This window comes from Salmo salar, chromosome ssa29, assembly GCF_905237065.1.
Source record: "Salmo salar chromosome ssa29, Ssal_v3.1, whole genome shotgun sequence".
Classification (NCBI taxonomy): domain Eukaryota; kingdom Metazoa; phylum Chordata; class Actinopteri; order Salmoniformes; family Salmonidae; genus Salmo; species Salmo salar.
In genome coordinates this window covers 33,667,271-33,955,628 of record NC_059470.1, presented here as the reverse complement: position 1 = coordinate 33,955,628, position 288,358 = coordinate 33,667,271, and the positions used below count along the sequence as shown (strand labels likewise).

The 288,358-nt window shown below is 43.8% G+C and overlaps 5 protein-coding genes and 2 long non-coding RNA genes across 12 annotated transcripts in view; 3 read left to right on the top strand and 4 right to left on the bottom strand.

Annotated features, from left to right (window-relative positions):
- Nucleotides 1-63,848, bottom strand: part of LOC100286462 (guanine nucleotide exchange factor VAV3) — a 174,144-nt gene extending 110,296 nt beyond the window's left edge. Inside the window, exons 1-2 of the mRNA XM_045710531.1 lie at nt 63,273-63,848; nt 32,568-32,684 (exon numbers count right to left, since the gene is read on the bottom strand). Of these exons, the coding sequence (XP_045566487.1) occupies nt 32,568-32,684; nt 63,273-63,476 (321 nt within the window). The 5' untranslated portion in view covers nt 63,477-63,848. The remainder of the gene's footprint in view (nt 1-32,567; nt 32,685-63,272) is intronic.
- A 48,782-nt stretch (nt 63,849-112,630) lies between these two features.
- Nucleotides 112,631-117,408, top strand: LOC106590632 (uncharacterized). Its single transcript, XR_001325080.2, has 3 exons — nt 112,631-112,881; nt 115,938-116,050; nt 116,927-117,408. It is a non-coding gene; the product is annotated as an uncharacterized lncRNA (long non-coding RNA).
- A 6,875-nt stretch (nt 117,409-124,283) lies between these two features.
- Nucleotides 124,284-126,970, top strand: LOC123731559 (uncharacterized). The gene is made up of 2 exons (XR_006762735.1): nt 124,284-124,720; nt 126,637-126,970. It is a non-coding gene; the product is annotated as an uncharacterized lncRNA (long non-coding RNA).
- Nucleotides 126,971-131,057: 4,087 nt separating this feature from the next.
- LOC106590629 (transforming growth factor beta activator LRRC33) lies at nt 131,058-143,491 on the bottom strand. Of its 2 annotated transcripts, none has more exons than XM_045710528.1 (4): nt 143,273-143,491; nt 142,881-142,983; nt 136,467-136,625; nt 131,058-135,497 (listed from the first exon to the last, which is right to left on the bottom strand). In XM_045710528.1, the coding sequence occupies exons 2-4, from the start codon at nt 142,932-142,934 to the stop codon at nt 133,467-133,469; spliced, it is 2,244 nt and encodes a 747-aa protein (XP_045566484.1). In that variant the 5' UTR covers nt 142,935-142,983; nt 143,273-143,491; the 3' UTR covers nt 131,058-133,466. The 2 variants fall into 2 exon arrangements, with proteins under 2 accessions (XP_045566484.1, XP_045566485.1); XM_045710529.1 differs by having other exon boundaries at nt 136,467-136,588; nt 143,273-143,464.
- Nucleotides 143,492-144,584: 1,093 nt separating this feature from the next.
- LOC106590630 (F-box/SPRY domain-containing protein 1) lies at nt 144,585-147,664 on the bottom strand. Of its 2 annotated transcripts, none has more exons than XM_014181761.2 (3): nt 147,171-147,664; nt 146,308-146,664; nt 144,585-145,590 (listed from the first exon to the last, which is right to left on the bottom strand). In XM_014181761.2, the coding sequence occupies exons 1-3, from the start codon at nt 147,486-147,488 to the stop codon at nt 145,384-145,386; spliced, it is 882 nt and encodes a 293-aa protein (XP_014037236.1). In that variant the 5' UTR covers nt 147,489-147,664; the 3' UTR covers nt 144,585-145,383. The 2 variants fall into 2 exon arrangements, with proteins under 2 accessions (XP_014037236.1, XP_014037237.1); XM_014181762.2 differs by having other exon boundaries at nt 144,585-145,569.
- A 709-nt stretch (nt 147,665-148,373) lies between these two features.
- fam168b (family with sequence similarity 168 member B) lies at nt 148,374-154,971 on the top strand. Of its 2 annotated transcripts, XM_014181764.2 has the most exons (8): nt 148,374-148,527; nt 150,004-150,098; nt 150,244-150,330; nt 151,167-151,309; nt 152,538-152,724; nt 152,858-152,979; nt 153,305-153,315; nt 153,403-154,971. In XM_014181764.2, the coding sequence occupies exons 2-6, from the start codon at nt 150,023-150,025 to the stop codon at nt 152,965-152,967; spliced, it is 603 nt and encodes a 200-aa protein (XP_014037239.1). In that variant the 5' UTR covers nt 148,374-148,527; nt 150,004-150,022; the 3' UTR covers nt 152,968-152,979; nt 153,305-153,315; nt 153,403-154,971. The 2 variants fall into 2 exon arrangements, with proteins under 2 accessions (XP_014037239.1, XP_014037238.1); XM_014181763.2 differs by having other exon boundaries at nt 153,305-154,971.
- A 9,652-nt stretch (nt 154,972-164,623) lies between these two features.
- arhg4 (Rho guanine nucleotide exchange factor 4) lies at nt 164,624-253,116 on the bottom strand. 3 transcript variants are annotated; one of them, XM_014181751.2, is made up of 13 exons: nt 247,930-253,116; nt 239,987-240,259; nt 239,364-239,493; nt 190,044-190,195; nt 171,467-171,646; nt 171,030-171,230; nt 170,576-170,755; nt 167,815-168,047; nt 167,468-167,597; nt 167,115-167,246; nt 166,574-166,817; nt 165,899-165,976; nt 164,624-165,278 (listed from the first exon to the last, which is right to left on the bottom strand). In XM_014181751.2, the coding sequence occupies exons 1-13, from the start codon at nt 252,724-252,726 to the stop codon at nt 165,121-165,123; spliced, it is 6,888 nt and encodes a 2,295-aa protein (XP_014037226.2). In that variant the 5' UTR covers nt 252,727-253,116; the 3' UTR covers nt 164,624-165,120.
- Nucleotides 253,117-288,358: the final 35,242 nt, after the last annotated feature.

The window sequence follows — 288,358 nt, the reverse complement described above, 5'->3', positions numbered from 1 at the left end:
CTGTTGCACAGCAACTCACTGCCTTCCTGAAGACAAACAATGTATACGAAACGCTTCAGTCTGGTTCTAGACCCCATCATAGCACTGAGACTGCACTTGTGAAGGTGGTAAATGACCTTTTAATGACGTCAGACCGAGGCTCTGCATCTGTCCTCGTGCTCCTAGATCTTAGTGCCGCTTTTGATACCATCGATCACCACATTCTTTTGGAGAGATTGGAAACCCAAATTGGTCTACATGGACAAGTTCTGGCCTGGTTTAGATCTTATCTGTCGGAAAGATATCAGTTTGTCTCTGTGAATGGTTTGTCCTCTGACAAATCAATTGTAAATTTTGGTGTTCCTCAAGGTTCCGTTTTAGGACCACTATTGTTTTCACTATATATTTTACCTCTTGGGGATGTCATTCGAAAACATAATGTTAAATTTCACTGCTATGCGGACGACACACAGCTGTACATTTCAATGAAACATGGTGAAGCCCCAAAATTGCCCTCGCTAGAAGCCTGTGTTTCAGACATAAAGAAGTGGATGGCTGCAAACTTTCTACTTTTAAACTCGGACAAAACAGAGATGCTTGTTCTAGGTCCCAAGAAACAAAGAGATCTTCTGTTGAATCTGACAATTAATCTGGATGGTTGTACAGTCGTCTCAAATAAAACTGTGAAGGACCTCGGCGTTACTCTGGACCCTGATCTCTCTTTTGAAGAACATATCAAGACTGTTTCAAGGACAGCTTTTTTCCATCTACGTAACATTGCAAAAATCAGAAATTTTCTGTCCAAAAATGACGCAGAAAAATGAATCCATGCTTTTGTTACTTCTAGGCTGGACTACTGCAATGCTCTACTTTCCGGCTACCCGGATAAAGCACTAAATAAACTTCAGTTAGTGCTAAATACGGCTGCTAGAATCCTGACTAGAACCAAAAAATTTGATCATATTACTCCAGTGCTAGCCTCCCTACACTGGCTTCCTGTTAAGGCAAGGGCTGATTTCAAGGTTTTACTGCTAACCTACAAAGCATTACATGGGCTTGCTCCTACCTATCTTTCCGATTTGGTCCTGCCGTACATACCTACACGTACGCTACGGTCACAAGACGCAGGCCTCCTAATTGTCCCTAGAATTTCTAAGCAAACGGCTGGAGGTAGGGCTTTCTCCTATAGAGCTCCATTTTTATGGAATGGTCTGCCTACCAATGTGAGAGACGCAGACTCAGTCTCAACCTTTAAGTCTTTACTGAAGACTTATCTCTTCAGTAGGTCCTATGATTAAGTATAGTCTGGCCCAGGAGTGTGAAGGTGAACGGAAAGGCTGGAGCAACGAACCGCCCTTGCTGTCTCTGCCTTGCCGGTTCCCCTCTTTCCACTGGGATTCTCTGCCTCTAACCCTTTTACAGGGGCTGAGTCACTGGCCTACTGGTGTTCTTCCATGCCGTCCATGGGAGGGGTGCGTCACTTGAGTGGGTTGAGTCACTGACGTGGTCTTCCTGTCTGGGTTGGCGCCCCCCCTTGGGTTGTGCCATGGCGGAGATCGTTGTGGGCTATACTCGGCCTTGTCTTAGGACGGTAAGTTGGTGGTTGGAGACATCCCTCTAGTGGTGTGGGGGCTGTGCTTTGGCAAAGTGGGTGGGGTTATATCCTGCCTGTTTGGCCCTGTCTGGGGGTATCATCGGATGGGGCCACAGTGTCTTCTGATCCCTCCTGTCTCAGCCTCCAGTATTTATGCTGCAGTAGTTTATGTGTCGGGGGGCTAGGGTCAGTCTGTTACATCTGGAGTATTTCTCTTGTTTTATCCGGTGTCCTGTGTGTATTTAAATATGCTCTCTCTAATTCTCTCTTTCTGTCTTTCTCTCGGGGAACCTGAGCCCTAGGACCATGCCTCAGGACTACCTGGTATGATGACTCCTTGCTGTCCCCAGTCCACCTGGCCGTGCTGCTGCTCCAGTTTCAACTGTTCTGCCTGCGGCTATGGAACCCTGACCTGTTCACCGGACGTGCTTGTTGCACCCTCGACAACTACTATGATTATTATTATTTGACCATGCTGGTCATTTATGAACATTTTAACAGTTTAACATCTTGACCATGTTCTGTTATAATATCCACCCTGCACAGCCAGAAGAGGACTGGCCACCCCTCATAGCCTGGTTCCTCTCTAGGTTTCTTCCTAGGTTTTTGGCCTTTCTAGGGAGTTTTTCCTAGGGAGTTTTTCCTAGCCACCGTGCTTCTTTCACATGCTTTGCTTGCTGTTTGGGGTTTTAGGCTGGGTTTCTGTACAGCACTTTGAGAATATCAGCTGATGTACGAAGGGCTATATAAAAATAAATTTGATTTGATTTGATGTCACAGCTGAAGATCATGTTAAAGAGTTTAAGTATAGCAAGTTGGAATTTGTGGTCTGTATATTATCAACCCCACAGGCCTTTTTGGGTTGGAAGGTTTTTATTTTGTCCTGTATTTGAGAATCCAATGGGTTTTGGTAGTCTTTAATAGTTGATTGTAAGATTTGTATTTGATCATGTAAATGTTTTTGCTGTTTGTTTTTTGTTATAGAGCCAAAAAGATAGGAGAAGTTGTATATCCATACATCTCTGATTTGAATAGATAACTCTCTGTGTTGTTGTTTGTTTAGAGTTTTCCAATTTTCCCAGAACTGGTTTGATTCTATGGATTCTTCAATTACATTGAGCTGATTTCTGATGTGCTGTTCCATCTTTTCCGTATATTTCTTTATTGTTTTAGTGATTCACTATAGTGAAGGTGTAGACTCAGATTTTCTGGGTCTCTATGTTTTTGGTTGGACAGGTTTCTCAATTTCTTTCTTACGTTTTTGCAATCGTCATCAAACCATTTGTCATTGTTGTTAATTTTCTTCTGTTTTCTGCATGAAATGTTTAGATTTGATAGGGAAGCTGAGAGGTGAAATATACTGATTAGGTTTTCTACTGCCAAGTTTACACCTTCACTATTACTGTGAAACATTTTGTCCAGGAAATTGTCTAGAAGGGATTGCATTTGTTGTTGCCAAATATTTTTGGGGTAGATTGCCACACTATTTTCCTTCCATCTATGGCATTTCTCAATACTATTCAGTTCCTTTGGCTTTGATGCCTCATGATTGAGCAAAGCCCTGTTCAAGTAGAGTATGATTTTCCTGTGATATGATAGGGGTGTCAGTGGACTGACTGTGAATGCTCTAAGAGACTCTGGGTTAAGGTCAGTGATAAAGTAGTCGACAATACTACTGCCAAGAGATGAGCTATACCCAGCGTGCGACAGAGCTGCAGGAGTTGTGACCCATTTTTGTTGGTTATGTTGTCGTAGTTGTGTCTAGGGGGGCATATGGGGGTGAGAATGCTGTCACCTCCAGGTAGGTGTTTGTCCCCATGTGTGCTGAGGGTGTCAGGTTCTTGTCCAGTTCTTGCATTTAGACTAGAACATGTAGCTGGGCCTGGAAATTGTTGATCTCCCCCTCTAGGATGGAGAAGCTGTCATCGTTAAAGTATGGGGATCCTATTGGGGGGATATAGGTAGCACACATGAGGACATTTTTCTCTGTTGAGATAATTTCCTTACTAATTTCTAGCCAGATCTCTATCTCCCTCCCTCCCACCCTCCCTCCCTCACCCCCTTTCTCCCTCTCTCCCTCACCCCCTTTCTCCCTCTCTCTCTCTCCCTCCCTCTCTCCCTCTCTCCCTCCCTCCCTCACCCCCTTTCTCTCTCTCTCTCTCTCTCTCTCTCCCTCCCTCCCTCCCTCACCCCCTTTCTCTCTCGCTCTCTCTCTCTCTCTCTCTCTCTCTCTCTCTCTCTCTCTCTCTCTCTCCCTCCCTCCCTCCCTCACCCCCGTTCTCTCACTCTCACGCGCTGGGATGTGATAAGCTAAAAACTCCATCCCGTCTGACACCTAAAGGTCAAAGAGAAGGGCGACACCGCTGCCAAGGTGCATCACAGAATCCCCACTGACTCCGACTACCCTTGGGATGGGCTAGGAGCTGTTGAGACCATTTCCTTATAAATGTCAAGCCAGATCTCTCTCTCTCTCTCTCCCTTTCTTTCTCTCTATATCTCTCTCTCTCGTGCTGGGATGTGATGAGCTTAAAACCAAAAACACACACACTCCCAACAATCCACACATGTCCATTCATGGCCACAAGCAGCTACACTGCGCACGCACACACGCACACACACACACACACACACACACACACACACACACACACACACACACACACACACACACACACACACACACACACACACACACACACACACACACATCAGTGCCAAGCCATTATATTTGTCTGACAGTAGTAAACCTGTTAACAACATCTCAGAAGGCTTGTCACAGAACTGAAGAAGGAACCATATGAACTCTCTAAACCAAAATGCAGACATGAATATCATCTTTCTCCTCTCTATGAAAGTTCAACCACCTCTCACAAGACCTATCTCACTGTACCGTACAACAACTACACCACTTCCTTATTCAACACCAGACATCACAGTGTCAGCTCTCACAGAGCAACACCACCACAAACAGCAGATATTCTCACCCTTTCAGGAAATCAAACAACACAGTGTCAACACTTTGCCACAGTCGAGCACCAAAAGGGATCACAGTCAAGGTGTCTGGGCTCTACTATCAGCTTCAGTGTTATCACAGTCAAGGTGCCTGGACTCTACTATCAGCTTCAGTGTTATTACAGTCAAGGTGTCTGGGCTCTACTGTCAGCTTCAGTGTTATCACAGTCAAGGTGTCTGGGCTCTACTATCAGCTTCAGTGTTATCACAGTCAAGGTGTCTGGGCTCTACTATCAGCTTCAGTGTTATCACAGTCAAGGTGCTGGACTCTACTATCAGCTTCAGTGTTATCACAGTCAAGGTGTCTGGGCTCTACTGTTAGCTTCAGTGTTATTACAGTCAAGGTGTCTGGACTCTACTGTCAGCTTCAGTGTTATCACAGTCAAGGTGTCTGGGCTCTACTGTCAGCTTCAGTGGTATCACAGTCAAGGTGTCTGGGCTCTACTTTCAGCTTCAGTGTTATCACAGTCAAGGTGCTGGACTCTACTGTCAGCTTCAGTGGTATCACAGTCAAGGTGTCTGGGCTCTACTGTCAGCTTCAGTGGTATCACAGTCAAGGTGTCTGGGCTCTACTGTCAGCTTCAGTGTTATCACAGTCAAGGTGTCTGGGCTCTACTTTCAGCTTCAGTGGTATCACAGTCAAGGTGTCTGGGCTCTACTGTCAGCTTCAGTGTTATCACAGTCAAGGTGCTGGACTCTACTATCAGCTTCAGTGTTATCACAGTCAAGGTGTCTGGGCTCTACTGTCAGCTTCAGTGTTATCACAGTCAAGGTGCTGGACTCTACTGTCAGCTTCAGTGTTATCACAGTCAAGGTGTCTGGACTCTACTGTTAGCTTCAGTGTTATCACAGTCAAGGTGTCTGGGCTCTACTGTCAGCTTCAGTGTTATTACAGTCAAGGTGCTGGACTCTACTGTTAGCTTCAGTGTTATCACAGTCAAGGTGTCTGGACTCTACTATCAGCTTCAGTGTTATTACAGTCAAGGTGTCTGGACTCTACTGTCAGCTTCAGTGTTATCACAGTCAAGGTGTCTGGACTCTACTGTTAGCTTCAGTGTTATCACAGTCAAGGTGTCTGGGCTCTACTATCAGCTTCAGTGTTATCACAGTCAAGGTGTCTGGGCTCTACTGTCAGCTTCAGTGTTATTACAGTCAAGGTGTCTGGGCTCTACTGTCAGCTTCAGTGTTATCACAGTCAAGGTGTCTGGGCTCTACTGTCAGCTTCAGTGTTATCACAGTCAAGGTGTCTGGACTCTACTGTTAGCTTCAGTGTTATCACAGTCAAGGTGTCTGGGCTCTACTATCAGCTTCAGTGTTATCACAGTCAAGGTGTCTGGACTCTACTTTCAGCTTCAGTGTTATTACAGTCAAGGTGTCTGGGCTCTACTTTCAGCTTCAGTGTTATCACAGTCAAGGTGTCTGGGCTCTACTTTCAGCTTCAGTGTTATTACAGTCAAGGTGTCTGGGCTCTACTTTCAGCTTCAGTGTTATTACAGTCAAGGTGTCTGGGCTCTACTATCAGCTTCAGTGTTATTACAGTCAAGGTGTCTGGACTCTACTATCAGCTTCAGTGTTATCACAGTCAAGGTGTCTGGGCTCTACTATCAGCTTCAGTGTTATCACAGTCAAGGTGTCTGGGCTCTACTTTCAGCTTCAGTGTTATTACAGTCAAGGTGTCTGGGCTCTACTTTCAGCTTCAGTGTTATTACAGTCAAGGTGTCTGGGCTCTACTTTCAGCTTCAGTGTTATTACAGTCAAGGTGTCTGGGCTCTATTGTCAGCTTCAGTGTTATTACAGTCAAGGTGTCTGGGCTCTACTGTTAGCTTCAGTGAGAACACAACACACTCCACCTCTCAAGTTCCAAATGACCTCCAAATCGCTCCAGAGTGCACTACCCAGGACTGTGGTCCAAAATTGGTGCACTATATAGGTGATAGGGTTCCGTTTGGGATGCACCCTATCGCTCACTGTATAAGTGTGTCAGTGGGACAGATCACAGTCAAAACACTACCCCTCCTCTTCCTCTCAGATCCACACGAGGCCTTAAGGGGCTAGGGGCTGAGGGCTAGAGGCTGGGGGCTAGGGGCTGGGGGCTAGGAGCTGGGAGCTAGGAGCTGGGGGCTAGGGGCTGGGGGCTAGGAGCTGAGGGCTAGGAGCTGGGGGCTAGGGGCTGGGGGCTAGGAGCTGGGGGCTAGGGGCTGGGGGCTAGGAGCTGGGGGCTAGGGGCTAGGGGCTGGGGGCTAGGGGCTGGTGGCTGGGGGCTAGGGTCTGGGGGCTAGTTTGGGGTTCAGGGGAAGCGTGTTAGTAAGACTCTGGTCACAGAGGCCAGTTGAGGGCAGTGATTCATGTTCTCTCCAAGCAGGTAGCGTCCCAAACGCTCCATTATACATAGTGCACTACTTGTGGCCAGGGCATTGCAAGACACTGCACAGAGCTCTGGTATAAAAATAAGGAGTGCACTATATAGGGAATAGGCTGCTATTTCAGACACAGCCATTGTCTAATGAGATGAACTCCGGTTCTCCAGGCAGCACTGTGACAGTTTCCTTTCTCCATTATTCTATGACCCTGGCTCTAATGCTCTCAGAAGGACAATGGTGTATCAACGAATGCTATTAGTGAGGAAGGAAACTGTACATTATGCATCGGTGGCAGGCACTGGGCTCTGCAGAGATTTCTCAAGTTTACAAGGAGGGCTGTGCTACAGTGTCATGTTGTCTAGTTACAAGGAGGGCTGTGCTACAGTATCATGTTGTCTAGTTACAAGGAGGGCTGTGCTACAGTGTCAAGGAGGGCTGTGCTACAGTATCATGTTGTCTAGTTACAAGGAGGGCTGTGCTACAGTGTCAAGGAGGGCTGTGCTACAGTATCATGTTGTCTAGCTACAAGGAGGGCTGTGCTACAGTATCATGTTGTCTAGTTACAAGGAGGGCTGTGCTACAGTATCATGTTGTCTAGCTACAAGGAGGGCTGTGCTACAGTATCATGTTGTCTAGCTACAAGGAGGGCTGTGCTACAGTATCATGTTGTCTAGCTACAAGGAGGGCTGTGCTTCAGTATCATGTTGTCTAGTTACAAGGAGGGCTGTGCTACAGTGTCAAGGAGGGCTGTGCTACAGTATCATGTTGTCTAGTTACAAGGAGGGCTGTGCTACAGTGTCAAGGAGGGCTGTGCTACAGTATCATGTTGTCTAGTTACAAGGAGGGCTGTGCTACAGTATCATGTTGTCTAGTTACAAGGAGGGCTGTGCTACAGTGTCAAGGAGGGCTGTGCTACAGTATCATGTTGTCTAGTTACAAGGAGGGCTGTGCTACAGTATCATGTTGTCTAGTTACAAGGAGGGCTGTGCTACAGTGTCAAGGAGGGCTGTGCTACAGTATCATGTTGTCTAGCTACAAGGAGGGCTGTGCTACAGTATCATGTTGTCTAGTTACAAGGAGGGCTGTGCTACAGTATCATGTTGTCTAGCTACAAGGAGGGCTGTGCTACAGTATCATGTTGTCTAGCTACAAGGAGGGCTGTGCTACAGTATCATGTTGTCTAGCTACAAGGAGGGCTGTGCTTCAGTATCATGTTGTCTAGTTACAAGGAGGGCTGTGCTACAGTGTCAAGGAGGGCTGTGCTACAGTGTCATGTTGTCTAGTTACAAGGAGGGCTGTGCTACAGTGTCATGTTGTCTAGCTACAAGGAGGGCTGTGCTACAGTATCATGTTGTCTAGTTACAAGGAGGGCTGTGCTACAGTGTCATGTTGTCTAGTTACAAGGAGGGCTGTGCTACAGTATCATGTTGTCTAGTTACAAGGAGGGCTGTGCTACAGTATCATGTTGTCTAGTTACAAGGAGGGCTGTGCTACAGTATCATGTTGTCTAGCTACAAGGAGGGCTGTGCTACAGTATCATGTTGTCTAGTTACAAGGAGGGCTGTGCTACAGTGTCAAGGAGGGCTGTGCTACAGTATCATGTTGTCTAGTTACAAGGAGGGCTGTGCTACAGTGTCATGTTGTCTAGTTACAAGGAGGGCTGTGCTACAGTATCATGTTGTCTAGTTACAAGGAGGGCTGTGCTACAGTGTCATGTTGTCTAGTTACAAGGAGGGCTGTGCTACAGTGTCATGTTGTCTAGTTACAAGGAGGGCTGTGCTACAGTATCATGTTGTCTAGTTACAAGGAGGGCTGTGCTACAGTGTCATGTTGTCTAGTTACAAGGAGGGCTGTGCTACAGTATCATGTTGTCTAGTTACAAGGAGGGCTGTGCTACAGTATCATGTTGTCTAGTTACAAGGAGGGCTGTGCTACAGTATCATGTTGTCTAGTTACAAGGAGAGCTGTGCAGTGTGTACAGTCTCAACTTACTTCCCTGTCCACAGATTGGCTGTGTTCCTAAGTATTCTACATACAACTAAAGTATAAGTAACTACAGGCCTTCAAGGAGTTTATTTTCCAATTCTTTTGGTCAAAATTTGTCACACAAAATGTTTCAATATATGTTGAGTAATCGATGAAGTTTGTAGGTTCAATCACAAATGCATGAAACTCTTGACAGGTGTCTCATACTGACTGTAGGCCTACATAAATCCCCAGTCAGTATACATACCATGTCATATTGTATTTATTTAACCAGGAAAGTCAGTTAAGAACAAATCCTTATTTACAATGACTGCGTACCCTGGCCAAACCCAGATGACGCTGGGCCAATATGGGATTCCCAATCATGTCCATTTGTGATCTTGCCTGGAATTGAACCAGGGACTGCAGTGACACCTTTTGCACAGAGATGCAATGCCTTGGACCACTGAGCCACTCAGGAGCCCTTGTGTACCTAGCTCCTTGGTACACTGTAGGTTTTGTAATATCTGTATTTTTTATTTAACTAGGCAAGTCAGTTAAGAACAAATTCTTATTTACAATGACAGCCTAGGAACAGTGGGTTAACTGCCTTGTTCAGGGGCAGAATGACAGATTTTTACCTTGTCAGCTCGGAGATTCAATCTTGCAACTTTCCGGTTACTGGCCCAAAGCTCTAACCACTAGGCTACCTGCCGCCCCATCTGTACTTGCAAGTGGAGCCCTGGAATCATCCTCTCCCTTTCATCTCATTCTAATCTCTTATCTCAACTGCATAACTGCTACGTAATCCATGTAACCGTGGCGATATATTGTTGTTGTTCCAGACATGACTGGCAACCCGTAACCAATGAGAAGATACGCTGCTGTAATCCAGCCTGGTGAGTGGCTCATGGCTCTGAGGTTGCTGCTTGGTGATGATGCTAGGTATTGTAGTACAGTTCATCAGTCCCCAAACAGGAAGCTGACAGTAACCAGTGTCATTGACATTGAGTGAACTTTACTGTGATAATGTCAAAGACATACTTTAGCCTCTACTCTATACATCCCCATGTCCAACTCTCTAGTCCATTCACTTACCTGTCTAATTCCACCTTTGAAACTCATGATTGAAATACTATCCCACGTTTTACACTCCTCTGCAGGATGATGTAAAACAAATGGTACAACTGGTTTCTCAGAGGGGCCTTTTGGGTGAAAATACGGACTAAGACTTTAGCCCCAAGCGACGATACCATACTTCTGTTTCAGAGCCGCAAGAATTCAGCTTCCGGTAGATGTAGACAAGACTGACATCATAACTGAACATATATATATATATATATCATATCCTTAACGCTCAGTACAGTAGAAATCCATATGTACATTCCTGTATGGTTTCCAGTCCTACAGGAGTCTTCGATCCTGTAGTATTGAGTATGAGTGGAGAGCCCAGAGGCCCGTGTGTCTGAAAGAGATGACGGGCCGGCTAAGTGGCTAAGTGGATCACAATAGGTCCAATATATGGACTGCAAGGTGACATCACAGTGTCAAATACACATGCAGAGTGTTATGTTGAAGTCTAAATATAGTCTTTCTCGGCAGGCTCAGGGCGCTCCATGTGTTCTGTGAGAAGAGACTTGTCGAGGTCAGAAATCTGTCTCTTTTGTCATAAAAAGCAGATCTGACCCTTCCTCTTCCATTGGTATACAGTCCAAACTACATCCTTTCCATGTTTGGGCAAGTCTGTCCACAACACAGTTATGATTTTGCTACTGTTTATGAGATCACAGAAATCCTCCTGATTTTCACACACAGAACAATGGCCATTCACCATAGATCCTATTGGGCACAGTGCCACTGAATGTGTTTTTTTATTTAACTAGGCAAGTCAGTTAAGAACAAATTCTTATTTACAATGACGATCTACCCCGGCCAAACCTGGATGACGGTGGGCCAATTGTGCGCCGCCCCCCCTATGGGACTCCCAATCACAGCCGGATGTGATACAGCCTGGATTCAAACCAGGGACTGTAGTGACGCCACTTGCACTTGCCACTCGGGAGCCTGAACAGGGGAATCCAAGGGACTTGATTGGTAGAACAGACACGTCTTAACATCAAAGATGTTTCGTCTTTTGTAAATCTCTCAGACACAAAACCAAAATACTCCATGCGTTGCATTTTCTATTACTGGTAAACAAGCGATGGAAATATTTTTGTTCATATTAATTTTGTCTTTCAAAATATGAGGGAACTACCATTACAAATGTACGAACAAGAAAGCATTGAAAATGGATGCAATCTGACTGTAAATTGCTCTGGATAAGAGTGTCTGCTAAATGACTAAAATGCAAAAAAATGCAAATGGTGACATGGATCTTGTGAAATTATTATGAGGAAGGTAAAATTGTGAAACCCTAAACCAAATCCTCAAAACTGAGTAAGGCTTTTACCATTGTAACAGCAAAAATAGCCGTTTTTTTAAAAGGCATACATTAAGTCATTGTAGACAAGCGTTAAATAAAACATAATTAGTTTTATGTTAACACAATGAATTAAAAAAACTTCCCTGGAACTCTTAGATACCGTGTAAACATTCTGTGTCTAATTCAGGGTACACAGAAACGGCCCATCTGGACTGTAACGTTTCTTTTTCAGTTCTCTTCCAAATACACCTCTATTCTCTGAATTATTTCACTTGTAATCAAAGTTAAACATTAATGATTTAATCAATACCCTGTTGTTCATGGAGATATCAGGTGAGAAGGTATTTACAAAGATATGTAGGCAGTGAAGATGGTTTATATAATGTGTATTATCATTTTTTTCATGCTCAACATAGAGGCTCCTAAATCCTAAACGGTCTGTTATTTTTGCTCCAGGAGTCGCGCCATAGCACTGTATACATTCTCATTAGTTTGAAGTGGCCTTTGCTCAAGCCCTATGAGAGCGACACACTTCTAAGGCATGCTAGTTCTCTGATCAATTATACAATACACTCTTAGAAAAAAGGGTTCGAAAAAGGGTTCTACCTGGAACCCAATAGGGATCTTCCTGGAACAAAAAGGGTTCTACCTGGAACCCAATAGGGATCTTCCTGGAACAAAAAGGGTTCTACCTGGAACCCAATAGGGATCTTCCTGGAACAAAAAGGGTTCTACCTGGAACCAAAAAGGGTTCTTCAAAGGGTTCTCCTATGGGGACAGCTGAAGAACCCTTATAGGTTATAGATAGCACCTTGACTTTGGAATGAGAAGACGGATTTGGGGTGTATGTGTGTGTTTGTCTGTGTGTTACGGTGTGTGTGTGTGTGTGTGTGTTTGTCTGTGTGTTACTGTGTGTGTGTGTGTGTGTGTGTGTGTGTGTGTGTGTGTGTGTGTGTGTGTGTGTGTGTGTGTGTGTGTGTGTGTGTGTGTGTGTGTGTGTGTGTGTTATAGCTGGAGATTATATTTTCTTGTCCCACACACCTCGACTGACAGACAACACCCACTCCTCCTCCTCCTCCTCCTCCTCCTCCTCCACCATCACTGGTAATCAATACAGGGACGTTCAACCAGCCCCTCCCCCACACACACACAGTCAGACACACACACACAAACCCCCATCTTACCGCTGCACATCTGCCAAAAGACTCAGTGCAGAAACACATACAGTACTCTGCAGGGTGAAGAAGCACACTGCTGCTGGGGTGGGATTTGATGTAACACCCTGGAACACTTCGCTAAAGTTAACTCTGGAGTCTGTCTCTAAAAGATTATCAAAAAGCATAAATGCTCCCAGAGATATCCCATGTGTGTCTGGCTGTACTTGATGCATTTAAAGATGAGAGGAGAGCCAATGTCCCTGGTGAAAGATTCAGCGGAAAATCTTTAAGATGTTTGGAGGAGTTAAAATTGAAGATGAAATAGTGAGATGAACCAGAAGCGAGCCCAGCAGAGGGCAAAATGGCGTCTGAATAGAGAGATACTAGAGAATTAAAGCAGTATAGTCTGAATAGAGAGATACTACATTATTAAAGCAGTATAGTCTGAATAGAGAGATACTACATTATTAAAGCAGTATAGTCTGAATAGAGAGATACTAGAGAATTAAAGCAGTATAGTCTGAATAGAGAGATACTAGAGAATTAAAGCAGTATAGTCTGAATAGAGAGATACTAGAGAATTAAAGCAGTATAGTCTGAATAGAGAGATACTAGAGAATTAAAGCAGTATAGTCTGAATAGAGAGATACTACATTATTAAAGCAGTATAGTCTGAATAGAGAGATACTAGAGAATTAAAGCAGTATAGTCTGAATAGAGAGATACTAGAGAATTAAAGCAGTATAGTCTGAATAGAGAGATACTACATTATTAAAGCAGTATAGTCTGAATAGAGAGATACTAGAGAATTAAAGCAGTATAGTCTGAATAGAGAGATACTAGAGAATTAAAGCAGTATAGTCTGAATAGAGAGATACTAGAGAATTAAAGCAGTATAGTCTGAATAGAGAGATACTAGAGAATTAAAGCAGTATAGTCTGAATAGAGAGATACTAGAGAATTAAAGCAGTATAGTCTGAATAGAGAGATACTAGAGAATTAAAGCAGTATAGTCTGAATAGAGAGATACTAGAGAATTAAAGCAGTATAGTCTGAATAGAGAGATACTAGAGAATTAAAGCAGTATAGTCTGAATAGAGAGATACTAGAGAATTAAAGCAGTATAGTCTGAATAGAGAGATACTAGAGAATTAAAGCAGTATAGTCTGAATAGAGAGATACTAGAGAATTAAAGCAGTATAGTCTGAATAGAGAGATACTAGAGAATTAAAGCAGTATAGTCTGAATAGAGAGATACTACATTATTAAAGCAGTATAGTCTGAATAGAGAGATACTAGAGAATTAAAGCAGTATAGTCTGAGTAGAGAGATACTACATTATTAAAGCAGTACAGTCTGAATAGAGTGATATTAGAGAATTAAAGCAGTATAGTCTGAATAGAGATATACTATAGAATTAAAGCAGTATAGTCTGAATAGAGAGATACTACATTATTAAAGCAGTATAGTCTGAATAGAGAGATACTAGAGAATTAAAGCAGTATAGTCTGAGTAGAGAGATACTACATTATTAAAGCAGTACAGTCTGAATAGAGAGATACTACATTATTAAAGCAGTATAGTCTGAACAGAGTGATATTAGAGAATTAAAGCAGTATAGTCTGAATAGAGATATACTATAGAATTAAAGCAGTATAGTCTGAATAGAGAGATACTAGAGAATTAAAGCAGTATAGTCTGAATAGAGAGATACTAGAGAATTAAAGCAGTATAGTCTGAGTAGAGAGATACTACATTATTAAAGCAGTATAGTCTGAATAGAGAGATACTACATTATTAAAGCAGTATAGTCTGAATAGAGAGATACTAGAGAATTAAAGCAGTATAGTCTGAGAAGAGAGATACTAGAGAATTAAAGCAGTATAGTCTGAATAGAGAGATACTAGAGAATTAAAGCAGTATAGTCTGAATAGAGAGATACTACATTATTAAAGCAGTATAGTCTGAATAGAGAGATACTAGAGAATTAAAGCAGTATAGTCTGAGAAGAGATATACTAGAGAATTAAAGCAGTATAGTCTGAATAGAGAGATACTAGAGAATTAAAGCAGTATAGTCTGAGTAGAGAGATACTACATTATTAAAGCAGTATAGTCTGAATAGAGAGATACTAGAGAATTAAAGCAGTATAGTCTGAGTAGAGAGATACTACATTATTAAAGCAGTATAGTCTGAATAGAGAGATACTACATTATTAAAGCAGTATAGTCTGAATAGAGAGATACTACATTATTGCAGGATAGTACTGGTGTTGTCTCTCCTCAGTCAGACCCTGCTCCTCTGTCCTGCAGGATAGTACTGGTGTTTCCTCCCCTCAGTCAGACCCTGCTCCTCTGTCCTGCAGGATAGTACTGGTGTTGTCTCTCCTCAGTCAGACCCTGCTCCTCTGTCCTGCAGGATAGTACTGGTGTTGTCTCTCCTCAGTCAGACCCTGCTCCTCTGTCCTGCAGGATAGTACTGGTGTTGTCTCTCCTCAGTCAGACCCTGCTCCTCTGTCCTGCAGGATAGTACTGGTGTTTCCTCCCCTCAGTCAGACCCTGCTCCTCTGTCCTGCAGGATAGTACTGGTGTTGTCTCCCCTCAGTCAGACCCTGCTCCTCTGTCCTGCAGGATAGTACTGGTGTTGTCTCTCCTCAGTCAGACCCTGCTCCTCTGTCCTGCAGGATAGTACTGGTGTTGTCTCTCCTCAGTCAGACCCTGCTCCTCTGTCCTGCAGGATAGTACTGGTGTTGTCTCTCCTCAGTCAGACCCTGCTCCTCTGTCCTGCAGGATAGTACTGGTGTTGTCTCTCCTCAGTCAGACCCTGCTCCTCTGTCCTGCAGGATAGTACTGGTGTTGTCTCTCCTCAGTCAGACCCTGCTCCTCTGTCCTGCAGGATAGTACTGGTGTTGTCTCCCCTCAGTCAGACCCTGCTCCTCTGTCCTGCAGGATAGTACTGGTGTTGTCTCCCCTCAGTCAGACCCTGCTCCTCTGTCCTGCAGGATAGTACTGGTGTTGTCTCTCCTCAGTCAGACCCTGCTCCTCTGTCCTGCAGGATAGTACTGGTGTTTCCTCCCCTCAGTCAGACCCTGCTCCTCTGTCCTGCAGGATAGTACTGGTGTTGTCTCTCCTCAGTCAGACCCTGCTCCTCTGTCCTGCAGGATAGTACTGGTGTTGTCTCCCCTCAGTCAGACCCTGCTCCTCTGTCCTGCAGGATAGTACTGGTGTTATCTCCCCTCAGTCAGACCCTGCTCCTCTGTCCTGCAGGATAGTACTGGTGTTGTCTCCCCTCAGTCAGACCCTACTCCTCTGTCCTGCAGGATAGTACTGGTGTTGTCTCCCCTCAGTCAGACCCTGCTCCTCTGTCCTGCAGGATAGTACTGGTGTTGTCTCTCCTCAGTCAGACCCTGCTCCTCTGTCCTGCAGGATAGTACTGGTGTTGTCTCTCCTCAGTCAGACCCTGCTCCTCTGTCCTGCAGGATAGTACTGGTGTTGTCTCTCCTCAGTCAGACCCTGCTCCTCTGTCCTGCAGGATAGTACTGGTGTTGTCTCCCCTCAGTCAGACCCTGCTCCTCTGTCCTGCAGGATAGTACTGGTGTTGTCTCCCCTCAGTCAGACCCTGCTCCTCTGTCCTGCAGGATAGTACTGGTGTTGTCTCTCCTCAGTCAGACCCTGCTCCTCTGTCCTGCAGGATAGTACTGGTGTTGTCTCCCCTCAGTCAGACCCTGCTCCTCTGTCCTGCAGGATAGTACTGGTGTTGTCTCCCCTCAGTCAGACCCTGCTCCTCTGTCCTGCAGGATAGTACTGGTGTTGTCTCCCCTCAGTCAGACCCTGCTCCTCTGTCCTGCAGGATAGTACTGGTGTTGTCTCTCCTCAGTCAGACCCTGCTCCTCTGTCCTGCAGGATAGTACTGGTGTTGTCTCTCCTCAGTCAGACCCTGCTCCTCTGTCCTGCAGGATAGTACTGGTGTTGTCTCTCCTCAGTCAGACCCTGCTCCTCTGTCCTGCAGGTGTCATTTGGTTAGCTAGCAAGAACTTGAACGACTATTATCCAGTTAGCATATATCTTGCGTTTGCAAATTCACTCTGGCTATCTACTCTGACTTCAGAGCACTCTCGTCTGAGTGAGCCAGAGCACAGAATTACTGATGAATTTACAAACGCGCATCAACCCACTAGATATGACCAGTGTCAGTAAACGTAGTCAAAATGTTTTATGGTTAGTCAAGAATGCTCTAGAAAACTCTAGAAAGCTCTGCTGCTAGTGAGGTGTTCTCTCATTTGTGTCTGGAAGTTGCTAACTAGTAGGCTAGCCAACTTTAGCCTGTTATCTTGGGTGCTTGGTTGGGACAAGCATGCATGGGCAGGCAAGCTGCAGAAGGACGAGTAGGCTACAATTCGTCATCGTTTATCAGTGCAATTTTGATGGCCAACTAGCTGAAAAAGTTTGAAAGGGTTTATCTAATGTTCCTTGGTTCGATTTGAGCTAATCTTGCTCTGGCTAGCATTAGTTGTTGATCTTGTTGTTGTCGATGTGCATAACTGAGGGAGAGAGAGCCTAGAGGGAGAGAGAGCCTAGAGGGAGAGAGAGCCTAGAGGGAGAGAGAGCCTAGAGGGAGAGAGAGCCTAGAGGGAGAGAGAGCCTAGAGGGAGAGAGAGCCTAGAGGGAGAGAGAGCCTAGAGGGAGAGAGAGCCTAGAGGGAGAGAGAGCCTAGAGGGAGAGAGAGCCTAGAGGGAGAGAGAGCCTAGAGGGAGAGAGAGCCTAGAGGGAGAGAGAGCCTAGAGGGAGAGAGAGCCTAGAGAGAGAGCCTAGAGGGAGAGAGAGCCTAGAGGGAGAGAGAGCCTAGAGGGAGAGAGAGCCTAGAGGGAGAGAGAGCCTAGAGGGAGAGAGAGCCTAGAGGGAGAGAGAGCCTAGAGGGAGAGAGAGCCTAGAGGGAGAGAGAGCCTAGAGGGAGAGAGAGCCTAGAGGGAGAGAGAGCCTAGAGGGAGAGAGAGCCTAGAGGGAGAGAGAGCCTAGAGGGAGAGAGAGCCTAGAGGGAGAGAGAGCCTAGAGGGAGAGAGAGCCTAGAGGGAGAGAGAGCCTAGAGGGAGAGAGAGCCTAGAGGGAGAGAGAGCCTACCTTTTCATAGTTGTTTAATCAATAGGACCGTAAAGTTCCCAAATCTAAGAGGACTCCCGTGGTATTTACATATTTACAGAAATCCATTCAGGTGTATTTTGTGGCTTTTGGCGAATGCCTTATAATGATATAAAGTCACGCTGTTGCAACTGCCTGTAACACACAGTCCAGTTCATAGTGAATGATGACAGGTCCTACTGCCTGTAAACACACAGTCCAGTTCAAAGTGAATGATGTCAGGCCCTACTGCCTGTAAACACACAGTCCAGATCAAAGTGACAGGCCCTACTGCCTGTAAACACACAGTCCAGTTCAAAGTGACAGGCCCTACTGCCTGTAAACACACAGTCCAGTTCAAAGTGAATGATGGCAGGTCCTACTGCCTGTAAACACACAGTCCAGTTCATAGTGAATGATGACAGGTCCTACTGCCTGTAAACACACAGTCCAGTTCATAGTGAATGATGTCAGGCCCTACTGCCTGTTAACACACAGTCCAGTTCATAGTGAATGATGGCAGGTCCTACTGCCTGTAAACACACAGTCCAGTTCATAGTGAATGATGACAGGTCCTACTGCCTGTAAACACACAGTCCAGATTAAAGTGAATGATGTCAGGCCTGTGTGGCAAATGGCTTGTTTGCATAAAGGCCTACTGTAGCTCTGATTGGCTATGGCGCACCGGTCTGAGTAGACTCCAGAATTGGACGAGACAGATGTTTTTATTAGGTTTTATTTACTGCAGTGTCTATTCATTGTCATAAAGCATGGGCGTTTCCAACTAAATATTGCTTTAGAATTTTCACAAATGCCTTAGTATACGTCAAGAATTTATGAAAACGTGAAAATGACCATATCTACTGTAAGTGCTCTCTTGTCAGTTCTTCCTGAGGATGATCATGAACAGATACTAATACGATTCCATGATGCTAAAATGCTGTCAGTTCCACTTTAAGGAGAGAAGTGTGAAAACACATGCTGAATCCATACATACTGCAGGCCTACGTACAGAGATAATAACACACCCACACATTATTCTTATCAAACACTAAGACATAAGGCTGTGCAGCATATCTCACACACACACACACACACACACACACCAGGAGCTAAGTGACTGTGTTGCAATCTGTCTTTGGGCCGTTCGTTTAGTTTGAGGATCATTTCCTTTCCCTCCTGGATGTTTCCTGCTGCAGGGAGATGAGACGATTCTCTCCCCAGAGACAAGGCTCTCATCTGGGGCCTGGGAGAGAGGAAAGGAGAGGAGAGGAGAGTTGGCAAGGATAGGAGAGGAAAGAGGACAGGAGATTTTGCTGGAGCAGCAGACTGACTGGGTACTATTTAACTAGGTAAGTCAGTTAAGAACAAATTCTTATTTACAATGACGACCTACCCCGGCCAAAACCCTAACGACAATGGGCAAATTGTGCGCCGTCTTATGGGACTCACAATCACGGCCAGATGTGATTCAGCCTGGAATCAAACCAGGGTCTGTAATGATGCCTCTAGCACTGAGCTGCTGTGCCTCAGACCGCTGCGCCACTCAGTAGTCCCAGAAGAGCACAGCTACTAGAGCAGAGGAGGAGGCCTCTGTTCAGGCCGGCAGGCAGGCAGGTAGGCAGGCGCGTGTGTGAGTGTGTGCGTGTGTGCGCGTGTGTGTGTGTTCCTGCTTGAAGAGCCCCAACTGATCCCTCAACAGCAGTAAGATCCAAGCAGCCACATGTCATGCTGTGTGACATCACTGTGGCACATTGTTGTCCAGGGATGTTTCAGTGTTTTATGTTTTATCACTGGGGGGGGGGGGGGGAGCTTCCTATTTTTGACTTCAGATGAGTCCTCCAGTATCAAGCTAACTCGCATACAGATTATACTCCCATAGGCTGATCTCATACAGATTATACTCCCATAGGCTAATCTCGCACAGATTATACTCCTATAGGCTAATCTCATACAGATTATACTCCCATAGGCTAATCTCATACAGATTATACTCCCATAGGCTAATCTCATACAGATTATACTCCCATAGGCTAATCTCATACAGATTATACTCCCATAGGCTAATCTCATACATCCTTAACACTGTTAGACATCAAAACGTATTTTCCCCCTCAATGGGGATCACAGTGTATTGTGAGCATAACTATATATAGTGTGTGTGCTTGAATTTGAAGCAACACAGTACTCAAAAGGACATTGTCTATAGTGTCAGCTGAACATACCCTCTGTCTCAGTGGGGTTTCTACACACACACAGACAGAGAAAACACACGATGGAGACATTGTAAATGCAGAGACTCGAGAAAACAGTCCTGCACACACACACACACACACACACACACACACACACACACACACACACACACACACACACACACACGCTGTGAAGAAAGTGTCGAACAACATACCCCATGTCACCACATCCAAAGTGATTTCCTAACACGGCTGCACAGTGCAGTGCACACACACATACACACACACACACACACACTCACTGAGTAGAGAGATCAGACCATGCCACTGTCTGTCTGCCTGCCTATCTGTCTGCCTGTCTGTCTGTCTGACTGTCCGATAGCTTGGCCACGTGGCACACGCTGTCCCCTAAGCATCCATTACCCGGCAGCTGTCATCTGATACCCAACCCTGAGCATCCATAGGCCTGGCCGGGACGTGGAGACGACTCGATGAAGGGCACTCCACTGCCACAAGCAGAAATAGAGAGGGAGCTCGGGGAAGAGAGAGATAAGCAGAGAGAAAGGGAGAGATAAATGGGAGAGAGAGAATGAGAGTGGGAAAGAGAAAGACAGAGAGACATAGAAAGACAGCGAGAAAGAGAGAGAGAGAGAGAGAGGGAGAGAGAGAGCAGATATTGATTGTCTTCCTCTTCAGTGAATATGATATAGAAATCCTTTTGTGAAGCAGATTAATCCACCACCACTCTCCTCTCCTCCTGAGGGCTGGTTGACAGTCTCTTTGGGTTCCTACATGGTTGCTGAACCAGCTGAGTTCACAGTCTCTTTGTGAGGAGGGAGGCAGCAGGGCAACTTTGGTCTCATCAAAGAGAAAAAGATGGGGGGAGAGAAAGAGAGGAGGAAGCGGAAGAGGAAGCGAGAGAGGAGGAGGGGAGAGGAAAAGAGAGAAGAGGAGGGGAGAGGAAGAGAGAAAGATGAGGGGGAGAGGAAGAGAGAGAGTGGGGGGAGAGAGACGAAGGGGAGAGGACGAGAGAGAGGAGGGGGGAGAGGATGAGAGAGACGAGGGGGAAAGGAAGAGAGAGAGAGAGAGGAGGGGGAAGAGGAAGAGAGAGAGAGGGGAGGGGAGAGGAAGAGAGAGAGAGAGAGGGGGAGGGGAGGGGGAAGAGGAAGAGAGAGAGAGAGAGAGAGAGAGAGAGAGAGAGAGAGAGAGAAGGGGGAAGAGGAAGAGAGAGAGAGAGAAGGGGGGAAGAGGAAGAGAGAGAGAGAGAAGGGGGGAAGAGGAAGAGAGAGAGAGAGAGAGAGAGAGGGGAGGGGGAAGAGGAAGAGAGAGAGAGGAGGGGGGAAGAGGAAGAGAGAGAGAGAGAGAGAGAGAGAGAGAGAGAGAGAGAGAGAGAGAGAGAGAGAGAGAGAGAGAGAGAGAGAGAGAGAGAGAGAGAGAGAGAGAGAGAGAGGAGGGGAGGAGGGAGAGAGAAAGAGAGAGAGGTGGGGGGAAGAGGAAGAGAGAGGAGGGGGAAGAGGAAGAGAGAGAGGAAGAGAGAGAGAGGAGGGGGAGAGGAAGAGAGAGAGGAGAGGAAGAGGAAGAGAGAGAGGAGGGAAGAGGAAGAGAGAGGAGAGGAGGGGAGAGAAAGAGAGAGAGGAGTGGGGAGAGGAAGAGAGAAAGAGGAGGGGGAGAGGAAGAGAGAGAGACAAAGGGGAGAGGACAAGAGAGAGGATGGGGGAGAGGACGAGATAGACGAGGGGGAAGAGGAAGAGAGAGAGAGAAGTGAGGGGAAGAGGAAGAGAGAGAGGAGGGGGAAGAGGAAGAGAGAGAGAGGAGAGGGAGAGGAAGAGGAAGAGAGAGAGGATGGGGAGAGGACGAGAGAGGAGGGGAGAGGACGAAAGAGAGATGAGGGCGGAGAGGAAGAGAGAGAGAGGAGGGGGAAGAGGAAGATAGAGAGCGGAGGGGGAGAGGAAGAGAGAGAGAGGAGGGGGAAGAGGAAGATAGAGAGCGGAGGGGGAGAGGAAGAGAGAGAGAGGAGGGAGAAGAGGAAGAGAGAGAGAGAGAGAGAGAGAGAGGAGGGGGAGAGGAAGAGAGAGAGGAGAGAGGAGAGGAAGAGAGAGAGGAGGGGGGAGAAGAAGAGAGAGAGGAGGGGGAAGAGGAAGAGAGAGAGGAGGGGGAGAAGAAGAGAGAGAGGAGGGGGAAGAGGAAGAGAGAGAGGAGGAGGGGGGAAGAGGAAGGACGTATAAAATGTACTCACCATTAGTAAACATACTATATCTTCAAAGTCCTAATGGATGACTTGAAACTCATGACAAACACTTGTGCTGTCACCATAAAACAGTTAAGTAGCACATCAATAAAGCTAGAATCCTAATTGAAACAATACCAAAGCTGACCCTCCGCCTCTTTTTTTTGGCAAAAAGCTGAGGGATTGTCCAGGAGAAATGTAACCACCAAAACTCCAGTATTTTCCCTTCAAATATTTCCCATCTTCTTTTTAAAATAGGGAGCCAACTTGTTTTTGCACTTTTTATACCATGACGGATCATAACTGGTGTTCTCATGGCTCTCTCTCTCTCTCGTCCCTCTGCAGCAGACACATGGTTATCATTGTGTTCGGAACGTCGAATCGCAATAAAAATCACAGTATCGAAATGTAATACATATTGTTTTCGGCACCTAAGTATCGTGTTAATATCATATCGTGAGGTCCCTGGCAATTCCCATCCCTAGTTATATTATATACCATTTATTTATAAGTCCAAAAATGTATGTAGCAACTAAGGATTCTAGCATGAAGGAAATTACATCGTGGCAAAATTACAGACACCTCAGCTGGGGTCCTAAATCTACCTCTGCTGACGTTTCTCTTCAGTCTTCACAGTGACATCACGTACACACAAAGAGCAAGCTGACAGTTATAACATCACACTGCGTGTCCTAAAGCTTGCTTAACCTGACTAAAGCATGTAGCCTACAGTACAGCACAGTGTATGAGACATCCTTGAAGGTGTAAAAGCCAATCAATAAATTGCGGCCCCTTGTTGAACTGTGTCTGAGGTTATCTGGAGGCTGTAGTCTAGTGTCTACAGCTGTGGTTGCTGCGTCTGTCTGAAAATAAATACCTCACTACAGTGTTTCATCTGGGAACAGTTTGTTTTTAGCAATGGGGTAAAAAGTCAAGGAGGTGGGGGAGGGAGGAAGGGGGAGGGGTCCCCCCCAGGAGACATTTTTATGTAGAATGACTGAGAAGCTCAGTTCTGGTGACTTTAAAAGGACATTCTACTCCAAAATTTAAGAAAATAAAATGATGCTATAAATTATACACCTACAGAAAAGACCCCAATAACATATTGGTAAAAACAAAAAATATATGTTTAAGCCCATGCATGGTCCATATTATCAAATATTATCAATAAACATTATGACCTGTAGCCCAACTAACATAGTGGCTAGAAATAAGTAGGATGAAGCATGGGGTTGCCCATCTGCATTTTGCCTATTGGGCTAATCATTAGCTAGTTCATGTAATACATTAACTAGTTAGCATGTATTGATATATTTTATGTCTCAAAAAACAGGCATAAACAGCTGTTAATACATGTAAAAAAATATATATAAATAGTTTCCTCATCTTTCTTCTATCTCTCTGATGTAGGACAGACACTTCAGAACAAACTTCCTTTAGATTTTTTTGCGGGAGGACTATCTGTTGCTCCATGTAGTGAATCTGTTATTCAATGCATTTTTATGGGCTAATAGCAGTCAGGTCAAATTCAATTTTATATCACATTTTTGGGGGATTCTTCAAGGGGTCTTAAAATTCAAAATCAAATAACAAAATAATTTTTGGTATGACCTTCTTAAAACAATTCCCCGTGCTTAGACAGGGCTTAGACCCTAGAGGGTTTTAAGACACTTTGTTGGCATTTCATTTATTTTGTCAGTTACCTGTAAAATAGCATACATGAAAACAATGTGTGTGGTAAACTGTTTGTGCTCTTCACCCTAGGGGCTTCCCCTTCGCCCTAGGAGCTTCCCCTTCGCCCTAGGAGCTCCCCCTTCGCCCTAGGAGCTTCCCCTTCGCCCTAGGAGCTCCCCCTTCGCCCTAGGAGCTCCCCCTTCACCCTAGGAGCTCCCCCTTCACCCTAGGAGCTCCCCCTTCGCCCTAGGAGCTTCCCCTTCGCCCTAGGAGCTCCCCCTTCGCCCTAGGAGCTTCCCCTTCACCCTACGGGCTTCCCCTTCATCCTATGAGCTCCCACTTCACCCTAGGAGCGTCTACATAACTCTCACACACGTCTATATGACAGATGTGCTAAACAGATGTTTTGCAACTAAGAGAAAAAAAATACAACTTCATATTTGCAGATTGCATCTGTGTGTTTTCCCTATGCTACGCTGTGAGTGCAGAGTCAATACAAACACTACTGTAGCAGACACAGACAAATGGGTTTCTACAGAACAGAGAAGGCTGTAGTAATACAGACAGACATCACTTTGTACTGTAGCTAAAGTATACTACATTTTGACATTATATATATGTAGGCTATATGTAGTTAACAGACAGATAAATGCATCTCTGCCCTAAAACAGGGTTTCCCAAACTTGGTCCTGGGCACGTTTTGTTTCTGCCCTAGCACTTCACAGCTGATTAAAATCACCAAAGCTTGATGATGAGTTGGTTATTTGAATCAGCTGTGTAGTGCTAAGGTAACAACAAAAAAAAGTTAAACCAGGGGGGCCCCAGGCCCGAGTTTGGAAAACCCTGACTTAGAACTGTCACGCTCTGACCTATGAGAGCTGTTTTTTCTCTGGTTAGTTAGGTCAGGGTGTGATATGGGTGGGCAGTCTATGTTTTTTGTTTCTATGTTTTGTTCTTGTTTTTCTATTTCTAGGTTGAGTTTTGGATGATCTCCAATTAGAGGCAGCTGGTTCGTGTTGTCTCTAATTGGAGATCATATTTAACTTGGGGTTTGTCTATGGGGTTTTGTGGGTAGTTGTTTTCCGTTTTGTGAGTATTCACCTGACGGAACTGTTGGATGTCGTTTTGTTGTTTTTGTTTTAGTGTTATCATTAAAGTAAATATGAGCACTCTACACGCCGTGCCTTGGTCCCCTTTATACGACCCTCGTTACAAGAACACTGTCAGAATGTTCAAAACATAGCTAACACCCAGTAGGCTGTACACTGCAAGGATATAACAGCATTTTAAAGTTAAAAAGTAGCTAAAATCATGAAACATGAAGCACAGCTTTCCTCCTGAAGGCTATCAAAACTACTGTACTGGATATCCTATCAAATAAACAAGCAGAAGGATGTTTTATTCAACGGTATTGCCATGTCTATTTCTGCACCATGTGACGACAACACCTAAAAGAAACACAAAAAAAACGTTCTAACTGTAGAAGGTGAATGACAGGCAGATTCTCCCATTTGCTGTTCTCTCTGCTCCGTTACATCCTGAAGAGTTTGTCAGCATTACAAATGGCACCATATTCCCCTACATAGTGCTCTACTTTTGACCACAGCCTTATGGGCCCTGGTCTTAAGCAGAGAATACGGTGCCATCTGGGACGCAGGCCTAGCCTGCCATAGCAGGGATGTTAGCCTGGGTCCATCTCACGTCATGGCTGTCCAATTCCATCTGCACAAAATGGAACAAACTCGAGACAGAGAGAGAGAGAGAGAGAGAGAGAGAGAGAGAGAGAGAGAGAGAGAGAGAGAGAAAATACAGAGACAGACAGGATGTATAGGGTGTGATATCAATAAACTAATCAGTCAGTCAGTCCTCCATGTCCTAATTAATACAGCAATAGAGATGCCAACGGAAATGCACCAACCCTTCTTGCAGCTACTGTATATTTTCAGATCAGATTCAGAGTGTTTAATAGTCAGGGTTGCAGATGTGATTGCAGGGAAAATCTAAGGCTTCGAACTAAGTGAACTAAGTGAAATAAAATAATGACAATGATACTTAAACTATAGAAATAGAAAGAGCTCTGTATACACACACCACAACAACTATAGTACTATATACACCACAACAAACTCTAGTACTATATACACACCACCACAACTGTAGTACTGTATACACACCACCACAACTGTAGTACTATACACATCATAACAAACTGTAGTACTATACTCAGCAAAAAAAAAGAAAATGTCCCTTTTTCAGGACCCTGTCTTTCAAAGATAATTCGTAAAAATCCAAATAACTTCACAGATTGTAAAGAGTTTAAACACTGTTTCCCATGCTTGTTCAATGAACCATAAACAATTAATGAACATGCACCTGTGGAACGGTCGTTAAGTCACTAACAGCTTACAGACGGTAGGCAATTAAGGTCACAGTTATGAAAACTTAGGACACTAAAGAGGCCATTCTACTGACTCTGAAAAACACCAAAAGAAAGATGCCCAGGGTCCCTGCTCATCTGCATGAACGTGCCTTAGGCATGCTGCAAGGAGGCATGAGGACTGCAGATGTGGCCAGGGCAATAAATTGCAATGTCTGTACTGTGAGACGCCTAAGACAGCGCTACAGGGAGACAGGACAGACAGCTGATTGTCCTCGCAGTGGCAGACCACGTGTATAAACACAATTTCACAGTATCGGTACATCCGAACATCACACCTGCGGGACAGGTACAGGATGGCAACAACAACTGCCCGAGTTACACCAGGAATGCACAATCCCTCCCTCAGTGCTCAGACTGTCTGCAATAGGCTGAGAGAGGCTGCACTGAGGGCTTATAGGACTGTTGTAAGGCAGATCCTCACCAGACATCACCAGCAACAACGTCGCCTATGGACACAAACCCACCGTCGCTGGACCAAACAGGACTGGCAAGAAGTGCTCTTCACTGACGAGTCACGGTTTTGTCTCACCCGGGGTGATGGTCGGATTCGCGTTTATCGTCGAAGGAATGAGCGTTACACCGAGGCCTGTACTCTGGAGCAGGATCGATTTAGAGGTGGAGGGTCTGTCATGGTCTGGGGCAGTGTGTCACAGCATCATCGGACTGAGCTTGTTGTCATTGCAGGCAATCTCAACGCTGTGCGTTACAGGGAAGACATCCTCCTCCCTCATGTGGTACCCTTCCTGCAGGCTCATCCTGACATGACCTTCCAGCATGACAATACCACCAGCCATCCTGCTCATTCTGTGCGTGATTTCCTGCAAGACAGGAATGTCAGTGTTCTGCCATGGCCAGCGAAGAGCCTGGATCTCAATCACATTGAGCACGTCTGGGACCTGTTGGATCGGAGGGTGAGGGCTAGGGCCATTCCCCCCCAGAAATGTCCGGGAACTTGCAGGTGCCTTGGTGGAAGTGTGGGGTAACATCTCACAGCAAGAACTGGCAAATCTGGTGCAGTCCATGAGGAGGAGATGCGCTGCAGTACTTAATGCAGCTGGTGGCCACACCAGATACTGACTGTTACTTTGGATTTTGACCCCCCCCCTCTTTGTTCAGGGACACATTATTCAATTTCTGTTAGTCACATGTCTGCGGAACTTGTTCAGTTTATGCCTCAGTTGTTGAATCTTGTTATGTTCATACAAATATTTACACATGTTAAGTTTGCTGAAAATAAACGCAGTTGACAGTGAGAGGACATTTATTTTGTTGCTGAGTTTATATACACCATAGCAACTGTAGTACTATATACATCATAACAACTGTAGTACTATAAACATCAACTGTACATGGAATGCAACACAATGTCCTTTAAAGTAAAAAAAAAAGTAAAAAACAATGAAAATAAAAACTGAATTATTTACTACAGAATAAACATAAGAGGATAAAAAAAGGAAAAAAGAATAACAATAAAAACTGAATGACTAAAAAGCACCTTAAGGCTTAAAAGGTTTGTTTTAAAGATGTCCACAGTTTCAGCCCCCCTCAGGTTCTCTGGCAGGCTATTCCAGACGCTGGGGTCATGGTAACGAAAGGCCGCCTCTCCATGCCTCTTAGACCTAGGCTTGAATAAATGAACAAATAAATGTCCAATGGGGTGGAGGCAGAGTAAAGACTGTTGAGGGTGCGGGGTGGAATGACCATAGAGGGAGCAGCAGCATGACCACCGAGATAAATAAAAACAATAAAACATTTTAATCAAAAAATAAATAATAATAATAATAACATACATATTAACAACTGCAAACAGTGATGAATGGTGAGAAGGATAAAGAAGAGTTATATTTGTAGATACATATTCGACAAGGAGCTGTCGATTTGTGGATGGAATATTCTGGAGATTTGTATGAAGGAAAATAGTGTCTTCTTCTTGACTGGCAGCAGTCAGACAGTGTTTTAATTATAAATGACTTAACTCAACCAAGCACGGTACCAGGAGAAATCACTTAAAGGCTTTAACCATCACAACAGATTCTGACATGTACAGTACATCAAGCTGTGTGGATTCTGACCAATTTCCCGGATATTTTACTAATCCCATATCGAAAACAACTTGTGAATTAGTATAGCTGTTTTCTAATGGTTAAATCATTTTGGGGTTTTACTAAAGTCCATTTAGTTGATCCACATACTTAGCTAGTTAGTGAATTAGTTAGTTAGTTAGTTAGTTCGTTAGTTAGTTAGTTGGTGTTTTGTTGATGGTAGTAGAAAACGCAATCTCAGGAGCCGCTCTAGAATCAATTGGGTTGAGATCTGGTGACTTAAGACGGCCATGGCATACGGTTTATATCATATTTATGCTCATCAAACCATTCAGTGACCACTGGTGCTCTGTGGATGGAGGCATTGTCATCCTATGGGGGCATAGCCATGGTAGCCAAAATAATGGCCTGCCCAGCATTTTTATACATGACCCTTAGCATGATGGGATGTTAATTGCTTAATTAGCTCAGGAACCACACCTGTTTGGAGGCACCTGCTTTCAATATACTTTGTATCCCTCATTTACTCAAATGTTTCCTTTATTCTGGCAGTAACCTGCAGTATCCACATAATTAACTTCCTGGATGCCTTAAGAGTTATGAGGACTTCTGAGGCCAGGTGGAGCTTGAGGTCAAAGGTTAGTAGAGTTTCTACACAGGAACCATCTGGGTATTCAGGCTAAGGGTTCCTATTGATCAGAGAGGCAACACATACTATTCTGCCTGGAGCCTGACAGACGTTATAAGTCATGGAGGCAAAGGCAGAAACAAAAACTATGTCAGTCAGTCCGTCCCTCTGTCTCTTCATCTCTCTCACACACACACAGACACACACAGACACACACACACTCACATCCTCAAAAAGCATGAAAATGTGTGACCCATATCCTCATCTAGGAAGAAAACGCCAAACATCCTGTCTGTCTGACAGCCACCTCCCACCCCAGAGGAGAGCCAGCCTCGCTCCCTGCCTTCCCGCTGATGTATAAATAAACGTTATTAAACTAGCAGCAGAACCACTGCTGTCCCCACATGCTAACAACATGGACTTTATTAAACTAGCTGCAGAACCACTGCTGTCCCCACATGCTAACAACATGGACTTTATTAAACTAGCTGCAGAACCACTGCTGTCCTCACATGCTAACAACATGGACTTTATTAAACTAGCAGCAGAACCAGTGCTGTCCCCACATGCTAACAACATGGACTTTATTAAACTAGCAGCAGAACCACTGCTGTCCCCACATGCTAACAACATGGACTTTATTAAACTAGCTGCAGAACCACTGCTGTCCTCACATGCTAACAACATGGACTTTATTAAACTAGCAGCAGAACCACTGCTGTCCCCACATGCTAACAACATGGACTTTATTAAACTAGCAGCAGAACCACTGCTGTCCCCACATGCTAACAACATGGACTTTATTAAACTAGCAGCAGAACCACTGCTGTCCCCACATGCTAACAACATGGACTTTATTAAACTAGCTGCAGAACCACTGCTGTCCCCACATGCTAACAACATGGACTTTATTAAACTAGCTGCAGAACCACTGCTGTCCCCACATGCTAACAACATGGACTTTATTAAACTAGCAGCAGAACCACTGCTGTCCTCACATGCTAACAACATGGACTTTATTAAACTAGCAGCAGAACCACTGCTGTCCTCACATGCTAACAACATGGACTTTATTAAACTAGCTGCAGAACCACTGCTGTCCCCACATGCTAACAACATGGACTTTATTAAACTAGCTGCAGAACCACTGCTGTCCCCACATGCTAACAACATGGACTTTATTAAACTAGCTGCAGAACCACTGCTGTCCCCACATGCTAACAACATGGACTTTATTAAACTAGCAGCAGAACCACTGCTGTCCTCACATGCTAACAACATGGACTTTATTAAACTAGCAGCAGAACCACTGCTGTCCTCACATGCTAACAACATGGACTTTATTAAACTAGCAGCAGAACCAGTGCTGTCCCCACATGCTAACAACATGGACTTTATTAAACTAGCAGCAGAACCAGTGCTGTCCCCACATGCTAACAACATGGACTTTATTAAACTAGCAGCAGAACCAGTGCTGTCCCCACATGCTAACAACATGGACTTTATTAAACTAGCTGCAGAACCACTGCTGTCCCCACATGCTAACAACATGGACTTTATTAAACTAGCTGCAGAACCACTGCTGTCCCCACATGCTAACAACATGGACTTTATTAAACTAGCTGCAGAACCACTGCTGTCCCCACATGCTAACAACATGGACTTTATTAAACTAGCAGCAGAACCAGTGCTGTCCCCACATGCTAACAACATGGACTTTATTAAACTAGCAGCAGAACCAGTGCTGTCCCCACATGCTAACAACATGGACTTTATTAAACTAGCAGCAGAACCAGTGCTGTCCCCACATGCTAACAACATGGACTTTATTAAACTAGCTGCAGAACCACTGCTGTCCCCACATGCTAACAACATGGACTTTATTAAACTAGCAGCAGAACCACTGCTGTCCCCACATGCTAACAACATGGACTTTATTAAACTAGCTGCAGAACCACTGCTGTCCCCACATGCTAACAACATGGACTTTATTAAACTAGCAGCAGAACCAGTGCTGTCCCCACATGCTAACAACATGGACTTTATTAAACTAGCTGCAGAACCACTGCTGTCCCCACATGCTAACAACATGGACTTTATTAAACTAGCAGCAGAACCAGTGCTGTCCCCACATGCTAACAACATGGACTTTATTAAACTAGCTGCAGAACCACTGCTGTCCTCACATGCTAACAACATGGACTTTATTAAACTAGCAGCAGAACCAGTGCTGTCCCCACATGCTAACAACATGGACTTTATTAAACTAGCTGCAGAACCACTGCTGTCCCCACATGCTAACAACATGGACTTTATTAAACTAGCAGCAGAACCAGTGCTGTCCCCACATGCTAACAACATGGACTTTATTAAACTAGCTGCAGAACCACTGCTGTCCTCACATGCTAACAACATGGACTTTATTAAACTAGCAGCAGAACCAGTGCTGTCCCCACATGCTAACAACATGGACTTTATTAAACTAGCTGCAGAACCACTGCTGTCCTCACATGCTAACAACATGGACTTTATTAAACTAGCTGCAGAACCACTGCTGTCCTCACATGCTAACAACATGGACTTTATTAAACTAGCAGCAGAACCAGTGCTGTCCCCACATGCTAACAACATGGACTTTATTAAACTAGCTGCAGAACCACTGCTGTCCTCACATGCTAACAACATGGACTTTATTAAACTAGCAGCAGAACCAGTGCTGTCCCCACATGCTAACAACATGGACTTTATTAAACTAGCTGCAGAACCACTGCTGTCCCCACATGCTAACAACATGGACTTTATTAAACTAGCAGCAGAACCAGTGCTGTCCCCACATGCTAACAACATGGACTTTATTAAACTAGCAGCAGAACCAGTGCTGTCCCCACATGCTAACAACATGGACTTTATTAAACTAGCTGCAGAACCACTGCTGTCCCCACATGCTAACAACATGACAAAAAGAGTCCTATCATAATAAAGAACCAAGGCAAAGCAAGGCTTTTCACCCCATAACAACTGAACCATTGTAGTGTTTTTGTTTTAATGAGAGGAAACTGAAGCCTTGTCCTATGTGTCAGGATAACTGCTTGCACCATACAGTGTTGCGGTAAATGGTGTCCACATACAGAGGAAGAGCAGCCAACTGTAGCGGCTCAATACTGTTCTCTTCAAGTGATCCAACAGTGATCGGTTCAATTCTCTCATACAGTCGGTGATGGTGTATATTATTCTCCTATAACAGCCCACTACAGAGCTCCTTACATAAGCTTTTTGTAGTAGTGTGCACTATTCTTCTCAAGGTGTTTCCCAGTTGGAAACAGATAACATGATAATTCCAGGGTGAGAGATGGAAACCCCCAAAGATACATATGTGAAGGGAGTAGGGCATGTACAGTGCCTTAGGAAAGTTTTCAGACTCCAATCAAGTTGTAGAAACATCTCAAGGATGATCAATGGAAACAGGATGCACGGGAGCTCAATTTCCAGTCTCATAGCAAAGGATCTGAATATTAATGTAAATAAGTTATTTCTGTTTTGTTTTTTCATGAATTAGCAAAAAGGTCTAAAAACCTGTTTTTGCTTTGTCATTATGGGGTATTGTGTATAGATTGATGAGGGGGCAAACAACTATTTAATCCATGTTAGAATAAGGCTGTAACCTAACAAAATGTGGAAAAAGTCAAGCGGTCTGAATACTTTCCCGAAGGCACTGTACACACACGATGAAACAGCGTAGAAATCCTGTTTCTTACCTTTCCAAAGTCCCGCACATCAAACAAGTCGAAGGCTTCAAAGAGTTCAGTCTTCTTCATGCCAAATGTCTCACAGCACGCAGCGAGGAACGTCCGGATGTTCTTCAAGCACAGGAACTACAAACGGAATAAGGGGACATGTTTTATTGTTAGAGTATCAGGTGAGCCTTCGCTTCAGCAAACAAAGGAAAGGAGGGCTGCTCAACAACAATGACAAAATTCATGAGAATGGCTTACCAAGAAAAAAATACTTTGAAAAGGACTAATTTGAAGTAAAGGGAGTTGGAACACTCGACAATAAAAGGCAGAGATTGATTTCTTATTGCTCACTTTAATCCAGGTGACTGAAACGGTCATGTTTTACTGTTAATTGAATGATAATATAACATGATTGGGCATTCAGTCTCTACAGCAATAGTCACACAAGGTAACATTTGTCATTTTATTCAGACTTGTGTCATTGCATAGATTGAGCTCATATGAAATGTGTATTTGTTCAAGTCTTGACAGAAATGTGTGCTGATTTGAGAAATACCCATCAATTCAATGTTTTAGAAGCCATCCCATAGTCTTCAGACTGAAATTTCACTATTATTATTTCTCAACGCTGGTCATGATCCGTTTAGTCCTGAACCGTTTGGTCCTGATCCGTTTGGTCATGATCCGTTTAGTCCTGAACCGTTTGGTCCTGATCCGTTTGGTCATGATCCGTTTGGTCCTGAACATTTTGGTCCTGAACCGTTTGGTCATGATCCATTTGGTCATGATCCATTTGGTCATGAACCGTTTGGTCATGAACCGTTTGGTCATGATCTGCTTGGTCATGATCCGTTTGGTCCTGAACCGTTTGGTCCTGAACCGTTTGGTCATGATCCATTTGGTCATGAACCGTTTGGTCATGAACCGTTTGGCAATGATCCGTTTGGTCATGATCCGTTAGCCACAAACTGTTTACATTGAACTACGTTCAAGGGCCAGAAGAAGTTCACATCTGGTTTACACTTCAACTTGGCTGCCACTCAAAACATTCTCATTCCCTTAGACAATACACATACTGCCATTGTTGTATATGCCAAAATCACAGTCACGTATAAACAGTCAAAGACCAGAAACTCTTTGTTGAGTTTGAAAATGGACGGAGCTATTGTCTGTCCAAAACTGTACCCTGACATCCTGACAGAATGAAATAAGTGAAGACTCCATCCCGTATTAGAATGAGAAGATAATTTACTGACTTGGAAAAACCTTTCTGCCTCGTGCGCATTTGGTGTAATTAACCTAATGAAGATCAATAGACAGGCAGGGTCTCTTCCAAACCACATCAATCTCCCAGCCACACATAAACAGAGTCAGCAGCCTCAAACCCTGCCACGAAACGTTGGCTGAATAAATGTTTTTCGAAAAACAAAAAAAACGCTGACACGAAACGTTGGCTGGATAAATGTTTTTCGAAAAACTAAAAACCGCTGACACGAATCACGACGGACGCTATCTACTGTATGTCTTAGGATTTTGAAAAGCTGGGAGAGGTGTACACCACACTCAGTATAATCGAAACTTTTTTTGATCAGAGTGCCGTGTCTGGGACAGATAAAAACGAGGATGTCCGTTTAAACATAAAACATGGTTGACATACAGCTACTCTGTGATAAACCCTGGATGAAAAAGAGGATATTGTCCTCATTGACTGATTTATGGCATAGCAGTCAGACGTCCTTTGACCTCCTCTTGTCCTCCTCTTGTCGTGTCCCGTGTATATATATATTTACATATTTTCTTCGCATATCTTTTTATATATTTTTTTCTAAAAACTCAACCTCAAAACACTCTCCTGCAACCCGCCTCACCAATTTAAAAAAATAAGTATTATTTACCTCAAATCTGAAATCCACAACAGAAGCTATCCAGAGGTTAACCAGAGGTTGGCCAGTTCACTGGCTAACTTTGGAGTTCAGCTAGCCACGGTTGGCGGTCATCAGCTATCCCTTAGCTCGAAAAGCTATCGGCAGTTTTGAACAGCACGACTCAGACCAGAGCATACCGAACCTATTTTTCTCTCCATAACCCCGGATTTATACCACAGGCTCTGGACATTTACACCTGGATCTTGCAGCTAGCTAGCTGCTACCCGAGTGACTATTGGCTAACGTCCCAGAGCAAACATCAATTATTCCGGAGCTAGCCAGCTGAAGAGTTCCATCAGCCACTCCTGGGCTACAGTCACCTATCCGGACCCGTTTTACTGCCGATGCGATGCCCCATCGGGCCTTCACGACTGGACTACTGACATTATCTGCCCGAGGGAGTTATCCAACTGGCCTTCCATCGCGACGTTAACTGAACGTCCATCTGCGGCCCGCTAATCGTTAGCTGTCTTATCGGCTGCTATCTTAATAGGTCTATCGGACAATTTTCTTGGGCCACTATTACTATAACTATTTCGCCAATTGGATTGGTCCCCACTACCACACGGAACCCCACTAATCTACAGACGGAAACGCACGAGGTGGCTAAAAACAGAGCTCTCTCCATCTTCTGCCAGCTTGCTACCTATGATCCGGCTAGCTGTCTGAATCTCACGGGACCCTTATGATCACTCGGCTAAGCATACCTCTTTCAATGAGGTTTCTCGAGGTTTCTCGAGGTTTCTCGAGACAATATCTCTCTCATCATCACTCAATGCCTGGATTTACCTCCACTGTATTCACATCCTACCATACCTATGTCTGTACATTATACCTTGAAGCTATTTTATCGCCCCCAGAAACCTGCTCTTTTACTCTCTATTCCGGACGTCATAAACGACCAATTCTCATAGCTATTAGCCGTAGAGGTGAATCCAGGCCCTGCAGCGCCTAGCTCCACTCCCACTCCCCAGGCGCTCTCTTTTGATGACTTCTGTAACCGTAAAAGCCTTGGTTTCATGCATGTTAACATTAGAAGCCTCCTCCCTAAGTTTGTTTTATTCGCTTTAGCACACTCTGCCAACCCGGATGTCCTAGCTGTGTCTGAATCTTGGCTTAGGAAGTCCACCAAAAACTCTGAAATCTTCATCCCTAACTACAACATTTTCAGACAAGATAGAACTGCCAAAGGGGGCGGTGTTGCAATCTACTGCACAGATAACCTGCAGAGTTCTGTATTACTATCCAGGTCTATACCCAAACAATTTGAACTTCTACTTTTAAAAATCCATCTCTCTAAAAACAAGTCTCTCACCGTCGCCACATGCTATAGACCACCCTCTGCCCCCAGCTGTGCTCTTGACACCATATGTGAACTGATTGCCCCCCATCTATCGTCAGAGCTCGTGCTGCTATGTGACCTAAACTGGGACATGCTTAACACCCCAGCCATCCTACAATCTAAGCTTGATGCCCTCAATCTCACACAAACTATCAATAAACCTACCAGGTACCACCCCAAAGCCGTAAACACGGGCACCCTCATAGATATCATCCTAACCAACTTGCCCTCTAAATACAGCTCTGCTGTTTTCAACCAAGATCTCATCGACCACTGCCTCATTGCCTGCATCCGTAATGGGTCAGCGGTCAAACGACCTCCACTCATCCCTGTCAAACGCTCCAGGAAACATTTCAATGAGCAAGTCTTTCTAATCGACCTGGCCAAGGTATCCTGGAATGACATTGACCTCATCCCATCAGTAGAGGATGCCTGGTTATTTAAAAACAAATGCCTTCCTCACCATCTTAAATAAGCATGCCCCATTCAAGAAATTTAGAACCAGGAACAGATATAGCCCTTGGTTCACTCCAGACCTGACTGCCCTTAACCAAAACAAAAACATCTGCATTAGCATTGAACAGCCCCCGTGATATGCAACTTTTCAGGGAAGAAAGAAACCAATATACACAGGCAGTTAAGAAAAGCCAAGGCTAGCTTTTTCAAGCAGAAATTTGCTTCCTGCAACACAAACTCACAAAAGTTCTGGGACACTGTAAAGTCCATGGAGAATAAGAACACCTCCTCCCAGCTGCCCACTGCACTGAGTATAGGAAACTCTGTCACCTCTGATAAATGCACTATAATTGAGAATTTCAACAAGCATTTTTCTACGGCTGGCCGTGCTTTGCACCTGGCTACCCCTACCGCGGTCAACAGGACTGCACCCCCCACAGATACTCGCCCAAGCCTTCCCCATTTCTCCTTCTCCCAAATCCAGTCAGCTGATGTTCTGAAAGACCTGCAAAATCTGGACCCCTACAAATCAGCCAGGCTAGACAATCTGGACCCTTTCTTTCTAAAATTATCTGCCGAAATTGTTGCAACCCCTATTACTAGCCTGTTCGACCTCTCTTTCGTGTCATCTGAGATTCCAAAAGATTGGAAAGCAGCTGCTGTCATCCCCCTCTTCAAAGGAGGGGACACTCTTGACCCAAACTGCTACAGACCTATATCTATCCTACCCTGCTTTTCTAAGGTCTTCGAAAGCCAAGTCAACAAACAGAATACCGACTATTTTGAATCCCACCGCACCTTCTCCACTATGCAATCTGGTTTCAGAGCTGGTCATGGGTGCACCTCATCCACGCTCAAGGTCCTAAATGATATCGTAACCGCCATCGATAAGAAACAATACTGTGTTGCCGTATTCATTGACCTGGCCAAGGCTTTTGACTCTGTCAATCACCACATACTCATCGGCAGACTCAATAGCCTTGGTTTCTCAAATGATTGCCTCGCCTGGTTCACCAACTACTTCTCTGATAGAGTTCAATGTGTCAAATCGGATGGCCTGTTGTCCGGGCCTCTGGTAGTCTCTATGGGGGTGCCACAGGGTTCAATTCTTGGGCCGACTCTTTTCTCTGTATAAATGATGTCGCTTTTGCTGCTGGTGAGTCTCTGATCCACCTCTACGCAGACGACACCATTCTGTATACTTCTGGCCCTTCTTTGGACACTGTGTTAACAACCCTCCAGACGAGCTTCAATGCCATACAACTCTCCTTCCGTGGCCTCCAACTGCTCTTAAATACAAGTAAAACTAAATGCATGCTCTTCAACCGATCGCTGCCTGCACCTGCCCGCCCGTCCAGCATCACTACACTGGACGGTTCGGACTTAGAATATGTGGACAACTACAAATACCTAGGTGTCTGGTTAGACTGTAAGCTCTCCTTCCAGACTCACATCAAACACCTCCAATCCAAAGTTAAATCTAGAATTGGCTTCCTATTTCGCAACAAAGCATCCTTCACTCATGCTGCCAAACATACCCTCGTAAAACTGACCATCCTACCGATCCTCGACGATGTCATTTCCAAAATAGCCTCCAATTCCCCACTCAATAAACTGGATGCAGTCTATCACAGTGCCATCCGTTCTGTCACCAAAGCCCCATATATTACCCACCACTGCGACCTGTACGCTCTCGTTGGCTGGCCCTCGCTTCATACTCGTCGCCAAACCCACTGACTCCAGGTCATCTACAAGACCCTGCTAGGTAAAGTCCCCCCTTATCTCAGCTCACTGGTCACCATAGCAGCACCCACCTGTAGTATGCGCTCCAGCAGGTATATCTCACTGGTCACCCCCAAAGCCAATTCCTCCTTTGGCCGTCTCTCCTTCTAGTTCTCTGCTGACAATGACTGGAACGAACTACAAAAATCCCTGAAGCTGGAGACTCAAATCTCCCTCACTAGCTTTAAGCACCAGCTGTCAGAGCAGCTCACAGATCACTGCACCTGTACATAGCCCATCTATAATTTAGCCCATACAGACCTCTAATTTAGCCCAGACAGACCTCTTCCCCTGCTGTATTTATTTATTTATTTTGCTCCTTTGCACCCCATTATTTCTATTTCTACTTTGCACTTTCTTCCACTGCAAATCTACCATTCCAGTGTTTTACTTGCTATATTGTATTTACTTTGCCACCATGGCCTTTTTTGCCTTTACCTCCCTTATCTCACCTCATTTGCTCACATTGTATATAGACTTATTTTTCTACTGTATTATTGACTGTATGTTTGTTTATTCCATGTTTAACTCTGTGTTGTTGTATGTGTCGAACTGCTTTGCTTTATCTTGGCCAGGTCGCAGTTGTAAATGAAAACTTGTTCTCAACTTGCCTACCTGGTTAAATAAAGATGAAATAACACAAAAATAAATACATTTATAGGAGGACGCTGATGGCACACCTCCGTCATTACTAGAATATTCCCAAATCTGAACTGAAATGCTCCCTCATCTGTAAGTATATATTCTCGTCTGATTCATGTCTGAGGAAAGTAGATTGCAAGAAGCAGTTTTCTCTGCAGGTTTTGAATATTGCAGGATAATTGACATTTATGAATTGCATGGGTAATTGACATCATGAAGTGTTCATATTTACATTTACATTTCACATTTTAGTCATTTAGCAGACGCTCTTATCCAGAGCGACTTACAGTAGTGAATGCATCCATTTCATACATTTTATAAATTTTTATTTTTTGTATTTTTTCTGTACTTTTCCAAATTATGGATTTAAGTCACTCGACACTGGATATCCCCAACGACCAATCAACATAGTTGAGCCTTCAGCTGCTGCAGTAAAATTATAATCTTTGGTGTCCTGTTAAGGTATATGCTGATGGAGATGTTCTCCAACACAAGACTTCATCACAACAAGCTGTTAAAGTGACATCAACAGGTTGTTAAAATGACATCAACAGGCTGTTAAAATGACATCAGTCCTCACAAACACTCTGTAATCAGCAGGACTTTAACAAGTAAGCATGCTCTAACCAGGGGATACCTAGTCAGTTTTACAACTGAATGCGTTCAACGGAAATGGATCTTTCGCATTTAACCCAGGTGCGGGGGGGGGGGGGCTGCCTTAATCGATGTAGTTGCTGGGGCTTAACTGCCTTGCTCAAGACCTAAACAGCAAATTTGCCAGCTCAGGGTTTCGAACCAGCAACTTTTGGAGTTGGTTGCTCACTTTTCTTTTGTCATTTAGTTTTGACTAACAAGCAGGATTTCACAGGAAAGCCGTTCTCTCTCTCATTTTTAAAACAACGCAGCCTAGTCTGTGTGATACTGTAACTCCACTAACAACAAAAGTACATGCAGCCAATGATGAATGGAGCTGAGTCTGTTACAGAACACTGGTACAATATTAAAATAAACTAACTGAATACAAGTCAAACAACCGAGAAAGGCCATCTTTCTTTATTCATAACATCTTGTCACATATTTAGCTATCCTCTGTAACTGTGGCACGGAATCAGAGCTGTCTGAAGACGATGATGGGAACAAACATCAAATATGAAATTCTGCTCCATTCAAATCGTATTAGGCATTACAGACGAGTTCACAAGGAAGGCCTTGGACTAGAAAACCCCAGATAAGACACACAGAGAGACAGGTAGAGAGGCAGAGAGGCAGACAGACAGACAGACAGACAGACAGACAGACAGACAGACAGACAGACAGACAGACAGACAGACAGACAGACAGACAGACAGACAGACAGACAGACAGACAGACAGACAGACAGACAGACAGACAGGCAGGCAGACAGACAGACAGACAGGCAGGCAGGCAGACAGAGACAGACAGGCAGACAGAGACAGACAGGCAGACAACTAGTAAATAATGTTGAATGTTTATACTTGTATGCATGGCGTTTTAATCTGAGCAACACATCTTGGAGACGGCCGCCGGGGTCTTCTGAGCGACCCTGCAACCAGCTTTGGTATCTGAAGGAAACAGCAGCCTCACAGAGAGGCATCTGAAACCCACTAACTCTGTAGCACTGGGCTCAGTGGGCTGAGACCCACTAACTCTGTAGCACTGGGCTCAGTGGGCTGAGACCCACTAACTCTGTAGCACTGGCCTCAGTGGGCTGAAACCCACTAACTCTGTAGCACTGGGCTCAGTGGGCTGAAACCCACTAACTCTGTAGCACTGGGCTCAGTGGGCTGAAACCCACTAACTCTGTAGCACTGGGCTCAGTGGGCTGAGACCCACTAACTCTGTAGCACTGGGCTCAGTGGGCTGAAACCCACTAACTCTGTAGCACTGGGCTCAGTGGGCTGAAACCCAATAACTCTGTAGCACTGGGCTCAGTGGGCTGAAACCCACTAACTCTGTAGCACTGGGCTCAGTGGGCTGAGCCCCACTAACTCTGTAGCACTGGGCTCAATGGGCTGAGACCCACTAACTCTGTAGCACTGGGATCAATGGGCTGAGACCCACTAACTCTGTAGCACTGGGATCAATGGGCTGAGACCCACTAACTCTGCAGCACTGGGCTCAGTGGGCTGAGACCCACTAACTCTGTAGCACTGGGCTCAATGGGCTGAGACCCACTAACTCTGTAGCACTGGGCTGAAACCCACTAACTCTGTAGCACTGGGATCAATGGGCTGAGACCCACTCTGTATCACGGGAGTGAAGCAGGCTGGGTGCAGGGAGTCAAGAAGGGACGGTTTTAACAAGCCACAAGTGGTAAGCAGGGAGTGTCCAGATGGTTTCACACATGGCTGTTTTCTGTAATAGGAGCTCTCAGCCCCACTAGGCCTCATCTACAGTACTGACTGGTGTGTGTAGACTCACACATCTCCTCTTGTTATGGAATGACGATTCCACTTACTGCATCCTGTATCAGCGGAAAATGGAACCATGGGCCTGTGTGTGAGTGCGTGCAAGTGTGTGGGTGTATGTGCGTGTGTGAGCATGTGTGTGTGTGTGTGTGAGTGCGTCTAAGCGTGCGTGTTTGTGTGTGTTTGTGTGTGCATGAGCGTGTGTACACCTGCGGAGCAGGGAGGGGAGGACCAGGGAGGACTCAAGGGTAGAGAGAATTGACCACAGCACTGTAGTCTATAATGGTGTAGCATTTCATATCTGCAGCACCATGCAGAAACCATCTGTAGAAATAAGACAATGAGTGTCACCATCCCTTTTCAAGTCATGTGTTATCGCTCTGTTCAGATGGTTGAGATGGAGTGTGCTTGTCCTCCATTATATGGATCCTATTTCTTTCTGCTTATGTATTCCGTACAGTACGTGGGTTTTTTAAAACCCCAGTGTGTACTGTAGCGTAGCCTAGCCTAGCCTAGCCTAGCCTAGCAGCTAATTACATCCCACTCTGTTTGGTTCTAGATCTCCCACATGAAAAGCCAACCTGAGTTAGACTCATCTCATCTCTTATTGGTTAATGAGTGTCAATTAACAGACAGTAAGATGGCCGACTCTGTCACAGAGGAAGCAGAGGACTGCTGTCCAGGGTTAGTGTTGGAGACCTGAGAGGCCTCTTCTCTTTCTGTCCGTCCATCAAGTCAATCTGATATGCATACAGTACAGACAAGCCAGCCCAGCCAACAGGGAGAGAGAGTGCTGCGCTGCATCTGAAATTACCTATATAGTGCACTACTTTCCTCTAGAGCCATACGGGCCTTGGTCAAAAGTAGTGTACTATGTAAGGAATAGGGTGCCATTTCAGACAAATACTCTGTGTGCTACTAGCCTGGAATTCAAACTGAAATGCTCCGTTTTACCATTGTATCAGTTTGTATTACCGGCTGGCGTGCAACTGCTCGAAGCATCATTTACATTACATTTAAGTCATTTAGCAGACGCTCTTATCCAGAGCGACTTACAAATTGGTGCATTCACCTTATGATATCCAGTGGAACAACCACTTTACAATAGTGCATCTAAATCTTTTAAGGGGGGGGGGGGTTAGAAGGATTACTTTATCCTATCCTAGGTCACACATAGACGAGAGAGATATAACAATGATTTAACTGTAACGATGAATACAATAGTATTCAACAGGGTATTGAATCAGAATGCCACAACCCCTGCATGCTTTCTCTCTGACGCACCTCCTGTATCTTATGGTTCTCTCTTAAGATGTGTGTGTCTGGCGCGAAGAAATGGCGTCACGTGGAACACTATAGGAGGAAAACAGAAGGCAGAAGGCCACGGACCATGGGAATGTAAAGTCTAAAACAGAAGGGCCACGGACCATGGGAATGTAAAGTCTAAAACAGAAGGCCACGGACCATGGGACTGTAAAGTCTAAAACAGAAGGGCCACGGACCATGGGAATGTAAAGTCTAAAACAGAAGGCCACGGACCATGGGAATGTAAAGTCTAAAACAGAAGGGCCACGGACCATGGGAATGTAAAGTCTAAAACAGAAGGCCACGGACCATGGGAATGTAAAGTCTAAAACAGAAGGCCACGGACCATGGGAATGTAAAGTCTAAAACAGAAGGGCCACGGACCATGGGAATGTAAAGTCTAAAACAGAAGGCCACGGACCATGGGAATGTAAAGTCTAAAACAGAAGGCCACGGACCATGGGAATGTAAAGTCTAAAACAGAAGGCCACGGACCATGGGAATGTAAAGTCTAAAACAGAAGGCCACGGACCATGGGAATGTAAAGTCTAAAACAGAAGGCCACGGACCATGGGACTGTAATGTCTAAAACAAAAGTTTGATAATTGTAATGTCGATATAGACAAAATGCTGGCTGTACAATTTAGCTACCTAGCCAAAACGTTGCCTATTTGCCAACCATGATTTACCAACCTAGCTAGCCTACTTCCTGTGAAACTGGAGGGCGCGCAATTCAAATAAATAATCATAGAAATTAATATTAAACATTTAGGTACATACAATGGTCTTATATCAGTTGAAAGCTTAAATTCTTGTTAATCTAACTGTCTGATTTACAGTAGCTATTACAGCGAAAGCATGCACTGCAATTGTTTGAGGACGGCGCCCCACAACAAAATATTTTTCCACCGGCGCAGGTTTCATAAATTCCTAAACTTTGTTTCAACAAGTCAAAATAAGTTTCTATTTATTTCTCAGATACCCTAAAATGTAATCAAACGATAATATTTCTTACGGAAAGAAGTATGTTCAATAGGAAACCAAATTTAGGTGCGTCTTGTCTTCATGGCGCGTAAAAACACACATTTCCAAGACTGTGTCCTTCCACTAAAACTGTTATTTCTTATTCGTTTTGGAAGTTACATGCCTGAAACCTTGAACATAGACTGCTGACACCCAGTGGAAGCCATAGGAATTGCATCATGGGAGCTAGAATTGAGTATGCCCTCATACTTGCCATTGGAAGAGCATGGTCTCACAACAACAACAAAAAATCTGGTTGGTTTTTCTTTGTATTTTCTCCTACCATATCTATTGTCTTATACTCTCCTACATTATTTCAACATTTCTACAAACTTCAAAGTGTCTTTCCAATGGTACCAATTATATGCATATTCTGGCTTCAGGGCCTGAGTAACAGGCAGTTTACTTTGGGCATGTCATTCAGGCAGAAATTGAGAAAAAAGGGGCCTAGCCCTAAGAAGCTCTAGCTACCTAACCAAGCTAGTGCAGTTCATGTTAGACAATTTCAGTTGAAACTGGATCGAGAAAGGTCTGGGTTCAAAATTAAATGTATTGACTGCCACACCATGTACATAAACCATGACTAGCCATGGCATCTAGAAGTGTTTTCCCATTTCCATTTTGTCATGTCTCTTTTGTCATGGTTTGCAGCAGCACTGACAGCTATGTTGACAACCCACTGACAGCTGTGTTGACATGACAACTGGGTCAGAGTTCCAAACTGAATGATATGTGATTGGACATTGCATACAGTCAGTTGCATGAAATATGATCGATTTTTTTTATCTCTTGCGATGCGATGCAACCAAGTTGCAGGCAATTTTTTGGGAACCAAATGAGCCGGCTCTTTTAAGTGAATGAAACCAAATGAGCTGACTCTTTTATGTGAATGGAACCAAATAAGCTGACTCTTTTATGTGAATGGAACCAAATGAGCTGACTCTTTTATGTGAATGGAACCAAATGAGCTGACTCTTTTATGTGAATGAAACCAAATGAGCTGACTCTTTTATGTGAATGAAACCAAATGAGCTGACTCTTTTATGTGAATGAAACCAAATGAGCTGACTCTTTTATGTGAATGGAACCAAATGAGCTGACTCTTTTAAGTGAATGGAACCAAATGAGCTGACTCTTTTAAGTGAATGGAACCAAATGAGCCGGCTTACCGAAAAGACTTGGAATGCCCATCACTAACACACTGAACAACCCAGATGCAACTTTATTGCAAGCAACATAAATTGCATCCAGATAGTTTTGAGTGACATCGGCTTAATGACAGGGAAATAAATCACCAGGGTTCAACCTATCCCCTACAAAAGTGCACTACCGTTGACCAGGGCCCTGTGGGTCTTGCAGTGCAGGACCCTATAGTTTCTGGTCAACATAAATCCAATACATAGGAAATACGGTACCATTTGCGACAACAGCCCAGCCCAGAGTTGAGGTACTGTAGTTGTCACATGCATTGATGTGAGAGCTGGGACCTGTTCTCAGCTGTGTCATCGGGAAACCTGAGCTGGAGTGTAGGCGAATGAATATGTGCTGACTGCAGATCAACAGCTGTCCAGGTCCAGCTTAGGGTCAAAGGCAGCCAGGAGACAGACAGCTAAAAAAGCAGGATCCACAATCCAGAGATACACCCCCTCAGCTTGTTTCCATAAACCTCCTAGGCAGTGGACAGTATACTCTAGTCCACGATACTATACACACTAATATACTATATACTCTACTCTACTATACAATACTCCACCATATACTGCACTCTAATATACTCCACTCTACTATACTCTACTCTACTATGCTATACTGTACACTCTACTATACTATACCATGCTATACTCTATATACTCTGCTATAATCTACTATACTCTACTATATACCCTACTGTACCCTACTATAGTCTGCTATACTCGGCTACCTTTAGTTAGTGTGTGTTCGCTGTCGCAAGAGAAGAAGTTGTGTGGCTGACAGACTTTCACATGATGTTCCTAACTGAAGCGTGTACGTCCAACCAAAAATGGAAGTGTTGAGAAGTGTGTGTATTGTGGTGTGCAACGCCTTTTCTGTGCAGGACTAGGGCTACTTGTCATCCTAACTTTCACCCTGACTCTTTTACTCAACAAGACTTATTTAACTCAGTTCTTTATGTCTGCCCTGTTTTAATACATTATTCATGTGAGATGAGTGATTGGCCTCGGCCGGCCTGCGGTCCACAGCAGCTGGTCCAAACCCAGGGACATAAGCTCTGTCCCTAATGTCACCCTATTACCTCAGGACCAATAGGGCTCTGGTCAAAAGTAGTGCACTATATAGGGAATAGGGCTCTTATTGGGCTCTGGTCAAAAGTAGTGCACTATATAGGCAACAGGATGCCAATTGGGACGCATGCCAGACTAATCACATTTAGAATCTCCAACGCCTCTTACAGTTTGCTCTTTCATGTACAGCCTAAAGTGTGTTTCAGAGAGGTAAGGGGTGGGAACTCGCCCATAAAAATGAAGTAACAACGTTTCCATATCTATTGGCATTTTCCATTAGAGGTTTCCCAAACCGCCATGCATATCCACCGCATTATGGTTTATGGTAGTTGGTGCTCTGTCCTGTCTGTTTACAGGTTTATGGTAGTTGGTGCTCTGTCCTGTCTGTTTACAGGTTTATGGTAGTTGGTGCTCTGTCCTGTCTGTTTACAGGTTTATGGTAGTTGGTGCTCTGTCCTGTCTGTTTACAGGTTTATGGTAGTTGGTGCTCTGTCCTGTCTGTTTACAGGTTTATGGTAGTTGGTGCTCTGTCCTGTCTGTTTACAGGTTTATGGTAGTTGGTGCTCTGTCCTGTCTGTTTACAGGTTTATGGAAGTTGGTGCTCTGTCCTGTCTGTTTACAGGTTTATGGTAGTTGGTGCTCTGTCCTGTCTGTTTACAGGTTTATGGTAGTCGGTGCTCTGTCCTGTCTGTTTACAGGTTTATGGTAGTTGGTGCTCTGTCCTGTCTGTTTACAGGTTTATGGTAGTTGGTGCTCTGTCCTGTCTGTTTACAGGTTTATGGTAGTCGGTGCTCTGTCCTGTCTGTTTACAGGTTTATGTTATTTGATGCTCTGTCCTGTCTGTTTACAGGTTTATGTTATTTGATGCTCTGTCCTGTCTGTTTACAGGTTTATGGTAGTTGGTGCTCTGTCCTGTCTGTTTACAGGTTTATGGTAGTTGATGCTCTGTCCTGTCTGTTTAATGACAGAGAGGGTCAAGTAATGCTGACATTCTGTGATAGGGTCATGAGAGACAAAGGGTTGTGATTGGTTGGCTGGGATGTGAGGAGAAGTGAAGAATCAAGGGTAAATGTAATTCATGGAGAGCTGCACAGCATAGTGGTGTGTTAGCCAGTCCAGGGCATGTAAACCTTCACAGCACAGTGGTGTGTTAGCCAGTCCAGGGCATGTAAACCTTCACAGCACAGTGGTGTGTTAGGGGACACAAACCTTTACTGCTCATCATCTGTGACATGGAAGAGATCTCTCTCCACCCTTTGCTCTGTCTCTCTCTCTACCCTCTGCTCTGTCTCTCTCTCCACCCTGTCTCTCCCTCCACCCTCTGCTCTGTCTCTCCCTCCCTCCACCCTCTGCTCTGTCTCTCCCTCCACCCTCTGCTCTGTCTCTCCCTCCACCCTCTGCTCTGTCTCTCCCTCCACCCTCTGCTCTGTCTCTCCCTCCCCCCTCTGCTCTGTCTCTCCCTCCCTCTGCTCTGTCTCTCTCTCCACCCTGTCTCTCCCTCCACCCTCTGCTCTGTCTCTCCCTCCCTCCACCCTCTGCTCTGTCTCTCTCTCTACCCTCTGCTCTGTCTCTCCCTCCACCCTCTGCTCTGTCTCTCCCTCCCTCCACCCTCTGCTCTGTCTCTCCCTCCACCCTGTCTCTCCCTCCACCCTCTGCTCTGTCTCTCCCTCCCTCCACCCTCTGCTCTGTCTCTCCCTCCCTCCACCCTCTGCTCTGTCTCTCCCTCCCTCCACCCTCTGCTCTGTCTCTCCCTCCACCCTCTGCTCTGTCTCTCCCTCCCTCCACCCTCTGCTCTGTCTCTCCCTCCCTCCACCCTCTGCTCTGTCTCTCCCTCCCTCCACCCTCTGCTCTCTCTCCCTCCCTCCACCCTCTGCTCTGTCTCTCCCTCCCTCCACCCTCTGCTCTGTCTCTCCCTCCCTCCACCCTCTGCTCTGTCTCTCCCTCCACCCTCTGCTCTGTCTCTCCCTCCCTCCACCCTCTGCTCTGTCTCTCCCTCCCTCCACCCTCTGCTCTGTCTCTCCCTCCCTCCACCCTCTGCTCTCTCTCCCTCCCTCCACCCTCTGCTCTGTCTCTCCCTCCCTCCACCCTCTGCTCTGTCTCTCCAGCGTATCTGCTCTCAGGAAGAGGCAAGACGTGCGACCAGTATCCCCTCACTGGAGCGTGAATACTGGCTGTCCACCCCCTCGTCCCCTTCCTCCCCCTCTTACTCCTCCTCCTCCTCATCCTCCTCCCTTTCCTCCTTCTTCCCCTTCCACTCATCCAAATATGATAAATCTGGTTTCCAGCTGCAGAGGGTGTGTGAGACAGATCAACTGGTGTCTGACCCTGTGTTCATGTGTGTCTGTACATAATTATCACCACAGGTATATATTTCTAGCTGTCCCTCTACACTGCAACCAAAGACAATGACGACAGACATACAGTATTTATAAAGAGATTGGTTTGTACAGCAGTCATGTATCACATCCACCTACTGTTACACAGCACGAGATGCATCATTTTACCTTTATTTAACTAGGCAAGTCAGTAAAGAACAAATTCTTATTTTCAATGACGGCCTAGGAACAGTGGGTTAACTGACTTGTTCAGGGGTAGAAGGACAGATTTGTACCTTGTCAGCTCGGGGATTCGAACTTGCAACCATTTCAGTTTCTAGTCCAATGCTAAACCACTAGGCTACGCTGCCACGTATACAGACTCATCCTCACTTACTGGAGAAACTTGATATAAAATATTGTTCATATGTACACCACTGAAACACTAGGTTACACACCGCAAGGCTTCTCTAAAGTGCTCTTTGCATTATCATCCCTGACCGACTGTTCCTATTACTTCTCTGTCTACTTTTAGCTGAATAGAAAAGAATGCCCATTTAATTTGGCTGAAGGCTTTCAATGTTGTTGTTTTTGAACCCACTGGTGAATGTACGGTGAAGGTTGCAATGGTGCTGCAGACTACAGCCACGTCTCTCTCTCTCTCTCTCTCTGAGTCCTGATCTAGGATCAGTTTTGTTTTTTAAAGACAGTTTTGCCTTTTTAGATCACATAAAAGTACATAGACAGGAAAGACCTGATCCTAGATCAGTACTCCTACTTGGAGACATTTCATTAATACGTATCTGATATCTAAGACTGGTTCCTCTCTAGGTTTCTAGAAGTCTTGCCTTTCTAGGGAGTTTTTCCTAGCCAACGTGCTTCTACACCTGCATTGCTTGCTGTTTGGGGTTTTAGGCTGGGTTTCTGTACAGCACTTTGTGACATCTGCTGATGTAAAAAAACAGCGTTATATATATAAACGTGATTTGATTCGTATCAGACATGGACCAGAATAGAGTCAAATGCTATCATCAACGGCCACTGTTTTCTATCTAACTATGTCAGTATTGACGAAAAGCTCTCACAAAGCACTCAGTACAATACTGATTAATGAACCAGTCTGGGTAAGTTTCAAAAATGCAATAAACATTGATTAGAGACAAATCGGACTCACTTCTTTTGGGGAAAATAATACAATTGGATTATATATTAATTCCTCATATAGCATTGCCGTTTATTTCAGTTGACTCTCTGCAGAGTTACATATTCTATATTGAATCTCTATTTATGACACACGCTAAGAGAGGCTATCCAAATCCAGTCTGTTAAAGATTACTCTTCACTTCTATAAGCGTGTGTGTGTGTGTGTGTGTGTGTGTGTGTGTGTGTGTGTGTGTGTGTGTGTGTGTGTGTGTTGTGTTTCTGTAATGTCATGACCATGGCAAGACTTGTGCCAATGTCGACATGAAATTGGGTATTAATACTACTTGTCATATCATGACGACACTGCGAGAGAACCTGTATGATTATATCTAAACAACGTTAGAATTTCAAAAATCAGAGGCGTCACTGGCCTTGGTCTGCGTGACATAATAACACAATATGCACCGTAATTTCCGGACTATAAGCCGCAACTTTTTTCCCAGGCTTTGAACCTCGCGGCTTAAACAATGACGCGGCTAATATATGGATTTTTCCCACTTTAAAAATGTTTTTCCCCAAAAAACACATTCTGTGACGCTCAGTTTTTTGGCGGCATGAAGCTTTCATTAGACCAATGAAATTGCCGAATGGGTTAAGGTCAAACAACTTTTTTGTTTACTGTTTAGATTAAATCGAGCGCTCTCAAACTTCCCATCATTCTGATTACGGTAGTCATTTTGTCACCCTCATCATGGCAAAGACACGGAGAAATGCATATGATGCAGCTTTCAAGTTGAAGGCGATTGATCTGGCTGTTGGAAAAGGAAATAGAGCTGCTGCACGGGAGCTTGGTCTTAATGAGTCGATGATAAGACGTGTTTCGTTAAAGCCTATTTATTTTTGTTACAAGCCGTGTTTCGTTAAAGCCTGTGTAAAGTTAATTTGTTTCAATGTACCGGCAGGCACCTGCGGCTTATAGACATGTGTGGCTTATTTATGTTCAAAATAATATATATTTTTTAATTCAGTGGGTGCGGCTTATATTCAGGTGCGCTCAATAGTCCGGAAATTACGGTAGTTACATGTATCAGAGAACAATTTACCAAAACATCTAAATCCATTCCAGAGATGGAAATACATGTGAATGTGGAATTTGGACAATAAGTAGAATTCAGAGTCAAAAAGTCAACAAAGAAAATCAGTAACGATGACATCATGAAAAAGTATCCCAACACACTGACAAATCTCTCACTCTCCTTGGAACTTTGAAACTTGGTCACTTACTAAGTTAGGTTACTTCTGTGTGTGGGTTTGGAACCAGGCCCAGACAATGCATGTTTAGTTTCATTAGTTAGACAGAGTGGGTTTGGAACCAGGCCTGGGCCAAGGCATGTTTAGTTTCATTAGTTAGACAGAGTGGGTTTGGAACCAGGCCTGGGCCAAGGCATGTTTAGTTTCATTAGTTAGAAAGAGTGGGTTTGGAACCAGGCCCGGACAAGGCATGTTTAGTTTCATTAGTTAGACAGAGTGGGTTTGGAACCAGGCCCAGACAAGGCATGTTTAGTTTAATTACTTAGACAGAGTGGGTTTGGAACCAGGCCCGGCCAAGGCATGTTTAGTTTCATTAGTTTGAGTGTGTTTGGAACCAGGCCCGGCCCGGCCAAGGCACGTTTAGTTTAATTAGTTAGACAGAGTGGGTTTGGAACCAGGCCCAGACAAGGCATGTTTAGTTTCATTAGTTAGACAGAGTGGGTTTGGCCCAGGCCCGGCCCGGCCAAGGCACGTTTAGTTTAATTAGTTAGACAGAGTGGGTTTGGAACCAGGCCCAGACAAGGCATGTTTAATTTCATTAGTTAGACAGAGTGGGTTTGGAACCAGGCCCGGACAAGGCATGTTTAGTTTAATTAGTTAGACAGAGTGAGTTTGGAACCAGGCCCGGACAAGGCATGTTTAGTTTAATTAGTTAGACAGAGTGGGTTTGGAACCAGGCCCAGACAAGGCATGTTTAGTTTAATTAGTTAGACAGAGTGAGTTTGGAACCAGGCCCGGACAAGGCATGTTTCAATCCTTTCCTCTGTTCCATCTCCTTACTTCCTTAACTTGTCACATGTCAGGGACAGTCTGTGGTCTGCAAGAGAGAGTCCTTTATGTACTGCTACTGCTGTGTGTGTGTGTAGGTTGGTGTGTAAACCGTGTTGTGCAGCTAATGCTGAAACCAACCCCGATAACATTTCATTCTGGGCCACAAACACCACCATTCATCCACCAGTGTCATTAACTACTGGACAGATGTTGTGCCTATGCAGTGTTCGTAGCCTACTTCTGCGATGGCGTGGCGTATATGGCCCAACAGTGAAAATGAAATGGGAGGGCAACAACACAGACAAACCCACGCAATGTTGATGACACTCCGATGTTCAGACGATGGGAATTAAATTAGTCTGCAACGCTCAACTCAAAACAGTGGTGCTTAGTTTACTGTAGCTGCTTAGAAAAGTCATTCAAAGCCTCGACTTTTTCACTCAATGAGGTAACTTCGCAGTGCTACTAAAAACTCCATAGTAGAATACTTTATCTATTTATCCAGTCGGCTTGTTGTTGTGTGTCGTAAGATAAATATGCCTCTCGAGGCTCATTCAAGTTGCGAGAGCCAAAGGAGTGAAAGGTATTGTGACAAGCAGTCAACGCACAACAATTTTTTATGCAATCAAGGGGGAAAACACTGTTGAAAGCAGTTTTGTCAAATGTCCTGTGTGATGAATTGAAACATGTACTATGTGTTAATGTGTTTAGATGTAAAATGGCTGCAAATAGCCAATGGGATTTGTATGCAAGGGTTGAGTTATTTGAATTAACAAATGATAATGGGGTTTCCGTTCTTGCATTGAAGTGATTGGATTACGAGATGCAAGGGCAGCAAAAGTTTAACGATGTATGGGAGAGTTGGGCTGAAGACACTGTAGAGAGTAGTCGACTGTAATAAGGAGAACATTAAATAAATCTGTTCCGTTTATTATAAGTACGCTTTGGAGTCTTCAGTAAAAGAACCCAGCATCTTAGGACGCAACAGACTGTGTTTTGAAAGCAGTTTTGGTCTTTGTTTTAAAAAAAAAAAAAGGCGGATCCCAGTTATACATTGCTACGACGTTTATTTCTCTACTCCTTCAACTGCGCGTGGCATCGTTTTACAAATGCAGTTTTACAACCAGTTTCAAGCACAGGTGTGCAACAGAGCTCTTAAAGGGTCAATGTCATACTTTGTAAAAGAAACAAACAAACAAATATATTTGAGTGAATAATAATGAATAATTATTGATATATTCATATTTAGAATAAAATTATTATAATAAATAATAAGAATCAGGATGTTACGTCCAATGGAGTAAATGCAGACGGACGAACCCCACACTTCAGTCTATGCACATGTTATAGGCACTATGCTTAACCAATTGGGCTACAGGTGATAATGCTTATTGCTAATAAGCACATGGCCCAGATTGCCCTGATTTGCGTGAAGAGGAGGCGGAGAAAAAGGGGCCATGAGAATTCATAGGTGATCAAATAAACCCCCACTTCCGCCCATTCTGTTAGCAAACGTGCAATCTTTGGAGAATAAAATAGATGACCTACGCTCAAAATTAAACTCCCAACGGGACATTCAAAACTGTAATATTTTATGCTTCACGGAGTCATGGCTGAACGACGACATTATCAACATACAGCTGGCTGGTTATAAGCTGTACTGGCAGGATAGAACAGCGGCGTTTGGTAAGACAAGGGGCGGTGGATTATGTATTTTTGTAAATAACAACTGGTGCACGATATCTAAGGAAGTCTCGAGCTATTGCTCGCCTGAGGTAGAGTATCTCATGATAAGCTGTAGACCATACTATCTACCTAGAGAGTTTTCATCTGTTTACATACCACCACAATCAGAGGCTAGCACTAAGACAGCAGTGAATGAGCTGTATTCTGCCATAAGTAAACAAGAAAATGCTCACCCAGACGCTGCGCTACTAGTAGCTGGGGAATTTAATGCAGGGAAACTTAAATCTGTTTTGTCATGTTAAATGTGCAACCAGAGGGAAAAAAACTCTGGACCACCTTTACTCCACACATAGACACATATAAAGCTCTCCCTCGCCCTCCATTCGGCAAATCTGACTATAATTCTATCCTCCTGATTCCTGCTTACAAGCAAAATTTAAAGCAGGAAGCACCAGTGACTAGATCAATAAAAAAGTGGTTAGATGGAGCAGATGCTAAGCTACAGGACTGTTTTGCTAGCACAGACTGGAATATGTTTTGGGATTCCTCCGATGGCATTGAGGAGTACACCACATCAGTCATTTTACATTTTTATTTTTTTATTTCACCTTTATTTAACCAGGTAGGCTAGTTGAGAACAAGTTCTCATTTGCAACTGCGACCTGGCCAAGATAAAGCATAGCAATTTGACACATACAACAACACAGAGTTACACATGGAATAAACAAAACACACAGTCAATAATACAGTAGAACAAAAGAAAACAAAAAGTCTATATACAGTGAGTGCAAATGAGGTAAGTTAAGGCAATAAATAGGCCATGGTGGCAAAGTAATTACAATATAGCAATTAAACACTGGAATGGTACACGTGCAGAAGATGAATGTGCAAGTAGAGATACTGGGGTGCAAAGGAGCAAGATAAATAAATAAATACAGTATGGGGATGAGGTAGGTAGATAGATGGGCTGTTTACAGATGGGCTATGTACAGTTGCAGTGATCTATGAGCTGCTCTGACAGCTGGTGCTTAAAGCTAGTGAGGGAGATATGAGTCTCCAGCTTCAGAGATTTTTGCAGTTCGTTCCAGTCACTGGCAGCAGAGAACTGGAAGGAAAGACGGCCAAAGGAGGAATTGGCTTTGGGGGTGACCAGTGAGATATACCTGATGGAGCGCGTGCTACGGATGGGTGCTGCTATTGTGACCAGTGAGCTGAGATAAGGCGAGACTTTACCTAGCAGAGACTTGTAGACAACCTGTAGCCAGTGGGTTTGGCGACGAGTATGAAGCCAGGGCCAACCAACGAGAGCATACAGGTCGCAATGGTGGGTAGTGTATGGGGCTTTGGTGACAAAACGGATGGCACTGTGATAGACTGCATCCAGTTTGTTGAGTAGAGTGTTGGAGGCTATTTTACAGATGACATCACCGAAGTCGAGGATCGGTAGGATGGTCAGTTTTACGAGGGTATGTTTGGCAGCATGAGTGAAGAATGCTTTGTTGCGATATAGGAAGCCGATTCTAGATTTCATTTTGGATTGGAGATGCTTAATGTGAGTCTGGAAGGAGAGTTTACAGTCTAACCAGACACCCAGGTATTTGTAGTTGTCCACGTATTCTAAGTCAGAGCCGTCCAGAGTAGTGATGCTGGACGGGTGAGCAGGTGCGGGCAGTGATCGATTGAATAGCATGCATTTAGTTTTACTTGCGTTTAAGAGCAGTTGGAGGCCACGGAAGGAGAGTTGTATGGCATTGAAGCTCGTCTGGAGGTTAGTTAACACAGTGTCCAAAGAGGGGCCAGAAGTATACAGAATGGTGTCATCTGCATAGAGGTGGATCAGAGAATCACCAGCAGCAAGAGCAATATCATTGATGTATACAGAGAAGAGAGTCGGCCCGAGAATTGAACCCTGTGGCACACCCATAGAGACTGCCAGAGGTCTGGACAACAGGCCCTCCGATTTGACACACTGAACTCTATCAGTGAAGTAGTTGGTAAACCAGGCGAGGCAGTCATTTGAGAAACCAAGGCTGTCGAGTCTGCCATTAGAATGTGGTGATTGACAGAGTCGAAACCCTTGGCCAGGTCGATGAATAGGGCTGCACAGTAATGTCTCTTATCGATGGCGGTTATGATGTCATTTAGGACCTTGAGCGTGGCTGAGGTGCACCCATGACCAGCTCTGAAACCAGATTGCATAGCGGAGAAGGTATGGTGGGATTCAAAATGGTCGGTAATCTGTTTGTTAACTTGGCTTTCGAAGGCCTTAGAAAGACAGGGTAGGATAGATATAGGTCTGTAGCAGTTTGGGTCTAGAGTGTCACCCCCTGTGAAGAGGGGGATGACCACGGCAGCTTTCCAATCTTTGGGAATCTCAGACGATACAAAAGAGAGGTTGAACAGGCTAGTAATAGGGGTTGCAACAATTTCGGCAGATAATTTTAGAAAGAGAGGGTCCAGATTGTCTAGCCCGGCTGATTTGTATGGGTCCAGATTTTGCAGCTCTTTCAGAACATCAGCTATCTGGATTTGGGTGAAGGAGAAATGGTGGGGGTTTTGGCGGGTTGCTGTGGAGGGTGCCGGGCAGTTGACCGTGGTAGGGGTAACCAGGTGGAAAGCATAGCCATCCGTAGAGAAATGCTTATTGAAATTCTCAATTATAGTGGATTTATCGGTGGTAACAGTGTTTCCTAGCCTCAGAGCAGTGGGCAGCTGTGAGGAGGTGCTCTTATTCTCCATGGACTTTACAGTGTCCCAGAACTTTTTTGAGTTAGTGCTACATTATGCAAATTTCTGTTTGAAAAAGCTAGCTTTCAGCTTTTCTACCTCCTTGTGTATATTTATTCCTAACTTCCCTGAAAAGTTGCATATCACGGGGGCTATTTGATGCTAATGCAGAACGCCACAGGATGTTTTTGTGCTGGTCAAGGGCAGACTGGTCTGGAGTGAACCAAGGACTATATCTATTCCTAGTTCTACATTTTTTGAGTGGGGCATGCTTGTTTAAGATGGGGTTGTACCTGGTAGGTTCATTGATCATTTGTGTGAGATTGAGAGCATGAAGCTTAGATTGTAGGATGGCCGGGGTGTTAAGCATGTCCCAGTTTAGGTCACCTAGTAGCACGAGCTCAGAAGATAGATGGGGGGGCAATCAATTTACATATGGTATCGAGGGCACAGCTGGGGGCAGAGGGAGGTCTATAGCAAGCGGCAACAGTGAGAGACTTGTTTCTGGAAAGGTGAATTTTTAGAAGTAGAAGTTCGAATTGTTTGGGTACAGACATGGATAGTAATACAGAACTCTGCAGGCTATCTTTGCAGTAGATTGCAACACCGCCCCCTTTGGCAGTTCTATCTTGGCAGAAAATGTTATAGTTAGCAATAGAGATTTCAGGGTTTTTGGTGGTTTTCCTAAGCCAGGATTCAGACACGGCTAAGACATGCGGGTTGGCTGAGTGTGCTAAAGCAGTGAGTAAGAAACTTAGGGAGTAGGCTTCTAATGTTAACATACATGAAACCAAGGCTTTTACGGTTACAGAAGTCAACAAATGAGAGCACCTGGGGAGTGGGAGTGGAGCTAGGCACTGCAGGACCTGGATTAACCTCCACATCACCAGAGGAACAGAGGAGAAGTAGGATAAGGTTACGGCTAAAGGCTCATTGGCTTCATCAATAAGTGCATCGATGACGTCGTCCCCACAGTGACCCTACGTACATACCCCAACCAGAAGCCATGGATTACAGACAACATCCACACTGAGCTAAAGGCTAGAGCTGCAGATCCTCAAAAGGTGTTACAGCTGCACCATTGAGAGCATCCTGACCGGTTGCGTCACTGCCTGGTATGGCAACTGCTCGGCCTCCGGCCGCAAGGAACTACAGATGGTAGTGCGTACGGCCCAGTACATCACTGAGGCCAAGCTCTCTGCCATTCAGGACCTCTATACCAGGCAGTGTCAGAGGAAGGCCCTAAAAATTGTCAAAAACTCCAGCCACCCTAGTCATAGACTGTTCTCTGCTACCGCACTCCAAGCGGTACCGGAGCACCAAGTCTAGGTCAAAGAGGCTTCTAATCAGCTTCTACCCCCAAGCCATAAGACTCCTGAACACCTAATCAAATGGCTACCCAGACTATTTGCATTGCCCCCACCCCCCTTTTACACCGCTGCTACTCTCTGTTGTTATCATCTATGCATAGTCACTTTAATAACTCTACCCACATGTACATATTACCTCAACTAACCGGTGCCCACGCACATTGACTCTGTACTGGTACCCCCTGTATATAGTCTCACTATTGTTATTTTACTGCTGCTCTTTAATTACTTGTTACTTTTATTTATTTTTCATATCCCTACATTTTTTTAATTTATTATAATTTTTTATATTTTTGAATAACCTACTTCCTTTCCTATATCCCTTTCCTTCTTTCCTTTCCTAGCTCCCATTCATTTTATTTATTTATTTTACAGTCCACCCACTTTTTAATCAAACAGTTTATTTTCTCTTGTCCACCTCTAGTCCACCAGATTCCTCAAGAATATGTAAGATCTTGGCCCCAGCAGACACCACCACAACAAAACATAGGTATTCATCAGACACTCTCTTTCTCCATTAAATCCTCGCATGTTTCAGAACCAGCTGGTGGAGGGAGAGATAGACTGGTAAAGATTTCTCATAATATTACAAAATGTCCCATCACGACACAAATAGCTTCCTGCAATGCGATTAGCATGACATTGCAACAATTTGTGTTTTTTTCCGGAAGAATCCGATAACATCTAAAATGGCATCTGAAGGATGTGGAGTCGGTAGTGAAAAAAGTGGTTGCGTCTGGAAGGAGGGAGAAAAAGGCGAGCCACGAGCGTTGCGTCACCTGTATTCTATGATGGACTTTGGGAGAGGGGTGTATTTGAGGTTGGAGATGTTAATGCGAGTGTAGCGAAATGCTTGTGCTTCTAGTTCCCACCATGCAGTAATATCTAACAAGTAATCTAACAATTTCACAACTGCCTTATACACACAAGTGTAAAGGAATGAATAAGAATATGTACATAAAAATATATGGATGAACGATGGCCGAACGGCATAGGTAAGACGCAGTAGATGGTATAGAGTACAGTATATACATATGAGATGAGTAATGTAGGGTATGTAAACATTATATAAAGTGGCATTGTTTAAAGTGGCTAGTGATACATTTATTACATCCAATTTTGAATTATTAAAGTGGCTAGAGATGAGTCAGTATGTGGCAGCAGCCTCTCTATGTTAGTGATGGGAGAGATGGGGACGATGTGTTTAGCAGCTTGGGAATTATATACAAACCCTATCAACACCAGCTAGAATTGTTATTGGAATTGTTATTATTAAGTAATTGTTATTCGTTTAACTGATGGTGTGCTCTGTTAAAATGTTATACAATTCTTTGGCTTCGAAGCCAACTGGTGTCTCGCTGCTCCTACCTATACTGGGCATAGAAATACTTCATACAATAGAACAGTTGCAAAAATATGAAATGAAATACAGAAATCAATGAATCACATCAACACCAGTGAGCTTCCCACGGGAAGGGGAAACAGGAAGGGGAAGGGAAAACAAAAATGGGAAGGGGACAGTTTACCAAAATATCTTTACCATGTACGCTGTCTATGGACGAGATATGACAGCAGTCCATGCTTTGTTTTTGTTTACCTAACCAATGTTTTCAAATGCTCACGTTTTAGCAGCCGTGGCACAAATCCAATTCAAGTCAATGGTACTTATTATAGTACTTATTTGTTTTCATGTTCCATGTTACAACTTGTAATTAACCTGATTTTTTTTGATTGACTTTATCCTCAACTGCTCTTCTGTTTTGTTTAAATACAACATTTAATAGTAGAGTAGCTGAATATACACCGAACAAGAATATTACACTACCGTTCAAAGGTTTGGGGTCACTTAGAAATGTCCTTGTTTTTGAAAGAAAAGCTATTTTTTTGTCCATTCAAATAACATCAAATTGATCAAAAACATGTAGACATTGTTAATGTTGTAAATGACTATTGTATCTGGAAACGGCTGATTTAATTTTTTATGGAATATCTACAAAGGCGTAAAAAGAGGCCCATTATCAGCAACCATCACTCCTGTGTTACAATGCCACGTTGTGTTAGCTAATCCAAGTTTATAATTTTAAAAGGCTAATTGATCATTAGAAAACCCTTTTGTAATTATGCTAGCACAGCTGAAAATGGTTGTTCTGATTAAAGAAGCAATAAATCTGGCCGCCTTTAGACTAGTTCAGTTTCTGGAGCATCAGCATTTGTGGGTTCAATTACAGGCTCAAAATGGCCAGAAACAAATAACTTTCTTCTGAAACTCATCAGTCTATTCTTGTTCTGAGAAATGAAGGCTATTCCATGCAAGAAATTGCCAAGAAACTGAAGATCTCGTACAATACTGTGTACTACTCCCTTCACAGAACAGTGCAAACTGGCTCTCACCAGAATAGAAAGAGGAGTGGGAGGCCCCGGTGCACAACTGAGCAAGAGGACAAGTACATTAGAGTGTCTAGTTTGAGAAACAGATGCCTCACAAGTCCTCAACTGGCAACTTCATTAAATAGTACCCGCAAAACACCAGTCTCAACGTCAACAGTGAAGAGGTGACTCCGGGATGCTGGCCTTCTAGGCAGAGTAGCAAAGAAAAAGCCATATCTCTAACTGGCCAATAAAAGGAAAAGATTAAGATGGGAAAAAGAACAGACACTGGACAAAGGAACTCTGCCTAGAAGGCCAGCATCCTGGAGTTGCCTCTTCACTGTTGACGTTGAGACTTTTTCCTCCAAACATAACGATGGTCATTATGGCCAAACAGTTCTATTTACGTTTCATCAGACCAGAGGACATTTCTCCAAAAAGTACGAACTTTATCCCCATTTGCAGTTGCAAACTGTAGTCTGGCTTTTTTATGGCGGTTTTGGAGGAGTGGGTTCTTCCTTGCTGAGCGGCCTTTCAGGTTATGTAGATATAGGACTCGTTTTACTGTGGATATAGATACTTTTGTACCTGTTTCCTCCAGTATCTTCACAAGGTCCTTCACTGTTGTTCTGTTTTGCACTTTTCGCACCAAAGTACGTTCATCTCTAGGAGACACAACGCGTCTTCTTCCTGAGCGGTATGACGGCTGCGTGGTCCCATGGTGTTTATACTTGCGTAATATTGTTTGTACAGATGAACGTGGTACCTTCAGGCATTTGGAAATTGCTCCGAAGGATGATCCACATTTGAGAGAAATACCTTTTTGTGGAAAGTTCTGGGATCTCTTATTTCAGCTCATGAAACATGGGACCAACATTTTACATGTTGCGTTTATATTTTTGTTCAGTGTAATTTGGGGAGTATAGCTGGTTTAATGCAGCCAGCTTTGGGCCAGAAAAAACACAAAGTATGTGGCCCACAGCTGGGCCGGAATAACATAGCTATGTGGGAAAACCACCGCTTCCAAAACACTTTGGTAGAACCTAAAAGTACCAGCAGCCATCTACACTTCCTCTAACTTGACACACTTGCACACTGTCCTGTTGTAATATTCACACAGACATTTTGAAAAAACACTTCAGACTCACTTCTATTTTACCTGTCACAGTTTCCTTCCCTTTTTCCAAGCAGACACAGTTCATGACAAAATAACATGTACATCCAAAGCTGAGATATTCTGTGGATGTCAGATTCATACCCCTTCTTTCCTTAGAACGTGTTATAGAGAAGGTACGAAGGCCCAATACCCCTCATTTCCATTTAATTTATCTTGTTCATGTTGTTGCTCTCTTAAAAGACACCAGGTTAAAAGGTTGAAGCAAAATCCTGTCACAACAAAGTGTGTTTTAGTTTAGTTTTTTGTTGTATTTTCTTCTGCAAGAGAAGCATTTTATTGTCTTACCCTGACAAACAACAACAATTTGATATTGGTATTGACTGAACAGAGCAGCCAAAAAGGCGCACACACACACACAACACACTACATACTTCACATCAGAGAATCACACTACTAACACACTACATACTTCACGTCAGAGAACCACACACGCACTACTAACACGCTACACACTACATACTTCACATCAGAGAATCACACACACACTACACTACGTCCCTCTTACCAGCCCTGCTTCTGCCATCACAAATTCCACTGCTGTCCAAGTAACTCTTTAGAGGCTCTAATACATTGTGCTTTAATTACGTGTCTAATTCAGCCACAGGGCCCGCTGCTTTGAAGGCCCAAGTCCCTTGTGTCCTCAGAGAGAGCACACTGATATGGCTCTATGCCACAGACAGGTGCTTTGTGCTCTGAGCCCTATAAGGCCTTTATCTTGGTGTCTCCGTGGCCCCCAGGGTCCCACTGAGGGAGTGGAGGCCTAGTGTCCCATTGGTTGTAAATGGACCAGTGATAAAATAAGCTGCTGCCACTGTGTACTCATTAATTATTCACAGTGGACTCCACCCACACTCCATTATGTAAATGTCACCTCGACGATGTGAGCGTTCAGGGGCAGATTTGTTTTTACAATTTAAACCCCAAAAAATGATCAGTTTCTGTTGGACAGTAATGGACAACTAAAGGGAATTGGCCCCCTCACACTCAGCATGTTGTATGAATATGTTTGTAGCCTAGGAACAGAAATATCATATACTCTTGGTCTACAATTAACAGAAAGTAGGCTGAGCAGATTTGTAAATATTAACCATATTTGCTTTAGTGATGTACTACTACTGTGTGTGAATTCATGTACAGGATGTGTTTTTTATATTTTTTTTTTCATATGTATTTTTATTTAACTAGGCAAGTCAGTTCAGAACAAATTCTTATTTACAATGACAGCCTAGGAACAGTGGGTTAACTGCCTTGTTCAAGGGCAGAACGACAGTACCTTGTCGATTCGATCTTGCAACCTTTCGGTTACTAGTCCAACGCTCTAACCACTACGCTACGCTGACGCCCCATCCTTATCGAATCAGAAAATGGCTAATGCATCTAACAAGCCATGTGTAAAAATAACAGTGTTCGCAAGATAAGTATAGGACACAACCCAGTTCCTGCTACATTGTGTGGCACTATGCCATGAATTAGAGCGGATGCTGACAAATAATGATCCGCCCTCTATCATTAATTGCAGCCGTTGGCCTTGCATAATCCTGAGCGTAATACAAAGCTCAACTTCTTTTCCTACCAACACCATTGAGTTTCCTCTTTCAAAACCCCAGGCTGACATGTTTTGTCAATCCTTCATCAATTTGTTTGAGTTTCTGTCATGGTAATGGTCCACTTGACTTCAGGACATTGGTCGACATTGAACATTTTAAAAACAAACTTGATTACAGAACTATTTTTGAAGCATTTCATATTGACATCGGGATTGTAGAATTATTTTATTAGTGAACTCTCTGTGAGCTTTACAGTGATAGAGTTCCTACACTATATATAAAAAAGTATGTGGACACCCTTTCAAATGAGTGGATTCGGCTATTTCAGCCACACCCTTTGCAGACAGCTGTATAAAATCGAGCACACTGCCATGCAATCTCCATAGACAAACACTGGCAGTAGAATGGCCTTACAGAAGAGCTCAGTGACTTTCAACGTGGCACCTTCGTAGGATGCCACCTTTCCAACTAGTCAGTTTGTCATCGAGCCAAATCACAGATTTAGCTGTGATGTGAAGGCAAATTATAATCTGCCCGGCTGTGACAGGACAGGCTTGGTGTGGGATAGGACAGGAGCAGATGGTCTTTAACAACCAGGAGAGAGCCTGGAAATGTAGTGGAGGCAGGAGCCTCTGTTTTTAATAATGCAGCATACAGGGGGAGCTGCTGTACCTGACAGTGACGCTGTCTGTCTGCCTGTCTGTGTTAGGTCTGTCTGTCTGCCTGTCTGTGTTAGGTCTGTCTGTCTGCCAGTATGTTTAGTTCGTGTTGGTAAAGCCTCACAGTAACTCCTCTACCTCCAGCTGAACAGACTCTCATCACCTATAGAGAGCAGGCAAGAGCGGATCTGCGGGTTCACATAACAGTACTACAGCTTTTCTTTGAGAGACCAAAATAATAATACTTCCCTTGTTGACAAGAAATAACACTGTCGAGGATATGACACAATTTCCAAGTTCACTGCGAACTAAGTGATTGAAACGGACAACAACAGGTTTTCCATCTGTGCAGAGCAAAGTATTTAATTTTGCTATTGTGTTTACCCCATTAGATGCGTGAAGATCTGGGCATAGTAGAGTTGCCTAGTAGGCCATTTGAAGCGTTATACTTTGTCACAGTGAATTGTAAACACGTTTTTTTATCATACCTGTGACATCTGAGGTCGGAGGTTGATCTCTTTGAGGTTGATGGACTGGGGTCGGAGGTTGTTGAGAAGTTGACACAGGAGCACTCCATCTCGGAGGGTCTGAGCCAGGTCGAATACCTGAGCAGACTCCCATGTTACCCGATGGTCGGGTGGAAGCACCTTGCAGTTGATCAGCCATAACGCGCACTGCCTCCAATACTCCATTTAGGTTTGAGATCAAACAAATCTTACGCGACAAATAGGAATCCTATTGGAGAATAATCAATAGAACGCACTAATACAACATTGTGTCCATTCAGCAATTTGTCATATAAACGATGAAAACGAAACTAGGTATAGTAGCAGGATTTAATTCTACTTCTCTCCGTTTCATAACAGAAATAAAAGTAAATTGGAAGACGCTAGGCTACTGTCCGTAGGCTACGTGTACTCTGTCCATTGATGACTGAACTCTTCCATCCGCTGACAGTAACGGCAACACTGTCCGTGCGCTCTTCCTCCCTAGCTCTCTCTCCCTCTCTCACTTGCTCTGTCCACGGGGCAAAACTACCACCCCCAGCCTCTCCTCTTCCGTTTGCCACTCATACAGAATGTTCCGTGTACACTGCGTTAGGCTACTACATTGATATTAGCGTTGTCACCTCATAAGGGACAGTTCGACATTTACTGGGAAGGAGGGGTCCATAAAAGGGATGGTTGGCAAACTTTTTTGCTTTTGGGAGAGTTGTGTGTTTTTTTTTATTGGGCACAAGGGATGGTAGTTTTTCCCTGGTTTACATTCCCTCTTCTGCAGGTTTTGCATTTGCCTCCCATGCCAAGGTGCTTTGGTACTTACCTTATGCACAATGTTTTTCTGCAAGCTAACTTTTATTATAAACTTTGTGGTTCGAGCCCTGAATGCTGATTGGCTGACAGCCGTTGTATACCAAGGATATGACAAAACATAATTTTTGTTGGTTATAATAAGGCACCTCAGGGGTTTGTAGTATATGGCCAATATACCATGGCTAAGGTCTGTATCCAGGCAGTCCACGTTGCGTCGTGCATAAGAACAGCCCTTAGCCGTGGTATATTGGCTATATACCACACCCCCTTGGGCCTTATTGTTTTTCTACACCACAGGTCAATATAGGCACAGATTATCTACTATATTGTCCAGTATCTGGACAATATAGTCGGACGTGTGTTTTGTCTTGTCCTGTCCCGTATAAATATAGTTTTCCTATTTTTTTTCTGTATATATTTTAATCTCACTTTCCATCTACGGACTGAATATATTCTCCTGCAACCCGCCTCACCCAATGTGGTACGGATCTGCTATTTTTATACTTTAGAACCGGAACCCCCATCAGATGCTAGCCAGCTAATCGTCGTCAACGCCACTGCTAGCGGTCTTCACCGTTAACTCGGACACCAGCCAACCTCAGCTCGGTCAATACCTGCCAGTCTGCACAGCGCGATATCAACCCAGAGCATATCGGACTGCTTTTTCTCTACCACATCTTCAGATTCCTACCGCAAGCTCTGAACCTTTACACCGGATCATCGCAGCTAGCTAGCTGCAATCTTTGGTGGCTACTCCTGGCTAACGTCTCTGTCCCGAAGTAAGCACCAGTTAGCCTCGAGCTAGGCCCATCTCCCGGCAAGCCGACGAGGTCCACCAGCTAATTATTGGGCTACAACACCGCTTTTGCCAATTGGCCTAGACCCTTTACTGCCAACGTGGAGCCCCGCCATTCCATCACGACTGGTCTACCGATGTAATAGTCCGAGGTGGTTTCAACAGGCTCTTCCGTTGCGACGTCGCCAAAGTCCCATCTGCTAGCCCCGGCCTGCTAGCTGTCTGAATCGCCGTTCTCCAGCTTTCCACGCGTAGTAGCGACTAATAAACGGCTCCCTGACTCACCTACTGCTACTCATTGGTCCCTATGATCACTCGGCTACACATGCCTCTCCCTAATGTCAATATGCCTTGTCTATTGCTGTTTTGGTTAGTTATTATTGTCTTATTTCACTGTAGAGCCCCCAGCCCTGCCCAATATGCCTTAGATACCCCCCCCCCACACACACACACACACACACACATGCGGTGACCTCACCTGGCTTATCTGGTGCCTCTAGAGACAAAACCTCTCTCATCGTCACTCAGTGCCTAGGTTTACCTCCACTGTACTCACATCCTACCATACCCTTGTCTGTTCATTATGCCTTGAATATATTCTTCCACGCCCAGAAATCTGCTCCTTTTACTCTCTGTTCCGAACGCACTAAACAACCAGTTCTTATAGCCTTTAGCCGTACCTTTATCCTAGTCCTCCTCTGTTCCTCTGGTGATGTAGAGGTTAACCCAGGCCCTGCAGCCCCCAGCACCACTCCTATTCCCAAGGCGCTCTCATTTGTTGACTTCTGTAACCGTAAAAGCCTTGGTTTCATGCATGTTAACATCAGAAGCCTCCTCCCTAAGTTTGTTTTATTCACTGCTTTAGCACACTCTGCCAACCCGGATGTCCTAGCCGTGTCTGAATCCTGGCTTAAAGAAGGCCACCAAAAATCCTGAAATTTCCATCCCCAACTACAACATTTTCCGACAAGATAGACCTGCCAAAGGGGTCGGAGTTGCAATCTACTGAAGATAAAGTATGACGTAACTCTGCAGGCTATCCAGGTCTGTGTCCAAACAATTTGAGCTTCTGCTTTTAAAAATCCACCTTTCCAGAAACAAGTCTCTCACAATTTCCGCTTGTTATAGACCCCCCTCAGCCTCCAGTTGTGCCCTGGACACCATATGTGAATTGATTGCCCCCCCATCTATCTTCAGAGTTCGTAGTGTTAGGTGACCTAAACTGGGATATGCTTAACAGCCCCGCCGTCCTACAATCTAAGCTCGATGCCCTCAATCTCACACAAATTATCAAGGAACCTACCAGGTACAACCCGAAATCTGTAACCATGGGCACCCTCTTAGATATAATCCTGAACAACTTGCCCTCTAAATACACCTCTGCTGTCTTCAACCAGGATCTCAGCGTTCACTGCCTCATTGCCTGCATCCGTAATGGGTCCGCGGTCAAACGACCACCCCTCATCACTGTCAAAGGCTCCCAAAAACACTTCAGCGAGCAGTCCTTTCTAATTGCCCTGGCCAGGGTATCCTGTAAGGATATTGACCTCATCCCGTCAGTAGATGATGCCTGGTTGCTCTTTAAAAGTGCTTTCCTCACCATCTTAAATAAGCATGCCCCATTCAAAAAATGTTGAACTAAGAACAGATATATTCCTTGTTTCACCCCAGACTTGACCGCCTTTGACCAGCACAAAAACATTCTAGCCTGGGAAGGCAGGTAACCTAGTGGTTAGAGCGTTGGACTTGTAACCAAGAGGTTGCAAGATTAAATCCCCAAGCTGACAAGGGAAAAATAAAATCTGTCATTCTGCCCCTGAACAAGGCCCACTGTTCCTAGGCTGTCATTGAAAATAAGAATTTGTTTTAACTGACTAGCCTAGTAAAATAAAAATAAATCAAATAGCCCCTGCGATATGCAACTTCTCAGGGAAGTCAGGAACCAATATACACAGTCAGTTAGGAAAGCTAAGGCTAGCTTTTTCAAACAGAATTTTGCATCCTGTAGCACTAATTCCAAAAGGTTTTGGGACACTGTAAAGTCCATGGAGAATAAGAGCACCTCCTCCCAGCTGCCGACTGCACTGAGGATAGGAAAAACTGTCACTACCGATAAATCTACAATAATCGATCATTTCAATAAGCATTTTTCTACGGCTGGCCATGCTTTCCACCTGGCTACCCCTACCCCAGCCAAAAACACTGCACCCCCTGCAGCAACTTGCCCAAGCCGTCTCCGCTTCTGCTTCACCCAAATCCAGCTGATGTTCTGAAAGAGCTGCAAAATCTGGATCCCTACAAATCAGCTGGGCTAGACAATCTGGACCCTCTCTTTCTAAGATTATCCGCCGAAATTGTTGCAACCCCTATTACTAGCCTGTTCAACCTCTCTTTCATATCGTCTGAGATCCCCAAAGATTGGAAACCTGCTGCGGTCATCCCCCTCTTCAAAGGGGGAGACACTCTAGACCCAAACTGTTATAGACCTATATCCATCCTGCCCTGCCTTTCTAAAATCTTTGAAAGCCAAGTTAACAAACAGATCACCGACCATTTCGAATCCCACTGTACCTTCTCCACTATGCAGTCTCGTTTCCGAGCTGGTCACGGGTGCACCTCAGCCACGTTCAAGGTCATAAACGATATCATAACCGCCATCGATAAAGGACAGTACTGTGCAGCAGTTTTCATCAACCTGGCCAAGGGTTTCGACTCTGTCAATCACCGTATTCTTATCGGCAGACTCAATAGCCTTGGTTTCTCAAATGACTGCCTCGCCTGGTTCACCAACTACTTCTCAGAGTTCAGTGTGTCAAATCGGAGGGCCTGTTGTCCGGACCTCTGGCAGTCTCTATGGGGGTGCCACAGGGTTCAATTCTCAGGGCCGACTCTTTTCTCTGTATATATCAATGATGTCACTCTTGCTGCTGGTGATTCTCTGATCCACCTCTACGCAGACGACACCATTCTGTATACATCTGGCCCTTCTTTGGACACTGTGTTATTAAACCTCCAAACGAGCTTCAATGCCATACAACACTCATTCCGTGGCATACAACTGCTTTTAAATGCTAGTAAAACTAAATGCATGCTCTTCAAACAATTGCTGCCCGCACCCGCCCGCCCAACTAGCATCACTACTCTGGACAGTTCTGACTTAGAATATGTGGACAACTACAAATACCTAGGTGTCTGGTTAGACTGTAAACTCTCCAATCCAAAATTAAATCTAGAATTGGCTTCCTATTTCGCAACAAAGCCTCCTTTGCTCATGCTGCCAAACATACCCTTGTTAAACTGACCATCCTACCGATCCTTGACTTTGGCGATGTCTTTTACAAAATAGCCTCCAACACTCTACTCAGCAAACTGGACGTAGTCTATCACAGTGCCATCCGTTTTGTCACCAAAGCCCCATATACTACCCACGACTGCGACCTGTATGCTCTCGTTGGCTGGCCCTCGCTACAAACCCACTGGCTCCAGGTCATCTATAAGTCTTTGCTAGGTAAAGCCCCGCCTGTAGGTAAACACCCACCTGTAGCACGCGCTCCAGCAAGTATATTTCACTGGTCATCCCCAAAGCCAACACCTGCTTTGGCCGCCTTTCCTTCCAGTTCTCTGCTGCCAATGACTGGAACGAATTGCAAAAATCACTGAAGCTGGAGACTTATCTCCCTATCTAACTTTAAGCATCAGCTGTCAGAGCAGCTTACCGATCAATGTACCTGTACACAGCCAATCTGTAAATAGCCCACCCAACTACCTCATCCCCATATTGTTATTTATCTATTTGCTCTGTTGCACCCCAGTATCTCTACTTGCACATCATCATCTGCACATCTATCACTCCAGTGTTAATGCTAAATTGTAATTATTTCACCTCTACCTTCACCTCTACATTTGCACACAGTGTACATAGATTTATCTATTGAGTTATTGACTGTACGTTAGTTTATGTGTAATTCTGTGTTGTTTTTGTCTCACTGCTTTGCTTTATCTTGGCCAGGTCGCAGTTGTAAATGAGAACTTGTTCTCAACTGGCCTACCTGGTTAAATAAAGGTGAAATAAAAATAAAATAAAAATACTCTAGTGGCTGCTCTAATAATCAAAGAAATGTCTTAAAAAATGGAAGGCAGTTGGGAGGAGGAAAGATGAGATGGGACCTTTCTAGCCAATTAGAAGGCAGATACACCTGTTAACAACAGCCACAAGGGTTTCCACTAGTTACCACAGCCACAAAGTCAAAATGGTTTATATAGTTAAAATTCATGAAAACAAACATTTGATTTTTGGTCTTAAGTTAAGGTTAGGCATATGGTTAGCAGTGGGGAAAAGTTTAAAATCACATTTTAAGAAGATAAATTGTAGAAATAGGCAGGGTTTATGACTTCGTGGCTATAATAACTAGTGAGGCACAACTCCGATATAAAGTGTATTTTCTCAGAATTTCCAGAATGTCCTACTTATATCAGTACACTCATAACAACCTAATCGTTACGAAACTTCTATTCGATCAAGTAATCAACACGTAGCAAATAAGCCATTACATTTTGTGTTAACCAAATTCAACACTCTCAAGAAAACGAGAATAAAAACTGCAGCTGCTGGAGAAGACAGATTTTGGACCCAGTTATCCGTCTCTCTTTGACTGGGAGACTATATCAGAAAGGAAGAGGCTAACTGTCTATCCTGGCTTCTATCCACCATTCATAGTGACAACAGTGGTAGGTAGATCTGCAATCAGCTAACTAGTAATCATACCACACCGAGAAAAGCATTCAAAGCTGCATACATTTTCGATATGAATCCACAAGAACAAATAGGAATAACTGGTAGGCAGCGGACAGGCCAAGTGCATCATTGCCATGAAAGAACAGTGAAGACATGAAACACGTAGCTCAAAAAGTTCCCTTATTGATCTTGCTTAGGGACAACACAGTTATTCTTCTACAACAACACAACGCAATGAATAATTGCATTGTTTTCAAGAGATTACAAAATTCTACTCTAGGCTGCAGTGAAAATGTCAATTGAATAATGGTGAAGAAAAAAAAAAACTGTGATTTGAATGTTTCATTCCATTTGAATCAGTTGCAGGTCTACTCTCGACAGTAACTTCTAGAAAGGCACAGTAGAATACTGGCTGTATTTTTACTTCTGATACTGAGATGCGCTGTCTGTTGCAGATCATTATTCTCCCAAGTCGTCCTATAATAATGTGGCTATATATGCTCCCAGCAGGCCCAGTTATTCAGGAAAGCTTAACGCTTGCTCTGCCTCATCCCTAATCCGAGCTGCTATTTCTTGCCCACCTAGAAGCTAACTAACGCATCAATATAGCCTAAATATTTATCTCTTTAACTTAAAAAAAAAAAAAAAAATGTATGACCTTTTTATGTGAGTCATAAACACAACCAGTCATGATGTTTTAATCAAATTAGGTCAAAATACTCCTGTAGGCATGTACACATTCATCCAAAATATAGTGCTAGCGTCCTCAAAATGTCTTGACATTAACCAGCGTTCCATCCAACCTTTTTATGCGGATACAAATGTCATGACAGGTCTAATGGAAACAGCTAATTTGTTGGTCCACTTTCCAAATGTCGACAAAACAAAATACGCTAGACCAAGTGGGGTCTTTTGGGTCGGTAAAATTTATTAGGCGAGAAATGGCAGTGGAAATGCTTTTAAGCGCAAATATTAATATAGTAACCATCATATGGAAGTAAACTTGGAGTCATGCGATGACATGTTGTCTGGTCCTCCCAGTACAAGTCGGGAAAGCACGCCGTTTTTTAGGCTACAGATCAAATAAGATATGATGAACTTCTTAGGGTGGTAAAAGTGCATGGAGGTGAGCAGGTAGCCTACTGGTTAGAGCATTGGACCAGTAAACGAAAGGTTGCTAGATTGAATCCCCAAGCTGACGAGGTGTTGTTCTGCCCCTGAACAAGGCAGTTAACCCTAGGCTGTCATTGTAAATAATATATTTTTTTAACTGACTTGCCTAGTTAAATAAAATAAATGCTCTTTTCAATAAATATTGAGGATTTCATTCTGGTGACATGAAAATGGCTACCATTTGACAAATACGATTAATCTCACAATTTTGTCCATAATTGTCACGCCCTGACCTGAGAGAGACGGTTTATTTCTCTATTTTGTTAGGTCAGGGTGTGGGGTGGGCATTCTATGTCATTCTATTTCTATTATTTGGCAAGGTATGGTTTCCAATCAGAGGCAGCTGTCTATCGTTGTCTCTGATTGGGAACCATACTTAGGCAGCCTTTTCCCACCTGTGGTTGTGGGTAGTTTTCTGTTTTGTGTTTCTGCACCTGACAGAACTGTGCGCGTTCGTTTCCCTTTGTTATTTTTGTTCGAGTGTTTGTTTGATTTCAATAAATAATCATGAACACGTACCACGCTGCATCTTGGTCACACCTCTACGACAATCGTTACAATAATAACTTCATCATGTATGCCAGGGTTCCCCAACTGAGGTTTTATTTGGACCCCCAAGTTTTCTGAGCAAAAAACATAAGACAGTAAAAACACTATCAAATCAAATTGTATTAGTCACATGAGCCGAATACAATAGATGTAGACCTTACAGTGAAATGCTTACTTACAAACCCCTAACCAAAACAAAATATGGATAAGAATAAGAAATAAAAGTAACAAGTAATTGAAGAGTAGCTGTAAAATAACAATAGCGAGACTATATACAGGGGGGTACCAGTACAGACTCAATGTGCGGGAGCAGCGGTTAGTGGAGGTAATATGTACATGTAGGTAGAGTTATTAAAGTGACTATGCATAGATGATAACAACAGAGAGTAGCAGCGGTGTAAAAGGGGGGGGGGGCAATGCAAATAGTCTGGGTAGCCATTTGATTAGATGTTCAGGAGTCTTATGGCTTGGGCATAGAAGCTGTTTAGAAGCCTCTTTGACCTAGACTTGGCGTTCCGGTATCGCTTGGCGTGCGGTAGCAGAGAGAACAGTCTATGACTACGGTGGCTGTAGTTTTTGACAATTTTTAGTGCCTTCCTCTAACACTGCCTGGTATAGAGGTCCTGGTTGGCAGGGAGCTTGGCCACAGTGATGTACTGGGCCGTTCGCACCACCATCTGTAGTGCCTTGCGGTCGGAGGCCGAGCAGTTGCCATACCAGGCAGTGATGCAACCATTCAGGATGATCTTATACAAATGTAAGCAAGGTTTGAAATTGTTTTAGTCAAATATTATATCTTATTTGGACATCTTGCAGGTACATTTGCAGTCTACAAATTATTTATAATTATTTTCATCCGCTCAAGAAAAAAATCGTCCCACGGCTGAATCTAGTTCATGATCCCTGGCTATACCTGCACTACATCTGCAAGCTGTTGGCTAGAGGGCACATCAGTACCAGAGTGGGCACTTTCACTATACCCTATGCAAATGTTTTTGTGACAAAACCATCAGTAGACCTAGAGTTAAAAATGCGATGGAAACCCATTTAACTTGTAATATGTATTGGGTACATGGGAATTTAACTAACTGAAAAAATACATGTTTAGGTGTACTAGGTTTTTGATGGGAAAAAATGCTATATATTGTCTTTAGGCGGATTTTAGAATGTGTGACCCGATTCAGGAAACTAGGCGTATGTCGCAAGTCACGACTTCACAGGAGAGCCATTTGAACTTAATTATTTAAAAAATGTTTTATCAAAATGCGTTTTTTGGGCAGAAACGCTAGAAATGCAGAAATGCCTTCTCGAACATGTGAACTGTCATGTGCCTTAATATCGAACTTGCATGAAATTCTGTCACCAATTGGATGGAAACCTAGCTATAGACACCATAAAGACTGGCAGGTGCGCTAGTCCAGTGTCACTTTGAATATGCTGCACATCATGGTTCACCAGCGGCCCAAACATCTAAAGAATAAGCTACCAGCCAAACAAGCTTGTAAGAATTGTACTTAAACTCCCTCCTCATACTCATGCCTAGTTAAATAAAGGTTCAATATTTGTTTTAAATACTCATCTGGATGTTGAGCATTTTTAACAGCTACAGTTTGGCAATCTGTGGGAAAAAAAGTGTAGTATTAATTCAACTTTGTCTGGTTCAAAGAATTATCAAGGACTCAGCCCCCAGATACCTATCCAACACGTTTTCATTTGTTAGAGATGTCCACCAGTGTAATACCACAACCAGAGATTCCCAAGCTAGCACCAAAACTCAGGCCTGGTTTGAATGGCTGAGAGTCAGCGTCGCATGTCGTCAACTGGGCCAACACCATGCCGACTTTGATGGTGTCGCAGGTTTCGGTAACGGTGATAAGAGCTTGGGCCGATCAAGGCAACTACAAGGCAGATGATTGAAATATTTAAAATGTATATTGTAGAGGGGAAGGGAGGGGAGAGCCCCGACAATATATTTTGGTCGGTTGGTGTCCAAATCGGTGGTCACGTGGGATTCTGAGAGGAGTGCACATTGTGGTCGAGGCGCTCAATGTTCCAACGTTTTTTCTTCACTCCGTCGTCGTTGTCAATCTCATGTTAGATAAACCCCTAATCTGAATTTAATGGGAATCTTAGCTAATGTTCTGGGAATGTTCCCGGTTTGCTGGGAAGCATCTCTCCATCTCGCTCTCCATCTCGCGCTCTCTCTCTTTATCTCTCTTGCTCTCTCTATCTCTCTCTCTCTCTTCACTCTCTATCTCTCTCGATCTCTCTTCCTCTCTGTCTCTCTCTTCTCTCTCTCTCTCTCTCTGTCTACCTCTGCCTCTCTCTATCTCTCTCATTCTCTCACTGCCCTTCTCTCTCTTTCTTTCCTTTGTTATTTTTGCTGAATCATTCACTGGTCCTCTATGTGTTTTGATTTCCAGGGAAATATGAAACAAAGCATGAAATCCTACATGTGTGTGAAGACTGCAACATTTATAGCTCTGAAAAGTAATGGAAATAGACATTAATTCATATTCAATGTTCCAATGAGACTTCAGCAAAGAAAAGGTCCCAAATACCCCAATAATTGCTATGTGTGACTTATTCATTAAAGGTATAGGCAATGATTCACAAGGGGAATGTGTGGGGTCTACACACAAAAATATGTGGGTTCCTCAAGGGTTCTTTGGGAAGGGTGATGGTTCTATGTGGAACCACAATGACTCAGAGAACCCTTTGAGCTCTTCAATGGTTCTTTACAGTTAAAAAAAACGGGTTCTTTGCTCTTTTAGTGAAGCTTAAAATGTAGGGAAGGCGGCTCATTAGAATATTTTGGGGCGTGGTTTTGTTCACAGCTCTTTCTGTGCAACTGTGAGGGAGAGTTTCATTCCAGTTTATCTAATGTGTTGTGTTATGATATTACACCTGAGGTGCTGACTTGTTAAACCCTCGACAACTACTGGGATTATTATTATTTGACCATGCTGGTCATTTATGACCATTTGAACATCTTGGCCATGTTCTGTTATAATCTCCACCCTGCACAGCCAGAAGAGGACTGGCCACCCCTCATAGCCTGGTTCCTCTCTAGGTTTCTTCCTATGTTTTGGCCTTTCTAGGGAGTTTTTCCTAGCCACCGTGCTTCTACACCTGCATTGCTTTCTGTTTGGGGTTTTAGGCTGGGTTTCTGTACAGCCCTTTGAGATATCAGCTGATGTAAGAAGGGCTATATAAATACATTTGATTTGATATATATATATATATATACTGCTCAAAAAAATAAAGGGAACACTTAAACAACACAATGTAACTCCAAGTCAATCACACTTCTGTGAAATCAAACTGTCCACTTAGGAAGCAACACTGATTGACAATACATTTCACATGCTGTTGTGCAAATGGAATAGACAACAGGTGGAAATTATAGGCAATAAGCAAGACACCCCCAATAAAGGAGTGGTTCTGTAGGTGGAGACTACAGACCACTTCTCAGTTCCTATGCTTCCTGGCTGATGTTTTGGTCACTTTTGAATGCTGGCGGTGCTTTCACTCTAGTGGTAGCATGAGACGGAGTCTACAAACCACACAAGTAGCTCAGGTAGTGCAGATCATCCAGGATGGCACATCAATGCGAGCTGTGGCAAGAAGGTTTGCTGTGTCTGTCAGCGTAGTGTCCAGAGCATGGAGGCGCTACCAGGAGACAGGCTAGTACATCAGGAGACGTGGAGGAGGCCGTAGGAGGGCAACAACCCAGCAGCAGGACCGCTACCTCTGCCTTTGTGCAAGGAGGAGCAGGAGGAGCACTGCCAGAGCCCTGCAAAATGACCTCCAGCAGGCCACAAATGTGCATGTGTCTGCTCAAACGGTAAGAAACAGACTCCACGAGGATGGTATGAGGGCCCGACGTCCACAGGTGGGGGTTGTGCTTACAGCCCAACACCGTGCAGGACGTTTGGCATTTGCCAGAAAACACCAAGATTGGCAAATTCGCCACTGGCGCCCTGTGCTCTTCACAGATGAAAGCAGGTTCACACTGAGCACATGTGACAGACGTGACAGAGTCTGGAGACGCCGTGGAAAACGTTCTGCTGCCTGCAACATCCTCCAGCATGACCGGTTTGGCGGTGGGTCAGTCATGGTGTGGGGTGGAATTTCTTTGGGGGGCCGCACAGTCCTCCATGTGCCAGCCAGAGGTAGCCTGACTGTCATTAGGTACCGAGATGAGATCCTCAGACCCCTTGTGAGACCATATGCTGGTGCGGTTGGCCCTGGGTTCCTCCTAATGCAAGACAATGCTAGACCTCATGTGGCTGGAGTGTGTCAGCAGTTCCTGCAAGAGGAAGGCATTGATGCTATGGACTGGCCCGCCCGTTCCCCAGACCTGAATCCAATTGAGCACATCTGGGACATCATGTCTCGCTCCATCCACCAACGCCACGTTGCACCACAGACTGTCCAGGAGTTGGCGGATGCTTTAGTCCAGGTCTGGGAGGAGATCCCTCAGGAGACCATCCGCCACCTCATCAGGAGCATGCCCAGGAATTGTAGGGAGGTCATACAGGCACGTGGAGGCAACACACACTACTGAGCCTCATTTTGACTTGTTTTAAGGACATTACATCAAAGTTGGATCAGCCTGTAGTGTGGTTTTCCACTTTTAATTTTGAGTGTGACTCCAAATCCAGACCTCCATGGGTTGATAAATTGGATTTCCATTGATTATTTTTGTGTGATTTTGTTGTCAGCACATTCAACTATGTAAAGAAAAAAGTATTTAATAAGATTATTTCTTTCATTCAGATCGAGGATGTGTTGTTTAAGTGTTCCCTTTATTTTTTTGAGCAGTGTATATATATATGTATATATATATATATATATATATATGTATATGGCTACGGCTAGTGACGGTGTCTTGTGAAAGACTCCCAAATGGTCTTGTGTCAATTGAGAATGGTTGACTAAATCAGTCCGTGGTTCTCAGTTCTCTCTTCAGGTAGCACACTGGATTCAACTTGTCAATTAACTCAATAATAACGCCTATGGAATGTAATCAGAATGTGACTAGAATAGACAACCCTGTATGGTTCATCAAAAGGATTTACAAATAACCTTTCAGATTAAAAAATTATATTCTCCATAAAAGTTCTATAAAGAACCATAAAAAGGGTTCTATATAGAACCATAAAAAGGGTTCTATATAGAACCCTAAAAAGGGTTCTATATAGAACCATAAAAAGGGTTCTATATAGAACCATAAAAAGGGTTCTATATAGAACCATAAAAAGGGTTCTATATAGAACCATAAAAAGGGTTCTATAAAGAACCATAAAAGGGTTCTATATAGAACCATAAAAAGCGGAACCCTTTTTATAGAACCTTACTTAACATAAGTGTTTGGGATGGGGGAAAAGAAGATGTTACCAAGAAAACAACAGTTTAAATTAGCTACATTTGACGGCAGCCATTTTTTTTAAGCACCAGGGAGAAAGTCGTCTCAAAGGGACAACAGGACTTCATACAGTGGCTTGTACGGCCTCAGAGATACGGACCAAGAACTGATGTCCACTAGAGAGGACACCAATGTATTACTGGATGTCAGGAGGACGTAGTACCAGAAAGGGTTCCGTCATAGTTACAAGCCAAATAACCCCTATCTGGTATTATTAACAACCGCTATTTTGTAACACAGCTCCCACCTCTGCTAGGTAACGGTACCAGTTTCTTATGCTTACGTTGTAAGAGGGGGTTGTTGTCCTGCACTAAAAACAGTAGACTCTGTGTTATTCAATTATTTACAGAATCTGTCTCTGTCTCTGTCTTTCTGTCTCTCACTCTCTCACTCATAGCGAGGCATGGTGGGATCTGGATGCCAATGCTAATCCAACAGAGTAGATGACTGGAGAAGAGGACCATGTCCAGACCAGCCACTACCTCGTGTGCATCCCAAATGGCACTCTATTCCCTGTATAGTGCACAAGTAGTGCACTACATAGGGAATAGGATTCCATTTGGGATGTAGCCCTCCTCTCTGACCTCTCTGACCTCTCACTACTCCACTCCTGTTACAGTACGGCTATCTGCAGTAAAGCACCACACGACATGCAGGACCACCTGACTGACAGACATTTATCATGATTCCAGAGATTTAGCTACACATACATACATACATACATACATACATACATACATACATACATACATACATACATACATACATACATACATACATACATACATACATACATACATACATACATACATACACACACACATACATACATACATACATACATACATACATACATACAGTATATCGGGCCTGTTTCCTTTGTCTGATCATGTGAATGCTGTTTTGAATCGTCCTTACAGAGGAAATACCCAGAAAGTGTCATTGTGTCATCAAAACAAGTAGCCTCTCATTGCACTGTATGTTTAAGTTTGGGGTATATGATGTATGATACACGGCCCATGGAGACCAGCTGAGCAACTCTGACTGTATTTGTACATATGTGCTGAACTTTCGTACGTTTTTTTAAACTGCTTTGATTCACAAGAGCAGGTAAGATTGTGAGTAAGATTTCATATTTATTTATGTTATAGACAATAAACCCGAACTTACTGTTACTCTTTTTATTTATATTCTATTTGGACTCGTCCGTCAGAGGAAGACAGGGCCAACAGAGGAAGGAAGTAGGGGAGGGAGAGAGAGAGAGAGAGAACAATGTGTGCCAGAGTCACTTTCTATCTCATTTTCCCCCTCCTGTCCCCTTCTCAGTCCATGACACTATTTCGGAGGCTTGGCACAGGATGGCATAGTGGCATACCAGATTATCAAAGCCCTAAAGCTCAGTCCTCCTGAGCACCCGTTCTCTGTCACATAGCCCACATTCCCACAATCCACTTCTCTCCCGAGCCAGGCAATTGTGTCTCTAATATATTGATGCACTCTCCTCGACCCTCGCTCACACTGACACTTCTGGTGACAATGAATGATATATCTCAAACGCGCCGCTCTTTTCCCTCTACATCCTTACATGCATGTTGTGTTTTAACATGTTGTGTTTATATTTTTTGGTCAGTATAAATATAGTATTACTGAGCTTTGAGGTTTATTGTCTCACAGATGATGTGAGACATGCACACTCACTAGACTCTAACCACACACTCACACATACTACACTGACACTCCAACACACACATAAAACACACACACATGCATAGTGACGTCACACACACTCAGACAAAGACACACTTTCACTCTTCACATATGCTGCTGCTACTCTGTTTATTACCTATCCTGATTTGCTTAGTCACTTTTACCCCTACCTACATGTACATATAACCTTAGTTACCTCAACTACCTGGTACCCCTGCACATTGACTTCATAGCAGTACTACTTGTATATATTCTCGCTATTGTTATTTTATTGTGTTACTAATCTCCTTTTTTAATTTAGCAAATATTTGTCTTAATTTTTAACTCTAACGCATTTTTGGGATTGGGCTCGTAAGTAAGCATTTTACTGTAAAGTATACACCTGATGTATTCAGGCACATGTGACCAATAACATGTAATTCTGTTTGATCTGAGAGCTTGTAGTACAGCCCCTAAGTGATAGAAGAGGCACCATGGGTTTTGTTCATTGTTTTGTCTCCCGTATTGATAGTCTGAATGATAGAACCCTCTCAGTATGTGGCTGGTCTGATGCGGTGAGTTTAGACTAATTAATAGACTGGGAAACCCAGGAGAGGGTTAGGATGAGGGGGGTCAGATCAGACCCAGGAGAGGGTTAGGATGAGGGGGGTCAGATCAGACCCAGGAGAGGGTTAGGATGAGGGGGTCAGATCAGACCCAGGAGAGGGTTAGGATGAGGGGGTCAGATCAGACCCAGGAGAGGGTTAGGCTTATGGGGTCAGATCAGACCCAGAAGAGGGTTAGGATGAGGGGGTCAGATCAGACCCAGGAGAGGGTTAGGCTGAGGGGGACAGATCAGACCCAGGAGAGGGTTAGGATGAGGGGGTCAGATCAGACCCAGGAGAGGGTTAGGATGAGGGGGTCAGATCAGACCCAGGAGAGGACTAGGCTTATGGGGACGGATCAGACCCAGGAGAGGGTTAGGCTTATGGGGTCAGATCCGACCCAGAAGAGGGTTAGGATGAGGGGGTCAGATCAGACCCAGGAGAGGGTTAGGATGAGGGGGTCAGATCAGACCCAGGAGAGGGTTAGGATGAGGGGGTCAGATCAGACCCAGGAGAGGGTTAGGATGAGGGGGTCAGATCAGACCCAGGAGAGGGTTAGGATGAGGGGGTCAGATCAGACCCAGGAGAGGGTTAGGATGAGGGGGTCAGATCAGACCCAGGAGAGGGTTATGATGAGGGGGTCAGATCAGACTCAGGAGAGGGTTAGGATGAGGGGGTCAGATCAGACCCAGGAGAGGGTTAGGATGAGGGGGTCAGATCAGACCCAGGAGAGGGTTAGGCTTATGGGGTCAGATCAGACCCAGAAGAGGGTTAGGATGAGGGGGTCAGATCAGACCCAGGAGAGGGTTAGGATGAGGGGGTCAGATCAGACCCAGGAGAGGACTAGGCTTATGGGGACGGATCAGACCCAGGAGAGGGTTAGGCTTATGGGGTCAGATCCGACCCAGAAGCGGGTTAGGATGAGGGGGTCAGATCAGACCCAGGAGAGGGTTAGGATGAGGGGGTCAGATCAGACCCAGGAGAGGGTTAGGATGAGGGGGTCAGATCAGACCAAGGAGAGGGTTAGGATGAGGGGGTCAGATCAGACCCAGGAGAGGGTTAGGATGAGGGGGTCAGATCAGACCCAGGAGAGGGTTAGGATGAGGGGGTCAGATCAGACCCAGGAGAGGGTTAGGATGAGGGGGTCAGATCAGACCCAGGAGAGGGTTAGGATGAGGGGGTCAGATCAGACCCAGGAGAGGGTTAGGATGAAGGGGTCAGATCAGACCCAGGAGAGGGTTAGGATGAGGGGGTCAGATCAGACCCAGGAGAGGGTTAGGATGAGGGGGTCAGATCAGACCCAGGAGAGGGTTAGGATGAGGGGGTCAGATCAGACCCAGGAGAGGGTTAGGATGAAGTGGTCAGATCAGACCGTACAGGTTTTCACGACTAGACGGCCAGAGAGCATCAGCTGTGAACAACTGAGGGGGAAAACAGAGGAGCGGAAAGAACACAAACATACACATAGAGAGAGAGAGCGACGCACATGAGTATCTTGGGACCAAACACTGTTTTATAAAAAGGTAACCATGGTTTCACTGAGGAACATATTTTATTAAACACAGTCTGCATTTATATTATCTTAAATCTATGACATTCATTCATGAAGTGACTTCCCTGAGCCACGTAATAAAAGTAATCAGACTAAATACCCATACTGGTCTCTCTTGGACCTCTTTAACTCTGTATTTCATGAGTCCTTTTTTTTCTTTTTTCTAACCTTTATTTAACTAGGCAAGTCAGTTACAAACAAATTCTTATTTTCAATGACAGCCTAGGAACAGTGGGTTAACTGCCTTGTTCAGGGGCAGAACGACAGATTTTTACCTTGTCAACTCAGGTATTCGATCTAGCAACCTTGCGGTTACTGGTCCAACGCTCTAACCACTAGGCTACCTGCCGCCTCTACGCTCTAACCACTAGCCTACCTGCCGCCTCTATGCTCTAACCACTAGCCTACCTGCCGCCTCTATGCTCTAACCACTAGCCTACCTGCCGCCTCTACGCTCTAACCACTAGCCTACCTGCCGCCTCTACGCTCTAACCACTAGGCTACCTGCTGCCTCTACGCTCTAACCACTAGGCTACCTGCCGCCTCTACGCTCTAACCACTAGCCTACCTGCTGCCCCTATGCTCTAACCACTAGGATACCTGCCGCCTCTATGCTCTAACCACTAGGCTACCTGCCGCATCTACGCTCTAACCACTAGGCTACCTGCCGCCTCTACGCTCTAACCACTAGGCTACCTGCCGCCCCATCATTGCAGTGTTATAACCGTCTCAGTATATCTGGGAAGTCATCCAGCATCAGATGGCAGACAGTGTCTGTATGCTGTATGGTCAACGGTCTGTTAACACTTATTTGTTTATGGAACAACTTTTAAATAGTATTAGGTACTTATAACTGTTTTAAATTTCAATAACCAAAAAAATCCCAAATTTGTCATCCAGTACAATGAAAGACTGAAAAGCTGAGGTACATTTCAATTCAATCTATTTTAACCACTAGTTATGTTTCTATTGGTCTAAATTACCCAGAAGGCTTTGACTGTGGTGGCTGAGAGAGCCACAGGGGTGATCGTTGGAGCGGCAATGACAGACGCAGCAGGTAAGATACATACATTTCATAGGACTAATATCATTGAACTAATAGTAATATCCCACCTGCTCAAACGTAGCTCTGATGTAATGTCTTGGTGTTAATCAGTATGAGATCTGATGATTTGGATCTTCTACAGTGTTACCCTCGTCTGACTTCTCATCAAAGTTACACAACAAAGTGACATAAAACAACGCTCTATTAGAACTACAGTACAGAGAACCCCTCAATAAGGCTTACAGACTATAACAAGATCTCGTCCTAATATTTATATATTTCTTAATTGTGTTCTTTTTACTTTTAGATTTGTGTGTATTGTTGGGAATTGTTAGAAACTACTACACTGTTGGAGCTAGGAACAGAAGCATTTCGCTACACACACAATAACATCTGCTAAATATGTGTATGTGACCAATAAAATGTGATTTAAACAAAAGTCATAATACAACTAATGTAAGTCCAGTAACTCTGTCTTCTATGTACTGAACCCTAACAGCCCAGCCTGTCCAGCGTTTGATCTAGAACCCAGAACGACTCAACAAGGTTCTGATCTGGTCAGATCTGGAAGGGTGTCCAGAGTTCCACTCTCAGTCTGCTACCGCAGAGAGACAGGAGAGCAGACGTACTATGGAGCCTATAGGCTTAAGTACTGCTAGAGTCACTCAGCCAATGTGGAGGCAGCATACTGACACCCAATATCCAATGGCCTAATGCCTTGCTAAAGAACATTTCATGTTGACTTTGTTTTGTTGTGTTCACTCCATTTTAATTATATAATTTATTAATATGCTCGATGTTTGTTGTCAAGAGAGGTGAACGTTGAGGACTTGACGAAGCGCTGAGCATGATCTTCCTCTCAATAACCCATACAGACCAAGTCATTTCCCGTCTGTGCATAAACTGTTGCTTTTCTGTGCCACATCATCTGACTAATGACAAGAGAAACAGTATCAAACAAAGCTAATCATCAACTAGACATCTCGTCCCATAGAAGGGTAGTGTGGTGGAGGGTGCTTCTGTCAGTTTTAGATAACGCTGAGTTCTGTTTTCCCTGTGGTTACTTATGGAAAATCCGCTTCTAAAAATAAAATAAAATGTTCCACTGTCACACTTCCCTCTTGGGATATCATTTAGCCAAGTCTTTTTAATCTAATCTCCACAGTATGGTTATTCAGCTGTTTAGGAACATGTTACGCATCGCTCCCGGACAAGCTAAACACCTTCTTTGCCCGCTTCGAGAAAAACACAGCCGCAGGCCACCACCACTCACGAGGACTGTGAGGTCTCGTTCTCCGTGGCCGACGTGACTAAGACATTTAAGCGTGTTAACCCAGATGGCATCCCTAGCCACGTTCTCAGAGCATGCGCAGACCAGCTGGCTGGAGTGTTTACGAACATATTCAATCTATCACTTTCCCAGTCTGCTGTCCCCACTTGCTTCAAGATGTCCACCATTGTTCCAGTACGCAAGAAAGTGAAGGTAACTATTGCCCCATAGCACTCACTTCTGCCATAAAGTAGTTCTTTGAGAGGCTAGTTAAGGATCATATCACCTCTACCTTACCTGACACCCTAGACCCACTTCCATTTCCATACCGCCCCAATAGATCCACGGATGACGCAATCGCCATCACACTGCACACTGCCCTATCCCATCTGGCCAAGAGGAATACCTATGTAAGAATGCTGTTCGACTATAGCTCAGCCTTCAACACCATAGTGCCCTCCAAGCTCATCATTAAGCTAAGGACCCTGGGTCTAAACCCCACCTTGTGAAACTGGGTCCTGGACTTCCTAAAGGGCTGCCCCCAGGTGGCGAAGGTAGGCAACATAACCTCCACTACGCTGATCCTAAACACTGGGGCCCCACAAGGGTGCATTCTCAGACCCCACCTGTACTCCCTGTTCACTCCTTGGCCACGTACGTCTCCATCTCAATCATCAAGTTTGTCAACAACACAACAGTGATAGGCCTGATTACAGACAACGACTAGACAGCCTACATGGAGGAGGTGAGGGCCTTGGCGGAGTGGTGCCAGGCAAACAATCTGTCCCTCAACCTCACTAAAATGAAGGATCTGGTCATGGACTTCAGGAGACATCAGAGAGTGCACGCCCCAATCAAATCAAATCAAATTTTATTTGTCACATACACATGGTTAGCAGATGTTAATGCGAGTGTAGCGAAATGCTTGTGCTTCTAGTTCCGACCATGCAGTAATATCTAACAAGTAATCTAACAATTTCACAACAACTACCTTTTACACATCATATTTACATTATTAAAGTGGCTAGAGATTTGAGTCAGTATGTTGGCAGCAGCCACACAATGTTAGTGATGGCTGTTTAACAGTCTGATGGCCTTGAGATAGAAGCTGTTTTTCAGTCTCTCGGCCCCTGCTTTGATGCACCTGTACTGACCTCGCCTTCTGGATGATAGCGGGGTGAACAGGCAGTGGCTCGGGTGGTTGTTGTCCTTGATGATCTTTTTGGCCTTCCTGTGACATTGGGTGGTGTAGATGTCCTGGAGGGCAGGTAGTTGACCCCCGGTGATGCATTGTGTAACATTGACGGGGCCGCAGGGGAGAGGAGGAAAAGCTTAAAGTTCCTTGGTGGTCACTGACAACCTGAAATGGTCCATTCACGTAGACAGTGTGGTGAAGAAGGCACAACGGTGCCTCTTCAACCTCAGGAGGCTGAAGGAATTCGTCTTGTCACCTAAAACCCTCACAAACATCTACAGATGCGCTATTGAGGGCATCCTGGCGGGCTGTATCACCGCCTGGAAAGGAAATTGCACCGCCCGCAACCACAAAGCTCCCCAGAGGGTGATTCAGTCTGCCCAACGCATTACCGGGGCATACTGCCTGCCCTCTAGGACATCTAGAGCACCCGTGTCACAGGAAGGCCAAGGTCAACAACCTCAGCCACCCAAGCCACTGCCTGTTCACCCCACTACCATCTAGAAGGCGGACACAGTACAGGTGCATCAACGCTGGGATGAGAGACTGATTAACAGCTTCTAGCTCCAGGCCATCAGACTGTTAAACAGTCACCACTAGCCAGCCTCCGCCCAGTACCCTGCACTGAACCTTAGTCACTGTTACTAGCCTCCACCCAGTACCCTGCACTGAACCTTAGTCACTGTTACTAGCCTCCACCCAGTACCCTGCCCTGAACCTTAGTCACTGTTACTAGCCTCCACCCAGTACCCTGTCCTGAACCTTAGTCACTGTTACTAGCCTCCACCCAGTACCCTGTCCTGAACCTTAGTCACTGTTACTAGCCTCCACCCAGTACCCTGTCCTGAACCTTAGTCACTGTTACTAGCCTCCACCCAGTACCCTGCACTGAACCTTAGTCACTGTTACTAGCCTCCACCCAGTACCCTGCCCTAAACCTTAGTCACTGTTACTAGCCTCCACCCAGTACCCTGCCCTGAACCTTAGTCACTGTTACTAGCCTCCACCCAGTACCCTGCCCTGAACCTTAGTCACTGTTACTAGCCTCCACCCAGTACCCTGCCCTGAACCTTATTCACTGTTACTAGCCTCCACCCAGTACCCTGCCCTGAACCTTAGTCACTGTTACTAGCCTCCACCCAGTACCCTGACCTGAACCTTAGTCACTGTTACTAGCCAGCTACCACCCGGTGCTCTACACTGCACCTTAGAGACTGCTGCCCTGTCTACATACATAGAGTCATTGAACACTGGTCACTTTAATAATGTTTACATACTGTTTTACCCACTTCATATGTATATACTGTGTTCTAGTCATGGTTCATCCTATATTACTACTGTTGTATACACCTTTTCTATTCATATACTGTCCATACTGTCTATATACACCATCCTATATAACTACTGTCTTTACTGTATATATACACCATACTATATAACTACTGCTGTACACACCTTTTCTATTCCTATACTGTCCATAATGTCTATACACACCATTATATATATTACAGACTCTGACATTGCTCGTTCTGACATTTCTTCATTTCATAATTTTGATTTTGGGGGATTTCTGCACTGTTAGAGCTAGAAACAAAAGCTTTTCACTGCACTGCTAAATATGTGTACATGACCAATAACATTTGGTTTTGATTTGATTGATATTTTCTCAGTAGGCTAAAGCTGTACAGTACGCTTTCAATGTACTGTATATGTAAATTATGGGGCTGGAACAACTCAAAGTGTTGTCTTATGCTAAGCATAAGTACATGCTTAACCTAGGTGCTAAGGATAAATATATACTTAGCCTAGGTGCTAAGGATAAGTACCTACTTGCCTAGGCACTTAGGATAAGTACATACCTACCCTAGGTGCTGAGGATAGAGCTAAAATGTTAAGTAAGGATGCACGTCTCAATTTATTTGACTAATGTCCTGTCAGAGCAAGATTATACATATTGTAATCTAATCTCAGCCATTCAAAAACTGTAAAATGTAAATGCACATAAAATCTTGAGTGGCATGTTAATAAAATAAATATAGTTTAGCCCCCAGGTATGGTAATACACCACATATGGGAAGCATTTCCCTCTGCCTTTCATCAGTACATATCTGTCAGGTGAAGCACAATTTAGCCAAGCCTTCCCCAGAGCTAATACCTACTGTGTTCACAGTCACACACACACACACACACACACACACACACACACACAAGGTAGGTCTCTCTATCTCACACACACACAAACACACAAGGTAGGTCTCTCTATCTCACACACACACACACACACACACACACACACACACACACACACACACACACACACACACACGGTAGGTCTCTCTATCACACACACACACACACACACAGACACACACACACACACACACACACAAGGTAGGTCTCTCTATCTCACTCACACACACACACACACACACACACACACACACACACACACACACACACACACACACACACACAAGGTAGGTCTCTCTATCTCTCACACACACACACACTAGGAATGTGGCATTGTCGACAGCATGGCTGTGGCAGCAGCAGGGTCCAGTCTATTGACTTGGCACGGTAACCACACCATCCCATTTAGCACATCGATGGATAGATAGTTAGTTGGCCCTGGTCTAAGAAGGCACTTTCTTTCTCTCTGGTCTTTGATCCTGTCATTAATAAACCAATCGTTTTATTTCCCTCCGCTCTGAAGTGGAAGGAAAGAGCTGCTGCACCTTTGAAGCTAAAACAGATGTTAAGGAAGAATGCCTCTGATGTGACTGTAGGGGTATTAGTGAGTGGCGAGCTGGTGATGTGGAAGGCAAATAGCTGTTGTCAATAGCGTAATGATCATGTACAGTAGAACTGTGGTTGAGTGGTAACAGTCCTGGATCTGGACACATGTACTGTAATCCCCACGTCCACCGTTCATCATAGCAGAGGAAAGGCCCTGACACACCCGGATATGTTAGTGACAGGCAAGCCCCTGACTTAACTTCTGCTTTTTCAAACTGCAGTACTGAAATGTACACATTTAGCTATAATGTGTGTGTGACAAATGCGTCCCCCACTCCACTTACCTCTCTCTCTCTTGGTTCCTATGTGTCTCTGCTTTTTCTGGCCAGATCCCTTCCAGGGAGTGCAGCACGGGGTCCTGAAGCTGAGCCAGCTGGAGGAGACGGTTAAAGGAACCATTTCTGCGGAGGGTGTACAGCCAGTAGGGCCTCATTCATAGGGGCCTGTTTTGTGGCGTAGGTAGGTGAAGCAAAACCCTGCATTAAAATGTTGGTCATTTAGCAGGCTTTCTTATCCAGGGCGAGTCAGCTATACTGTATGACCCATGTAAATATTATGGACCTTCTATTCATCACAATTAGCTAGCTAGTATTTCTATATAAGAATGAATAGTTTTACGTGGTCATGAGATTATAAGACATTCCACACAGTAGAATGTTCAAAACTAATCATCCAAGTGATTTTTTTTCTGTATGTCAATCTTGATCCATTGATAAACAAATCGACAATAAGATGTAGTCCACAGAAAGAGTAAGCAATAAAAAAAAAACAAGGACTTTTCTTGACATTTTTATTGGTCTACCTGTGTCCCCTGTCCATTGTTAGGGCTTAGGTAATGAGTTTGACCTCGGATGGATCACTGTGTATCTGTCTTCTCTGAAAGCTCAGCATCTTTACACAGCCTTTATCTGTTCTTCAGACAGGTCTTCAGGGAATCCCAGAGTTTTGGAAGAATGGAACCCTCAGATATCTTGTGCTGGTGGAAATGGTTAAGAAAGTTGTGGGCTCACAGCAAGCCTAGATTTGTCACATGGCTTTAAAGACAGTTAATACATTAGCTACTAAGTTAACATAACCAGTCCAAAATATTGTTAGGGAATATGAACGATGTGTTGGTGATGTTTGTTTTTTAACGACTGGTTTGTAAGGCCATTTCACGTCACAGTTGTACTTTGACAAAGACGTTGATGAAAGTTACATTCAGACGGATGTAACTTGAACCTCGTTGCTCTGTCAAAGCTATACAGCGCGACACAAAAGAGTTGAGTCTATATGTGTGAAATACGGAATTCTTGTCATGTTCTATTTTAAAAGAGGAAGGATCTAATTTGTGAAGTAACTGAGCATGTAAACTGAATTTACACAGCATCGAAACTAAAGGAGGAAGCTTGAATATAGCAGTTGGGTGTTGCTTACAGTACACTGTTTGCATGCAGTAAAAAGGAAATGATTAACTTATCATGTGATGCAGTTGTTTGTTACACACAACTTCACCTTTTTTCTACAGCTCAAATACTGTATCCGTGGTTTTGGGTGGGGTTTGAGTTTAAATAAACTCTGCCCTGGTTAAAGAAACTGAGAGAGTGCAATAATTTGATGAACAGAAACGTATTTTGCAAAAGAGGAAGTGAATTTCTCTCTCTCGCGCTCTCTCGATCTCTCGCACGGGTTCTGTTGAAGTGAAATAACAGACACAATGATTTTACCGTGCTGAAACAACTGAACAGACTGCAACTTATCCCTCCCTCAAAGGAGTTAGTCTGTCTTCCATATTACCTTGTTCTCAATGTCTCCTCTGATGATTTTGAATATACTCTATATAAAATCAAGCCAATATCTTTGACATGGACAGTGGTTATGAAAACAGGGATCTGATTGGTTGGTTTGCATGGCTCAGGCTCTAAGATGTGATGAAAGTTGACTACTAGACATTAGAATTTAGGACAGTTTGACTGAATTACATTATACTTAATAGATGTGATATCATAGAGAGTACATTTGCTTGACTATTACTTATTTACATGGCTAGAATGATTTCAAACATCTGCTCTCATTAACAACCAGATTTCTAGAAAACAGATGGCTGTATTGATTTAAACTGGTGTTGACGACAACGCGGCGGAGACGGGCAGAAGCGGAGTGACATAGGTTTTCCATCACTTCCGAAGTTCCGCCCCCCTTCATTTTCAATACGCAGGGGATTGTGGGAAGGTGAGCGGCGCGATCCCTGCTAACAGAGCGATAGATTCCACACGGCCACCGCTGCCATTAACCAATCAGGTTAGGAGCAGATGTTTGCTTGAAAATCTTCAGCTCATGAAACATTGTTCCGTCTGTCATTAGTTCCGGGCAAGCACAACCAAAACTGATGGAGGAAAGCCAATCATCGCTGTGTCTGGTTTTCTAATTCTATATGATGTTGCTTTGCTAGAATACAGAGATAAAATCAGAAGGTCAATGGCTTGGAGGAGGATTGCGGAGAGTGTTGGAGTTGATGTTGGGTAAAGAAAGATTTCAACAATGTTTACTTGTGCTGCTAGCTAGCTAAGAACATCACGCAACCTAAACCTCAAAACTGTGAGCAAAGCCACGATTTGTGAATGTGTTGAGCAAACTAAATTGTGAAATTTGCCCACCAAAGGATAGAAATAACCAGTAACACGCATTATAACATTGTAAATGAAACACTAAGTATGAATTTCCCATGTAATATGCTATCAGTTGAATTATGGTATTATAACATTACGATTAGCATACATTATACCTTATGGCTCTTTCATTATACTGCTGTCATGACAACGATGATTAGCTCACTTCCTGTAAAATACATAGGCCTACAGGATCATGAATGGGTACTTGGGGTAAAGGAAATTGTGGCTTCGACTTGCAAACATTGTTGTGTAAATCTCTTCCCCCACCATCAACACCAGCATCTGTACAATCCTCCTCCAGGCCACTGACCTTTTGATTTTGTCTCTGTATTCTACAATCATCCTCAGCAAATAAACGAGGTAGAACGCTCCCCACACCACATTATGGTTCCTTTTTAACATGTTTAATTAGCCTGCATATTGACAGCTGCTTATTTTCATGTACAGTACTGAACCTAGAATACAAGAGTTGGATTCACATTAAACAGTTTAATGTACAGTACTCAACCTAGAATACAAGGGTTGGATTCACATTAAAACAGTTTCATGTACAGTACTGAACCTAGAATACAAGGGTTGGATTCACATTAAAACAGTTTCATGTCAGAAAAAATAATGTAGAACATCTGTCTTATGGTTAGACTCATACATGATCTACTGGTATCAGGTAAATTGGAAACATATAGCTAGCTCAACAATATGCAAATGATGTGACGTTAGCTATTCTCTGCATCAGATATACAGTACAATGACAAGGGACACAGTGATTGCACATGGCCATTAGGCCTGTAATGCCTATGGCTGTATTGGTGATGCATGCCACTATGATAAGCTGCAAAATGGGTTCACATGGCTGATATCCTGAGATATCCTGAGTGACAATCAAATAAAACGGATTGGAGAGCTCACAACTGGACAAAAAAAGTCATGTTCATTTGAGAAAGCAACACAGAAACACACAATGTTTTGAGACAGATCCTCTTCATCCTTTTGTTTCTTGCAGAATTGTGATTAATGAACATTGACACTGATTCATCTTGAAACATCTTTAAAACACTTCAGTTCAATGAATCAACATTGAATGAATCAACATTGAATGAATCAACATATAATTTCAAAATGTACAAATAAGCTAGCTCATTTGTAAAATGTTAGACATCTTAGTAAGTAATTTATTACCACTGAAGTATAATTTAGGGTGAACAAAAACTAGTCCATTGCAGAGGTGGCCAACCTTCCTCCACTCCCTGATCTACTGGGTGAGCAGACTTCTATTCCAGCCCAACAACAATACACATTATTATCACCTCATTAGGTTAAGTTGAGCAGACTTCTATTCCAGCCCAACAACAATACACATTATTATCACCTCATTAGGTTAAGTTGAGCAGACTTCTATTCCAGCCCAACAACAATACACATTATTATCACCTCATTAGGTTAAGTTGAGCAGACTTCTATTCCAGCCCAACAACAATACACATTATTATCACCTCATTAGGTTAAGTTGAGCAGACTTCTATTCCAGCCCAACAACAATACACATTATTATCACCTCATTAGGTTAAGTTGAGCAGACTTCTATTCCAGCCCAACAACAATACACATTATTATCACCTCATTAGGTTAAGTTGAGCAGACTTCTATTCCAGCCCAACAATAATACACATTATTATCACCTCATTAGGTTAAGTTGAGCAGACTTCTATTCCAGCCCAACAACAATACACATTATTATCACCTCATTAGGTTAAGTTGAGCAGACTTCTATTCCAGCCCAACAACAATACACATTATTATCACCTCATTAGGTTAAGTTGAGCAGACTTCTATTCCAGCCCAACAACAATACACATTATTATCACCTCATTAGGTTAAGTTGAGCAGACTTCTATTCCAGCCCAACAACAATACACATTATTATCACCTCATTAGGTTAAGTTGAGCAGACTTCTATTCCAGCCCAACAACAATACACATTATTATCAGCTCATTAGGTTAAGTTGAGCAGACTTCTATTCCAGCCCAACAACAATACACATTATTATCACCTCATTAGGTTAAGTTGAGCAGACTTCTATTCCAGCCCAACAACAATACACATTATTATCACCTCATTAGGTTAAGTTGAGCAGACTTCTATTCCAGCCCAACAACAATACACATTATTATCACCTCATTAGGTTAAGTTGAGCAGACTTCTATTCCAGCCCAACAACAATACACATTATTATCACCTCATTAGGTTAAGTTGAGCAGACTTCTATTCCAGCCCAACAACAATACACATTATTATCACCTCATTAGGTTAAGTTGAGCAGACTTCTATTCCAGCCCAACAACAATACACATTATTATCACCTCATTAGGTTAAGTTGAGCAGACTTCTATTCCAGCCCAACAACAATACACATTATTATCACCTCATTAGGTTAAGTTGAGCAGACTTCTATTCCAGCCCAACAACAATACACATTATTATCACCTCATTAGGTTAAGTTGAGCAGACTTCTATTCCAGCCCAACAACAATACACATTATTATCACCTCATTAGGTTAAGTTGAGCAGACTTCTATTCCAGCCCAACAATAATACACATTATTATCACCTCATTAGGTTAAGTTGAGCAGACTTCTATTCCAGCCCAACAATAATACACATTATTATCACCTCATTAGGTTAAGTTGAGCAGACTTCTATTCCAGCCCAACAATAATACACATTATTATCACCTCATTAGGTTAAGTTGAGCAGACTTCTATTCCAGCCCAGCAATAATACACATTATTATCACCTCATTAGGTTTGATAAGTTGAATCAGGTGTGTTTGTGCTGGGCTGGAACAGAAGCCTGTACACGCAGCGTACCTCCAGGAGCAGGATTGTCCTGCTACAGTTGTAATGAGTGGGTGACATTTAACTGTATTGTTGTGTACAACATGTGCTAACATACTGTAAGTACACATACAAACCATGATATACAAGAATGTGCCTAGCATTCTCTTGGAACGTTCACTAGGACCTCTTCACCTGCAGGCTTTTGCAGCTTTCCATATCTGAAGACAGACATCACAGGCTTTATTATATTACAATGAGACAGCCCTGACTATTACACTATATATACAATTTGGTGGATTCGACTATTTCAGCCACACCCGTTGCTGACAGGTGTATAAAATCGAGCACACAGCCATGCAATCTCCATAGACAAACATTGGCAGTAGAATTGCCTTACAGAAGAGCTCAGTTACTTTCAACATGGCACTGTCATAGGATGCCACCTATGTCAGTTTGTCAAATTTCTGCCCTGCTAGAGCTGCCCCGGTCAACTGTAAGTGCTGTTATTGTGAAGTGGAAACTTCTAGGAGCAACAACAGCTCAGCCACGAAGTGGTAGGCCACACAAGCGCACAGAATGGGACTGCCAAGTACTGAAGCGCGTAGCGCGTAAAAATAGTTTGTCCTCGGAACTCTTTACCGAGTTCCAAACTGCCTCTGGAAGCAAACTCAGCACAACAACTGTTCGTCGGAAGATTCATGAAATGGGTTTCCATGGCCGAACAGCCACACACAAGCCTAAGATCACCATGCGCCATGTCAAGCATCGGCTGGAGTGGTGTAAAGCTCGCCGCCATTGGACTCTGGAGCAGTGGAAACTCAGTATTTGGAGTGATGAATCACTCTTCCCCATCTGGCAGTCCAACAGACAAATGTAGGTTTGGTGGATGCCAGGAGAACGCTACCTGCCCCAATGCATTGTGCCAACTGTAAAGTTTGGTGGAGGAAGAATAATGGTCTGGGGCTGTTTTTCATGGTTCAGGCTTGGTCCCCTTAGTTCCAGTGGCAACAGTTTGGGGAAGGCCCTTTCCTGTTTCAGCATGATAATGCCCCGGTGGACAAAGCAAGGTCTATACAGAAATGGTTTGTTGAGATCGGTGTGGAAGAACTTGACTGGGCTGCACAGAGCCCTGACTTCAAATCGATCAAACACGTTTGGGATGAATTGGAACAGCGACTGCGACCCAGGCCTATTTGTCCTTATAGTTTTCCTCTCCAGGCAATAAAAATGGAGAATCTTTTCATAATGTCCTTCCACATCCTGCCCTATCTAACTAGTACACCTACTTCCTTTCCTGACAGCTGGAGCAGCACATCTTTCGTTGCTCTTATCTAACAATGCATTTGGAGCATTCATTTTTTAATTTACAATAACAAATAGGCCTACATCAAGATAACAAGCTAATATGAAGTTAATTAGCTGATGATATTTCACTTAGTTATAGTATGTAAAGTTGATTAGCTAGCTAGCTAACAAGCAGCTCAGTAGCCTACACACAGTGGTGTGCTGTAGCTAGCTAATACTATGTTGTTGTTTTTTTACATTTTCAAAATGTATTTACTTACTTAAATAGGTTTACGGCTACGCCCACAAAGCAGCCAATCTGTTGGAGCGAAAAGTTGTCAAGTGGAGGCACCGCTTCTGGTCGCAACTGTGAGGAAACAACCATTGGTCGTAGAAAAAGCGCAGAGAGAGGAAAACTCACCTTAGTTATGATCAACTGAATGACGACAATAATGGAATAAAGTAGGCTTATGCAATTGAAGGCATCAAATTGTTGCTTATATTGAAACTCCCAAACTTTATACTAATTTAAAGCGACAGTCGAGTGTAATTACTTGTCTTAGATTATAATTTCAGCACCGTTTTTGCGCTGCTTCGAGACAAGCGTGGGGGGCGGTGGACTCGTTGAGATAAATCAATCAATGTCAGATCTTTGTTTTCATTGAATCTCCGTTTGGATATTTGGTAACAATTAGGCTGGGGAGGTGAGTGCTAAATTGAAGCGAGTGCTAATGATCATCTGTATTCTAGTTTGCTCATATATTAGCTGATTAGAACTTGGTTATTTATTTCACCTTTATTTAACCAGGTAGGCTAGTTGAGAACAAGTTCTCATTTGCAACAGCGACCTGGCCAAGATAAAGCATAGCAATTCGACACATACAACAACACAGGAATAAACAAAATACAGTCAATAATACAGTAGAACAAAAGAAAACAAAAAGTCGATATACAGTGAGTGCAAATGAGGTAAGTTAAGGCAATAAATAGGCCATGGTGGCGAAGTAATTACAATATAGCAATTAAACACTGGAATGGTAGATGTGCAGAAGATGAATGTGCAAGTAGAGATACTGGGGTGCAAAGGAGCAAGATAAATAAATACAGTATGGGGATAAGGTAGGTAGATAGATGGGCTGTTTACATATGGGCTATGTACAGGTGCAGTGATCTGTCAGCTGCTCTGACAGCTGGTGCTTAAAGCTAGTGAGGGAGATATGAGTCTCCAGCTTCAGAGATTTTTGCAGTTCGTTCCAGTCATTGGCAGCAGAGAACTGGAAGGAAAGACAGCCAAAGGAGGAATTGGCTTTGGGGGTGACCAGTGAGATATACCTGATGGAGCGCGTGCTACGAGTGGGTGCTGCTATTGTGACCAGTGAGCTGAGATAAGGCGGGGCTTTACCTAGCAGAGACTTGTAGATGACCTGGAGCCAGTGGGTTTGGCGACGAGTATGAAGCGAGGGCCAGCCAACGAGAGCATACAGGTCGCAATGATGGGTAGTGTATGGGGCTTTGGTGACAAAACGGATGGCACTGTGATAGACTGCATCCAGTTTGTTGAGTAGAGTGTTGGAGGCTATTTTATAGATAACATCACCAAAGTCGAGAATCGGTAGGATGGTCAGATTTACGAGGGTATGTTTGGCAGCATGAGTGAAGGATGCTTTGTTGCGATATAGGAAGCCGATTCTAGATTTCATTTTGGATTGGAGATGCTTAATGTGAGTCTGGAAGGAGACTTTACAGTCTAACCAGACACCCAGGTATTTGTAGTTGGCCACGTATTCTGAGTCAGAGCCATCCAGGGTAGTGATGCTGGACGGGCGAGCAGGTGTGTGCAGTGATCGATTGAATAGCATGCATTTAGTTTTACTTGCGTTTAAGAGCAGTTGGAGGCCACGGAAAGAGAGTTGTATGGCAGTGAAGCTCGTCTGGAGGTTAGTTAACACAGTGTCCAAAGAGAGGCCAGAAGTATACAGAACGGTGTCATCCGCGTAGAGGTGGATCAGAGAATCACCAGCAGCAAGAGCGACATCACTGACGTATACAGAAAAGAGAGTCGGCCCGAGAATTGAACCCTGTGGCACACCCATAGAGACTGCCAGAGGTCCGGACAACAGGCCCTCTGATTTGACACTCTGAACTCTATCAGAGAAGTATTTGGTAAACCAGGCGAGGCAATCATTTGAGAAACCAAGGCTGTCGAGTCTGCCAATAAGAATGTGGTGATTGACAGAGTCGAAAGCCTTGGCCAGGTCGATGAATACGGCTGCACAGTAATGTCTCTTATCGATGGCGGTTATGATGTTGTTTAGGACCTTGAGCGTGGCTGAGGTGCACCCATGACCAGCTCTGAAACCAGATTGCATAGTGGAGAAGGTACGGTGGGATTCAAATTGGTCGGTAATCTGTTTGTTAACTTGGCTTTCGAAGACCTAAGAAAGATAGGGTAGGATAGATATAGGTCTGTAGCAGTTTGGGTCTAGAGTGTGTCACCCCCTTTGAAGAGGCAGCTTTCCAATCTTTGGGAATCTCAGACGATACGAAAGAGAGGTTGAACAGGCTAGTAATAGGGGTTGCAACAATTTTGGCAGATCATTTTAGAAAGAGAGGGTCCAGATTGTCTAGCCTGGCTGATTTTGCAGCTCTTTCAGAACATCAGCTATCTGGATTTGGGTGAAGGAGAAATGGTGGGGGCTTTGGCGGGTTTCTGTGGAGGGTGCCCTGCAGTTGACCGGGGTAGGGGTAGCCAGGTGGAAAGCATGGCCAGCCATAGAGAAATGTTTATTGAAATTCTCAATTATAGTGGATTTATCGGTGGTAACAGTGTTTCCTAGCCTCAGAGCAGTGGGCAGCTGGGAGGAGGTGCTCTTATTCTCCATGGACTTTACAGTGTCCCAGAACTTTTTTGAGTTAGTGCTGCAGGATGCAAATTTCTGTTTGAAAAAGCTAGCCTTAGCTCTTCTAACTGCCTGTGTATATTTGTTCCTAACTTCCCTGAAAAGTTGCATATCACGGGAGCTGTTTGATGCTAATGCAGAACGCCACAGGATGTTTTTGTGCTGGTCAAGGGCAGACAGGTCTGGAGTGAACCAAGGGCTATATCTGTTCCTTGTTCAACATTTTTTGAGTGGGGCATGCTTATTTAAGATGGTGAGGAAGGCACTTTTAAAGAATAGCCAGGCATCATCTACTGACGGGATGAGGTCAATGTCAGTATAGGTCTCACAGTATAGATCCCACAGTATTGATCCCACAGTATTGATCCCACAGTATTGATCCCACAGTATAGATCCCACAGTATAGATCCCACAGTATAGGTCTCACAGTATAGGTCTCACAGTATAGTGAGTGTTTGTTTATCAGGAATCATATGAGGACTGTCTGAGTCCTCCAGGCAGAACCAGGGTTGTGTACCATGCCATCTCTACTCAGTGCCCCCCCCCCAGGGACAGCACAGTCTTTTAAGGGCAGCTCGGGGTTAGTCTGGTCCCACGTCTGTTGATGCTGTGACAGATCTGTTTGTGCTGTAACAGATCTATTTTGTTGGTAAGGAGTTGGTAAGACAGCACAAACAGATCTGCGACCAGGCTAGCTCAGGGTCACCTAAGGGCTTCATTATGATGATTAGTCTGACACTTCAGTAGTGAATCACAGGGCCTATAAGACAGGGCATATCACTGCCTGACGTAGGAGTTATGAGAAGAACACCATGTACTGCTATGTTCTCCCATAAAGGGCCTACATTGCAGTTGATTTCTGCCATTAAAAAGTATAATAACAGACGACATTTAAAATGTTGATTATTCATTTTAATTGTGAACATCACCATTAAAAAGGAGGAGAAGCCAGGAAGGAAAGGAGAGGTTAGGGGAGAACACAACAGAGGATTTGGACCAGCTTTCCTGCGTCTCTGAAGTGTGATGTCCTGAATGTTCTGTGCTCCCCCTTGTCTGCCTGGAACCACCCACCCAGTCCAAGTCGCCGCTGCTGAGCGCACCTGTAATAGACATCATAAATATTACTCTCACCATTTAACTTATAATGAGTGAAAAAGGAGAGATCTATCTTGAATAGAAGAGTCCCTTTTGGTTTCAGTGGAAAGAGGGACAACCCTAGTTTGGGGCAGCAAGCAAATGTTTGAATAACCTGTGTACTATGGATAGATCAATTGAAGTAGATATTGTATAGGGCTGCTGCGGTGACCGTATTACCACCTCACCATCGGTCACGAGTCGTGAAGGCAGTCAAATTCCATGTGATCCGTTTAGTCATGGTAATTAGGCTTCTCCAAGCTCTAATGCTGCTGATGGTCATTAGTAGCCTACCAAACTTGCTAACTGCCTGGTACTCAGCACTCTATTGTCCCTCTAACCACTCTGACATCAATGCAAATGTAATCGAAAATCTAATCAAACACTTCATGAGAGCCCATGAGCTCATGTTGCGCAACATTTCTATAGGCAGCGTGATGGCCTCTACTAAATATAGGAGGATCCCATCAGCTGTCTATAGGCTATGCCTACTATATTTATTTCTCAACATTCCTAAAATTAAGCACATTGATTATTTTTACAACAGGAGTATAGCCTACCTGGCTGGCATGAAAATTAACCACGGGAAAGCGTCCTCTTTTCACTATTTAAGTTAAAAAATGACATGTTTTTTTCCCGATGACCCTGTTTTGAGACAGGTGCATGATAATTGTCCATTCTAAATTAAAACAAATTTCACACATATATTATTTAGTATATGTAAAGATAAGATTACAGCAAGAATATTCTGATGGGTGACAATATTAGCTTATCACTTGTGAATTATATATTATCACGTGTGAATGATGCCCAGCATAAGAAATACTTTTTATAGTCGCACAACTCATGTAGCCTAGCCCTATTGTTTTGACAAGGTTTGTATCTAAAGTGTCCAGAAAATGTCTTAAAATTAAGCACATTAATCCGCTTTACAAGGGGTTTAGAGCCTAACTGGCATTCATAAGCAGTGCAAGTTTGGGGTAGATAATTTTCACCATAAAAATGCACCTTACATGCATAATCGCATTCGCAGTCACTTTTGATAGTTAATTTCTGCTATGGAACATTCCCACTTAAAGCCTACATAAAAATCCATGTTTAACCTGTCTCCTCCCCTTCATCTACACTGATTGAATTGAATTTAACAAGTGACATCAATAAGGGATCATATCTTTCACCTGGATTCACCTGGTCAGTCTATGCCATGGAAAGACCCGGTGTTCTTAATGTTTTGTACACTCAGTATAGATCTCAGAGTATAGAGCTCACGGGTCACTTTTGATAATGGTGTTTTCCCGCTAATGGAACATTCCCGCTTACAGCCTACTTAAAAATCCTTGTTTAACCTGTCTCCGCCCCTTCATCTGCCATGTGCGCATTGCTGTGCTTATAATGTGAAGAAAGTCTAATAGTTTATCAACATTTTAAGCTAAACATTCTGATCTGTTGTGTCAGCCACATTCCGTAAAAAATGTTTTTTGATGCTAGTGGTTGCATTAATTTGGGATCTTTTGCATCCCACAACTGTCCCAGACTCTCGCACAGAATAGAATAGGTAGACTTTTATACTATGGGGGATAGTAGATTGACATAGGCTAGTGCTTTTGCAGTTCGTTAGCCATACTCAAAAGTAAATGTGGATAGTTCTTCCAATATTTTCAATATGCACCTCGGAAGTGGATAAGGAAGCGCACAGTTGCGTCCCCGATGTGTCTGTCTTCACTTGTAGTCTGTGAGAAAGACCCGATCACGTGATGGGAGTGCTTCAGAGCACACACCACTCATGGAGAAGGGCACAACAAAGGCATGGATTTTAGGGTGCCTTATGGCCACAAAGGGGATTCCGCCGTGAAATTTGAGGCATTATCAAGTGCTTGTCAAATTGTGAATGAGAGACTGATGAAGTGTGTACAGCCTGAGCAAAAAAATACAAATCAGAGCTCATGCCTTTCAAGCGACTTTTTTCAAATCATCATTAGAGTCGCATCATGCAGCCTTACAATGTATTAAACATCTAAACATATAGCCCAACGTTTGTAGAACAACTAAAATTATATGAATAACTCGAAATTAAACATATAGGAAGGAGTACCTATAGTATCTCTTTGCTAACCGCTCAACACTCCCTCAAATCGTTTGGAGAAAATATGTATATTTTATTCTGCTTTGTTCAATTGTATTCTTCGTACTATAAAATAATATACAAATAACGCCACAGAATACTAAGCAAACCTTGTCTGCTAAATGAACTAGTGTAGCCCACAGCCATTTGGCATAGCCACATCAGGACAACACAGAGTATACTATAGTACGTTTTCTTCATATCATGCTTCTTTAAACCTGTCGAAAACAAATCATGGATTTATTGTGAAGGTGTAGGCTATATTACATGGATTTAATCCACTTTTTAAAATGTAGTTGTTCCAAAAGTCTGTATCAGTGGCTTGCAGGAAGCCAGGAGATAGTAAATGTGTTTATGTTAATTAACGGCCAATTACCGTGAGACCAACAGTTATTTGCTTGATGATCACCAGCTGACGAAATTTCGGGACCGCCACGGCCCTAATATTGAATGGGTCTCGTCACCTAAGTCCATACCTGCACTTGTATAACTGTGCAGTGTTAATAACAACCAGCCTTAAAGATCTACCATCTGATATTACAATGTTGATATGACTGCACAATACCATACTATACCACACCATATTATACCACACCAGACAACACCATACCATACTATATCACACCACACCATAATATACTACACTATACCACATCACACTATACCACACTATATATACTGTAACATACCACACCATACCACACCATACCATACTATACCACACCATACTAGACCACACCAGACCACACCATACTATACCACACCCCACCATACAACACTATACCACACTATACCACACCATACTAGATCACACCATAATATAGCAGACCACACCACACTATACCACACCAGACCACACTATACCACGTCACACTATACCACACTATACCACCCCAAACAGACCACACATCACCATATTATACCACATCACACCACACTATACCACACCATACTATACCACCCCAAACAGACCCCACTTCACCATATTATACCACATCACACCACACTATACCACACCATACTATACCATACCACAACTTACTATACCATACTATACCACACCATATTATACCACACCATACTATACCATACCACAACTTACTATACCACCCCAAACAGACCACACATCACCATATTATACCATATCACACCACACTATACCACACCATACTATACCATACCACAACTTACTATACCATACCATATTATACCATACCAGAGTATACCACACTATGCCACACCATACCATGCCACACCATACTATACCACACCATAGTATACCACACCATATCACACCATACTATACCACACCATACCATACCGCACCACAGCACACCATAGTATACCACACCATATTATACCAAAGCACACCATACAACACTACACCATACTATACCATACTATACCAGACCATACCACACCATACATTGCTATACTATACCCAAACAATACCATACAACACCATACCATAGTATACCATAACATACTATAAGATACTATACCATACTATACCATACTATAATATACTATACTGTGCCACACTATACCATACTATGGTGTACTATACCATAATATACTATACCATACTATACTATGCCATACTATAATATCCCATACCATACTATACAATACTATACCATACCATACCATACTATACCATACTATAATATACTATACTGCACCACACTATACCATACTATAGTATACGATACCATACTATACCATACTATACTATGCCATACTATAATATCCCACACCATACTATACAATACTATACCATACCATACTATACCATACTATAATATAGTATGCTGTACCACACTATACCATACTATAGTACACTATAATATACCATAATATACTATACCATACTGTACTATGACATACCATAATATTCCATACAATACTATACTATACTATTCCATACCATACCATACTATACCTTACTATACCATGCCGTACTATACATTACTATACCATACTATACCATACTATAATATACTATACTGTGCCACACTATACCATACTATGGTGTACTATACCATAATATACTATACCATACTATACTATGCCATACTATAATATCCCATACCATACTATACAATACTATACCATACCATACTATACCATACAATAATATACTATACTGTACCACACTATACCATACTATAGTATACGATACCATACTATACCATACTATACTATGCCATACTATAATATCCCACACCATACTATACAATACTATACCATACCATACTATACCATACTATACTATGCCATACTATAATATCCCACACCATACTATGCAATACCATACCATACTATACCATACTATAATATACTATGCTGTACCACACTATACCATACTATAGTACACTATACTATACCATAATATTCCATACAATACTATACTATACTATACTATTCCATACCATACCATACTATACCTTACTATACCATACCGTACTATACATTACTATACCATACTATACCATACTATAATATACTATACTGTGCCACACTATACCATACTATGCTGTACTATACCATAATATACTATACCATACTATACTATGCCATACTATAATATCCCATACCATACTATACAATACTATACCATACCATACTATACCATACTATAATATACTATACTGTACCACACTATAGCATACTGTAGTATACTATACCATAGTATACTATACCATACTGTGCTATGCCATACTATACTACCCCATACAATACTATACCATACCATACTATACCATACTATAATATACCATACTGTGCCACACTATACCATACTGTAGTATACTATACCATACCACACCATACCACATCATACCATATTTTACCATACTATACTCTACCATATTATAATATACTATACCATACCATACTATACTATGATATACTATACCATACTATACTATAGCATAATATAATATCCTATACCATACTATAAAATATACTATACTATACCATATCATACAATCATATACTATACTATACCAAACCATACTATACCACACTCTACAATAGCATACCGTACCATACTATACCATACCATATTATACCATACTAAACCATACTGTACTCTACCGTACTATAATATAATATACTTAACCATGCAATACAATACTATAATATACCATACCATGCCATACTATACTACACTATACCAAACCATACTATTCAATACTATATAATAAACTATACCATACGACACTAAACCCTACTATTCTATGCCATACTATACCATACCATAATATAATATACTACACTGTACTGTATTATATCATAATATCATATACTATACAATACCATACTACAATATACTATACCAAACCATACTATACAATACCACACAATACCATACTATACCATACTTTACTATGGTATACCATATTATACCATACTCTACTGTACTATAATATAGTATACTATACCATACTATACCATACCATACTATACCATAATATGCTATACCATTCTATAATATACCATACCATAATATAGTATACCATACTACACTATACCCTGCTATATTATACCATACTATACCATAATATGCTATAATATACTATACTATGCTATGTCATACTATACTATCAAATACTATACCATACTATAATATACTACACCAAACCATACTATACCATACCACACTATGCCATGCTATACCATACCACACTGTACCATACTGTACTATAATATGCCATACTATACTATACCATACTATACTATCATATACTATACCATACTATAATATACTACACCAAACCATACTATTCCATACTATACCATGCCTTACTGTACTATGCCATACCATACTATACTATATCAAACCACACTATACCATACCATACAACACCATATCACAACATACCATACCATAACATACTATACCATTCCACACTGTACCATACTATACTATACTATACATTACTAAACAATACCATACTATAATATTCTATAAAATACAATACCACTATACCATACAATACCATACCACACTATACCATATTATACCATAACTTATTATACCATGCTATACTATAATATACTATACCATACCATACAATACAATAGCATACCATACTATACTATACCATGCCACACGACACCATACCACACTATACTATAGTATAATATACCATACTATACCATATTATAATATACCATACCACACTACCATACTATGCTATACCATACCATACTATAATATATGATACTATAACATACTATACCATACCATAATATACTATACCACACTGTACCATACTATATGATACCATACTATACTATACGATGCTGTAAAGTACAATACCATAACATACTATACCATACCACACCATACTATACCATACCATACTATAATATATAATACCATACTATGCTTTACTATACCATACCATAACATACTATACCATTCCACACTGTACCATGCCATACTATACCATACATTACTATACCATAATATACTATAAAAGACTATACCATATCACACTATACTATACCGCACTATACCATATTATACCATACCATTCAATACAAGACCATACCATGCTATACTATAATATACTATGCTATACCTTACTATACTATACCATACGATACCATACCATACTATACCATACTATACCATAATATAATATTCTATACCATACCATACCACACTGTACCATACTTTACGATACCATACTATAACATACTATACCATACCATAAAATATACTATACTATACCATACTTTACTATACTATAATATACTATACCATACTGTACCATAATATACCATACTATACCATACTTTACTATACTATAACATACTATACCATACCATAAAATATACTATACTATACCACACTGTACCATACTATACGATACCATACTATTCCATACTATAATATACGATACTATACCATGCCACACCACACCACACTATACCATATAATACCATACTATACCATACTATACCATACCACACCACACTATACCATATCATACTATACCATATAATACCATACTATACCATACTATACCATACCACACCACACCACACTATACCATATCATACTATACCATATAATACCATACTATACTGTACTATACCATACTATACCATACCACACCACACTATACCATATCATACTATACCATGCCACGCCACACCACACTATACCATATCATACTATACCATACTACACCACGCCATACTATACCATATCATACTATACCATATAATACCATACTATACCATACTATACTATACCATACTACACCACACCACACTATACCATATCATACTATACCATATCATACTATACCATATAATACCATACTATACCATACTATACCATACCACTCCATACCACACTACACTATACTATAACATATCATACTATACTGTACTACACCGTACTATACCACACCACACTACACCATACCACACCATACCATACCATGACACACTATACTATACCATACTATACCATACTATACCATACTATACCACACCACGCTACACCATACCATACCATGCCACACTACACTATACTATAACATATCATACTATACTGTACTACACCGTACTATACCACACCACACTACACCATACCACACCATACCATGACACACTATACTATACCATATCATACTATACCATACTATACCACACCACACTACACCATTCCACACCATACCATACCATGACACACTATACTATACCATACTATACCATACTATACCACACCACGCTACACCATTCCACACCATACCATACCATGACACACTATACTATACCATACTATACCATACTATACCACACCACGCTACACCATACCATACCATACCATGCCACACTATACTATACCATATCATACTATACCATACTATACCACACCATACTACACCATACCATACCACACAATATCATACTATAATATATAATTCCATACTATGCTTTACTATACCATACCATAAAATACTATACCATAACATACTATACTGTACTATTCCACACTGTACCATACTATACTATACTATACTATACTATACTATACTATACATTACTATAATATACTATAAACGACTATACCATACCATACTATACCATACCACACTATACCATATTATACCATACCATACTATACCATACCACACTATACCATACCATACTATACCATTGAATAGATGATCATACCATGCTATACTATAATATACCTTACTAAACTATACCATACTATACCATACCATACTATACCATACTATACCATACCATACTATACCATACTATACCATCATATAATATTCTATACTATACTATACCACATTGTACCATACTATACTATTCCATACTATAATATAAGATACTATACCATACCATAAAATATACTATACTATACTATACCACACTTTACTATACTATAATATACTATACCATACTGTACCATAATATACCATACTATACCATACCGTACTATAATATACGATACTATAACATACTATACCATACCATAAAATATACTATACTATACCACACTGAACCATACTATACGATACCATACTATACTATACGATACTATACGATACTGTAACATACTATACCATAAAATATACTATACTATACCATACTTTACTATACTATACTATAATATACTATACCATACTGTACCATACTATACCATACCGTACTATAATATACGATATTATACCATACCATACCACACTATACCATACTATACCATACCATACCACACTATACCATACCATGCCACACCACACCATGCCACACTATACCATATCATGCTATACGATATAATACCATACTATACTTTACTATACCATACTATACCACACCACACCATACCACACTACACTATACTATACCATATCATACTGTACCGTACTACACCACACCACACCATGCCACACCATACTATACTATATAATACTATACCATACCACACTAGACCACACCATACCATACGCTACCACACAACCCCATACCACACCATACCACACAACCCCATACCATACCACACCATACCACACAACCCCATACCACACCACACAACCCCATACCACACCATACCACACCATACCACACCACACCATACCACACAACCCCATACCACACCACACCACACCACACAACCCCATACCACACCACACCATACCACACCACACCATACCACACCACACCACACCACACCACACAACCCCATACCATACCACACCATACCACACAACCCCATACCACACCACACAACCCCATACCACACCATACCACACCACACCATACCACACCACACCATACCACACAACCCCATACCACACCACACCATACCACACAACCCCATACCACACCACACCATACCACACAATACCTCACCACACAACCCCATACAACCCCATACAACCCCATACCACACCACACAACCCCATACCACACCATACCACACCACATCTCACCACACCATACCATACCTACCACAACATACCACAACCTACCACACCATACCACAGCAGAATCAAAGGAGCCAGTAGAGACTACAGCTGGGATGATAAACTGAAAATGATCAACACCGACCATACCGATCACTTATTGTGGCCATTTTGCTGATATCATTACTTACAATAAGTAGCCTATACAAGAGAAATGTGAAGTCTGTAATGAAATAGTTTAGTTAATATGTACGATTGTTAATGGAACCATCGATGGCTACAATCATCACACCAGTAGTGGTAGTTTAAAGCATAGTAAAAAAAAAACATACATAGAACTTATCGTTCTATATATTATCTGGCAATTGTCCATGTCGCCCAGCTCTAGTAGGGACCACTATGTAGGCTATAGGGCCTACGCCAACAGTGGACAGGCTTCCAGTAACTCATAGAGAGCTTCCCAGTGATGAAAGCCTAACAAGTGGAGCTTCCCTTTCCGGTCTCCCTGGAGACGGCCATAACGACAGTCACCGGGCTTTATCAGCTGTGTGGCAGAAGGCGTCTGCTGAGCCAGTGTGTTAAAGCGAGGACAACCCGCCCATCTAGAAGAGACTCCGCCCACAGAGAGAGAGAAAAAAACCCAGCCTCACAATGAGAAACAGATCGCACTCTGAATAGCACGGCCAACGTGTCATTTTTCTAAGGAGCTCTACTTCACAGTGAAGATTGCAGCCAATTGTCCTGTCTATGCATGCCACTTTTTAACACTATAAGTGGAAGAGATCACTGCAATTGTTTTGAGCAGCAGTTAAATTGGTAAGCCCGTGCTGACCAAATAAAATAAAATCCAATTTTATTCATCATATGCTTCGTAGACAACAGGTGTAGACTCACAGTGAAATGCTTACTCACTGGCCCTTCCCAACAATGCAGAGAGAGAGAAAATAGAGAGATAATAGATAAGTAATAACACGTAATAATAAAAATAATAATAAATACACAATGAGTAATGATAACTTGTCTATATAAACGGGGTACCAGTAGAGTCAACGTGCAGGGGTACGAGGTAATAACTTGTCTATAAACACGGGGTACCAGTAGTGTCGATGTGCAGGGGTACGTGGTAATAACTTGGCTATAAACACGGGGTACCAGTAGTGTCGATGTGCAGGGGTATGAGGTAATAACTTGTCTATACACACGGGGTACCAGTAGAGTCAAAGTGCAGGGGTACGAGGTAATAACTTGGCTATATACACAGGGTACCAGTAGAGTCAAAGTGCAGGGGTACGAGGTAATAACTTGTCTATACACACGGGGTACCAGTAGAGTCAATGTGCAGGGGTACGAGGTAATAACTTGGCTATATACACGGGGTACCAATACCGAGTCGATGTGCAGGGGTACGAGGTAATAACTTGGCTATACACACGGGGTACCAGTAGAGTCAATGTGCAGGGGTACGAGGTAATTGAGCTAGATACAGTGCCTTTCCAAAAGTATTCACAACCCTTGACTTTTCACACGTTTTATTGTGTTACAAAGTGGAATTAAAATTGATTTCATTGTCATTTTCTTGTCAACGATCTACACAAAATACAAAGTGGAAGAAAAATTCTAACATTTGTAAATAAAACACAAATATATCTTGATTAGACAAGTATTCAACCCGCTGAGTCAATACATGTTAGAATCACCTTTGCCAGTGATTACAGCTGTGCATCTTTCAGAGCTTTTCCACGCCTAACAGGGTAAGTCTCTAAGAGCTTTTCCACACCTGGATTTTCCCATTATTCTTTTCAAAATTCTTCAAGCTCTGTAAAATTGGTTGTTGATCATTGCTAGACAACCATTTCTTACCATAGATTTCCAGGCAGATTTAAGTCAAAACTGTAACTCGGCCACTCAGGAACATTCAATGTCGTCTTGGTAAGCAACTCCAGTGTATATTTGTCCTTGTGTTTTCGGTTATTGTCCTGCTGAAAGGTGAATTCATCTCCCAGTGTCTGGTGGAAAGCAGACTGAACAGGGTTTTCTACTAGGATTTTGCCTGTGCTTAGCTGCATTCCGTTTATTTTTTATCCTGGAAAAACTCCCCGGTCCTTAACGATTACAAGCATACTCATAACATGATGCAGCCACCACTATGCTTGAAAATATGGAAAGTCGTACTCAGTAATATGTTTGGGGCAAATCCAATACAACACAACACTTTGTATTCAGGACAAAAAGTGAATTGCTATACCACGTTTTTTTGCCGCTGTTGATCCATCCTCAGTACTCCTATCACAGACATTAAACTCTGTAACTGTTTTAAAGTCACCATTGGCCTCATGGTGAAATCCCTGAGCGGTTTCCTTCCTCTCCAGCAAATCAGTTAGGAAGGACGCCTGTATATTTGTAGTGACTGGGTGTATTGATACACCATCCAAAGTGTAATAATTAACTTCACCATGCTCAAAGGGATATTCAATATCTGCTTTTTTTAATCATATACCAATAGGTTCCCTTTGAGAGACATTGGAAAACCTCTCTGGTCTTTGTGGTTGAATCTGTGTTTAAAATTCACTGCATGACTTACAGATAAATTGTATTTGTGGGTTACAGGTAGCCCACACAACTTATTATGTAACTTGTTTCGCAAATGTTTACTCCAGAACTTATTTAGGCTTGCCCCAAAAAAAGGAGGTTAAACACTTATTGACTCAAGACATTTCAGCTTTTTTTTTAATGTTAAACAACATTATTCCACTTTGAAATTATGAGGTATTGTGTGTAGACCAGTGACAAAACACCGACATTTAACTCATTTTAAATTCAGGTTGCAACACAACAAAATGTGGAAAAAGTCAAGGGAAGTGAATACTTTCTGAAGGCATTGTATGTATGGCGCCTTCAGAAAGTATTCAGACCCCTTTACTTTTTCTACATTTTGTTACATTACAGCCTTATTCTAAAATTGATCAAATTGTTTTGTTCAGTCTACACACAATACCCCAGAATGACAAAGCAAAAACTGTTTTTTTTATATATTTTTGCTAATAAAAAATAAACAGATATCACATTTACATAAGTATTCAGACCCTTTACTAAGTACTTTGTTGAAGCACCTTTGACAGCGATTACAGCCTTGGGTATGACGCTGCAAGCTTGGCACAACTATATTTGGGTATTTTCTCCCATTCTTCTCTGCAGATCCTCTCAAGCTCTGTCAGGTTAGATTGGGGCGTTGGTGCACAGCTATTTTCAGGTCTCTCCAGAAATGCTTGATCGGGTTCAAGTCCAGGCTCTTGCTGGGCCACTCAAGGACATTCATAGACTTGTCCCGAAGCCACTCCTGCATTGTCTTGGCTGTGTGCTTAGGGTTGTTGCCTTGATGGAATGTAAACCTTCGCCCCAGTCTGAGGTCCTGAGCGCTCTGGAGCAGGTTTTCATCAAGGATCTCTCTGTAATTTGCTCTGTTCATCTTTGCCTCGATCATGACTAGTCTCCCAGTACCTGCTGCTGAAAAACATCCCCACAGCATGATGCTGCCACCACCATTCTTCACCGTAGGAATGGTGCCAAGTTTCCTCCAGACGTGATGCTTGGCATTCAGACCAAAGAATTCAATCTTGTTTTCATCAGACGAGAAAATCTTGTTTCTCATGGTCTGAGAGTCTTCAGGTGCCTTTTGGCAAACTCCAAGCGGGCTGTCATGTACTTTTAAAGAGGAATGGCTTCCGTCTGGCCACTCTAGCATAAAGGCCTGATTCGTGAAGTGCTGCAGAGATGGTTGTCCTTCTGGAAGTTTCTCCCATCTCCACAGAGGAACTCTACAGCTCTGTCAGAGTGACCATCGGGTTCTTGGTCACCTCCCTGGCCAAGACCCCTCTCCCCCGATTGCTCAGTTTGGCCGGGCTGCCAACTGTAGGAAGAGTCCTGGTGGTTCCAAACTGGCTACCAGTTGAGGACTTGTGAGGCATCTGTTTACCAAACTAGACACTCAAATGTACTTGTCCTCTTGCTCAGTTGTGCACCGGGGCCTCCCACTCCTCTTTCTATTCTGGTTAGAGCCAGTTTGCGCTGTTCTGTGAAGTGAGTAGTACACAGCGTTGTACGAGATCTTCAGTTTCTTAGCAATTTCATGCATGGAATAGCCTTCATTTCTCAGAACAAGAATAGACTGACAAGTTTCAGAAGAAAGTGCTTTGTTTCTGGCCATTTTGAGCCTGTAATCGAACCCACAAATGCTGATGCTCCAGATACTTAACTAGTCTAAAGAAGGACAGTTTTATTGCTTCTTTAATCAGAACAACCATTTTCAGCTGTGCTAGCATAATTACAAAAGGGTTTTCTAATGATCAATTAGCCTTTTAAAATGATAAACTTGGATTAGCTAACACAACATGCCATTGGAACACAAGAGTGATGGTTGCTGATAATGGGCCACTGTATGCCTATGTAGATATTCCATAAAAAAATCAGCCGTTTCCAGCTACAATAGTCATTTACAACATTAATAATGTCTACACTGTATTTCTGATCAATTTGATGTTATTTTAATGGACAAAAAAAAAAGGCTTTTCTTTCCAAAACAATGACATTTCTAAGTGACCCCAAACTTTTGAACGGTAGTGTATGTTAAGGGTCACTCTTAGTTTTCCATATCTCCATTGTGGAATGTCCATGTTGATCCTCTTGGTTATCTTGGTTCTCTTGATCCATCCACCTATCTTCTTGTTAGTCAGACCTGACCCCTTCATCCCATAGTTTTTTTCCTGTAATCTAATTTAATTTTATGCCAGGCCCCTTCCAATAGAGTATAACAGACTCGTTAGAACTTTGACCACACGCACTCTAGACGGACTACATGCCCTCTATCAAATCAAAACTGGAATTTTTACTTAAAACAAAAGTTGTAAAATGATGCTAGACATTTATAGAATAAATCATACCTAGATGGATGTTTCTGTGAAAAAACACTGAATTAGTTATTGATTTATACCGCTTTAAATGGCATCTTATAGATTTGATGTAGTTATATAAAAACTGGAATTGGTCCTCAAAACAAAGGTTGTAAAAGTATGCTAGGCATTTATAGAATAAATCATATCTAGTTTGATGATTCTGTGACAAACGGTGAATTAGTAATAGATTTTTACATTTTAAATGGCTTTTAGAGAATGTTGAATGTCTGTTGAATGTCTGTTGAATATAAAACCAACTTTACCTCGGTCTTTAAATGGATGTTGAATGGTTCATAGACAAAGTGAAAGCCACAGCTGAAATCTGAGGCAGATCTGACCTCTAGTGGTGACAGAAAGTATTAGGCATCACTGCCAGACATCCCACCTACTCTCTATGAACGCCACAGCTACAGTCAGAAAGTCAACTTTCAGCTGCTTTTTCCTTACATCAAATCACGACAACCGTAGGAAAATATTGATTTCGTAACCATTCCCCTATATGGATAAGTAATTGTACTGCTTTCGAGCACAAAGTGTATTTTTCATCTACAACGAAACAGGGATTTCAACGTTAAAAAGGAATTTGCTGCAGACGGTTGGTAAAACGTTATTCAGTCGTGCGGTTCAAGTAAGTTTACAGCCACATTTTAGTTATTTTCTGATTTCAGATCTGTTGCCAGTTATTAGTTAGAGTAACGTTAGTTAATGTTAGTTAGCCAGCCAACGGTGGTCTTCACACTGTTTAACAATGTCAATGCATCAACTTCTTTCAGGCCTGCGGCTGGTGATATATTACTAACGTGTAGCAAACTTAACTTGGTAACTAGTTTGTTCATGTTTTGGTTGAATTAAGCGTTTGGCTCTGTCATACACTTTAACAAACGACTAACAAAGAAAGGTTTAGAATAGCAAACTCAGCACTAGTCTGATTTATTAGGCTGTGAATGGGTGAGCTCTGGTCCAGACCGTTACGTGTGGCTTGTTCCTTCAACACCATGCAGTTTGAGTTGTATGTGTCGAACTGCTTTGCTTTATCTTGGCCAGGTCGCAGTTGTAAATGAGAACTTGTTCTCAACTAGCCTACCTGGTGAAATAAAGGTGAAATAAAAAAATATATATATATACTCGTGTCCATGTCTCAGTGTAGACCCGACGCATAACGTTACTAGTCTGACGGTAAACAAAGTTAACGTGGTTTATTTAATATATTTTTGAGAAACGCTTTACTTTGGTAAATATATTGAAGCCAGTCACTAAACCTAATGGGGGGAAATGGAGATATTCAGGGCGTTGAAGAAAGCTTCCAAGTCGTGGGTCAGAGCTATGATTGGGTTGGTTAGCTAGTCAGGCAAGCTAAACCAACTTCTAAGAGGTAAATAAATATGTCAAATAAAAGCTTCACTTGAATTGAGTTACAGATAGCGTAGTTTGACTGTTGTCAGACAGTTTGTAGCCACTAGTCACCCTTTCATTTCATTTTCAGTTTACTGACTGAGTTGGATTCTGTTAGGGTTGAACTGGCTATTTGTTTGCATAACCTATATAATATACCGGGGAAGCTATGCTACAATATTAAGTATATAAGCTACGGATAAGTCAACTGCTGAAGACAAGAACTACACACGGCAACAGGAAGTGCGTCACGAGGCTGGGACCAGCCTGCACGCCGAAGATAGGATGAGGAAGTTTAAACCACGCTCATCCTCGCTCTGACAGGCCAGCAATGAGCGGGAACTATCTCTGTCAGAGTATATAAAGGAGAAGAAAGGATGTGTCGCTCTCTTCTCTGTCTGCCCTGCGTGGTGTTACAATGAGACCGTATATACGAACATCATATTTTCCATTTGTACTATCATTCTATTTACTTAAAGATGAATTAAATAATCATTGCAAAACTAAGTTGCATGGGTTGGTTATATCCTAATACCAGATTCGAATGACGCAACCCGACAATTCTCACCTGGACAACCTTCTGCGCAGGGCAGAATGCACCAAGCAAAACACAGAGAAATTCATGAAGCAGACAGAGTTTTATTACAACCAAACCCAAGTAAGACTGCCTACTGATGTCAATATACCCTGCCTGGTGCCTGTAAGTCCTAACTAGGGGGATATGCAAGTCCATTTAGTTCCAGTCAGTTCATTAACTTGCTGGATATTCAGTATCAATTTACAGACCCATAGAAAGTCACAGTTGGAACATCCTGAAATAGCATTAAAAAAATGTCAAAGTTGGCTAAATGTTACAAGGTCTTGGAAGTACAAATCTGGGCTAATAATGTAACCTTTGACCCATTCCCATGAAATGTGTTGTAGAATAACGGTTGGTTGCTAGGTAGAGTTCTTCCTTAGTAAAGAAGCAGTAATTGGTTAGCCCCTTCTTAAATAAAGGTTCAATAAATACACATTTTTAAAAGAAAATATGTGGTGTGGCTGCTTTGAGAAACTGGCTTACAATGTCGAGGATTATACACATCCAATTGTGGCACAAAAGCTGGACAAAATGTAGCCTATAGGCTAACTAGGCAAGTCAGCTAAGAACAAATTGTTATTTACAATGATGGCCCGACCCTGGCGACGCTGGGCCAATTGTGCACCGCCATATGGGACTCCCAGTCACGGCCGGATGTGATACAGCCTGGATGTATGAAGGTTGACTGTTAAATAACAGTTGGGTGTCCATGAACCCTCCTTTGAGTTCACACTGTGGTGCTGCATAGCTCGGTCTGTTGCAGACCTAGAGACACACACACCACAACAGCTGATCCACACACACACACACACACACCACAACAGCTGATCTACACACACACACACACACAACAGCTGATCCACACACACCCACACACCAGCTGATCTACACACACACCACACCAGCTGATCTACACACACACACACACACCACACCAGCTGATTTTTTTTAAATGTATTTTTTATTTCACCTTTATTTAACCAGGTAGGCTAGTTGAGAACAAGTTCTCATTTACAACTGCGACCTGGCCAAGATAAAGCAAAGCAGTGCGACACAAACAACAACACAGACTTACATGGAATAAACAAACATACAGTCAATAATACAATAAGAAAAAAAGAAAGTCTATGTACAGTGTGTGCAAATGGCGTGAGGAGATATGGCAATAAATATGCCATAGTAGCGAAGTAATTACAATTTAGCAGATTAACACTGGAGTGACAGATGTGCAGATGATGATGAGCAAGTAGAAATACTGGTGTGCAAAAGAGCAGAAAAGTACATTTAAAAACAATATGGGGATGAGGTAGGTAGATTGGGTGGGCTATTTACAGCTGATCTACACACTCACAACACACCTGCTTCTGCTTGTTGGAAGTGTTATTAGGGTTGTAGTTGGCAGAGTTGTTGATTTAGTGAAGTTAAAGCAGTTGGTTCAATCAAAGGTTTTTTGGTGTTTCAGAATTCACGTCAGTGTATATAGTGTAGACCTAGTCAGTGTATTGTCTCTGCTAGCTCAATTAGGCTACCATAAAGCTCTTTGGCTCCCCACAAATGTTGTTGAAGGTTGACTAGGCTAGATAGCAGACTGAATATCCCTGTGTTGTCCTTGTTATCTTGCTGTTAGGTCATGCAGCACAAGGTTGCTCCCCAGTCCTGCTTCATCGTGACTGTCCTTTCTTTCTGATTAACATTTTTCTCTATCTTTTCAGATGTCAGAGGAATTTCTGTGTGAGAAAGTCCCTGCGCGGATCAACAACCGCAAGATTCTTGGCCTGTCCATGATAGAGTCTGGGAGTGAGTTTGGCCGCTGGAACAGCCCATGGTAAATTAGTTGAACCCTTAGAGATCCTTTTGATTCACAAACATACTGTGCAGATATATCCCCCCCCCCCCCAAAAAAAAAATGTCCTGTGCTGCGTTTTAATTCCAGAACTTTGTTCCATTGTCTGTCAAGGGTGCATTCATAGTGCACACTGTAGTAAAACCTTTTCTTAGTCCCTGTAGCGGCGCGTTTCAGTACGTTTTCTTCTGTTTGGTGTCTCTTGTGTGGTTCAGTTGGTAGAGCATGGCGCATGCAACACCAGGGTTGTGGGTTCCATTCTCACAGGGGACCAGTTTGGGAAAAAAAGTACTAACATTTATGCGCTCACTACTGTAAGTCACTCTGAATAAGAGAGTCTGCTAAATGACTCAGATGTAGTGACTACACCCCAGGTCTGTGAAGGGGAGGGAACGTCTTCCTGGAATGAAACCCTCTCGGAAAATGTCATCTAGCACAGTGGCCATTTGAGGACTATGTAACACATGATTTAAAAGTGATGGATAGGATAATCCCTCTAATTAACTTAACATCCTCTCTCAGAAATGGCGATGTTGACAACTGCATGTTGCCATGGCATTATATAGGCTTCGCCTTATTTTAAAAAAATGCGGTGGATTTATTTATTTTTTTAAAGGAAAGGAATAAGTGTTTATGAATATTGATATATCCTGTGAATTAATACATTTTTTGGGACATATTTCAAAAACATAATTGCTTCATTCAGCTGCGCACAACACGTCAGCTCTGTTCTCAACTTCAAAAAAGGGAAACCTACAGCTAAAATCTCAGATTGTGTTGTACCTGTCCTCCCGGATGTCTCAGGTTGAACCTTTTTCCGCTTCCTGGTTGATCCGTGTCTACTTCCTGTCCCTACAGGAAACGTTCTTATTAAATGTGGCGAGGCGGAGAAGGGGAGTCGTCGAGAGTTCACCCAGAGCTCTGCCATTAACTTCCTCAGGCCGTTCAGGAACTTTCTAGAAGGAGACTTCAAAACCATCCTGGTGAGAATCAACGAGAAGATCCGGTCTTCCTCCTGAACGACACATCGCACCACATGGTCCCTTCATCGGGTCCAGGAACATGCTTTGTTAGATTGCTAACAGGGATTAGGGAAAGTATGTTTTAACAGAGATGATTGTAATGAAGATATGATTGGCATACAGAATTGAGTGAGGCTTGTCCCTTCACTGTAGCTTCTCTGGTCTTGTAAACCTAACATCGTTGGCCAGGCTGACCCAAAGTGTTGTCGTGACGTTGTATTGATTAATGTGACGACTGCTGTTCATCGAATGGTTAACTGTTTATAATTACGTGATTAAATGAATCAGGTAATTAGTAACCTGGGGCACCATGGGAAAGCTTGTCTTTATTGAGTTTCTATTTCCCAAATTAACTCAAAGAATGTCGATTTTACAACAATCGCTAATAAATTAATTTCCTCTACAGTCTCATTCTGAACGTCGCATAATCCTGGAATCTGCACAAACCCAAGTCTCACTAAATAAGTCCGTACCACCAATTGAGTTGATTGATTTATTTACTGACAAGCTAAAATTATAATATAAGATACAAACACACAGTCTAGGCTATTGACTCGAACTTAGTACAATGAAACAGGTCCCTAGCGGACCAAAACAATATGACACGTGTTACACAAGATGGGGATTTAGAAGAGAGAGAGAAAAGCACACTTGGGCACATTTGTAACCTATGCTTATTTTAGCCCTAACACCTTGCCCCGAACTTCCACTCTTATGGGTCAGAATATAATGATGTAATTACGTGTCGAATGTATCCGAGGGGGTTTCGCCTCGTGGGAAGTACCTCCTCTTCCTCTGATGGTGACACTTCTGTTTGTTACCGGGTGTAAGTCTCTGATTGTCCACACGATGTCAGTGTCCTTTCTCTTGGTGGTCGAGAAGCAGCAGGCCACGCACAGCCATATCAACTGTCATCTCAAGATCAACTGCTTTCATTCCAAATGTCAGAATGCAGTTTATTTGATGGTAACCTGTCATTTATTTGTTGTCTGTGTTTTGTGCAGAAACAACAGAACCGTTTGCCTGGTTTTGATCTGGATGCTGTAAAAAGCAGGCTAAAGGAAGCCAGAGTGGCCTATTACCTGACCCTTTGGCTTTAACACACACACACACACACAATGGGTGGTAATATAGGACAACGTTCATTTGTGTGGTAATATTGGACAATGTTCATTTGTAGATTATAAATACAACAGAAAGTTATCAAGAGATGCTGAAGGTTATTTAGATATTGTCTGGTGTTCTGTCTCCAGACACAACAATCTCTAGACTAACACAACTTATGGCCTTGGTTACACAACGGAACCTTTCCCCCTCATGACCAACACACTGTCACATGACTCGCTTGGAGAACGGCCATTTCCTAATTCCTATTTCTCTGGAACTCACCTGTCTCTCTCTCTCTCTCTCTCTGTCCCTTCATCTCTCTCTCTCTCTCTGTCCCTTCATCTCTCTCTCTCTCTGTCCCTTCAACTCCTCTCTCTCTCTGTCCCTTCAACTCTCTCTCTCTCTGTCCCTTCAACTCCTCTCTCTCTCTGTCCCTTCAACTCCTCTCTCTCTGTCCCTTCAACTCCTCTCTCTCTGTATCCCTTCAACTCTCTCTCTCTCTGTCCCTTCAACTCCTCTCTCTCTCTGTCCCTTCAACTCCTCTCTCTCTCTGTCCCTTCATCTCTCTCTCTCTCTGTCCCTTCATCTCTCTCTCTCTCTGTCCCTTCAACTCCTCTCTCTCTCTGTCCCTTCAACTCCTCTCTCTCTCTGTCCCTTCATCTCTCTCTCTCTGTCCCTTCAACTCCTCTCTCTCTCTGTCCCTTCAACTCCTCTCTCTCTCTGTCCCTTCAACTCCTCTCTCTCTCTGTCCCTTCAACTCCTCTCTCTCTCTGTCCCTTCAACTCCTCTCTCTCTGTCCCTTCAACTCCTCTCTCTCTCTGTCCCTTCAACTCCTCTCTCTCTCTGTCCCTTCAACTCCTCTCTCTCTCTGTCCCTTCAACTCCTCTCTCTCTCTGTCCCTTCAACTCCTCTCTCTCTGTCCCTTCAACTCCTCTCTCTCTCTGTCCCTTCAACTCCTCTCTCTCTCTGTCCCTTCAACTCCTCTCTCTGTCCCTTCAACTCCTCTCTCTCTCTGTCCCTTCAACTCCTCTCTCTCTGTATCCCTTCAACTCCTCTCTCTCTGTCCCTTCAACTCCTCTCTCTCTGTCCCTTCAACTCCTCTCTCTCTCTGTCCCTTCAACTCCTCTCTCTCTCTGTCCCTTCAACTCCTCTCTCTCTCTCTGTCCCTTCAACTCCTCTCTCTGTCCCTTCAACTCCTCTCTCTCTCTGTCCCTTCAACTCCTCTCTCTCTGTATCCCTTCAACTCCTCTCTCTCTGTCCCTTCAACTCCTCTCTCTCTCTGTCCCTTCAACTCCTCTCTCTCTCTGTCCCTTCAACTCCTCTCTCTCTCTGTCCCTTCAACTCCTCTCTCTCTCTGTCCCTTCAACTCCTCTCTCTCTCTGTCCCTTCAACTCCTCTCTCTCTCTGTCCCTTCAACTCCTCTCTCTCTCTGTCCCTTCAACTCCTCTCTCTCTCTGTCCCTTCAACTCCTCTCTCTCTCTGTCCCTTCAACTCCTCTCTCTCTGTGTCCCTTCAACTCCTCTCTCTCTCTGTCCCTTCATCTCTCTCTCTCTGTCCCTTCATCTCTCTCTCTCTCTCTCTCTCTCTCTCTCTCTGTCCCTCCTCATCAAGGTGAATGAATGAGTTGGCCTGTATAATTCAAACACTAACTAACTTCTACCAGGTACAATATAGTACTTTACACTACTTAGGCCTAGTCTATTATCCAAGAGAACTGGATGTATCAAACTGTACTACATAACTACTTGAAACATTGTTATTCCACTAGTATATCAGGTATAAGGCCCACGTAAAGTAGTGTCCCTATCAGAAGGTGTGACTGTGTAGGTCTGCCTTCTCTTGTAGTGCAGATCTCACTACCTACTTAGCACTAGATATTATCTGTGGCCGTAGTTCCCCTGGAAGCCTTGTTGATAACGAGACTGACAGTTAACCAGCCAAACTACAGCTCCAGTTGACCAGCCAAACTAAAGATATGTTTAGGGTGCCGCATAATTGGCCCGGCGTCTACCTTCCATAGTTAAATAAAAGTTAAATATGTTGGTACAGCTGTCTGAAGACAACAGCAAGAGAAGGCAGCTTGATGTTTGTTGTTAAACAGTCATGTGGTTGTAGTACAGTTGGTATAAGATCTGTGAATACTAATGAACTGACACGGCACAATACAACACAGACAGTGTGCATAGTCTGTCTATTGTGATGTAAACAGACACACAGTCTAAGGCAAGTATGTGTTGGCTGTGGACAGGCTGGAGATAGCAGGCCATGTTGTGTTGGCTGGGGACAGGCTGGAGATAGCAGGCCATGTTGTGTTGGCTGGGGACAGGCTGGAGATAGCAGGCCATGTTGTGTTGGCTGGGGACAGGCTGGAGATAGCAGGCCATGTTGTGTTGGCTGGGGACAGGCTGGAGATAGCAGGCCATGTTGTGTTGGCTGGGGACAGGCAGGAGATAGCAGGCTATGTTGTGTTGGCTGGGGACAGGCTGGAGATAGCAGGCTATGTTGTGTTGGCTGGGGACAGGCAGGAGATAGCAGGCTATGTTGTGTTGGCTGGGGACAGGCTGGAGATAGCAGGCTATGTTGTGTTGGCTGGGGACAGGCAGGAGATAGCAGGCTATGTTGTGTTGGCTGGGGACAGGCTGGAGATAGCAGGCTATGTTGTGTTGGCTGTGGTTCTGCAGCAGCAGCTGTGGCTCTAACATAATGACTCTGTCACTGTTCGACAGCATGCTAACAAGTAGATGTGGCCACAGGAAGTGACTGAGGTGAGTGGAATGTTCAGCAGCCATGTAGGAACTAAGGACCAGATCTCTTCCTACTGACAGTGTGGTTAGCAGCTGTTAGTCTCTTTCTATCGCTCTCCAGCTCTCTCTAGCGCTCTTTCTGTCTCCATATCTCTCTGCTCTAGTCTCTCTCTCGCTGTCTGTCTATCTTCCTCCCTCTGTATTTTTTTAATATATATGTATTTGGCACATAAACAACAGGTGTAGACTTTGCCATGAAATGTTTACTTACAAGCACATTACCAACAATGCTGAGTTATGAAAAACTCGCTCTCGCTCTGCCTTCTCGCTCTCTCTCTCGCTCTCTCTCTCACTCTGCCTTCTCTCTCTCACTCTGCCTTCTCTCTCGCTCTCTCTCTCGCTCTGCCTTCTCTCTCTCACTCTGCCTTCTCGCTCTGCCTTCGCTCTCTCGCTCTGCCCTCTCTCTCGCTCTGCCTTCTCTCTCTCGCGCTGCCTTCTCTCTCTTGCTCTGCCCTCTCTCTCTCGCGCTGCCCTCTCTCTCTCACTCTGCCCTCTCTCTCAAACATTGGTGTAAAGCTGGAAGGAACCGATAGGTCAATGTTATTGGGGAGTTTCCTCTGCATGTAACTAGAGTCAAATCAGCCAGAGTAGTATGTCCTGTCTGTGTTAAGTCCTGTTCCTGAACTACACAGAGGCACCACACAGCCTAATGAAAGGCAAAGGTTGTCCTGGTTTCACTTAAACTTCACGCCCATGATGATGGACACTCAACTGTTCCACATATACAGTACCAGTCAGTCAACAGCTAATGAGGATCCTAATAAAATATCAAATTACCATTTCAATGTGGACATACAGTACCAGTCAAAAGGGTTGGACACACCTACTCATTCAAGGGTTTTTCTTTATTTTTATATTTGACATTCTTCAAAGTAGCCACCCTTTGCCTTAATGACAGCTTTGCACACTCTTGGTATTCTCTCAACCAGCTTCATGAGGAATGCTTTTCCAACAGTCTTGAAGGAGTTCCCACATAAGGCTCCTTTTCCTTCACTCTGGTCCAACTCATCCCAAACCATCTCAATTGGGTTGAGGTCGGGTGATTGTGGAGGCCAGGTCATCTGATGCAGCACTCCATCACTCTCCTTCTTGGTAAAATAGCCCTTACACCGCCTGGAGGTGTGTTGGGTCATTGTCCTGTTGAAAAACAAATGATAGTCCCACTAAGCCCAAACCAGATGGGATGGCATATCGCTGCAGAATGCTGTGGTAGCCATGCTGGTTGAGTGTGCCTTGAATTCTAAATAAATCACAGACAGTGTCACCAGCAAAGCACCTCCACACCATCACACCTCCTCCATGCTTCACGGTGGGAACCACATATATGGAGATCATCCGTTCACCTACTCTGCGTCTCACAAAGACATGACGGTTGGAACCAAAAACCTCAATTTGGACAAATCAGACCAAAGGACAGATTTCCACTGGTCGAATGTCCATTGCTCGTGTTTCCTGGCCCAAGCAAGTCTCTTTCTTATTGGTGTCCTTTAGTAGTGGTTTCTTTGTAGCAATTCGACCATGAAGGCCTGATTCATGCAGTCTCCTCTGAACAGTTGATGTTGAGATGTGTCTGTTACTTGAACTCTGTGAAGCATTTATTTGGGCTGGAATCTGATATGCAGTTAACTCTAATGAACTTATCCTCTGCAGCAGGGGTCACTCTGGGTCTTCCTTTCCTGTGGCGGTCCTCATGAGAGCCAGTTTCATCATAACGCATGATGGTTTTTTCAACTGCAATTGAAGGAACTTTCAAAGTTCTTGAAATGTTCCAGATTGACTGACCTTCATGTCTTAAAGTAATGATGGACTGTCGTTTCTCTTTGCTTATTTGAGCTGTTCTTGCCATAATATGGACTTGGTCTTTTACCAAATAGGGCTGTCTTCTGTATACCACCCCTACCTTGTCACAACACAACTGATTGGCTCCAATGCATTAAGAAGGAAAGAAATTCCACCAATTCAACTGTTATTAATTGAAATGCATTCCAGGTGACTACCTCATGAAGCTGGTTGAGAGAATGCCAAGAGTGTGCAAGCTGTCGTCAAGGCAAAGGGTGGCTACTTTGAAGAATCTCAAATATAAAATATAACACTTTTTTTGGTTACTACATGATTCCATGTGTGTTATTTCATAGTTTCGATGTCTTCACTATTATTCTACAGTGTAAAAAATAGTAAAAATGAAGAGAAACCCTTGAATGAGTAGGTGGGTCTAAACTTTTGACGTACTGTATACTGTACCTTTTTATTTGGGTGTGTGTGTGTGTGTGTGTGTGTGTGCGCGTGATGATTCTGCGTGATGCTGGCGGTATGTAATGGTTGTCCCTCCCCCCAGGCGGAGCAGAACCTGCAGGATGACCCAGAGTGAGTTTGACAGACAGGCTGAGGTCATCAGGCTGCTCCTGGAGGGAGACAGCAGCACCCACGTACTTACCCTGACCTCTGACCCCACAACACCATGTGACCACACATGACCTCTGTCCGAGTGTGTCTGAAATTGCACCCTATTCCTTATATAGTGCACTACTTTTGACCAGGGCCTATGGGGTTAATAGTGCACTACTTTTGACCAGAGCCCTAAAAGGCATACAGTGTTATTTCAGACAGGCTCTACCTGTCCCTGCCACACCCCTCCATGACCCCCTGAACCCAGCATGAAGGTTCTGTTCTGTTTCTAATCCAAATGGTCAACTGCTGTACCAGAATGCATCTTTGGTTTAAATATATACCTGTTTGTACTCTATAACAGGGCTCTACAACCCTGTTCCTGGTGCACTACTATCCTGCAGGATTTCACTCCAACCCTGTTCCTGGCGCACTACCATCCTGCAGGCTTTCACTCCAACCCTGTTCCTGGAGAGAGACCCTCCTGCAGGAGGCTTTCACTCCAACCCTGTTCCTGGAGAGAGACCCTCCTGCAGGAGGCTTTCACTCCAACCCTGTTCCTGGAGAGAGACCCTCCTGCAGGAGGCTTTCACTCCAACCCTGTTCCTGGAGAGATATCCTCCTGCAGGAGGCTTTCACTCCAACCCTGTTCCTGGAGAGAGACCCTCCTGCAGGAGGCTTTCACTCCAACCCTGTTCCTGGAGAGAGACCCTCCTGCAGGAGGCTTTCACTCCAACCCTGTTCCTGGAGAGAGACCCTCCTACAGGAGGCTTTCACTCCCACCCTGTTCCTGGAGAGAGAACCTCCTGCAGGAGGCTTTCACTCCAACCCTGTTCCTGGAGAGATATCCTCCTGCAGGAGGCTTTCACTCCAACCCTGTTCCTGGAGAGATATCCTCCTGCAGGATTTCACTCCAACCCTGTTCCTGGAGAGATATCCTCCTGCAGGAGGCTTTCACTCCAACCCTGTTCCTGGAGAGATACCCTCCATGCTTGCTGACGAGGTGGGTAACATGGAACTGGGGTTGAGCACTTCCCAAAGCTTTTATGAGCACTGGTTTTAGGTCATGCCTTTGTCTCTCTGGCTTTTTAATCTCGCCCTCTCTCGGTCTCTCCCTCTCTCGCCCTCGTACAAGCTTTTGTTTGTTCTGGCTGCAACATCTGAGGTTCTTGCCGATGAGGTCAGTTTATTGCATTGTTACTGTTGGACTGACTGACAAGGAGGGGGCGTGTTCTGTCTTGTTTACTTCCTGGTCCAGGTCATCATGGTGAGCAGTGTCGCAGGCATGGACTCTGATTGGCTGATGGGCGAGCGGGGGGACCCAAAAGGGAAAAGTATGCATCGCCTATCCTGAGCTGTTGAACTGATTACCTGATCCTAGAGCAGAAGTCATACTCTGAGCTGCCTTGGGTCCTGAGGAAAGCAACAAGCAAGCCCAGTGTAGTAGAGCTGGGATCTCCTATGTATACTGTCTGTCAGGGGATGGGGTACGCGCCATGATAATTCTGTCAGGGGATGGGGTACGCTCCATGATAATTCTGTCTGTCAGGGGATGGGGTACGCTCCATGATAATTCTGTCTATCAGGGGATGGGGTACGCTCCATGATAATTCTGTCTATCAGGGGATGGGGTACGCTCCATGATAATTCTGTCTATCAGGGGATGGGGTACGCTCCATGATAATTCTGTCAGGGGATGGGGTACGCTCCATGATAATTCTGTCTGTCAGGGGATGGGGTACGCTCCATGATAATTCTGTCAATCAGGGGATGGGGTACGCTCCATGATAATTCTGTCTGTCAGGGGATGGGGTACACTCCATGATAATTCTGTCTATCAGGGGATGGGGTACGCGCCATGATAATTCTGTCTGTCAGGGGATGGGGTACGCTCCATGATAATTCTGTCAGGGGATGGGGTACGCTCCATGATAATTCTGTCAGGGGATGGGGTATGCTCCATGATAATTCTGTCTGTCAGGGGATGGGGTACGCTCCATGATAATTCTGTCAGGGGATGGGGTACGCTCCATGATAATTCTGTCTATCAGGGGATGGGTTACACTCCATGATAATTCTGTCGGGATGGGGAACGCTCCATGATAATTCTGTCTGTCAGGGGATGGGGTACGCTCCATGATAATTCTGTCTATCAGGGGATGGGGTACGCTCCATGATAATTCTGTCTATCAGGGGATGGGGTACGCTCCATGATAATTCTGTCTATCAGGGGATGGGGTACGCTCCATGATAATTCTGTCTATCAGGGGATGGGGTACACTCCATGATAATTCTGTCTATCAGGGGATGGGGTACGCGCCATGATAATTCTGTCAGGGGATGGGGTACGCTCCATGATAATTCTGTCTGTCAGGGGATGGGGTACACTCCATGATAATTCTGTCTATCAGGGGATGGGGTACGCGCCATGATAATTCTGTCTGTCAGGGTATGGGGTACGCTCCATGATAATTCTGTCTATCAGGGGATGGGGTACGCGCCATGATAATTCTGTCTGTCAGGGTATGGGGTACGCTCCATGATAATTCTGTCTATCAGGGGATGGGGTACGCTCCATGATAATTCTGTCTGTCAGGGGATGGGGTACACGCCATGATAATTCTGTCTGTCAGGGGATGGGGTACGCTCCATGATAATTCTGTCTGTCAGGGGATGGGGTACGCGCCATGATAATTCTGTCTATCAGGGGATGGGGTACGCGCCATGATAATTCTGTCTGTCAGGGAATGGGGTACGCTCCATGATAATTCTGTCAATTCAACTGGAAGTCAATTCAAACATGGAGAAAATAACATCTTGAATGTAATTTTAATTGATGAAAGTAATTGGAACTGACCTGATCCCTGCCGTGCAACAGTGTTCATACAAGACCCTTCCATGCTTCTGTTTTTTTCTCAATGTAATCTTCATCCATTATGTTCCCGAATTTCTCTAAAAACTTAAATTTTTACAACCAAACCTTTTTGTTTACAATGCACTCAACTCAGATGGTGATCTTCGATTTGATCTTAAAGTGGGATTTTTAATCTCACTGCCATGAATAGGCCTGTTTGTTGTGTGGGTGAAATACTAGGCATGTCTTTATTCATATTTGCAACAAAAAAAAGCACTTGGACAACCGAAAAGTCAAGATTTGTTTAAAGAATATATATTATTTCATAGGTCATAATGGTATGATGCCATGGCCTTTTGGTCATCTTGAGTTTAACTACTGGTTTCCTTTTGACAGTGCCACAGTGCCTGATGGGAAACTGACAGCCTTCCTCAGTGGAACCTTAACCAGGACAGAACCAGGCTTCTAAAAAAGTTCCTGTAGGGTTCAGTCAGAATGGGAAAGATCATTAAGGGTTGTCTGCACGAGTAGGAGGGGTATCTGCCTCTGATTCTGTCTGTTTCTCTGATCCTGTCGGTTTGTCTGGTACAGTAAATCATGTTAGATATAAATGGCTTAAATGTAGCTACCTAGTAAAATATTCCTTAATAAGAATCCATTTCAAACAATCTTTCTTAATGTTGACCCCTAATTGATATTTTATTTACATAATGTGATAATTAGGGACCAACATTTTCACTGCCGTTATTTTAGGAAAGCACGTTGGCTTTAGTAAGTCATTTAAATTCAGTGATAGCAACTCTCAAGCAGCTTCAGATATTCTTAGGGTAATGCTTCTGATTTCATTATGCAATTTGGTTAATTAATCAGGACTGTCCTCATGCCTTGTGGTGTGTGGCCAGGCCTTACCTTTTACTTTGATAGGCAACAGTGCCTTAATGGAAAGCAACATCAATCAATCAAATGTATATATAAAGCACGTTTTACATCAGCAGATGTCACAAAGTGCTGTACAGAAACCCAGCCTAAAACCCCCAAACAGCAAGCAATGCAGGTGTAGAAGCACGGTGGCGAGGAAAACATGTGGTATTAATTCCTTCAGTACTATTGTATCCAACCAGTTTCCCCAAACACTTATGCTCATCCTTACACACACACACACACACACACCAGTTCATTGGAGAGGTTAAAGTATGTATTGGCTTGTTGTTGTTATTATTGTTTAACTGTAATCATAGTATATGCAGTATGGTATTAAAGTAAGAAAATTTTTGTTTGACCATATCTTGTTCTTATTATTAGTAACGTGTAACATTTTTATGTGGTGGAGTCATTCCTTTTGTGTTGCCAGTGGAAGCGAGGCTCTGAGGACCATATTGTGGCTCTTGTCAGAACCCTGTGGAGAGGACCAAGGGAGATTCTCAATTGGTTTTGCTCGTCTCCTCTTTTCCTCTTCCCCCTTTTCAAAAGGTTAAATGTGGGTGGGAGGCGGCAGGTAGCCTAGTGGTTAAAGCGCTGGGCCAATAACGGAAAGGTCACTAGTTTGAACCCTGAACTGACAAGGTGAAGAATCTGTTTATGTGCCCTTGAGCAATATCACATTTCTGGGTAACAATTAAGTACCTTACTGTGAATGTTTTCAATGAAAATGGTCCCCCCCAATAATTGCTTCTTAATAAAGAGATGACACAAGGCAGGCCAAAATTCCATCCCACCAAAACAGGCTGACATCATTTTCAGAGTTTTACTCCAACATCAGTGTGTGTGTGTATAAAATTAGGAAAATATATTTTATTTTTTATTTTTTTACTGCACTGGACCTTTAACCCTAGTTGCTCCAGGGTCATCGTTGGTAACGGCAGACCCTGGCCGTGATCCCGCTCTCCGAGGGTGTCTCGGGAAGTTAGGATATGCTAAAAATAAAAAATATACATTTCTAGTTCACACATGCATATTATTATTATTATGAAGGTAATCGAGGGGAGGAGAGCGAACGTGGAAAGAAATGTATGAAATGACTCTCCAACAGCATTTAAAGGGTGAGGAAAACAAGTGTAGCTAGGTGAGACTTTCCAGATAAGAATCAGTAGTGCATTGTTTTTAAAATGTGTACATGCTTTTCTTCATCTGATTCAAAGTGGGTGTGGTGGATTTTAAAATAATCTTTTCATTATATTTGTATAACTTGTGTTACTTCACAAGGCCGACTTGGTCCAATACAATCTATCCACAAATGGTCCCCTATAGCCTGCACTACTTTTAACCAGAGCCTTACGGGCCCTGGCCCCTGGTACTGCCACCTATCCACATCCAGTGATGTTTCCCGTTACTCATGCTCACATGCCGGGGTTAGGGGCCCGAGGGCAGAGCGTGTAGCTCTACGCCACCCAGGGACCCACGCGGACAGCTTCTGCCAGATGGCAACCCCCCTGGACTCTAGCGATGTTACTTACAGCTTTGTTGGTCTAAGGCCAAGGACCCCTTGGTGGTTGTAGGCCACTACCTGTATTGTACTTAACCATTTGACTGAATACAGTGGCATCGAAGAATGTCTTAGCTTCCGCACGGTGGTTTGAAGTACTACTTAAGTCGTTGTTTGGGTATCTGTACTTTTACTATTTATATTTTTGACAACTTTTACTAATTCCTAATGAAAATAATGTACTTTTTACTCCATACATTTTCCCTGACACCCCAAAATACTTCCATTTTTTTTATGCTTAGCAGGACAGGAAAATGATCCAATTCACTCACTTATCAAGAGAACATCCCTGGTCATCCCTATTGCCTCTGATCTGGTGGACTCACTAAACACACATGCTTCTTTGGAAATTACATCTGAGTGTTGGAGTGTGCCCCTTGCTATCCGTAAATAAATAAACACATGAAAATGGTGCATATTTGCTTAATATAAGGAATTTGAAATGATTTATACTTTTACTTTTGATACTTAAGTATATTTAAAGGGCCTAATGAATTGTAATCAAGTAGTATGACTTTTACTTGAGTCATTTTCTATTAAGTTTACTCAAGTATGACAATTTGGTACTTTTTCCCACCACTGCTTCCACAAATACAGTACACTACATTGTAGAATAATAGTGAAGACATCAACACCACTATGAAATAACACATGGAATCGTGTAGTAACCCAAAAAGTATAAAACAAATGAAAATATATTTCATATTTTAGATTCTTCAAAGTAGCCACCCTTTGCCTTGATGACAGCTTTGCACACTTTTGGCATTCTCTCAACCAGCTTCACCTGGAATTCTTTTCCAATAGTCTTGAAGGAGTTCCCACATATGCTGAGCACTTGTTGGCTGCTTTTCCTTCACTCAGTGGTCCAACTCATCCCAAACCATCTCAATTGGGTTGAGGTCAGGTGATTGTGGAGGCCAGGTCATCTGATGCAGCACTCCATCACTCTCCTTGGTCAAATAGCCCTTACACAGCCTGTGTTGAGGTGTGTTGGGTCATTGTACTGTTGAAAAGCAAATGATAGTCCCACTAAGCACAAACTAGATGGGATGGTGTATCACTGCAGAATGCTGTGGTAGCCATGCTGGTTAAGTGTGCCTTGAATTCTAAATTAATCACCCCCCCACACCATCACACCTCCATGCTTCACAGTGGGACCCACACATGCGGAGATCATCCGTTCACCTACTCTGCGTCTCACAAAGACAAGGCGGTTGGAATTTCGACTCATCACACCAAAGGACAGATTTCCACCGGTCTAATGTCCATTGCTTGTGTTTCTTGGCCCAAGCATGTCTCTTATTATTATTGGTGTCCTTTAGTAGTGGTTTCTTTGCAGCAAATTGACCATGAAGGCTTAATTCATGCAGTCTACTCTGAAAAGTTGAGATGTGTCTGTTACTTGAACTCTGTGAAGCATTTATTTGGGCTGCAATCTGAGGTGCAGTTAACTAATGAACTTATCATCTGCCGCAGAGGTAACTCTGGGTCTTCCTTTCTTGTGGCGGTTCTCTTGAGAGCCAGTTTCATCATAGCGCTTGAGGGTTTTTGCGACTGCACTTGAAGGAACTTTTAAAGTTATTTTTAATGAACAAACCAACACACAGACCAATTCCAAGTACGTAAACCCCGGTGTGTACACTCTTTAGAAAACGGTTCCAAAAGGGTTCTTCGGATGTCCCCATAGAAGAACCCTTTTTGTTTCCAGGGTGAGCCTTATTTTCTAAGAGCAGCCCAACATGTGTAGAGAGAGCTCCAGGCCTTCTCTTCATGCTGGCTAGGTTTCTGTCTCTGTTGCAACCACCATGACCTACAGCCACAGCATTACCACAGTGGTATTCTGGTTACTCTGAACTTTACGGCACAGTCGTTCTGCACTTCACACAGACATCCAGACTGGCACCCAGCACTACCTGCCTGTCACTCTGAGGGTACTGTACTGGTACACAGACAAACACACACTTTTTAATTGCCAGAGCTGTAGCTGTAGAAGTAGCCTACTGTGTGTGTACACACACACACACACACCTCAGCATTCATTCTCAAAGTGTAAGACTCATTGTTACCTTGAAATTTCAACAATATTTTGAATTACCTTCCAAGATGCATGGCCACAGACAAAACAAGCTTTTCATCACGACATGCAGTGCCTATCATAAGTACCATTGAAGGAACGTGTCTCTTGAGACAGGCTGTTAATGCTTTCTGAAGCTGTGTCTGGAAGATCTCCAGAATGTTCTGGGGCCATTTTAGGGCCAGTGCTCCGTCATGATTTGGCCTCAGTCAATCCACCAGTCACCTATAGTGTTTTCTTTCAGAAGGTATTAGATGTTGATTGGTGCTTGACTTTGGGCAGGGTTTATTTGTATTGGAGCATAGTGATTGTCACAGAGCAGTTTTAAACAGTAAAAGCACAATACTTGTTTAAATACATAACCAGAGGTGTTCATAGGGCAGGACATACATTAAACAAAAATATAAACGCAACATGTAAAGTGTTGGTCCCACGTTTCATGAGCTGAAAAAAAAAGAAAAATCTAATTGTATGCACAAATTTGTTTACATCCCTGTCAAGAAAATCCATCCACCTGACAGGTGTGGCATATCAAGATGCTGATTAAACAGCATGATCTTTACACAGGTGCACCTTGTGCTTGGGACAATTAAATGCCACACAACACAATACTACAGATATCTCAAGGGAGCGTGGAATTGGCATGCTGACTGCAGGAATGTCCACCAAAGCTGTTGCCAGAGAATTGAATGTTAATTTCTCTACCATAAGCCGCCTCTGACGTTGTTTTAGAGAATTTGTCAGTACGTCCAACCAGCCTCACAACCATAGACCACGTGTATGGCATCGTGTGGGTGAGCGGTTTGCTGATGTTAACATTGTGAACAGAATGCCCCATGGTGGCGGTGGGGTTATGGTATAGGCAGGCATAAGCTACAGACAACGAACACAATTACATTTTATCTATGCTAATTTGAATGCACAGAGATACCGTAATGAGATCCTGAGACCCATTGTCGTGCCATTCATCCACCGCGATCACCTCAAATTTCCGCATGGTAATGCACGGCCCCATGTCGCAAAGATCTGTACACAATTCCTGAAAGCTGAACATTTCTCAGTACTTCAATTGCCTGCCTACTCACTAGACCTGTCACCCAGTGTTCCAGTTCCCGCCAATATCCAGTAACTTCACACACCCATTGAAGTGGAGTGGGACAACATTTCACAATCAACAGCCTGATCAACTCTATGTGAAGGAGATGTGTCACACCAGATACTGACTGGTTTTCTGATCCAAGCCCCTACCTTTTTTCTAAGGTATCTTGTGACCAACACATGCATATCTGTATTCCCAGTCATGTGAAATCCATAGATTAGGGGCCTAATGAATTCATTGCAATTGACTGATTTCCTTATATGAACTGTAACACAGTAAAATCTTTGAAATTGTTGCATGTTGCATTTTATATTTTTGTTCATTATAGAACATGGTATTCCTCTATAGGACTGACCATAAATATAAAACATGGTATATCTCTATATAATTCACATAGTACATTTGAAGGATGTAGTTATCCAAATGCATATTGGTGTAATACTAGAGAACAGCATAATTGCGGTCCCTGTGACCAGAGTTGCAGCTGTGCCTCAGAAATATGACTTGAGGTGAAAACCGCCAACCCGTCCTTTCTGAGTCAGATACAAAACTGGGCAGTTGATGCACATCTCAGCAAAACAGGAAATGTCATGTTTCCTCCGCTGCTTTTAGCAACAGTTTGCATCACAAAACTTCTGCACACACAGCACACACACAGACGCACACAAAGACGTGGAGTATAGCCATATTCTCACATTCAGGCCCCCAGAGGCAGCGATCGTGTGAACCAGCCACACGTAGCACATACAGATTATCACAATGCAAAAAAAGGTTGACTTGCTGCTGAACATTGTAACACGCAGTTCGTAATCTGGTTTAGCAGGATATGTTCGTTTTAAGTGTTTCCAATGTGAGATATCACCACATGTAATATGACATTGTTTATGAATTACCTAAACTCAATTGCTTTGTAAGGAAACATTTGTTTCTGCCTTGAAATTGTATTGATACTGTATGTGCAAAACATCACACTTTGACATAATTGTAATTTATGACTATGGCTGTGTCCAAAATCTGTCTTGCCTACTACTTACTAAAACTACATTCTGTGTACTAATCGTACTACATACGTACTGTTTAGTATAAACAAAATGCAGTAAGCAACATACTAGGCTCATCGATCCTGAGAATGATTCATCTAATGTGCAATTGCATTGATTCCCGCCATTCATTCATTTTGGTACAGCGCGTCCCCTTGGGCTCCCAAGTGGCGCAGCGGTCTAAGGTACTGCATCTCAATGCAAGCGGTGTCACTACAGTACCTGGTTCGAATCCAGGCTGTATTACATCTGGCTGTGATTGGGAGTCTCATAGGACGGTGCACAATTGGCCCAGGAATTGGCAAGGGTAGGCCGTCATTGTAAATAAGAATTTGTTCTTAACTGACTTGCCTGCCTAGTTAAATAAAATAATGATCTCATTATCAGCTGTTGTCAAACACAGGTGAGCCTGGAAAGATGATTATCTTTCTCAAAAGTAACATAACATTCTGGCATTTAAAGCACTCATTTTTTTGTAATTGCACTTGCTATAAAACGTTCTACTTTCGCATACCTAAAAATGCCTTCTATTTAGAACTCTAGTATGGGTATTTCAACACGGCCAGTGTCTTCTTTATTGGACTTTTCTTCCACAACACAGGGAAGGTGACTCCAGCATTTATTTTTAATGGCCGTGGGAAGCAGTCTGGGCCTAAAGGTGAGCAGGAAGATGACAGACATTCCAACCAGACAGAGAACAGGTACGATAAACAGCAGGATGTACCAGTACACAGACTCCCCCTCACCACCGCCACATATTAGGGAGTCTATAAGCACCACTCTGTGTGTCCTTCTGGTCAGATCCAGACATGAAATATCTGAGAGGTCCATGATAGTGACAGTTTTTGACCTCTCGAACGTCCTGTACCAGTCCAACTGGCAGCAGTTGAAAGTGTTTCCGTTGAGAAAAACTGTGTGGAGTTTCGTGGCTAACACGTTAGCCTGAGCTGAGGGGACGGTGGTCAGTTTGTTGTCCCTCAGGTCCAGCAGCCTCAGCTCCAGACGTTGCAATGAAGCAGGGAGCTGAGTAAGAGAGTTCCGGGAAATGTTCAAAGACTTCAAGTGGCGGAAAGGAGAGAAGTCAAAGTGTCTCAGGCCTGTGTTTCCCAATCCTAGATGGTGTAAAGTTCTGCTGAGGTCTATTATCGATCTGGGCCCGATGACGAGTTCTGGATTGTTAGACAGCTCCAGGTGTGTTAGGGGCGTCCCTACGAACGCTGATGATGGCAGCCTCCCCAGGTTGCACCCTGACAGGCGGAGATGTCTCAGAGAAATGATGTTTCTCCAAACGACACAGTCTGATTGGTTTCCCACACCCATGCCCCCACCCCCTGCCTCAAGGGGGCACACGCCAACTCTGTTGTAGCTAATATCCACAGAGCTGATGCTGGTGAGAGAGGACAACAGCTGAGCAGGTAGACTCTGCAGGTCATTCTGGCTCAGGTTCAGGAAGCTCAGGTTGCCTAGCTTCCTCAAACTAACTTGGTCGGCGTGGAGCTCTGTCAACCTATTGTTGCTCACGTCCAACTCGTACAACGTCCCCGGCAGCTTTTCCAGAGTTAGATTCAAGACCTCAAGACAGTTTGTCCACATCCTGAGTCTGGTCAGGCTTGGCATTTTGCTGATGAACCCTTGGGGGAAGTAGCCCACCTGATTTCCACTCAGATCCAGCAGGTCTAGAGAGGAAATGTCCCCATGCAGGCTCTCATCCCACAACTGGGCCGTGACGTTGCTCATGTTGCCCCTCAGGTTGTAGAACTGGACACTGGTTTTCCAGTTGGGGTAGGCAGCGGTGTCCGCCAGGTGTTCGTAGAAGCTCACCCTGTTCTGGGACAGATGGAGGTTCCTCAGGCGGCTGTGGGTGGGCAGAAAGGGGAAGAAGAGGAGGTTGTTGTCTGTGAGATCCAGGGTCTCCAGCTGGAAGACTTCCTGGAGGTCCTGGTTGGCTATGAACCACTCAATGGCATTGTGACTGGCGTTGAGGACCACCAGCTGGGTCATGTGGAAGTGCACCAGGCAGGGCAGGTAGTTGAAGGCCATGTTGAGTCTCTGGAGCTTGTGCAGGTGATCGAAGGACCCGTCAATCTCAAACAGCATGTTCCTCTGCAAGTCCAGCTCTCTGAGCTGGTGGAGGTCGCTGAAGGAGCTTTCGTCCAGCCTCAGCAGGAGGTTCCTGGAAAGGTTGAGGTACTCCAGGGACGTCATGTTCTGGAGGAGGACGGAGACCATGTCCTCTGTAAGCTGGTTTTCTGACAGATCCAGAACTCTGAGTCTAGACAAGGTGAGCAGCGCCAGGCTAGTTTGCTGGTATCCAACGTGAAGGTTATTGGCAGCTAAATTAAGGCTCTCTAGATGAGGTGAGTTGTGAAAGAGCTTGGACCCTGCCGTCTCCAAGCGGTTGTCTGCACAGCTTAGAGTACGAAGGGAGACGTAGCGGGAGAGGGCGTCATCTTGTAGGGTCTGAATGTGGTTGTGGTTCAGGTGGAGGTCCTCTATGCTGTCAGGTAGGCCCCCAGGTACAGATGAGAGCTCACTGTTGCTACAGAGAGCAGTCTTTTGGGTCTGTAAAGGAGATGAAAAAAAGAGAAATTTAAGTGTATGCAAGAGAAATACTTTATTTTATACGATAAAACACTTTGAACAGCAAAGGGGGAAAAAATGCTTAATACCACATATCAGACCAGAGAGTATATGAGGGTATAAATGTATTACATGTACGCAGGAGTTGAAACTCTGAGAACCAGCAGTGATGGAAAAAGTACACAATTGTCATACTTGAGTAAAAGTAAAGATACCTTAATAGAAAATGACTCAAGTAAAAGTGAAAGGCACCCAGTAAAATACCACTTGAGTAAAAGTCTCAAAGTATCTGGCTTTAAATATACTTAAGAACAGTGGTGGGAAAAGTCATACTTGTCATACTTGAGAAAAGTAGGTGTAAATGCTATACATCAAATTGCTTGAATTAAAGCAAACCAGACAGCATGACTTTCTTGTTTTTTTTCTCATTTATAGACAGACAGGGGCACACTCCAACACTCAGACATAATTTTGAATCGCAGTATTTGTGTTTAGTGAGACTGCCAGATCAGAGGCTGTAGGAATGACCATGCGTTATATTGATAGGTGCATGAATTGGACAATAGTTCTGTCTAAATGTAACAAGTACTTTTCGGTGTTAGGGAAAATGTAAAAGTTGTCAAAAATATAAATAGTAAAGTATAGATACCACCCAAAAAATACTTAAGTAGTACTTTAAAGTATTTTGACTTCAGTACTTTACACCACTGAGAACCAGGAGCAGTTTCCACTATAGCATCACCTTTGTGGTAACGTACGCAGTCTCTTCCCCTCAACCCTGTGTATGGAAATGTCATCAGAGGCACTTTTAACACCTTTCACTGAGAACCACAAGCTCTGAAGTTTAACATTCAAAGGGACTTTCTTTACCTCGTTTTTTTATTGTATTTTTTTTTTTTTTATTGAGTTATATTTATTCTAATGAGCTTGTCCAAGAAGTTTAGCGCTTACCAGTCTGCAGGGGCTGTGGTGAGGGTGGCAGAAGGCAGGCATCAGGAGGCTCCACAGGGGCCAGAGGGTTAGACAGAGCAGGGTAGGGGAGGAGGCAGTGGATGAGCATCTTAACATCCTGGCTGTGGAAGAGAGAAAGACAGCAGGAGAGAAGTGAGACTGTCAAAAGGATAGGGCAGAGAGACGTCATGGTTAATACACGCCAGACATTACAATACCAACGTAGTCTCTAGCCCATTCAAATATAATAAAAGTATATCTTGAGCATCTGAGCAGTCCGCTATCATTTAACCTTGATAAAACATTCAATTAATTATTTTCATACGGTATTATCATAACCATATCAAATACCATCCATTCTATCAAATCTATATGTGTTATATAATAATGTTATCTTATGGACACTACTGTTGTAATCAAATAAGCAAATTATTAATAATCTACAATGTACTTCTAAAACCTTTTATAATCTATACTTTAACTAATATTTTACCAAAATACAATATTTACATGGGTTGTTCCACATAATTAGTACCTTTTACATCCCTTTAATATTACATTTTTAAAGTAGAAATTGTGCACAAATATTGCATTTTAAAAGCTTGTTTTATTAAATGAAGTGCCATTTAAATATAGACCACATGGAAAATTCTATAAATCACAATTTTAATATTAAAGAATACTTTCTAAAGTGCCCGAATTCTGCATTTTGACATGTCCCTCTGTGTCCGTCTATGACTTCTAGAGGGATTTCAACCCACTTTAACGCCAACATTTCTCCAAATTTTCACTATCATTGTAAAGCTGTAGTTATTTTCTTATTTTAAAAAATTAGTTTCTGGTTATTATTATTTATTTAATGTGATTTTTAGTAAATAATTTGAAGGTAAAAACAACCTTTCCCTCATTTTAAAGTCAACCCTGTTACAGGAACTAAACTCTGGTTTTAATATGCTGAAACTATTCCTTTTTAAATATTTCTTTATTTACTTACTTAACATCTTATAGTCAAACCCTAGTGTAAAAGCTGGCTCTACTCTTTTTGGTCATTTTGTGGTGGAAAACTGAGCGGGTCGATTAAATGTATGCCTGATTTAAGATTTCATCTTCAACTCTGTTAAGGTCAACTCTGTTAAGGTCAACTCTGTTAAGGTCATCCTCTTGAGATGGAAAAACATGTTTTTTATTAAGTTGCACATGTTTTCTTTATGACAGAATACGGAACCACTTAGGGGTCATGGTGAAGAGAAAAAAAACAGCCAGGCTAATCTGTTCCCTCTGTTTTTCTTATCCTTTCCCTCAGATGTTTTATTCATTCCCTTGTGTTTTTTTGTATAGCCTATCTCTAGGCCTAAAGACAGAATTCTCCATATGTATGCTACCTTGACGGTCCTACTTGGCCTATAACATATTGCAGCCTGACTGAGGCGTGGCCCTGAGGTGGGCTAGGCCTGTCTCCGTAAATTGGAGAATTTATCATTTTTCAAACACCTGAAACAGCTTTTTTCTTGCAATCAATAACCATAATCATTATGCTTATTTCTGTGTCGAAAATATGTTTATTTTTCTGCGTATCTAAGCCTACCTCTTGAGCTGTCTGTAGCATCCTGATTGGTGGTTATTGCTTGCTTTTCTAAAGTCTAACAACCTTGCCAGCAAAGATACACTGAACATAAATATAAAACGCAACATGCAACAATTTCAAAGATTTTACTGAGTTACATTTCATATAAGAAAATGAGTCAATTTAAATAAATTCATTAGGTCCTAATCTATGGATTTCACATGACTGGGAATACAGACTGGGGATACAGATATGCATCTGTTGGTTACAGATATCTTTTTTTTTGTAGGGGTGTGGATCAGAATCTGGTGTGACCAACAGATGCATATCTGGTGTGACACGTCCTTCGCATAGAGTTGATCAGGCTGTTGATTGTGGCCTGTGGAATGTTGTCCCACTCCTCTTCAATGGCTGTGCAAAGTTTCTGGGTATTGGCAGGAACTGGAACACGCTGTTGTACACGTCGATTCAGAGCCTCCCAAAATATGCTCAATGGGTGACATGTCTGGTGAATATGCAGGCCATGGAAGAACTAGGGCATTTTCAGCTCCAGGAATTGTGTACAGATCCTTGCGACATGGGGCCGTGAATTATCATGCTGAAACATGAGGTGATGGCGGCAGATGAATGGCACGACAATGGACCTCAGGATCTTGTCACGGTATCTCTGTGCATTCAAACTGCCATCGATAAAATGCAATTGTATTTGTTGCCAATAGCTTATGCCTGCCTATACCATAACCCCACCGCCACCTTGGGGCACTCTGTTCACAATGTTGACATCAGCAAACCGTTCGACCACACAACACCATAAACGTTGTCTGCCATCTGCCCGGTACAGTTGAAACCAGGATTCATGACCTGACTTCTCCAGCGTGCCAGTGGACATCGAAGGTGAGCATTTGCCCACTGAAGTTGGTTACGATTCCGAACTGCAGTCAGGTCAAGACCCTGGTGAGGACAACGAGCATGCAGATGAGCTTCCCTGAGACAGTTTCTGACAGTTTGTGCAAACCCACAGTTTCATCATCTGTCCGAGTAGCTGGTCTCAAACGATCCTGCAGGTGAAGAAGCCGGATGTGGAGGTCCTGGGCTGGCGTGGTTAAACGTGGTCTGAGGTTGTGAGGCCGGTTTGTGTGTATTGCCAAATTCTCTAAAACGATGTTGGAGGCGGCTTATTTTAGAGAAATGAACACTACATTCTCTGGCAACAGCTCTGGTGGGCATTACTGCAGTCAGCATACCAATTGCACACTCCCTCAAAACTTGAGACATCTGTGGTATTGTGTGGCATTGTGACACAACTGCACATTTTAGAGTGGCCTGTTATTGTCCCCAGCACAAGGTGCACCTGTGTAATGATCCTGCTGTTTAATCAGCTTGTTGATATGCCACACCTGTCAGGTGGATGGATTATCTTGACAAAAGAGAAACGGGAATGTAAACAAATGTGTGCACAACATTTGCGAGAATTATTTTTTTTGTGCCTATGTATCATTTAAATTGGAAAATGTGCAGACATCAGAAACAAAGCATCCACGTCTCAAGGATAAAACAGATTTAATTTTCTTTATTAAAAAAAAAAAAAAAACTGTTTACCAAACAAACAAAAATACTGAACAATAATTTCCCTGAGGAGTTTACTGATGGCTTCATACCACCTGATAACATGTCCAAGGGCCTCTTTGACTATAGGTGAAAAGCTGGTCATTCCCTCAGTCATGGATGCTTGGCCCAACCGCTGCTACAAAGATCAGAGAAATCCCACTTTCCAATGACACTGTCACGCAAAGAATCCAGGATGTGGCAGATGATGTTGAATCACACGCAGGTTTTAGACAGAGCCCGCACATCAAATTGTTTTTTGCAATGCAATTCGATGAGACTACTGACATTTCAAATGCCGCACCTTGTATATATTTGCTACATATATGAAGGTAGTCTTTGTTGCAGCTGCCTCAGAACACAATTGCAGGTGAAATATTCTGTGTTCTAAACAAGTATGTGGGTGGGAGGTAGCCTAGTGGTTAAGCGCATTGGGTCAGTAACTAAAATGTTGATGGTTCGAATCCCCAAGCCAACTAGGCAAAATAGCTGTTGATGTGCTCTTGAGCAAGGCACTTAATTGCTCCTGTGAGTCGCTCTGGATAAGCGCCTCTGCTAAATGACTAAACTAAAAAGGGACATGGATTACAACGGGGCTGTTGTATTGGGATCTGTAGGCCTACCAACAAGACTGCTGCTCAACCTATCCACGCGTGAAAGTGAAATTTTCCAAGCGAACGATAAAATTGACAATTAAAAAAAAGAAAGAAGCTTGTCACAGGTTCTTGATAATAATCTATTGGAGCCGTCCTGTGACTGAGGCCTGCACGCTTGTTTTAATGTTCAGCAGCGGGTAATACCCGCAACTCTGCAAGATGGCAGTGCAGACATTAATCTCCTTTCATTATGTGAGACCAGCTGGTCTCTTGCTACAATAACATCTAAATGTCACAACACACTAGCTGTTGAAAACTCCTTGACACCTCTGAGGTGTCCCTGGAACCAACAAGTTTGAGAGTTAAAGTTAGGCCTATGCTATAGGAAGATCATGCTACCTATTTGACAGTCCTGTCCATAGATTTTGTCAGATAATTCCTTCCCGTCACCACCCGCTATCTCAGTGCCAGTGAAGAGATTGTTGTGTTAAGTAAATTAGAACCAGGGCTCACATTGAGGGGGTATGTGAGGGTATTGTGGCTTTTGTTAAAGAAAATGGCTAAAATATATTGAATATATAAATATATAGGCCTGCCCTTTGTTAGCTAAAGATTTAGAAGAAAATTAACAATGGATCTGATTAAATAAAGATACGCTTTTGTCCAGAATGCTTTATGCTAGAAACAAGCTGTAAAATGTCGAGGAAAGACGTGACTCCAGGACATATGGAATATATTTGGTTTGTCTCTGACATTCAGAGGCTGCACCACAACATTATATAGCTGAGGACGAGACGACACATTTACTTTGCTTGGCAGGTAGTGATTCTGTTCCTATCGACTGACATTCGACATTTCATCAGGTTATAAAACAACATATTGACTCTAAATCAGTCAGAAGCAAGCCAGGTAGCCTAAGAAGGAAGGGAAATTAATGATTTAGGCTATAGTTATTTTAAGGCCTGCCATTTAGGAAATGAATTGTAAAGCAGTTGTGACAGCCTACAGGCTGGCAGGAGCACTCGGCATTTCAACAACACATCAACATCAGCACTTCAACTACATGCCTATAAATGTAGCATTTATGCTGTATAAAATGACATTTAAAACAATTAAACGAAAATGCCGTATTAGGCTATAGAGTTATTCTACAATTCCTTTGAATTCCCTTTTAGAATCACGACATTGGCCAGTCTTTGGTTTGAGGATCATGTGGTGAGCTTTGCATGCCTAGTTTGTTCATTTAGCCTTGCAGATGCTCTTAAAGTCCCATGCCCCAATCACAGTCAACACAAATCTATTTTGTAACAACAATATCATGGAATAAAATTGAATACATTTGAAAATGATAGTTTCCCAAATGAAAAAAACGTTACAAGTGCATACTGGAGGATATGTGGCTGCTGTGTTAAACAATGAATGGCTTTTTCTCTAAATGATTGACGATCAGATATGTCAGTTGTAACTTTAGTACTGATCCAAACTTAGACTATCCTCCTTCCTAACAATATCCTGTATAGATATCAACACGTCTCCGGTACTGTAGCATGCGCTCATTCGTAGTCATACTCGTGGTATTAAAAAAGATTCTGCATTTATAAAATACTAGTTTTTCTCAGACCGCAAATAATTTTTTATTTTTTTTAATTTTATTTAACTAGGCAAGTCAGTTCAGAACAAATTCTTATTTTACAATGACGGCCTAGGAACAGTGGATTAACTGCCTTGTTCAGGGGCAGAACGACAGATATTTACCTTGTCAGCTCAGGGATTCAAACCAGCAACCTTTCGGTTACTAGTCCAAAACTCTAACCACTAGGCTACCTGACCGATTCATGCAGTGCTTTTATTATAATCATATATCTTTTCACCCGTGTCCGTGGTGATCTGCGAATCCACAAACTTCTGGCTACTTTGCCATGTAATGCTTACAAAACAAAGAAACGTTTCTTAAACTGCATATCTATCCGGTCTGTCCTAGGAGTGAGGGTGCTATCCACTTTGTTTGAATTATTATTTTGGATATAGTGGAGGGTCACTTGTTTTTTTGTTCAAGCTTTCAGTGGGGGTTAGGTAAAAATATATTTTACTGAAATATATTTCAATTCAGAGAGATCCGATTTTCTCCAGGTATCCCTCATTATATATAACGTATAGTCCCTTATAAAAATTCTGAGGGTATGGATAAAAAACCCGAGGGAACGGTTAGCCTGGCTGTTTTTTCTCCACCATGACTCATAAGGAGCTCCATAACAGAATGTTTAAAAAACGAATCACCAAGTTACATTACTCAAAAGGCAACCAATTGGTGGAAAGACCCGCATATTAAATATCTGAACAAACACTACTTATAGTGAAACAAACAAATCAATAATAATTTATAAGCACTTTATAAGCGATTGACAAATCCAGTGAATTGGCATAGACTGTATTAGGATATTTTAAGCTACAAAGTAACATTCCTTGACCTAAGTGCATGAATGACAATAACCTCAACGTTAAACTTTCTGTTCTGATATTACAAGCATGTAGTGAGATGAGTGCCAGTTTGCGTTGATGTTATTTATAGATTACTTTGCTACATGCTGAGTGTAGAGCCATCACACGCAGGTAGGAAGGTGTACAGTGCACCATGCATCCAATACTTACGCTGGTGGTTAGATGTGGGTCCTTCAAGCCACTGTCGGTTGAGCTGTTGACCATATCTCCGGTTGTGTGCGATGCAGCGCTGGTCGGTCGAGTGGTGTGTGATCTCTACATAGCAGAGCCGTGAAATTAGTATTTGCGGAAGCAGGCTAGCAACGGAAATCAAAGTCACATGGACAAGATTATACATATAGGTTCACATGCCTAGGTCAGAGACATGTTCTACATTAAACATTGGAACGAGAAGCTTCACTACATTGTATAATATACATGTCATCCATACCAGTACACATAGTACATCACGCTCAACTTAGTGTTATTTGTCGATAAAGGTTTACATCAAATACAACTTTCTCACTCATCCATTTCTATGTGACAATTCTAAGTTAAAATACCTTTTTTTTTTCTTCTTCAAAATAGCAACGTGAAGCACTTCACCCTCTCACGAAAAAGCCTGGTACATTGGCATTTGTCATTCACATCACCATTTGTGTAGGCTTCTCTTGTCTACCACAAAAACCCAGTGAGAAAACGCCTTTCTCACCCCTCACTCTCCTACTCCCGTTTCAGATCATCAGATAGTAGAGGAAACCACTCAACACTCACACCCTTCCTGCCTAGCTGACACTTGTGCAACAGTAAAGAGAAAATCAGCTTTTCTTGACAATGAAGTGTGTCAACTACACTAACACTATTAAACATATTCAACCAGCCCTCTCATTTATGATGAACCTTTGGAAGAGAGAAACAGCTTTTTTTTCAGACACATACAAACACAGAAAGGTAATTATTTTTAATTTCTGTGGCCTACCACAGCATAGTGTTGTGTATTCTCCTCTAGTTCTGGAAATAAAATAGGGAATTAGAATCAGGAAGTGATGGAGCTGCCATTGCATGGGTGATCTGTTGGGGCTTCCTTCTTGTTTTCATGCTATGACGCCTCTCCTCTCATCCTCATTTCAGACTTTACTATGGGATTGGCAGCTGAAGCCAGATTCATGGTCAGTTTAATTTAAGCAGCATTCATTGATCAGAGGTTTAACCTTGCTTCAAATATTCAACCTGGATCTCCTCTCTTTCAAAATTCCATTTAGTAAAAGTATTATGCCTTGTGTTTTAAAAACAGTACAGAGACATCCCTCATGCTCCCTCCTCAAGAGTGTGCACGAGTAGCATTGAGGTAGAACACCGCTGACATTCTAAGCTTTCATGTGGTTATAACACACACACACACCCAGGAAACCGGTTGACAAACTGGTACATTATAATCAAACTATAAATCAGAAACCTGCTTTAAGCTAACCTAGGGCATCTGAGAATGCCTACAGACTGACTCTCCCGTAGTTCATTCAGCCCACAAACACCAACTCTACTTTATGAGAAAGGCAGACAAAACAAAGGATTTGATTGTAGAATAAGGGAGACTGCAGTGGGATAATATTGACATTGAAAGGTGGCCGCCTCGAAGCAGATACGTAAAGCTAAATAAAGAGCAGTGATACGTGCGGGTTTCTTCTTCGTTCTTATCTTATTCAACTGTTACCATGCACCGGCAACAAAGACAGCTCAGATGTTCCAGTGCCTTTTGATTAAGGAAGTAAATAAAATACAGGCCTATTAAAATGTTTCAGTAGGTGGTTCTTCTTTTATATAACATATACAAAGCAATGATTGCCCTCTTGTGGAAGCATTATGAAACAATCAGACTGACACCAGGTAGCCTTTATTTGAAGCTTCCATGACCTCTTCAATAGTACCACGGATTAAAACCTAGAAATAAATATCATGAAATACTAGGACTAATACCACCACAATTAAAATGGATGCACAAAGGGTAATGTAGTCCCCGGACTTCTGCTCTCCTATACAATGTATCTGAAGAGAGGAGATGTTTCAGTTATACTGCAACGCATGCGCATGACTAGCTAGCTTTGCTACTGATGAAGTCTTTCCTGGCTTTAATGGTCAGTTGGCCAAAAAGTGTTCCATACTGCATGTAGTCCTCCGAAAGGGTCAAGGGTCAATCACTCCACGTTCCCCCTCATGGCAGTTACACTTGTGCTCTAGAAATGTTACAGCTTTACATTTCCACATCTACAATATTCTCATGAAGATGACTTGTTCCTCTATCATACGATGAGGTTTCTTTACATATTTGCCACAGTTCATATTTGGTTTGGCCTCATAGGAACAGACATACAACCAACCGCATGTACGGGATTCAGCAGTGTTGTTACTTCATAAAATAACATTTAAAAAAAGTCAAGTCCTCCCATACTGTAAATAAAATGGTCCAGCAGCTAGTGGATAACATTCATGTTGAGACAGAAAACACTCCAGTCCACACCCACCTCCCCTCTTGTCCATCAACGATCACTAGCATCCATGCCGATTTTAGGTTCCAATCCAGTGGTTGTGGAATGTTAGTTTAGAGTCTTCTCGGTGCCAACCATCAGTCATTATCCTTGGCACATCTGACATGGCACCGGCTGGTCTTGTGGTAGTGCTACCCATCCAGAGGCTTGCCCAGGTAGACCATGGTCACCTCAGTGTTGCCATAGACAGCTGAGACGGCCGGGAAGAGGCAGGCTTTCGGAAGCCCTCGGAAGGCCACTCCCAGGAACTCAAAGCCTCTCTCAAAGGCCAGGGTTTTGTTATCCATATCCAGGATTACTCGTATCCTCTCCCCGATCTGTGGACGCACACCATTACACTAGAAAGTAATATAACAGTAAGTAACAGCTACAATACAGAGAATGGCTTCACTTTCAAGCTACAATTAATACATGCTTACTGTTATGAGAACTCCTAATTTAAGGTAGCGTTCTTCTTGACATACATCCTACTGCACAGGCATAACTCATCCCATAAATAAATATCAATCTAATATTTCAACTAGAAACACTTCATTGAGACGGTTCATCAGCCTTAAACAATGGCTCAGAGCTTTAATAGGACATTTCCATTCATGTATTCAGATGTGTCTATACCTCTGTGTGCAGCTCACCCCGCAGTGACAACGTCCCTGAACCCTGCAGCTCACCCCGTAGTGACAACGTCCCTGAACCCTGCAGCTCACCCCGTAGTGACAACGTCCCTGAACCCTGCAGCTCACCCCGTAGTGACAACGTCCCTGAACCCTGCAGCTCACCCCGTAGTGACAACGTCCCTGAACCCTGCAGCTCACCCCGTAGTGACAACGTCCCTGAACCCTGCAGCTCACCCCGTAGTGACAACGTCCCTGAACCCTGCAGCTCACCCCGTAGTGACAACGTCCCTGAACCCTGCAGCTCACCCCGTAGTGACAACGTCCCTGAACTTCAGCACTAAACTCGCTGTTTAGATGGCATTTTTCTGATGCTAAATATTTCCTACGGTGTACACTGTGCACTAATGAATACGACCCACAGGAAACATGTTGCTAACCTACCTGGTATTTGGGAGCGTTGTTGCACTGAGGGAAGTTCCCATTGACCTCCCCATTGTGAAGCAGGTTGTTATCCACCAGGTTCCAGCCCCAGCTTTGGTCGTCAGTACCCAGGAGGGCCACGTAGCCCTGGCATTGCATGGCAGCACGCTTGGTGGCAATGCCGATCACCGCCACGGTCCCTAGGGGCCCCTCCCACCAGATCTCCCAGGCGTGGCGGCCCTCAGAGAACCCAATCTTGCCACGGGCTCCGTCTGTGCTCTGGGCGATGGGGTTGCGGTGAAGGGTGAAGCCGTTCTTCTTCACGTAGACGTTACGTGAACAGTCGTGGGAACTCAGAGCGTGCTGGTAAGACTTGAGCTTCAGGAGAGGAGAAGACAGGAGAGTAGGCAGACAAAGATGGGTCAGGGTTTTGAAGAGGATCAACACATCCATCCATCCATCCATCCATCCAAGTAATTGATAAAAAATGGCTGGTGCATCTCGATGAATTGAAAGCAAATTATGAGGTCTGAATCAACATATGTACCAGCAACCAGAGATCATAGCTATACTATTTCACTTACATTATCTCATTCAGGAAAGTATTACATCATGCTCATGTATCTTATTGAATGCAGACGTCGAATAAACGGGGCGTGTGCAGACCGCTAGACACTAGTCTCTGCATGACAGACAGTGTGACTAATAACGTTGATGAGTAGGCGGTCTGATTGAATGGCAAGCTAACATGTGTGCTGAAAGTGGGTGCGTGAGTTATTCACTGTGGTATAATCTGGATTGAAATCATACAAGTCTGTAACAATAGCTATAGGCCTTCACGATGATTTTCAAATAGTAAACAAACGTTAGCATATATAGCTTACCTTTCCCTTGTAGGTTGGCAGATTGCAGAGAATGTCGGAGCGCAGTGCCTCTTCACTAAGAGAGCGAGCGCACAGACTCCGCCACACCTCGCTGTTCTCGTCGGCTAGGCAGTTGTTCCAATGCCAGCACACCAACGAGCACCGCATTAGATCATACAAATCCAGATAAGAAAACACATGCTCAAGAACCCGACTGGGTAGCCTGCCTGCTATTCCCACACCTCCGCCGGCTGCGACGAAGGAGTTCCCGGCAGAGCTACAACTGGCAGCGGCTGCGCCGATACAAGACTGCGCCCCTCCGGCGGCCGCTCCCGACATATTTGTCTAGTTGAGGACGCCGACCGATAAATTGTGTTTTACAGCATAAATTCCTAACTAAAATGAATTAAAACGGACCATTTTTAACAATACGAGCCTAAATCACGGCGGTGGTATTGTTCTGCATGTATTTCCATGGACCCACCCCGGGTTGGTAAAGTGAGAAGCAAAATGCGAAATCTAGTCAAGGTCCCGGAAATGTTTGTACAGCATTGATAAGTCATGCATTTCTAAATTAATATAAATTCATATTTATTCTGATTCACAATCTTTAATTCTAAAGAAGGGGACAGAGATAATCGCCTAAATAACTTTTTGTCTGGAAAATGATAATAGGTGCATTTTACTTTGTGTTCCTGTTAGGACCTTTGTCTGTCATATAGTGCCCCTTACAGCTGATCTACAGTCAGATTAGATTTTTACCCTCCAGCCAGCCTAGAGTCCAAACTGAAGATTGAAGTATGGTTTACTGATCCTAGATCTGTGTACAGATTCAACTTCCATTATGGGGATGGTTGTAATTGTCATTGACAGATAGAAAATAGGTGAATGCAAGAATGCTTCTTTCAGATTTGATTGCAGTTATTTTTAGGAACAACGTATTGTTGAGCAATACCAACACGATCCAACACCGACAAAAAGGTCCAATATTATATATTCTACAAATTCATAATGCATTAATGCATGAGACACCCCCATAGCTATTATTTATGACAGATGATGCTTATGCATTAGTATCTTTACTCTATTACATACATGATATAATAGCGTATAACATGTTATACATACGCTGTCCCAGAACCATTGCCCAGAAACAGCAAAGTGAAAGTCACCTTTTATTGCAGTACATCACGTGACATGGGCACAATGGAGACTCACTACACCCGGAAGTGACGCCGGTTGCTGGAGAATTTTTGTGCGCAGTGAGTCAAGCAGTAAAGAACAGCGTCAATCAGAAACAGTGAGAACAAAAATACAAATAACCAAAAGTAAACATCTGAGCCAAAGAACAACAGTCGGAAACGGAGAAATTACAACCGTAAGTAACGTTGACAACTATTCCTAATATTACAATTGGTATCTGTTGTTAAACCAGTTGCCAAGATTGACAATAATGAAGAGGTGGTTGAAGGGTGAATGGGACAGCCAGTATTAAGTACAAGGAGAGAGATGCGACTGAAGCCCCAACGCAATGCCACCCCGCGGCCCTTGTTGTTGTGGAGCTACTGCATCGCCCGTTGAGAAACGCATATTAGTTAGTTAGCTTCCATAGTTAAAAGCTCCATTGGAATTTGTCAACACAGAAGCACAAGAATATAATGTCACTGTTAACATTTACCGTAATGTGTTGAATTGTAGCTAACTGCCCTATCGTTAATCGATACCATGTCCATGACTGCGACCAGGGGGTCCCATACTCTAAATGTGTCAAGTGAAAGAAAGGGCGTCACATGATGGCTAATTAGGATTTAGGAAAAACATTGATCTGTGTATATACTGGCTAACTGCTCAGGGCTGCCAACTTTTGAAGAGGGCTTGGAGTGACATTTACTATGTGTGTACCTCCCTAGCACAACTGTGACTGTTTTTAAGCTAATTTACTGCAATTCTACGTGTTTTGACATGGCTAAGTTCTATGACCAGGGTGGAATTTGTTTTAATAAAAATCACAGGTCAGGTGTATTCAGGATGCTTTGAACATTACACGAACACTCATTTTGGGGGGGGATGAAATCTAAATGTGATATTTCAGTTTTTTTTTTTTATACATTTGCAAACATGTCTAAGAAAACTGTTTTTGCTTTGACATTATGGGGTGTTGTGTGTAGATTGATGAGGGGCAAAAGATTTTTTTGTCCATTTTAGAATAAGGCTGTAATGTAACAAAATGTGGAAAAAGTGAAGGGGTCTGAATACTTTCTGAATGCACTGTACTATAGTTAGCTATTGCGGCTAGTTTAACTGGTTTGCTAGCTAGCTACCTTCTTCTCACAGTTTTGTTTGTGAAGCTATAATGATTCAGATCATGAGATAACGTACTGCTTGTCGAGGAGGATGCAATACTATGTGACAGCAAAGGTTTTGTTTTTAACAGTGGTGTAAAATTACTTGAAAGTACTACTTAAGTAGTTTTCTGGGGTATCTGTACTTTGCTTTACTATTTATATGTTTGACTAATTTTACTTTTACTTCTCTACATTCCTAAAGACATTAATGTACTTTTTACTCCATACATTTTCCCTGACACCCAAAAGTACTCAAATCAAATGTTATTCAAATCAATTGTTATTGTTCACATACACATATTTAGCAGATGTTATGTACTTTTACTCAAGTAGTATTTTAATGGCTGACTTTTACTAGAGTCATTTTCTATGAAGGTATCTTTACTTTTACTCAAGTATGACAATTGGCTACTTTTTCCAAAACTGTTTTTTAATGAAGAACATATCAGATTTTGTATCTAACATTAACATAACAATATAATGTTTGCTTCTTGTCTTGGTTGTTGCAGTATCTGAACCGTGTGCATTATGAACCCAGTGTACTGCCCTGCACCAACAGGGGTCCCCTATGCCAATCAAAAGGGACATTTAGTAGGATACCCAGGTAGGCAGAGAGCCCCTTAACCAGTTTGTGAGCCTGTAGTGTTTACCCAGTTTTATACATTTTTTCTTGGGTCTTCTCTAAATGTCTTCTCTAAATGTCTGTCTGATGCTTCTGAACTTCATTTGTATGACCTATGACCTCCTAGCTGGATTCCCTGTGGGGTATGCAGCCTCCCCTGCCTATGCTCCCAACATGTACCACCCTGGAGCCAATCACCCAGCCTTCCCCACAGGTAAGGTAACAGTCCCTCCCAGAGCTGCATGTAAGCCTGCCAGTCAGTGCATACATTTTTAGTATGTGATTTCTGTGGGAATTGATCCCCCAGCCTCACCAGGGGTGTATTTATTACGCAGATTCTGTTGCAAAACGTTTCTTGAACGGAGGCAAATGTAAGGAAATGGGGACCTACCTGAATTTATCCAATAGAAACTCATGTTTTGCTCTGTTTGGTTTTTAAACGGTAAACGGTTTCCATAGTAAATACACCCTCCAGGGGGTTTAATCATTAGTCCAAACCGTTGCAATTGAGTTTCCATTGGACAAATTCGGGTAGGTCCCTCTCCGTTCCATTTGGTTCTGTTTGGTTCCTAGTGAGTACACCCCAGCTGAACCGCATCAGTTGGGGCAGGAACGTGCATCCGGTCATGGGACCGTTGCATCCCAATACATTACTGAAGGCTTAATCCTGACTTGAATTGAATCAGTCTAACTCAATCGCAGTCTTTGTACATAGTGTATCAGCAGCTTTCAGCGGTTGCCTCTGTGTTGTGACTCTGTGCACCATGGTTTCATCACCTTTAGCTAAACATGGAGAACCAGACAGCTCTCAGGAGAGATGATTGAATTCAGCCAAATGTTTCTGCCTCTCGTCTTGTTTTCCAGCTACACACATTTTGCCGTTGACTGAAACTTCCCTCTTTTGTGTTGTACAGATTCAGAAAGGAGTCAGACAATAGTCAGTCCTTTTACAAGCCCTTAGGACAAAGGCCAAGCCTGAAGTGTTGTTTGTTTTTGTTCCTGTTAAAATGTGTAATTCCCCAGATGATATCTCTGAAATGTCTCATATAGGTTACGCTCCAGGCACTCCTTTTAAAATGTCCTGCTCGCCCACCACGGGGGCTGTCCCACCTTACTCCTCGTCACCCAACCCCTACAATGGAGCAGTATACCCTGTGAGAAGCACCTACCCCCAACAGAACCCCTACGCACAGGTCAGTCAGTCCGTTAGTTCATCTACAGACTACTGTAACATATCCAATCAACCTTTACCATCGGAAGTAGTACAACGTAACCAATTTATAATTTTTTGCTTATTTGCTGTACTTGCAGAACTGTACTAAACCAAAATATAAACGCAACATGTAGAGTGTTGGTTTCATGAGCTGAATTGAAAGATCCCAGATATTTCCATACTGCGCATGAATTTGTTAGCGTCCCTGTTAGCGAGCATTTCTCCTATGCCAAGCCGTAACAGTTTGAACCTGGCGCGGTACTTGGCTGTGACATCACACAGTTCCATGGTTAGTGCAGGAAGTAGACGACGGTATAGCCTGCTATTGGACACCCTTCTCCCTATTATAATTCTATGTACGCTAATCTTCCAGTGTTACCGTGAGTTAAATAACTGAATGTGGTAATTTTCCGAATGAATCAAACCACCATTTTCTTTCTTTTCTGCGTAAAGGCTCTCCAAAGCTTAAAAAAATAAATATATATATATATATATATATATATATATATATGTTTATGCATGTTATTTTTTTAAATATGAATTTTTATTAAGACAATAAAATACGAATGGGCGCTCCCATCAGTGGGTGCCCTCGACTCCCACCCGCCCCAAGACGCCGGAAGTCCCTGCCCCCAGCCCAAAGGGTTTCATCAATACTTTCCTAAACCTAAATAATCTACAAGTTCAGAGTATTTAAAAAAAATACATGTATTCAGAGCGCGCAAGGTAGCCACTCCTGCAGAGTGCATTACGCGACTGAATAAGTTAAGTCTGAATACCAAATACTGAGAAGTGCGTCAGAAAGGCAGACATTTCCTAGGTCTGAATCGGTTCCATACACATTAGCTTGCTGCATATTGCTGCTGTAGTTGTACTTGGCTCAATGTGGCGCTGACGTGAGATCTCTCTCTCTCTCTCTCTCTCTGAGGCACTGACGTGAGAGCTCTCTCTCTCTCTCTCTCTGAGGTACTGACGTGAGAGCTCTCTCTCTCTCTCTCTCTCTCTCTCAGGCACTGACGTGAGATCTCTCTCTCTCTCTCTGAGGCACTGACGTGAGATCTCTCTCTCTCTCTGAGGCACTGACGTGAGATCTCTCTCTCTCTCTCTCTGAGGCACTGACATGAGATCTCTCTCTCTCTCTGAGGCACTGACTTGATCTCTCACTCTCTCTCTGAGGGCCTGACGTGAGATCTCTCTCTCTCTCTCAGCATCAAGGCACTTACTACACACAGCCACTGTACGCAGCCCCGCCCCATGTCATACATCACACTACAGTGGTTCAGCCCAATGGGATGCCAGCAGCCATGTATGCCCCGCCCATGCACCACCCGCCTCGCCCCCACAATGGCGTTGCCATGGGGATGGTAGCAGGGACCACTATGGCCATGTCAGCCGGTGAGTTCCAATATTTTCCTCTTTTTTTTTTTCATACTATCCTGTCTCTACACAGCGTACAAATCTTTGACGAGGATGAAATGGTTTTGCTTGTCTAAATTCCTGACCTTTCCCACCTCCCTCCCTTCTACAGGAACATTGTTGACGCACTCCCCGAATCCCCTCGCCCCCCATCAAGTCACGATGCCCACATACCGACACCCAGGCACACCCACCTATAGCTATGTGCCCCCCCAGTGGTGAAGTGATGGCACTGTGAGTAGTAAATGCGTCCTCCGTGTTCCCCATTTCATGCTCTCTCTGGTCAATCTGCCTGGGAAAAACACCAAACACATGGATATACAATAGCATAGAAAATTGTGATCATTTTATAGTTATAAAATCACTTTTTTTTAACTTTTACAGCAGGAAAATGCAGGAAGGGTGGCCTACTTGTTACCATTTTAAAGGGTTGTCAAACATGTTGGGAAAATGTGGCAGTGGTCAATAGCTGCATGTCAATAGAAGTACATTTGATGTGTAGGAAAACAATCGGTATTACTGTGTATTAAATCAACTTTTCCTCTGCTTCTCTGTTCAGGTCAGAAGATGGTAGATATGCATTGACACTCCCGTCCAGTATTCTACAGCTGGTGATGATGATGACCCCCTTCAGCTGTTCTTCCTTCCTTTTTCTAGGCATGATGTGAATCTGAATCCTAACCATACATCAACAGGTCTGTTCAGAACGGGATGAAGAGAATCTTCCCACTGCTGACTATTCCTGTTTGGAATAACGCTATCCCAGAATCCTTCACTCACTCTGCTGCATATCTTCCGTCAGATGGCTACTGGAATTCTCCTCCATGCAAACTTGTGTTTTGTGGACTGTCTTTAGAAATGTGTAGTTAACTATTAAGTGGTTAAAAGAGAGTTTGGATGAGTTTTTATTTTTGGGATCCATATCAAGGTGTGTGTGTGTATGCTAAATAATGCTCGCTCAATCTACCTGAGACATGCAAAATCAAAAAGAAAAAGATTGAATCTAAAGGAACTAAGAATAAGAACTGCAATTTTTTTATCACTGATGTCGTGTCTTAATTTGAAACCTTAAATAAGAAAGGAAAAAAAGTTTGTTTCAAACAAACAATCTTAAAGATGGAATCCACAGTAGGGGGGAAACGGTGCCACTAGCTGCTCCACCACTGTTATTGTTTTAGTTGCAAAGCTGCACGGTAAAAAAATAAATGTGCAGTATGTTTTGTGTTCCTCTATTGCTCGTGTCAGAGGGGGAACAACAGTGTTGGTTGTTTTGCAGTAACGTCTTTGTGGTAATATCACAAACGGATTTGGCTGTTTCACCATTAACGATTCCAGCTTTAGAATTACTACACAAGCCGTGCAGATTTTTGTTTGACTTGTTTTTGGTAACGTTGCTGGCACTGTATTATTTCTCTAGATGAAGCTGTGTCAACATTTTGTCTGTTGGGATTTTTTTTGTTTGTAGTTTGGGAAAGTGGGGATTTTTTTTGTTGAGTTTTGTGCCTCTGTGTCCATTCCAACACTAAACCATTCTCCACACTCTTTGCCCATTGGAAGATTTTGTGGACACAGAGTTCCATGTAGAAGTTCCAACGGTCTTAGACAGATACATTTCCTTTCCCTTGGACCATTGTCCTAAGATCCCCTACATCATGACAGCAGAATGATACAGACCTGTCGTGACATGTGATCTATTGCTGGTTGCAAAGGAAAGGAATCTATTTCCAACTACTTGGACTCAGTCCTGCAGACAATGAGTGATTGTGTATAATTCTGTTTTCAGAGGTTTAAAATACTGAAACCGTTGCACATACAGATGTATGTATTTATGTATGTATCGTACCTGAACATGTCTACAGATTCCTTTCTGTCATTGGTTTGGGTTTAACCACACCAAGAGCCACAAACTTTTAAAATCAATGCTAACCTGAGACGTTTTCAACAGGTTTGAAACTTTATTAAATTATTAAATGTATTATAATTTTCTAAGCACTACTGGAAGAAAAGACATGAAATTCTTATTTGAGACACTGTTTTAAGGAAGCCAGAACTTAACTGACGTGAGATGTCTCAAGAACCAGAACTCACCTATTATATCATTGTCTGAGTCACTCGTCTATGTTGCCTATCTAATCTAAGTCACCTCAGTTACTGAATCTGTTTTGTAATGTCTTATGTGTTTTTGGGTTGTCGAGAAAGACTACAAAATAAATACTATTATGAGAATTGTCAAGGTTTTTTATTTAACCATGTCACCTGCACATCTTTGGGGATCCAAGGATGATATGGTGTTAAGGTGATTTACGATAACACCGAGCTATGGGGTCGAGGTGATGTGGTGTTTTAAGGTGATTTACGATAACACCGAGCTATGGGGTCGAGGTGATGCGGTGTTTTAAGGTGATTTACGATAACACCGAGCTATGTCCTCTGAAGCCTATGTCTACTTGCCCCAGGTGGATGCCTTTGTTTGAGGCTCGTCCCGTCTGATAAATGTCCAGCAGATGGACCTTACGTCTTAGATATCTGCCTTCAGCATCACTGCATTGTCTGAACGTGATGATCATGGTAATACTATTTTGTGGGAATATATATACTAAATGCCCAGCTACAGTGTCTAGGGAAAGTCTACAAACCACTTACACGGTCTTTACATTTTAAGACAGCAAAATGTGATCTAAAAAGGGTTTGAATTTCATTTTTTTTGGTGTAGCCCTATAGAGCTACACCATTTACTACTACTGCATGTTCAAAGTGAAAGAAAGTTCTAGAACATATTCCAAATGAATGAAACACAAAAAAAACAAAGATGTCTTTTTGTGGATGTCTTCGCACCCCAGAGTTAATAGATGGTGTAACACCTTTGTCAGCCAATAAGCCTTGTATTTAAATTAAATGTTTCAAGGACAAAATTACATGTATTTAAGTATTAGTGGGGACAGTAACGTCAGTAATCTAAAAAAATACACTTTATATACAAAAGTATATGGACACCCCTTCAAATTAATGGATTCGGCTATTTCAGCCACACACGTTGCTGACAGGTGTATCAAATTGAGCACACAGTCATGTAATCTCCATAGACAAACATTGCCAGTAGAATTGCCTTACTGAAGAGCCCAGTGACTTTCAACATGGCACCGTCATAGGATGCCACCTTATTCAAAATTCTGCCCTGCTAGAGCTGCCTCAGTCAACTGTAAGTGCCGTTATTGTGATGTGGAAACGTCTTGGAGCAACAACGGCTCAGCCGCGAAGTGGTAGGCCACACAAGCTCACATATCGGGACCGCCGAGTGCTGAAGTGCGTAAAAATCGTCTGTCCTCGGTTGTAGCACTCACTACCGAGTTCCAAACTGCCTCTGGAAGCAACGTCAACACAAGAACCGTTCGTCTGGAACTTCCTGAAATGGGTTTCCATGGTTGAACAATACCAAGGGTCGGCTGGAGTGGTGTAAAGCTCGCCGCAATTAGACTCTGGAGCAGTGGAAACGCGTTCTCTTGAGTGATGAATCAAGCTTCACCATCTGGCACTCTACCTGCCCCAATGCATAGTGCCAACTGTAAGGTTTGGTGAGGAGGAATAATGGTCTGGGGCTGTTTTTCATGGTTCAGGCCCCTAAGTTCCAGTGAAGGGAAATCTTAACACTACAGCATACAATCCCAATCTAGACGATTCTGTGCTTCCAACTTTGTGGCAACAGTTTAGGGAAGGCCCTTTCCTGTTTCAGCATGACAATTCCCCCGTTCACAAAGCGAGGTCCATACAGAAATCGTTTGTCGAGATCGGTGTGGAAGAACTTGACTGGCCTGCACAGAGACCTGACCTCAACTCCATTGAACACATTTGGGATACAATAACAAGTACATTACATTATAATATCACAAACATGATAACTAAACTAATTATTAATGCTCAGCTATGAAAGGCCAATTGACATATACTCTTGAGTTGCTCCTTCTATAACCACTGTGATTATTATTTTACCCTGCTGGTCATCTATGAACTTTTGAACATCTTGAAGAATGATCTAGCCTTAATGGCCATGTACTCTTATAATCTCCACCGGGCACAGCCAGAAGAGGACTGGCCCACCATTCGTAGGTTCCTGCCTTTCTAGGGAGTTTTTCCTAGCCACCGTGCTTCTACATCAGCATTGCTTGCTCTTTGAGGTATTAGGCTGGGTTTCTGTATAAGCACTTTGTGGCATCTGCTGATGTAAAAAGGGCTTTATAAATACATTTGATTGATTGATTAAAGTCAATCAATCAAAACAATTGCACACCTCGGTAAACACATTTATCATCAGGGTTTTAAACAGCCCTAGTGGCACCAGGGAATCTAAATGTAATTCATTTTGTAATTGATTCCAAAACTGTGAATCGTTAAAACTAAAAGTGGATTTACCTAGTTCGGTGGAGACTTGAGGGATCTCAAGTTAACCCCTAGAGTCGACTTTGTTCTCCATTTTGCTCTACTACCCCCACAAGTGTCTTGGGATTCGTCGGTACAACCAATCGGCCAACTTCTGTCTGTAGCGTCCGAACAGTTTGGGCTACACAAACTGTGGAAACTCCTCTAGGTCGCCCACAGGGCTCACAATACTCCTCTGAAAGTCCCCTGTACCAGTTGAAAAAAGGAATGGAAGTACAATATAATGTATATATGGAGACTGTTTAGGGTAAAAAATAGGGGGTTAAATACATGTAAAAAAAAAGATGATCTTTCTTATATCTCTCTGATATAGGACAGACACTTCAGAACAAACTTCCTTTAGATTTTTTTAGGACTATCTGTTGTTCCATGTAGTGAATCTGATATTCAATGCATTTGTATGGGCTAATAGCAGTAAGGCTAATATATTTTTGGAATACTTCAAGGGGTCTTAAAATTACAAATCTAATAGCTAAATGATCCTTGGTATGACCTTCTTAAAAAATTCCATATAGCTTAGTAGATCCCAGCTTAGACAGGGTTACCCTGTGAACGTGTTTGGTGTCTCGTATTTTGTATACTTCAACAGTGAAGTAAATCGGAAGCTTTTTTTTTTTACCCCTTTTTCTCCCAAATTGATAGTTACCGTCTTGTCTCATCGCTGCAACTCCTGTACGAACTCGGGAGAAGCGAAGGTCGAGAGCCATGCGTCCTCTGAATAATTTTTTGACAGCAGCATTCAAACCTTTGTGCGACCGACAAAATGCACATAAGTAAGTTATAGATCTGCTATTCCCATTGAAAATACATTTTACAAATGTTCTCAATCGCTTTGGCTCAATTCTCGAATTAGAATATATTTTTTTCAAAACAATAAATTCAAATCTCTGAACAATTAGTTTCTTGTTCACGCCAGATTAGAATTTCTTATTAATTTAAGCAAATTGCACATGTTTTGCCACGTGTGCAAAAGAGTAAGTACAATTGTCTACAATTTGCACAATAACTACTACCTGCACATGGCTGATCAAAACTGACGAGTTGATTCTCAGTGAAATTGTCTTCACAACTTCTAAACATTCTTTCAATGTGTGAGCCGTCACATGCAAAAAGATCCATTCAATTATCAAAATCAGTCAGACGTACATACATGTATATTCCATAAATATCTAGGACATGGAATATTTGTGATGTCTGCTAAATTGGCAAATTACCTGTCGGGTGACATAGTAATGAAACAGGAATCACAATCTTACCAATCATGTTTGGAAGCATATATATGGAGCTTGCCCACAGCCCAATCACTACCATTTTGGAACATCACAACCCTGAACAGCAGCTACATGCTCGTGGAAGAGAAATAAGGTGTAAGAATGCGTGCTGGTGGTGTTAGGGGAAGACATAATAAAGGAAGAGGTAGAAGGCAAAGAATAAGAGTCCCTGATGAAATCAGAGCCACAGTTGTGGACCGTGTCATAAACCACAGTCTTACAATGGAAGAGGCTGGTCGGAGAGTACAGCCTAATGTAAACAGGTCCACAGTGTCATAAACCACAGTCTTACAATGGAAGAGACTGGTCAGAGAGTACAGCCTAATGTAAACAGGTCCACAGTGTCATAAACCACAGTCTTACAATGGAAGAGGCTGGTCAGAGAGTACAGCCTAATGTAAACAGGTCCACAGTGTCATAAACCACAGTCTTACAATGGAAGAGACTGGTCGGAGAGTACAGCCTAATGTAAAACAGGTCCACAGTGTCATAAACCACAGTCTTACAATGGAAGAGGCTGGTCGGAGAGTCCAGCCTAATGTAAAACAGGTCCACAGTGTCATCAATTGTGTAAACATTCCGTAGGGAAAACAGGTCAATATGTACTCATTCTTTACAATTTGTTACAGCACGTCATTCACACCAATACAGAAACTATTGTAAAGGTAAATGCAAGTCTGAGAAACACAATGTACCATAAGATATGTATGAGGAATATACAGTAGTACAGCACAATTTGAATAGAATACATGATCTCTTTGTGAATTCTACATGTCATATATAGGACTGCCCAATGACCTCATGCTGGAGGCAGAGCAGCAGTATTCAGCAAGAACAAGACATTTGCAACAGGGTCATAGCCAACAATTCCATCAGGCTAAGAGAGATCTAATGTGCAATCATAAATGACAACAATATCTTCGCAAATCTCAATTCTGTCAGACAGAATTTTGAAAACAAATCTAATGACTATGAAGCAACTCCACAAGGTGCCATTTGAGAGGAGTAGTGTAGGAGCTGTGGTACCAGTATGTCCAGGTAGGAGCTGTGGTACCAGTATGTCCAGGTAGGAGCTGCGGTACCAGGATGTCCAGGTAGGAGCTGTGGTACCAGGATGTCCAGGTAGGAGCTGTGGTACCAGTATGTCCAGGTAGGAGCTGTGGTACCAGTATGTCCAGGTAGGACCTGTGGTACCAGTATGTCCAGGTAGGAGCTGTGGTACCAGGATGTCCAGGTAGGAGCTGTGGTACCAGGATGTCCAGGTAGGAGATGTGGTACCAGTATGTCCAGGTAGGAGCTGTGGTACCAGGATGTCCAGGTAGGAGCTGTGGTACCAGGATGTCCAGGTAGGAGCTGTGGTACCAGGATGTCCAGGTAGGAGATGTGGTACCAGTATGTCCAGGTAGGACCTGTGGTACCAGTATGTCCAGGTAGGATCTGTGGTACCAGGTAGGAGATGCAGTACCAGGATGTCCAGGTAGGAGCTGCGGAACCAGGATGTCCAAGTAGGAGCTGCGGAACCAGTATGTCCAGGTAGGAGCTGTGGTACCAGGATGTCCAGGTAGGAGCTGTGGTACCAGGATGTCCAGGTAGGAGCTGTGGTACCAGGATGTCCAGGTAGGAGCTGTGGTACCAGGATGTCCAGGTAGGAGCTGTGGTACCAGGATGTCCAGGTAGGAGCTGCGGTACCAGGATGTCCAGATAAACCATTGGTGTGAACATGGTATATTATACAGGGAGTTTTACTGTACTTCAGTGATGCCTGTACATACTTATTGAAGTTGTAGATACCCATAAGAACAGGAAACATTTCTACTTTACTAAACTGTCTGATTCTAGAATAGGCTATGTAAAACTAACTTAATATTTTGTTTCTCTGTTACTATATAAAGAATAATGGAGCTGGAAGGACATGAAATGACCCACATTCTTGATTTTGTGGAAGAGGCTGGGTTCAATCTGGCCAAAGGCTGGAGACGTGACCGCAATCTCATTGGACACCGAGCCACAATTGGCACACCAGGCCATCGCTGGGGGCAATATTACAATGTGTGCTGCCATTTCTGAGAATGGTGTGATCACACATATTCCACACATTGGGCCCTATAACAACCAACTTCTCCTGTCCTTCCTAAATGCACTTTACAGAGATCTAATACCAGAACACCAAAGAGGTTTAGTTTGACCAGATCTGCCAAATGATGTAATTGTGTGGGATAATGTCAGCTTCCACCGTACCAACATTGTTAGGGAATGGTTTGCTGCGCATGAAAGGATAACAATGGAGGTCCTTCCACCATCTTCCCCATTCCTGAATCTGACAGAAGAGTTTTTTTCAGCATGGAGGTGGAAAGTATATGACTATCGGGAACAAGATCAGATGTTTCTGTAAGATGCCATGAATGTTGCTTGTGTGGACGTCACAGGTGATCATTGAAAGGGATGGATGCGCCACGCAAGGAGATTTTTCCCCCGGTGCATCGCAAGGGAAAACATCAGATGTGATGTTTACGATAATCTCTGGCCAGACCAACAAGAGCGACAGGACGTCCACCAAGAAGATGGGAAGCTGTAGTGTTACTGTCACGTCCTGACCATAGAGAGCTCTTATTTTCTATGGTAGAGTAGGTCAGGGCGTGACTGGGGGGTTTATCTAGTTAATTTATTTCTATGTTGGGGTTTTTGTATCAGGGATCATATTTAAGTAGTTGTTTTTCCCACTGGTGTTTGTGGGAGATTATTGAGTTAGTGCATGTTGCACCTCTGTCGTCACGGTTTGTTATTTTGTTTATAGTTTATTGTATGTCTTGTGAAGTTTCACATATTAATAAAGATGTGGAACGATACTCACGCTACACCTTGGTCCTTCTCTACACACAATCGTGACAGTTACGTACTGTGAGGAGGTACAACTTATTGTTTGTTTACAGAACTACTGCAGGTTTTTTCATTGTTGCATTTTTTTTTTTGTTGCATGGATGTCCTTTTGTGGCAAATTTTCTGTTCACTATATATGACTTTACATGTAAGATATGTAAAAATGGACATGCAAATGTGAATTTTCTGTTTACATAATGTAACACATTGCTACAAAAATAAATGTACTGTATACATACACACATATGCATATCCTTTTTCAGTGTAACACAGTATTGACTTTTCCCAGTAAACTTTTACCTACTGTTCAAATCAGTGTCTAAAAAGCTCAGTGTGCTACACAATAGCATTCAGCTAGACACAACTGCCCTTCTGGTATAGTACAGTAAACTGCCCTTCTGGTATAGTACAGTGAACTGACCTTCTGGTATAGTACAGTAATCTGACCTGGTATAGTACAGTAAACTGGCATTCTGGTATAGTACAGTAAACTGACCTTCTGGTATAGTACAGTGAACTGACCTTCTGGTATAGTACAGTAATCTGACCTGGTATAGTACAGTAAACTGGCATTCTGGTATAGTACAGTAAACTGACCTTCTGGTATAGTACAGTAAACTGACATTCTGGTATAGTACAGTAAACTGACCTTCTGGTATAGTACAGTAAGCTGACCTTCTGGTATAGTACAGTAAACTGACCTTCTGGTATAGTACAGTAAGCTGACCTTCTGGTATAGTACAGTAAGCTGACCTTCTGGTATAGTACAGTAAACTGACCTTCTGGTATAGTACAGTAAACTGACCTTCTGGTATAGTACAGTAAGCAGTCAGCGTCAACACAAAAGTAGAACAAAACTGATATTTGTACATAACAAACATTTCCAGGGTTTGAGTGCCATGGTGAAAAAAAACATCTAAACATTTTGACCAATAGGGCTCACACGATGACAAAACGTTTCATTTTGGTGGCATTGGCTAATTTACTGACACAATAACTAGGTTTTGAAGCACGAATTAAATGTTTTGGGTGAGTTACTACATTTTGCAGACATGCAATACATGCAATAGTCTCCCAGTCCCTGCTGCTGAAAAACATCCCAACAGAATGATGCTGCCACCACCATGCTTCACTGGTTTCATCAGACCAGAGAATGTTGTTTCTTATGGTCTGAGAGTCTTTAGGTGCCTTTTGGCAAACTCCAAGCGGGCTGTCATGTACCTTTTACTGAGGAGTGACTTCTGTCTGGCCACTCTACCATAAAGGCCTGATTAGTGGAGTGCTGCAGAGATGGTTGTCCTTCTGGAAGGTTCTTCAATCTCCACAGAGGAACTCTGTCAAAGTGACCACCAGGTTCTTGGTCACCTCCCTGACCAAGGCTCTTCTCCCCTGATTGTTCAGTTTAGCCGGGCGGCCAGCTCTAGGAAGAGACTTGGTGGTTCCAAACTTCTTCTATTTAAGAATGATGGAGACCACTGTGTTCTTGGGGACTTTCAATGCTGCAGAAATGTTTTGGTACCCTTCCCCAGATCTATGCCTCGACACAATCCTGTCTCGGAGCTCTAAGAATAATTTCTTTGACCTCATGGCTTGGTTTTTGCTCTGACATGCACTGTTAACTGTGTGACCTTATATAGACAGGTGTGTGCCTTTCCAAATCATGTCCTATCAATTGAATTTACCACAGGTGGCCTCTAATCAAGTTGTAAACATCTCAAGGATTTTTTTTATTTAACTAGGCAAGTCAGTTAAGAACAAATTCTTATTTTCAATGACGGCCTAGGAACAGTGGGTTAACTGCCTTGTTCAGGGGCAGAACGACAGATTTTTACCTTGTCAGCTCGGGGATTCGATCAAGCAACCTTTCGGTTACTGGCACAATGCTCTAACCACTAGGCTACCTGCCGGGATCATCAATGGAAACAGGATGCACCTGAGCTTAATTTTGAGTCTAATAGCAAAGGGTCTGAAAACTAATGTAAATAAGGTATTTGTTTTTAATACATTTGCAAAAAAATCTAAACCTGTTTTTGCTTCGTCTTTATAGGGTATTGTGTGTAGCTTGATAATAATGTTTATTTAATCCATGTTAGAATAAGGCTGTAACATAACAAAATGTGGAAAAAGGGAAGGGGTCTGAATACACTATATTTCCTAGGAATCTTCAAGCTCCCTGTAGTCTCTTCATCAGTGAGAACACAAGCTCCCCGCAGTCTCTTCCTCAGTGGGAACACAAGCTCCCCGCAGTCTCTTCATCAGTGAGAACACAAGCTCCCTGCAGTCTCTTCATCAGTGGGAACACAAGCTCCCTGCAGTCTCTTCCTCAGTGGGAACACAAGCTCCCCGCAGTCTCTTCATCAGTGGGAACACAAGCTCCCCGCAGTCTCTTCATCAGTGGGAACACAAGCTCCCTGCAGTCTCTTCATCAGTGGGAACACAAGCTCCCCGTAGTCTCTTCATCAGTGGGAACACAAGCTCCCCGTAGTCTCTTCATCAGTGGGAACACAAGCTCCCCGTAGTCTCTTCATCAGTGAGAACACAAGCTCCCCGTAGTCTCTTCCTCAGTGGGAACACAAGCTCCCCGTAGTCTCTTCATCAGTGGGAACACAAGCTCCCCGTAGTCTCTTCATCAGTGGGAACACAAGCTCCCCGCAGTCTCTTCATCAGTGGGAACACAAGCTCCCCGTAGTCTCTTCCTCAGTGGGAACACAAGCTCCCCGCAGTCTCTTCATCAGTGGGAACACACATTTATTTTTTTGTCACAGACAACTTTGTCTTGCCAGAAACCCTGAATATTCACCTGTAAATGAACACTTCTGAAAGGTGTCACAGACAGACAGCGTTCCGATGGGGAACAAAAGTGCAGTTGCACCTCTTCAATCCAGCCTCATTTTGAGAATACATGTAGAATCAGAAAATGTGTTGCTAAATGAATGTAAATGCAGGGGTTTATAAAGGTCAAACAATACTCTTCATACTGTGTTTCAAAGCATCCGTACACTCTTCAGATGGCACTTCCATAAAGAAGTTCATTACGAACAGGGTACGGCAGGGTTTCCTAAACTCAGTCCTCAAGGGGAAGATGTTTAGGTTTTTGCCCTAGCACTACACTACTGATTCAAATAATCATCAAGCTTTGATCATTTGAATCAGCTGTGTAGTATTAGGGCAAAAACCAAAACGTGCCCCCCTTGGGGTCCAGAGGACCGAGTTTGGGAAAGTTCAAAGGTAAGGCGTGTGAACTATCGACTGTTATTAAATAATTAAAATAAACCAGGAAAAGATTTTTGCACAGATGGAAGTACAATAAACTTTTATCACAATTTTCACCTTTTTTCCCCAGAAAGAAATATAATGCAAAAGCAACATGTTTCTGGCACTGTGAACAGTTGGCATTTGTCGGAAAACAAAAACACTGGGGGGGGGGGGAACAAACATTTGTTGTCGCCAGTCAACGTCTTTCATAAAGAGGAGCCTCATTGGCAGTCACATGATCACGCAGCAGTAGTGGAACCAATCGGTTGTTGGTTGCAGTAGCAGGTATAATAGTCCTAGCAACGGTCTCCCAACGTATATACACACACACACAATGTCCGGAAGAACCATTCCCAAGTCTAATTGTAACCAACCTATAAAGTGCTTTCTCAAAGAAAAAAATATAATTATAATAATCTTTCACGATATCAGTATATCAATTAGGATAGGATTATGTATATATAAAACAAGAGCATCTGGCATAAAAAGGTAAGTTCAGGCACGAGCAGAGAGCTCTCCTCTCCTTTCCTTTGGCGTTTCACTTCTTGAAAGGCGTCAGTCTGCCGATGTTTTGCCAGAAGGTGGTTGCTTTGCGTTTGGGCTCAGCCAGCATGAAGACCTGCTGCTGGGGCACGCTGCTGGGCAGAGATGGCTGCTTCTGACGGAGCAGGAAGTCACAATAGGGCCGGGTCACCGCTGGGGGAGAGGAGAACAGAACGGGGTTAGTAATCTCTGTGTCACCGCTGGGGGAGAGGAGAACAGAGAGGTGATATTTTTTGGTTACTAAATGATTCCATATGTGTTATTACATAGTTTTGATGTATTCACTATTATTCTACAATGTAGAGTGTGCAAAGCTGTCATCAAGGCAAAGGGTGGCTACTTTAAAGAATCTCAAATATAAAATATATTTTGATTTAACACTTTTTTGGTTACTTCATGATTCCATATGTGTTATTTCATAGTTTTGATGTCTTCACTATTATTCTACAATGTAGAACATAGTGAAAATAAAGAAAAACCCTTGAATGAGTAGGTGTCCAAACTTTTGACTGGTGCTGTAGATGGGGGGATTACGAGTGCATTTCAATCTAAAGAGGCTCATATGAATATTATATTAATCATATTATATTATTACAAACTAAATGTCTAGAAATATAGCCAAACATGTTATCTAAGCTTCTTTAAAAAAATGAATGACACTACACATACCCATCCACACAGCCAAACCTAAAACTCACAAAGGGAAATTGAGTTTTCCTGCCATGCACCCATATTCAATATAACCCCCTAAGGACTACATTACCCAGACATACCTTTGGGCTTCCCAGCTGGATGGCTTTTGCAGGCATTGAGCATGGCCTGTTTCTTCTGGACCTCAGTGATGGAGAATCCTGGAGGTGGAAACCACATAGGTCAAAGGTCAATGTGGATATCACAGATTCATTCTGCCAGTGCCACCCATCAATACCCAGCTTTTTCAGAGTGAACAGAATAACACAAGACCTGACTGTTGGATGAGAAAGTTTCAGTAACATCCATATGCTCTGTTTTCCAGGGGGACCTGACTGGATCAGGGTTAGGAAGGCAGACAGCCTCAGAGCAAGAGCCCACTTTATTTCCAACCAGAACCTTCCACACATGCACAGATCCCAGACAAAACCCTGAGACTACGGCAGAGAAGCAAAGGGGGCAGCTGAGATGGATTGATGGGCCTTTTGCCTGTTATCTGAGGGAACAATGACACGCTGAGCCATTAGCATACCCTTCTCTTCCTGGTTCTCTGACCACAGCGCCAGCAGCAGTAGAGAGACAGGAGGACCAAACTCGCATTTGACTAACAGGAAAGGAAACAAAGCCAGTGGCTTTAAGCTGACTAGCAATAACACAGGTCGGCAGTTCATCACATACCTTTTTCAAATGGAGGCATACAATCATGACAGAGACGGTTAACTGACAGTTATCCCTAAGGCAACGGGATAGCGCCTCACCTGTCTCGCGGTCGTGCTGCACCTGCCTCCTCTCGTCCTGGAAGGCTCGGAGCCAGCGTTGTTTCTGCTCAGGCTTCTTGGCACACAGCAGGTGGACCTCGTCCCCCGCCAGCGAGCGCAGTTTCAGAGCGTTCTTCACCGACACGTTGAAGTCCTTCTCCTTCCCGTCCTCCACATCCACCACCTCCATCTGGTCCATGTCCATACGACCCTTATAGTACAGCATGTCCCTGCGCAGGAGGTCCTGTAAGAACCATACAGATACCATATAATATTATACTACTAGTACACCGTAACTCTGTTCTATACTAATGTTACTAACCCTTATAATACAGCATGTCCCTGCGCAGGAGGTCCTGTAAGAACCATAGATATACCACACTAACCCTAACAGGTTCAGCATGTCCCTGTGCAGGAGGTCCTGTAAGAACCATAGATATACCACACTAACAGGAGGTCCTAGAGGGATACAGGGACCTGTTACTAACCCTAAGGCGTACGTGGTCAGGGAAGGGTTGGAGTTTTTAACAGCGTTGCTCACCTTTTTGCAATAGACCATCTGGTGGTCGAAGAGGAAGAACATGCGCTGCTGGCTCTTAGCCTGAGGCTGGGAGATCTTCGTCAGCTCTCCAGAGAAGATCAGATCTGAACTTTTACTGAGAATATCTTCTCCCTGACCATGTTCAAACCCACACAATAAATATATGTTAGCGATACGGGGGGCATGAGATATAGAGACTGTTCAGCCAAAAGATGTGTATTGTATAGCTAGGGCCCAGAGTTGGTCCTGACTAAATGACTTCAGGCGTTGTTTCCAGATCAAGTCACCTGGTCAGAAAACCTGATCCCTAGTCATGGATTCTGTTCCATGACCCATGATGCACTGTTCCTCACCTCCCAGTCCTCTATGGAGCGCTGCCATTGGGCGATCTTGTCGATGTTCTCCAGGCGTCGCTTCCTCTCGTTGATTAGCCTGGCCACGTTCTTCATGGCGTTCAAGGCAGCCTCCACGTCCTTATAGTCCCTGATCCGAGAACAGATGACCCCGTTAGACTTTATTTACTTTCTCTCTCACATCACACTGTATCTTATAAAAGCTTTGTTTAATATAAAAGTCACTAATATGGCTGCCAATTTACAATCTGAGAATAACTAAATATACTATCAGTGTCAATACTGCTGCTGTAAGCGTAGACGTAGATTAGACTATACAGTAGAATGTGTGTGCTGGTTTACAGTACCTGTGCTGGGGGTTGGTGTATTTCAGTAGCTCGGCCAGCTGCAGAGGGTACTTGCAGATCTTCTGGACGGGCGTTAGCAGGAACCCATCCAGCGAGATGTCAATCATCTTCTGGAGCAGACGACAAGCCTCGAAGAAGAACACATACTTGTTGGTCTTCATCCGCCGGGACAACTGCACACAGGCGTTGGGGTGGTTGTTACAGTACTCCGAGTAAATCTGGAAGTCTGTTTGCTGAGGAGGGAGGAGGAGGAGGAGGAGACGGGAAACGTTAAGATGGCGGTTTGAAATGGTGAAAATTAAGCTTGGGCTCTAGAGAGGTTTCTTGACTTGGATCCCTAACATAAACTGCTGGTGATCCCTTCTACATTTTGGAAAACAGTAAATGCACTGAAGCGTACAAATTCCTCTTCTTCCCTGCCGAAGCAAGTTCTGTCTGACTCTGGTATCCTAACTGAGAAGAATGGGATAAGTGATGCCGTAGGAGCCAAATAGGTCCTGTTGTATATTAGCATGTTTCCAATTCATGATGCATTTCTGTTGTATGTAATCTAAACGTACATCAGTCGGGTTTTAGACCAGGTCATCTCTGCTGCATCCCTAGTTATAAATGATGTGGTTAATGGATAAAAGTCAACGTTGTGCTGCCCTCTTCATCTTCACTGCTAATTCAAAGCCTTTCCTCAATTGGCCTAGACCAGGCTGCATGGTTGAAAAATTACTTGACCGATAGAACACAATGTGTATCTACTGATGGTGTCAAATCAGGTTTCCTGGATATTACGAAAGGTGTCCCGCAGGGGTCGATTCTGGGTCCTGTACTTTTTACTGTTTATATGAACAAAATCAACTTGTCTGTAAACAACTGTAACCTGCACTTGTATACCGATGATAGTGTTGTATATGCTATTGCCCCCACGGTTGACCAGGCTCTATCTGAACTACAGTCTGCCTTCATTGTACTTTGGATGGTGTCCTTATTGCTTGCTTGCTTACAAATATCTGGACATCTAGATAGATGAAAAGCTGTCTTTTAAAAAGCATATTGATGAGTTAGTAAAAGAAACTGAGAATAAAAATGGGCTTCTTCTAAAGAAATAGGTCCTGCCTATCGCTAAATAGTAGAAAACAGATTATTCAGTAGACATTCCTATCAGTCCTAGACTATGGTGACATCATCTACATGAACGCACCTGCCATTTCATTAAAGCCATTAGATGCAGTTTATCATAGAGCATTGTGCTTTATTATGGGTAACAGTTTTAGTACTCATCACTGCATTCCTCTGTGATGTCAGCACTGCATTCTCTACCAGAAAGTCAGTTGGCCCTCTGTGATGTCAGCACTGCATTCTCTACCAGAAAGTTAGTTGGCCCTCTGTGATGTCAGCACTGCATTCTCTACCAGAAAGTCAGTTGGCCCTCTGTGATGTCAGCACTGCATTCTCTACCAGAAAGTCAGTTGGCCCTCTGTGATGTCAGCACTGCATTCTCTACCAGAAAGTCAGTTGGCCCTCTGTGATGTCAGCACTGCATTCTCTACCAGAAAGTCAGTTGGCCCTCTGTGATGTCAGCACTGCATTCTCTACCAGAAAGTTAGTTGGCCCTCTGTGATGTCATCGTTGCATTCTCTACCAGAAAGTTAGTTGGCCCTCTGTGATGTCATCGTTGCATTCTCTACCAGAAAGTTAGTTGGCCCTCTGTGATGTCATCGTTGCATTCTCTACCAGAAAGTCAGTTGGCCCTCTGTGATGTCACGTAGGTTGATACATTGTTATGCTTTCATTTATAAAGCCCTTTTATAAAAAGTTCCACTGTCTCTAATATCTTTAGCAAACTTTAGACATACAACTTACCACACCCGGTCTCAGGGATGTTTAACTCAAAAAATTCCTTTGATTGAGGATCTTATAACTGATGAATGAGATGTTCTGGTGCCTCTAGGTTAATTCAGAAAGATAATTGAGGACCTTTTAACTGATGAATGTCTTTGTTCTTTATAACCGTGTTTTTCTTTCTGCTTGCATTTTGTATTTATATTGATGTGTGTATTTTCTGGAATTCAGGGCTCATCTGTAAAAGAGACCTTGGTCTCAGTGTGACTCCCTGATAAAATAAAGGTTAAATAAATAAATAAAATAAATAAATACTAAAGCATGTATAATAATATAGTAATGTGGGGCATCATAGGCCACAATCAAAGCACACATTAATTTAACCTGTCACGTACGCCTATGTATTCACCATATTGCTATTTATTTTGCTCCTTTGCACCCCTGTACACAGCCCATCTGTAAATAGCCCATCCAACTACCTCATCCCCATACTGTATTTATTTACTTATTTTGCTTCTTTGCACCCCAGTACCGCTACTTGCACACTCATCTTCTGCACATCAATCACCCCAGTGTTTAATTTGCCATACTGTAATAATTTTGCCACTATGGTCTATTTATTGCCTCACCCCCCTTATCCTACCTCATTTGCACACACTGTATATAGACTTTCTCTATTGAATTATTGACTGTATGTTTGTTTATTCCATGTGTAACTCTGTTGTTGTTTGTGTCGCACTGCTTTGCTTTATCTTGGCCAGGTCGCAGTTGTAAATGAGAACTTGAACTTAACTAGCATACCGGGTTAAATAAAGGTGAAATAAAATAAAATAAATGTGATGTTTCTGACAGCGTTACATAGCGTTATGCAGGCCATATGACACAGGTCAGGTGAAGTCAGTGTCACAGTGTGTTGAACAGTACTCACATGTTCCAGGAAGCAGGAGCCGATCTCGCTGAGGTGCGGCTGCTCCTTGTTGAACCTCTTCTCCAGACCTTTCAGGAACCTTTTCTGGAAGCGGTAGATGTCCTCGATGTTCCCGAAGATACACAGCAGCTGCTCCTCTGTGAACATGTCTATCCTCTTACGGCACTGCTTGATGTAACCCTGAGAGGAACAGTAAACCCATGTAGTAAATCATACAGAGGTATACCTGATTTTACTGTCAAATATGTTAAGAATTCCTAGAAATAATCAGGTTGAAAGTTGAGACGCTGTAGTCTGAACTGAGAGGCTGTAGTCTGAACTGAGAGGCTGTAGTCTGAACTGAGAGGCTGTAGTCTGAACTGAGAGGCTGTAGTCTGAACTGAGAGGCTGTAGTCTGAACTGAGAGGCTGTAGTCTGAACTGAGAGGCTGTAGTCTGAACTGAGCTGTACTTACGTCACAGATGTCTTTGAGGTGTTTGATGTAGTCTCTCTCTGTGATCATGATCTCATTGATGACATTAGCCCTCATCTGTTCCTTACAAGGCAGGCCTGGTCCCAGAAACAGGCCCACGCCTGGCTGGTCATTCTCCCCAGCCCCAGCCTCCTCCAGCTGGGCTAGATACTCCTCCATAGGCTCATCCTGGTTCACACGCAACTACAGGGACCAGGGTGAAAGGTGCCGTTGTTATAGAATACCCTCACTAACAGATCACTAAAGTTTAGATGCAGAATTTTGGGGGGGACAACTGCAGCACTTACAACCCTAGCAATAATATATATCAAAGATAAGTAAGAGAGAGTAATTCATTTCTGTTGTCCTCAGTTCCCGAGAGAGGGAGAGAGAGAGAGAGAGAGAGAGATAGAGATAGAGATGTAGAGTTAGATTCTTACCCGGACGAAGCTGGCTGGGAACCAGCCCTCACTGTCCAGGATGCGTCCCCACCACCACTCTTTGTTGGTGGCATCCACTACCTCGATGACATCCCCTGCCTTGAAGCCCAGCTCCTGGTCGTCCATAGTGACATGGTCCCACAGGGCCTCGGCGTACACACAGCTCCCGTCACTAATCAGCTGGGGAGGGACAGACAGACAGGGACAGACAAACAGACAGACAGGGACAGACAGACAGACAGGGACAGACAAACAGACAAGGCAGACGGGACAACACAGATCAGTATGGGAGGATTTCATGGTGACCTAATAAAAAATGTACGACATTGTATTACAAGGTAAACAAGGTTTCTAAACTTTTTAAACAATTCTGATCAGGAAAAACTCTAGTTATGGGCTAACTATGGGTGCTGGAGGTTTCCCTGGTCAGGTGGTCTGGAACTCCTCTGGACGTTAGTCATCCAGCATGGATGACTTTGTAAAACCAGTTTATAAGTAACCTCACTGGAAAGCAGAGAAGCTGATGGAGAGAGTAGACATGCATGATTTACAGTATGATGTAATAGGGCTGTACAGTATCACTAAACTACAACACACGACTCTGAAACATGACTACTATTCACCACAGACAAGGTGTACAATGTTTACAATGTCGTTTCAACCCAGAAATGATGACTTTGTAACAACAATGTTTCTACTCTGTAGGCTACATTTTAGCACAGACACGACATAATCATCTTTCCGCTACTGCGTTAGCTAAGCTAACTGGGTCAGGTCCTGAGTGGAAAGCATTGATTCTGTTGAGCCAAGCCACTGAGACTGAGAGGGGCTTGACAGAGATCAATGTGGAGAGAATGAGAGAAAGAGAGAGCCAAAGAGCCTGATAAATGTACTACAATCATCATATTTCACACTGTCACATACACACATGTACAGTTGAAGTGGGAAGTTTACATACACCTTAGCCAAATACATTTAAACTCAGTTTTTCACAATTCCTGACATTTAATCCTAGTAAGAATTCCCCATTTTAGGTCAGTTAGGATCACCACTTTATTTTAAGAATGTGAAATGTCAGAATAATAGTAGAGAGAATGATTTATTTCAGCTTTTATTTCTTTCATCACATTCCCAGTGGGTCAGAAGTTTACATACACTCAATTAGTTTTTGGGAGCATTGCCTTTAAATTGGTTAACTTGGGTCAAACGTTTCGGGTAACCTTCCACAAGCTTCCCACAATAAGTTGGGTGAATGTTGACCCATTCCTCCTGACAGAGCTGGTGTAACTGAGTCAGGTTTGTAGGCCTCCTTGCTCACACACACGCTTTTTCAGTTCTGCCCACACATTTTCTATAGGGTGAGGTCAGGGCTTTGTGATGGCCACTTAAATTCCTTGACTTTGTTGTCCTTAAGCCATTTTCCACAACTTTGGAAGTATCCTTGGGGTCACTGTCCATTTGGAAGACCCATTTGCGACCAAGCTTTAACTTCCTGACTGATGTCTTGAGATGTTGCTTCAATATATCCACATAATCTTCTTTCCTCATGATGCCATCTATTTTGTGAAGTGCACCAGTCCCTCCTGTAGCAAAGCACCCCACAATATGATGCTGCCACCCCCGTGCTTCACGGTTGGGATGGTGTTCTTCAGCTTGCAAGCCTCCCCCTTTATCCTCCAAACATAACGATGGTCATTATGGCCAAACAGTTCTATTTTTGTTTCATCAGACCAGAGGACATTTCTCCAAAAAGTACGATCTTTGTCCCCATGTGCAGTTGTAAACCGTAGTCTGGCTTTTTTATGGTGGTTTTGGAGCAATGGCTTCTTCCTTGCTGAGCGGCCTTTCAGGTTATATCGATATAGGACTTGTTTTACTGTGGATATAGATACTTTTGTACCTGTTTCCTACAGCATCTTTACAAGGTCCTTTGCTGTTGTTCTGGAATTCATTTATACTTTTTGCACCAAAATACGTTAATCTCTAGGAGACAGAACGCGTCTCCTTCCTGAGCGGTATGACGGCTGTGTGGTCCCATGGTGTTTATACTTGCGTACTATTGTTTGTACAGATGAACGTGGTACCTTCAGACGTTTGGAAATTGCTCCCAAGGATGAACCAGACTTGTGGAGGTCTACAATTTATTATCTGAGGTCTTGGCTGATTTCTTTTGATTTTCCCATGATGTCAAGCAAAGAGGCACTGAGTTTGAAGGTAGGCCTTGAAATACATCCACAGGTACACCTCCAATTGACTCAAATTATGTCAATTAGCCTATCAGAAGCTTCTAAAGCCATGACATAATTTTCTGGAATTTTCCAAGCTGTTTAAAGGCACAGTCAACTTAGTGTATGTAAACTTATGAGTTTACATACACTGTGACACAGTGAATTATAAGTGAAATAATCTGTCTGTAAACAATTGTTGGAAAAATTACTTGCGTCATGCACAAAGTAGATGTCTTAACCGACTTGCCAAAACTATAGTTTTTTAACAAGAAATGTGTGGAGTGGTTGAAAAACTAGTTTTAATGACTCCAACCTAAGTGTATGTAAACTTCTGACTTCAACTGTACATGTACACACAGACATACAAACTACTGCGTCAACATCGTGCTGGCATTATAGTAGTACGCCTTGTCCGATTGGCCCATAAAGCAGGAGCCTATTTCCTGTTTCTGTAGCATGAGGCAGCTTGATGTACCAGTGCACCCACTGGACAGGACACGAGTCTATCTCCTGTTTCTCCTGAAACTACTCTCACTAATAGTACTCCTATACTTTGCACACGAACCGCCGCCCGCTTGGAGTAAGAAATCATGAATTTATTTACGTGAGATGCCTTGTTTAGCTGTGTCTCTCTCTCGGAAACGGGCAGCCTTGGAAAGGGGTTTGGGCCTTTTCGCGGCACGCTTGTAAGGCTCTGATTGTCCAAAAGGGTTCCAACAAGACTTCTACTATTGTTCTTCTTTGCAGTTGTCCGGAATCTGGTGACTTGTCGTGTAGTCCTGAACAGAACTACAGAGTTGATTTTCCTTCCATTTGCTCTGGAAGATACCTCTTTGAAAATATGCTAGCCAACTGTGTCGATGGTTCCCAGTGGGGTGATGAGAGTAGTGTAATATGATGGTTTGAGAAGAGTAGTAGAATGGTCCCCCTTAAATTCACTTTTCTAGATACTTTACTTAGGACAGCAAATCAGCCGTATCAGTGATTGTCAGAGAGGTGAATTTATCGTCTCTACCTCGTGTTGATATTCAGACCACTTTTAACGTGTAGCTGCAGCTCTACGTATATCTGGTCTGGTATGTTAATTCTTAACCCATCATTTTATACAGTTTGTTCAAAAGTAGCGGTTCCGTCAGGCTGACATGCTCAGGTCTCTGACCTCACTCAGGTGCGTGACTTGTCACTGTGCAAAGTTTATGTAAAAAAAAAAGATCTCTTATGGATCCTAAAATCATATCCCTCTCTTAACCTGTTAGGGCTAGGGGGCAGTATTTGCACGGCCGGATAAAAAAACGTACCCGATTTAAACTGGTTACGACTCTTTCCCAGAAACGAGAATATGCATATAATTAGTAGATTTGGATAGAAAACACTCTAAAGTTTCTAAAACTGTTTGAATGGTGTCTGTGAGTATAACAGAACTCATATGGCAGGCCAAAACCTGAGAAGATTCCATACAGGAAGTGCCCTGTCTGACAATTTGTTCTCCTTCTGTGGCATCTCTATCGAAAACACAGCAATTCTGCTGTAACGTGACATTTTCTAAGGCTTCCATTGGCTCTCAAAAGGCGCCAGAAAGTGGAATGACGTCGCTCCTGTCTCTGGGCGAAAAACAGCAGGAGATTTTGTGAGTGGTCAGGCAGTGAACAGTGACACTGGAGATGCGCGTTCATGTGAATTCTCCATTTTTTCCTTTCACACTTTGAATGAATACAACGTCACCCGGTTGGAATATTATCGCTATTTTACTAGAAAAATAACATAAAAATAGATTTTAAACAGCGTTTGACATGCTTCGAAGTACGATAATGGAATATTTAGAATTTTTTTGTCACGAAATGCGCTCGCGCGACACCCTTCGGATACTGACCTGAACGCACAAACAAAATGGAGGTATTTCAATATAACTATGGATTATTTTGAACCAAAACAACATTTGTTGTTGAAGTAGAAGTTTGCGGTGGGTATGGTAGTTCTGAACATCATATGCTAATGTAAAAAGCTGTTTTTTGATATAAATATGAACTTGATTGAACAAAACATGCATGTATTGTATAACATAATGTCCTAGGAGTGTCATCTGATGAAGATCATCAAAGGTTAGTGCTGCATTTAGTTTTGGTTTTTGTGACATATATGCTTGCTTTGAAAATGGCTGTGTGATTATTTTTGGCAGGATACTCTCCTGACATAATCTAATGTTTTGTTTTCGCTGTAAAGCCTTTTTGAAATCGGACAATGTGGTTAGATTAACGAGAGTCTTATCTTTCAAATGGTGTAAAATAGTCCTTTGTTTGAGAACTTTGAATTATGACATTTTGTGGTTTTATATTTGGCGCTCTGATTTGTCACTGGCTGTTGAAGAGTGTGGGACGTTTTCGTCCCACGTACCCTAGAGAGGTTAACAAAAACACTTTCATCATTTTCATATTACGTGCACAACGCATAGGATGGAATCTTCGTCCATGTAGTGGATATACTTTCCAAGTTACAGTATTTCCTTCATAACATTTTTAATGACATCACAAAATAACAAACCAAATGACATTAGTGTTCTATAGATCGCCTCTGACCATTCTCCACGTTCTATGTTCGAAATATTGTTCCAGTATTCGCTTTAGAACATGTTAAGAGTTTCAGCGGGAAAAGGTCTGTTGAAACAAAAGACATTCACCTGGTGAACATTGGAGAGGGAGAGCTGAATGTTCTACCTTGATTTACAACAGGGCACCGTGAGTTGTTAAACCCCACCAGTTCCTGCGAATGAGAGGGGGTCTGGTTCATGTCAGTAATTGCAAACCTGATCTGACCTATTTGGATCCTCACAGGACAGTCATGACACTAATATGTGTTATTGTTAATGGGACAATCGATGGCTAGTACTAGTTAAAAGGGTAAATAAAAAAAACTGCGGTGCATATTGATGTTCTAAACTTATTGTTCAATTTATCATTATCGCATTAATTCCGTCAATTTATCGTGATAAATATTTTTCTCCATAGGCCCAGCTCTACTGTCAAACATAGATCATATTATGATATCACTTAGCCTATGTGTCTATTTCTATGTCTATTCTGTGGGCTACGGTGATCTATATGTCTATTTCTATGTCTATTCTTTGGGCTAAGATGATCTGTGTCTCCCTGCTATAGATCCATCATCACGGTGAGGGGGACTATGGCCCTGTTGCTAGGCGACATGCCCCCACAAATCTATTCTCTCCTCTACTGATCCTGCCATCATTATACAACTAAACACCAGAATATCTCCTTTCATTGACAGTAGATATTTATCACGTGAACCAGGTTAAAGACATAATATTCTAGTATTAGTTGTACTGGAATATCAATATGAGTTTGTATACAGAGGGAAAATAGAGGAAGAATCCAAACATACACACACACTCCAATGTGAGTGCATCTCTGCCAGGTGGTGGATGTAAACAGGGCACTTCTTCCTGTGTGACTCCTTATCAGTAGCCCTGGGCCACAGTACTGCAGCCCTGGGCCATGGTACTACTGCCCTGGGCCATGGTACTACTGCTCTGGGCCATGGTACTGCCCCTCTCATCACCCCATGGGCCAGCCTCAGCTTCAAACCTGTCCCTGTCCTGAGCTGCCTCGTCACCCCTCACGGCAAAGCTCCAAGACAATCACGGACTACAAAAAGAAAACCAGCCAGGTCACGGACATCGACGTCTTGCTTCCAAATAAACTAAACACCTTCTTTGTCCGCTTTGAGGATAATACAGTGCCACCGACACGGCTCGCTACCAAGGACTGTGGTCTCTTCTTCTCCCACACTTTCTATTCACAACACAGAAAAACACTTAACTACGGACCAGACATGTACAACACGTACAGGGCAGAGTATTTGCTACCGTTCATGATGTCAACAACCCCCATGGTGCAAGCTAGCTAACCTGTCCCTCACACATGGTGCTGGGCTAAGTAGTTCCTATCATATAATCCCTGAACTGTGTTGGTGCTGGGCTAAGAAGTTCCTATCATATAATCCCTGAATTGTGTTGGCGCTGGGCTAAGCAGTTCCTATCATATAATCCCTGAATTGTGTTGGCGCTGGGCTAAGCAGTTCCTATCATATAATCCCTGAACTGTGTTGGTGCTGGGCTAAGAAGTTCCTATCATTAACCCCTGAACTGTGTTGGTGCTGGACTAAGAAGTTCCTATCATATAATCCCTGAACTGTGTTGGTGCTGGGCTAAGAAGTTCCTATTTAATATAATCCCTGAACTGTGTTGGTGCTGGGCTAAGAAGTTCCTATTTAATATAATCCCTGAACTGTGTTGGTGCTGGGCTAAGAAGTTCCTATTTAATATAATCCCTGAACTGTGTTTGTGCTGGGCTAAGAAGTTCCTATTTAATATAATCCCTGAACTGTGTTGGTGCTGGGCTAAGCAGTTCCTATCATATAATCCCTGAACTGTGTTGGTGCTGGGTTTAGCATCATCACCAGTCTAAATCATCCATCGGTTTGCTTTACCTGTGATCACCTCCTCTTATCCTGGGCTCCCATCCACACCAGGGGGATCTCCACCTCCCCCTCTCCTCCCCCTCTCTCTCTTCCTTGGTTGATGGTGTGTGTGTGAGTGTGTGAGTGTGTCGTCGGTGTGTCTGTCTACTGGAAAGCCAGGAGGAACATGAGCACTATGTTGATGATGACGAGCAGCATCATGATCATGAAGACCACCACCTTCTGAGTCTCGCGGTGGAGGTTGCAGCGTAGCAAGGTGTTGAGGACGCCCAAACGTTGCCGGGCACGGTGAGCGCCACCGCCGCGAGCCATGACATAGGCCCCGGCAGGGCCCTCACCCCTCCCCCCTCCTCTTCTTCTCCTCCTTCACTACTACCCGGCCAGGCTGTCTTCTGCCTCTCTCTTCCTCTCCGCCACTCTCCCCTCGTACCGCTTCACCGCGACGCCTCACCGCCTGTGTCTGAGCACTTCTCTCTCCCTCTCTCTGTTTTCCGCGTCCTCTCTCTTCCTCTCTGACTCTACGTCTTCAGGATGTGAGGTAGAGCTGATGCTGCAGCTTTCTTATTACATTCATTGAGTTTCTCTCTTACCCCGTCCTCTTCTGTCGTTCCCCCGTGGCTGCGTTACGTCCACACAGCTATTTGCTCCCCTCTAACATGGCAGCCCTTTTCTTTTTTCACATTAGCTTTATTAGCATGAATGATTCCTCTCTCTCTCTCTCTCTCTCTCTCTCTCTCTCTCTCTCTCTCTCTCTCTCTCTCTCTCTCTCTCTCTCTCTCTCTCTCTCTCTCTCTCTCTCTCTCTCTCTCTCTCTCTCCCCTCTCTCTCTCTCTCTCTCTCTCTCCTCTCTCTCTCTCTCTCTCTCTCTCTCTCTCTCTCTCTCTCTCTCTCTCTCTCAAATGGTGCCGGGGTCCGCCTGGAGCCACACAACCAATCTGGATGTTGAGTGTGTCTCTGTATCCTGGATACCAGGGTGGATGAGGAGGGCCTTAGCAACCCCGGGGAGGGCGGGATGGAGCGGGGGAGGATGCAGAATAATAGACTATGTGTGCAGGAAGGGAGGGGGTAGGAGGGCTGTGTGTGTGTATGCATGTGTGTGTGTGTGTTCGTGAGCTGCCTAGAATGTATTAGTCTCATCAGCTAATGATAGCTGGCCCAACACACAGCGATCGGGATTATTGCATCGGATTATCATACCGCTATTTTAGGCAATTAATTAAAGCTATATTATAGCTATAATCCTTTCAATATTTTGCTTCGAGAAGCACCGCAGATATTGAAAGGAGCAAGATGCAAGACTTCACTCTCACACAGCCCGTATCTGTGCAGGTGCATGGGTTCTCTTCACACTGTTACAGCCTGGAAGCCAGGGGACCAAAACAGTAAAGAAATTGAGCCTAGTGCTTCAACACTCTAGTTGGTCTGTTTACTTTCTGTATCTATGTCAAATCGCTGAGTCTACCTTTAACACACAATCACTTAACAGATGAAATGATTGGATTCTCCAATGCTCTCTATCCCCTCCCCCTTTCCCTCTCTCTCCTTACCCCTCTCTCTGTCCCCCTCTCCCTCTCCCCTTTCCCTCTCTATATCCCCTCCCCCTTTCCCTCTCTCCCACCTCTCTCCCCCCTCTCTCTTCCTCCCCTCCCCTCTCTCTCCTCCCTCTATCCCCTCTCCCTTCCCCTCTCTCTCCCCTCCCCCTTTCCCTCTCTCCCCCGTCTCTATCCCCTTTCCCTCTCTCTCCCCCTCTCTCTGTCTCCCTTTCCCTCTCTCTCCCCCTCTCTCTGTCCCCCTCTCCCTCTCCCCTCCCCCTCTCCCTCTCTATCATCTCTCCCTTCCCCTCTCTATCCCCTCTCCCTCCCCTCCCCCTTTCCCTCTCTCCCCCTCCGCTCCCCTCCCCCCTTTCCCTCTCTATATCCCCTCCCCTCTCTCCCACCTCTCTCCCCCTCTCTCTCCCTCCCCCTCCCTCTCTCTATCCCTCCTCTCCCTCTCTCTCTCCCTTCCCCCTCTCTCCCTGACCTTGATACCCAGGTGTAGCCAAACAGACCTATTTACTGCCACTGCTCATCTCAACCAAACAGAATATGATGACCCAGGCTACCTCACTCTGATTCTAATATAGACAGCACAGGAGGTTGGTGGTACCTTAATTGGGGAGGTATGTGGAAAGGTATCCACAACATCAAACACATGGTTTCCATGGTTTCCATGTGTTTGATGCCATTCCATTCGCTCCTTTCCAGGCATTATTATGAGTCGTCCTCCCCTCAGCAGCCTCCACTGACAGTCTACACAGCTGACATGTACAGTAGCTGAACATTATACTATAGGGTGGTCTCCTGGAAACAGATTGATCTTAATCCTGGACTATAAGCTATTTCCATGGAGGTTTTCCATTGACCATGGTTTTTAGCATCGAGACACAATTACCTGAGCCTTCCTTATCCAGTGGTGGAAAAAGTACCCAATTGTCATACTTGAGTAAAAGTAAAGAACCTTAATAAAAATGACTCGGGTAAAAGTGAAAGTCGCTCAGTAAAATACTACTTGAGTAAAAGTCTAAAAGTATTTGTTTTTAAATATACTTAAGTATCAAAAGTAAAAATAATTTCAAGTTCTTTATATTAAGCAAACCAGACAGCACAATTTTCTTGTTTTTAAAATGTACAGATAGCTAGGAGCACTTTCCAACACTCAGACAATTTACAAATGAAGGATGTGTTTAGTGAATCTGCCAGATAAGAGGCAGTAGGGATGACCAGGGATGTTCTATGTTTAGTGAATCCTCCAGATCGGAGGCAGTAGGGATGACCAGGGATGTTCTCTGTTTAGTGAATCCTCCAGATCTGAGGCAGTAGGGATGACCAGGGATGTTCTCTGTTTAGTGAATCCGCCAGATCGGAGGCAGTAGGGATGACCAGGGATGTTCTCTGTTTAGTGAATCTGCCAGATAAGAGGCAGTAGGGATGACCAGGGATGTTCTCTGTTTAGTGAAGCCGCCAGATCGGAGGCAGTAGGGATGACTAGGGATGTTCTCTGTTTAGTGAATCCTCCAGATCAGAGGCAGTAGGGATGACCAGGGATGTTCTCTGTTTAGTGAATCCTCCAGATCAGAGGCAGTAGGGATGACCAGGGATGTTCTCTGTTTAGTGGGTCCTCCAGATCAGAGGCATTAGGGATGACCAGGGATCTTCTCTGTTTAGTGAGTCCTCCAGATCGGAGGCAGTAGGGATGACCAGGGATGTTCTCTGTTTAGTGAGTCCTCCAGATCAGAGGCAGTAGGGGTGACCAGGGATGTTCTCTGTTTAGTGAGTCCTCCAGATCAGAGGCAGTAGGGATGACCAGGGATGTTCTCTGTTTAGTGAGTCCTCCAGATCGGAGGCAGTAGGGATGACCAGGGATGTTCTCTGTTTAGTGAATCCTCCAGATCAGAGGCAGTAGGGATGACCAGGGATGTTCTCTGTTTAGTGAATCCGCCAGATCAGAGGCAGTAGGGATGCCCAGGGATGTTATCTTGATAAGTGCATGAATTGGACCCTTTTCCTGTCCTGCTAAGTATTCAAAATGTAACAAGGTCTTTTGGGTGTCAAGGAAAATCCCTTACAAAAATGTACCATGGTACTACTATGGTACTTTCACTTATACCATGGTGTAGTCTGAATCAAGGAAATGTACCATGGTTTTAGCTTTGAAGTATAACGGTAATACCGTGGTACTGCCATTGTACATAAATATTACCATGGTATTGCAATATTTATACCATGGTATAGACGTGGATCATGGACATAGCATGGTTTTAACCTGCATTATGCATTCCACCATGGTAACACACAATTATAATAAATTATACCAATAATTATCATAAATACCATCTTTATTAATTGTGCGTTGCCATAAGTATAATGCATTACATTAATAAACCCCCCATGGTCGTCGGATGGTATAATATTGATGAATTTATACACCAGTACGGGAAAGTTTTTGATAAAGTCAGAGGCAGGCTACTATTGTTGGTTTGTAACGTCACAGAAAACGGGACATAGTTGCTGTGAAATTAATACTTTCTGTATTAATAGTACAGTTTTCTTCTCATGTTTGGGTTCCCTGTGTTGCCAACCTGAAATGTAGGAGAATGTAAGATACACTATATATACAAAAGTATGTGGACACCCCTTAAAATTAGTGGATTTGGCTATTTCAGCCACACCCGTTGCTGACAGGTGTATAAAATCGAGCACACGGCCATGCAATCTCCATAGACAAACATTGGCAGTAGAATGGCCATACTGAAGAGCTCAGTGACTTTAAATGTGGCACTGTCATAGGATGCCACCTTTCCAGCAAGTCAGTTGGTCAAATTTCTGCCCTGCTGGAGCTGCCCTGGACAACTTTAAGTGTTGTTATTGTGAAGTGGAAACGTCTAGGAGCAACATAGGCTCAGCCGCGAAGTGGCAGGCCACACAACACTCATTACAGAGTTCCAAACTGCCTTTGGAAGCAACGTCAGCGCAATAACGGTTTGTCGGGAGCTTCATGAAATGGAGTGATGAATCACGCTTCACCATCTGGCAGTCCGAAGGACGAATCTGGGTTTGGCAGATGCCAGGAAAACGCTGCCTGCCTGAATGCATAGTGCCAACTGTATCTATCAATCAATCAAATGTATTTATAAAGCCCTTCTTCATAAAGCCCTTCTAAAGTTTGTTAGAGGAGGAATAATGTTCTGGGGCTGTTTTTATTTTTGGGGGGCTAGGACCCTTAGTTCCAGTGAAGGGAAATATTAACGCTACAGCATACAATTACATTCTACACAATTTTGTGCTTCCACCTTTGTGGCAACAGTTTGGGGAAGGCCCTTTCCTGTTCCAGCATGACAATGGCCCCGTGCACAAAGCGAGGTCTATACAGAAATGGTTTGTTGAGATCGGTGTGGAAGAACTTGACTCGCCTGCACAGAGCCCTGACCTCAACCCCACCAAACATCTTTGGGATGAATTGGAACGCCGACTGCGAGCCAGGCCTCACTAATGCTCTTGTGGCTGAATAGAAGCAAGTCCCCGCAGCAATGTTCCAACATCTAGTGGAAAGCCTTCCCAGAATAGTAGAGACTGTTTAGCAGCAAAAGGGGACCAACTCCATATTAGTAGTATATATGGTAGCCTAATCTTTTGCATTTTGTCATATTTTACAGTATTTATAGTCAGGGGGTGTTGCGCTTGTTTCGGCCAGCAGAGGGAGCCACAAGCTCCCTCTCTAGTGGTTGCTTCATGCGCTCTCACTCTCGTGGTAACCTGCCTAGACAGTGAGTCAGTTGAATGAGAGTCAACTGAAGAAAGACACACCAGATAAATGAAATATTATCATCACGGTGAGAAACTTATAAAGCATAGGATATGAAACACCAAGTTAAGCGGAATGTAATGATATAATATTTGTCATTTTTGATGATGTTTTGATAGTTTAATTAATTTATAATGGCCTGTTAGCATAGAAGCTAACGGCGGCTAAAGTAAGCTCCAGTCAAGCAAGCCTGTCGTTGGTCGTAGTCATGGCGACAGGACCAAGGAACATTCATACAGAGTGTAAACAAAGGGAAACATTGTAACTTGAGTTTTTAGGGATTTGTTGAGAATTACATGATCAAAATGTATCTATGAGATAAGATGATAATTAATACCTTTTTACAAATAGTTTTTTAGTATGTTGGCTATTTAGAATTGTACAAGAACAGCCAAGTCAGTTGAATGAGAGTGCGCCAACTGAAAACTGTATTTACTGTAAGAAAAAAGCATCAGATAAACTAACTATTTAAAATCTTCAAGGTTTTGACTGCCTTTATTCTTCTCACCAGATTCCAAGGTTTAAGAGGGTACACTACACTACTAGACCATGTGTGTTCTGGTTTTTCACTATGAGTTTTAAGGGGTTCAAGAGAGTACTCAGCCTATGCTTTGCCATTGCAGAGTGAGTAGTCAATGTTGCATTATGTGAGTACCATAAATTACTACGTTTTTGGTCACTTTACCCGAAAAACGGTGGGACACAGACCATAATGGGACACAGGCCATCTGTCGTTCTGCCCCTGAACAAGGCAGTTAACCCACTGTTCCTAGGCCGTCATTGAAAATAAGAATTTGTTCTTAACTGACTTGCCTAGTTAAATAAAGGTAAAATAAAAATAAATAAAAATGATAATATATTGTAAACAACTGCCATGCTTTCATGTTTCACTACATGCTGTTAGTACAAACCATTTTCATTGTGCTACCATGGTTAATGTTTTGGGGTCACTACCATGGCAGGAAAATGCCATGGTACTAATGCAAAAACCATTGTATTTTCCTGCTATGGTGGTGAACAAAAAACATGATTTTTTTTCCCCCATTGTATTACCATGGTACAGTTTTTGTTAGGGACATATGGAGTAAAAATAACGTAATTTTATTTAGGAATGTAGTGGAGTAAAAGTAAAAATGTAAAAAAAATATAAATAGTAAAGTCAAGTACAGATTCCCTAAAAAACTACTTAAGTAGTAATTTAAAGTATATTTACTTAAGTACTTTACACCACGGTCCTCATCCTTAGTTGTTCTAGCTGTTCTATGTATTGTATACTGTATGGTGGCATACATCTATGGCGTCTATGGTAACTATGGCAACAAGGCAATAACAATCCTGTGTTTACAGCCTCTCTCTCTCATACAGTGCATTTGGAAAGACCCCTTGACTTTTTCCACATTTTGTTACGTTACAGCTTTATTCTAAAGTGGATTAAATATATGTTTTTCCTCACCACTTGGGGCTTCCAAGTGGTGCAGCGGTCTAAGGTTGCTTCAGTGCTAGAGGCGTCACTACAAACAACCTGGTTCGAATCCAGACTGTATCACAACCGGCCGTGTTTGGGAGTCCCATAGGGCGGCGCACAAATGGCCCAGCATTGTCCGAGCCGGTGTAGGCCGTCATTGTAAATAAGAATTTGTTCTTAACTGACTTGTCTAGTTAAATAAAAATGTTTTTTTTTTTTAATCAACCTACACAAAATACCCTATAATGACAAAGCAAAAACATGTTTTTTGAAATTGTTGCAAATTTATTAAAGATAAACAGAAATACTGTACTTACATAAGTATTCAGACCCTTTGCTATGAGACTCGAAATTGAGCTCAGGTGCATTCTGTTTCCATTGATCATCCTTGAGCTGTTTCTACAATTTGATTGGAGTCCACCTGTCTATATACAGTGGGGGGGGGGAGTATTTGATCCCCTGCTGATTTTGTGTGTTTGCCCACTGACAAAGAAGTGATCAGTCTATAATTTTAATGGTAGGCTTATTTGAACAGTGAGAGACAGAATAACAACAAAAAAATCCAGAAAAACACATGTCAAAAATGTTATAAAATGATTTGCATTTTAATGAGGGAAATAAGTATTTGACCCCTCTGCAAAACATGACTTAGTACTTGGTGGCAAAACCCTTGTTGGCAATCACAGAGGTCAGACATTTCTTGTAGTTGGCCACCAGGTTTGCACACATCTCAGGAGGGATTTTGTCCCACTCCTCTTTGCAGATCTTCTCCAAGTCATTAAGGTTTCGAGGCTGACGTTTGGCAACTCGAACCGTCAGCTCCCTCCACAGATTTTCTATGGGATTAAGGTCTGGAGACTGGCTAGGACACTCCAGGACCTTAATGTGCTTCTTCTTGAGCCACTCCTTTGTTGCCTTGGCTGTGTGTTTTGGGTCATTGTCATGCTGGAATACCCATCCACAACCCACTTTCAATGCCCTGGCAAATCCTCAAGATTTGACGTTACATGGCCCCGTCCATCGTCCCTTTGATGCGGTGAAGTTGTCCTGTCCCCTTAGCAGAAAAACACCCCCAAAGCATAATGTTTCCACCTCCATGTTTTACGGTGGAGATGGTGTTCTTGGGGTCATAGGCAGCATTCCTCCTCCTCCAAACACGGCGAGTTGAGTTGATGCCAAAGAGCTCAATTTTCGTCTCATCTGACCACAACACTTTCACCGAGTTGTCCTCTGAATCATTCAGATGTTCATTGGCAAACTTCAGACGGGCATGTATATGTGCTTTCTTGAGCAGGGGGACCTTGCGGGCGCTGCAGGATTTCAGTCCTTCACGGCGTAGTGTGTTACCAATTGTTTTCTTGGTGACTATTGTCCCAGCTGCCTTGAGATCATTGACAAGATCCTCCCGTGTAGTTCTGGGCTGATTCCTCACCGTTCTCATGATCATTGCAACTCCACGAGGTGAGATCTTGCATGGAGCCCCAGGCCGAGGGATATTGACAGTTCTTTTGTGTTTCTTCCATTTGCGAATAATCGCACCAAATGTTGTCACCTTCTCACCAAGCTGCTTGGCGATGGTCTTGTAGCCATTCCAGCCTTGTGTAGGTCTACAATCTTGTCCCTGACATCCTTGGAGAGCTCTTTGGTCTTGGCCATGGTGGAGAGTTTGGAATCTGATTGATTGATTGCTTCTGTGGACAGGTGTCTTTTTTACAGGTAACAAGCTGCGGTTAGGAGCACTCCCTTTAAGAGTGTGCTCCTAATCTCAGCTCGTTACCTGTATAAAAGACACCTGGGAGCCAGAAATCTTTCTGATTGAGAGGGGGTCAAATACGTATTTCCTTCATTAAAATGCAAATCAATTTATAACATTTTTGACATGCGTTTTTCTGGATATTTTTGTTGTAATTCTGTCTCTCACTGTTTAAATAAACCTACCATTAAAATTATAGACTGATCCTTTCTTTATCAGTGGGCAAACGTACAAAATCAGCAGGGGATCAAATACTTTTTCCCCCCACTGTAAGGTCCTACAGTTGAAATTGCATGTCAGAGCAAAAACCAAGCCATGAGGTTGAAGGAATTGTCCATAGAGCTCAGAGACAGGATTGTGTCGAGGCACAGATCTGGGGAAGGGCACCAAACAATGTCTGCAGCATTGAAGGTCCCCAAGAGCAGTGGCCTCCATCATTAATAAAATGGAAGAAGTTTGGAACCACCAAGACTCTTCCTGGAGCTGTCCGCCCAGCCAAACTGAGCAATGTGGGGAGAAGGGCCTTGGTCAGGATGTGACCAAGAACCCGATGGGCACTCTGACAGAGCTCCAGGGTTCCCTTGTTGAGATGGGAGAACCTTCCAGAAGGACAACCATCTCTGCAGCACTCCACCAATCAGGCCTTTATGGTAGAGTGGCCAGACGGAAGCCACTCCTCAGTAAAAGGCACATGACAGCCCGTCTGAAGTTTGCCAAAAGGCACCTAAAGGACTCTCAGACCATGAGAAACAAGATTCTCTGGTCTGATGAAACCAAGATTGAACTCTTTGGCCTGAATGCCAAAGTGTCACATCTGGAGGAAACCTGGCACCATCCCTACGGTGAAGCATGGTGGTGGCAGCATTATGCTGTGGGGATGTATTTCAGAGACAGGGAGTCTAGTCAGGATCGAGGGAACGATGAACGGAGCAAAGTACAGAGAGATCCTTGATGAAAACCTGCTCCAGAGCGCTCAGGACCTCAGACTGGGGCGAAGATTCACAGCCAAGACAACGCAGGAGTGACTTCGGGACAAGTCTCTGAATGTCCTTGAGTGGCCCGGCCAGAACCCAGACTTGAATCAAATCGAACATCTCTGGAGAGACCTGAAAATAGCTGTGCAGCCACGCTCCCCATCCAACCTGACAGAGCTTGAGAGGAGCTGCAGAGAAGAATGGGAGAAACTCCCAAAATACAGGTGTGCCAAGCTTGTAGCGTCATACCCAAGAAGACTTGAGGCTGTAATCGCTGCCAAAGGTGCTTCAACAAAGTACTGAGTAAAGGGTCTGAATGTGATATTTACGTTTTTTAGAACAATTCCTATAAATCTGCTTTTGCTTTGTCATTATGGAGTATTGTGTGTAGATTGATGAGGAAAAAAACTATTACAATTTTATTTGCATAAGGCTGTAACATAACAAAATGTGGAAAAAGTCAAGGGGTCTGAATACTTTCCAGAATGTACTGTATCTCGGCCTCTTCCCTCTCTGCCTCTTCCCTCTCTCCGCCTCTTCCCTCTATCCGCCCCTTCCCTCTTCCCTCTCTGCCTCTTCCCTCTCTGCCTCTTCCCTCTCTGCCTCTTCCCTCTCTATGCCTCTTCCCTCTCTATGCCTCTTCCCTCTCTATGCCTCTTCCCTCTCTATGCCTCTTCCCTCTCTATGCCTCTTCCCTCTCTCCGCCTCTTCCCTCTTCGCTCTCTCTCTCTCTCCGCCTCTTCCCTCTCTCCGCCTCTTCCCTCTCTCCGCCTCTTCCCTCTCTCCGCCTCTTCCCTCTCTATGCCTCTTCCCTCTTCCCTCTCTTCCCTCTCTCTCTCTCCGCCTCTTCCCTCTCTCTCTCTCCGCCTCTTCCCTCTCTCCGCCTCTTCCCTCTCCGCCTCTTCCCTCTCCGCCTCTTCCCTCTCTCTCTCTCTCCGCCTCTTCCCTCTCTCTCTCTCTCCGCCTCTTCCCCCTCTCTCCGCCTCTTCCCTCTCTCCGCCTCTTCCCTCTCTCTCTCTCTCCGCCTCTTCCCTCTCTCTCTGCCTCTTCCCTCTCTCCGCCTCTTCCCTCTCTCCGCCTCTTCTCCCTCTCCGCCTCTTCTCCCTCTCCGCCTCTTCTCCCTCTCCGCCTCTTCTCCCTCTCCGCCTCTTCTCCCTCTCTTCTCCCTCTCCGCCTCTTCCCTCTCTCTCTCTCTCCGCCTCTTCCCTCTCTCTCTCCGCCTCTTCCCTCTCTTCCCTCTCTCTCTCTCTCCGCCTCTTCCCTCTCTCTCTCTCCGCCTCTTCCCTCTCTCCGCCTCTTCCCTCTCTCCGCCTCTTCCCTCTCTCCGCCTCTTTCCCCTCTCCGCCTCTTTCCCCTCTCCGCCTCTTCCCCCTCTCCGCCTCTTCCCCTCTCCCCCTCTCCGCCTCTTCCCCCTCTCCGCCTCTTCCCCCTCTCTCTCCGCCTCTTCCCTCTCTCTCTCCGCCTCTTCTCTCTCTCTCTCTCCGCCTCTTCCCTCTCTCTCCGCCTCTTCCCTCTCTCTCCGCCTCTTCCCTCTCTCTCCGCCTCTTCCCTCTCTCTCCGCCTCTTCCCTTTCTCCGCCTCTTCTCCCTCTCCGCCTCTTCTCCCTCTCCGCCTCTTCTCCCTCTCCGCCTCTTCCCCCTCTCCACCTCTTCCCTCTCTCCACCTCTTCCCCCTCTCCGCCTCGCCTCCCTCTCCGCCTCGCCTCCCTCTCCGCCTCTTCCCTCTCACCGCCTCTTCCCTCTCACCGCCTCCCTCTCCGCCTCGCTCTTCTCCTCTCTCCTCTGAGTGTGTGTGTGTGTGTGTGTGTGTGTGTGTGTGTGTGTGTATGAACGCATGTGTGTATGAGTGTGTGTGTCTATTCCATCTTCCAGGTTATTTAGTATTCTGCTCCAGTAGAAAGGCGTGGAGGAATTCACAGCGGTTTAGCCACAATAATAAATTAATTCAGCTTTGTCCCTCAAGGAGTCAATTTAAACCTTTACTGCCCTTGTCTCCCACAAAGCCCTGTGGAGCCCACCTCTAAACACTAGTCAAAGCAAAGGTAATTGTTTCACCAGGTGGGTCCTAATCCGTCACGCTAATTCTGAGTGACAACCCAGGATAGGGGTGGGGCTTGGAGGGAGCACCTGACAAATCAGAGCTGGGCCAGGGCGGCCATGTCTCTCAGGAGCTGATGTGTACCCACAATGCACTGGGAGGTCTTAGGGAGTTCATTCATAAACACAGCAGGTTAGGGAGCTACGGATTTAATCAAAACTCAAAATCGTATTCTACTTAACCCTAGAGAGAGACAGACAGACGGACAGACAAAACAAAAGGTTACCTCATTTATAGCCAGTTGTTCCCCTCCTCCCCCTGGGTGTCCAAAGTGATGTCTGGAGCTGCGGAACTCTTCATACAGGTCCTCGTCACTGCCTAGATCATCACCCAGCCCCAGACCGGTCTTCTCTCCACCCCCGTCTGGTACTATCACCGCTGAGGGGGAGAGAGAGAGACAGGGACACAGAGAGAGAGAGAGAGAGAGAGAGAGAGAGAGAGAGAGAGAAAGGGAGGGACAGAGAGAGAGAGAGACAGGGACAGAGAGAGAGAGACAGAGAGCAGAGAGAGAGAGAGAGACAGAGAGAGAGAGAGAGAGAGAGAGAAAGAGACAGGGACAGAGAGAGCGAGAGAGAGAGAGACAGAGAGAGAGAGAGAGAGAGAGAGAGAGAGACAGGGACAGAGAGAGCGAGAGAGAGAGAGAGAGAGAGAAAACAAAATAAAACCTCTGTCTCATCCCTATTCAGATGAGCATTTTAGCACATTAAATAAGAAAACATATCCTACTTTTCTGCAAATACAACAAAACAGTCCACAAAACTCCAAAAAATGGTTACAACACAAAGAAGAGGTCTGAGCTGCAGCTGAGTTCCAACCCAGTTGTGGTGATCTGATTCACCATAACTCATAACTCACGGCCTAGTTGGGACCCAAACACCTCTCACTGAGACACAGTGACATTAAAGGAGAGAGAGAGGGAAGAAAACCCCAGTGGCAGCATGTCAGTGATCACTATTACATACACACAGTATTCCAGATAGTAGCTCATATCCTGCTTAAGATCTCATTCAGGATAAGCTGTTTACATACACATTTTGATATTCTGCTCATGACTATCCCCTGTATCCATTAATAAATAACATTTGTCATTTAAGTTCACGTGGGTTAAATGGAATAGTAACTGATATCTGGACAATAACCTCTCACATGTATAATATAATATTAACTCCTGCACAATTATACATTTCTTGCAGTAAAATGGTACAACAAATGTTTATTGCTATCTCGGGAACAGGAGAGGAGAAATAGGATTTCTTTCTTTCAGCATCTCTTGAGAAAATGTGAATGCGAGTGTAATGTTCATCTTTAACACTGTCATGCAAGCATACAGTACTTCAACCACATACAATATGAACTGAAGTCTTATCAGAAATGTGTTTCATCGTTTTCTCAGCTTTTCATTTCCTTAAAACGGGTCAAACTGATGACATTTGGACATTTTGCACAGGATCAATCTTTCCACTGTTTTTGGAGTTCTTGCATTTTTACCCCGGTCCCTAAATGAAACACACAACTTTAGCAGTGTTAAATAGATTACTAATGCATTCATTCTATCAATGTAAGACATTAGCCTGGTGAGCACTACTGTATTTAGTCTTCTGGGGCAACAAGTTATGACAGAAGAGAAGCTACCTGTATCTAACTATAACTGACAAACAAATGGCCTACCAAATGTGGGAAATTATAACCGGGCATTCCAAATGTGGGAAATTATAACCGGGCATACCAAATGTGGGAAATTATAACCGGGCATACCAAATGTGGGAAATTATAACCGGGCATACCAAATGTGGGAAATTATAATAGGGCATACCAAATGTGGGAAATTATAATAGGGCATACCAAATGTCAGAAATTATAATAGGGCATACCAAATGTCTGAAATTATAATAGGGCATACCAAATGTCTGAAATTATAATAGGGCATACCAAATGTGGGAAATTATAATAGGGCATACCAAATGTGGGAAATTATAATAGGGCATACCAAATGTCAGAAATTATAATAGGGCATACCAAATGTCGGAAATTATAAGCAGAAACTTGTCTAAATTAGGGGCAAGTAACCAGTAGTAAATTATAGTACATGTATTATAGTAGTCTAAATTATTATGGTGGATTGAATTGCTCAGGTAGCCTACTTTTTGAAGTAATTTGTTTTGACATCATTACACAACACCCATGATATGCAAAACGGAATAATTGAGTATCCCGAATATATTGGTATGCATGTAAACACACTCTTTGCCCTCCGAGTGGCATCATCACAGTTCTCTCCCTGACTGTACGTACCTGCCCTGCAGCTATAAATATTATCCTGTCTATCTGTCCAATCTCATCAATACATCCCTGCTCTTCAAACAGCTGTTGCCACGGCGAGTCTCCATGGTGACAAATCACCGTGGAGACAGGGAGCCAGGCTTAATGAGAGAACACAGAGCGTTCAGACCCCCTCAGGCGATCAGGAGAAAGGGATTTGGCACATCACTCTGCCATTAAAAATGCACATATTCAAACCCCAGAGCTGTGCAGTATTTTAGGACTACATTCTATTAGTACTATATATTCTACGGACTGCCTTTTCCACTTCAGCAGTCTTTAAGAATGAAGAATCATCTAAAACCCTCTAGAGGTTGGATGGTGTATAGAGGATCTGTTTAATCATGTGTAAAAATAATCTACCTTTATTCTCTTAGCCCAAATGGAAACCACTGGAACTCATACAGTGCAACACATACACAGTACATATTAAAACACACTTAATGAAACAGTAGACTACCTTTTTATGACTGTAATTTACATCCAGATGCTGTAATACGTGTTTTCACAACAAATGAATGAAATTATATTTCAGTCAAACGCTCCCTAAAACACTTCAGCGAGCAGGCCTTTCTAATCAACCTGGCCCGGGTATCCTGGAAGGATATTGACCTCATTCCGTCAGTAGAGGATGTCTGGTTGTTCTTTAAATGTGCTTTCCTCACCATCTTAAATAAGCATGCCCCATTCAAAAAATGTAGAACCAGGAACAGATATAGCCCTTGGTTCACTCCAGACCTGACTGCCCTTGACCAGCACAAAACATCCTGTGGCGGACTGCATTAGCATCGAATAGCCCCTGCAATATGCAACTTTTCAGGGAAGTCAGGAACCAATATACACAAGCAGTTAAGAAAGCATAGGCTAGCTTTTTCAAACAGAAATTTCCATCCTGTAGCACAAACTCCAAAAGGTTATTTGACTCTGTAAAGTCCATGGAGAATAAGAGCACCTCCCAGCTGCCCACTGCACTGAGTCTAGGAAAAACTGTCACCGCCGATAAATCTACGATAATCAAGAATTTCAATAAGCATCTTTCTACAGCTGGCCATGCTTTCCACCTGGCTACCCCTACCCCGGTCAACAGCTCTGCACCCCCCACAGCAACTTGCCCAAGCCTCCCCATTTCTCCTTCACCCAAATCCAGATAGCTGATGTTCTGAAAGAGCTGCAAAATCTGGATCCCAACAAATCAGCTGGGCTAGACAATCTGGACCCTCTCTTTCTAAAATTATCCACCGCAATTGTTGCAACCCCTATTTCTAGCCTGTTCAACCTCACTTTTGTATCGTCTGAGATCCCCAAAGATTGGGAAGCTGCCGCGGGCATCCCCCTCTTCAAAGGGGGAGACACTCTAGACCCAAACTGTTACAGACCTATATCCACCCTGCCTTTCCAAAGTCTTCGAAAGCCAAGTTAACAAACAGACCACCGACCATTTAGAATCCCACCGTACCTTCTCTGCTATGCAATCTGGTTTCAGAGCTGGTCATGGGTGCACCTCAGCCACGCTCAAGGTCCTAAACGATATCATAACCGCCATCGATAAAAGACAATACTGTGCAGACGTATTCATCGACCTGGCCAAGGCTTTCGACTCTGTCAATCACAGCATTCTTCTTGGCAGACTCAACAGCCTTGGTTTCTCAAATGACTGCCTCGCCTGGTTTACCAACTACTTCTCAGACAGAGTTCAGTGTGTCAAATTGGAGGGCCTGTTGTCCGGACCTCCGGCAGTCTCTATGGGGGTGCCACAGGGATCAATTCTCGGGCCGACTCTTTTCTCTGTATACATCAATGATGTCGCTCTTGCGGCTGGTGATTCTGTGATCCACCTCTACGCAGACAACACCATTCTGTATACATCTGGCCCTTTTTGGACACTGCGTTAACTAACCTCCAGACGAGCTTCAATGCCATACAACTCTCCTTCCATGGCCTCCAACTGCTCTTAAATGCAAGTAAAACTAAATGCTTGCTCTTCAACCGATCGCTGCCCGCACCTGCCCGCCCGTCCATCATCACTACTCTGGACGGTTCTGACTTAGAATATGTGGACTACAAATACCTAGGTGTCTGGCTAGACTGTAAACTCTCCTTCCAGACTCATTTAAGCATCTCCAATCCAAAATTAAATCTAGAATCGGCTTCCTATTTCACATCAAAGCATCCTTCACTCATGCTGCCAAACATACCCTCGTAAAACTGACTATCCTACCGATCCTTGACTTCGGCGATGTCATTTACAAAATAGCCTTCAACACTGTACTCAGCAAACTGGATGCAGTCTATCACAGTGCCATCCGTTTCGTCACCAAAGCCCCATATACTACCCACCACTGCGACCTGCATGCTCTCATTGGCTGGCCCTCACTACATATTCGTCGCCAAACCCACTGGCTCCAGGTCATCTATAAGTCTTTGCTAGGTAAAGCCCCGTCTTATCTCAGCTCACTGGTCACCATAGCAGCACCCACCCGTAGCACGCGCTCCAGCAGGTATATTTCACTGGTCACCCCCAAAGCCAATTCCTGCTTTGGCCGCCTTTCCTTCCAGTTCTCTGCTGCCAATGACTGGAACAATTTGCAAAAATCACTGAAGCTGGAGACTCAAATCTCCCTCACTAACTTTAAGTATCAGCTATGGGAGCAGCTTACAGATCATTGCACCTGTACATAGTCCATCTGTAAATAGCCCATCCGAATACCTCATCCCCATATTGTTATTTATATATATTGTTTTGCTCCTTTGCACCCCAGTATCTCTACTTGCACATTCATCCTCTGCACATCTATCACTCCAGTGTTTAATTGCTATATTGTAATTATTTCACCACTACGGCAATAGTGCCTTACCTCCCTAATCTTACTTCATTTGCACACACGGTACATAGACATTTCTATTGTGTTATTGACTGTACGTTTGTTTATTCCATGTGTAACTCTGTGTTGTTGTTTGTGTCGCACTGCTTTGCTTTATCTTGGCCAGGTTGCAGTTGTAAATGAGAACTTGTTCTCAACTGGCCTACCTGGTTAAATAAAGGTGAAATAATTCAAATAAAATAAAAATATATAGAACTAATCCCTTATGATAATGCAGTACCAGTCTTGTCCTCTTAGGGGCAGTGCAACCCACAGTAAATGACTTTAGTACAGACAGACAGACAGACAGACAGACAGACAGACAGACAGACAGACAGACAGACAGACAGACAGACAGACAGACAGACAGACAGACAGACAGACAGACAGACAGACAGACAGACAGACAGACAGACAGACAGACAGACAGACAGACAGACAGACAGACAGACAGATTGAGAGAGAGGGATAGAGATAGGGGGATAAATGGAGAGAGAGGGATTGAGCAGTGCAAATATTCAGAAGAGATTATCCCAGTTTATGTTTACTCTGCCGAGCAGCTCAGTGTGCGTGTATATATGTATGTATGTATGTGTGTGTGTGTGTGTGTGTGTGAGAGAGAGTGAGTGGGTGGTCGTGTGTGAGTGATGCAGACCGACAATGTCAGAGCGGGCCCCTGTGTGTTTGGCCCTTGAGGCAGTCCCACACCAACTCCCTCTCCCATGAGTCTCGGCTTCAGATGAACACTGGGACAAACAGAGCAGTGGTACCACCCTGACTACCCTGAGTTCACTCCTCTCGTTCTGCTCTTCCTCCCTCTCTCTTTCCATCACTCCCTCTTTTTCATTATTTCTTGCTATCTCTACTGTCCATATCACTGTCTCATCTTCTCTCTCTTCCTAACACTGCATTTCCTCTCTCACCATTTTCTCTGTCTCTTTCACCTCTCCCTCCATCTCTCTCTCACCTCTAGACTCACCTCTCCCTCCATCTCTCACGCTCAAAGTCAGTCTCACTCCCTCCATCTCTCTCTCACCTCACCTCTCTGTATGTCTTTTCGCCCCCCCCCCATCCCTACAGAGAGGTGCAAGACTGGTTGGCTGGTTGCCATGAGAAGTGTCATCTCTCTTAGCCCTAAATGATGTCCCATCCCTGCTGTCTGTCTGTTTCAACCAAACTGCATGAATATTCATGAGTCAATGGATGTGACACGCGTGCAGCCTGCAGCTACTGTAGAGCATTGATTACCCTGCAATCCATACTGCCTATTAATAAACACCACAGACAGACAGTCAACTTTACAGCACATGGGATGTGTCTGTGTGAAGCTGGTTCCTGAGCAGGTCCAAGGTGACTGGTCCAAGGTGACAGAACTGGTCCAAGGTGACAGAGCTAGTGCAAGGTGACAGAGCTAGTGCAAGGTGACAGAACTGGTCTAAGGTGACAGAGCTAGGTCCAAGGTGACAGAGCTAGTGTCCAAGGTGACAGAGCTAGTCCAAGGTGACAGAGCTAGTCCAAGGTGACAGAACTGGTCCAAGGTGACAGAGCTAGTGCAAGGTGACAGAACAGATCCAAGGTGGCAGAGCTAGTGCAAGGTGACAGAGCTAGTGTAAGGTGACAGAGCTAGTGCAAGGTGGCAGAACAGATCCAAGGTGACAGAACAGATCCAAGGTGACAGAGCTAGTGCAAGGTGGCAGAACAGATCCAAGGTGACAGAGCTAGTGCAAGGTGACAGAACAGATCCAAGGTGACAGAACAGATCCAAGGTGACAGAGCTAGTGCAAGGTGACAGAGCTAGTGCAAGGTGACAGAGCTAGTGCAAGGTGACAGAACAGATCCAAGGTGACAGAACAGATCCAAGGTGACAGAACTGGTCCAAGGTAACAGAACTGGTCCAAGGTGACAGAGCTAGTGCAAGTTGACAGAACAGATCCATGTGTGCATGTGTGTGTGCATGTGTGTGTGTATGCCAACAGCACAGCTAACAGCCCAACCAACTTAGATATGATGGAACCATAACAGTCCAGCTAACATCCCAGCTAACAATCTAACCCAACAGCCCAGCGAACAGTCCAGCTAACATTCCAGCTAACAATCTAACCCTACAGCCCAGCAAACAGTCCAGTGAACAGTCCAGCTAACAGCCCAGCCAACAGCACAGCTAACAGCCCAACCAACTTAGATATGATGGCCCTACTCCAGTTTAGCAAGCATCTCATTTTTCATGAACCTTAACAGCCCAGCTAACAGCCCAGCTAGCAGTCTAACTAACAATCTAACCCTACATCACAGCTAACAGCCCAGCTAACAGTCCAGCTAACAGCCGCCCAGCTAACAATCTAACCCTACATCACAGCTAACAGCCCAGCTAACATCCCAGCTAACAGTCCTGCTAACAGCCCAGCTAACAGCCCAGCTAACAGTCTAACCCTACAGCCCAGCTAACAGCCCAGCAAACAGCCCAGCTAACAATCTAACCCTACATCACAGCTAACAGCCCAGCTAACAGCCCAGGTAACAGCCCAGCTAACAATCTAACCCTACATCACAGCTAACAGCCCAGCTAACAGCAGCCCAGCTAACAATCTAACCCTACATCACAGCTAACAGCCCAGCTAACAGCCCAGCTAACAGCCCAGCTAACAGCCCAGCTAACAGTCTAACCCTACATCACAGCTAACAGCCCAGCTAACAGCCCAGCTAACAGCCCAGCTAACAGCCCAGCTAACAATCTAACCCTACAGCCCAGCTAACAGCCCAGCTAACAATCTAACCCTACATCACAGCTAACAGCCCAGCTAACAGCCCAGGTAACAGCCGCCCAGCTAACAATCTAACCCTACATCACAGCTAACAGCCCAGCTAACAGCCGCCCAGCTAACAATCTAACCCTACATCACAGCTAACAGCCCAGCTAAAAGCCCAGCTAACATTCCAGCTAACAGCCCAGCTAACAGCCCAGCTAACTCTAACCCTACATCACAGCTAACAGCCCAGCTAACAGCCCAGCTAACAATCTAACCCTACAGCCCAGCTAACAGCCCAGCTAACAGCCCAGCTAACAATCTAACCCTACATCACAGCTAACAGCCCAGCTAACAGCCCAGCTAACAATCTAACCCTACATCACAGCTAACAGCCCAGCTAACAATCTAACCCTACATTACAGCTAACAGCCCAGTTAACAGCCCAGCTAACAATCTAACCCTACAGCCCAGCTAACAGCCCAGCTAACAGCCCAGCTAACAGCCCAGCTAAGCTAACCTAACAATCTAACCCTACATCACAGCTAACAGCCCAGCTAACAGCCCAGCTAACAGCCCAGCTAACATTCTAACCCTACGTCACAGCTAACAGCCCAGCTAACAGTCCAGCTAACATCCCAGCTAACAGCTCAGCTAAGCTAACCTAACAATCTAACCCTACATCCCAGCCTAACAGCCCAGCTAACAGCCCAGCTAAGCTAACCTAACAATCTAACCCTACATCACAGCTAATAGTCCAGCTAACAGCCAAGCTAACATCCCAGCTAACATCCCAGCTAACAGTCCAGTTAATAGTCCAGCTAACTGCCTAGCCAACTTCCCAGCCAACTGCCCAGCTAACAACCCAGCTAACAGCCCAACCAACTTAGATACGATGGCCCTTTTTCAGTTTAGCAAGCATCTCATTTTCATGAACCCAAACAAACTGTTGAAATCAGTCTGGCCTTTAACTTACTGCCAGAGAACACACTGTACAATAGGGAGGATTTCAAAACAACACAGGAATGTGACAGATATACTGCATACACAACTCCTCTAATATATATGATGCCCTGACCTTCAAACAGAAACATGCTGTTGGACAGTGGGGCAGATACAGTATATAAGGTTTTCCTAATTATCTAATGACAGAAATCTAAACAGGATTTGGTGTCAGAATTCTATGTCAATTGATGATTTTTCAACCTCTTCTTTCATTTTATTTCTTAAATTGGCTAAATTTGAACAATATTGACCTAGAAACTGCACAATAACAAGTCATATGTCCTCTCTTCAGCCAGATAAGCTGTTACCACCCACGGTCAGGGAGGCTGCTGTTACCACCCCCGGTGAGGCTAGTAATTTTACAGCTGCTACAGGGTGTGTGCGTGACTTTTACTCAAGTAGTATTTTACTGGGTGACTTTCACTTTTATTTGAGTCATTTCTATTAAAGGTATCTTTACTTTTACTAAAGTATGACAATTAGGTACTTTTCCCACCACTGGAAATAGGTTCCGGTACTCTTTTGGGTGCTGGTACTGTTTATATTTAGGTGCAGGAGTTCCACAATACGTTTGAGCTAATATTTTATAAGAGGAACAGGAGTTGAAGCAGTTGAACATTTCAGGTGCCTGTACCTAGTGCCGGTACCTAGCTCCGGTGAGTCTCCTGCCCAAGTCAAGCACTACTTCTTATCCTGTGTCTGTCCCAAGCTCACTGGTGCAGGAAACTCTGAGGGCCCAGAATATTTTATACAATGTTGCAAGTTCGCTAGAGCAAGCATCAGGCCTGACCCAAATAGTCGATACAGTGTTTCAAGTTTGTTGCAGACATGTGTAGCTAATCATGTGTGTAGCCCATGTGATTTATAGGATATTTATTTAGACTGCAATGTTTTGATTCGTTGGCTTTATGTAGACTATTTTAGACTATGAACATAGTTGGCAAATGGCAATAGAAGTGAGTTTTTAGGTTTGTATCATTTTCATTTACATGGAATTTTGATTAACCACATGACAATGATTTGGGAGATATACTTTATTATAAATTAAATGAAACTGTTTGACGAAAATCAAATCAAACGTATTTATAAAGCCCTTCTTACATCAGCTGATATCTCAAAGTGCTGTAGAGAAACCCAGCCTAAAACCCCAAACAGCAAGCAATGCAGGTGTAGAAGCACGGTGGCTAGGAAAAACTCCCTAGATGTGCATATGAAAAATGTGCATATGAAAACCATAACTGGTACGCCGATTGGTAGAAATGGTAAGATAAATGGTCATTCCACATGAGAAAGGTTGTCGACTCCTGGTGTAACCTATTACCTGCAACGTCAGGAGAGAAATGGCAAAATCTGCGAAAGCCAGCAGGAGTGGGAGGAGAATAGTTGGGTCAGGTTAAGTTTTTTTCTCTCCTGGTTATCTAGATCTCTGGTGCCCTCTTTTTTTTATTTTTTATTTTTTATTAATTTTTTTCTTTCCAAGATGGCGTAGCAGTTCAGACGTCCTTTACCCTCCTCTTGTCGTGTCCCGTGTATATATATATTTACATATTTTTTCTTCGCATTATCTTTAAAAAAAAATCTTCTAAAACTCAACCTCAAAGCACTCTCCTGCAACCCGCCTCACCAATTTAAAAAAGAAAGTATTATTTACCTCAAATCCGAAATCCACAACAGAAGCTAGCCAGAGGTTAGCCATTTTCACTGGCTAACGTTGGAGTTCAGCTAGCCACGGTTAGCTGTCCTCAGCTATCCATTAGCTCGAAAAGCTATCGCCAGTTTTTGTACAGCGCGACTCAGACCAGAGCACACCGGACCTACTCTCTCTCCTTTCCCCGATTTCTACCGCAGGCTCTGGACATTTACACCTGGATCTTGCAGCTAACTAGCTGCTACCTGAGTGACTATTGGCAACGTCGGTCCAGGAATTAACACACATTATCCCGGAGCTAGCCAGCTGAAGAGTTCCGTCAGCCACTCGTGGGCTTTTCCTGAGCTAGCCAGCTGAAGTGTCTCCTGGGCTACAATCACCTTTCCTGACCCGCTTTACTGCCGATGCGGAGCCCCATCGGGCCTTCACGACTGGACCACCGACGTTATCTGCCCGAGGGAGTTATCCAACTGGCCGCTCCGTCGCGACGTAACCTGATCGCCCATCTGCGGCCCACTAATCGTTAATCGTTAGCTGTCTTATCGGCTGCGATCTGAATAGGTCTATCGGACACTTTTCTTGGGCCACTATAACTAACTATTTTGCCAACTTGGACTGGTCCCCCCTTTCACACGGAACCCCACTAACCCACAGACGGAAACGCACGAGGTGGCTAAAAACAGTCCTCCCTCCATCTTCCACCAGCTTGCTACCTATGGCCCGGCTAGCTGTCTGAATCTCACTGGACCCTTTGATCACTCGGCTAAGCATGCCTCTCCTCAATGTCAATATGCAATGTCCATTGCTGTTCTGGTTAGTGTTTATTGGCTTATTTCACTGTAGAGCCTCTAGCCCTGCTCATTATATCTTATCCAACCTCTCAGTTCCTCCACCCACACATGCTATGACATCTTCTGGTTTCACTGATGTTTCTAGAGACAATATCTCTCTCATCATCACTAAATGCCTAGGTTTACCTCCTCTGTATTCACATCCCACTATACCTTTGTCTGTACGTTATACCTTGAAGCTATTTTATCGCCCCCAGAAACCTGCTCCTTTTTCTCTCTATTCTGGACGTCACAGACGACCAATTCTTATAGCTTTTAGCCGTACCCTTATACTCATTCTTCTCTGCTCCTCTGGGGATGTAGAGGTGAATCCAGGCCATGCAGTGCCTGGCTCCACTCCTACTCCCCAGGCGCTCTCTTTTGATGACTTCTGTAACCGTAATAGCCTTGGTTTCATGCATGTTAACATTAGAAGCCTCCTCCCTAAGTTTGTTTTATTCACTGCTTTAGCACACTCTGCCAACCCGGATGTCCTAGCTGTGTCTGCATCTTGGCTTAGGAAGTCCACCAAAAACTCTGAAATCTTCATCCCTAACTACAACGTTTTCAGACAAGATAGAACGACCAAAGGGGGCGGTGTTGCAATCTACTGCAGAGATAGCCTGCAGAGCTCTGTCCTGCTATCCAGGTCTGTACCCAAACAATTTGAACTTCTACATTTAAAAATCCACCTCTCCAAAAACAAGTCTCTCACCGTCGCCGCCTGCTATAGACCCCCTCGGCCCCTAGCTGTGCTCTGGACACCATATGTGAACTGATTGCCCCCCATCTATCTTCAGAGCTCGTGCTACTAGGTGACCTAAACTGGGACATGCTTAACACCCCAGCCATCCTACAATCCAAGCTTGATGCCCTCAATCTCACACAAATTATTAATGAACCCACCAGGTACAACCCCAAAGCCGCAAACACTGGCACCCTCATAGATATCATCCTAACCAACGTGCCCTCTAAATACACCTCTGCTCTTTTCAACCAAGATCTCAGCGATCACTGCCTCATTGCCTGCACCCGTAATGGGTCAGCGGTCAAACGACCTCCATTCATCACTGTCAAACACTCCCTGAAACATTTCAACGAGCAAGCCTTTCTAATCGACCTGGCCCTGGTATCCTGGAAGGATATTGACCTCATCCCGTCAGTAGAGGATGCCTGGTTATTTTTTTTTAAAATGCCTTCCTCACCATCTTAAATAAGCATGCCCCTTTCAAGAAATGTAGAACCAGGAACAGATATAGCCCTTGGTTCTCCCCAGACCTGACTGCCCTTAACCAACACAAAAATATCTTGACGTTCTGCATTAGCATCGAACTGCCCCCGCGATATGCAACTTTTCAGAGAAGTTAGAAACCAATACACACAGGCAGTTAGAAACAGAAATTTGCTTCCTGCAACTCAAACTCTAAAAAGTTCTGGGACACTGTAAAGTCCATGGAGAATAAGAATACCTCCTCCTAACTGCCCACTGCACTGAGGATAGGAAACTCTGTCACCACCGATAAGCCCACTATAATTGAGAATTTCAATAAGCATTTTTCTACGGCTGGCCATGCTTTCCACCTAACTACCCCTACTGCATTCAACAGCACTGCACCCCCCACAGCTACTCGCCCAAGCCTCCCCCATTTCTCCTTCTCCCAAATCCATTCAGCTGATGTTCTGAAAGAGCTGCAAAATCTGGACCCCTACAAATCAGCTGGGCTTGACAATCTGGACCCGTTCTTTCTAAAATTATCTGCCGAAATTATTGCAAACCCTATTACTAGCCTGTTCAACCTCTCTTTCGTGTCGTCTGAGATTCCCATAGATTGGAAAGCAGCTGCTGTCATCCCCCTCTTCAAAGGAGGGGACACTCTTGACCCAAATTGCTACAGACCTATATCCATCCTACCCTGCCTTTCTAAGGTCTTCGAAAGCCAAGTCAACAAACAGATTACCGACCATTTCGAATCCCACCGCACCCTCTCCGCTATGCAATCCGGTTTCAGAGCTGGTCATGGGTGCACCTCAGCCACGCTCAAGGTCCTAAACGACATCGTAACCGCCATCGATAAGAGACAATACTGTGCTGCCGTATTCATTGACCTGGCCAAAGCTTTTGACTCTGTCAATCACCACATCCTCATCGGCAGACTCAGTAGCCTTGGTTTCTCAAACGATTGCGTCGCCTGGTTCACCAACTACTTCTCTGATAGATTTCAGTGTGTCAAATCGGAGGGCCTGCTGTCCGGACCTCTGGCAGTCTCTATGGGGGTACCACAGGGTTCAATTCTTGGGCCAACTCTTTTCTCTGTATACATCAATGATGTCGCTCTTGCTGCTGGTGAATCTCTGATCCACCTCTACGCAGACAACACCATTCTGTATACTTCTGGCCCTTCTTTGGACACTGTGTTAACAACCCTCCAGACGAGCTTCAATGCCATACAACTCTCCTTCCGTGGTCTCCAACTGCTCCTAAATACAAGTAAAACTAAATGCATGCTCTTCAACCGATCGCTGCCTGCACCTGCCCGCCTGTCCAGCATCACTTCTCTGGACGGTTCTGACTTAGAATTTGTGGACAACTACAAATACCTAGGTGTCTGGTTAGACTGTAAACTCTCCTTCCAGACTCACATCAATCATCTCCAATCCAAAGTTAAATCTAGAATTGGCTTCCTATTTCGCAACAAAGCATCCTTCACTCATGCTGCCAAACATACCCTCGTAAAACTGACCATCCTACCAATCCTCGACTTCGGCGATGTCATTTACAAAATAGCCTCCAATACCCTACTCAACAAGCTGGATGCAGTCTATCACTGTGCCATCCGTTTTGTCACCAAAGCCCCATATACTACCCACCACTGCGACCTGTACGCTCTCGTTGGCTGGCCATCGCTTCATAATCGTCGCCAAACACATTGGCTCCAGGTCATCTACAAGACCCTGCTAGGTAAAGTCCCCCCTTATCTCCGCTCACTGGTCACCATAGCAGCACCCACCTGTAGCACGCGCTCCAGCAGGTATATCTCTCTGGTCACCCCTAAAGCCAACTCCTCCTTTGGTCGTCTCTCCTTCCAGTTCTCTGCTGCCAATGACTGGAACGAACTACAAAAATCTCTGAAACTGGAAACACTTATCTCCCTCACTAGCTTTAAGCACCAGCTATCAGAGCAGCTCCCAGATCACTGCACCTGTACATAGCCCATCTATAATTTAGCCCAAACTACTACCTCTTCCCCTACTGTATTTATTTATTTTATTTATTATTTTGCTCCTTTGCACCATATTATTTATATTTTAACTTTGAACTTTCTTCAAATTATAATTCTACCATTCCAGTGTTTTACTTGCTATACTTTATTTACTTTGCCACCATGGCCTTTTTTTGCCTTTACCTCCCTTATCTCACATCATTTGCTCACATTGTATATAGTCTTATTTTTGTCTACTGTATCATTGATTGTATGTTGTTTTACTCCATGTGTAACTCTGTGTTTTTGTATGTTGTCGAACTGCTTTGCTTTATCTTGGCCAGGTCGCAATTGTAAATGAGAACTTGTTCTCAACTTGCCTACCTAGTTAAATAAAGGTGAAATAAAATAAAAATAAAAGGCATTTGTCTTATTTCATCAAACGGTACGCTTCGCGTGAAGAATCATGGCTGCCAGTATGGCTGTCTGTAAGGCTGTCTACAAGGCTGCGTAAATAGGGGATGGATAACTCTGCCAATAGTCCTCTACATCCCCTCAGGTTTTCCATCTATCCACCCCATAGATACACCCTCACCAGACTGATGGAGAATTGGATAGCTCTCAACCAATCACATAGATCCTTCGTTATGGGAATTCTTTCTGCCAATCACACAGGCTATGCCGGAATGGTTTGTGATGAGTTAGACCGCAGAATGAAGGAAAATGCGGCCCACAAGTGCTCAGCATATGAAGCTGGTTGAGAGAATGCCAAGAGTGTGGAAAGCTGTCATCAAGACAAAGGGTGGCTACTTTGAAGAATCTGAAACATAAATATATACACTTTTCTTTTGGTTACTACATGATTCCATGTGTTTTATTTCATAGTTTTGATGTCTTCACTATTATTCTACAATTTAGAAAATAGTAAAAATAAAGAGAAACCCTTGAATGACAAGGTGGGTCCAAACTTTTGACAGTTACTCTATATATACAGTGCCTTCGGAAATTATTCAGACCCCTTTACTTTTTCCACATATGGTTAAGTTAGACTTATTCAAAAAAATTTATAAAAAAATAAAATACTCTGTAATCTACACACAATACCCCATAATCACAAAGCGAAAACAGGTTTTTAGAAATGTTTGCAAATTGTAAAAAATAAAAACAGAAATACCTTATTAACATAAGTATTTAGACCATTTGCTATGAGACTCGAAATTGAGCTCAGGTGCATCATATTTCCATTGATCATCCTTGAGATGTTTCTACAACTTCATTGGTGTCCACATGTGGTAGATTCAATTGATTAGACATGATTTGGCACACACCTGTCTATATAAGGTCCTACTGTTGACAATGCATATCAGAGCAAAAACCTAGCCTTGAGGTCGAAGGAATTGTCCGTAGAGCTCCGAGACAAGATTGTGTTGAGGCACAGATCTGCGGAAGGGTACCAAAACATTTCAGCAGCATTGAAGGTCCACAAGAACACAGTGGCCTACCCCATTCTTAAATGGAAGAAGTTTGGAACCACCAAGACTCTTCCTGGAGCTGGCCACCAGGACAAACTGAGCAATCGGGGGAGAAGGGCATTGGTCAGGGAGGTTACTAGTATTCCTCTGTGGAGATGGGAAAACCTTCCAGAAGGACAACCATCTCTGAGGCACTCCACCAATCAGGCCTTTATGGTAGAGTGGCCAGACGGAAGCCACTCCTCAGTGAGAGGCACATGACAGCCTGCTTGGAGTTTGCCAAAAGGCATCTGAAGATTCTCAGATCTGAATGCCAAATGTAACGTTTGGAGGAAACCTGGCACCATCCCTACGGTGGTGCAGGCATCATGCTAAGGTGATTTTCAGAGGCAGGGACAGGGAGAGTACTCAGGATCGAGGCAAAGACGAATGGAGCAAAGTACAAAGAGATCCTTGATGAAAACCTGCTCCAGAGCACTCAGGACTTTAGACTGGGGCGAAGGTTCACCTTCCAACAGGACAATGACCCTAAGCACACAGCCAAGACAACGCAGGAGTGGCTTTGGGACAAGTCTCTGAATGTCACTGAGTGGTCCAGCCAGAGTCCGGACTTGAACCAAATCGATACATCTCTGGAGAGACCTGAAAATATCTGTGCAGCAACGCTCCCCATTCAATCTGACAGAGCTTGAGAGGATCTGGAGAGAAGAATGGGAGAAACTCCCCAAATACAGGTGTGCCAAGCTTGTAGCGTCATACCCAAGAAGACTCGAGGTTGTAATCGCTGCCAAAGGTGCTTCAACAAAGTACTGAGTAAAGGGTCTGAATACTTATGTAAATGTGATATAATAAAAAATTACAAAATATTTACACAAACATTTCTAAAAACCTGCTTTTGCTTTGTCATTATGGGATATTGTGTGTAGATTGATGAGGGGAAAAACAAACAATTTGATCCGTTTTAGAATAAGGCTGTAACGTAACAAAATGTGGAAAAATTCAAAGGGTCTGAAAACTTTCCTAATGCAAAAGGTATTTATTACAGACATAAATATTACTCAGCACCTGTCAGGTGGATGGATTATCTTGGCAAAGGACACATACTTACTATCAGGGATATAAACAAATTTGTGCACAATATTTGAGAGAAATAAGTGTATTGTGCGTATGGAACATTTCTGGGATGTTTTATTCCAGCTGATGAAACATGGGACCAACACTTTACATGTTGCGTTTATATTTTTGTTCAGTGTAAATTAGTATGACTTACAGTTCAATTTGGCTTTGTTCTTCTCTCTCTCTGAGATTTATAACTTTGACTGAAAAACAGATTTAGTGTTTGTGTTCTTCTGTCCTTTTCTTGTATTCTCAGGGTCAGAGAAAAAGAGTAGATGAGGAGAGTGTGTTTGTCAGTCTGCCTGCCTGTCTGTCTCTCTGTCTTCAGGCTGTGTGTCTGTCTGCCTGCCTGTATGTGTCTGCCTGCCTGTATGTGTCTGCCTGCCTGTATGTCTGTCTTCAGGTTGTCTGTCTGTCTTCAGGCTCTCTGTCTGTCTTCAGGCTCTCTGTCTGTCTTCCTCCCACTATCCACTGTCATTCTTGAGCAATAATGAAGCACAAATGCAACCAGGGTAGTCATACATGAAGAGACTTACTTTTAAGTTCCTCTGCGTACACATCATGGATAAACTGAAATGGTCCACACACACAGACAGTGTGGTGAAAAAGGCTGAAGCAATTTGGCTTGTCACCTAAAACCCTCACAAACTTCTACAGATTACATTTACATTTTTTACATTTTAGTCATTTAGCAGACGCTCTTATCCAGAGCAGTAGTGAATGCATTCATTTCTTTCTCCGTACTGGTCCCCCGTGGGAATCGAACCCACAACCCTGGCGTTGCAAACACCATGCTCTACCAACTGAGCCACACGGGACCACAGATGTGCAATTGAGAGCATCCTGTTGGGCTGTGTCACAGCCTGGTACGGCAACTGCACCGCCCTCAACCACAAGGCTCTCCAGAGGGTGGTGCGGTCTGCACAATGCATCACCGGGGGCAAACTTCCTGCCCTCCAGGACACCTACAGCACCCGATGTCACAGGAAGGCCAAAAATACTATCAAGGACAACAACCACCCGAGCCACTACCTGTTCACACCGCTATCATCCAGAAGGCGAGGTCAGTATAGGTGCATCATACCTGGGACCAAGAGACTGAAAAACAGCTTCTAACTCAAGGCCATCAGACTGTTAAACAGCCATCACTAACATAGAGAGGCTGCGGCTTACATACTGACTCGAATCATTGGCCATTTTAATAAATGGATCACTAGTCACTTTAAATAATGCTACTTTAATAATGTTTACATATCTTACATTCCTCATCTCATATGTATATACTGTATTCTACACCATCTACTGCATCTTGCCTACGCCGTTCGGTCATCGCTCATCCATATACGTACATATTCTTATTTCATCACTTTAGATTTGTGTGTATTAGGTAGTTGTTGGGGAATTGTTAGATTACTTGTTAGATATTGCTGCACTGTCGGAACTAGAAGCACAAGCATTTCACTACACTCGCATTAATATCTGCTAACCATGTGTATGTGACCAATAAAATGTGAAATGATTTGATTTATACTGTATGTACAACTACCCGGTTGTTTACACAGACCGTACCCTATCTGGTTTCTTTCGTAGAGGGATGGAAACACTGTTTTCGTCCAGACATTCTCCTGGTTTTCCTGTGGCAGTCTGTGCAACTCTCCCCTGTAGCAAGACATTCTCCTGGTTTGCCTGTGCCAGTCTGTGCCACCCTCCCCCTCTGGCAGGAAATACTCTTGGTCTGACTGTGCAAGCTTGTGCCACATCCCCCCCCTCCATCATCTCAGCAGCCCAGTGGCAGTACCACCCCCTCCTGAGGAATCCTAATTAAGAAGGAAGCGGGGAAGCAGGGTCTCTTTAAGGTAACCTCTGGCTGACAACTTGTTTACCATGCTATTTTCGACCCACTCTGCAGTGCCAGGCAGGGCACAGACAAGCCGAGGGATGGAAGCGAGAGGCATAGACACTAACACTGAAAGAAACCCAGATGTTCCCTTCCCCTTCCACAGCTGACTGGTAGTCAGTGAGAATCAGTGTGTCTACAGTCAGTGTTTTATATTTAAGCAATAAGGCCAGAGGGTGTGTGGTATATGGACACAGTCCTTAGCCGTGGCCGTCATATATCACAAACCCCCAAGGTGCCTTATTGCTATTATAAATTGGTTACCAACGTAATTAGAGCAGTAAAAATAAAGGTTTTGTAATACACGTGGTCTGATATACCATGGCTGTCAGCCAATCAGCATTCAGGGCTCGAACCACCCAGTTTATATTAGGGTTTATAATTAGAGGACATGTTGTCCCCCCCCCCCCCATCATCCAGGACACTACCACCCCCTAGGTATCCTACTGGAGGGGGAGAGGGGCTGGGAGGGGGGTCCTGGTGTGACCCTCATCTGTTCCCTTTCCTTGGGTCTGTCCATTGCTCCATCGCTCAAACTTTCAGAGGGAATGTTGACAACCACAGAACCTCTGGAGACAGATAATTACACAGAGTCAACGGCTCTGGAACGTTGAGGTCAATTCTTTCTAGTGTTGTAAACAAACATGATGATCATTACCAACCAACCAGACGGGGGCGAACACAGGCCTCCATCATTTATATTGCATTTTGATCTAATGCAGGATTAGGCTGTGCAGTTGTTATTAATATTTTGTCCGATGGACGGATTAGTGGTTATCACAGTAGAAAGGATTCCAGCCCAATCTCTCTCTCTCTCCATCTATCTACTGATATATAACAGCCAGTGTATAGACCAGCTCTAGCATCTCTTGGGCTCTGCCCTCTCATTGGAGGAGACAGAGAATGGCTAAGCTTTGACCAGCGGCTGTGAGAGATAAAGAGAGAGAAACAGAGATAGAGAGAAAGAGAGAAAGGAACCGAGAGAGAGAGAAAGATTCCTCCATCATCAGGGCCAGTGTAGGAGAATCACATATCCATTGGCATTTCACTTCAGACCCAGCTCCCATCTTCTCACCTCTCTCTCTCTATCCCATCTCTCTCTCCCTCAGTAGCCCTCTCTTCACCGCTTCCCTCATTATTTTATACATCTGACTGCATGACACTCTCTCCCCATCTCTCTCTCTCTCTCTCTCTCTCTCTCTCTCTCCCATCTCTCTCTCTCTCTCTCTTTATCCCCATCTCTCTCTCTCTCTCTCTCTCTCTCTCTCTCTCTCAATTCAATTCAAGGGGCTTTATTATCATGGGAAACATGTGTTAACATTGCCAAAGCAAGTGAGGTAGATAATATACAAAAGTGAAATAAACAATAAAAATTAACAGTAAACATTACACATACAGAAGTTTCAAAAGAATAAAGACATTACAAATGTCCTATTATGTATATATACAGTGTTGCAACGATGTACAAATGGTAAAAGTACTCAAGGGAAAATAAATAAGCATAAGTATGGGTTGTATGAACAATGGTGTTTGCTCTCTATCCCCATCTCTCTCTCTCTATCCCCATCTCTCTATCCCCATCTCTCTCTCTCTCTATCCCCATCTTTCTATCCCCATCTCTCTCTCTCTATCCCCATCTCTCTCTCTCTCTCTCTCTCTCTCTCTCTCTCTATCCCCATCTCTCTCTCTCTCTCTCCCCATCTCTCTCTCAATATCCCCATCTCTCTCTCTCTCTATCCCCATCTCTCTCTCTCTCTATCCCCATCTCTCTCTCTCTCTCTTTATCCCCATCTCTCTCTATATAAAAAATATATATATATATATATATATATATATATATATATATATATATATATATATATCTCCATCTCTATATCTTTATCCCCATCTCTCTCTCTCTCTCCCTCTCTATATATATCTCTATCTCTCTCTCTTTATCCCCATCTCTCTCTCTTTATCCCCATCTCTCTCTCTTTATCCCCATCTCTCTCTCTTTATCCCCATCTCTCTCTCTTTATCCCCATCCCCATCTCTTTATCCCCATCTCTATCTCTTTATCCCCATCCCCATCTCTTTATCCCCATCTCTTTATCCCCATCTCTCTCTTTATCCCCATCTCTATCTCTCACTCACTCTCTCTCTATCCCCATCTCTCTCTATATATATACAGTGAGGGAAAAAAGTATTTGATCCCCTGCTGATTTTGTACATTTGCCCACTGACAAAGAAATTATCAGTCTATAATTGTAATGGTAGGTTTATGTGAACAGTGAGAGACAGAATAACAACAAAAAAATCCAGAAAAACCCATGTCAAAAATGTTATAAATTGATTTGCATTTTAATGAGGGAAATAAGTATTTGACCCCCTCTCAATCAGAAAGAATTCTGGCTCCCAGGTGTCTTTTATACAGGTAACGAGCTGAGATTAGGAGCACACTCTTAAAGGGAGTACTCCTAATCTCAGCTTGTTACCTGTATAAAAGACACCTGTCCACAGAAGCAATCAATCAATCAGATTCCAAACTCTCCACCATGGCCAATACCAAAGAGCTCTCCAAGGATGTCAGGGACAAGATTGTAGACCTACACAAGGCTGGAATGGGCTACAAGACCATCGCCAAGCAGCTTGGTGAGAAGGTGACAACAGTTGGTGCGATTATTCGCAAATGGAAGAAACACAAAAGAACTGTCAATATCCCTCGGCCTGGGGCTCCATGCAAGATCTCACCTCGTGGAGTTGCAATGATCATGAGAACGGTGAGGAATCAGCCCAAAACTACACGGGAGGATCTTGTCAATGATCTCAAGGCAGCTGGGACCATAGTCACCAAGAAAACAATTGGTAACACACTACGCCGTGAAGGACTGAAATCCTGCAGTGCCCGCAAGGTCCCCCTCCTCAAGAAAGCACTTATACATGCCCGTCTGAAGTTTGCCAATGAACATCTGAATGATTCAGAGGACAACTGGGTGAAAGTGTTGTGGTCAGATGACACCAAAATGGAGCTCTTTGGCATCAACTCAACTCACCGTGTTTGGAGGAGGAGGAATGCTGCCTATGACCCCAAGAACACCATCCCCACCGTCAAACATGGAGGTGGAAACATTATGCTTTGGGGGTGTTTTTTCTGCTAAGGGGACAGGACAACTTCAACGCATCAAAGGGACGATGGACTGGGCCATGTACCATCAAATCTTGGGTGAGAACATCCTTCCCTCAGCCAGGGCATTGAAAATGGGTCGTGGATGGGTATTCCAGCATGACAATGACCCAAAACACACAGCCAAGGCAACAAAGGAGTGGCTCAAGAAGAAGCACATTAAGGTCCTGGAGTGGCCTAGCCAGTCTCCAGACCTTAATCCCATAGAAAATCTGTGGAGGGAGCTGAAGGTTCGAGTTGTCAAACGTCAGCCTCAACCTTAATGACTTGGAGAAGATCTGCAAAGAGGAGTGGGACAAAATCCCTCCTGAGATGTGTGCAAACCTTGTGGCCAACTACAAGAAACATCTGACCTCTGTGATTGCCAACAAGGGTTTTGCCACCAAGTACTAAGTCATGTTTTGCAGAGGGGTCAAATACTTATTTCCCTCATTAAAATGCAAATCATTTTATAACATTTTTGACATGCGATTTTTTTGTTGTTATTCTGTCTCTCACTGTTCAAATAAACCTAACATTAAAATTATATATGGATCATTTCTTTGTCAGTGGGCAAACGTACAAAATCAGCAGGGGATCAAATACTTTTTTCCCTGACTGTATATCCCCATCTCTCTCTCTCTCACTCTATCCCCATCTCTGGTCCCATGTGGCTCAGTTGGCAGAGCATGGTGTTTGCAACGCCAGGGTTGTGGGTTCGATTCCCACGAGGGACCAGTACAGAAAAATAAAATGTATAAAATGTATGCATTCACTGCTGTAAGTCGCTCTGGATAAGAGTGTCTGCTAAATGACTAAAATGTCAAATCTCTCTATATATATATCTCTCTCTCTATATATATATATATATATCCCCATCTCTCTCTCTCTATATATATATATCCCCATCTCTCTCTATATATATATATCCCCATCTCTCTCTATATATATATATCCCCATCTCTCTCTCTCTATATATATATATATATATATATATATTAATACTTACCCTGTTTCTCTCACTATCTATCCCCTTCTCTCTCTCTCTCTCTATCCCCTTCTCTCTCTATCCCCATCGCTCTCTCTCTCTATCCCCTTCTCTCTCTCTCTCTCTCTCTCTCTCTATCCCCTTCTCTCTCTCTCTCTCTATCCCCATCTCTCTCTCTCTATCCCCATCTCTCTCTATCACCATCTCTCTCTATCCCCATCTCTCTCTCTCCCCATCTCTCTCCTTTGAATAATAAAATAATACTGAGGGTTAATATCTCCTTCACATCCTCCTGCATCTCCTTCACATCCTCCTGCACTACATATCTCCTTCAATTCCTCAATTCCTCATGCACCACCTCTCTCTTTCATGTCCTCCTACACCACCTATCTCCTATTCCAGGAGGGGCCAGCTCTGAAGTGTGATCCTTTAGAGGCTGATATGACAATAGTCTTATCACATATAGCACTCACTCATACCTCCTTACCGGTTGTTGCTATCAGTCTTACAGTCGGCTACAGCCTGCTCCATGGTGTTACAGGGGGCTATATGGATGGCGATAACTCCATGCCATGTTGGCTGATATGACATGTTGCCATGTTGGCTGATATGATATGTTGCCATGTTGGCTGATATGACATGTTGCCATGTTGGCTGATATGACATGTTGCCAGATATGCCATGTTGGCTGATATGACATGTTGCCAGATATGCCATGTTGCCATGTTGGCTGATATGACATGTTGCCATGTTGGCTGATATGACATGTTGCCAGATATGCCATGTTGGCAGGTTGGCTGATATGACATGTTGGCTAATATGACATGTTGGCCGATATGCCATGTTGCCAGATATGCCATGCTGGCTAATATGCCATGTTGCCAGGTTGGCTGATATGCCATGTTGGCTGATATGCCAGGTTGGTTGATATGACATGTTGCCATGTTGGCTGATATGACATGTTGCCATGTTGGCTGATATGCCATGTTGCCAGATATGCCATGTTGGCTGATATGCCATGTTGGCTGATATGACATGTTGGCTGATATGCCATGTTGCCAGGTTGGCTGACATGCCATGTTGGCTGATATGACATGTTGGCTGATATGACATGTTGTCAGGTTGGCTGATATGCCATGTTGGCTGATATGCCATGTCGCCAGATATGCCATGTTGGCTGATATGACATGTTGCCATGTTGCCTGATATGCCATGTTGCCAGATATGCCATGTTGGCTGATATGCCATGTTGCCAGGTTGGCTGAAATGACATGTTGGCTGATATGCCATGTTGCCAGGTTGGCTGATATGCCATGTTGCCAGGTTGGCTGATATGCCATGTTGGCTGATATGCCATGTTGCCAGGTCGGCTGATATGACATGTTGCCATGTTGGCTGATATGACATGTTGCCATGTTGGCTGATATGACATGTTGCCAGATATGCCATGTTGCCAGGTTGGCTGATATGCCATGTTGCCAGGTTGGCTGATATGCCATGTTGGCTGATATGACATGTTGCCAGGTTGGCTGATATGCCATGTTGGCTGATATGCCATGTTGCCAGGTTGGCTGATATGCCATGTTGCCAGATATGCCATGTTGCCAGGTTGGTTGATATGACATGTTGCCAGGTTGGCTGATATGCCATGTTGGCTGATATGACATGTTGGCAGGTTGGTTGATATGACATGTTGCCATGTTGGCTGATATGACATGTTGCCAGGTTGGCTGATATGCCATGTTGCCAGGTTGGCTGATATGCCATGTTGCCAGGTTGGTTGATATGCCATGTTGGCTGATACGCCATGTTGGCAGGTTGGTTGATATGCCATGTTGGCTGATATGCCATGTTGCCAGGTTGGCTGATACGCCATGTTGGCAGGTTGGTTGATATGCCAGGTTGGCTGATATGCCATGTTGCCAGGTTGGTTGATATGCCATGTTGGCTGATACGCCATGTTGGCAGGTTGGTTGATATGCCATGTTGGCTGATATGCCATGTTGGCAGGTTGGTTGATATGACATGTTGCAATGTTGGCATGTTGGTTGATATGACATGTTGCCAGGTTGGCTGATATGCCATGTTGCCATGTTGGCTGATATGCCATGTTGCCAGGTTGGCTGATATGCCATGTTGCCAGGCTGGCAGGTTGGCTGATAAGAGAGGATCAAGAAGAATTCAAACGTAGGATGTCCAACTGAATACAAGAACACTGGACAAGCTTTTTAATCCTATGGCGTCTCTAATCAAGAGCTGTAGAGATGATGTTAAATCTCAAGGAGGTACAGAGGTAGTGGCACTGGCTGTGATTCAGAGCTATCCTTAAAGCATCAACAGCTATGGTGCAGCCATTCCACTATGTTTAACAGGCTAAACAGTCCCTTATCTAGAGGTAGAATCAGAGACCTTCAGCAGACAGAATGTAAGACACAAGTAGCATACATATGTACTGCTGTGACCAATAGGACATCAGTTGGATCTGACACATGACATATCCCCATGACCTTCACCTCCCAATCTGCCTGCACTTAAGGGATGCTTCTTTAACCGCAGGTTGCTAACGGCAACAGACCTAGATTTACATTTAAGTATTTTAGCAGACGCTCTTATCCAGAGTGATTTACAATTACAATCTCTTGTATGAAGTATTACTAAATATGTAAAAAAAAACATAACTAACACTGTACTGTACAAACTCTAGTCCACAGAGACAATTGAGATGTTCCCAGTTCACTTCCAGCCCAGTTCAGGTCCAACTGAGTCCCGTCTCGTCAGAAATATTGAGACTTTTCCACCCGCAGGGGCTGGAAGGGAGGAAGCACCAAAGACACTAAATGGCTTCCCTGTGGCTCAGTTGGTAGAGCATGGTGTTTGCAACGCCAGCATGGTGTGTGCAACGCCAGGGTTGGGGGTTCGATTCCCACGGGGGGCCAGTACAAAAAAATGCATGAAATGAAATGTATGTGTTCACTACTGTAAGTCGCTCTGGATAAGAGCGTCTGCTAAATTACTAAAATGTAAATACTGTATAGAGCAAGAGAACAGACTACCGATTGTAAATGCACCAGAGGGATCTGTGAGTCATCAAAATGAGACGCTGAGGGCCATGGCTGTCGCGAGCCCCAGAATCAGAGGAGCCTCACATGTTCTACACTCTCACTGTGTTTACCCTGGCCAACTAGCATGGAGGTTAAAGAGGAACATGGGTCACAGATAGAGGAGTGGAGAGATAGAGAGAAAGGAGGGGGAAAGGATAGAGATAGCGATACACTCATATATATATATATATATATATATATATATATATGAGAGAGAGAGAGACTGCCTCTCTGCCTGCCTGCTTCTTTGCCTGTCATGTGAGTGTGAATGCTGCACCTGTGGTCATTTTCCTTGCTTCCTATATGACCTTCTATCACAAGCCACCACCTGTCAAACACAGTTAACCTACTGCTCTGCTGTTCCTGGGTAGCAGAGGTGGAATGACGGATGAGAATGGCAAAAGAGGAGAGGAGGGGGGGGTTTGGAGATCCCAGAAAGCATTCCTGGTTTTGTCACGGAACGCTGTCAGAGGAGAGGAGGAGCGGAGGATGTCTATTTAAGGAGAAAGAATTCCAGCTACTCCAGCCAATGAGAGAACAGACATGGGGGAAAAATAAATTTCCTTCATTCCCAAAGACAAGAAATAATTTGAGCTTTCTACATAGTTGGGCCAATACCAGCTCTGCCAGGGAGCTAGTCTATTATGCATTGTCTGTGGAATGAAACCTCCTATTGCAGAATAGACTGTCTTTACTTGATGTATATGTTCTCACAGCTTGTAAACAATTATGTTGATTCTGAGGGCTGTGGCTACGGTACAGTATGAAAGGGAACATAATGTCATGGATGTTGAAATAATACGGTGACAATGATTCCCACAGATTCTAATGGTGGTAAATTAAACTACTGATACATAGGGGAACATAAACCAATAAAAAAATATGTCTAATTAACTCAATTATTAGTATAGGCAGATGGCCACTACAAGGTACAGACGTGGAGTAATGAAATATTATTGCCTGGTCTGTACAGACTTGGATGCAGAGTGAGAGAAAAGGACATTATCAGAGAGGGGGGAGTTACTGTGTCATATAAGAAGAAAGATTAGTCAAGTTTGATCCTATAGCAATGTCATTGGAAGAACAATTTTGACCTAATAAAATCATCACACTCAGACAGCGCTAAAAGACAATATTGTCTGTAAGGTTTACCGGCTATTCAATCAGAATTGCGACAGAACATTAAGAGCTATTGATCACGGACGTGTTCCACTTCCTGTAGTTAGATACATGACATCATGTGAGAAGGATCCCCAACCTATAGGCACTCCAGTATACAGTGAGTATAACAAACACGAGGAACAACTTCCTAATATTGAGTTGCTCAGAACAGCCTCAATTCGTTGGGCCATGGACTCCACAAGGTGTCGAAAGCGTGTCACAGGGATGCTGGTCCATGTTGACTCCAATGCTTCCCACAGTTGTGTCAAGGTGGCTGGATGTCCTTTGGGTGGTGGACCATTCTTGATACACACTGGAAACTGTTGAGCATGAAAAAGTTCTTGACACAAACCGGTGCGCCTGGCACCTACTACTAAACCCCGTTCAAAGGCACTTACATTTTCTGTCTTGCCAATTCACCCTCTGAATGGCACACATACACAATCCATTTCTCAATTATATAAGAGCAACGTCAACTTACCAACATTACGACCAGGAATATGACTTTCCCGAAGTTGATCCTCTGTTTAGTCCACCACCCAGGACAATGGATCGAAACCCAGCAGGCGACCCAAAACAACGGCGCCGCAGAAGGGGCAGACGGAGCGGTCTTCTGGTCAGTCTCCGTAGACATGCACATCGCCCACCGCTCCCGAGTATACTACTAGCCAATGTACAGTCTCTTGACAACAAGGTAGACGAAATCCGAGCAAGGGTTGCCTTCCAGAAAGACATCAGAGATTGTAACATTCTCTGTTTCACGGAAACATGGCTCACTCAGGATACGTTATCAGAGTCGGTACAGCCACCCGGTTTCTTCACGCATCGCGCTGACAGAAACAAACATGTCTCTGGTAAGAAGAAGGGCGGGGGTGTCTGCCTTACGATTAACGAGTCGTGGTGTGATCATAACAACATACAGGAACTCAAGTCCTTTTGTTCACCTGACCTAGAATTCCTTACAATGAAATGCTGACAGCATTATCTACCAAGAGAATTCTCTTAGATTATAATCACAGTCGTATATATCCCCCCCCCGGCAAGCAGACACCTCGAAGGCCCTGAGAGAACTTCATTGGATTCTATGTAAACTGGAAATCCCATATCCTGAGGCTGCATTTATTGTAGCTGGTGATTTTAACAAGGCTAATCTGAAAACAAGGCTCCCTAAATTTTATCAGCATATCGAATGCGCGACCCGGGCTGGTAGAATTCTGGATCATTGTTACTCTAACTTCCGCGATGCATACAAAGCCCTCCCTCGCCCTCCTTTTCGCAAATCTGACAACGACTCTATTTTGTTGCTGCCAGCCTATAGACAGAAACTAAAACAGGAAACACCCGTACTCAGGTCTGTTCAACGCTGGTCCGACCAATCTGATTCCACGCTTTAAGATTGCTTGAATCACGTGGACTGGGATATGTTCCGGATAGCGTCGAACAACATTGATGTTTACGCTGATTCGGTGAGCGAGTTTATTAGCAAGTGCATCGGTGATGTTGTACTCACGGCGACTATTAAAACCTTCCCCAACCAGAAACCGTGGATTGATGGCAGCATTCGCGCAAAAGTGAAAGCGCGAACCACTGTTTTAATCAGGGCAAGGCGACCGGAAACATGACCGAATACAAACAGTGTAGCTATTCCCTCCGCACAGCAATCAAACAAGCTAAGCGTCAGTATAGAGACAAAGTAGAGTCGCAATTCAACGGCTCAGAACCGAGAGGTATGTGGCAGGGTCTACAGTCAATCATGGACTACAAAAAGAAAACCAGCCCCATCGTGGACCCCGATGTCTTGCTCCCAGACAAACTAAACAACTTCTAAGCTCGCTTTGAGGACAATACAGTGCCACCGACACAGCCCGCTACCAAAATCTGCAGACTCTCCTTCACCGCAGCCAACGTGAGTAAAACATTTAAATGTTTTAACCCTCGCAAGGCTGCCGGCCCAGACAGCATCGCTAGCCACGTCCTCAGAGCATGCGCAGACCAGCTGGCTGGTGTGTTTAGGGACATATTCAATCAATCCCTATCCCAGTCTGCTGTTCCCACATGCTTCAAGAGGGCCACCATTGTTCCTGTTCCCAAGAAAGCTATGGTAACTGAGCTAAACGACTATTGCCCCGTAGCACTCACTTCTGTCATCATGAAGTGCTTTCAGAGACTAGTCAAGGATCATATCACCTCCACCCTACCTGACACCCAAGACCCACTCCAATTTGCTTACCGCCCAATAGGTCCACAGACGACGCAATCGTAATCACACTGCACACTGCCCTAACTCATCTGGACAAGAGGAATACCTATGTAAGAACACTGTTCATTGACTACAGCTCAGCATTTAACACCATAGTACCCTCCAAACTTGTCATTAAGCTCGAGACCCTGGGTCTCGACCCCGCCCTGTGCAACTGGGTCCTGGACTTTCTGACGGGCCACACCCAGGTGGTGAGGGTAGGAAACAACATCTCCACCCAGCTGATCCTCAACACTGTGGCCCCACAAGGGTGCGTTCTCAGCCCTCTCCTGTACTCCCTGTTCACCCACGATTGCGTGGCCATGCACGCCTCCAACTCAATCATCAAGTTTGCAGACGACACTACAGTGGTAGTCTTGATTACCAACAACGACAACACGGCCTACAGGGAGGAGGTGAGGGCCCTCGGAGTGTGGTGTCAGGAAAACAACCTCACACTCAACGTCAACAAAACAAAGGAGATGATCGTGGACTTCAGGAAACAGCAGAGGGAGCACCCCCCTATCCACATCAACGGGACAGTAGTGGAGAACGTGGAAAGTTTTAAGTTCCTCTGCGTACACATCACGGACAAACTGAAATGGTCTACCCACACAGACAGCGTGGTGAAGAAGGGGCAACAGCGCCTCTTCAACCTCAGGAGGCTGAAGAAATTTAGCTTGTCACCAAAAAGACTCACAAACTTTTACAGATGCACAATCGAGAGCATCTTGTCGGGCTGCATCACCGCCTGGTACAGCAACTGCTCCGCCCACAACTGTAAGGCTCTCCAGAGGGTAGTGAGGTCTGCACAACGCATCACCGGTGGCAAACTACCTGCCCTCCAGGACACCTACACCACCCGATGTCACAGGAAGGCCAAAAAGATCATCAAGGACAACAACCACCCGAGCCACTGCCTGTTCACCCCGCTATCATCCAGAAGGCGAGGTCAGTACAGGTGCATCAAAGCTGGGACCAAGAGACTGAAAAACAGCTTCTATCTCAAGGCCATCAGACTGTAAAACAGCCATCATTAACATTGAGTGGCTGCTGCCAACATACTGACTCAAATCTCTAGCCACTTTAATAATTTAAAATTGGATGTAATAAATCTATCACTAAGTCACTTAAAACAATGCCACTTTATATAATGTTTACATACCCTACATTACTCATCTCATTTGTATATACTGTACAATATACCATCTACTGCATCTTGCCCATTGCCGTTCGGCCATCGCTGATCCATATATTTATATGTACATATTCTTATTCATTCCTTTACACTTGTGTGTATAAGGTAGTTGTTGTTGTTGTTAGATATTACTGCATGGTCAGAACTATAAGCACAACCATTTCGCTACACTCGCATTAACATCTGCCAACCATGTGTATGTGACCAATACATTTTGATTTGATTTGATTTGAATTGTCTCAAGGCTTAAAAATCCTTCTTTAACCTGTCTCCTCCCCTTCATCTACACTGATTGAAGTAGATTTAACAAGTGACATCGATAAAAGATTAGGGCTGTTGCGGTGACTGTATTACCGCTACACCGGCAGTCATGTGACCATCGAGTCATGGTAATCTCTTCTTATGCACTCTGGACATGCTTTGGTAGTACCCAACTCAGTAATTATCATCAGGTCCTACTGGCCTGGTACTCAGGGCTCTATTGTCCCTCCATCAGGTCACTAATGGCCTGGTACTCAGGGCTCTATTGTCCCTCCATCAGTCCTAATGGCCTGGTACTCAGGGCTCTATTGTCTCTCCATCAGGTTCTAATGGCCTGGTACTCAGGGCTCTATTGTCCCTCCATCAGGTCCTAATGACCTGGTACTCAGGGCTCTATTGTCCCTCCATCAGGTTCTAATGGCCTGGTACTCAGGGCTCTATTGTCCCTCCATCAGGTCCTAATGGCCTGGTACTCAGGGCTTAATTGTCCCTCCATCAGGTCCTAATGACCTGGTACTCAGGGCTCTATTGTCCCTCCATCAGGTTCTAATGGCCTGGTACTCAGGGCTCTATTGTCCCTCCATCAGGTCCTAATGGCCTGGTACTCAGGGCTTAATTGTCCCTCCATCAGGTCCTAATGGCCTGGTACTCAGGGCTCTATTGTCCCTCCATCAGGTCCTAATGGCCTGGTACTCCAGGCTCTATTGTTCATCTAACCACTCTGACATGCAAATGCAATCTAAAATCACATCAAACACTGATCATCAAAACAGTACAGTGCTTTTTAAAACTCACCTCACTGTCATGATAAATTTGAAGAAGTTCAACAACAGGTTGAAACTGAGTGTAAAATATGATCGTTGTGGATGTTGTTTCAAAGTCTAACACAATGAAATGGACAGCGCTTTCTACGGTGATGATTAATACAAAACAACCATACGCATATTAAAGCTTTATGCATATAGGCTTATGAGCCCAAGCCAGATTGTGCCTTGTACAATACATAGCCTACTGCATATTACCCATGGCACAAAAACATAAAACAAAACTGATTTAAGATGCCTTTGGTACATAATTGTTCTAGCTAGCCTATATTCCAAAATTAAACCAATTAGAGTAATTGCCTTTGAGTGTGGGCTCTATTATTATGCATACTGAATGGACTGGTTACCTTATGCTACGCTCCAAACATTATATCCATGAGTCTGGGAGAGAACGTATAGCCCTAGGCGATGCTGTTGGTTCATTGATTGTACAGGACTGCTTACAGTTAGCCTACAATTACAGTTAATTTGTATTTGATTGTGAATAGCCTAGTAATAGGGAATTCTTTATATTTTCATAATTAATTGGGTAACATATTACCTTTAGCTATACCGAATATATCTCCACCGTGTGTTTCCATCTCCTCCTCGCTCTCCTTTATTCCTTTCTGGAGCGTGTAGAGGGCTTGTCAACAGTTGAAAACATGTTACTATCGATGTTCCCAAGCAGATTTCACTTGGTTTCCCAAATTAAGCACTGAGTAGCTACAGGAACAGGGTCGGAGAGCCCATGGCATACAGAGTTTGAGTGGAATATCACCTGTCGCCCATGCTCCTCAAACCAAAGGTGCCTACCAGGCATCATTGAGATACATACCAGCACTAAAATCTCGTGGCATCCATTCGCTAGTCTTTCTTCCCCTGCCCCTGTTCCTGCCTATTTCATATTGGGCCATTCTAAACTAATTTTACATATTAGCAAAGACAAGATTAAATTGAGAATAGTCTGATGGGTTGAAAATATGATCACTTGATGAGAGAATAGTTGTGCAGCCTGAGGCGAAGAACAGAGCGCAAGCTTTTCTAGCCTATAGTCGCATCATGCAGCCCATATATGTTTAACACCATTAGCTATAGTCAATAACACCATTAGCTATAGTCAGTCAATAACACCATTAGCTAGTCAGTCAATAACACCATTAGCTATAATCAGTCAATAACAACATTAGCTATAATCAGTCAATAACACCATTAGCTATAGTCAATAACACCATAAGCTATAGTCAATAACATCATTAGCTATAGTCAATAACACCATTAGCTATAGTCAATAACACCATTAGCTATAGTCAATAACATCATTAGCTATTGTTAATAACACCATTAGCTATAGTCAATAACACCATTAGCTATAGTCAATCACACCATCAGCTATAGTCAATAACACCATTAGCTATAGTCAATAACACCATTAGCTATAGTCAATCACACCATCAGCTATAGTCAATCACACCATTAGCTATAGTCAATAACACCATTAGCTATAGTTAATAACACCATTAGCTATAGTCAATCACACCATTAGCTATAGTCAATCACACCATTAGCTATAGTCAATAACACCATTAGCTATAGTCAATAACACCATTAGCTATAGTCAGTAACACCATTAGCTATAGTCAATAACACCATTAGCTATAGTCAATAACACCATTATCTATAGTCAGTAACACCATTAGCTATTGTTAATAACACCATTAGCTATAGTCAATAACACCATTAGCTATAGTCAATAACACCATCAGCTATAGTCAATAACACCATCAGCTATAGTCAGTCAATAATACCATTAGCTATAGTCAATAACACCATTAGCTATTGTTAATAACACCATCAGCTATAGTCAATAACACCAATAGCTATAGTCAATAACACCATTAGCTATTGTTAATAACACCATCAGCTATAGTCAATAACACCATTAGCTATTGTTAATAACATCATTAGCTATAGTCAATAACACCAATAGCTATAGTCAATAACACCATTAGCTATTGTTAATAACATCATTAGCTATAGTCAATAACACCAATAGCTATAGTCAATAACACCATTAGCTATAGTCAATCACACCATCAGCTATAGTCAATAACACCAATAGCTATAGTCAATAACACCATCAGCTATAGTCAATAACACCATCAGCTATAGTCAGTCAATAATACCATTAGTTATAGTCAGTAACAACATTAGCTATAGTCAATAACACCATTAGCTATAGTCAATAACACCATTAGCTATAGATAATAACATTCTTAGCTAATGTTAATAACACACTTAGCTATAGTTAATTGCACATCTGCAGTGATTTTTACTGTAAATATATCTCTTGCTCTCTCTCTCTCTCTCTCTCTCTCTCTCTGTCTCTCTCAATTAAGTTAAATTCAATTACATTAAAGGGGCTTATGTTTACATTGCTGAAGCAAGTGAAATAGATAATAAACAAAATTGAAATAAACAATAAAAAATGTATAGTAAACATTACAAAAGAATAAAGACATTTCAAATGTAATTTATGTCTGTATACAGCTTAGGTTGGAGTCATTAAAACTCGTTTTTCAACCAATCCACAACTTTCTTATTGACAAACTAGTTTTGTCAAGTCTGTTAGGACATCTACTTCATGCATGACAAGTAATTTTTCCAACAATTATTTACAGATAGATTATTTCACTTATAATTCACTGTATCACAATTCCAGTGGGTCAGAAATGTACATACATTAAGTTGACTGTGCCTTTAAACAGCTTGGAAAATTCCAGAAAATTATGTCATGGCTTTAGAAGCTTCTGATAGGCTAATTGACATCATTTGAGTCAATTGGAGGTGTACCTGGGGATGTATTTCAAGGCCTACCTTCAAACTCAGTGCCTCTTTGCTTGACATCATGGGAAAATCAAAAGAAATCAGCCAAGACCTCAGAAAAAAAATGGCAGACCTCCACAAGTCTGGTTCATCCTTGGGAGCAATTTCCAAACGTCTGAAGGTACCACGTTCATCTGTACAAACAATAGTACGCAAGTATAAACACCATGGGACCACACAGCTGTCACACCGCTCAGGAAGGAGATGCGTTCTGTGTCCTAGAGATTAATGTATTTTGGTGCGAAATGTGCAAATCAATCCCAGAACAACAGCAAAGGACCTTGTGAAGATGCTGGAGGAAACAGGTACAAAAGTATCTATACCACAGTAAAACAAGTCCTATATCGATATAACCTGAAAGGCCGCTCAGCAAGGAAGAAGCCACTGCTCCAAAACCGCCATAAAAAAGACAGACTACGGTTTGCAACTGCACATGGGGACAAATATCGTACATTTTGGAGAAGTGTCCTCTGGTCTGATGAAACGTAAATAGAACTGTTTGGCCGTAATGAACATCATTATGTTCGGAGGAAAAGGGGGGAGGCTTGCAAGCCGAAGAACACCATCTCAACCGTGAAGCACGGGGGTGGCAGCATCATGTTTTGGGGGTGCTTTGCTGCAGGAGGGACCGGTGCACTTCGCAAAATAGATGGCATCATGAGGCAAGAAAATTGTGTGGATATATTGAAGCAACATCTCAAGACATCAGTCAGGAAGTTAAAGCTTGGTCGCAAATGCGTCTTCCAAATAGACAATGACCCCAAGCATTCTTCCAAAGTTGTGGCAAAATGGCTTAAGGACAACAAAATCAAGGTATTGAAGTGGCCATCACAAAGCCCTGACCTCGATCCTAAAGAAAATTTGTGGGCAGAACTGAAAAAGTGTGTGCGAGCAAGGAGGTCTACAAACCTGACTCAGTTACACCAGCTCTGTCAGGAGGAATGGGCCAACATTCACCCAACTTATTGTGGGAAGCTTGTGGAAGGCTACCCGAAACGTTTGACCCAAGTTAAACAATTTAAAGGCAATGCTCCCAAATACTAATTGAGTGTATGCAAACTTCTGACCCACTGGGAATGTGGTGAAAGAAATAAAAGCTGAAATAAATCATTCTCTTTACTATTATTCTGACATTTCACATTCTTAAAATAAAGTGGTGATCCTAACTGACCTAAAACAGGGAATTGTTACTAGGATTAAATGTCAGGAAATGTGAAAATCTGAGTTTAAATGTATTTGGCTAAACTATATGTAAACTTCCGACTTCAACTGTGCAGTGTTGTAATGATGTGCAAATAGTTAAAGTACAAAAGGGAAAAACATTAACATAAATCAGTATGTATAATGGTGTTTGTTCTTCACTGGTTGCCCTTTTCTTGTGGCAACAGGTCACAAATATTGCTGCTGTGATTGCACACTGTGCTATTTCACCCAATAGATATGGGAGTTTATCAAAATTGGATTTGTTTTCGAATTCTTTGTGGGTCTGTGTAATCTGAGGGAAATATGTCTCTCTAATATAGTCATATATTTGGCAGGAGGTTAGGAAGTGCAGCTCAGTTTCCACCTAATTTTGTGGGCAGTGTGCATACAGCCTGTCTTCTCTTGAGAGCCAGGTTTGCCTTCAGCGGCCTTTCTCAATAGCAAGGCTATGCTCACTAAGTCTCTCTCTCTCTGTCTGTCTCTATCACTCCTCTCTCTGTCTCAGTTCATCAGTGGCAGTGTGACAGCCTCAATGGAGACTACGTCTCTCATTAGCTCTTAATGTTAACCATGGATCAGGTTTCACCAAGAGAGAGAGAGAAAGAGAAAGAGAGAGATAACAAATGTGTGGGTGGGTGTGATAGAGAGACAACAACAGTGTACATTCTGCCAGGGCCATTCTGAAAACCACAGCTTTCTCCAAGGACATAAAGTGTGTGTGTGTGTGTGTGTGTGTGTGTGTGTGTGTGTGTGTGTGTGTGTGTGTGTGTGTGTGTGTGTGTGTGTGACTGCGTGATTGTGTGTGACTGCGTGATTGTCTGTGTGTGGGTGTGTGATTGTCTGTTTGTAAGAGGGCCCAATATGATGAGCTGATAGACTGACTGTACTGTAAATGTTTTATGACGAGCTGATATACTGACTGTAAATGTTAAATGATGAGCTGATAGACTGACTGTACTGTAAATGTTATATGATGAGCTGATAGACTGACTGTACTGTAAATGTTATATGATGAGCTGATAGGCTGTACTGTACTATAAACATACCCCCTGTATATAGCCTTGTTATTGTTATTTTATTGTGCTCCTTTTTATAATTTTTACTTTAGTTTATTTGGTAAATATTTTCATAACTCTTTGTTGAACTACACTGTTGGTTAAGGGCTTGTACGTAAGCATTTCACGGTAAGGTCTACCTACACCCGTTGTATTTGGCGCATGTGACAAATAAATTGGATTGGAAGCTGTTTGATAAGAAACAAACCGTTCTGTGGCCTATTAGGGTGTTTTGTCTCTTCTACTGGCTTTAATAACAGCTGTGGCCCGACACCTGACATTTTAACCTGTAGCTAAATGGGGCTACCGTCTCCCTCCCCCGAATCATTCCACGCCTCCAAGCCTGGCTGCACCTCAGATGCAACAAGAGGACTGTTAGAGCTTCCGCTTTCAATGAGCGGGACACTAATCCGGATGCTTATAAGAAATCCTGCTACGCCCGCCGAAGAACCATCAAACAGGCAAAGTGTGAATACAGGACTAAGATCGAATCCTACTACACCGCTCTGATGCTCGTCGGATGTGGCAGGGCTTGCAAACTGTAATGTATCACAAAGGGAAACCCAGCCGCAAGCTGTTCAGTGACGCAAGCCTACCAGGTGAGCTAAATGTGGGCTTCGAGGCTAGCAACACTGAACTATGCATGAGAGCACCAGCTGTTCTGGACGACTGTGTGATTGCTCACCTGGACAAAAGTAACACCTACGTGAGAATGCTTTTCATTGACTACAGCTCAGCGTTCAACACCAAAGTACTCTCCAAGCTCATCACTAAGCTAAGGACCCTGGGATCTCCCTCTGCAACTGGATCCTGGACGGGCCACCCTCAGGTGGTGACGGTAGGCAACGACACATTCGTCACGCTGACCCTCAACATGGGGGCCCCTGCACTGCTGTTTTCCAAGCATGTGACAAATAACATTTGATTTGAAGCAGGTACTGTACTGGCAATTATAGAATATTCAGATTCACACACACACACACACACACACACACACACACACACACACACACACACACACACACACACACACACACACACACACACACACACACACACACACACACACACACACACACACACACACCTCTGCCATTATGACAAAACATTACAGAGCACAAACAGGACTCAATGAGTCCTCTATCTGAGTCAATGAGAGATTAACTCAATACATCCTATATCATAGTCGGTGAGATTAACTCAATACATCCTCTATCTGAGTCAATGAGAGATTAACTCAATACATCCTCTATCTGAGTCAATGAGAGGTGAACTCAATACATCCTCTATCTGAGTTAATGAGAGATTAACTCAATACATCCTCTATCTGAGTCAATGAGAGATTAACTCAATACATCCTCTATCTGAGTCAATGAGAGATTAACTCAATACATCCTCTATCTGAGTCAATGAGACATGAACTCAATGTCCTAAACTAGAGTATATTTACTAATGCCAAGACAACAATAACATGGCCTGTATAGCATCATTGACAGCTGATCCACAGGTCCAGACAGACACACAGACAACAGAATGACTTCAGCACAACACCATGGCAACCATCACACTCTGAATGACTGACAGGTAACCTACAGGTGTGAGGTAGGTACCCCCCTTACCAGTGGTGGAGTGGAGGCTCTCCAGGCTCCAATAATGGGAGAGGACCCCTCTGAGAGTACCTCCTAGGCTCCCCATCCCTCCTCCTCCTCCTGCTCCCCATTTTTCACCCATCCCTCCTCCTACTCCTCTTCCACCTCCCTCGGTGGGGGTACCGCTGTCCGAGTCCGAACCAGGAGATCCAGGGGAAAGTCCAGAGCTGGTGCTGCCACTGCTGTCCCCGGGCAGGGGCACGGGTTCCTCAAAGCCCTGCTGGGTCCGCATCAGAACAGGAGGGCCCCCGATAACAGAGCCTGGACCTTGGCACTGGAGCCTGGTAGTGGTGGTGGTCAACGTAGGCGTTTCCCCCAGTCAGAGGAAGGTCAATCTGGGTAAGTAGATAGGTAAGAATGCTGTAGCCTCTACCTGGACGCTACAGCTCCAGCTGTGTGTGTCAGTAAGCTCCAGTCAGTCAGTGAGTGCTTTCAGTCTCTGCTGTTGCTTCTCTCTCTGGCTCTGCACTCACCGGCTGCTGCGCCTCATCTCTCTCTCTCTCGCCCTCCCTCACTCTCCCTTGCTCTCTCTCCCTTCCTCGCTAACACACACACACACACACACACACACACACACACACACACACACACACACACACACGCACACACACACACACCCAGTGGGGCTCCACTAGGTGGGTTCTGTGGCTCTGCAGTGTGACTTGCCTGGCTGCAGCTGATGGCTGATCGCTCTGTAATGTCTTGGTGCAGTGCTATTATGGTGGGACTGAAAATATCCCCCCTCCTCCCCTCCGTCTCCCCGGTCCTGTCTACCCCCTGTCCTCTCCCCTCTCCCATCCTCTGCTGTTTCTAAAGCATTGCTGTTGTTATATGGTGTGTGTGTGGTTCCGTGTGAGTGCACATGCGTGTGTGTATTGTCAATAGAAAGTCAGGCTGTTGAAACCTGGCAGTCATGGCTAAAGCTCCCAATGCATTTGAACCTGTCAGGGAGGAGAGGCTTTGGGAGATGTGATTTCCTGTCTCTGACAGGGCAGGGAGTGCAGAATCATCGGCTTAAACAGTTACAAGCATTCCTACTAATGCCTTGAGAAAGAGAGAGAGAGGGATGGAATGAGAGAGGGAGGGAGGGAGGAAGGGAGGTAGAGAGGGAATGAGGGATGGAGGGAGAGAGGCAAGGAGAAAGGTAGAGAGGGAGGGAGGAAGGAGGATTGAGAAAGAGAGGAAATGAAAGTGAGAGAGGGGAGGGGCTTACCTGATCCACTGTTCTATACAAATGTAAACATTATAAACACCATGTACTTTACTCCTACTGAGATATACTCTATCTGTACAATCCAACAGCTCTGACATAACTTTGCAAAGATGTACACAAAACATGTAACCAGAAGAAGAGTGCTATTTCAGTCTATGCTCTCTAGGCCATAAAGACACTACAGCAGTGGCAGATGGTGCCGTTTAAGATGAGGGAGGACCTTTTTAAAAATAATTATGAACATGTCCTTATTTCTATTACAGCATATTGGATGATAGTCATTCATATTCCATTCACCCAGCTCAATGTAACATTGATAGGTTTAGGCTACTACATGATACTCTAATTTCCCCTGTAACCATCAGGAGGTTGTTACAACCAAGCCTATGAATGAAAGTTTACAACGTAGGTCGAGAGAAAAATTTGAGGTGACAGACAAAGTCACGTTCAATACCACCTTGCACACTCATGCCTGCACCTAGGTGATCTAGGGTGTAATCATTAGTCCAACAGTTGCAAACGAGAGTTTCTATTGGACAATATCAGGTATGTTTATCCCCGTTTCATTCCGTTTGCTTCCGTTAAGAAACTTTTTTTTCAACAGAATCCGTGAAATGAATGCACCACTGATCACCCGTAAACACAGTTCACTTTCTTAGCAGCCACATTATATTCCTTCTCGCATTTATGCGCTCTCCTCCTCTCACCTTTTCCCTTCGCTTGTGGACTTCAATGCACAACACATCAGCTGTATGTGACCGGGCTAAAAAAAAGAAATCCAAGCCAAACCATATCATAACCGCTACACACAGCCTACAGTGTAAAGTAACATCACAGTCAACACAGCTAATATAACTAACGCATTAGTAAACCCGCTACAATCATGCAGTAACATTACAGTGTACAGTCAGTAAGCAGTTTAGCACTTACGCCAGCGGGCCCAGGTGGCAATAAATTAGTAGAAACAAAAACTTACCTTGACTTGGAAGAGTTCCAGTGTTGTGTTGGATGGTCATAGCCAGCTAGCTAACATAGCATCCGTCTGTTTGAGCAGGGTGTTTGATTAGGCTAAACTAGCTAGCTGCATTTGCTAGCTAAGTAAGTTAAACAAAGTGAGAAAAAAATCTCTCTTTCTTGCTTCTCCTTCATTTTGACTATTGTCTTTCTCTCTCTTTGAGTCAACTACTCACCACATTTTTTACACTGCAGTGGTAGCTAGCTGTAGCTTATGCTTTCAGTACTAGATAATTATCTTATCCTTTGATTGGGTGGACAACATGTCAGTTCTTGCTGCAAGAGCTCTGATAGGTTGGAAGACGTCCTCTGGAAGTTGTCATAATTACTGTCTAAGTCTATGGAAGGGGGTGAGAACCATGAGCCTCCTAGGTTTTGTATTGAAGTCAATGTGCCCAGAGGAGGACGGAAACTCTCTATCCTCCGGCTACACCATGGTGTTACCCTGTAGAGTGCAGTTGAGGCTACTGTAGACCTTCATTGCAAAACAGCGTGTTTTAATCAATTATTTGGTGACATGAATATATTTAGCATACTTTTATCTAAATAGGATAACTTTTAAATGTTTTACTTAAAAAAATCAAAAAAAAATCCCTGAGGAGCCTCCACTGTACTACAGTCATGTCTGCATATTCATAACCCATATTTATGTCCCATATTTATATCCCATATTCATAACTCATATTTATGTCCCATATTCATATCCCATATTCATAACCCATGCCCAAGTTAGATCAACACATGAAGATATATCGCTGCCTGGCTGGCTACAATACATGTACAAAATTATTCAAACTTAAATAAATGTTTTGTTTTCACTTCAGAACACAGGGAAGTATACATGAGGGAGAAGGTCCCAGGCATTACCGCTACACCAGGGGTATTCAACTTGGGATCCGCATAGGTACTGCAGGGGGTCCACGGATAAAAAAAACAAAAATGTGAATATTGCTAGCAACAACATTTTAAAACCTCTTAAGGTGATAGTCACTGAAATCGGGCACTAGAATTACTTAAAAAAATATGTATACGTTTACATTATAAGTCTGAAGAGAACCATCCAGACCTTCCAAGAACCATGTGAAGGTCCTCTGTCGAATAAACTTGTATTTGCCTCCCTCTGGTGGTCAGCTGCATCATTACATCCATTTATATCACCAAACCGAAACAGTGCAAAACGTCTGTCAGCTCAACTGGTTTTAATTAAATGTTGAATTGCATACCTACAGTAGAAACAGTAGTATATTCTTCCTAACGATGTCAACTTTATTTCTGAACTTCTAATATTGAGCAACTTACACTCCTTCGAGCTAATTACACTCACTGGAGTATCTGTATTAACAAAAAAGCACCCATGAGTATATAATCATTTGTGGAGTGTTTATGTCTATCCTGTTACACACAAGTGTGTAATGGAAATGTGTGTCCTGCTTATCTCAACTTTCCCTGAGGCACTTGCAGAGAGTGGGGTCACGGCCAGTGTCACCATTAAACAGCGTCCCTGAATCAATTAGGGTTAAGTAAGTGCCTTTCTCAACGGGAACAGCGACAGATTTTTCACCTTGTCAGCTGCGGTATTCGGAATAGCAACCTTTCAGTTGTGGCATGTGACGTTGGCTGCTTTTTTGGACATGGGCATACATTTATACCAACACATTACTAACCTTTGTTTAACTAGCTAAACAGCTGCTATTAGCAAACGTGTTTGGAGTAGGGCTGGCACAACAATCGTATAAATAATCTGCATAATAGTTATACATTCATTTTAGAAGAAGGCCGGATTCAACTTTATATTCACCCAGATCCAGTTTACACTATCAGTTTTTCATTTTTACATGAAGTGGGTAAAGTTAGTAATCATTTTACGAGCAGAATGGTACGGCTGGGAGGAGAAACTTCGTTCCAAATGTTCGAAAACGGTCAAAACCATTCGTTTTTGAGAGAGGTGTGTTGTATTCATTATGTATGACTTTCGAACAAGCATTAGGATGCATTACAAGTTCAAAACATTTTTCAACAGAAATTACAATTATGACAATAACTGTGGCCATCTGCATGGCAATTAATCGTTACCCAAAATTCCATAATCGACACAGCCTTAGTTGGTGTTACATTTCTGGCTAATAGGCTATGTTATATAATGTGGGGAGGTCAAAATAATGAAAAACTATCAAATCTATTAATTTTTAAATGTAGGTTACTTATCCTTGCCATTATCATTCACCTGATGATAAGACAAGAACTGTGGGAAAGAGACAGAGAGAGAGAGAGAGAGAGAGAGAGAGAGAGAGAGAGAGAGACACCCTATGCACACTGATAGACAAACATGTCCAACAAAATAACACCAACATTTATGCTTGCTTTAACAACTTCCAAAAAGCATTTGATTCTATTTGGCATACAGGACTATTCTACAAAGTTATTGAAAGCGGTGTAGGGGGTAATACATATGACATCATTCAGTCAATGTATACGGGCAATACGTGCAGCGTCAAAATTGGCAAGAAAATAACAGAATTCTTTGCCAGGGTTGCAATCTGAGCCCTGCACTCTTCAATATTTACATCAACGAATTGGCCGCAATTCTAGAAAAATCCTCAGCCCCTGGTGTTAGCCTCCACAATTCAGAGGTTAAATGCCTACTCTTGGCAGATGACCTGTGCCTGCTGTCACCTGCAGCACATTACCTACAGCAGAGCCTGGACCTGCTAGAGCAGTACTGCCAGACCTGGGCAGTGTCAGTAAACCCCAAAAAGACTCAAATAATGATTTTCCAGAGAAGATCCAGATCTCAGGGAATTAGATCAAAGTTCTCAATTGGTACAAAATATACATACAGTGGGGGGAAAAAGTATTTGATCCCCTGCTGATTTTGTACGTTTGCCCACTTACATAGAAATGATCAGTCTATAATTTTAATGGTAGGTTTATTTGAACAGTGAGAGACAGAATAACAACAAAAAATCCAGAAAAACGCATGTCAAAAATGTTATAAAATGATTTGCATTTTAATGAGGGAAATAAGTATTTGACCCCTCTGCAAAACATGACTTAGTACTTGGTGGCAAAACCCTTGTTGGCAATCACAGAGGTCAGACGTTTCTTGTAGTTGGCCACCAGGTTTGCACATGTCTCAGGAGGGATTTTGTCCCACTCCTCTTTGCAGATCTTCTCCAAGTCATTAAGGTTTCGAGGCTGACGTTTGGCAACTCGAACCTTCAGCTCCCTCCACAGATTGTCTATGGGATTAAGGTCTGGAAACTGGCTAGGCCACTCCAGGACCTTAATGTGCTTCTTCTTGAGCCACTCCTTTGTTACCTTGGCCGTGTGTTTTGGGTCATTGTCACGCTGGAATACCCATCCACGACCCATTTTCAATGCCCTGGCTAAGGGAAGGATGTTCTCATCCAAGATTTGACGGTATATGGCCCCGTCCATCGTCCCTTTGATGCGGTGAAGTTGTCCTGTCCCCTTAGCAGAAAAAACACCCCCAAGCATAATGTTTCCACCTCCATGTTTGACGGTGATGGTGTTCTTGAAGTCATAGGCAGCATTCCTCCTCCACCAAACACGGCGAGTTGAGTTGATGCCAGAGAGCCCCATTTTGGTCTCATCTGACCACAACACTTTCACCAGTTGTCCTCTGAATCATTCAGATGTCCATTGGCAAACTTCAGATGGGCATGTATATGTATTCTTGAGCAGGGGGACCTTGCGGGCGCTGCAGGATTTCAGTCCTTCACGGCATGGTGTGTTACCAATTGTTTTCTTGTTGACTATGGTCCCAGCTGCCTTGAGATCATTGACAAGATCCTGCCATGTAGTTCTGGGCTGATTCCTCACCGTTCTCATGATCATTGCAACCCCACGAGGTAAGATGTTGCATGGAGCCCCAGGCCGAGGGAGATTGACAGTTCTTTTGTGTTTCTTCCATTTGCGAATAATCGCACCAAATGTTGTCACCTTCTCACCAAGCTGCTTGGCGATGGTTTTGTAGCCCATTCCAGCCTTGTGTAGGACTACAATTTTGTCCCTGACATCCTTGGAGAGCTCTTTGGTCTTGGCCATGGTGGAGAGTTTGGAATCTGATTGATTGATTGCTTCTGTGGACAGGTGTCTTTTTTACAGTGTGCTCCTAATCTCAGCTCATTACCTGTATAAATGACACCTGGGAGCCAGAAATCTTTCTGATTTAGAGGGGGTCAAATACTTATTTCCCTCATTAAAATGCAAATCAATTTATAACATTTTTGACATGCGTTTTTCTGGATATTGTTGTTGTTATTCTGTCTCTCACTGTTCAAATAAACCTGCCATTAAAATTATAGACTGATCCTTTCTTTATCAGTGGGCAAACGTACAAAATCAGCAGGGGATCAAATATTTTTTTCCCCCACTGTAGAGTACTGCACACACTACAATTACTTAGGTTAAAAAATAAGCTGAACTGGACACCTTAATGAGGCAGTTAATGAACTGCGAGAGAAAGCACACAGGGCTTTCTACGCCATTAAAAAAGAAATTCAAAATTAGGCTAAAACTAATTTAATGTGTCATTGAACCAATTGCACTTTATGGCAGTGAGGTGTGGGGTCCACTTGCAAAACAAGATTTCACCCAATTTGACAAACACCCCATTGAAATCCTGCATGCAGAGTTCTGTAAGATTCTCCTACATGTCCAGAGTAAAACTACAAAAAATGCATGCAGGGCAGAATTAGGCCAATATCTACTAATAACAAAAACTCAAACAAGAGCAATTATGTTGTGGAAGCATCTAAAATAGTGATCCCCTCTCATATAATTACCAAGCCCTGCAATGCCAAGAGCTGAGCAAAGAAAAGAGTCCCCTCATCCAGCTGGTCCTAAGTTCACAAACCTGTTCTACTAACACACTGAAGCCTCAGGACCAGAACATCCAATCAATCAGAACAAACCAAATTACAACACAGTCAAAACAAAACGACATTAAATATTGGGAAACATATTGACAGTACACCGTGGCAAACAATTTGACCATGGTTACTGATCAAAACCTTAGAAAAACCTTGACAAAGTACAGGCTCAGTGAGCACAGCCTTGCCATTGAGAAGGGTAGACACAGGAAAACCTGGCTCCCTGTAGAGGAAAAGCTGTGCAACCACTGCACAACAGCAGAACCTGAGACAGAGCTGCATTTCCTGACAAAATGTCATAAATATAAAACAATTAGAGAGAGTGTCATTTCCCCAAATTTGAAACCCTCTGACAGACTTGCCAGATGGAAGCCACTCCTTAGTAAAAGGCACATGACAGCCCACTTGGGGTTTGTCAAAAGGTACCTAAAGACTCTGACCATGAGAAACGAGATTCTCTGGTCTGATGAAACAAAGATTGGCCTGAATGCCAAGTGTCACGTCTGGAGAAAACCTGGCATCATCCCTACGGTGAAGCATGGTGGTGGCAGCATCATGCTGTGGGGGATGTTTTTCAGAGACAGGGACTGGGAGACTAGTCAGGATCAAGGGAAAGATGAATGGACCAAAGTACAGAGAGATCCTTGATGAAAACCTGCTCCAGAGCACTCAGGACCTCAGACTGGGGCAAAGGTTCACCTTCCAACAGGACAACGACTCTAAGCACACAGCCAAGACAACGCAGGAGTGGCTTCGGGACAAGTCTCTGAATGTCCTTGAGTGGTCCAGCCAGAGCCCGGACTTGAACCCAATGGAACATCTCTGGAGAGACCTGAAAATAGCTGGGCAGCAACGCTCCCCCATCCAACCTGACAGAGCTTGAGAGGATCTGCAGAGAAGAATGGGAGAACCTCCCCTAATATAGGTGTGCCAAGTTTCTGCTGTCTTTGTCTCAGAGAGACATGGTGGTTCTACTGTCTCATAGGACACAGAGAGACATGGTGGTTCTACTGTCTCATTGGACACAGAGAAACATGGTGGTTCTACTGTCTCATAGGACACAGAGAGACATGGTGGTTCTACTGTCTCATAGGACACAGAGAAACATGGTGGTTCTACTGTCTCATAGGACACAGAGAGACAGTTGTTCTGCTGTACCACCTGGTAATGGAAAGGCTGTTGGTCCTGATGAAGATACGCACACACACACCTTTGACTTGATTTTGATTTGACACACACACACACACACACACACACACACACACACACACACACACGCACGCACGCACGCACGCACACACACACAGTAACAATAAGGTGGGTTAAAAGTCAGAAGACCAGGCAGACAGAGCCACTGAGCTGTGACATTGGAGCCTTCAGAAACAAGGCCAGTAAAGTTTAGATTGGAGGGAAGATCTCTCTCTCTCTCCCTCTGTCCCTCTGTCCCTCTGTCCCTCTCTCCCTCTCTCCCTCCCTCTCTCTCACAGATATACTGGATGGACCTAAAGACTGCAGACCGACTGAAACGGAGGCTTAAGTTAAATATTTTTTGTATGTATAAACCAATAACTAACCATCTGTAACCTACTTATAAACCCTTTGGTGTGTGACCGATATTTAGTGTCAGTTTGAAAACATCCTTTCATGGGCTATGATGAATACAGATGAGTATGGTGTTGGAAGGTGAAAAGTGGCTTAGCTCACTGCATGGTGTATACCACAGAAATATAACTACCCATCATCAACCTACTGACTTCAATAGGGATACCCATTCTAGTCATTCTATTTCTATGGTGCACAGCCCATTAGCCAGTCAGCAAAAGAGGTTGACACTACACTTGTCTTTTGATTGGCCGTTCAATTCAATGAACTAAAATGAATCAAATTACACGGAAGGCATCTGGTGCAAGAACACTGACCTCACTTTGAGTGGCATGCAATCTGCTGCGTGCGTGTGCACGTGCGTGCGTGCGTGCGCCCACCCAATGACATCAGAATGAACAGGGTCATTTCAGCACAACCTTATGTCCGACCAACTCAGCAGTATGATAGGTTACCCTGGAGACCCTCTCACAGTCAGAGCAATAGAAAAAGGAGTCTAGCACCTATCGTTTGCGTTTTTCTCAAAACGGTCCTGACAGAAAGCTAAAACTTTATAGATAATGAATAAATGAGATTTTCCTAAACCATTCTCTCCTTCCATATTCCATCTCCTACAGGCTTCTCAGAGGAAGAGCTGAGTCAGACAGACAATCTGACACACACAGACACACACCCTCCGGGAGAATTCTGTGTTCTCCCACTAAAGTGACGGCTGGATTTTGAACAGGACTACTAAAAAATCCACTAAATTCAGAAGACGATCCATCTGGAGATACCACCATATCTTCCAGAGACTAATCACCATAGAAACACAGTGTTTACATATTCTCAAAAACTCATTGACCTGGATTTAAAACTGATGATGTCACTGGCTCTCCTTCAGTTGGACTGTCTGTTAATGTGAACAGTACAATGCCTTTCCAAGCTCCAATAAACTGTGGGACCACTGATGTGCAGAGGATGTGAATCCCCCTGCTGGTGACAGGCAGTACTACAACAACACTATGTCCATGCCAAAACAGTAATAATTGTAATTGGCTCAGAGTAGTGTTACACCTAGCTTCAGAATAAAGTCGTTGTTTCACAACAGATGTTGCTGCAGTGCGTGGCATGATGCCCGCAGGCTAATCCAGGATTTGGTGAGGACATGATTTTAAACGCAGAACTAAATGATAAATACAGTAAGTCCCACAAACAGAATTACATCTAGGGAATGGAGTTGGAGTCTGAGACAGGGGTGGGGGACAGGGGTGGGGGCCAGGGGTGGGGGGCCAGGGGTGGGGGACAGGGGACCTATAATCTAGTAAATAGGTGGTCATCATGAGAAAAGGAAAAAAGACATTGTAGATTATTGGAACCAACCTTGGCATAGCGAGTGAGAGAGCCAGCAGTATGCAGTACTCCGAGTTAGGAGGAGGAGCTACTCTCAGGGTTAGGAGGAGGAGGAGGTAGGAGCTACTCTCGGGGTTAGGAGGAGGAGGAGGTAGGAGATACTCTCAGGGTTAGGAGGAGGAGAAGGTAGGAGATACTCTCAGGGTTAGGAGGAGGAGAAGGTAGGAGATACTCTAAGGGTTAGGAGGAGGAGGTAGGAGATACTCTCAGGGTTAGGAGGAGGAGGAGGTAGGAGATACTCTCCGGGTTAGGAGGAGGAGGAGGTAGGAGATACTCTCAGGGTTAGGAGGAGGAGGAGGTAGGAGATACTCTCAGGGTGAGGAGAAGGTAGGAGATACTCTCAGGGTGAGGAGAAGGAGGAGATACTCTCAGGGTTAGGAGGAGGAGAAGGTAGGAGATACTCTCAGGGTTAGGAGGAGGAGGTAGGAGCTACTCTCAGGGTTAGGAGCTACTCTCAGGGTTAGGAGGAGGTAGGAGCTACTCTCAGGGTTAGGAGGAGGAGGTAGGAGCTACTCTCAGGGTTAGGAGGAGGAGGTAGGAGCTACTCTCAGGGTTAGGAGGAGGAGGTAGGAGCTACTCTCAGGGTTAGGAGGAGGAGGTAGGAGCTACTCTCAGGGTTAGGAGGAGGAAGAGGGATGTAGGAGATACTCACAGGGGTAGGAGATGCGTCGTCTCCAGCCCAGACAGTCCAGACCGATGGGGGTGCTCTGGGAGAAGCAGTGGGTCTTCAGGAGCATCCCAGAGAATGCCTCCATGGTCGACAGGGACACTGGAGCATGCGACTGTGGGGAGGAGGCAAAATCAAAGCTGGGGATCCAACAAGGCCTACATACCTAGAAGTCTATAGTTAGTATAATGCTCACTTTAAATGTTAAGACCCTGCCTTTTCTTAGTTTAATCCTGAATATACGTGTACTATATCATGTGATAGAGCAACAGTAATAATGGGTTTTTCCTGAACAGATTGAGCTGAAGGTGCATGCAGGTTTAGGCTAACAGTAGGAGCTGAGAGAGAGACTGGTACGGAAACAGGAGCGAGCGAGAAAGACATCCAAAAAATATGAAATGGGTGGGGGAAAAAATGAACAAAGGAAAGATGTCAAGACTCGGTAGAAGACATCTGACGAAGGATAGAAGAGACGGAGGAGGGAACCATCCTCATGACAGTACGTAGATGAAGAGGAGGAAGGAGGAGGAAGAGGAGGAGGAGAGAGACAAAATCCATCTCCCTAGGCTGTAAGTTGTTTTGCACGGGTAAGCATGGTGGAGTCTTACTTTGTCGAGCTCTTCAGCACAGTGTGGACTGAGTTGTCCCAGGCTTCCCCTCTTCATTTGGGCCAGCTTCCGCTTCCGTCTCGTTTCCTCTTCGATCCACAGGTCATCTGAGCAGCAGTGGTGGCGTCTCGGATCCCTGTCCGGCCTGTGGCCTAGTGGTGGTCTGATGGTTAAGGCAGTAGTGTCCGGTCCAGACCCAGGAGTCTTCAGCTCTGCTAGCCTCTTCCCTCCTCCCCCTGCCTGGCTGCTTGGTCTACATCCATCCTGACTGGTCTTTGGGTGAATAGTCAACTGGTTAGCAACAATATGGCATCTATCTGTGTACATGACAGCATATTATTCTTACTGGTACATGATCGTAAACAGTTGTTATGGAGTGTTGATCACTATGCTGGAACAGGTGAATGAAATTGTCTTGATTTGTGTAACTGATGCACTTGACAGGCAAGGTAGTTCCCACTGACTATTTCCTGTGCGCATAAATACTGAGATATCTCACATTACTTAATCATGATTTAGTTTAGCCTCTATGTCCCTGCCTGCTTGGTCATGGTTAGAAGGGATGGTTAAGTTTAGCTTCTGTGTCCCTGTCTGCTTGGTCATGGCTAATGTCAAAGTGAAGTCAAAAGTTAAATGTTTGAATAATGTTTGCCTTTTTGCTAACCCTTTTCCTAACCTTAACCTAATTATCCTAACCTCATGCTATTCTTCATATTTTGACATGAGAATGAGAGAATATTTAGCCGTTTTAAAACCAATGATAATAATTTGGCAAGTGTTTATATTTGTCCTGCTACACACAAGAGTGTAATGGAAATGTTTTTTGCACATTACAACTTCCCCTGAAACACCCACAGGGAGTGGGTCACCACTGTACAGAATCCCTGAAGCAATTACAGTTAAGTGCATTGCTCAAACACACAGTGACAGATTTTCTTTCCACCTTGTTGGCTACGGTATTCGAACCAGCAACCTTTCAGTTACTGGCCCACCACCCTAACCTCAAGGCTACCTGCTGCCCTAAAACCCCCCCATGACATCAAGCAGCCAATTGTTCTCTCTGCCCCATGGCAAAATGTGTAGAATTAAAGGAAACTAGCTTTAAAACAGGAACATTTTCTCCCAGCCTCATGACAAAATGTGTAGAATAACATTATGCCATTTTTTTTCTCTGCCCCATGTCAAAATGTGTTGAAATACAGCAAGTTAGCTGTTTGGGGGAGCCCCCTGGAGTTAGGAGGCCCGGGGCCCAAATGCAGTAGTCCGGCCCTGGCTGCTTCCCATCTAGACAAAACATGCCTGGATCCCTGCTGGGTGCTTCCTGCAAACTCCACTAGGGGGGGCTTGAACACACAGTCCCCCTCCAAGCTGCCTGCTGTGTAAGGCTGGGCTGGCTGGGCTGTTTCAGAGCTGGCAGACGGGACGGGAGAAGACTAACTAATTCACAGAATGGAAATGTACCATGCCACGCCAGTGACAGCAGAGCACAGTGGAGGAAAGTAAGAGATGACTATTGGTTCCTCCTACTTCTTCATCTCTCTTTCAGAAGAGGAGAGCACAGGGGAGGAAAGGAGATGAAGAAGGGCTTATTCTGCATTTAATCTGAAAGAAACACACACACACACACACACACACACACACACACACACACACACACACACACACACACACACACACACACACACACACACACACACACACACACACACACACACACACACACACACACACACACACACACACACACACACGACTGTAGAAAGAGATGAAGTGCCCAAAGCTGTTATTTAAATTCAGCCTGAGGCTGACCAGAAACCCTCTGAACACATCAACAATTGCCTCCCACGAAGAATCGTTACCTATCGTTTCATACAAGCCGGAGCCCAAGGGAAACAGCTAGTTTAAGGTCTCAGAGCAAGTGATGTCACCTATTGAAATGTCACTAGCACGCACCGCTAACTAGCTAGCCATTTCACACCAGTTACACTGAGGCGGAACAGGGCCAGTGAAAGACAGTCAACACTTTATCCCATAGTGCACCCTGCCTGGCCTTCCCTCATCCTCTTGATGGAGCAAGGGTTAACATGGCTGCTGTATCATGATGTTAAACGGACAGGCAGGTCATTCCATCATGATGTTAAACTGACAGTCAGTCAGGTCATTCTATCATGATGTTAAACTGACAGTCAGGTCATTCTATCATGATGTTAAACTGACAGTCAGGTCATTCCATCATGATGTTAAACTGACAGGCAGGTCATTCCATCATGATGTTAAACGGACAGGCAGGTCATTCCATCATGATGTTAAACTGACAGTCAGTCAGGTCATTCCATCATGATGTTAAACTGACAGTCAGGACATTCTATCATGATGTTAAACTGACAGTCAGTCAGGTCATTCTATCATGATGTTAAACTGACAGTCAGGTCATTCTATCATGATGTTAAACTGACAGTCAGTCAGGTCATTCTATCATGATGTTAAACTGACAGTCAGGTCATTCCATCATGATGTTAAACTGACAGGCAGGTCATTCCATCATGATGTTAAACTGACAGTCAGGACATTCTATCATGATGTTAAACTGACAGTCAGTCAGGTCATTCTATCATGACTGACAGTCAGGTCATTCTATCATGATGTTAAACTGACAGTCAGTCAGGTCATTCTATCATGATGTTAAACTGACAGTCAGTCAGGTCATTCTATCATGATGTTAAACTGACAGTCAGGTCATTCTATCATGATGTTAAACTGACAGTCAGTCAGGTCATTCTATCATGATGTTAAACTGACAGTCAGTCAGGTCATTCTATCATGATGTTAAACTGACAGTCAGGTCATTCTATCATGATGTTAAACTGACAGTCAGTCAGGTCATTCTATCATGATGTTAAACTGACAGTCAGTCAGGTCATTCTATCATGATGTTAAACTGACAGTCAGTCAGGTCATTCTATCATGATGTTAAACTGACAGTCAGGTCATTCTATCATGATGTTAAACTGACAGTCAGGTCATTCTATCATGATGTTAAACTGACAGTCAGGTCATTCTATCATGATGTTAAACTGACAGTCAGGACATTCTATCATGATGTTAAACTGACAGTCAGTCAGGTCATTCTATCATGATGTTAAACTGACAGTCAGGACATTCCATCATGATGTTAAACTGACAGTCAGTCAGGTCATTCTATCATGATGTTAAACTGACAGTCAGTCAGGTCATTCTATCATGATGTTAAACTGACAGTCAGTCAGGTCATTCTATCATGATGTTAAACTGACAGTCAGTCAGGTCATTCTATCATGATGTTAAACTGACAGTCATGTCATTCTATCATGATGTTAAACTGACAGTCAGTCAGGTCATTCTATCATGATGTTAAACTGACAGTCAGTCAGGTCATTCTATCATGATGTTAAACTGACAGTCAGGACATTCTATCATGATGTTAAACTGACAGTCAGGACATTCCATCATGATGTTAAACTGACAGTCAGGACATTCTATCATGATGTTAAACTGACAGTCAGGACATTCCATCATGATGTTAAACTGACAGTCAGGACATTCCATCATGATGTTAAACTGACAGTCAGGACATTCCATCATGATGTTAAACTGACAGTCAGTCAGGTCATTCTATCATGATGTTAAACTGACAGTCAGGTCATTCTATCATGAAGTTAAACTGACAGTCAGTCAGGTCATTCTATCATGATGTTAAACTGACAGTCAGTCAGGTCATTCTATCATGATGTTAAACTGACAGTCAGGTCATTCTATCATGAAGTTAAACTGACAGTCAGTCAGGTCATTCTATCATGAAGTTAAACTGACAGTCAGGACATTCCATCATGATGTTAAACTGACAGTCAGTCAGGTCATTCTATCATGATGTTAAACTGACAGTCAGGACATTCTATCATGATGTTAAACTGACAGTCAGTCAGGACATTCTATCATGATGTTAAACTGACAGTCAGTCAGGTCATTCTATCATGATGTTAAACTGACAGTCAGGTCATTCTATCATGATGTTAAACTGACAGTCAGGTCATTCTATCATGATGTTAAACTGACAGTCAGGTCATTCTATCATGATGTTAAACTGACAGTCAGTCAGGACATTATATCATGATGTTAAACTGACAGTCAGTCAGGTCATTCTATCATGATGTTAAACTGACAGTCAGTCAGGTCATTCTATCATGATGTTAAACTGACAGTCAGTCAGGTCATTCTATCATGATGTTAAACTGACAGTCAGGACATTCTATCATGATGTTAAACTGACAGTCAGGACATTCCATCATGATGTTAAACTGACAGTCAGGTCATTCTATCATGATGTTAAACTGACAGTCAGGTCATTCCATCATGATGTTAAACTGACAGTCAGGTCATTCTATCATGATGTTAAACTGACAGTCAGTCAGGTCATTCTATCATGATGTTAAACTGACAGTCAGTCAGGTCATTCTATCATGATGTTAAACTGACAGTCAGTCAGGTCATTCTATCATGATGTTAAACTGACAGTCAGTCAGGTCATTCTATCATGATGTTAAACTGACAGTCAGTCAGGACATTCCATCATGATGTTAAACTGACAGTCAGTCAGGTCATTCTATCATGATGTTAAACTGACAGTCAGTCAGGTCATTCCATCATGATGTTAAACTGACAGTCAGGACATTCCATCATGATGTTAAACTGACAGTCAGGACATTCTATCATGATGTTAAACTGACAGTCAGTCAGGTCATTCTATCATGATGTTAAACTGACAGTCAGTCAGGTCATTCTATCATGATGTTAAACTGACAGTCAGGACATTCCATCATGATGTTAAACTGACAGTCAGGACATTCCATCATGATGTTAAACTGACAGTCAGGTCATTCTATCATGATGTTAAACTGACAGTCAGGTCATTCTATCATGATGTTAAACTGACAGTCAGGTCATTCTATCATGATGTTAAACTGACAGTCATGTCATTCTATCATGATGTTAAACTGACAGTCAGTCAGGTCATTCTATCATGATGTTAAACTGACAGTCAGGTCATTCTATCATGATGTTAAACTGACAGTCAGTCAGGTCATTCTATCATGATGTTAAACTGACAGTCAGTCAGGTCATTCTATCATGATGTTAAACTGACAGTCAGGTCATTCTATCATGATGTTAAACTGACAGTCAGTCAGGTCATTCTATCATGATGTTAAACTGACAGTCAGTCAGGTCATTCTATCATGATGGGTACAAAACGTTGGAACAGCAGATGCCAGAGGAGACTTTTCTTTTTAAAAACATATTCCTGCCAATCAAAGATGTACCCTGAGGGAGGTTGATAGTATAGTAAGGATGTCTAGCTGTTTCTTTAATAGATTACATGTTTTGGGCTGTTTAACGTCTGCATTCTTCGTTATTATATCCGTTATTATCCATAATTTCAGTTATTATCAGTTATATCTTTTATTATTTGTTATTATCCTTTATTAACCGTTATTATCCATTATTTCAGCTGCATCAGTTAGCATCAGTTATATCTTTTATTATTTGTTATTATCCTTTATTAACCGTTATTATCCATTATTTCAGCTGCATCAGTTAGCATCAGTTATATCCGTTATCGGTTATATCGGTTATTATCAGTTATTTCAGTAATATCAGTTATCGGTTATTTCAGTTTATATCAGTTAGTATCCGTTATCAGCTATATCGGATATTATTGGTTATTATCGGTTATTTCAGTAGTACCAGTAATATCAATTAATATCAGTTATCAGCTATTATCCGTTATATCCATTATAAGCTGTTATTATCAGTTAAGTCCGTTATTATCAGTTATTATCAGTTATTATCAGTTATTAGCAGTTATCATCAGTTATCTCAGTTATCAGTTATTACCAGTTGTATTTGTTACATTAGTTCTTATCGGTTATTATCAGTTATTTCAATAATATCAGTTATCAGGTATATCAATCACATTTCAATCAAATGTATTTGTAAAGCCCTTCTTACATCAGCTAATATCTCAAAGGGCTGTACAGAAACCCAGCCTAAAACCCCAAACATTAAGCAATGCAGGTGTAGAAGCACGGTGGCTAGGAAAAACTCGATAGAAAGGCAGGAACCTAGGAAGAAACCTAGAGAGGAACCAGGCTCTGAGTGGTAGCCAGTCCTCTTCTGGCTGTGCAGGGTGGAGATTATAACAGTACATGGCCAAGATGTTCAAATGTTCATAGATGACCAGCATGGTCAAATAATACAAATCACAGTGGTTGTAGAGGGTGCAACAGGTCAGCACCTCAGGAGTATATGTCAGTAGGCTGTTCATAGCCGATCATTCAGAGAATCTCTACCAGTTATATCAGTTATTTCAGTTAAATCAGTTATATGAGTTATCACTTATTAGCAGTCATTTCAGCTACATCAGTTAATATCAGTTATTATCGGTTACTTCAGTAACATCAGTTATCAGTTATATCAGCTATTATCCGTTATATCCGTTATTTCAGTTACATCAGGTATATTTGTTATTATACATTATATGCATTATTATCCGATATCAGTTATTTTCAGTTACATCAGTTACTATCAGTTACTATCAGTTAATATCAGTTAGCAGATATTTCATTAATATCAGTAATATCAGTTATATCGGCTCTTACCGGGTATATCAGTTATCAGATATTTCAGTTATTAACAGCAAATTTCAGTTAATATCAGTTATCAGTTATTTCAGCAGTATCAGTTATTATCAGTTCTCAGTAATATAAGTTATTACCAGTTAATGTGTTATCAGTTATTATCAGTTATTTCAGTTATTATCTGTTATTTCAGCTACATCAATTATATTTGTTATTATACATTATCCGTTATTATCAGTTATCAGTTACATCAGTTATATCAGTTATTATCCATTATATCCGTTATTTCAGTTACATCAGTTATATTTGTTATTTTACATTATATCCATTATTATCAGTTCAGTTATATCAGTTGTTTTCAGTTATTTCAGTTACATCAGTTAATATCGGTTATCAGTTATTTCATTAATGTCAGTTATATCGGCTATTACCAGTTTATATCAGTCATCAGTTATTTCAGTTGTTAACAGTGAATTTCGGTTAATATCTGTTATTAGTTATTTCAGTAATATCAGTTATTATCAGTTAATATGAGTTATTATCTGTTATTTCAGTTACATCAGTTATATGTATTATTATACATTATATATATTGTTATCCGTTATCAGTTATCAGTTATTTTAGTTATTTTAGTTATCATCAGTTATTTCAAGTTATTATCAGTGATCAATTATTTCAGTTGTTATCAGTTATTATCGGTTATATCAGTTAAGTTATTTCAGTTATATCAGTTCATATCAGTTATTATCAGTTATTTCGGTAATATCAATAATATCAGTTAATATCAGTTATAACTGAAATAACTGACAACTAATACAACTGATAATAACTGATATATCAGTTATAATCAGGCATATCAGTTATCGGTTAATATCGGTTATTTCGGTTATTACGTTATTGTTGGTTGTATCGGTTATTCCGTTATTATTGGTTATTTCCGGTTGTATCGGTCATACCAGTTATTATCAGTTATATTAGTTATTTCAGCTGTATGAGTTATTAGTTATTTTGGTTGGTATCAGTTATCAGTTGTATCAGTTTTTTTGTTATTCCAAGTTATTATCGGTTATTTCAGTTATTTCAGTATTTTCAGTAAATTCTGTTATTGTCAGTTATTTATAGTTATTACCAGTTATTATTAGTTATTATCAGTTACACACAAGGCCATCCCTGCCTGCCATGGAGAATCTGCTTAACAAAACACATGCAATCCGTCAAACAAATGATAACAATGAGGCATTATAGCTTTGTTATCATATAGCTGTGCCTTACCTCAAACTGTTTGAAGAACATAGGAGTAAGCAGACTGTCCACTTCGCTGTCCTCCAATGGACTGAGTGAGGAGGAGCCTAACGGTCCTGCTCGGGGCTTCAGGGTCTTGGGCTTCTCTGGCGGGTCAGACAGGCCCTCTACACTGGCTGACTGGCCCATGAGGAGCAGGGACAGGACTGAGGCCCGGCCAGAGGCAGTGGGGGGGTAGCAGATAGCCCTGTGCTGGGCAGCAGATCTGGGGCTGTGGGGCTTGGGGCTCATGGGTCTCAATGGTGTGTCTGGTGTAGCTGCCATGCTAGACGCTGTGCTCTCATAGGCTCCCCCTGGGGACCAGGACAGCTGATTGGCTAATGCAGCCAGGGAGGCGGGGCTCATGGGCAACAGGGGGCTGGATTCATTCGCGGGCGGAGCCTCAGAGTCTTGCGAGTACGGCGGGCCTGAGTCTGATAAGTTGATTGACAGGCCGTTGGGCGGGACTTTCCCTTTCCTCCTCTGGCCATCCAACTTGCAGCCCTGTGGGGTGTCGGCCTCGGCCACGCTGTGACTGTCCTGCAGGCCCCTCTTGGTGAGGGGGTCGGTGAGATTCAGAGCCTTGAGAGAGGAGGGGGACCCAGGGACACTGAGAGCTGAGCCTGAGGCCGAGCGGGATGCGTAGTCACTGTGGATCTGTCTGGGCGTTCTCAAACCCCCACCGTCCTCTAACTCGACCCCATCCCCGACCGGGACAGACAGGGTCCTCCTCACAAGCTCAGCCTCTTTGGCCCTCAGCCTCCTCAAGGACTGTTTGGCTCGCCCCACCTTCCCTTCACTCCCTGTCTCAACGCTCCCCTGCTCCTCCTCGTTCTCCTTATCCATGGAGCGAGACTCAAACAGGCTGGACAGGGACTTTTGGGCCTGGGCGATGCGCATGCGGAGGTTGGGGCTGTCTGAGCTCTTGCTCCTCTTGTAGCCGTGCAGGCCCTCGGGGGCCCGAGTGTGGTCGTGTCTGAGATCTCCGGGCTGGGAGGTCAGGGGGGAGTCTGGGCTGCTGGGCCCATCCCTGAAGAGCAGGCGGACGTGGCTGGAGCGAGGCGTGGAGGGGACGAAGCTGTAGTCCTCCTCCTCTGTCTCGTAGCAACCCACCGGACCGGACGAGAAGGCCTGCTGGACCGTCAAGAAGACACTGTCATCGTCTGAGGTGTCTCCCCCCTGTCCCCTATGTCCTCCCCTCAGCTCCCTTCCCAGGCCCAGGTCGGGTGAGTCCCAGGACGAGCTGTCCATCTTGGTGTTCTTCAGACTGTTCTTCTTCCTGAAAGAAGGCATCTTGGCGAAGACAGAGAACTTGGAGCTCCCCGCCCGGCCGCCTTTAGATTTGCTCTTCATGGGTTTGTGGAGGTTGGCGTTCCCCCCTGAGACAGGCAGGATGGACTCTTCCATCTCCTCACTGTTAGTGCTGGTGGTGTCAAAATCGTAGGACACAGAGGTGGAGGTGGGACTGGAGCATCTCTCGCTGCCCGAGGTGTCCTTCTCGTGTGGTAAGGTCATGACCCTGGGGTCATCGGGGTCAAAGGTCGACAAGACTAGCTGGTGCTCTGATGACTCGATACTGGACAAGTCCTCAGGGCGACACGACGACGGGCTGAAAGTGGGCACATAGGATATGATGATGTCACCAGACAGAAGAACAGTGCCTCTGTCCTCCTCAGTGGGCCTTATCCTAACAATCTTTCTCCACTCCTCATCTTCCTCATCTCCTGTCTCATCTTCCACTGTCCCAGAGTTGTCCAGGGAGTGGTCGGGATCAGCCTCTAGGATGGTTTCTAGGCTACTAAGGGAGAGCAGGTTGAGACTGACGTCAGGATAGGGGTACCTCACGATCCTCACCCCACAATCCTGCTGCAGGAGGGCAGGGTGAGAGCTGGTCTGGAGGTAGGAGCTGTATGAGCTGTCCTCAGTAAAAAAACTGTCCTCTAATCCTAAAGCCTCAGGTGAGTTGCTACACTCCTGTATGTCTCTGTCCCAGGGAGGCTTGGGGGATTGGTGGGGAATGGGCTGCTGGCCCTTCTTCTCCGCACTGTCCAATAGCAGGCTTCCGGTCTCCAGGTAGGAAGATAAGGGTTCAGAGAGGCCTGTTGGACTGTTTGCAACACAATTAGCCTCCCTACAGCCTGTAGTGTCTGTATGGTTAGAGATGTCTTCTCTCCAGTCTGTAGTGTCTGTATGGTTAGAGATGTCTTCTCTCCAGCCTGTAGTGTCTGTATGGTTAGAGATGTCTTCTCTCCAGTCTGTAGTGTCTGTATGGTTAGAGATGTCTCCTCTCCAGTCTGTATGGTTCTGATTAGGGGCGTCTCCGTAACCCTCTCTCTGAAGCCTCTCCAGCTCTTCCATCTCAGCCAGGCTGAAGTGACACTCACCCTCCAGCCAGGACACGGCTGAGTTGTCACTGCACCAGTAAGGGTGGTAGTCCACGAGGGACAGGAACTTCTCAGAGTCCTCAGGGGGGTCTTCAAGAGTGCTGTCCAGAGTCTCATTGGTGTCCCCCAGGAGGTTTGAGGTAAACGTTGTGGGCTCGGTCAGGGAATGGGACTCACCATCAGTTTTATCCCCACACTCCTTTGACCTGCTCTGGTGGGCTACCTTTATCTCTACCTCAGAGGACCACTGCTCTGGCACCTGGCCCCTCGTACAGAGAGACCCCGACCACAACCTTTCACTGGCCTTGGCGTGGTTGTTGGAGGACAGAGAAAGGATTGAGGGTGGCACAGGGCAGGGAGAGGGAGGCTCAGGGAACCTGTGGTGGATCTCTAGGTGATCCCGGCGGCTACGGACTTGTTCTTTACACACAGGAGAGTCTGTTCCCACGGTAACAGGGGAGTCTGTTCCCACGGTAACAGGGGAATCTGCTCCCACGGTAACAGGGGAGTCTGTTCCCACGGTAACAGGGGAGTCTGTTCCCACGATAACAGGAGAGTCTGTTCCCACGATAACAGGAGAGTCTGTTCCCACGATAACAGGAGAGTCTGTTCCCACGATAACAGGAGAGTCTGTTCCCACGATAACAGGAGAGTCTGTTCCCACGATAACAGGGGAGTCTGTTCCCACGATAACAGGAGAGTCTGTTCCCACGATAACAGGAGAGTCTGTTCCCACGATAACAGGAGAGTCTGTTCCCACGATAACAGGAGAGTCTGTTCCCACGATAACAGGAGAGTCTGTTCCCACGATAACAGGAGAGTCTGTTCCCACGATAACAGGAGAGTCTGTTCCCACGATAACAGGAGAGTCTGTTCCCACGATAACAGGAGAGTCTGTTCCCACGATAAGAGGAGAGTCTGTTCCCACGATAAGAGGAGAGTCTGTTCCCACGATAACAGGAGAGTCTGTTCCCACGATAACAGGAGAGTCTGTTCCCACGATAACAGGAGAGAGTGTTCCCACGATAACAGGAGAGAGTGTTCCCACGATAACAGGAGAGTCTGTTCTCACGATAACAGGAGAGTCTGTTCCCACGATAACAGGAGAGAGTGTTCCCACGATAACAGGAGAGTCTGTTCCCACGATAACAGGGGAGTCTGTTCCCACGATAACAGGAGAGTCTGTTCCCACGATAACAGGAGAGTCTGTTCTCACGATAACAGGAGAGTCTGTTCCCACGATAACAGGGGAGTCTGTTCCCACGATAACAGGAGAGTCTGTTCCCACGATAACAGGAGAGTCTGTTCCCACGATAACAGGAGAGTCTGTTCCCACGATAACAGGAGAGTCTGTTCTCACGATAACAGGAGAGTCTGTTCCCACGATAACAGGAAAGTCCGCTCCCACAGTTATCTCTATCCTTCTCAGTGGTACAGCCTCCTGATCTAAGGCAGGGGGTTCTGTGCTGTCTCCCTGAAGAGGCTCAGTCTCTGTAGGTTGGGTTGACCCTTGGCCTATGTCACTAGAAACACCCTGTGTGCAGAGGTCAACATACAGATCACTAGTGATCTCTATGAAGACTCCTGTAGGACTATAGGGGAATATAGCGTCCTCCGTCTCCTCTGTGCTTGACAACCCAACATGGTTAGAGTCAGTGTCTGTATGGTCAGAGAACTCCGCTGTTATAACAGTGTTTGGCTGTGCTGATTCAGGGCAGGATGTGCTTTCTACTGCCTGCTTCTGTTGACTGTAAACATTACAATCTTCTTCTTCTTTCTCCTCCTCTCTCACCCCGGACAGGGAATGGGTTGGTCCTGTCCTGTCCTCACTAGTCGATGTCTTTGATAACAGCTGTGAGTGTTCTGAGTCTTCTGATCCTGACTTGTCAGAGGGAGGTGGCCAGTCTATGTGGGGGAGGGAGTGTGGATGGGGGGGCAGGCATTCCTCACTCCACCTCACAGCGTCAGACTGGGGATGAGCAGAAGCAGGTTGGAGCTCTACGGAGGTGTAACCTTCCCCCAGCCAGCCCTCATCCCTCGTACTCTCCCCAGGTGAGTGCTCACTGTCCCTGGGTGTCTCTGTGCTGGAGTCCCCCTGGTCCTGGAGCTCAGGGATTAGGCCCTGGGTTTGAACGGCATCCTTCTTCAGGGGTCGTGAACTAATGCTCTGTGTTCGTATCTCTGTAATTCCTTCACCGCCTAGCCCAGGAGCTGGGACAGGTGAGGCTAACTGGGATTCCAATTGGTTGATCCCCTTCCTGTTTTGCGATGGTGAGAGAGACAGATCAGGTGACAGGATGTTGGAAAGAGGTATGGGCCCACGGGTGTCTAGCAAGGGAGGAAGTCCCACCTCTACAGTAAGTCCCTCCTCAAAAGGATGTCCAGCCTCCACAGACGACATCATTGAACAGATCCCATTCACCGTCTCCTCTGTCCCTGACGGTTCAGGTGGCTCTGCTGAGTTCCTGGTTGTGACACACACCTTGTGCTCTTCCTGGCAGTGGGCACATGATCCGCATGCTTCACCGTGAGTCTCTGTAGCACTGAGGAAGGCCTGAGGCTGGGTCTTTGTGACAGGTCCGTTGGGGATACCCACACATGGACTGGCTGAATGGACCTTCCCTGTGGTTTCTAAACTGTGTGGTGCTGGGTTGTATTTCACTGTGGTGGGAGGACTACTCCTCTCTGGCTCTGTGGTGGGTGGACTACTCCTCTCTCTCTCTGTGGTGGGTGGACTACTCCTCTCTGTCTCTGTGGTGGGTGGACTACTCCTCTCTGTGGTGGGAGGACTACTCCTCTCTGTGGTGGGTGGACTACTCCTCTCTGTGGTGGGAGGACTACTCCTCTCTGTCTCTGTGGTGGGAGGACTACTCCTCTCTGTCTCTGTGGTGGGAGGACTACTCCTCTCTGTCTCTGTGGTGGGTGGACTACTCCTCTCTGCCTCTGTGGTGGGTGGACTACTCCTCTCTGTCTCTGTGGTGGGAGGACTACTCCTCTCTGTGGTTGGTGGACTACTCCTCTCTGCCTCTGTGGTGGGAGGACTACTCCTCTCTGTGGTGGGTGGACTACTCCTCTCTGTCTCTGTGGTGGGCGGACTACGCCTCTCTGTCTCTGTGGTGGGTGGACTACTCCTCTCTGTCTCTGTGGTGGGAGGACTACTCCTCTCTGTGGTGGGTGGACTACTCCTCTCTGTCTCTGTGGTGGGTGGACTCCTCTCTGTCTCTGCGGTGGGTGGACTACTCCTCTCTGTGGTGGGTGGACTACTCCTCTCTGGCTCTGTGGTGGGTGGACTACTCCTCTCTGTCTCTGTGGTGGGAGAACTACTCCTCTCTGTGGTGGGTGGACTACTCCTCCCTGTCTCTGTGGTAGGTGGACTACTCCTCTCTGTCTCTGTGGTGGGTGGACTACTCCTCTCTGTCTCTGTGGTGGGAGGACTACTCCTCTCTGTCTCTGTGGTGGGTGGACTACTCCTCTCTGGCTCTGTGGTGGGTGGACTACTCATCTCTGGCTCTGTGGTAGGTGGACTACTCCTCTCTGTCTCTGTGGTGGGTGGACTACTCCTCTCTGGCTCTGTGGTAGGTGGACTACTCCTCTCTGTCTCTGTGGTGGGTGGACTACTCCTCTCTGTGGTGGGTGGACTACGCCTCTCTGTCTCTGTGGTGGGAGGACTACTCCTCTCTGTCTCTGTGGCGGGAGGACTACCCCTCTCTGTGGTGGGTGGACTACTCCTCTCTGTCTCTGTGGTGGGTGGACTACTCCTCTCTGTCTCTGTGGTGGGAGGACTACTCCTCTCTGTGGTGGGTGGACTACTCCTCTCTGTCTCTGTGGTGGGAGGACTACTCCTCTCTGTCTCTGTGGTGGGAGGACTACTCCTCTCTGTCTCTGTGGTGGGAGGACTACTCCTCTCTGTGGTGGGTGGACTACTCCTCTCTGTCTCTGTGGTGGGAGGACTACTCCTCTCTGTCTCTGTGGTGGGAGGACTACTCCTCTCTGTCTCTGTGGTGGGAGGACTACTCCTCTCTGTCTCTGTGGTGGGAGGACTACTCCTCTCTGTGGTGGGTGGACTACTCCTCTCTGTCTCTGTGGTGGGAGGACTACTCCTCTCTAGCTCTGTGGTGGGTGGACTACTCCTCTCTGGCTCTGTGGTGGGTGGACTACTCCTCTCTGGCTCTGTGGTGGGTGGACTCCTCTCTGTGTGTTGTGTGTCCATACACATGTTGTGTGTGAGTCTGCAGTGTGTGTCTGGTTTAGCTGTGGTGTGTGTGAGTCTGCAGTGTGTGTCTGGTTTGGCTGTGGTGTGTGTGAGTCTGCAGTGTGTGTCTGGTTTGGCTGTGGTGTGTGTGAGTCTGCAGTGTGTGTCTGGTTTAGCTGTGGTGTGTGTGAGTCTGCAGTGTGTGTCTGGTTTGGCTGTGGTGTGTGTGAGTCTGCAGTGTGTGTCTGGTTTGGCTGTGTTGTGTGTGTCTATGCAGTGTATCTCTGTTGTGTTGTTGGTGTCTATGCAGTGTATCTCTGTTGTGTTGTTGGTGTCTATGCAGTGTATCTCTGCAATGTGCTGGTTGTGTGCCATCTGTCTGCCGGTACTAGATGTATTCTGGCTGGCAAGGCTTACCTGCTCCGGGTGACTGCTGTGTATTTGTGAATTATGTTTCTCCACACTGTGCAGAGTGGACAGCAGATCTATATGTTGTATATCCATGCTATGTTGATTACATATCCCTGTGTTGGGTAACCCTGTGCTTTCTTTACCTGTTCTACCTGTGTTGGGTAACCCTGTGCTCTCTTTCCCTGTTCTACCTGTGTTGGCTAACCCTGTGCTCTCTTTCCCTGTTCTACCTGTGTTGGGTAACCCTGTGCTTTCTTTACCTGTTCTACCTGTGTTGGGTAACCCTGTGCTGTCTTTCCCTGTTCTACCTGTGTTGGGTAACCCTGTGCTTTCTTTCCCTGTTTTACCTGTGTTGGGTAACCCTGTGCACCATTTCTCTGTGCTGCTCTGCATTTGTGTCTCTGTGCTGTTTCTCTGTGTAAAAATTTCTGTGCTTTGTGAGATGTCGAGCTGGTGTCCGGCTGGGTAATCCTGTCTGTGGGACTCTGTCTGGTGTATTAGTGTTTTCTGATTACCTGTGCTTTGAGTGACATGAACCTCTGTACTGACTTTCTCTGTGCTATGCTGGGTTTCTGTCTCTGTGCTGTGCTTGTGTCGCTTCTTCTCTGTGAGCTTCTCTGTGCTGTGTTGTTGGTTATGAATCTCTATGCTGTATTTCTCTGTGTTTATGTATGTGTTTGTTATCTCTGTGTTGCAACGCTGACTGTGTGCTGTAACTGTGCAGGGCTGTTTCTCTATGCTTGGTCTGCATACGTGAGTCTCTGTGCTGTGGTTATGATGGCTCCTCTCTGCTGTGTGTCTGGCTCTACAGTGCCCAGCGGTGTGGAAGCTGCTGTTGTTCCATCCCGTGTGTACGTCCTCCACCCCCAGTACGGCAGACAGAGAGTCCTCGCTGCTGTCCCCGCTCAGTTCCCACAGCGTGTCACTGTTCCATGAATACGAGTTAAAGTACTCCTCCGACGAGGTGATGTCATTCCCACCACCGCTCCACTTCCTCGCCTCGTCCTGGCTCCAGTCTTGGGGGTCGCCGGGTCCCAAATCCCCCTCCTCCACCTCTAATTGTAATCCCCCTGTGTTCTGCAGTCCCTCCGCGTCCTCAAGAGCTTCCCGGGTCTGCAGAGAGAAAAAAAGAAGAGAGATATAAATCAATGAAGGAGTAACTTAACACTGCTAAGAGTCTGATAGCGATAAGATGATCTTGTAGAGGCTCAGATAACTCTGTATACAACACAGTGCCTTCAGTAAATCAGAGAGAGATATAACGTCAGGCCCTGGTGTGTTCAGTAAATCAGAGAGAGATATAACATCAGGCCCTGGTGTGTTCAGTAAATCAGAGAGAGATATAACGTCAGGCCCTGGTGTGTTCAGTAAATCAGAGAGAGATATAACGGCAGGCCCCGGTGCGTTCAGTAAATCAGAGAGAGATATAGCGTCAGGCCCTGGTGTGTTCAGTAAATCAGAGAGAGATATAACGTCAGGCCCTGGTGTGTTCAGTAAATCAGAGAGAGATATAACGTCAGGCCCTGGTGTGTTCAGTAAATCAGAGAGAGATATAACGGCAGGCCCTGGTGTGTTCAGTAAATCAGAGAGAGATATAACGTCAGGCCCTGGTGTGTTCAGTAAATCAGAGAGAGATATAACGTCAGGCCCTGGTGTGTTCAGTAAATCAGAGAGAGATATAACGTCAGGCCCCGGTGCGTTCAGTAAATCAGAGAGAGATATAGCATCAGGCCCTGGTGTGTTCAGTAAATCAGAGAGAGATATAACGTCAGGCCCTGGTGTGTTCAGTAAATCAGAGAGAGATATAACGTCAGGCCCCGGTGTGTTCAGTAAATCAGAGAGAGATATAACGTCAGGCCCCGGTGTGTTCAGTAAATCAGAGAGAGATATAACATCAGGCCCTGGTGTGTTCAGTAAATCAGAGAGAGATATAACGTCAGGCCCCGGTGTGTTCAGTAAATCAGAGAGAGATATAACGTCAGGCCCCGGTGTGTTCAGTAAATCAGAGAGAGATATAACATCAGGCACTGGGAAGGTACAGTTGACTAGGAGCCTGGCATAAAAATGTTTCTCTCTAATTACTGTCATAACATCTCCTCCACCTGGGAAAATCTGTCAGAGGACAAATAATGGATCTATCTACATACACTACGTGGACAAAAGTATGTGGACACCCGTTCGTCGAACATCTCATTCCAAAATCATGGGCATTAATATGGAGTTGTTCCCCCTTTGGCTGCTATAACAACCTCCTCTCTTCTGGAAAGGCTTTCCACTAGATGTTGTAACATTGCTGTGGGGACTTGCTTCCATTCAGCCACAGCATTAGTGAGGTCGGACACTGATGTTGGGCGATTAGGCCTGGCTCGCGGTCGGTGTTCAAATTCATCTCAAAGGTGATCAACGGGGTTGAGGTCAGGGCTCTGTGCAAGCAGTCAAGTTCTTCCACACAGATCTCAAAAAAACATTCCTGTATGGACCTCATTTTGTGCACGGGGGCATTGCAATGCTGAAACAGGAAAGGGCCTTCCTCAAACTGTTGCCACAAAGTTGGAAGCACAGAATTGTCTAGAATGTCATTGTGGGGTCCTAGCCTGAACCATGAAAAACAGCCCCAGACCATTATTCCTCCTCCACCAAGTTTTACAGTTGGCACTATGCATTCGGGCAGGTAGCGTTCTCTTGGCATCCGCCTAACCCAGATTCGTCCATTGGACTGCCAGATGGTGAAGCGTTATTCATCACTCCAGAGAATGTGTTTCCACTGCTCCAGTCCAATGGCGGAAGCTTTACACCACTCCAACTGACGCTTCGCATTGCGCATGGTGACCTCACAGGCTGACCACACCGCTCTCGTCGTGTGCGCGAGTGTTGCAAAATAAATTTAGAAATCTATGTTATTCAAGTATTGCACCCACACTGCTCGCGCGCGTCAACTTTGCCCGGTGCAAAAAAATGAATAAATTACTGAAAAAATATATATATAAAATAAATAAAAAATAAAAAATAAAAAGGTGCATTAAAAAATAAAAAAAATAAATCACACCATATATAGAACACACCATATATATCTCTATAAATATATATATAAATAATATATATATAAATACTATTTAAATAAATATATATATATATATATATATAAATAATATTTAAATAAAATACATTTATAAAAAAAAAATAGAAATCAGTTCTATTTCTGACACAGATTGCGCTGCAAGTCCTGCCTCTGCCATCTCCTCATTGGTTTATAGGAGCAGGTACCCACATCTCCTCATTGGTTATACCCACATGGGTGACTGAAAGACGAACGAGGTCAGTGGCGGTAATGCACCTAATTTATGAAAGTTGGCAATCGCAATAAAAAGTAAAGAGAAGAAAAAGCCTGGAAGAGAGATGACTAGAAACGATTCATTTGAACGTTTTATGTGTGAATTAATTGGCGGAGTAGAGGACCTTGTGCATTTCAGGTAAAATAACAACTCAATGTTTATATCCCAGGACAAATTAGCTAGCAACAGCAAGCTAACTAGCTAAATTGACATAAATGTTTAATGCTTTTCGATCTGTCCCCAAATTAATATAATTGGTTCAGAGTTTGTTCTGATATTTTAACCTGCATGTCGTGATCGCGTTTGGTGTGGGGGGACAAAATACATTTATGCACGATGGCGTACGCGCGCAGCCGGTTTGGGTTCCGTGTTAGGCTTGTGTATGGCTGCTCGGCCATGGAAACGGTAGTGAGTGTTGCAACCGAGGACAGACGATTTACGTGCTACGTGCTTCGGCAAGCGTGGACCTATTCTGTGAGCTTGTGTGGCCTACCACTTCTACCTAGACGTTTCCACTTCATAATACCAACACGTACAGCTGACCAGGGCAGCTCTAGCAGGGCAGAAACTTGACGAACTGACTTGTTTGAAAGGTGGCATCTTATGACGGTAGCCATTCTACTGCCAATGTTTGTCTATGGAGATCGCATGGCTGTGTGCTTGATTTTTATACACCTTTCAGCAACGGGTGTGGCTGAAATAGCCGAATCCACTAATTTGAAGGGGTGTCCACATACTTTTGGCCATGTAGTGTAACTATTACTGCAGAAGCCACTACACATCCATATTAAAGGTTTGAACACACGGCTGTGTAGGCGCTCTCCCTCTCTCAAACCCCCTCTCATTCAATCTACATTTACATTCTACAAACATACTGTGTAAAGGCAATTTAAGTTAAAAAATTACAATCACTTTCTCTGTTAAAAACTGCAAAAGTTAACAAGACAGTAGTTACCAAGATGAAGCCATCGCTAATGTCACACACACGCTAAAGATAAGGCTGAAGTAAACACGCTGAAGATAAGGCTGAAGTAAACACGCTGAAGATAAGGCTGAAGTAAACATGCTGAAGATAAGGCTGAAGATGAGGCTGAAGATAAGGCTGAAGCTATGGCTGAAGATATGGCTGAAGATAAGGCTGAAGATATGGCTGAAGATATGGCTGAAGATAAGGATGAAGATAAGGCTGAAGATGAGGCTGAAGATAAGGCTGAAGCTATGGCTGAAGATATGGCTGAAGATAAGGCTGAAGATATGGCTGAAGATATGGCTGAAGATATGGCTGAAGATATGGCTGAAGATAAGGCTGAAGATATGGCTGAAGATAAGGCTGTAGATAAGGCTAAACAGAAAGATTTCCTGCGCCGTAACTTACGCTCCCGAGTCCAACAATCACAGCTGTTTCCACCACCACAGTGTAGAGGCTTGCAATAACCCAGCTGAGCACTGCTCCCATGGCCCCTCACACACAATGGAACACACTATGACATACACTCCTCCGTACAGTCCTCTGTACACTCCTCCGTCCCTCACGCCTTCACTCTACACCGCCCGTTCTTCCCTCTCCTCTCCTCCTCTCTTCTCCCTCCACTTTTTGTCTCTTGGTCTATCTTCCATCACCTATCCTCCTGAGTAAGCCGCAGAGCCCTGTGAAGGGGGGATGAAGGTGAGGTGGAGGAGGCTGGGTCTTAGATTACAGGGACGTCACTCTTCCTCTCCGTAAGGACTTGGGCTACCCGCGGCGACCCGCCCTGAGAAATAGAGGGGCGAGTCCCAAAACAGACGACAGAAGGTACGGCTAGAGGAGTGCCACTGCCTCTTGAACGGCTGAATATAAAGACACTTGTAGCAGTTAGACTAATCTGCCCTGGCTGTGGAGGCGGGGCAGGAAATCACACCAATGAGACAAGACACTAAGAAGCCAGGCAGCTTTATAAATAGATCTGGAACCATGATGGACAAACTCAATGCATGATTGCACACAATCTGACAGACAGTAGGACTGACTACTTAAATACGTACTTTACCTAACTACACTCTAACCAACTGATTATATTAATACATACAATATGTAACTACACTCTAACCATGTTAATACATACAATACCTAACTACACTCTAACCATGTTAATACATACAATACCTAACTACACTCCAACTGACTATATTAATACATACAATACCTAACTACACTCTAACCAACTGACTATGTAAATACATACAATACCTAACTACACTCTAACCAACTGACTATATTAATACATACAATACCTAACTACACTCTAACCAACTGACTATATTAATACATACAATACCTAACTACACTCTAACCAACTGACTATATTAATACATACAATGCCTAACTACACTCTAACCATGTTAATACATACAATACCTAACTACACTCTAACCATGTTAATACATACAATACCTAACTACACTCTAACCAACAGACTATGTTAATACATACAATACCTAACTACACTCTAACCAACAGACTATGTAAATACATACAATACCTAACTACACTCTAACCATGTTAATACATACAATACCTAACTACACTCTAACCAACTGACTATGTACATAGACAGCCCCTGCCAAAAGCTTTCATCTCAACTTTGGTATGAACAACGTAAACAAAGAACAGCTATGTACACTACCAGTCAAAGGTGGATAAACCTACTCAATGGTTTTTCGTTATTTTTACTATTTTCTACATTGTAGAGTGTGCAAAGTGGTCATCAAGGGGTGACTACTTTTAAAAATCTAAAATATATTATGGTTTGTTTAACACTTCTTTGGTTGCTACATGATTCCATATGTGTTATTTCATAGTTTTGATGTCTTCACTATTATTCTACAATGTAGAAATTAGTAAAAATAAAGAGAAACCCTTGAATGAGTAGGTGTGTCCAAACTTTTAACTGGTACTGTATGTTTTTCAACTCTGCTGTGATGTTTCAACAAAGTTCTGAACCTTTCTATTGTCATAGCTTTTAAAAAAATATTTTTTTTACTAGTATTATTATTTTATTGATTGACTATGACTTTTTAAATCACTCAGCAGTGCCATTTGCAGAGTTAGCTCCAGGTAAATGTTGCAATTCTTCAGCCATTCATGAACCTGCGACCAAAAACAAGCTACATATTTGACCCGTTTCAGGAAACTAGGCGCAAGTCGCAAGTCACAACTTCACAGGAGAGCCATTTGAATGTTTTTTTTATTTTGTAATTTTTTATCAAAATGCAACATATGAACTTTCATGTGCCTTAATAACGAACTTGTATGCCATTTGTAAATATGAATACAATTGTTAAATTACGAGCCTTGTTGGTTAAGCCACAGAAAAAGTGAGCAACCTTCCCACTAGCCATGGTTGGCTAAGATAATGAGTGGACTGGACATGCCGAGAGAGGATTTCGGATTGGTCTGTGATATATAAGGCTTCTGTCTATTTGAGCTGGTCAGTCTGTGTTGGTAATCCTGTTGAACACGGCTTTTTAAAAAATGTATTGTGTAGTGGAGCTGCATAAGTGTGGCTCTTCACTTTCTGGAGGACCGAGTTTTGAAATCAGTGGAATTAGTGTATGATAGCTAAAGAGAAGGAGAAAACACCTGTCTCTGGATTACATCTTCAAACTAAGGTCAACCGTGGCATGGCATCCGTGACAGGGAGATGCGTCCATCATGCATGATGAAGTATAAGGGTAAGATAGTCTAGCATTAGCTAGCTGCATTTTCAGATATTACACATTTCTGATTTTGACAGAAAGTGGTTTCATTTCAAGCTAAAGTGTACTGTTAGCTAGGTAGCTAACGTTAGCTGGCTGGCTCCCTAGCTAGCGTTACATGTATGACGTTATTATTTGTATCCCAGAATTGTTTGCGTTGCTAGTTAGAGCCCAATGTTAGCTAGCTAACATTGAACCTGGTTGGTTAGCTTCCAGCAGATTCATGCAGGGTAGTAACGACACGATTTGTGATCTTACACATTGTTTACCTAGCTAGCTAGCTAGCTACATGTCTTAAGCTAAAGTGTACAACACCCATTAAATATGGCCGGTGTCAGTAAATGTCAGCAAAAAAGCATAATGAAATTGTTGTAGACAAAGAGGAGTTCTTCACTAGATACCAAAACATTCAAAGGCCATTTTCTCAAAATTGAGTTTACAAGTTTATCAACTTTCAAAGCAGAATGACTTTCCCATTGTTCCTCAAAAATGCAGTATATGATATACCATTTTGTAGCTATGAGTCTCTACTTTTATCCAATGTAAAAAAAACATTACAAATGTTGCTACATAAGACAGAATCCAGGTGGTGAGTCACATTTGAACAGTACCAAAACAAATGATCTAATGATTCTGTCTCTTCGCTGCAAAATCTGCAGAGTTGGGATGGTTGTATCCCACGTATAATAATTTAAATAGAAAAACAAAGTTTGAATCCAGCTTTGTTTTGTGTATCAGTTCATAAACCGTGTCATGACGTTGGCCTGTGGGTAAGGTTTATGACCCCCCCCATAAATACCTTTCTCCCTTCCCCTCTCTTTCTGACCCTACTGAAGGACTTGAATAGCCTGTGTTAAATATAGAGAGTCTGGGAACATCAAACAAATGGGGAAAAGGAACCATATTTTGGTAATAAAACCAGTTGGAAATATCCTTGGGAACGTAATGAGTATGTATGTCAGTTCGGTTGTCATCTGAGACATTATGACTGATGACAGGACGACATAAACTATACCTGAGAAAGTATACACCCTCTAGTTATCAGAGTAACATGGAATTGTTATGCAATTGAAATGTTTGATATTGAAATTGTTTGTTAGGAGATTAAATGTAATTTTAGCTTCCAAATGAGAGAATTGGGTTTTCATAAGGAAAGTGCCCTGCTTGATCAGTGGCCCACCCCTGTGAAGAGACAGGGGTTATAAACGATGAAACACATCCTTCCCCCTCTCCACTATATAAGCCTTTGACGAAAAGATAACCACATGCTCCAGTACGTGAGGTCTGCAGCCTCTACGTTAGAAGGACACACGTCAAGTACAGAACTAAGCCAACCTCGGCATGAGCTTTGGTGGCGAATGGTATGAACTTTGATCTTATTCACTACAGAAGTGATACTTCCTAGCCGTTGAGTTAGCAGCGGCCGCTGTAGACGGGGGCTAGGAAAGGACGGACGACGGATCCAGTCTAACAGACAGACAAAGATACCACCACGTATCCAATTTACCACCAGAGACATTCTTCCGAGGACAGGAAGATCTGTTGGCCAACCCGGCCAGCATCTACGACCAATCTACCGAAGCGCAGCTCAGAGTAAATATTTATTGCATTTTCCTTTTCCAAATGGGCGGTAATTTAGAATGCATAAGATAATGTATTTACGATAGCATAGCTGCTGTTTCTTTGTTCCTAAGTCTTCCCGCTCTTTCATTCAAGCCCAACCCCCTTTCCTTTGTGTAACCAGCCATCATGTATGACATCATTTGTATTCGGTGTATTTGTAATTCTGTGTGATTAGTTTAGGTATTTTGTAAATAAATAATTAAACCCAATTTTGTATTGCTGATTCAACTTGTTAGCCAGCGTTCGTGAAGATAGCCAAGAATTTACAACTTTCATTATGAGACTGAAAATAAGATAAGGGTTAATATTGACTGCTATCGATGTAAAATATGACTAAGTATTTTAAGAGTTTATTCGGAAGATAACGGCTCTATAAACGTTCTTCCGTGGTGCCCCGACTTTCTAGTTAATTACATTTACATGATTAGCTTAATCAGGTAATATTAATTACAGAGAAAGGATTTTATAGGTTAGCATGTCATATCACTTAATCCGGCATAGCCAAAGACACGACAACCGTGTGCCATGGAATCGGTAAATTGAAAATAACTTCCAAACTATTTTGCAATCTATATGGCACAGCTGTCAACCTTTTGGTCCTTAAAAGAAACTGGTATACTTTTTTTGTATCACAATTTTCTTTAACCAATTTTGGTCTTTAATGCAGGGCAGATGGACAAGTTCCTTACTTCCCCCCCCTTCCACTTTCCTCTTCCATTTTTGCAGTAATGCTGCAATTAGTTGGTTGTTATTTTGAGCAGAGCAGACGTTTTTTGTATATTTTTGTTAGCTGCATGTGTGACATAACTCCACCTCCATTTATGATATAATTTACAAAGATTATACCGTTTTTTTTAATTAATTAGTATTTTTGAGTTTAACCATAATATTTGTTGTAATATTTGTTCTGTCTTTTCTGGTGGATTAAACTGAAATTGCGACCAACATTCTATGGTTTGTTTTAAAAATAGCGATATTTTGGAGATAATTTAATTTTCAAATAACCGAAAGTGAGAGGTTGTAATCTGAATAAAGGAAAGAAGGCCATTCTTGAACATGGGGTGAGACATTCTAACTAATCTGCTAGAGAACCCGTTCAGATTTAAGTATAACTTTTGTATGACTGAAGTAAGAGGGCTAATGCTTTAATATTTAATAATGTTAGCCCTCCAAATTCATATTCATTATATAAATAGGCCCGTTTAATTTGGTCTGTCTTGCCGTTCCAAATAAAATTGAATATCTTTTGCTCATATAATTTAAAAAAAAACTAGTCGCTAGGTGTAGGCAAGGCCATATGCAAATAGATCAACTGGGATATGACTAAAGAGTTAATCAGGGTGATTGTTCCACAAATAGACAGGTATTTTCCTTTCCACAGTAGCAAGATCTTAACTATTTTTGCTAACTTTCTATTAAAATGTATTGTAATGAGAATTTCTTTCTTTCAGGATATGAATGCGAGTATGCCCACTTCACCTTCAGACAATTTTATTGGTAAACTACACGGTAATGTAAAAGTTATATTTTTTAGTGATCCAATACATAATATTGCACATTTATCATAATTTGGTCGTAATCCAGAGAGGCTAGAAAAATTATCTAGATCCTCTGAGTCTAGGGAGGGATCCAAAATGTGGATTTAAAAGTAAACATGAATCGTCCGCATACAATGACACCTTTGTTTTTAAGCCCTGGATTTCTAGCCACTTTATATTATTGTTGGATCTGATTTTAATAGCTAACATTTCATTGGCCACAATAAATAGATATGCCGATAGTGGACAACCTTGTTTTGCTCATCTGGACAGTTTAATACTTCCTGAGAAGTATCCATTATTTACTATTTTACACCTAGGGTTACTATACATAACTTTAACCCATTGTGTAAGAGATTCTCCAAAATTGAAATATTCCAGGCATTTATATATAAATTCCAGTCGTGCTTATTCAAAAGCCTTTTCAAAATCAGCTATGAATAACATTCCTGGTTTCAACAGATTCTTCATAGTGTTCTATTGTTTCCAGTACTTGTCTTATATTATCTCCAATGTATCGCCCATGTAAAAAACCTGTCTGATGAGGATGAATAATATCTGACAATGCCTTTTTAATTCTAATGCTATGCACTTTGCTAGAATTTTGTAATGTTTAAGGGGCCTCCAATTTTTTTTTAAAGGGAATGGATCTTTATATTTATAACGTCTGCTTCCAACTCACTCTGATCACCTGTTCACACACCTGTATGTCATTTACACACACTATTTAGTTCAGTTCTTTGCACCCCATCATTGTGAAGTATTGTTTGTTTTGATACACATTCTATTCGGAGCCCTGTTAATTTCCATCTTAGTCCTCCCGTGTATCATAGTTTTTGGCCATTCTCACAAACAACGCCTTTTTGCCTATTCCCTGCCTGTACTTTTGCCTATTGGATTTCCTGTTATCAACATCTTGCCTGATCTCCTGTACTATGTTATTAGCCTTTCCTATGCCTGTACTGTTACCTTCTTGGAGCCCCTGTGTATGACCTTCTGCCTGCCCCTGGACCCAGCTACCTGCCTTCTTCTGTGGTCCTTTACAATTAAATACCTGCTGTGCCCTGCGCTTGAAACCGGGCTCTCTGTCTCCCATCGTATTCATTACAGAATACCTCACCAAAAATAACAGATGGATTCAACGGAGCTGCAGCTACGTCTGACCCGACAGGAGGAATGAATCGATGAACTCTGCAACCTCCTGCGCCAGTCTATTCCTGCTTCACCGATATCAGGTGCCACTGCCTCCTCTCGTTCATCTCCCCCATATTCATGCCTAATAAATACGACGGCTCCACAGGGAAATGTCAAGGATTTCTCATGAAACGTAACCTGTACATAGATCATCACCCCGCTGACGCAGACAGGGTGGACTTCGTCATCTCCTTACTCACAGGCAAAGCTCTGGATTGGGTTACAGCCCTGTGGGCCGCTCAAAGTTCTGATCGGGAGTTACAGACCGAACTGGCCTGCAGAGGAGATTTAACGGACCTAAACCAATACATCCGGATGTCAATATCCATGGGCAACCTACTGGTGGACTGCAGACCTATTCAGTTGCCCATGGCCTGTGAGTCTTCCACGCCTGTCTCTCGTCCACCACGGTCTAATAGCCCCGAACACATGCAACTCGGCCGCGCCCCTCTTTCACGCCTGCTGAGAGACTCCGGAGGTTACGTGAAACCCTGTTCCTCTATTGTGGAGAGAGTAACCGCCTACTCAATAGCTGTCTGATTCACCCCCCCACGAAGGGGTGACCACAACCCCCCCCACGAAGGGGTGGCCACAACCCCCCCCCACGAAGGGGTGACCAACCAACCCCCCACGAAGGGGTGACCACAACCCCCCCCCCACGAAGGGGTGACCACAACCCCCCCCACGAAGGGGTGACCACAACCCCCCCCTTATGAAGGGGTGACCACAACCCCCCCACGAAGGGGTGACCAACCAACCCCCCTATGAAGGGGTGACCACCACCCCCCCGAAGGGGTGACCCCCCCCACACGAAGGGGTGACCACAACCCCCCCCCCCCACGAAGGGGTGACCACAACCCCTCCACTTCCGCTCGGGTAAGCACGTCTACGTTTTTGAATATTACCAGAAAGCAATTTGGTATCCGGGCTCTTCTTTCTGCTAATGAGGTCACTCAGTTTGTGGAGGGACTAGTGGACTCGGGTGCCGCAGGTCATTTAATTGACAGACAATTGGCACAACAGTTAAGAGTCAAACTAATCCCTGTTAACTTCACTAGGGTAGAGGGCAGCATTCGGAATTTTGGATGAAAAGCATGCCCAAATTAAACTGCCTGCTACTCAGGCCCAGAAGCTAGGATATGCATATAATTGGTAGATTTGGATAGAAAACACTCTTTCCAAAACTGTTAAAATAATGTCAGTGAGCATAACAGAACTGATATGGCAGGCAAAACACCTGAGGAAAATCCATCCAGGAAGTACTATTATTTTGAAAGGCTGTTTTTCCATTGAAAGCCTATCCACCATACAAAGACTTAGGAGAGCGCGCTTTGTGCCTTTGGATTACTGAACTAAACGCACCAACAAAACGGAAGTTTTTGGACATAAAGAGGGACATTATCAAACAAAACGAACATTTATTGTGTAACATGTAGTCCTGGGAGTGCCACCAGATGAAGATCATCAAAGGTAAGTGATTTAATTTAATCGCTATTTCTGGCGCCACAGGTTAGAGGGAGCTCATCACCCATTCCTTGTCCTTACTGACCACCACAATTTGGAGTACTTAAGAAGTGCTAAGAGGCTCAACCCCAGACAGGCTTGCGGGGCACTCTTCTTCATCCGATTCAACTTCACCGTCACCTACCTGCCCGGCAAGAAAAATGTGATGGCTGATTCCTTATCCCGTCTATTTGACCCCTTCCTCTAAGCCAGCTCCCAAGCCCATCCTGCCTTCGTCTTGTGTCGTGGGACCCATATAGTGGGGAATCCAATCAGCCGTCCAAGAGGCCCTATGCCACGATCCAGCACCTCCCGACACCCCTGCAGGCAAGACCTATGTTCCCGGCGTCCGTCAGACCCCAACTAATGCAATGGTGCCATACCTCGCTGAGTTCTGGCCATCCCGGGATCACCCGGACCACAGAGCTACTGACACGCAAATTTTGGTGATCATCCCTAACAGCAGACATACGAGATAAAGTTCTTTCCTGTCCCGTCTTTCCTGTGCATGATCAAATAGCCATCGACAACTACCTACCGGTAAACTCAAGCCTTTACCTACACCACACAGACCATGGTCCCACATTGCCATGGATTTCGTCACTGATCTGCCAGACCCCTTCGGGCTTCACTACTATTTTAGTTGTAGTGGACCGGTTCTCCAAAATGCACCGACTCATCCCCCTTCCACATCTACCTAATGCCATGGAAATGGCCCGAGTGCATGTTCCAACAGGTGTGCCGTCTTCCGGGGATCCCGGAAGACATCGTTTCGGAGACCCCAGTTCGTCTCCAGGGTGTGGCAAGCCTTCTGCGACCGACTGTGGGTCTCCATCAGCCTATCCTCTGGATACCATCCCCAAACTAATGGGCAGATGGAATGCCTGGATCAGGAAATAGGGAAGTACCTTTGCCAACACTGCACCCACCAACCACACGAGTGGAGTCGCTATCTAGCCTGGGCCAAATACACACAGAACTCCCTGGTGCATTCCTCACTCCATCTCACTCCTTTTCAGTGTGTCCTCAGATAACAACTCCCTGGGTTCCCATGGGAGACAGAGCCCGGAACTGTGCCTGCTGTCGATGAGTGGTTTCGATGTAGTGAGCAGGTTTGGGAGACTGCACATCGGCACCTACATCAAGCTTACCTCTCCCAGAAACGGCTCGCTGACAGGCGTCGCCAACCTATTCCACTCTTCCACCCTTGGCAACGTATGTGGCTCTCTACCCGGGACATCCGGGCTTTGTGACCCTTGCAAAAAGTTCATTATACCAAACCTTTTTTGATTTACTCAAAGGACCGTTATTAGCATGTTTTAATCAGTCCTATAAAAATTGTAGATTATCAAGAAGGTCTGATTTCATTATTACTGAAACAGGACCCGGAGCAGGGGGCCTCCCACGTGGACGTGGAGCTGGGCGGTCAGGATGGTTACGGTGGAAAGCCAGGATCATGGCTGGGTCAAGGATGTCCTGGGCGGGGACCCAGGACCGTTCTTCGGGTCCGTGCCCCTCCCAATCCATCTGGTAGTGGATGCGACCACCCAGGCGCTTGGAGTCAAGGAGGGCTTGGATGGAATAAGCTGGTGCACCGCCGATGTCAAACAGAGAGCGTGCGCCGAGGTGGGCCACAGGAAGATGGAGAGGGCTGTACCTCACAGGCTTAAGAAGGGACACATGGAAGGATGAAGAGATCCGGTAATGGCGGGGCAACTGGAGACGGTAGGTGACAGGATTGATGTGGTGTGTTATTTTGAAGGGACCAGTTGGGCTTGACTCTTCATCCTCATTCTATCCCCAAGCAATACGACTAAGCTAACAAAACACAGAGTTTACCTTGTATCTTTATTTCAATATTTGCACTGTCTCTATGCCCACTCACTGGGCCCTAAACACTCACACACAGTCACTCCAACTAACACAAACACTAACTCCATCACTCAAACATTATATTCACATATATTTATACTGACTCTACACACCCGCACACTCACTCACATACAAGCTGCTGCTACTCTGTTTATCTTATATCCTGTTGCCTAATCACCTTACCCCTATACATATCTAACTCCATTTCTCCAGCATCCCTGCACATTGTAAACTGACTTCTTAAATATTTCCTCAATATAGTATACTTACTTACTTTATTGTGTTCTTCATATTTCTTATTCTTATTTCTCCTGTGTATTTTCTAGTAATACATTGGTTTTGGTTAGTACATTGTTGGGTTTTGGGCTTGCAAGAAAGGCTTTTCACTGTACTTGTGCATGTGACATTAAAACTTGAAACTAGAAACACAGAGAGACAACCAGAGATGTCGACAGGCAGACAGACAGACAGGGGGGGCTGCATTCAGGGGTGCCTTCATAACTCTACCAGATCCACAGTGAAACCAAGCACGAACTGCACTGCAGCCCTGAAAACAAAGCCATCTGTTGTTTTTAGGACTAAATCTGGGGATGGCACCAAGGTCCCATCTCATCCCATCACAGTACTGCTTCACTGGGTTCAGGGAGGGGAACCCTTCCAGTTGAAATAAGGGGGTCTGGGTAAGGGGGGGGGGGTGAGGGTAGTGATATAATCTGTGAAATATAGACCAGCTGTCTATCTCTAGAAGAACAGGCTCGACTGGGGCCTCAAATCATACGAGAAATAACCAAACAAACACAAGACTACATTTCTCAGATCGTCGTGGTTACTGCCTGAGCATGCCTTCCTTCCGTCCTCTGATCACTACGGTAAAGCAGTGTGTTCCTACGATTGATAGAAGGGTGACCCAATGGGGTGAACCTGGTATTGACAGACTGTGTGAAGTGCCAAGGCATGCCATACACTTGACAAAGTAGACCGCACACTCATACACAGATCTCATAACTCCATCTGTTACTCACATACATGCACGAATGCACACAGAGACGAGCACACAGAGACGAGCACACAGACAAAACTGCTCGTGTTTGTGGCCCAGGCGACGGTTGCTATGGAGGAGCAGCTGGCAGGTGTGTGAAATTCATCAGCTCATGACCCAGTGGCTTTACACGGTAGAGACACACGCACACACACTGACCTTCAACACAGGGGCCCCTCAGCGGTGCGTGCTTAGTCCCTGTTCACCCACGACTGCGTGGCCGCGCACGACTCCAACACCATCATTAAATTCGCTGACGACAAGACGGTGGTAGGCCTGATCACAGACGACGATGAGACAGCCTATAGGGAGGTGGTCTGACACTGCCAGGAGGTGCCGGGACAACACTGCCAGGTCCCGCCAGTAAACCATATCTAAACTGATGAATAGATTATAGTCCCACTAGTAAACCATATCTAAACTGATGAATAGATTATAGTCCCACTAGTAAACCATATCTAAACTGATGACTAGATTATAGTCCCACTAGTAAACCATATCTAAACTGATGAATAGATTATAGCCCCACTAGTAAACCATATCTAAACTGATGAATAGATTATAGTCCCACTAGTAAACCATATCTAAACTGATGACTAGATTATAGCCCCACTAGTAAACAATATCTAAACTGATGAATAGATTATAGTCCCACTAGTAAACCATATCTAAACTGATGACTAGATTATAGCCCCACTAGTAAACAATATCTAAACTGATGAATAGATTATAGCCCCACTAGTAAACCATATCTAAACTGATGAATAGATTATAGTCCCACTAGTAAACCATATCTAAACTGATGAATAGATTATAGTCCCACTAGTAAACCATATCTAAACTGATGAATAGATTATAGTCCCACTAGTAAACCATATCTAAACTGATGACTAGATTATAGTCCCACTAGTAAACCATATCTAAACTGAACATATCCTACAAGGCAACATCCAAAACACTGTAAATGATCTTCAGCATTTCTTGTGTTGTGATGCTACCCTTTCAACGATCTCTCTCACACACACACACACACACACACACACACACACACACACACACACACACACACACACACACACACACACACACACACACACACACACACACACACACACACACCTATACGGCAGTGGTTCCTAGGAGTGGCTGGGGTTAGCTAGACAGGGATGAGGAGGCTGGCAGGATGCTGTTGGCACCAGGGTTTCTTTCTCTCCCTCTCTCTCTCTCCCTCTGTATTTCACTCCCTACCTCCAGTGGTTCTAAGGTCATCCTCCGTTCTCTCCAGAGTCTAAGAGATATAGAGATGGATAGAGAGTAACCTGATCTCCACTCTGAGGGAGGTCAGGGTGGGGTGGTGGAGGGAGAGTCTGCACAGGGGGAGTCTGCACAGGGGGAGTGTAAGGGTTTCACATGCTCTATCAGCCTGCTCTATCAACCTGCTCCATCAGCCTGCTCTATCAACCTGCTGTTTCACATTGCTGTACGTGGCATTTCAACCTAGTTTTAATCTGCCTTTCCCTTGGCACAGTAAATGAGAATCTTGAGTTAATCCCTAGTAATTATTCTTAAATGGATTGGAGCAGATTACTGTGAATTACAGGACAGCCGCAGCATGCTTGGAAACCCACTAGGAACCGTCTTAGGGCTAACGTCATTATTAGGAGAAATATATCTGTGTCTCAACTCCCACTAAACTATAGAATCAGCCGACTACAGTTATACTGTTCTATTCAATCACATTTATTTATAAAGCCCTTTTTAGTAGAGGTCGAGCGATTAATTAGGGCCGATTAATTAGGGCCGATTTCAAGTTTTCATAACAAACAGTATTTGGCATTTTTTGACACTAATTATGGCCGGTTACATTGCAATCCACGAGGAGACTGCATGGCAGGCTGACCACCAGTTACGCGAGTGCAGCAAGGAGCCACGGTAAGTTGCTAGCTGGCATTAAAGTTATCTTATAAAAAACAATCTTAACATAATCACTTGTTAACTACACATGGTTGATGATATTACTAATTTAACTAGCTTGTCCTGCGTTGCATATAATCAATGCGGTGCCTGTTAATTTATCATTGAATCACAGCCTACCTCAAACCCAGGGTTAGATCATGGTAGTCCCAGGTGATAGTGACACCCAAACCCAGGGTTAGATTATGGTAGTCCCAGGCGATAGTGACACCCAAACCCAGGGTTAGATCATGGTAGTCCCAGGGGACAGTGACACCCAAACCCTGGGTTAGATTATGGTAGTCCAAGGCGATAGTGACACCCAAACCCAGGGTTAGATCATGGTAGTCCCATGTGGGTTCCAAGGCACCAGAGCATATCCAGAGGATGATGCAAGGCTGGTTATGTAAGAAGCCCCCCAAGGTGAAGCTTAGGCTGGGTACCCTGTCCTCCTGGTGCCTCTCCTGGAGCCTCCTACCACCCAGAGAGGAGAGGAGGAGGAACACATGGCGATAGAGGACACAGTACAGATCGTGGAATGGGTTGTAGAAGGACACATTCCACTATGTTGTGAGGCCGGTTGGATGTAGTGCCAAATTCTCTAAAACAACGTTGGTAGAGAAATTAACATACAAAGCTCTGGCAACAGCTCTGTTGGACATTCCTGCATGACAATTGTATCCCTCAAAACTTGAGACATCTGTGGCATTGTGTTGTGTGACAAAACTGCACATTTTAGAGTGGCCTTTTATTGTCCCCAGCACAAAGTGCACATGTGTAATGATCAAGCTTCTTGATATGACACACCTGTCAGGTGGATTAATTATCTGGCAAAGGAGAAATGTTCACTAACAAGGATGTAAAGAAATTTGTGCAAAAAAATTGGAGAGAAATAAGAATTTTGCTTTTCTGGGATCTTTTATTTCACCTCATGAAACATGGGACCAACGCTTTACATGTTGCATTTATATTTTTGTTCTGTGTACATTCCTCCATCTAATTATAATCAGTTGAAAGTTTAGCCAGATGGTATTATAACATGGGCGACATCTACCAATGCCAAACTTCAGAACACAGAATGTCCCCTGAATCCCTGTCACTAACGATGATTGAGGGATGTTTGAGTAGTGAGAAGTATATGTCTCATACTCCCTAGTCAGTAGGATGAAAAGCCAGTTAGGCCTCTGCACAGTAGGTGCTGGTATTAGTGTCAGAAGAAGGTTAGGCAGGTCTCTCTCAGAGCTAGAAGGAAAAGGTTAGGGCAGGTCTCTCTCAGAGCCAGAAGGAGAAGGGTTGGGCAGGTCTCTCTCAGCCAAAAGGAGAAGGGTTGGGCAGGTCCCTCTCAGAGCCAGAAGGAGAAGGTTAGGGCAGGTCTCTCTCAGAGCCAGAAGGAGAAGGTTAGGGCAGGTCCCTCTCAGAGCCAGAAGGAGAAGGTTAGGGCAGGTCTCTCTCAGCCAGAAGGAGAAGGGTTGGGCAGGTCTCTCTCAGCCAAAAGGAGAAGGTTAGGGCAGGTCTCTCTCAGAGCCAGAAGGAGAAGGTTAGGGCAGGTCTCTCTCAGCCAGAAGGAGAAGGGTTGGGCAGGTCTCTCTCAGCCAAAAGGAGAAGGGTTGGGCAGGTCTCTCTCAGCCAAAAGGAGAAGGGTTGGGCAGGTCTCTCTCAGAGCTAGAAGGAGAAGGTTAGGGCAGGTCTCTCTCAGAGCCAGAAGGAGAAGGTTAGGGCAGGTCTCTCTCAGAGCCAGAAGGAGAAGGTTAGGGCAGGTCTCTCTCAGCCAAAAAGAGAAGGTTAGGGCAGGTCTCTCTTAGAGCCAGAAGGAAAAGGTTAGGGCAGGTCTCTCTCAGCCAGAAGGAGAAGGGTTTGGCAGGTCTCTCTCAGCCAAAAGGAGAAGGGTTGGGCAGGTCTCTCTCAGCCAAAAGGAGAAGGGTTGGGCAGGTCTCTCTCAGCCAGAAGGAGAAGGGTTGGGCAGGTCTCTCAGCCAAAAGGAGAAGGGTTGGGCAGGTCTCTCAGCCAAAAGGAGAAGGGTTGGGCAGGTCTCTCTCAGCCAAAAGGAGAAGGGTTTGGCAGGTCTCTCTCAGCCAAAAGGAGAAGGGTTGGGCAGGTCTCTCTCAGCCAAAAGGAGAAGGGTTGGGCAGGTTTCTCTCAGCCAAAATGAGAAGGGTTGGGCAGGTTTCTCTCAGCCAGAAGGAGAAGGGTTGGGCAGGTCTCTCTCAGCCAGAAGGAGAAGGGTTGGGCAGGTCTCTCAGCCAAAAGGAGAAGGGTTGGGCAGGTCTCTCTCAGCCAAAAGGAGAAGGGTTGGGCAGGTCTCTCTCAGCCAAAAGGAGAAGGGTTGGGCAGGTCTCTCTCAGCCAAAAGGAGAAGGGTTGGGCAGGTCTCTCTCAGCCAAAAGGAGAAGGGTTGGGCAGGTCTCTCTCAGCCAAAAGGAGAAGGTTAGGGCAGGTCTCTCTCAGAGCTAGAAGGAGAAGGTTAGGGCAGGTCTCTCTCAGAGCTAGAAGGAGAAGGTTAGGGCAGGTCTCTCTCAGAGCTAGAAGGAGAAGGTTAGGACAGGTCTCTCTCAGCCAAAAGGAGAAGGGTTGGGCAGGTCTCTCTCAGCCAAAAAGAGAAGGTTAGGGCAGGTCTCTCTCAGCCAAAAGGAGAAGGGTTGGGCAGGTCTCTCTCAGCCAAAAGGAGAAGGGTTGGGCAGGTCTCTCTCAGCCAAAAGGAGAAGAGTTGGGCAGGTCTCTCAGCCAAAAGGAGAAGGGTTGGGCAGGTCTCTCTCAGCCAAAAGGAGAAGAGTTGGGCAGGTCTCTCAGCCAAAAGGAGAAGGTTAGGGCAGGTCTCTCTCAGAGCTAGAAGGAGAAGGTTAGGGCAGGTCTCTCTCAGAGCTAGAAGGAGAAGGTTAGGGCAGGTCTCTCTCAGAGCCAGAAGGAGAAGGTTAGGGCAGGTCTCTCTCAGAGCCAGAAGGAGAAGGGTTGGGCAGGTCTCTCTCAGCCAGAAGGAGAAGGTTAGGGCAGGTCTCTCTCAGAGCCAGAAGGAGAAGGTTAGGGCAGGTCTCTCTCAGCCAGAAGGAGAAGGGTTGGGCAGGTCTCTCTCAGCCAAAAGGAGAAGGGTTGGGCAGGACTCCCTTTGACTCATAGAGAGAATGAAAGCAAGTGAAGAGCCCTTACCTGGAAGAACGATTGTGTACATAACTCACAATTTTGAGAGTGTGCTGGTGGAGGAGAGAGAGACCCTCAGTCTCTCTCCCTCTCTTCCCCTACTCTCCCTCTCTCCTCCTCTACTCACCTTCCCTACTCCCCCTCTCTTCCCATACTCCCCCTCTCTTCCCATACTCCCCCTCTCTCTTTTCCTACTCCCCCTCCCTACTCCCCTTCTCACTCCCCCTCTCTCTTTTCCTACTCCCCTTCCCTTCTCCTCTTCTCACTCCCCTAGTCCCCCTCTCTTTTCCTACTCCCCTTCTCTCCCCAAAATGGTGAGGGAGGGAGGGTGGGAGGGAGGTAAAAAATAGTGAGGGAGGGAGAGAGGGAGATAATAGTGAGGGAGGGAGAGAGGGAGAGAGGGAGAAAATAGTGAGGGAGGGAGGGAGTGAGGGAGGGGGGAGGGAGATAATAGTGTGGGAGGGAGAGAGGGAGAAAATAGTGAGGGAGAGAGGGAGAAAATAGTAAGGGAGGGAGAGAGAGAGGGAGAAAATAGTGAGGGAGGGAGAGAGGGAGATAATAGCGAGGGAGGGACAGAGGGAGAAAATAGCAAGGGAGGGAGAGAGGGAGAAAATAGTGAGGGAGGGAGAGAGGGAGAAAATAGTGAGGGAGGAGGGAGGGAGGGAGGGAGGGAGAAAATAGTGAGGGAGAGGGGAGAAAATAGTGAGGAGAGAGGGAGAAAATAGTGAGGGAGAGGGGGAGGGAGAAAATAGTGAGGGAGGGAGAGAGGGAGATAATAGTGAGGGAGGGAGGGAGGGAGGGAGGGAGGGAGGGAGGGAGGGAGGGAGGGAGGGAGGGAGGGAGGGAGGGAGGGAGGGAGGGAGGGAGGGAGGGAGGGAGGGAGAAAATAGTGAGGGAGGGAGGGAAGGAAGGAAGAAGGGAGGGAGGGAGAGAGAAAATGGTGAGGAGGGAGGGAGGGAGAAAAAAAGAGGGAGGGAGGGAGAAAAAAAGAGGGAGGGAGGGAAGGAAGGAGGGAGGGAGGGAGGGAGAGAAGTAGGGAGGGAGGGAGGGAGAGAAGTAGGGAGGGAGAGACGGAAAGGGAAGGAGAGAGAGAGGGAGAGAGAGAAAGAAAGAGGGAGGGAGGGATTGAGCCATACAGTACCAGAAGCTTCTATTGCTGATGAGTTGCATAACAATGAGAGCTTCTCACCACAGGACAACACAGGAGGCCTTGTGCCTGCAACAGGCAATAAGCAGCACATCCTCCAGGTCTACACACACTGTTACTCTAGCAGTGTTATTTCAGAAATGTTTAACAGAACAATGTGTACGGGATGTACTCTTCTGTCTTTGACTAATTTACCTCTAATTATGAAACATATGGGAATCCCATGAGAAGATAGGAGGAGGGGACACTAACAGGTGAGGGTGACGAAGCTGTAGCTCTACTTTCAGAAGGGCCATCTACCATATGTTAATAAACTGGGAGGAGGGGGCTAATAATCCCTCAAAGCAGGGGGTCATACACCCCCCCAACCCCTGTGTACATTTGCAAATACTGTGCCAAATTATATGTGAAGAATGCAACAAAGATGCAGAATCATCTGGCCAAGTGCATAAAGTTCCCTCAGCGCCCACAACAAGCAACCTCTGACAGAAGTCCCTCTACTTCTATTGGAGGTGAAAATGATGAATCACAACCCTTTTTGATAGCAACAGCTCATGGTCCTCCTGGAATCAGAAGGTTTTTTTGACTCAATGGAGGAACGTAGTCAGAGAAATGCTGATGAATGTCTTGCTCGAGCTGTGTATGCAACTGGTTCACCTCTGATGCTCACAGGCAATGTGTATTGGAAGAGATTTCTGAATGTTCTTCACCCAGCATACACCCCTCCAACCAGACATGTTTTATCTACTCATTGTCTGGATGCAGAAAACAGACTGTATTGCAATCCTCTCTGATGGGTGGTCGAATGTTCGTGGGCAAGGAATAATTAACTACATCATCTCCACCCCTCGACCAGTATTCTTCAAGAGCACAGACACAAGGGACAACAGACACACCGGTCTCTACATTGCAGATGAGCTGAAGGCAGTCATCAGTGACTTTGGACCACAGAAGGTATTTTCACTGGTGACAGACAATGCAGCGAACATGAAGGCTGCTTGGTCTAAAGTGGAGGAGTCCTACCCTCACATCACACCCATTGGCTGTGCTGCTCATGCATTGAATCTGCTCCTCAAATACATCATGGCACTGAAAACAATGGATACACTCTACAAGGGAGCCAAGGAAATGGTTAGGTATGTGAAGGGTCATCAAGTTATAGCAGCAATCTACCTCACCAAGCAAAGTGAGAAGAATAAGAGCACCACATTGAAGATGCCCAGCAACACCCGTTGGGGTGGTATTGTCATCATGTTTGACAGTCTCCTGGTGGGGAAGGAGTCTCTCAAAGAAATGGCCATATCACAGTCCGCCGATATGGACAGCCCCATCAAGAGGATCCTCCTGGATGATGTATTTTGGGAGAGAGTGGTAAGCAGCCTGAAACTCCTGAAACCTACAGCAGTAGCCATTGCACGGATTGAGGGAGACAATACCATCCTGTTTGATGTTCAGACTGCTTGCAGATGTCTGAGAAGAAATCCGTACTGCCCTGCCCACTTCACTGTTGCTCCAAGCAAAGGAAACTGCAGTTCTGAAATACATCAAAAAGCGTGAAGACTTCTGCCCGAAGCCCATACACACCGCAGCGTACATGTTGGACCCCAAGTATGCTGGCAAGAGCATCCTGTCTGGTGCAGAGATCAACAAGGCCTATGGTGTCATCACTACCGTGTCTCGCCACCTTGGACTGGATGAGGGCAAGGTTCTTGGCAGTCTGGCAAAGTACACTTCCAAGCAAAGGCTTTGGGATGGAGATGCAATATGGCAGTCGTAACAACATATCTCATCAGCCACCTGGTGGAAGGGACTTTGTGGATCTGAGGCTCTTTCCCCTGTTGCCTCCATCATCCTCCAAATCCCACCAACATCAGCCGCCTCAGAGCGCAATTGGTCCTTGTTTGGGAACACACACATACCAAAGCAAGCAACAGGCTGACCAACACAAGGGTTTAAAAATTGGTGGCCATCCGGGCAAATTTGAGGCTTTTTGAGCCTGACAACGAACCATCCTCAACAAGGTTGGAATGTGACAGTGAAGATGAGACCTCAGTCTGATGTTCAAGAGGTGGACATTGAGAAGACATGGAAGCCTGAGTGGAAGACAACCAAAGCTTTAGTTTCTAGACTATCATTTTACAGATGCATGTTGAAAATGTTTTTGGGAGATGCGATGGATCATTGAATATTCCCTTCTTTTGTTGTTCAGTGAAATCATCCCATGTGAAGAGTCAACTCATTTAATTCAAGTTCAATTCATAACTAAATTGTTATTTTTTATTTCTATTCGAAGGATTTAATCATTTGCAATTATGTCTACTTAAGGTAAAAGGTTTATGTTTATGTCTCCATATGATATGTTAAATATATTCAACGCAAAAAACATCTACATTTAAATGGTATTAATATTAATTTGCATATATTTCTGTTAATTCCCATATATTCCCGTTAATTCCCACGGAAAGTTTCCACCTCTGAATATTCCTAAAAATGTGCAACCCTACATACACCCCCAGAGAGAGAGAGACAGAGAGAGAAAGGTCATTTCAGGCGAGCTGTTTTTAAGTATTTTCTGAGAGCCCACAAAAACGTAGAGGCCAAGCGTACTTTACGAGTGTTACAAGTGGTTTACAGGAGCTCAGAACTAGAGGGAACTCACAGCTACAGTAAAGCTAAGTTCTGGGAGGTCTGGCTACTAGAGCACGTGTCATGAAGTGCTTTAGTAAAATATCCAGCAGTACAATGGATAGGGAAGGGAACAGTTTGGAGATTACGGGGAAATTATTAGACAAAGGTGAGGACAAAACAGTTAATTTGACACAATACTGAATCTAAACATTACATTGTTGATTTTATGTGCATTTTACATTTGTTGAAAATGAAATCTGAAAATACTCTGGATTCATTCAGTAACATGATAAGGATATTCATGATAAAATGTTGGGTAGGTGCAAACATAAGAAAAGAAAATGACAAGGGTTTGAGTGAGAGATGTAACTGGTGTCTCCAGTTACACCACTCCAATGTTAGCACAGTTCCCAAGTCATTTCAATGCACTTTTTTTGGACTCAGTCTTCAACAATAATGTGGTATTTTGAACTCTCCTAGCTGTGCCGTTGAGGATCTAGAACAAGCAGACTTGAAGTTTTGTTTGGAACACATCCCTGCAATCACACAATTACTGTTGTTTGTTCACGCATTCCAAAACGGCCCATTATAAATCGCTGGTTAGGTGGGCATCATTTGAAAGCGTATTTGTATTGCCAACTTGACTAGCTAAGTTAGAAAATAGGATCTTAGAGTGTTAGGCTTTCACAGGACAATTCAGAGAAGCAGGCTGTAATTTTGCTGCGTATAGAAGAGAGTCAGGAGGGCATTCAGATGCGTGTTCCGCAGCAAATTGTCTTCACAATATGACAAACGTAGACTCATTCTGTTCAGAACAACCCAGGCTATAACACCATGTCATCTGGTAACTGTATATCAAACGTAGACTCATTCTGTTCAGAACAACCAGGGTATAACGCCATGTCATCTGGTAACTGTATATCAAACGTAGACTCATTCTGTTCAGAACAACCCAGGCTATAACACCATGTCATCTGGTAACTGTAAATCAAACGTAGACTCATTCTGTTCAGAACAACCCAGGCTATAACACCATGTCATCTGGTAACTGTATATCAAACGTAGACTCATTCTGTTCAGAACAACCAGGGTATAACGTCATGTCATCTGGTAACTGTATATCAAACGTAGACTCATTCTGTTCAGAACAACCCAGGCTATAACGCCATGTCATCTGGTAACTGTATATCAAACGTAGACTCATTCTGTTCAGAACAACCAGGGTATGACGTCATGTCATATGGTAACTACATCAAACATAGTGATTATAAAAGTTGACACTGTATATGACATGAGTTTAATGATATGAAAATGTAAAGTGCAAATTTAGACTCAATGTTGTTTGGCTGTCTTGTATGACATCAAAGCAGTATTTATTATAATCCTCAACATCATCTTTCAAAATACATTTTAATTTTACAGGATTTCCCCCACTCAAACGACAGAAAATTTCAAAAAGTTGCCCAATTAGCAGGAGCGATGGGGGCGGGGCATCTTCTTGTCCCGCGGTGCTGAAGGTCAGAACCAGTATCAGCTCTGACGTCATGTATAGCATCTTACTGTACAGCTAATGCATTCCAATGTAGGTGCATATAAGTGTCCAAATCTACCATTTCCAGCCCGTATAAATAGATATATTTTTTTATTTAACCTTTATTTAACCAGGTAGGCTAGTTGAGAACAAGTTCTCATTTACAACTGCGACCTGGCGAAGAATAAAGCAAAGCAGTTCGACACAAACAACAACACAGAGTTACACGTGGAATAAACAAACATGCAGTCAATAATACAGTAGAAAAAGTCTATATACAGTGTGTGCAAATGAGGTAAGATAAGGGAGGTAAGGCAATAAATAGGCCATGGTGGAGAAGTAATTACAATATAGCAATAAACACTGGAATGGTAGATGTGCAGAAGATGAGTGTGCAAGTAGAGATACTGGGGTGCAAAGGAGCAAGATAAATAAATACAGTATGGGGATGAGGTAGGTAGATAGATGGGCTGTTTACAGATGGGCTATGTACAGGTGCAGTGATCTGTGAGCTGCTCTAACAGCTGGTGCTTAAAGCTAGTGAGGGAGATATGAGTCTCCAGCTTCAGAGATTTTTGCAGTTCGTTCCAGTCATTGGCAGCAGAGAACTGGAAGGAAAGACGACCAAAGGAGGAATTGGCTTTGGGGTGACCAGTGAAATATACCTGATGGAGCGCGTGCTACGGGTGGGTGCTGCTATGGTGACCAGTGAGCTGAGATAAGGGGGGGCTTTACCTAGCAGAGACTTGTAGATAACCTGTAGCCAATGGGTTTGGTGACGAGTATGAAGCCAGGGCCAACCAACGAGAGCATACAGGTCGCAATGGTGGGTAGTGTATGGGGCTTTGGTGACAAAACGGATGACACTGTGATAGACTGCATCCAGTTTGCTGAGTAGAGTGTTGGAGGCTATTTTATAGATGACATCGCTGAAGTCGAGGATCGGTAGGATGGTCAGTTTTACGAGGGTATGTTTGGCAGCATGAGTGAAGGATGCTTTGTTGCAAAATAGGAAGCCGATTCTATATTTAATTTTGGATTGGAGATGCTAAATGTGAGTCTGGAAGGAGAGTTTACAGTCTAGCCAGACACCTAGGTATTTGTAGTTGTCCACATAGTCTAAGTCAGAACCGTCCAGAGTAGTGATACTGGACGGGTGAGCAGGTGCGGGCAGCGATCGGTTAAAGAGCATGCATTTAGTTTTACTTGGATTTAAGAGCAGTTGGAGGCCACGGAGGGAGAGTTGTATGGCATTGAAGCTCATCTGGAGGTTTGTTAACACAGTGTCCAAAGAAGGGCCAGATATATACAGAATGGTGTCTTCTGCGTAGAGGTGGAAAAGAGAATCACCAGCAGCAAGAGTGACATCATTGATATATACAGAGAAGAGAGTTGGCCCAAGAATTGAACCCTGTGGCACCCCCATAGAGACTGCCAGAGGTCCGGACAACAGGCCCTCCGATTTGACACACTGAACTCTGTCTGAGAAGTAGTTGGTGAACCAGGCGAGGCAGTCATTTGAGAAACCAAGGCTGTTTAGTCTGCCGATAAGAATATAAAGAGCTATGGCAGACAAAGTTATTCAGAACACTATAAACCCCTTCCAATGAAAACATGTCCTTTTGACACCATAAGAGATGGACAAACATACAAACACTCTCATCTTGGGACATTCAGATCATGGAGCAGTCATCCAGAGCTCACACTAACGCGCAATAAACACGCTATAAACACACTTTAAACACATCTAACAACATGTCATCTTTACACAGTCCCAGCTGTGGTAGCAGAGCCATGCACTCTAAAAAGGGACGGTGGCAGACACAGGGGGCACACACAGGGGGCAGACACAGGGGGCAGACACAGGGGGCAGACACAGGGGGCAGATAGATACTGGCAATGTAAACACTGCAGATCAACAGAAACGAACAGAAAAGTTACGTGCTGAACGGTTTAGAATTAGTCCAAAACAGCACAGAAGAGGAATACAATTATGAAAAGGAGTGGGAGGCAACAGTGACAAAAGCACAAATGTAAAAAGTATATATTGTGTATTTTAAACAGTTCATATCGTACAGCTGGAACTGTGGTGGAGAGTAAACCTCAACATTGCTCCCTACTCTGTCAGACTTCTCATACTGTCCCTGCATTGGCTTCGGCTTTTTCATTTGTTCTCAACACAGCCAGATATGGAAGATAATACCTGTGTTATCGTGACTACTTTCATTGGCCAAAGAAAATGCCAGAACCTAGAAACACATCGCCCCTGCTGTGTCAACATGTCTGTACATCCTGTCAACTCACCCTGATTCTCCCTCCCTGCTGTGTCAACATGTCTGTACATCCTGTCAACTCACCCTGATTCTCCCTCCCTGCTGTGTCAACATGTCTGTACATCCTGTCAACTCACCCTGATTCTCCGTCCCTGCTGTGTCAACATGTCTGTACATCCTGTCAACTCACCCTGATTCTCCCTCCCTGCTGTGTCAACATGTCTGTACATCCTGTCAACTCACCCTGATTCTCCCTCCCTGCTGTGTCAACATGTCTGTACATCCTGTCAACTCACCCTGATTCCCCCTCCCTGCTGTGTCAATATGTCTGTACATCCTGTCAACTCACCCTGATTCTCCCTCCCTGCTGTGTCAACATGTCTGTACATCCTGTCAACTCACCCTGATTCTCCCTCCCTGCTGTGTCAACATGTCTGTACATCCTGTCAACTCACCCTGATTCTCCCTCCCTGCTGTGTCAACATGTCTGTACATCCTGTCAACTCACCCCTGATTCTCCCTCCCTGCTGTGTCAACATGTCTGTACATCCTGTCAACTCACCCTGATTCTCCCTCCCTGCTGTGTCAACATGTCTGTACATCCTGTCAACTCACCCTGATTCCCCCTCCCTGCTGTGTCAACATGTCTGTACATCCTGTCAACTCACCCTGATTCTCCCTCCCTGCTGTGTCAACATGTCTGTACATCCTGTCAACTCACCCTGATTCTCTCTCCCTACCGCCACACATCATGCATCTCTACACACTGTGAATAGAACCTATCAGCTATGTTCTGCAGACTGGCTGTTCTGTTCTGTGTTTCAGGTAGATCACTGACAGCCAGCAGTAACAGAAGAACATGGTACATATTTACCCCAGAGTCATGACTCAGTCTGCTCCTCTCTCTCTCGCTCTCTCTGGTCTCAGTCTCTTCTCTCTCTCTCTCTCTCTCTCTCTGGTCTCAGTCTGCTCCTCTCTCTCTCTCTCTCTCTCGGTCTGTCTGCTCCTCTCTCTCTCTCTGGTCTGTCTGCTCCTCTCTCTCTCTCTCTCTCTCTGGTCTGTCTGCTCCTCTCTCTCTCTCTCTCTCTCTCTGGTCTCAGTCTGCTCCTCTCTCTCTGGTCTCAGTCTGCTCCTCTCTCTCTCTCTGGTCTCAGTCTGCTCCTCTCTCTCTGGTCTCAGTCTGCTCCTCTCTCTCTGGTCTGTCTGCTCCTCTCCCTCTGGTCTGTCTGCTCCTCTCCCTCTCTCTCTGGTCTGTCTGCTCCTCTCTCTCTCTCTGGTCTCAGTCTGCTCCTCTCTCTCTCTGGTCTCAGTCTGCTCCTCTCTCTCTCTGGTCTCAGTCTGCTTCTCTCTCTCTCTGGTCTCAGTCTGCTTCTCTCTCTCTCTGGTCTCAGTCTGCTTCTCTCTCTCTGGTCTCAGTCTGCTTCTCTCTCTCTCTCTCTCTCTCTGGTCTCAGTCTGCTTCTCTCTCTCTGGTCTCAGTCTGCTTCTCTCTCTCTCTCTCTCTCTCTGGTCTCAGTCTGCTTCTCTCTCTCTGGTCTCAGTCTGCTCCTCTCTCTCTCTCTCTCTCTGGTCTCAGTCTGCTCCTCTCTCTCTCTCTCTCTGCTCCTCTCTCTCTCTCTGGTCTCAGTCTGCTCCTCTCTCTCTGGTCTCAGTCTGCTCCTCTCTCTCTGGTCTCAGTCTGCTCCTCTCTCTCTCGCTCTGGTCTCAGTCTGCTCCCCTCTCTCTCTCTCTGGTCTCAGTCTGCTCCTCTCTCTCGCTCTCTGGTCTCAGTCTGCTCCTCTCTCTCGCTCTCTCTGGTCTCAGTCTGCTCCTCTCTCTCTGGTCTCAGTCTGCTCCTCTCTCTCTGGTCTCAGTCTGCTCCTCTCTCTCTCTCTGGTCTGTCTGCTCCTCTCTCTCTCTCTGGTCTGTCTGCTCCTCTCTCTCTCTCTGGTCTGTCTGCTCCTCTCTCTCTCTCTCTGGTCTGTCTGCTCCTCTCTCTCTCTCTGGTCTGTCTGCTCCTCTCTCTCTCTGACGATGTGAAAACTGTTATAAGCTGTAACTTCCCTTCCAAACCTCCTTAAGCCCACAGAAATGATTAGGAATCAAAAATAACGAGAGAAAATACCTGAGGCAAGTATTCACATCAATTAGAGCTACAAATGCACCAATACATCTGTACAGTTTTTCCATTAAATATGCAGACAACAGCTGTAAAAATCCTCCCAAATGAATCCCCCTAAATCCCCCTTGGCTCTACTGTGGTATGTTTACTGGTCTAATAGCAGTTGTTCAACAAGTTTACACATTGAATCATCAGTGGTCCAGTTATAGACAAATGACACCAATGTCTGTGTGTGTGTGAGTGTGAGTGTGAGTGTGTGTGTGTGTGTCTGTGAGTCTGTGTGTGTGGGAGAGAGTGAGTGTGGTGGGCAGGGGGCTTCCAGTCTACTCTGAGCAGAGCAGATGGGGTCCAGTTAGCAGTACATCCATCTACACAGGATCCCTTCCACTATGTTACATCCACATCTGTCCCTGTCCACCCTGCAGCTAGCAACCTATTGCCAGTCCACACAGGGACACATCCTGAACTTAGTTATTCCAATGACAGCAGCAGCCTATGTTTGTGGTCCTTATATATGCTGTATTTAACCCTTATTTTACCAGGTAAGTTGACTGAGAACACATCCTCATTTACAGCAGAAATCTGGGGAATAATAGTTACAATAATATTTACATGCTAAACACACGTGATGGACAGGCCCTGCGTTCACAGGGAGCATGACCGCTGCAGTTGTTTTGCTAGCTGTTAGCAGTCTTATAAGCCATCAAAGCAGAATGATTACGTGTAGACTTAGAGGGTCAGCCAAGACCATCTCTGTGTTGCTCTCTCATGAGAAAGGAGACCTGCTTGGACCTCAGAGTGTGAAAAACCACTCCTTCCTCATTGATAAACAAAGTGATGGAGCAGAGCAGAGCTGAGGACACAAGAGGAGCCTCTTCAGAAGAGAGGAGAGACCAGAACAGGTGAGGGCAGAGGGGAGGAGGGGATAGCAGAGGAAGGGAGAGCAGAGAAGTGCAGAAGAGGGCAAAGGAGAGCAGAGGAGGAGAGAGCAGAGGAGGAGAGGAGGGCAGAGGAGATGAGAGGAGGGCAGAGGAGAGGAGGGTAGAGGAGAGGAGGGCAGAGGAGAGGAGGGCAGAGGAGAGGAGGGTAGAGGAGAGGAGGGCAGAGGATAGAAGAGGAGAGGAGGGAGGAGGAGAGAAGAGGAGGGAGGAGGAGAGATGATGAGAGAAGAGGGCAGAGGAGAGGAGGGCAGAGGAGAGGAGGGCAGAGGAGAGGAGGGTAGAGGAGAGAAGAGGAGAGGAGGGAGGAGGAGAGAAGAGGAGAGGAGGGAGGAGGAGAGAAGAGGAGAGGAGGGAGGAGGAGAGAAGAGGAGAGGAGGGAGGAGGAGAGATGATGAGAGAAGAGGGCAGAAGAGAGGAGGGCAGAGGAGAGGAGGGCAGAGGAGAGGAGGGCAGAGGAGAGGAGGGCAGAGGAGAGGAGGGTAGAGGAGGGAGGAGGAGAGAAGAGAGAAGACGTTTTTCTCTCTCCTGGTCCAGGTTGATTCTAGTGACCTGCCTTCTAAACACTGACCCCGACTATAATGACTATCACACTGACTATAATAGTTGATGAGTCAATGACCCATCAACCATTATAGACACTAGTGGTGTCCACCAGATCGACCATTATAGACACTAGTGGTGTCCACCAGATCAACCATTATAGACACTAGTGGTGTCCACCAGATCAACCATTATAGACACTAGTGGTGTTCACCAGATCAACCATTATAGACACTAGTGGTGTCCACCAGATCAACCATTATAGACACTAGTGGTGTCCACCAGATCAACCATTATAGACACTAGTGGTGTCCACCAGATCAACCATTATAGACACTAGTGGTGTCCACCAGATCAACCATTATAGACACTAGTGGTGTCCACCAGATCAACCATTATAGACACTAGTGGTGTCCACCAGATCAACCATTATAGACACTAGTGGTGTCCACCAGATCAACCATTATAGACACTAGTGGTGTCCACCAGATCAACCATTATAGACACTAGTGGTGTCCACCAGATCAACCATTATAGACACTAGTGGTGTCCACCAGATCAACCATTATAGACACTAGTGGTGTCCACCAGATCAACCATTATATACACTAGTGGTGTCCACCAGATCAACCATTATAGACACTAGTGGTGTCCACCAGATCAACCATTATAGACACTAGTGGTGTCCACCAGATCAACCATTATAGACACTAGTGGTGTCCACCAGATCAACCATTATAGACACTAGTGGTGTCCACCAGATCAACCATTATAGACACTAGTGGTGTCCACCAGATCAACCATTATAGACACTAGTGGTGTCCACCAGATCAACCATTATAGACACTAGTGGTGTCCAACAGATCAACCATTATAGACACTAGTGGTGTCCACCAGATCGACCATTATAGACACTAGTGGTGTCCACCAGATCAACCATTATAAGCACTAGTGGTGTCCACCAGATCAACCATTATAGACACTAGTGGTGTCCACCAGATCGACCATTATAGACACTAGTGGTGTCCACCAGATCGACCATTATAGACACTAGTGGTGTCCACCAGATCGACCATTATAGACACTAGTGGTGTCCACCAGATCAACCATTATAGACACTAGTGGTGTCCACCAGATCAACCATTATAGACACTAGTGGTGTCCACCAGATCAACCATTATAGACACTAGTGGTGTCCACCAGATCAACCATTATAGACACTAGTGGTGTCCACCAGATCAACCATTATAGACACTAGTGGTGTCCACCAGATCAACCATTATAGACACTAGTGGTGTCCACCAGATCAACCATTACAGTCACTAGTGGTGTCCACCGATCAACCATTATAGA

Bases quoted from the DNA above. Each gene is read 5' to 3' on its own strand.
- arhg4 (XM_014181751.2), bottom strand. From the start codon at position 252,726: ATGATGTCGTCTGTGGAGGCTGGACATCCTTTTGAGGAGGGACTTACT. The intron at 171,647-190,043 runs GTAACCTTTTGT...GTCCCTCCCCAG, and splicing joins AACAACTGGCTATAAATGAG to CTGATTAGTGACGGGAGCTG. The intron at 168,048-170,575 runs GTGAGTACTGTT...CTCCCTCCTCAG, and splicing joins GCTCCTGCTTCCTGGAACAT to CAAACAGACTTCCAGATTTA.
- LOC106590629 (XM_045710528.1), bottom strand. From the start codon at position 142,934: ATGGTCAACAGCTCAACCGACAGTGGCTTGAAGGACCCACATCTAACC. The intron at 136,626-142,880 runs GTAAGTATTGGA...TCCTTTTGACAG, and splicing joins ACCCACATCTAACCACCAGC to TCTCACTTCTCTCCTGCTGT. The intron at 135,498-136,466 runs GTAAGCGCTAAA...TCTCCTTTACAG, and splicing joins ACCACAGCCCCTGCAGACTG to ACCCAAAAGACTGCTCTCTG.
- fam168b (XM_014181764.2), top strand. From the start codon at position 150,023: ATGAACCCAGTGTACTGCCCTGCACCAACAGGGGTCCCCTATGCCAAT. The intron at 150,331-151,166 runs GTAAGGTAACAG...TGTCTCATATAG, and splicing joins TCACCCAGCCTTCCCCACAG to GTTACGCTCCAGGCACTCCT. The intron at 152,725-152,857 runs GTGAGTTCCAAT...TCCCTTCTACAG, and splicing joins CACTATGGCCATGTCAGCCG to GAACATTGTTGACGCACTCC.
- LOC106590630 (XM_014181761.2), bottom strand. From the start codon at position 147,488: ATGTCGGGAGCGGCCGCCGGAGGGGCGCAGTCTTGTATCGGCGCAGCC. The intron at 146,665-147,170 runs GTAAGCTATATA...CCTCTCCTGAAG, and splicing joins TGCCAACCTACAAGGGAAAG to CTCAAGTCTTACCAGCACGC. The intron at 145,591-146,307 runs GTAGGTTAGCAA...ATTACTTTCTAG, and splicing joins ACAACGCTCCCAAATACCAG to TGTAATGGTGTGCGTCCACA.